General features: G+C 39.5%; 1 protein-coding gene and 1 long non-coding RNA gene across 14 annotated transcripts; both read left to right on the forward strand.

The window, feature by feature from the left end:
• The first annotated feature begins 5,986 nt into the window (after nucleotides 1-5,986).
• On the forward strand, nucleotides 5,987-152,354 carry Tdrd3 (tudor domain containing 3). Of its 13 annotated transcripts, XR_015638040.1 has the most exons (15): nucleotides 5,987-6,192; nucleotides 42,908-42,992; nucleotides 44,534-44,599; nucleotides 64,399-64,559; nucleotides 66,717-66,858; nucleotides 69,359-69,430; nucleotides 71,925-72,074; nucleotides 76,556-76,696; nucleotides 77,148-77,304; nucleotides 78,196-78,321; nucleotides 93,967-94,817; nucleotides 100,760-100,885; nucleotides 111,687-111,773; nucleotides 127,474-127,598; nucleotides 133,006-133,252. XR_015638040.1 is itself a non-coding variant. In XM_087585824.1 (14 exons), the coding sequence occupies exons 1-13, from the start codon at nucleotides 6,152-6,154 to the stop codon at nucleotides 127,588-127,590; spliced, it is 2,235 nt and encodes a 744-aa protein (XP_087441950.1). In that variant the 5' UTR covers nucleotides 5,987-6,151; the 3' UTR covers nucleotides 127,591-127,598; nucleotides 151,115-152,354.
• Nucleotides 152,355-204,911: 52,557 nt separating this feature from the next.
• LOC134482000 (uncharacterized) lies at nucleotides 204,912-216,449 on the forward strand. The gene is made up of 2 exons (XR_015638372.1): nucleotides 204,912-204,985; nucleotides 212,814-216,449. It is a non-coding gene; the product is annotated as an uncharacterized LOC134482000 (long non-coding RNA).
• Nucleotides 216,450-288,358: the final 71,909 nt, after the last annotated feature.

Below are 288,358 nucleotides of genomic sequence, written 5' to 3' on the forward strand. Positions count from 1 at the left end.
TTTGCTAATTTGGATATTCTCTCTCTGCCTTTTTACTTAATTCAGACAAAAGTTAGTTAATCTTATTGAGTTTCTCAAAGAGTAAATTATTTGTTTCATTAATTCCTTTGGTTGTTTTTGCTTGTTTCTATTTTAATGATTTCAGCCCTGAGTTGATTATTTTTACCTTTTACTCCATTTGAGTGTGATTTCTTCTAGTTGTTAGAGAGCTTTCGGGTGTGCTGTGATTAGTATGGGATATCTCCATTTGTAAATGTAGACATTTAGTACTGTTCATTTATATAAGTTGTGTATTCATTTTCATTCAATCCTAGAAAACTCTCCTGTCTTAATTTCCGTCTTGACACCTTTTCCCATTCAGCAGAGAGCTGTCCAGTTTTCAGGAGTTGGTAACTTTCTGATGTTGGGATCCAGCTTTCATCTAGGGTGATCTGATAGGATTCAGGGTATTCTTTCAATTTTCTGGTATTTGTTGAGAATTGATTTGTGTCAGAATGTGTGTTTAAATCTGGAGAAGATTCCCGAATATGTAGCAGAGGATGGCCTTGTTGGGAGGAGAGGCCCTTGGTTCTGTGAAGGCTTGATGCCCCAGTGTAGGGGAATGCCAGGGCAGGGAGACAGGAGGGAGTGGATGGGTGGGTAGGGGAGTATCCTCATAGAAGCAGGGGGAGGGGAGATGGGATAACTTGTTTCCAGAGGGAAACCAGGATGGGGGATAACATTTAAAATGTAAATAAATAAAATATCCAATAAAAAAAGAAAAGGAAATAATTTAGAGAAGGTTCAAAGGTCCATCTGTTTTATAAAGCATTTCTGTTTAGTTTTTGTCTGGTTGACCTACCTGTCTGTTGGCAAGAGTTTAGTTTTTGTTTTTGTTTTTGTTTTTGTTTTTTTTTTTTTTTTCTTTTTTTTTCGGAGCTGGGGACCGAACCCAGGGCCTTGCACTTGCTAGGCAAGCGCTCTACCACTGAGCTAAATCTCCAACCCTTAGTTTTTTTTTATTTATTTAATTTTATTTATATGTGTACACTGTAGCTGTCTTCAGACACACCCCAGAAGAGTGCATGGGGTCCCATTAGAGATGGTTGTGAGCCACCATGCGGTTGCTGGGAATTGAACTCAGTACCTCTGGAAGAGCAGTCACTCCAGCCCAAGAGTTTAGTTTTTAAGTCACCCTTCTTATTGTATAAGTAAGTTGTAGTATTGTTTCTTTTATGAACTTGGATGCTCTTGTGTTTGTTGCATACGTGTTAAGAATTGCAATGTCTTCTTTGTCGATTTGACCTTAGATGAGTATGTAGAGTCCTTCCCCAGCTCTTCTGATTAGCTTTGGTCTGAAGTCTATTTTGTCAGATATTAAGATGGCTACACCAGCTTTCTTCTTAGGTACATTTGCTTAGAATGCCTTGTTTCATATTTTTAAGTTGAAGTGATATCCTTGATGCTAAGGTGTCTTTCTTGGATGCAGTGAAGGGTGAATTTCTTTTTTTTCATATATATTTTGTTAGATTGTGTCTTTTTATTGGGGAACTGAGACCCTGGATATTGAGAGATATCATTGAGCAGTGTTTGATGACTCCTATTATTTTGTAGTTGTATTGGTGGTCGTATTGGTGGTAGTGGCGTGTGTGTGTGTGTGTGTATGTGTGTGTGTGTGTGTGTGTGTGTGTGTGTGTATGTGTGTGTGTGTGTGTGTGTGTTTCCCCTCTTTTGATGTGCTGGCCTGGGATTATTTATTCTTTGTTTGTGTTTTCCTGGGTGTAGTAAACCTCTTTAGGTTGGAGTTTTCCTTCTAGTGCCGTCTATAGGAGTTTTAAACAACTATTGCTTGAATTTGTTTTTTAAATCATGAAATGTCTTATTTTCTCATTCTATGGTAATTGAAAACTTTGCTGGGTATAGTAGTCTAGGCTGGCACCTGTGGTCTCTTAGAGTCTGTAGAACATCTGTCTAAGCTCTTAGGGCCTTTAGAGTCTCCAGTGAGAAGTCAGGTGCTGTTCTAATAGACCTGCCTTTACATGTTACTTTGATCATTGTAACTCTTTCCTTTGCAGTTTTTAAATTTCCTTTTTAATTCCGTGTGTTTGGTGTTTTGGAGTGCCAAGCTGACTTTCTTTTCCAGCCCAGTTTCTTTGGTATTTTCTATGCTTTTTGTACCTTGATTGACATCTTTAGGCTAGGAAAATTTTCTTCTACGATTTTGTTGAAATGTTTTCTGTGCCTTTGATCTGGGGCTTTTCTCCTATTTTTTATCATTCTCATATTTGTTGTTGTCTGGGACATTTTAATGTCCCAGGTTTTTTGGATGTTTTGTGCCTGGAATTTTTTAGATTTAACAAATTCTTGGAGTGAGGGAATCCATAGGGTTGCTGAGCTCAGGTGGAGATATATTGTCTCGGCTATTACTGATTGTGTTTTTATGCAGAAGTCTGTGCTTCTGGGTTTCGGAGGAATGTCCTTTGTGGTCCCAGGGAATGCTGGGGCCAGATCCAACTGTAACCCAAGGCATGTCTGCATTCCAGGCGGATCATAGTTTTTGCTTTCATCCCTGCTCAGCTGTGTTCTTCTGCCCTTTCGGTATGAGAACTTTTTTCTTCACCGAAATGACAATTTTGTTCACTTCTTTTTTGGATATTAATTCATATCTTAAATTCCCAATAGATTCAATTTCTTCTTTTTTTTTAATCAACCAAAATCTTTTTTTCCCATTCTTAGGATTTTTCTTTCAAATTCAGCTCATTGAAGACTTTGTATTTACAGTGAATCAATAATTTATCTAATTCAAGATAAAATTCATCTAGTCGGCTGTTATCATTTTCCACGCTATTAATTATCTTTAAAGAATAATATTTCGATGAAAAATTTTTGGTGTTGTTAGTATAATTCATTATGGCTTTTTAAAATTTGGAAATATCTAAAATCTTGGGGAATGTTAAAGAAAAACAAGCACCATGACCCTTGGATGGATTCATTTTTAGTATCTTGCTCTATTTTCTCCTCTATCACATGCATACACATATGTATACTTTAATATATATTGTAGGTTAAATAAGTTATAGTTCAATTCTTCATAAATAAATACACTGGCATAGGATTTGCAAGATTCCATTATAATATCGAATGATAACTCCATTAACACACTGTAATTGGGTATTCAATATCTGGTCTATTTTCAAATTTCTGTAGTTGCTATAAAGTTTTATAAAATTTCTGTAGATTTAGAGATTTTGTTATATCTCTTGAGCCCGTCTGTGTGTGTGTGTGTGTGTGTGTGTGTGTGTGTGTGTGTGTGTGTGTGTGTGACTCTGGGTCTGAGTATGTAACTCTGGCTGGCCTGAAAATATCTATGTACACCAGGCTGGCCTGGAACATCAGAGGTTCTCTTGCCTCTGCCTCGCAAGTGCTGGGATTAAAGGTGTTTGTCACCATGTCCAGCATCTCTTGCATATTTTTAACCTAGAAGAATGCTCTCTTTTGTCATTACCTTATTTTTAACAACCCAGGTCCTATTTTTGTGCAGCATAACATGTTCTTCACTTCTAAGTCGTCCATTATTTTCTAAGAGTATCTTAATGTGAGCTTCAATCTTGACTCTGATTTCAGCTGTTCTTGAGGGTTCTGCAAGTGTCCTGTGCATTGCAGGTTCTTGGGCTCCAACCCTGGTCTCTACCTACCAAATCCAATTGACCTGCACATTCTCCAAGGCTGTAGCATCCTAAAGTGTCCCCAGACATTATTAAATGTGCCCAGGGACTGCTGACCCAGCATCTGAAAGAGAATCATTACCTAGAAGCTTGATTAAGTTAAGGTTAAAAGAACCCTGGCAAGTGTATTTCCTAAGAGAGGTTAATGTCTAGTGGAAGGGAGCACACATCATTTGAAGCCTCTGATTCCACCACTTGTTTAGGGCACTCATTCCTTGATGTAAGGCACATTCCCCCCTTTTCTGTACCCTATCATTTTATACGCTGTAATGTGAGGACTTTGCATCCCTATGGACTTTTATCCAGTTTATCTAAAAATTTCAATGTGCCATTAATGTCATTATTTTAGTTTTTGATGCTTTTATTGTAACAAATTTCTCCAGTAGGAATCATGCTCTTGAAGTGGATTTAGTATTTTGTGCATTGTTTAACATAAGTACCTGCAATGGTAAATTCTTACTGTATTACACTCAATGTGAGAACCAGTATAAAGGCTTATTTATTCAGTGATGCTGGTTATTGGGACATAATAATTTTCACTTAACAACTACACGAATAAAAAGATATGTTTGGTAAGATGTATTTAATAACAAAAGTGGCAATTGAGTTATCCATTAGATTTTTTCTGTCTGTCCTCAGTTCACCTGGTACATATAAACACACCACTCATGAATGATTTAAAACATCTTTTACTACTGTAAATACCAGGAAAGAAAATGTATTACTGATTCTGAACATAGCGTACATACTAAAATCTACCTAGAAACAAATTTGTGTTCGGAAACACACATCACAGCTTATTCTCCAAAGGCACACTGACTTTAGAATTGTGACCAGCTAAAGTGAGAAAATGGGGATTTCAGCTAACTTCAGGATACTTAACACCCTTCTTTCTCTAACAAGTTGCTTCTAAGTCTCAGGAGCAACTGCCAGTTTTGCAGTCTCTCCCAAGTCTGGCTCTGTGATGGTGACAGTAAAGGTGAAGTAGCAACCGCGACGGGTTGCAGACAGAATCTGAGTTTTTTTGTTTTTTTTTTTTTTTTTTTTTTTTTTTATTAACTTGAGTATTTCTTATATACATTTCAAGTGTTATTCCCTTTCCCGGTTTCCGGGCAAACATCCCCCTCCCCCCTCCCCTTCCTTATGGGTGTTCCCCTCCCAACCCTCCCCCCATTGCCGCCCTCCCCCCATAGTCTAGTTCACTGGGGGTTCAGTCTTAGCAGGACCCAGGGCTTCCCCTTGCACTGGTGCTCTTACTAGGATATTCATTGCTACCTATGGGGTCAGAGTCCAGGGTCAGTCCATATATAGTCTTTAGGTAGTGGCTTAGTCCCTGGAAGCTCTGGTTGCTTGACATTGTTGTACTTTTGGGGTCTCGAGCCCCTTCAAGCTCTTCCAGTTCTTTCTCTGAGAATCTGAGTTCTTAAATAGCCCTTAACTCCGCAAAATCACCGGGATGCCACCTCTCCTACTCTGCCATGGTTCTGGAGAAGGACCAGATCTCATAGCAAACTTTTTAAGAGCACCCACACATCCGCGCCCCATCCGGACTCCTTTTCTCTGATTGGCCTGTGTGACTCCCGATTGTCCAATCACGTTTGGAGCGTTTCGGCGCAGCTCGGTGGCGTAGTCGCGCATGCTCAGTCGGGGACACGCCGTGCACCCCGGTTCTCCCGCGTGCGGCAAAGGGCACGGTGTAGGGCGGTGCTAACCCGGCTAGGTGCTGGTGCCAAGGTCGCGGCGCCGCGCTGGGACAGGGCGACGCCCAGCAGGAGGGTGACAAGAAAAAGCAGTTGTCACCTCCACCAAGTTCAACGCTAACTCCCCTAAGTACAGGATTAGGGTGCCTAGCTCACCCATCTGTCGGCTGGGACTCAGAGGGGGCTCGAGTTGCAGTCTTTTGAGTCTCAGCCGACCACTAGGCCGGGTGAATGGAGCCGGCCCTGACCAGAACAATCAGCTCTGGTGCAGAATGGGCTGGGCTACACCGCCCTAAACGTGGCCGTGGTAGCATCATCCCCGATGCGCCGCCCGGGCCGCGGGGTCCGTGTCCCGCCCCGTGAGACGGCCCTGGAAAGCGCGGCTCCCGTGTGTGCAACTTAGAAAGTGACCGAGCTGCAGGGCAGGAGAGGTGCCAGCCTAGTGCGGTCCCCGCTGCGCCGCGTCCGATCCCCCGGCCCAGACCGCGTTTGGCGGCTCGCCGCTCCTAGCCCTGGCCGGCCCCTGCGGCCGCTCGCAAAACGCGGCGAGCGGAACCCGCACGCGGAAGCGCCCGTCGCACTGAGCATGCCCAGTGGCACAGTCGAACAGAGGAGTTTTTTTTCTTTTTCTTTTCTTTCTTCTTTTTTCTCTCTTTCTTCTTTTTCTTTTTTCTGGGTCTCCAGCAGGAGGCCTGTCCCCCACCCTCAGTTCAGACCCCCGCCGTCCCCGAGCCTGAGCAGCTAACCATGGCCGAGGTGTCCGGCGCCGCGTTGTCCCAGGCGGGTTGGTAAGTGCCGCGTCGCGCCGGCCGCCCGGCCGCGGGCTCTGGTCGGGCCCCAGGGAAGGTCGGGAGAGGGGCGCCGGGGATGCGGCGGGGAAGGCGGACACAGCCACCCGCCCCCGTCCTCTTGGGGGCCCTCGGGGCCGGCTCCGCCCCCGGCGCCACGCGGAGCTCGGCGAGTGTCCCCGCTCCCCTAGGGGCGGCGGCCTGCGACCCGGAGCGGAGCGACCGCCCGCGGGGAGAGAGCGAGGCCTCCGGGCCGGGGAGCGGGCGGTGGCCAGGCCCGAGCTGCGCCGCTAGGGAGGACCCGCGGAGCCGAGCACGACGCGCAGCCGCCCCTGGCGGGTGTCGCTGCGGCGGACGCGGGAGGCGGCGGCCTGTGGGAAGTTGGCGGGAGCACGGAGCCCAGCCCCGCGAGGCGGCCGGAGCCGGCCGGCTGCCCTGGTTTCAAACTACCGCGCCGACAGGAGCGCCGCTGCCCTTGCTGCACGCTCAACTTGCGAAGCAGAGAATGACCACCCCGTTACTCGTGCCGGGATTGCCCCGTGGAACTTTTCTTGAAAGGATGGCGTTGGTCTGATTTTTTAAAAAAGACTTTTTCAGCCGTGACTTTTCGGGATCTGATATTACAGATTATTACAAATTATTCGAAATTAAGCAGTTTCTGGAAGTTCAGCAATTCCAGTTGTAAACATCCAGTTTAATCCAGCGTCGCTTTTCCCAGCCTGGCATAGGTACCTTCTGGACTGATGGTTAGGGATGAGGGTGAAACACAGATTATTTTCCCCAGATTTCTGAAGCTACACTTTAGTGAGAAGGGCGAAGCATCAAGAAAACTATTGCAGTGTTAGCAAACCGTCAAGACAGAGCGTACTTTATGACTGAAGGAGAGAAGTGGGTTCTGACAGATGGTGAAGAAAGGCTTTGTAGATGTCTAGAGTTAGGAAAGTGCTTATTGTTTGGGAGAAAGGACGCTGGGTCCCAATGGTTCCTGGAAGTAGGAAGGTGTTTGAGGATTAAAACCAAGGAGGGTTAAAGGATTGGAATTTGACTTTGATCATAAAGTTTTGATGAATAGGGCAGGGTCATCACAACCCTGCCAGTGAAGGTTTTGCTAAGTGACTTGAGAGGCCTTTTTTCCCCCTACTTTACTCACAGGTGTGAAGTTGAAGGCAAAGAATTGTTAATTAACTTTCTCCCCTGACATGACTAGAAAGTGGTTGAAATAAATGTTGATGTAATGAGACTGGTCCAGTCCAGTGTGTTTACTATTTATTTAATAGATAAATACAGACCTCTTCCTCCTCCCATTACTGGTACAGTAGTTAAAAATTTCACTTTATTCAGTTTTACTTCTATACTGGAATGCCTCCTTCCATTTTCTTGATTTTTTTTTTTTTTTTTTTTTTACAAAGTTGTCCACAATAATCTTAAGTCTGTCTTCATTTCAGTTTATGTAGCCCAGGCTGGCCTCCAACTCCTGATGGAATTGCTGGTTTGCATCACATCAGACCTGGCATCTATTTGAGTTCTTCATTGAGTCTTACTCTTAGAAACTAGTGATACCCCTTTACTTACAAATAGGGTCTTTGGAATAAATTCTGAAACAGGGCTATATCCTCTAGGTAGGTTTGTTACTTTATTGGGATCCAAGATTCTAAATTTGTTTTCTTTGGACTCTTAAAGCTCCTCTTAAAGCAGAGAACTGTGTATTATTTTTCTGTGGGATCTTTGATACCTAGAAATATACTGCATAGTAAGTTGAAAGAGTTGACCTTGAAGTAGCCCGGTCAGTCACAGATGCCCACTTAGAATGCTTTCCTCCTTTCTTAGAGCTGCAAGTCTCCAGTGGTTACATTTAATCCTTTGCCACTTTGTATTGCAAGTTAGATTTACACATTTCCCTTCTACCAATCTGCTCTACATCAGAAGAGCCCAGATAAAGGCTAGGATCACTGAGGCTGGTAGGAGTTTTCTAGAATCCTGACCCATGTTGACCAGTCAAAGTTTGTGCCAAGGAAGGAAGGCCTGGACTCTCCTCAGTGATGTGGCTTGTACTGGGCCTTTAATTAGAGACTTAAGCATGCTCTCATTAGAATTTCAAAGGTCTAAAGGGATAAGAGTGCTGTGAAGAGAAGTTTAGAGAACAGCTTTGAACAACTCAGTTCTGACATCCAGATTTCCCCTCTGGGGTTGTTGTTGACTCTAAACAAAATAATTTGGGACTCAATGGTACTAAAGTAGTTGTAGGTAAACTGAAATGCTAAAACAGCTACACAGTTACTAATCTGTTTATTCACTGTATGTGAAGTAGGGAGATAATAGTGAATGGCTTATGTTGATAATTAGATGCAGAAGACCAATTTATTGAAATCTATTGGGTTGTTTATGAATATTTTAACTCTCAGATGTTCAGTAATATTCCAGCCAAATTCAGGGCTTTACAATATAAATTAAGCAGTATTATACTCCCAACAGCCCCACACCCCCGGCCTGTAGCACAGAGGATTAGATTTTATGGACGTCACTTTCAAATGTAGGGATTTTTTGCAGTAAATTGGTTTAAATATCTAAAATGGTACCTTGGTCTTTCGTAATGTCTACTTCTATGCATAAAATAACTTCATAGAAGGGATTTGGCTTTATATTTGTGTAGGGAACAGTATTAATCATGTCGTGTGTCTTGTTTTTCCTCAGTCATCTATAGAGAGAATTGTTGGTTTCTACTTACTGTACACATTCACATTATGTTTCTGAATCTTTTATTTTTTAAAACATTTTGCATGTGATGTGAATGAGCCAGGCATGTGTATATACGTCTGTGCATATGAGTGCACATTCAGAAGCCAGAAGAGGATGCTGGGAGTCCTCCATCATTCTCTCCTGATTACACTGAGATAGAGTTTCTCACAGAATATGGAGCTTGTTCCTTGGTTTTGGATTGACTGTTACCTAGCAAGCTCCTGTGGTCATCACGTCTCACTGGGGCTTGCTTTACAGGTTCCTGTGTCACACCAAGTCTCTTATCTGAGCCATTTTCCCCTCCCTCCCTTCCTCCCTGCCCAGTCTCTCTTTCTTCCTTCTCTTTTTCCTCCTTTTAAATGTGTTAGGGAGAATGTAATCATTGAATTTATGTTTGTGAGACCATGTTGTCTATAGAATTAATGTTGTGTAGTTTAACCAAATTGCAAGAGTAATAGTTTGCTCAATTTCTAAGTTGTAGAACCAAGAGTATGCTCAAATATTCAGAGAAAAATCCAGTACTTGTAGTGCATTGTGATTACTTCTCATTTAAATGGTTGATTAAAAATAATACATTGCTCTGTGCTTGTAATCCTAGCCTGGGCTTTATACTGAGGCTGTCAGAAAACCCATCAACAAAGACAGGATTAAATCCTATATTTAAAAGTGGAATTGTTTGTTTTTTTTTTTGTTTGGGACAGAAGTTTAGTGTGTGGGGTTATGTCACAGTGAAAGAACTCATCACTTTAATTGGATCATCTAGACCTATGTTTTGAAGTCTTAAGTTCTGAAAACAAAACAAAACACTATATTGTGTGTTTTGTTTTCTTAAGCAGTTTAGGGTTGAAGATGTATAAAGTAGTTAATGTGTGTTTTAGGCGGGGGCATGGTGACTCACAGCTGTAGACCCTGGATGAAGCTAGAGGATTGCTGTAAATTCCAGGCCACTCTGGGCTGTAGAGAGACACCTTGTCTGAAACAAAAACTAAAGAAAACAAAATTTTATTTTAAAGTATGTTTTTGAAACACAGAACACTGATGGTTTAATCACAGAACACTCCAGGTATCTGACTCTTTTTTTTTTTTTTTTTTTTTAAAATAGAATGGAGGAGATAGAGTCTGATGTTAAAGATCCCCTTCCCGCCCTTCCTTTGGGCCATCTCACTTTGGCTCCTGGGACCACACTACCATCTTCTGGCCCATGTACATTTGTTACTCTTCTACAATTAAGAAAGTGCAGTCAGCTCCAGTGCTGGAGAGCCACCATTGGCTAAATAGTGCAATGGAAATAGTGTCCTGTAGAGTACAGAGGGAGTCACTCTTCTGCACATCTAGCCCTAAGGAAAAGAAGTGGAGCAATGTTCAGACTCATCATGGCTGGATTTAAGGTCCTTCTTCTTCCTTTCATATCCCACCAGTAGAAGCTTCTCTGTAGCCTTATTAATAATCACAATAAAGAGTACGATTGTCATTCTTCAGCCCACCCTCTGTGCTTTTCTTGTTTGGTTGGTTTCAGTTTTCTTAGAGGCACTCTCTTCCCCAGGAGACTGCTGGTGAGTGAGCACTCAGTCTTAACTGAAAACCGTGTCTTAGCAGCACTGACAGAACCTTTGGTAGGTAGAAGCGTCAGTGTAACTACTGACAGTAGTGCTAGTAGTTGCATAATATGTTTATGAACAGGATATAGGAATTTTTATTCAGCCTTGTTATTCTGTAGCAACTCTCACACACATGTAAGAACAGTATCGTGCCTTCTCTCCCACATGGTCTCTCACACACATGTAAGCACAGTATTGTGCCTTCTCTCCCACATGGCCTCACTGTATACTCTAAGCTGACCTTCAACTATGACTTTTGCTTCAGCTCTCCTAGTGCTGGCTGGCACTGTAGCCAGTTACAGCTGTGGGCGGCTATATGAAGTCTACTGTAGCTACTTAAGCTACTTATTAACTACATATTATTCATTTATTTCTGAAATTGTGAAATGCATTTTCTTTCCTTTTTCTTTTTTTCTACCCTTCCTCCTATCCACTTTTTCTTTGAGACAGTCTCACTACATAGCTATGGCTGTCCAGGAACTCACTATGCAGAAGGCAGGCTAGACTGGAACTCCCAGAGCTCCACCTGCATAAGCCTCCTGAGTGCTGAGATTAAAGGTATGTTCCACCACACCTGGTTTATGCATTTCATCACCACTTTCATACAGATGTTCTTGTGTACTCTTTTGGGAAGGATCAAAAATCATAGTATCTTTTAGATGCTGAAGAGACACTATAAGAAACCAGTTGTTTTTATTTGGTTTTCAAGGAGGCTTATTGGAAACACCCTTCTTCATTTCCTTCCATTATTTTTAGCCAGGTTCTCACTATGTAACTCTGGCTGCCAGCCTAGAACTTGCTATGTAGATCAGGTTCGCTTTGAACCCACAGACATCTGCCTACCTCTGCCTCCATCTTCCAAGTGCTGGAAGTAAAGGCATGCACCACAATATCCAGCTTGGCAACACCTTCTATATGAAGATATTTCCCCCTCTAGTGCACATTGATAATCTCTCTGTAGTTTATATTATTTGCAAAGTTAAAATGTTGAAAGGAGTATGCCTTTGTTAACATTTGGCCATAGAATATGTTACACATCCCTTGCTGCTTCTCTTGATGGTGTAAACTGGGTATTTTGTCAGACTGTGTGATTTTTTTAAGGTGCTGTTTGCAGTCATTTTTGGTGACTCACCTATAAATCTAGTTTCAGCTGCCTGTAGGCTTGACTGCCTCAAGCATGAAGGAGGTCTATAAAGAAACTTGCTGCCTCAGCAGGTTGAAAATAAATTTCTTCTTTCACACAGCAGCATTTGCTAAATCAACTAAAAACCACATAGTAACAGTTCAAGAATCATAAAAATAGCACATCAGCTTACTTTAGCTTATGTTTTCTCATTCTGACAAAAGGAGAATATTAGCATTTTATTTATATTACACATAAGTTCTGCAGTCGAAACTTCTTAAGGTCTACAATGTATAGGTAAGAGAATATCATTTGTACAATAAGTAGACTATCCTATCAGCAATAGAAAAACGTGAGAAATACTTGTGGAACCATAGTCCAACAAAGAAAAGCAGAAAGGGGAAAAGAAATATGCGATAATCTGACATGTTAAGAAATTGTCAGGTCAAAGATGAAGAGAACAGAGAAGAAAGTCATGATGGTGGAAGGGGAGGACTCAGCCTAATATGTACTGTAACCTCAGTATGTGCACTTGTGTGCCTGTGTGTGTGTGTGAGTTTGTATATGTGTATATGTGTGTGTATGTATATGTGTGTGTGTGAGTTTGTGTATGTGAGTTTGTGTGTGTGCGTGTGTGTGTGTGTGTGTGTGTGTGTGTGTATACCAGCACATTCCTGTGTGTACATAGGGCCTCTTTACATCATTGCAGCTTTGTGGTTTTTAAGGTAGAGACAAATAGATCATCTCAGTGGTATTACATGTATGCTCTCTTTATATTAATAAGTTAATATAAAGAAACATAGCCCCAGCAGTACTGTATGTACTGAAGTACTCTTAGAAAACATTTATGCTTCCTCTGAGCAAGGTACTGTGTTTGTTTTGGAGTGTAGTGGTGTATGACAGGTAGAATTTAAACATGTTCTGCACTGTTGTTTTTCTTGCTGAGTGGTGTTGAAAAACATCTGAAAGCAATTAATCCAGACTTGGGAGCCTGGAGAACTTTCCAGTGTAGTAACATATGTGCCTTGCTTGTTGTACGTCCTGTCTTAACACTGTGTCTGATTTTTGTCTAGGGAAAATCAGGTAGATCCAGCAATTTGTCTGTGTAACAAATAATTATTGAACATGGTGTTGTGGCAGGCACTTATAATCAGTACGTTTAACTTTCATTTTGTAGTTAATAGAAGTTGATGAGTTTTAGTCAGGGGATGGGGGTGAGGTAGAGGTGATGTCACTCTGCACTGCAGTAGTTGGAGCTGAGCAGAAGTAGAAGGTGACAGTTGAGATGGAGATCAATAGGTTGATTTCTGAGATACTTGTGAATGTCTTGTCAAAGCATGAAGAGTTTACAAAAAGGGTATTAGAAGTTTTATGTTATCCCATAACAACTGCTACAAGAGTGACAAAGGGAGTGGTAAGGAATTGATTCTACTTTTCAGGCTTACTCACATTAATCAGTTATAGTTTAGTTTTTATGGAGACTATGAGAAGATTACCATATTTTTCAGATGGTTCGGTCATAAGCCAAAAGAAATATTATTTCTTCAAAAATCTCATCTTAAACATGGCTGCTTTGAATTCTAAACCTTCAATATAAGAACCTTTGGGGACATTTTAGTGTACTGTAATGTCCATATGTAGCTACTGAACACTTCAAATGTGTCTAGTCCAAGGTCAGATATGTTATAACATGTAGTGAGTTTGGAAAATTTAGTGTAAACGTATAAATTTTGCAGTATTTTATTGTTTATATATTAAAATAATATTTTCAATATATTAATATTAAAATTATGAAGTTAGTCTTTCTATTTCTATTCACTGTAAACTGTGACTGCTAGAGGGCTGGAAGGTGGCCCAGTGCTAGGAACACTGCTCTTGCCGAGGACCTGCATTCAGCTCCCCGCACTTATGGCAAGCGTGTGGCTGCACCTTGTTGTCCAGCTCCAGAGGCTGCAGGGAGTCTGGGGCACCTGCCCTCAGGGACATATACCCACACACAGACACAGATGCACACATCTTTAAAATATTTTATCTCTGTTGGACTCTGGCTCTGAGAACCAGTCTCTGAGAAGCTATGTTCAAATACTGAAAAATTTCAGCATTTTTAGAGGAGATCCTTTAAGCACTGAGAGGTAGGGAAAAATGCTTTAGAGTGTATTATAAAGCCATTCATTCTTCTAACAGAAAATGGACATTTCTTTTAAGAGTTCTCAGAGCATGTGATTTGGCCAGTATTTTATTGACTTATTAACAATAGAGATAGAGCAGTTTGAGTCATAAATAATCTAAAGGTTCTTTAAAAATGTGCCCATACCCCACATGATCTAGATCTAAAGTTCAAGTAAAAAAGTTCAAGTGTAGACGTTCAGAAGACTCTGCCATGAAGACTCAGGTGAAGGCATTTGCAGCCAAGCCAAGACTTGAGTTTAATCCCTGGAACTCCCATGTTGGAAGGAAAGCCAACTCCTGAAAATTGTTCTTTGATCTTCAAAAGTGCCCTCTGGCCTATGTGTCCTACTGTGGGCTGAGGAGCTATGGGACCAGAGGAGCTGCCCCAGAGTGAGAGTGGGGTCAAGGCATGCACAAGCCCCAAAAATCTCATCCTGAGATTGGCAGGAGTTCGTTTGCTTGCCTCCTGTCCTGGGTTCCCCCAACCCCAGGAGTTCATGTAGCCTGGTAGCCAGGTTAAATTTCCCCTCCCCTTATCAGGCCATGTGTGGCAACACCTGGAATTCCTCCTTATAAGTGATGTACACTTATACCAAAAGGCTCTATTGCCCCAACAGTTTAACATTCCCCTCCATTAAATGACCCTTCTCACTGAGGCTGTCTCCCGAGACACTGTTCCAGACCAATCCTGACTTGTACCCGCTCTCAGGATCTGCTGATCTACTTCTATAAGTAAGTGGAATAAAAATAAAAAGTGTTACTAAATTCTTGGGACTGACTTTGCAGAGCTTGGACATTAATTAAGGCGAATTTTGTAAAATACCTAACATGAAACATTAAATATTAAATATTGGTGGAAAAATTTTCTAAGTAGAGTCATACTTGATGGCTTATGATTTTATAAACTTCTGAAAGGAAAGGATTAAGCGTAGGTTGCTCTTTTGTTAACTTTCAATCATGAGCCATGGAAAACACTGTTTATTGGTTTCTGGTTAGGACAGGAAGCATGTGCAGATGACTTGTCTGTCTCCACTTAGTTCCCAAGACTCCTAATAGAGCACAGGCAACTGCCTCTGGTGATAGCCTTCCTGATGGAAGTCTTGAGGTGGTGTAGGATATTAAGTGGCAATAGCAATAGAGCAAGGGTATGTCCCTTTCTTAGAAAGCAGCTGTAATCTTGGAGGTTTCTGATCTAGTGCCTTCCACAGATCTTTTTGTAAACACCATGTGCCCACCCTCTAATACTTCAGAGCGGAGATTAAGCTCCACCATGAGTTTTGAAGAGGAAAAGCATATGCTAAGCTTAGCCAATGAGATTTTGGCTGGATTGTGTCCATTTGACTTTTTCCTGTGTTTGACTTGGCGTGGGAGGGAAGGGTCAGTGCCCAGGATGTCTGAATCATCCTGTCGTTGAGAGACGGGGATACACCTTTTCTCTCGGTTTGGTTGCTGTTGGCAGTTTTCTACTGACTTTATCTGGTTGCTTGTCTTGTTTTGTTATTAAACCATTTTTATCCTTGTTTATTTAATCAGTTGCACTTCATCAGAAGTCTTTATTGTTTCTTTGATAATTAAAAGTTGATTCACTTTGAAGGTTTTCAAATGCAAATGTTAAACACATTATGGTTATGTGGATACAGTACAACTTTTGTAGTTGTTTTTCTTTTCATGTCTACTACATATTTGTTGGTGCAAAATAGCCACCTTAAGTAGTATTTGACTTTGTGGGTTTTTGTTATTGTTTGTTTATTTTTCAAGATAGAGTTTTTCTGTATAGTTCTGGTTGTCCTGGAGCTCCCTCTGTAGGCCAGGCTGGCTTCTAACACAGAGATTCAGCCTGCCTCTGCCTTCTTTTTTTTTTTTTTTCCTCCATTTACATTTCAATTGTTATTCCCTTTCCTGGTTCCAGGCCAACATCCTCCAACCTCTCCCCCTCCCCTTCTATAAGGGTATTCCCTTCCCCATCCTCCCCCCATTACCCCTCCCTGAAACAATCAAGTTCACTTGGCAGGACCAAGGGCTTCCCCTTCCACTGGTGCTCTTACTAGGATATTCATTGCTACCTATGCAGTTGGAGCCCAGGGTCAGTCCATGTATAGTCTTGGGGTAGTGACTTAGTCCCTGGAAGCTCTGGTTGCTTGGCATTGTTGTTCATATGGGGTCTCAAGCCCCTTCAAACTCTTCCAGTTCTTTCTCTGAATCCTTCAACGGGGGTCCTGTTCTCAGTTCAGTGGTTTGCTGCTGGCATTCGCCTCTGTATTTGCTGTATTCTGGCTGTGTCTCTCAGGAGAGATCTACATCCGGTTCCTGTCAGCCTGCACTTCTTTCCTTCATCCATCTTATCTAGTTTGGTGGCTGTATATGTGTGGGCCACATGTGGCGCAGGCTCTGAATGGGTGTTCCTTCTGCCTCTGTTCTAAACTTTGCCTCCCTATTCCCTCCCAAGGGTATTCTTGTTCCCTTTTTAAAGGAGTGAAGCATTCGCAGTTTGGTCATCCTTCTTGAGTTTCATGTGTTCTGTGCATCTAGGGTAATTCGAGCATTTGGGCTAATATCCACTTACCAATGAGTACATAACATGTGTGTCTGACTGTTGGGATTAAGGGTGTGGGCCACCACTGCCTGGCTTATATTTGAATATGCTGATGAACACCTCATCTGTTTTCTGCTGCCCCAATTACCAGTATTGTACTCACTAAATTTTCTAGCAGTTGTGAAGATTTTGCAGAGATGGAATAAAGAAAAGACATCTGTCTTTATATGACTATATGTGTCCTCTTAAGGAATTGAGAGTTTAAGGTGGGATTTATTTGCAGTAATGGAAGAGTTCAGTGTTAGAATATGTGTTAACAAGTATGGGATAATGAGATATACTTAATATATAAATGATCATGACACAATTCAATCTGTATACTGAAGTCTGGCTCTCTTAAAAGCACAACAGAACTTTGCGTTTTGTTTATCCATAAATGAATAAATTTAGCCTTACATGAATATGCAGAATGGACTGAGGCATCCACTACTAAATGGCCTACTTTAGTTAGTTGGGGTTAGGCTTTGGGCGCAGCAGAGTTCTCATAGTAAAGACGTCTAAGTTCCAGCCATTTCCCTCTGTCTTAAAACAGCCCAGTGTTCTGGGTCAGTTCTGCTTTGTGTTTTGGTCACCTTGCTGGTTGCACATGTGAGCCACACAGTAGTGTGTGGTATCACTTGGCACCTGTCGGTATGATGGACTCCAAGCACCTGCTCAGTTGTCTTCTGTAGTTTAACAGGTGTCCCTTGGTGAATCTTTGGCATATTAGAGTCAAGGAAGACCATTCCAGAATATTGTAACTGCTTGCATGGGCAAACCCAAGCAGCTGTCGTATCTCAGTTTCAAAGAGAAGTGTTGTCAGGAAAGGGAAGGACAGTGGAAAGAAAACCACAGAGCCTGTTCTTTGATGATGAGATGACATTCGTCACATCCTTTGTTTCTAAGAATTTTAATCTCATGTCCTCCTGAAAGACATTTTGAGAACCGTGGCCCAACTCAGTGATTCTTAAGTTATCTGTCAACTAACGTATTTCCAGTGTGTCAGATTAGTGACTTGCAAATTGTACAGTCGTGAGGTAGTGTTAGTTTATTCCACAATTCTGTGCTCACCACGGTTTCTCTCCCTGTTCCATCACCCAGCAGCGAGAGAGTTTGTAGGTTGGCATTGATTTGATCTGTGGCTCCTACATGAAACAGTTCTATCTGGAAACAGAAATTTTGAAATAGTGATACTTGGAATTATGTTAAATTTGGGTAAATTGGTAGGAATAGGCAAAGCTCTACTTTTGGGGGGCCTTTTACACTTTTTGATTTAATTTGACATTTATAAAAATTAAAGTGATAACTCATGCTTATAAATATCTCTTCAACTTACAAATCCTTCCTATTTTATATCACATTTCTCAGTAATAAACTTGCTTATAAATGGGGAATTATAAATATTAGTGATGGTGTATGGATGTAGTCTCAGTACTTGGGTGGCTAGTCCTACATAAGACCATTTCAAAACTGACAATGAGTTAAATAGGTATATGGATATTATATATTGTACATATATTTTATATCACACCTATGTCATATATAAATATTGCAAGCCTCATTGTAGGTAGATACATCACATCGTAGGTTTCTGAGGCCTCTTTAGTATTTCAGGACTTTTCTCACTTTTAGCTATGAATTAGTAGTAGGCCACATTTGGTATTATGAAGCTTAGCTGCCGTTATATTGGGTACATTTTACCTTTTGAATTAGTCCTGCTTCATATTTTCATGAAAAGTAAGTTCGAACTGGGTTGTTGGTAGTCTTTAAAATGCTTACCTTATTACAATAGTTTTTTTGTATAAATTGAATTGTTAATGGTTATTGGTAATGTTTTAAGCAAAAATATAAAGAAAATACATATAGGTACAGGTTTCTATGTATCTAAGATATAATGTTTTCTTATATTTTTCTTTTTTTGAAAATAGATTTTCTCACATAATATATCCTGATTTTGGTTTCTTTTCTCTCTATTCCACCCTGCTGATCCCTACCTCTCCTCTCATCCAGACCTACTCCCTTTCTTTCTCTTATTAGAAATGAACAGGTTTCTAAGAGATAGTAATAAAATATAACAAAACAATATATAATAAGATAAAATAAAAGCCATCTCATTGAAATTGGATAGGACAAACCAAGAGAAGGCACAAGAGTCAGAAACCCATTTATTCTAACACTCATAAATCCCCTAAAACTCTAAACTGGAAGCTATAATATGTACACAGAGGACCTGGTGCAGACCTGTGCAGGCCCGGTGCATGCTTCACTCTGAATTCATATCTTGTTTATGCTAATCTAGATGGTCTTGTTTTCTTGGTGTCCTCTAACCTATCTAGCTCCTAAATTCTTTCCTCCTCCTCTTCCACTGAGCTGTGATTTAATGGAGATATCCCAATTGGGGCTGAGAGTTAAATAGTGTCTCATTCTCTGTGGAAAGTCTGTCTGTGGTATTAGTTTCTCTATCTGCTATAAGAGGAAGCTTCTCTGATGATGGCTGAACAAGGGCCATCTTATCTATATGAGTTTGGCAGAATATTAGGAGTCATTTTATCATGACATTTTTTTAGGAGCAGAATTGTCTGACTTTTACCCAAGGTCCCTGGGCTGTGTATCTTGTCTCAGGTTCTTGGTCTCCCAGGCATTGCTGGGTATGGGTTCCAGCTCATGGAATGGGTCTTCGGTCGAATCAGACATGAGTTGGTCACTCCCATAAACCTGTACCACCATTGCCCTAGCATATCTCGCAGGCAGGACACCATTGTAGATAAAGGGTTTGTGGCTCACTTGTTGACATTTCTCTTTTGGAATTGTGAGGAATACATCCTGAAGATTACCTTTCTGTAAGACATACTTTCAGAGTTCAAGGTAGGCTAGTGCTTGGCAGAATATTTTTGTTATATTTACCTTGCTTGTTGCTATGATAGTCTGCCTTGTATTCTCTCTATAGACACTTCCTTACTCTTCTCTCAACAATATATCATCATCATCATCATCATCATCATCATCATCATCATCATCATCATCATCATTCCTGAATTCCCATTAAGATTTAGTGTGGCTTCGTTTTAAGTTAGCAACCCACTGTAGGACTTCATTGAGACTTAGCAGTAGATATCTTAAAGTGTAAAGAATTTAAACAAAGTGAGGGGGTGGAGATGGCCCAGTAAGTGAAGTGGCTGGAATTCAGATTCCTAGCACCCATGTAAAAGGCCATCTGTATGCATAGGTACATAGGTACCCTCACAGCTGAGCCATCTCTCCAACCCAGTCAAACATCTTCCCAAAAGGCAAAGTCACACTTAGAGAAAAAATACTTAATAAAAATTACTAAAGCATGTTTTAATTATAACTTCATTCACATTCAGATTAATAAATTACTGTGAATAAATGTTTATATAGAATTTGTTAGTTATAATAGTATACAACAAAAGTAGATTATCATGAGAGATTGTTGAGAAAAAGAAAATAGTAACAAAAATATCACTGTTTAGTGTTATATTCAATTAGATTTCATATTCAATTAGATTTCATCTAACCTTTTTCTTTTTCATTAGTTCTTTGAGGATTTTGTACAATGCATTTGGATCACATTCACTTTTCTCCTGACTCCTACATCCATCCCCCTTTCCTACCCACCCAACTTTATACTGTTTATTTTTATTTTTAATTACTATTTATTATTATTATATATTTTTAAACCCATAAAGTACAGTTTATGCTGGCCATATACTTTTGGATGTGTGGCCTTCACTGGAGAGAAGTCTACCTTAAAACTGACTCTCTTTTTCCTAACTACAATCACCCACCAATAGCTCCTTGGCTAAGGGTGGAACTTACTGCCCACTTCTGTCTCCATGCTAGAATTTTGTCTTTTCTTACTCTGTACAGGGCTTGTGCATACCGAAGTTCTCTGAATTCCTATGTGCTGCCTTTCTATATCGAGGCAACATTGTTTCCTTGTAGTTGTCTACCTCCTATGGCTTTTACAGTCTTTCTGCCCTCTTTGCCATCATTCTCCCAGGACTTGGAGTAGGGCTTCTGATAGAGATGTTCTGTTTAAGGCTCAACTGTCTCTGTAGTCTCTTGCTCTCTGCACCTTGATTGCTGTGGGTCTCTGTGCTAACTGCAGTCTGCTGTACTACAGTCTTCTCAGATGGGGGTTGAGAAGTTCATTAATCTATGTGCACGATGATAAGTCATCAAGAGTTGGTTTAGTTCTATGTCCCTTTATCAGAGTAATACTCCTGGGTTCTCCCTAGAGCCTCTTCCTGTCTAGCCACAGGTTCTTGGCCCTGATAATAATGCCAGGTATGGGTTTCAACTTTTGGATTGGGTCTTAGACCCAGCAGAAAGTGTTTGGTTGCTACTATAACATTTGTGCTACTAGTGTGTCAGTGAGCATGTTTTTTTAGGCACTTCATTGTTGTAGCTGTCATGGTTCACAGTTGGGCAAGATTGCTAATTCCTTCTTCTCTGGTAATACATGCATGATGCTTTCCAGCATTATGAAAGACACCCTTGAGGGATGAAGCTTCTAGGTCAGTACTGGTTTGATTTCGACATGTTCTGTGACTCAAATACCTTCAATAATAGGGTCTTACTGTCAAGTTCTAGAGGGTAACCAATAGTACTGGAAATAGCCTCTAATGTTTGGGGGTTGTGGGAGTTGATTTGTCAGCAAATCTGAAGAAAGTAACCCATTCCTGATGCTGAGCTTTTAATCTGTTATCCTATGGTATTCCATAGGGTCACTGTTGCCTTGCTATAGGATAACTTCATTTAAACTCTTTATGTATGTATATATTTTATGAAAGTCATACAGTTTATGATTTTTTTCAAAATGTCTTTAGTGTTATCCCTCTGTATAATGACTCATGTACCCTGCCCTACTGTTCTCTTCCCATTGAATCTTCCCTGTACCACTTTAACCCTCTGTACTACTACACTTTGTCTCTCCACTCTTGACATCTATGTGTGCTGGCTGCAAGGCCCCAGGTATCAAGAAGAACCGGAATCTTATGAGTCCGAAAGGGAAGGAGACGGGCTGAGAGGAGAGTTCTGTCCCTGGCATGCAGTCTTGGGACTTGGGCAAGCAGAGTGGAAGTGGGAGAGGGCAGATGCAAGTAGCTTCCCTGGGTCTGCACCGTGTGTGTCGGCCGTGGGGTCCCTGGTGGCAAGCAGGTCCATCTACTTTTTAAGCTGTGTAGTTTGTGCTTAAGAGTATGGGCTCTGAAACACAATTCTCCTAAACTGAGGTCAATGCTGGTTCAACTTTATTTTGGGCATTTTTTTTTAGTACCCACTTTTCTCTGTTTGCTGATGCATATAATGGCATGAATGGCTGTAGGCCTCATGGGGTGTAATTAGGAAGATTAGAAGTTAATCCAGATCTTACTTAGAACAAATGCTTGGCATTTGATGAGCACATGATAGATGCTTTCTTATCAAGCTTGTCCCCAGTTAAATAACTCGATGACTTGCACCACAAACAAGATGCATAGATCAGCCTTTTTTTTTTTTTTAAAAGTTGATATTCTTTATTTTATAGTATTTTTTTCTTTTGAGAGGACTATTTTAGGGATTTCTAATTTTCTAGCGTCCAGTAATGTTTGGTAATCTCTCAAACATGAAATGGCCCAGGAAGATGGAATATTGATATTTTATTTTATTTGCATATTACAAATAGAAGTTTGCTATGGATTTGTGAGTATCCAGTCCCTTACTGTGACTAGTAAATCTCAGAAAGTGAAGGAAGGTGATTTCATATTCTCATTGAAATGTTGTTGCTTTAGTATTTTGATTTTATTTTTGTAAACTTGGGTTTCTCCTGAGTAATGGGATTCTGCCCTTAAAATGAAATGTGCGGAACCAATTATGTAATGTGAAAATTTATGGAACAGTGCTAATTTTTTTTTAAAAGAAAACTGTTTGAATGAGAAAGACTATCTTTACAGGGAAAGATTATGTAATTATACCTGACATATGGAATTAGAAAGCATGGCTGAAGACTCAGAGCTGGCTTGCTGCCTATTTTTGTCAATAAAGCTTTATTTAGACACATCCATAAGAATTAATGTACCCATGGTTCGTGTCTCATTTTATGCTACAGAGGAAGAGTTAAGTATTCATAACAGAAATAAGATGGCTTATAAAGTCTACAGTTTGTACTTTGTAGCCCTTACAGTAAAGTTTGCTGATGTCTGCTCTGAGTAATTTGTAAGTAATTAGTGACATAGATGTATTACTCTGTTGTGAGAAAAAAAAACAAAAACAAAAAAAGCCAACAGAATAGGTAGTGTATGCTACTTATTCCAGAATTTGTCAAACAGTATAGCAAAACCATCACAACCGTTGATCTTCCCCTTACACAGTGACTGGTGAGATGAGGGGTGAGGACAAATTAGTCAGCCCCAAGTATTTGATTGGAAAATGCAAGGACTTGCAATTGGCCTTTGTCAGATGCAGATTTGTAAGTGGCATTTGAAATGGTCTACTGATTTCAGTAGAGCTTTTCCATTATACCCTGAGGTGGATACAAATCTTGCATTGCCTTTACTCTAGATTTCTATCACAGGGACAACTTCCACATGCTTTAGAATGTCTAAAACAGAAGGGATTTTGTTTTGCTGAAATGCAAGCTTATTTTTAAAGAGAAAATTTTTAAATTAAATTTGTTTTTTGACAATTTTATACATGTGTATAATGCATTCTGATTATTCTTTCCCCACATCTCCTTCCACATACTTCTTCTCGTGCACCCTGTCCTGTGCATTCCTTTTTGAGATTAATGACTTTTGGGTGGTTTGTGTTCCATTTAGTTTAACAAGGGCCATCTATGTGACTTTTGAATTAGAACTTTTTAATACAGAAAAGCGTATGTGTCTGAGCTTGGAAAAAAAAATTAAAACATACCAGTCCTCACCAGGCACAATAGCCCATGCCATTAATAATGGCACTCCGGATGTGGAGACAGAGGTAGGCTGGTCATTGTCAGTTCCAGACCGGCTTGCTCTACATAGCAAGTTCCAGATCAGCCAGGAAGAAACAAAACAAAATTAGAAAACACCAAAGAGAACTCCCAGTCATTAATCCTGAATAAAATGTAGGTGTTTTGCTTTTAAACAGTGAAACATATTTTGGTAATCCATCATATTTAAGTTTACCTTACTTGAGATCATCAGAATGCTTATTCGAAATTGAGCCCAAGGAAAATTAATGTTTTGATTGACAAAGGTTGATGATGTTTTGTAATAGGGTTTAAGGACAAGCTTGTCATATCCTTGACTTTTTGAAGATATGACTCTCAAACTTCCAGGATCACTAGTTTTACCTTGTAGAGATCTAGTCACTGGGATTCATTACACAATTTGAATTTTTAATATCATTCTGATATAGAAATTATGCTACTGCTTCTTAAATGTTTACAGTAAAGGCAATTTATGTATTGAGACTGAAATGAACAGAGTGATTTAAAAGCAAACGTACTCTCTTAAATGGAATCAATAGCAGACAGGTACTATTACTGGGAAAGCCAGGTCCTGAGTGTACTAACTTAAGCACTTGTGGGCGGTTTGAATAGCTCCCATAGGCTCATATACCTGAATGCTTGCTTATTAGAGAGTGATCCTACTTTACAGGTATTAGGAGGTGTGGCCTTGTTGGAGGAAGTGTGTCATTGTGGGTGGGCTTTGGGGTTTCAAATACCCAAGCCAGGCCCAGTGTTTCACTCTGCCCACTGCCTTTCACTTTGGATGTAGAACTCTAATCTACACACTAGCACCATGTCTGCCTGAATGCCACCATGCTTCAAACAGAATGACAATAGACTAAACTTCTGAACTGTAAGCAAGCCCAATTAAATACTTTCCTTTATAAGAGTTGCTAGGGTCATGATGTCATTTCCTAGCAGGAGACCATTGACTAAGACAGAGGTTGGTACCAGGAGTAGGGTATTGTGACCTGTCTGACCATGCTTCCTGTTGGTGGGATGTGTGCACTTTGGGACTGACTTTGGATTAGGGAAACAGAGAAATGCTTTAAGTGGGCTTTCATGGGCCATACTAGCAGGAGCAGAGAAGTCATTGGTGCTAAGAGGAATGTGTATCATGATGGCCTAGCTTAAGATGTTTCAGAGGAGAAGAATTCTGTTTATAGCCTAGAGACTGTTCTTGTGATGTTTGGCAAATAAAAAGACTACCTGAGGCTAACTTGAAGACTGTTGGTTTAATGGTGTTAGCAGAGAAGATTTCAAATAGCCTAGTAGTGACTGTGTCAACTGGTTATTGGTAACAAGTCTTATGTAGATCTTTAAATGAGAAGTTGCAAGTGGAGCAAGTAAAAATACAAAATGTAGTTTGAGAAGAAAAGGGGCACCAGGAAGTGTAGTGCCGCTAAGTCCCATGTTCATGGAGACAAGCAGACTAAAGAAAATCCTGATACTAACCCCAGGGCAAGACCCCATGCAGCAAAGCTTCCAATTTGTGGAAAGGAATTAAAGAAAACTTAGGACCACCTGTGGCCCTAAGCACTGGGAGGCTGTTCTGGGCCAGCCTGTTCTACAAAGCATGTTCCAGGACACCAAACTTAGGCAGTGAAGGAAACTGAAAAGAAAGCTGGTAGAAATGTCTTTGAACAAGGCCATGCTCCATCCCCAGCACAGCTTAGCCACATGGTTCTTGTCCTTGAGTCAAGGGTCTAGGCTATTAGACACGAACTCTGCAATCCCTCTGTGATTAAGGAAAGCCACTAAGGCCACACATGGGTTGGGGGTGTCCCTGCACAGAGGCCCAGAGAGGTTTTTAAGTAAAACCTGGATTGTCTTGGAGTCCTGAAGATATCAGAGCCCTGGGAAACCTGCTGAGGAAAGCTGCTAACAGGAAGTTGGAGGCTTAGGGTTTTCTAAACTTATTTTATTTTGGGTTCTAGAATACTTCAACCTCTCTTTTAGCCCACCAACCAGAGGTAGGAGGAAAAGAAGGTTTATAGAAAAAGGGGGTTGTGAACCTGTTTTGAAGTAATTCTTTGGGGTGATTTTATGATCGTTGTCAAGACACCAGAAGGCCAGTCCAATAACACACACCAAGCATGATTCAGCAGCAGCTACTCCATCCAGCAGAAATCACAAAGTTCAGCCAAACCAGCATGAGTCAGTGGACACGACAAGAATCAACCAAAATACTATGGGAAGTTCTTTGGGCCATTTCTCTACATGAAGTGAAGACCAGTGAGGCATTGCAAAGCGTAGCAGTGCAAGAGTGTCCTTTCACTGTCTGTCAGATTCTGCTTATATTTTTTCCAAACATCATACACCCTCTCAAGCATCTGCTCTGGCAAAATATCACATGCCTTCTCACTTCAGCAAAACATCCTCTTACAAGACAACTTGCCCAAAAGCATCATGTGATACAACTGAGTTTCTAAAGAAACCAGAAATTTCTACCTCAGAGTAGAAGCAGCCCATGAGAAAGAAGTGTGTTGTTGCAGGAGTAGGAGATCTGAAGAGCCTTTTGATGACACCAGACATGGAGATACAGTTTGGAGTTTGCTAGTTTTGGGTCTTGTATTGGTTTACTATTTCCTCACTTTGCACCCTTTCCTCCCTTTTGGAATGGTAATATGTATCCTCTGCCAGTGTATGTTGGAAGGATGTCCTCTGCTTTATTTTGATTTTTACAGGGGTTAGAGTTAAGAGAGTGCCTTGAGTCTTAGAAGAGACTTTGAATTTTGAACTTTTAAACAGTGTTGAGACTGTGAAAGACTATGGGGACCTTTTGAAGTTGGACTGATACATTTCTGCATTATGATATGACTACAGGTCTTTGGGGGGCAGGGAGTAAAATCTGGTTTGATTAATGGACCCCATAGGCTCATATATAAATGCTTCTTCATTATGGAGTGGTGCTACTTGGTAGGAATTGGGAGGTGTGGCCTTGTCGGAGGAAGTGTGTCAGGGTGGGCTTTGGGGTTTCAAATATACAAGACAGACCCAGTATCTACTATGCCTGCTGCCTTCCAATCTGGATGTAGAACTCTCAGCTACTTTTCAAGTACCATGTCTGCCTCCATGACTCCATGATGACAGTGGACTAAAGCTCTGAGTGAAACCTCTAAATGCTTTCTTTCTTTACAAGAGTTGCTGTGCTTATAGTGTCTCTTAACAGCAAGAGAACATTGACTTAAGACAGATCAACGCAAATATGAGAGATTTGTAGGATAGTTCTGTAAAAATTATAATTAACTTTATGTATAAAATTGTGAAATATCATAAAAATATAAGATGGTTTTCTTTTCTCAAATGGCCAGACTTTGAATGAATACTTTATGGATTTAGTGGCAAGCCCTCTGGTTTAGTGGTCCTCTGAAAGTGTTAAATAATTCCCATAAGAAGGTCAGATTAGTTGTTCTTACAAATGTCACTTTGGCTTTTACTTCAGAGTTTGTTAAGAGATACATTGTCAATTAAGGATACTTTAAATAAGACCTTTTTATTTTTGAGATAAATTTAATGAGGTTTTCTTAAGGGAATTCTGTGAGAATTTCCATGTTCTTGACTCTGGTAAACCCTATTAAAACATAAAATTAATGGACAACACCTATTCTTTTGGTAGTAGTGCCAGAAGACAGTGCTTCATGTCTTTGGCTTAACAACTAAGTTTATTGGATGCCTCAAAAATGGCCCATTAAGATTTAGTGTGGCCTCATTTTAAGTTAGTAAGAAGCAACCCACTCTAGGACTTCATTGAGACTCAGAAATAGATATCTTAAAAAGTGTAAAGATTTTTAAAAAAATGAGGGGGTGGTAAGTGAAGTGGCTGGAATTCAGATTCCTAGCACCCATGTAAAAGGCCATATGTGTGCACAGGTACCCTCACAGCTGAGCCATCTCTCCAGCCCAGTCAAACATCTTCCCAAAAGGCAAAGCCACACTTAGGAAAAAATAATTAATAAAAATAACTAAAGCATGTTTTAATTACAGCTTTATTTACATACTACTTCAGAAATATCACCTATGTCAGAGCACAACTAGCAATGATACTATTAAAATCAGAGGCATGTGCTGTGATTTTTCTTTTTTTGTAGTCTGAGTTTTCTCTTTCTTAGTTCTAATATATAAAGAATCTTTCAAAATGAAGGGACAGATGAACAAAAACTTGAACAAAGAATCAGGAAAATGTGTGAGGACAGTTCACACCCAAATAAAAATGATTCTAAACAATAAAATGAGAAGTAGGAAATTGAGGAGTAATGGGATGTATGTCCTCAGAAATCAGAAAAGGCATTAGTCACCTGGGAGTGGGGTGGGGAGGGAGAACAATGCACACTAATGTGTCAGCATGCTGCTGTGACACCAGCTACCTGGAATTCTGGCCTAAAGGTTTTTATGTGACAAATTTTCTTTCCCACAAATGTGGCAAAGTATTCTGATTAAACACACATACATGTTGTTGCAGAGTTTATTACAGAAAATTCCTTAGAATAGATAGCTTAAGTAGTAGAAATCTATTTCTCAAATTTCTAGAGGATGGGGCATACAAGAGCCATGTGGTAGAGTTAGTGCCCAGTGAGGAGCCTCTTCCTGGGTTGCAAGTGGACTCCTTAATGTACCCTTACTTATCAAAGGACCGAGAACACATTCAGTGCTTCTAATGGCACCAATCCCATCAGGAGGGCTCCACGCCATGAGCTAAGTACCTTGCGAAGCCCTGTTTACTAACCTAGCACAGCAGAACTAGAGTGTCCACACAGGCATTGGAGGCAGACACATTGTGGAGGAAGACAGGAGCCTGCTACTTTCTTTGCCCAGCTGGCTTCAGAAACTGGACTCTCCTAACGCTTTTCTTTCACTTTGGCCTTGGTAGGTGAATAACTTGAGTATCAGGAACTTTGCTCCATTCTTTTGCCCTATGTCTTGTGTTTAGTAGCTGAAAACCTAGAATGTTAAGTCACTATTTAGAAAAATTATCTGGGCTTGATTTTCATCTCACTAAAGGTAATTGCTAATTTGGTTGGCCTAATCTCTACCATTTTGTTTATTCAGCTCCTTTGTTGTATTTGTGGTGAAGTGTATTCTCTTTATCATCTCATGCTTTCTACCTTGCTTTTACTTGTCTTTTCTGGTCTCTCTTTTTAAGTGGTTGCTCCTTTAGCCTGTATGTCATGTTTTTAAGTTGTCAAGGTCTGTTTGAAGTAATGATACTTGATGAACATTGTAGGGTCTTTTCAGTATAATGTTTTGTTTTTATTTCTGTCCATTGTCCTATTGTTTAACAATATTTCTCATATCTAGTAGATATATAAGTCCTTTATAATGTTTTTATTTTGCCTGAAATATTCTAAAGTATTAAATAAATTTGTGCGTAATGTATGATGTAATGGTAGTTAAAAAATTCTCCCCATATATATTTCTAAGTGAAAAGTTTTCTATCTCCTTTCCTTTCTCAAATGCTTTTAATTCTTCCCTTCATGTCTCTCCTCATCATGTAATTTGCTGAGCTGAATAATTTCTTTTATTATATGTACTGAGTCTGCTAGTAGTAAATGCTCATAGCTTTTACCTAGGAATCTCTCATTGACTTTATTTTCACACCAAAAGATTGTTTGGTTCTTGATTGTAGGTTCTCTACAGATTGTATGTTGACTCTTCGAAGTATTTTATTGATGTGATTTTACTTTCTTCTGGGATGAATTCTTTCTAAGGGGAAGTTTACGAGATGCGTATTTCTTCATCCTTTGTAATGCTCATTTGTGCTGTCAGCACAGTTAGCTTTGTTCCTTTTTGTTTTCTGCAGAGGTATGACAGTGATGTGTTTTGCTCTAGGTTTTTGTTTTATTTGCTGTTGTCTATTCAGCTCCTTTGGTGTTAGCTAGAGTCAAATCACTACTGCTTTCAGATGCTTTCAGTTTGGAGCCTTAACTTTTCCCTCCAGCAGACCTGGGCTAAGCATGGGACATCACAGAGAGAGTGGCTTTTTCTTGAGAGCTCAGCTGCCAACTTTGAAAATGTGGGTGATACACTGACCTCTGAGCTTTCCTCCCTTGCTTGAGAATTCTGCTTTTTGTGCTTGGGCATCTCTTTCAACCCTGTCATGTGTTTCTTAGGTAAAGCTTGGAGTATCTAGGTGTGGAATTTTTGTGTGTGTGTTAGGTCATACATATTTCCTCGTAGTCTTAGCTCTATGGTGTGTTCAAAATTCCATGATTTTTGCCCCATTTGTCGCTTGTTTCATAGAGAAAGAAGACCTCTAGCTTCCTTGTAGACATCCTTATTTTTCCTCCTATTATTGCAGATTTTTACAAAGAGCTTTCTTACAGTGGCAAAACATCATCTTTGAAAATTAGTAACTGGTAAGTCATCTGTGTTCTTGAAATTTACTTACATTCTACGTTTTTTACATTTATGGTAGAATCTTGATGTGGCAGCTCTTACTTGAATAGTAAACCTAGCGTATTGCCCCAGAGCAAAAGTTTTTTTGAATGTCCTTCTTGTTCGTTGTGTCACAGAGCTGTTGAGAAGGGATCCATGTGGTCTTGCAGCCAGTCCTCTTTGGAAAGTTACTGTGCTCTAGCTAGCAAGCCATTTAGAAATTAGTATGCTTCTTAGTTATCTGCAGTTAACTTTTATTAACGTTTTTATTTGTCATTTTGCATAGTATTTTTATATTTTAGGTTTTTTCTTCATAATTTTTAGTCTATGGTGGTTACCTTATTGTTCAGACTTTGAACTTTAAAAATACCTAGAAAAGACAAATTCTTTTTCTGGGTGTTAGTTTTTTTGTTTTTTCCAGAGACATAATACAATGTAGGTATAAAGAATTTAATGTTTTATATTGGCATTAAATCAAAGTGTTCTAAATGTGAATATAGTAATTTATACAAAGTACAAATTAGTACTTATAAATAATGTTTCTATTTAAATTTTTTAAGTGGCAGAATATAGTATTTCATAAACTTTGTGCCTTGATCATAAAAATAAGAAGTTAAGCTCTCATTTGGGCTTTGCAGCAAGTAATTAGAGATTACTAGCCATCCATCCATTTGGGAGAACATAAGAATATTAGGTGTAGTTTCCCAGGGACAGGTGCTAGCATGTGTGTGTTTTAATATTTTTTAAATGATTAAAAAGACAAAGAGTATAGAGATGCTTTATGTAAACTTTCTACCTGGTAAAGTGCTAAATTCTGTTACTAAATATTTTCAGTTGATAGTTAAATTTATTAAGTAAAATATAGAAAAATACTTGTTTATTTAAAAAAAAATAAAAACCAAGTAAGTGTTTTTTCTGTCTTTTCTAAGAAGTGATCCAGCTAAAATGACCTTAGGTAACTCTGGTTCCTTGTGTTTTATTATGAGGAATTTTGCACTACTGTATGATTTGTTTGATTGCTTTTGTATGTGTCATGAATGTATTATAGTTGTAGGATTTAACATTTCCTTGCAGTTTCCTCCTGCCTCCTGCCGTATTTCCTTCTGACCCCTTCTTTATGAGATGGCAAGAGGGGTGTGATGCTGAGTCTGGGCCAGAAGCTGTCGTGTACCCAAGGCACCGTAACATCATGTGATTCCCAACCTCTTTCCTACTTAGTAGTCTTTGCTGGTTGTAGATTTTGTTGTGTGTGCTGAAAATCCAGATAGGAGCCCACATATCCCACCTCTCGTTCCCTTTATTGTACTGAGAACTTGCCTTTCACGGGGTTCTTGAAATACTACTAGTAATTCCTTTACAGGAGGTGCTACTGCTCTCTTGCTTGGCTGATTTCTTCTCTATAACTTATCTCTTCTCTCCAGGGAGTTGTTATGTGAATGTAGAACTCTGGATTATTTAAGTTCTCATGTATACTTTACTTGGTAGAATCATATCTCCTACAGTTTGGTCAATGGCAGACTGTATAATTGTTGGTTTTCTTGTGAAAATCTAATAGAGATGGAAAATTCCTTTTCACTTAGAATAGCAAGGCTATTGTAAAAGTCATAGTGCCTTGTATCACGTGTCTGCTGTCATTAAACCTCCTGTGTTGCTAGATTGCAAGTTTGTGGTCCATATAATTATATATAGTGCTAAATAGTTGGTAGTTGGTAATGATGACTGGTCATGTTAGGGTATTTACTGTTGATTATTGTATGGTATCCTCCTTACTGTCAAACAGTTATTGTGTTGAGAGTCCTCCTCCTCCCATGACTTGTCATTTACAGTATCTTTTCATGGGCCTAATTTAATCTTTTGCTTTGTTCCTAATGCGCCCCAGGACTTTTTAATATAGAGATATGTCACATGGATTGTACTAGAACAGAATTAAACATTTTGAATTCAGCCTCTAGCAATGGGCTTCTCAGTGTCTCCTCCACCTCTGCGCACTCTGCATGCATGGGTGCATGTATGCATGCACACAAACACATGTATGATTTTATACATGCACTAAATATAACTATATACTCTGTAACTTAGTTGTGTAGTCGGGTATAACCCAGGTCTGTACAACTGCATTTTACTATGTTTTTACAGTAACAACAAGTCCTAGTTGTTTGCAGCCCCAGAAACTGTTTATACCTAACCCTGAAGGAGTTAGTTTTTAATTTTGAAGTTATATTAGCTCACTGTTCCCACTTAAAGTGTAATATATTGAGGTAAAATTTACTAACGAAATGAACCTTTCTTAGAATGAAGATTTTAATGGTTCTGTGTTCCCCTTCCCTCCCATCCAGCCTCGTGAAATACATCTTTGCTTTCCACCACCGAACTCCCCTACTTCTAAGAATTTCTAGGGATTCGTTTCCTTTTTTTCTTTTTTTCATTTTAAATTCATTTCATTTATCCATTTAATTTTTTACAGCTATACTTTGGTTTATGCGCCACTGCCATATTCCTTCTCCTCCCCTCTCCTTTAACCTCCTCTTGCACATTTGCCCCCTGTATTATCTGTCTCAGTTAGGGTTTCTATCTCAGTGACAAAAACCATGACTAAAAAGCAACTTGGGGAGAATGGGTCATTTAGCTCCTACTCCACGTTGCTGTTCGTCATTGAAGGGAGTCAGGATAGGAACTCTAGCAGAGCAAGAACCTGGAGGCAGGACCTAAAAGAGTAGCCATGTAGGGGTGCTGCTTATTGACTCGCTTCACCTGGCTTTCTCAGCCTGCTTTCTTATAGAATCCAGGACCACCAGCCCAGGGATGGCATCGTGCAACATAAGCTGGATACTTCACTATTGGTCACTATTTGAGAAAGTGCCCTACAGCTGGATCTCATGGAGGCCTTATGCCAACTGAAGTGCCTTCCTCTCTGATGACTTTAATGTGTGTCAGATTGACACCAGCCAGTACAACGGACCCCTTGTCAACTTGACACATAAGTAAATCACAATTAAGCTGCAACCTTTCCTTTCTTCTTTATCCCCAAGAGCTTACATTAAGAACTTTTTAAAATTCCACAATCTTTACAAATTCAAATACATTAAAGTTTCAGGCCCTTTAAAATAGCTAATTTCTTTTAAAATCCAAAGACTTTTAAACTTTAAAGTCTCTCAATTGTGCACTCCAGTAAAATAAAAATTAAATTATTTATAGACTTACACCTACTAGTCAAGTTTATTGAACACTTGAAGCAATAAGGCATTTTACACTGAATAGAAAATAGCCCTAATAAATCCTAAGGGATGATCTTGATTCTTAAAATTTAATTGAATCTGTACTTTCCCCACAGTTAAATTTATATGAATATATTAAATCCTATAGTCCACTGGTTTGTGATCATCTATTGCAGCAGTAATTTCCTACCAGTTCTGTGGGCCACATGTCTGAAATGAAGGTCTCCAGAGCTGCACTTCAGTCAGAGATGACAAGGGAGGGGTGGGTGGCGTGTCCTCTCAGCTCCTGGCACTTGCTGTGTGTCATGGTGTGTGGTTTGCTCTTTTGTGTCTCTTTCCTGTGTCCGAGGACCCTCTGTATCTCTGCTTTTCCCTTACGTAGAACTAGAGAACCCCTAGACAATCTGGGATGAATGGATGATTTCCTCTCTCCTCCTCCTTGTATCTTTTTGAGACAGGGTTTCATCACATGGTTAGGCTAACCTCCAGTCACAGAGATCCACGGTTCTGTAGTGTGGTTTAAAGATGTTCGTCACCAGGCCCTTCTGTTTTCATGATTCTTGCTACCGTCATTGAAACCTGTTTTCTTTTCAAGTAAATTGTCACATTTTCCAAAGACTAGAACATGGCTGTCTATTTATTTGTAGCATTTTGACTTTAGAAATTTAGTCAACATGAACATTTTATATCTAAGGTACATTTTGAAGAAATTAAATTTGAAAATATTTATGCATGTATTTCACATATTGTAGTATACTTAAGCGAGTTCCCTTTTTGGTTTTAATATTGTGCTTTTTACATAAGTCTTCTATGAGGAATTGCTGTTATTAGATAGATTATATGAATGCCCATAATAATTGGAGAACCTTTCAGTTCTAAAATGTTCAGTGATTAATATGAATCTAAATAAATTGTAAATGTAAACTGCAATGTCTAGTTTTCCTTTACTATAGAATTTTAAACATCATCTATTATCTATATCATGTCATAATTACTGCCATAATGATAGACTGAGCAGAATTGTCATCATGTATTTTATATAAGAAAATTAGGGCAGAAATAGTTTTGAACAGACTAAGTGGTTTTCTTGTTATTAGCTTGAGAGGCTGAAATAGGTTGGTTTTGAGTTTGAAGCCAACCTGGAGTACAGAGTGAGTTGGAAGTCAGATATGGGAGTAAGAAAACCAAAAGTCAACCAAAGAGACACAACCTGCATGCACCCCTCCATTTATAAATAGTTGGAAGAGAGACTTAAGGATGCCTTGGTAAGGAGGACTTGCTGCTCTTCCAGAGAACTGGAATTGGATTTTCAGCACCCACATAGTAGCTCAAAACTGTAATGCCAGTTCTAGGGGATGACACCTTCTGGCATTTCCTGCACACATGTTTTACACGGACATATGTGGAGGCAAAACCACCATACATATAATGTAGGATAATAAAAACATTGAAAGAATTACACAGATACGTAATGATTTCCATCTAGTTGACATTTCTTCAGTTCTCAGTGGACTGCGTGTGAGAAGCATCTAGGCAACACGTTGCTCAGACATGTACAGAGAAATGTGTACACTTTAATTTTTAGTAGTAACCTTTGAAGAAATTCCCTTCACTATTTGGCATATTTTTCCTCATTAGAAATAATCCTTAGATGTCAGATTTTGAAAATATTTTCCAAAGTAAACAGTGGTATTGGACTTGGAAGAGTATAGCCATGCTTTTCTGGTGCTACTTTACTGGGCCTTTATATCCACCACCTTTTCAACCCTTCTTCCCAATCCCTTCTGTCTTAGGTTTGTTTTTGTTTTTATTTTTTTGCTGTGAAGTGAAACCATGACCAAGGTAACTCTTATAAAAGAAAATATTTAATTGGGGCTGATTTACAGTTTCAGAGTCCATTACTATCATGATGGGAAGCACGGCAGTGTGTAGGCTAACATGGCGTTGGAGGAGTGGAGAGTTCTACATCTTGGTCTGAAGGAAGCCAAAAGGAGACTGTTTCCGGAAGACAGCTAAGAGGAGGCTCTCTTCCGCACTGGGCAGATCTTGAGCATTAGGAGACCTCAAAACATGCCTACAGTGACACATTTCCTCCAACAAGACCACACCTCCTAATAGTGCCCTTCCCATGGACCAAGCATATTCACACCACATGTTCCAACCCCCCAACACTAGGTATGAGAGAAAGGAGGTAAGAGGGGAGATGTGGTATATACATCTTTAGATTACTTTCTGCTGATTGGGGTGTCAAGTTCCTTGGGGTAAGTCCAGTCTCTGTTGTCAGGATATCCAGTTTCTTCTTATCTCTTTCCTCATGATCACTTGACAAACCACAATGGAGCAACAGCCTCATCCAAGTGCCCAGGCCCATCTCAGGGCTCTGGCATTTATACCCTTTCAAAAGTTCCCAGAATTCCAAATGTCACACACAGAAACTATCTGCAGCTGGCGAAACCACGCCCCTGCTAGAGCCCGAGGCACATCATAGTCAGCTGCTGTGAAGCAGCCTCATATCCCTCACCTGGGATTAAAACAAACACATACTCACACAACTGGTTTTTTTAAGAAACCACAATTCTCAATACAGAAGAGATTAGTATTTGATTAGCCTCTGTTTTTGTCCAGCTATGTACTGAGTATTTCATGTTTCATTTATATTAGAACAACTTTATGGATCAGTATTTCTAGTATTTCTGCCTGTTGAGGAGAGAAACCGAGGCATGAAAAGATGAGACTGACTAAGATCTGCTTGTTAAGTGTGGAGTGCAGCTAGCTCTGCTTTACTAAAGTGCAGGTAGATGACTTGTTATGCTCCTTACAAAAGCACGAATGGACCTGATGTGTGATCCCCTCTTGCTTAATCCCAGGTGGGCTTGCTCTCCTGAGGCCTGTGGCAGGAAGACAGCAGGCACTTACGGATAGTAAGTGCCAGCTGAGCTTTGGACTTGATGTGTGGTTTTCAAGCCATATCACATTTGTGTCAAGAAAGGAGACAGAAATATCCAACCATTTCTTATATTAAAACATGGCTTATTGAAAATAACTATACTCTGTTTCTAAATTAAAGTATGAAAATCTTGAATTAGGTCATGAAATATAACCTCGATAAAAGAAATAATACCCAGACCTTCATTTTACACTTGGAATTTTATGAAAGTTTACTAAATGAATAACGTTGTTAGGTTACCTTGACTACTGTGGTTTTTGTAATATACCAAATATGAAATTTTATAGAAATTCTTTTCAAATTATTATTTGCTCAGCTGTTCTAATAAACCTTCCAGGGTTAGTGTCCTTATGGGTTGGTTTGGTATGGAAAGTGTTTTAATATTTTAAATAGGGAAACAATTTTATGATCTATTGTTTCCTACCTTTTAAAGTTAGTCTTCAAATATCATATATTTGTTTTGACTTCAGAGAGAAACAGTTATTGAAGCAATATTGAAAGCATCTTTGTAAGCATCTATTACAAATCAAAAAAAGAATTAGGTGCTCACTGTACAAATTGAGCACCAGAGTTAAGCTTCCCCAAACAGACATAAAGGTAGTGCAGCTGTGACTGCCTGTAACCCTAGCATTCAGCAGACAGACAATGCTAGCACATAGCAGCTGACTATAGATAGCTCCATAGCCAAGGAGAAGGTGAGCTCCAGGATCAGTGCAGTGCCCTGGGGACTAAGGTGGTGTTCAAGGAAGGTACCCCATGTTAACCTTGGACACTCACATGCACTTATGCAGCACGCGCACACACACACACACACACACACACACACACACACACACTATCTTTATTCATAAATTTCTGCATTTCCAAAGGGTAAATGTAGAAACAAAGTAGACAAATGTTATCTTTTCATTTTTTTTTGTTTTGTTTTTTTTTTTTTTTTTTTTTTTTTTTTTTTTTTTTTGGCTTTATCAGTTGTAACTTTGAATATCCACTAAAGGAGTTTCTTCTAAATTTGAATGATTTTTATATCAAACCAATTCAGAAATTCTAATAGTCCGTTTTATAATCTCTTTATTTCCAGGCAACAACAACAGCGTCAACAATGAAATGTCCTAGCTTGCTTTAGTACGTTTACTTGAGACCTTGCTTTGCCATAGCAAAGCAGTTATTTTACTTGTGAAACAAGGTTGCCATCTTGTGGTGTTTTCAGGTAGTGCAGCCTTCATAATTAGGCTATGTTAATGTCAGCTCTTCAAAGAAAATCCTTAACAAAAACAACGTTTGGTTTTTAATTTCCAAATTTTAAATGCTTTTAAATGTTAACTTAGATATAGCTTTATAAAAGATTTCCACTGGAACTTTTAAATTGCCTTTCCTCTGGCAAGTACTTAAAGTTGACCAGCAGGTTGTTAATTATTAAGTGTTTATATTGTTTTGCATTTCCTGAAATAGCTTTTTAGGATAAAGTAAGTAAGGTTTTGCATATTTGCCCTTATTTCTGCTACAGATTAATTTTATGAAGTATTTGCCTTTTGTGTACTATGGCTTTTATAATTATTTCTTTGACTTTCTTTTTCTTTAGGTCTCTGTTTTTATAATTAACTAAAAAGTTGATGTAAAAGACATTAATGTTTAATGTACTGTGTATGCAAATGCAAGAAAATTATTATCACAGATTAATATAGCAGCAAAAATACCTTCCATTTGTACATAAATCATAAAAGTAAACACTGAGAAAAACAATTCTTGAGATAGTTGAATGAAATAAATGTTGTATTGGGTGAACTTTACTAAATTAAGACAAACACCAAGGGCTTATACTCAGAGGGACTTTAAAAACACACACACACACACACACACACACACACACACAAAAGTATTTCCAGCTTGATTTCTGTCCTGCAGCCGAAGTGTATTAGGTCTCTAGCAGCATCTCTAACCTAGGTATGATGGGCATCTGAAAGCAACAGCTGAGGCTGAGCCTCCCTTGCTCTGAGACTTTCATTTTATAACCAACGCTTCCTTTGGGAAGAAAAATGCTCATCCACGCAGGGGACCTGTGCTCATCCTTTCGCTGTTGTTAACTTTTCTCATTTCCATTAACATACATTTCATTCATTTACACACACTCATCTCTCCCTCTCCTTCTCTTCAGTCTCTCATCCTGCCTGTCTCTCATCTCCCCACCTACACTTGAACCTTGAACCCACAGAATTCTCATCTGCTTTTGTCGTGTGTTCTACTTTTCTCAGCCATGTTAAGTTCTTGCACCCTTTCTCCTTTCATGGACCTTTCTCCTTTTCTGGTCTCTATGGCTGGGCAGTCTAAATTTAGCACACAGATTGAAAATCTTGAAGATCCATGTATAAGACATTGCAAGTGTTGTTTTGGGTTACCTCACTTAGTATAATAATTCCTGTTGCATCTATTTTCCTTGTCATTTCACTTTCTTTAGAGAGAATGAACTTCCATTTTGTGTAGATACCACAGTTCCATGGTGTCCTCATCAGGTGGTTCTAGTGTGGCTTGTTCTTTCCTGTGTACTTATGGATGGATTTGCAAAAGGATTCCTTCAAGTATATCTTGATCACTGCTATTGCTGTGAAGAGACGCAATGACCATGGCAACTCTCATGAAAGGAAGCATGTAATTGCAGCTTGCTTCAGAGGATTCAGAGGATTCAGAGGTTTAGTCTATTATCATCATGACTGGGAGCCTGACTTTACACAGGCAGACACTGCTGGAGAAGTAGCTGAGAGTTCTACATCCTTATCTGCATTCAGCAGGAAGAGACAGCGATGCTGGGTCTGCCTTGTGCTTCTGAAGCCCCCAGTGACACACTTGCTCCAATAAGGCCACACCTCCTAATCCTTCTCAAGTAGTGCTGCTCCCTGGTGACTATGCATTCAAATATTGAATCTGTGGAGGTCATTCTTAATTCAAATCATCACAAACTCCCTTCTGTAGAGCTTGCTAAGTGATCATAAAAACCCTTTAGTCAATTTTTATCATGGAAAGTATTTTCTCTTCAATTATGTCACAAAATTTTGCTTGACACAGTAGGGAATCCTTCCGTGCCCTCTGGCTTTAAAAGTTTTGTTTCAATAATGTGTTATTTTTATGGGCCTGCCTTTTTATATGTGATTTAAGTGTTTTCTTGCTACTTTCAGTATTTTGTTCTGTTTTTATCTGTATATTGTTTGAATTTTTAATATGATTTAAGCAAGGCACAGTAAACTAGACTGCTCCATGGTAGAAAGAAAGGTTTATTGGAGACCAGATTGCTGAGGCTGTGTTGTCTGCAGTGGAGGGCAGCAGAGCACTGAGTAAAAGGATGGAAAAGCAAACACATTTACGTGACAACAGAGTGTGGTTTTTGATCTACAGAGTGACTGGGAACTAAGCGTCCAAGGTTCCTGGTAACCAGAAGCCTCCTCAGGAGATCTGGTTAGAATGCTGTCCAGTACTGCTATTTTGTGTGTGGGGAATACTGCGGTGGATCTAAGGACAGAGGGGAGGTTCTTCTCCGGTCCTTTGCTGTTTGTTGTTCTAAATGTCTTCTGTAACTGGACTGACATATCTTTTACTAATACTGGGGAGTTTCTTAAGATTCTTTTGAACGTTTTCTATGGCATTAGAATTCCCTCCTTTGATGCTCACTTAGCCATGGACTGTTGTCCACAGTGTCATGGATGTCGTGGAGGTTTCACGGTGCGTTCTCACGATTGACCAAGCTCACCTGGTCTGTTCTCCCCTTCACCCACAGAGCGTCCCATTGACTCTGTGCTTCCACCTCAAGCATCCACACTGGGTTTCCTTAGTACGTCTTTCTCGTTCTTGGATCTTTCATATTCTGTGTCACCTTCCTCAGTGATTTGTTTTTGTTTCTAACCGGGAACTTGTTTTTGGTTTCTTTGGACATATTTATGATCACTTGTGAGTTCTCTGGGACTGTCTAACTCAACTCTCACTGGGTGCCATTGTTGGTTGTATGATTGATGGATTTCGAAGTTGTGTTGTTTTGGTTTTCTTGTGTTCCTGTGTTGAGAAAACATGACTGATTGGGATGAATTTTTTTTAATTATTTGTTTTTTCAATTTCAGTACTTGGGGTGTTCAGGTGGGACTTAGGTGTCTTTGGGGTGTATAGTTCAGACAACAGTTCAGGAACTCGGAATATCTGGTGTGAACTCTGCATTAATCCAAGAGTAGAATGTTAACTGTGAGAACCATTGTTGCTGGATATTACCACTGTTAATGTTAACCTAGCCAATTAACAACAGCAGTCCCCTTGACTTTAATAACTATTGAATGTATAACTGTTTAATAAGAGTTATAGTATGGAATATACTGAGGTTTTACTTAGTAAGATTAGGATTGGCACAAAGATGAGGTTGGGATAAATGTTAGTTTTACTTTAGAAAGGAAAAAAATAACTGAGGACGGCAAAGTATTCAGGAGGGGAAGGCTGAGGGACTGTTAGCCCCACCAACGCTAGAGGTTCTTCCAGCCTGGGAAGCTTAGAGCTAGCAATTAAAATGTAGGAGGGAAGAAAGAGAGAAGGAGATCTTAGGAATAAGAGAGGAAGTGCAAGTGATGTGCTTGAGAGATACAATAAAAAATGCCTTTTAGTAGAGTCCATGGAGGAACATACACAGAATCATAAAACCTAACAGCAATATGCAGACAAAAACATAACTATCATGAGGCATATATGCACGAATGGGATCAAATGATAGAAAATTAGAAATAAAAGGAATACTATAGAGGAAACAGCTGGTTCTGTGTGAGTTGAAAGGCTGTGTTCTCAAATTCCCTTGCCTCCAGCAGGCTCCTTTCGGTAGTGTGGAATGGTAAGTGGAAGCCCTTCTCTCTGCAGTCTCAATGTATTAAGTGCTTCTAGTGGGATTATCAGTGAGTTTTACATTTCGTATCTCTGCTGTGCCCACAGTAGCTTGGATATTGGATTTTAGTTATCTTCATGTTCCAGCAGGAGTTTACATATTAAATTTCCAATTTGATATCTACATATCATATAGGAGCTAGTGACTCAATGTGGCAGCAAATAATCAATATAGTCAAAGACATGTCCCTGCCAACCCCCCCCCCCCAAAAAAAACCCCAAAAAAACCACAGACCCACAAAATAGCAGTAAGAATCCCAGGAAGACCATTAATTCAGAGACAAGGCTATTGCTTCATTGTCACATGGCTCCTGTGTCTTGGTTTACAGAGCCCCTGTTAATTCAGAGAATGGTTTCACTCTTTTTTCTCATTGACATTTTAAAGCCTACTTGCTGTAAGTATGTACTGATAGATTCTGTTCTGTTGTTTTAGAAGTTCAAGGTTCAGTACACAATTAAGTGGGCATTGATTATCTCAATGAGTGGAGATATACATGTATATATACATATACACACACATATATATCTATTCAATATTAGGTATATATGTGTATATATCTGTTGAATATATATATAATATATATATATCTATATAATATTGAATTTGTGAACTCTTGACAAAACAAGCATAAATGCTTGACACCTTCAGCCTGACAGCCGCTCGTAACGACATTATTTGCAGGTGTGACTGTGATACCTTCCACTTTTACCTGAAAAGGTTAGCTGTGACTGTTAACTATTAGTGAAATAGCCACAGTGTCACGTGACACTCAGGAGTGAGCAGGAGCAGCTCTCTGGATAACCTAAATAAGCTCTTCTACATAGCTCACAGTGGATGTGCCTGTGTGAGCTGAACCTATTTTGTTTGGCTTAACAAAAACATGAAGGCTGAAAATGAGATCAGACAGTACCTGCCTCTCCTGTCCTCATGCACACAGCGGAAGTGTGCTCGTTTAGGCTGGCCAGTGGATCTATGGATTGTACCAGCTTCAGAGAGTAGATCAGGGCAAGCTGGCTTTGTTTTGATGATCCTGGTTATAATGGATGTTCCTGAGACCTACGATCAGGATGTAGCAAGTGAGGTTGAAACACTAGCCTGTCTTTTATCCTGGTGTTCTGTGGGTTCAGATGATTGCAGGGTTTGGGCACGTCTGTTTCTAGTGACCCTTAGGTTCTGCCACTCTGTAATTCTCCATCTAATTGCCAGTTTACTGCTAATTTTAAATGCTCATTTTTGAAGTTAAATAAAATGTGTGGGATTGGCAATTAAGTGACACTAATAATTTTATTATTTTTTGTGTGGGCACTCTTGTACCATGGTACAAGCATGGTGGTCAGAGGACAACTTGTGGGAGTTGACTCTCTTCTTATACCACATGGGTGACAGGGATCAAACTAGAGTTATCAGGACTACTGTAAGTGCATTGTCCAACAGCCTTCTTGCTAACTCAGGAGTCATTTGAAAACAATGCATTCTGTTTTTTTTCTTTTCGAGATTAAAGTATAATGACATAGTTTTCCCTTCTCTCCTTTCTCTAAACCTTCCCATACACCTCTCCTTGCTCTTTTGCAAATAAATGGTCTCTATTTTTATTAATTATGTTGCATACATATGTGTTTGTGCATATATATTCTTAAATACATAAATACAAACTGCTCAGTCTGTATAATGTTACTTGAACTTGATTATTTTAACTGACTAGTTGGTATTGGATGACCAATCACTGTGCTCTTCCCTGGGGAAACAATTCTAAGGAAACTTTTGTTCATTTTTTTAAACCATTTTGAAAATTTTGTAAGCTGATTAAACTTATATAATGTGGCATTTCTACTGAAATTAAGACAGAACATCACAGACAGACTTGGAATTCAGTGGCTTTTCTCACAAATCATATAAATAGTTTTATTTTGATATAATATCCCAATAAGGGTATAGAGAATATGTATGTATATATACTATTCTTATTAGAATAGTATACAGACTAGGATGTTCCACTCTTAATATTTAATAGAAAATAAAACTGGATATTATAAAATTTTGCTTAATATTAAGTTTAGATAATATTAAGCTGTTTATTTTATTTTAACAGGTATCTTTCAGATGAAGGCATTGAAGCTTGTACAAGCTCTCCTGGGAAAGTCAATATAAATGACATCATCCTGATTGCTCTCAATGTAGGTTAAGTTTATTGACTTTAATTAGACTTTTTAAATTTAAAGCTATAGCAATGAAAAATACATCATAAACTATGTTTTATGATAAGTAAACAAGAGGAAATCTTTAATTTTTGTCCCTTTTAAGTTATAGAGATGTTTGTTGAATTTAGTGACCTAATATTAACTAGTTGTAAATATCATATACAATGTATTGAGAAGGAAAAAGTTCACTATAAAATCCATATTTTTAGTAGTTTCATAATAGTAAGAACTGACAGTTCTTTAAAACAGTTTTCCATTTGACTTGCATTAAATTAGCTATAGCCTTAATTTATCTTAAAACATTTATTTTATCTTATGTGTATGAGTGATTTGCTTGCCTGTATAAAGTGTACCTGGTGTTCTGGGAAGTCGGATGAGGTTGTTGCCCTCACGTGCTTGTGAGCCACCGCTCTCCCTCTGTAACTCCTGTCTAGATGTTTTCTTTTCTTTTTCTTTTTTTTGGAAGCTGGGGACCGAACCCAGGGCCTTGCGCTTGCTAGGCAAGCGTTCTACCACTGAGCTAAATCCCCAACCCCTTAGATGTTTTCTTTATGCTGAGATTTTTGTGTTGAAAAGGACAAGTCTTATTTTTTTCATTTGTAAAGTAGGAAAATAAAAATCTTAAGAAATAGCATTAAAATCTTAATGTGGTCTAGGTTCAAATATTTGAGTTATTCAGAAAAAATTAAGTGCAGTCTTAATTTGTTGAGCACTATTAGTGTTTTGTAAGTATAAAACACAGTCTGTTATGTCTCTTGAGATCCATATTCCATAGAATGACCTTCCACGTGATCATAGGTTTTCCTCTTGAAGACAGTCCCTCCCATAGTTCTGAAAAGCCCACTTTGTGTGTGGACTGTGTAGACTTCTCACAGTCAGGATGCTACTGTAACCCTTGTAAGCTGTCTCTATGCTTTACCTTTTGTGTGTGATGGTTTGCTGAATTACACATATTTCTGTGTTTTTTTGTAGCGGTTTCTTGACCGTTTTCTCTTGCTGTGCTTCCATAAACAGGGACATGTCCGTGCTCTACAGGTGCTGCTGCTGTGCTAGCGCGGCCGCTCCAGAGCCGTCCCTGTCGTTCCCTTGCTTTGCTATGCTAGCAGTGTCAGAGCTGTGGAGTGATCGATTTTCATGGCTCTGGATGCTAAGATTATATGGGATTTAGTTATTAAAACATGTACTGGTTTCTGTAGTCCAAAGCTATCACTTGATATTTGGATTATGGCATTAGTTTTCAGTAAGACCATAATGATGTAATTTGTTGGGGATTTTAATGGAAAAGAGTGACTGTGGTAGAAGAGTAACAATGATATATGATGCTTCCGTTTGTTTACTGGAACAATGTACAGATGTCACCAAATGATTTGAAAATAGTGACTATGTATTTTATAACTAGTTCACGATGTTTGCTTAGGTTTTGTTCCACAAACATAACGTAATCTCTTTTGATCATAAGCCTGAATTTAGGTTTACCTTTCTATAATTCTATTTTAATAATAAAATATTTATTTTAGACAGATTTGAGAACAATTGGCAAGAAGTTCCTCCCCAGTGACATCAGCGGTGGAAAGGTAGAAAAGGTAAAGAGGAGGCCGACTCTCGCTCTGGTGGCAGCCATTACAAGTTGGAATGTGCACTAAGTTACCTGACAGACAGGCTGGACGGTCTCAGACTTAGGATGCTGTTTCGCTTCACATGTTGAATGTTATTAAAAGTAAAATTCTGGTGAATTTTAAATGTTAAAAACTTCATTCAGAAATTATGGATATGGTGTATTAGTTTGGCATGTAACTCTTGTCACATTATTGAAGTGGCCAGCAAGTCCTCCCTTCTGTTTGTGTTGTTGTTTCCTTTGTAAACTTACGTGTACTCAGTACATGGACATGGAAGCATGTGGTTGTGACGGCACTGGTTTGGCAAAGGTCCATGTTTGGGTCTGCCGTCATGGTGTGCTTCGCACAGGTGTTCCTGTGGCGTTTCTCCAAATGCAGGAATACCCTTTAAAAATAACCAGTTAGGGATGGAATTTCCTGTATATTTCTGTTTAGTTATTTTTTAATTTGAAAAGAAATATAATATTTTAGTAAAGAATTTAAACTGTGCTTTTGGTCTTGTATTGAACTGTTAGTCTTGTTTCTTGGCTGTGTTATAGTCTAGCGTCTTCTTTACATTCCCTAGGGGAATAGGGAGCAGGTGGTTACTTTCCTCTCAATAATTCTTTGTACTTCTGTCACTGCCCCAATTTTTTTCCCATTTATCTTGGATCTTTTACTTATTGTTAATTTCAAGTATTGATTTCTGAGTTTTAGTGTGTTTTTACAAAGTCCTTCAATTTGTTCCTAATTTTTACTTTTTGTTACAGAAGTAGTTGTTCTCAGGTGTAGTTTTACCCCTGCTGAGTTTCCAGTCCCTAGCATTCCCTAGAAGGAACCTGATAATGTGCATGTTGGTCCTCTTTAGGTGATGTTGGCTGTGGGTGGGGACATCCTCAGGAAAGATCCCACATTATAACTGCAGATTGGTGGCAGTCGTGCATAGCTCTGGTGGACAGTAACCACATGAGAGTTCATGCACATCTCTGTACTATTGGGTTAAGACAATGAGCGCTTTCTGTGTAGTGTTTTACTGTTCGTTCACCTATTGTCTCTGTGTCCTTAAGACTCAGAGCTCACCTTGCTGCTGCCTTGAGCTCACCAGCAGATGGAGACTTTCGTTGTCTTGGTCACTTTCTGAGCACAGTTTTGCTTTGAAAGTTGTGGGCAGTATTTTTTAAAGGTTTCCTTTGTAGGCAGTTCATAACAATAAACAAAACTTTGTAATGTGGAATCTTCTGTGATAAATATTATCACTTAAAACATACTTAAATGTGATGCTAATTTATACATAGAATGAATAGATTAAAGACTCCCTTTTTGTATGAAATAGGAATTTCTAGGTGTTTCTTTTTCTGTTCTTTCTCATTGATTATATTTTCCCTTTTACTAACAGCTGCTGAGACAAGATACAATTCCTTTCACAGCAGGAATGAAAAGGTTTTGAAAACAAGTTTAATAGAAAATTTAAAAGCTGATACATAGATTATACTCATTTTGTTCACCATTGGTTAGAACTAACTCTACACACTGTATTTAATACAGCTGTATTTAGGCTAAAACATTTAAGAGATATACTTTTAGTATGAGTTGAAGATTAATGCCACTCACTATATTTTATTTGTGCCTTTATTACAAAGATTTACTGCCTAGCATTTCATCATGTTAATAGTACCTGATATAATCTACCACTAAATTACCTATGTGACACATGTTCTAGTTTAAAATAAGCTTTATCTTAATCTGTAAATAAGCTATAGGGCTATATTAGTTAAGTGTGGTATTTTTTTTTTTTTTTTTTGGTTCTTTTTTTCGGAGCTGGGGACCGAACCCAGGGCCTTGCGCTTCCTAGGCAAGCGCTCTACCACTGACCTAAATCCCCAGCCCCGTAAGTGTGGTATTTTAATTACAAATCTGCCATTTACTTTGCTGTGTAAATTATTATGTAAATTATACCTAAATATGATGTTAATTTATATATAGAATGAATAGAAATTGTCAGAGCATTCTTTTTATGTTGTTAGTGATTATATTTTTCTTTCACTAGCAGCTTCTGACATGAAGTGTAGTTGCAGGATTTTAGTAAGAATTAATATTCTCTAGTTCCCCTTTTATATTAGGAAAGGAAGAAAGGTTGGTAAAGGAGGTGAGAAGCCAAAGGAGAGTGAGAGGGAAACACAGCAAGCTAGAGTGCATGGCCAGCTCTCAAACACAGAAAATGTGGAAAGCAACTTTCCAATATTTCAAACATAATTAAAAAGACAGTTTACAGTATATGGCTTAAGAGGCAGGGAAGCCATGAGGCAGATTAGGTGTGAGGGTATGATGGGACCAGTAACAGACCAGGAAACCATGAGGACAGCCATTGGCCTTATCCAAACCCCATTTCTCTAATTATTAAGTTTAGTGATTCTTCTTAAGTTACTTAATCTTTCTAGAGGTTAATATTTATATTATGAAAGCACTATTCCTTTATGCCATTGAAATATTAAATGATATTGAACTTAAAATGTTCAATGTAGTGTACTGCACATGGTGACTTTGTCATGTCATGAGCCATTCAGGATTGTATGTTTTTCTCTGAAATCGCTGAGGTTGTGGTTAAAAAAAAAAAATAAATTCAGCAGAACCGGTTCCGTACTCTGTGCTTCTCTCCCTGGCTCTTTGACCCAGGTAGTGCTCGCTCACTTGTTCCGGCTCCGTTGGGCCATAGGAAGTAGTGTTAATTTATCCCAGCGGCTCCACGCTGCCCCAAATACTCTCTGACCTGGGCAATCCGAGCCATTCCAGCGCGGCACCTTGCCATGCTGGTCTCTAGACTTAGTTTGGCACCCATGGGGCCAAATGGAACTAACCGTAATTTAGCTTTCTGGTTAGTATCTCTCCTGGTGGCTCTCTGCTAGTGGAGAACTCTACCGTACCAGCTACCTGGTAAAAATTAGGGCTCTAGATGTCCAGCATGGGCTGGCCTATTGCAGCTCCCTGTCATGGACTCACACTCCTAACAGCTCAGTAAAATCAAGACTTAACAAACTGCAAACCAACAATCAGATTTATTTGTTAAATTTTCAAACATGATAAACTCACAATCAGTTGATAAGGATATAAACCGCCCTCCTAGATAAGATAAATTTGCCTACAGAAATCCATCCCAACTTCCTTGGCAATTCAAGACCACCCAGATCTGGATCATCCCTCCCTGTCTCCATCTTGATTCTCCTAGTTCCCTCTCTCTTGCTTCTCCCTCTCCTTCTAAAACCTCTGTTCCCTCCTCCCTTCCTTTTCATCCAATGACAGACCTCATTTGATCTTATCTGCCTTCACCTGCATGATGACATCAACCTACCCCTCTGCTTGGTTGCTTGTTACTAAGCTCTCCAAAAGAATTCAGTGAAAGAAGCAAGCAAGTGGACTCATCTTTATTGCTTAGGATTTAGTCCTGAGTGTCTTTGAGCCAGACTGATCTTTGTGATAGGATCAAAGATGGCCTGAAGCCCTGTTCTGAACGATTCTACTGAATTCCCAGTTTGTCTATGATGCTTCCATTTCAGAGAGAGGCAGACATTTGAGGATTGGGGGAATTTCCCACGTAGTTAGAAGCCAGGAGGAGAGGTAGCCATCACCCTTGTAGGAACTTCCTTCATTTGTTAGTTATATGTGACTTAGTTTGAAAAAAGCCTCCCCTAAGTGTATCCCCTAGCTCCTTCAGAGGCTAAGTCACTAAGCGTGAGGCTCTTCACAGTGCTCTGGAGCCTTTCTAGACAGATCAGTAATTATCTGCGGAGGAAGGTGGGAGGAGGCTACATTTCATTTCCTGAAAGGCTGGTGTCTGTGTTGTTCCTGTTAGGATTAGTGAGACTAAGATAACACCATTTTCACGATTTGGTAATTCAGATAGAAAGAGAATTGGAGAGCTAGTAGATTTGTGGTCAGGGAAGAAAGATGGTAGGTTTGTAGTCTACTATGAATTTAATCTCATTTCAAGACGTCTTTCTTGGCCTTCAGAAAGATACTGCCATTTGGATTTTGCAGCTGAAGTCTTAGTCATTGCTAATATTACTGATTATTTTGGGAGAATATAGAATTGCAAAAAGTGAAATTACTTTTTTAGTAATTAGTATGTTATTTTTCCCTGAGGGCCTTTCCCCTCTCATTCTATCTGTGGCATTATTTTGAAATATTTATGTACTCTGGATAGTGTCTGACCATGATTTTGTATATTTCAAGCAGAGACTTGAAAAGTGGTGAGAAGGTAGACAGGTTTTTCTCCAGTTTTCCAGTCCAGGCCGCATGGTTCTTAGAGTTTCCCCACTCAAGCCCTGAATGTTGGAGACTGTGTGTGTGTGTGTGTGTGTGTGTGTGTGTGTGTGTGTGTGTGTGTTGTGTGTGTTGTGTTGTGTTGTGTTGTGTTTGGTATGTTGTGTATGTGAGAGAGACCCAGAGAGGAAGGTAGGCAGGCAGGCAGGCAGGAACGCAGAATATGTTATATCTCACACAACCTCTTTTCTGGTTTTTTTTAAGGGCAGAGTTTCTGTTTCTTAGCTATTCTGAAGTGTTGGGACAGCTAGCTGGTAGTGTAGAAGCTGGAGGGAGGCCATGGGAAATAGTCATAATGTAAATGCAGTATGGATATTTAATGTTTTTCTGTTTAATTTTAAATTTTTGTTATTTTCATAGATGTCTAAAACAAAGTAGGCTTGGTAATTGTAAGATAGCTTAGTTGAAAGTTTTGTGTTCAGTCCATTTACATGAGGACTTTTGCACTGTTGTGGAAGAAGCCTGACAGGAAATGTGTCAGATTGTTTAGTGACAGTATCCTGGAGAGAGGGGTACAAATGTCTCTTCATTACAAATAGGGAACCAACAACCAACTAAGTAAAATGTCCAGTTAGATGAACCAAGAAGTTTATTGTGGTTCCTTACAGAAGTAGCTGAGAGGGTTGTCTACAGGAGCAGGTGTTGGCTCAAAGGCAGTGGCGTCATGGAAATGTCCACCCTATGGCTGGCTCAGCAGGTTGGAGAATCTTCTCCACGCACTTGGACTCATCATTCAGAGAAGTGAGGACTCAGAGCAGCCATCTCCCCTTCCCGTCCAAGGGAGGGCCTCATTAATCTTAGTGTCAGCTCTGCAAGGCTTGATGGAGACCTGGAGTCTCTTGAGCTACCCTGCAGGATGCACGGTTTCAACCCGAAATAAACTGATGCACAGCAGTCATGCTCCAGAGTTATGTCTTTAACTTGTCGTCCTCGCTCGCACTGACTTACATATGACTTCTTCAAATGTGAAGCTGATTTAATGCTTCAGTTTTGGAAGCTGAAGTCACTGTCTCAGAGCTTCAGCAATACCAGCGTGAGCCACAAGATGTCTGTCTTGGCTTAAAATTCAGAAGGAACCAACCTAGTTCTGAAGTTTAGAGGGTGAATATTTTTAAGGAAAAAAAAAAAAGCAGGTAAAACGTTCAGGTTTAGTCGAAAGCTGTTTTCTTTCTACTTTGTTAATGTAGTCTGGTAAATAATAGCTTATTAGTGTTCCATTTAGTAAGTGATTAAAATTAGGCATGTTCTTGTATTTTTTTAGAAAAATGAATAAAATTAGGAATTTGTGTTTTATTTACTAGGGTTTAGTAATGCAATTTCCTATTATTTTGGTCTGAATCTTTTTAAGTGTAGACAGATAAATTCTGAAAACTAAAATAACAATAACAACAACGAAACTTTAAAAAGTAAGTTCTGCAGCTGGAGTGGGGTTTGTCCCCAAAGCTGCTGTCTGTTCAGGAGACATGCTCTTCTGCTACCTGGGCTGCCTTGTCTGGCCTCAGTGGGAGAGGAGCTGCCTCACAAAGACTTGAAGTGCTAGGGTTGGGGGGAAACCCAGGGCCTCACCTGCTCAATGAAGAGAGGAGGCATGGGGGAAGGATGTGGGAGGGGTTGACTGGGCAGGGAGCAGTGAGCAGGGTGTAAGACTTAATAAGTTAAAAAAAATTAAAATAAAAGTAAGTTCTGTCAGAAGCAGTAAAAGTCAAGAGTGGGAATTGCGGCCTCTGAGTGGGGCCTCCACATGCTCCTATCCTGGGTCAATTGCTGTAACTACTCAACATAATGGAAGGCCATTTGTTTATAACTGTTGCTTTTGTTCAGGAATTCCAAGTTTGGGAAATTATTCAAGATGTTTTTTATTTGTTTTATATTTTTTGAGACAGGGTTTCTCTGTGTACCCTTGACTGTCTTTGAACTCACCCTATACATCAGATTGGCCTAGAACTCACAGAAATCCACCTGCCTTTACCTCCCCAATACTGGGATTAAAGGTATGCACCATCATGCCTAGCTTCAAGGTAGTATTTTGAAGGGTTTTACCATTTCTAAAGGATAAACATTTTAGCCATATTGTAAATATACTACTACATTATAATCTATACACTTTCTTTGTATTATTACATTAACATCATTGTTATCTTCACTTCAATGGTCTTTCTGTATGTTTGTATATTCTGTATGGTCACTTTATGTTTGGTCTCTCTGTCTATCACTTGAAAATTATAGACAGTTTTGGTCTCTTCCCCTCTCCATCTTTGGAATGTCAAGTCTTAACTTGTTTAGAGCTTCTTTTCTGCACAATCTCTGTTTGTTGTCTTTTTGAGGCTTTGTTCAAGGATCTCCTGGTCTTTATTATTGGTATAGTCTGGAAACCCATTAAAGCAGAAACTACCACTGTGAATTCAGAGCTGTCGCTGCAGTGCCCAGATGTCTTCAGCTGTAGGCAAACTGCCACTTCGTCTGTAGTTTCCAACTCGAGTGCAGCGTCTCTTCTACTCTTCTGACCTCTTGACTCCAGCTAGACTTTAAAAAATGATATTCTTATTGCTCTGTATGCCATGTTCTGCTTTTAGTGTTAGCTGTAGAAGGTGCAGTAGAAAACCAATGTGCTTTGGGGAGACTGCTCCATGTTTGCATTCTGTTTCTGTGCTACAGTCGCTGATGACCTCTGGCAAAGTATTTCTTTCCCTGGGCTGTCAGGTCTCTTTACATGGAGATAGAGAACAATCCTAATGGACTGTGTACTTCCACAGGTGAATTCAGTAGTGTCTGTAAAGCACCTGCCTGGGCTCTTGGTATATTTTTGAATGTTAATTAAATTATAGTATAGCATTGGAAAATAATTTTTGTTTATTTTATTCTTCCTGTTGTTTGAGAGAGGTTTGCCACACATCCCAGAACAGCTTGAAACTTGCTGTTCAGCAGAGGGTGTCCTCATCTTTGTGATTCTCTGGGCCTTAGCCTCCCAGGTGCTAGTGTTCCCAGTGTGCTCTCTGCTCAGGAGTATTTATCTTATTATTAGTTTCATATGTGTGGGTGCTTTGCCTGCATGTATGTCTGTGCACCCCATGTGTACCTGGTGCCTGTAGAGGGCAGAAGAAAGTAGTAGAGCATCTGGAATGGAGGTTTCAGACAGATGGCTGTTAGCCACTAAACTCCCCGGAAAGAGCAGTCAGTGCTCTTAACTACTGAGGCATTTCTCTTAGCCTGTAGAAGTATTTTTATTCAAGCAGGTAAAAAATGATTCCATTTATTCATTTATGTACTTAATAGAGGTGTGTGTGTGTGTGTCTGTGTGTCTGTGTAATCTGTGTATTTGTGTGTGTGTTGGTCAGAAGACAGCTTTTAGGAGTTGGTTCTCCCCTTTTACCACGAGGGCCTTAGGACTTGAACTCAGATCTTCATGCTTCCTGGCATGTGCCTTTCTTGCCTAGCCACCTCATTGGCCCTCTAGCAGTGAAAGAGATGAAGAGCTCCATAACAGGAGGGCTATCTGAGCTCAGTTACAGATGCAGCCTTCCTCTCTAGCCTGCTGGCTATGGAGTAATGGGTAGCTCTCCATAGTGGAGGCATATTTAACATCTTAGAGTACATTGTATGTGGGCTGGAACGATGGCTCAACATTTAATGCTTCTTGCTGCTTTCGCACAGGACTTGAGTATGGTTCCCAGCACCCATGTTGACAACCACCAGTAACTCCAGCTTCCTGATCTGATACCCTCTTTTGGCCTCTATGAGCACCTGTATATGTGTGCAGATGCATGTAGACAAATACATGTACACGTAAAAATAAATCCTTGGGGGGAGGGAGAGCTAAACCTTCAGAGAGGCAGACAAGCCTGGGAAACCAGAAGAGACTGCTCCCTGCACACACATCTCGGACGCCAGAGGAAAAAGCCAAAGACCATCTGGAACCCTGGTGCACTGAAGCTCCCGGAAGGGGCTGCACAGGTCTTCCTGGCTGCTGCCGCTGCAGAGAGCCCCTGGGCAGCACCCCACGAGCGAACCTGAGCCTCGGGACCACAGGTAAGACCAAATTTTCTGCTGCAAGAAAGCTGCCTGGTGAGCTTGGGACACACGGAAGCAGAATTTCTCTAGGACCGGGCACGTTCTGTGTTTACCGGAAGTCCCACACCCGCGGATCCTGGCCCGCAGCAGCTCTCTGCTCCCAGACCCGGTGAGAGAGAGACCCAACCGCCTGATCAGGTGGGCACTCCTGAGGCTGCAGAGCGGAAGAGACCACCAACACTGCTCACCCCTGCCCACATCCCTGGCCCAAGAGGAAACTGTATAAGGCCTCTGGGCTCCCGTGGGGGAGGGCCCAGGAGCGGCAGGACTTCTGCGCCTGAGACACCGCCGGAACCTGAAAGAAACAGACCAGATAAACAGTTCTCTACACCCAAAACCCGTGGGAGGGAGAGCTAAACCTTCAGAGAGGCAGACAAGCCTGGGAAACCAGAAGAGACTGCTCCCTGCACACACATCTCGGACGCCAGAGGAAAAAGCCAAAGACCATCTGGAACCCTGGTGCACTGAAGCTCCCGGAAGGGGCTGCACAGGTCTTCCTGGTTGCTGCCACTGCAGAGAACCCCTGGGCAGCACCCCACGAGCGAACCTGAGCCTGGGGACCACAGGTAAGACCAAATTTTCTGCTGCAAGAAAGCTGCCTGGTGAACTCAAGACACAGGCCCACAGGAACAGCTGAAGACCTGTAGAGAGGAAAAACTACACGCCCGAAAGCAGAACACACTGTCCCCATAACTGACTGAAAGAGAGGAAAACAGGTCTACAGCACTCCTGACACACAGGCTTATAGGTCAGTCTAGCCACTGTCAGAAATAGCAGAACAAAGTAACACTAGAGATAATCTGATGGCGAGAGGCAAGCGCAGGAACCCAAGCAACAGAAACCAAGACTGCATGCCATCATCGGAGCCCAATTCTCCCACCAAAACAAACATGGAATATCCAAACACACCAGAAAAGCAAGATCTAGTTTCAAAATCATATTTGATCATGATGCTGGAGGACTTCAAGAAAGACATGAACACACTTAGGGAAACACAGGAAATCATTAATAAACAAGTAGAAGCCTACAGAGAGGAATGGCAAAAATCCCTGAAAGAATTCCAGGAAAACACAATCAAACAGATGAAGGAATTAAAAATGGAAATAGAAGCAATCAAGAAAGAACACATGGAAACAACCCTGGATATAGAAAACCAAAAGAAGAGACAAGGAGCTGTAGATACAAGCTTCACCAACAGAATACAAGAGATGGAAGAGAGAATCTCAGGAGCAGAAGATTCCATAGAAATCATTGACTCAACTGTCAAAGATAATGTAAAGCGGAAAAAGCTACTGGTCCAAAACATACAGGAAATCCAGGACTCAATGAGAAGATCAAACCTAAGGATAATAGGTATAGAAGAGAGTGAAGACTCCCAGCTCAAAGGACCAGTAAATATCTTCAACAAAATCATAGAAGAAAACTTCCCTAACCTAAAAAAAGAGATACCCATAGGCATACAAGAAGCCTACAGAACTCCAAATAGATTGGACCAGAAAAGAAACACCTCCCGTCACATAATTGTCAAAACACCAAACGCACAAAATAAAGAAAGAATATTAAAAGCAGTAAGGGAAAAAGGTCAAGTAACATATAAAGGGAGACCTATCAGAATCACACCAGACTTCTCGCCAGAAACTATGAAGGCCAGAAGATCCTGGACTGATGTCATACAGACCCTAAGAGAACACAAATGCCAGCCCAGGTTACTGTATCCAGCAAAACTCTCAATTAACATTGATGGAGAAACCAAGATATTCCATGACAAAACCAAATTTACACAATATCTTTCTACAAATCCAGCACTACAAAGGATAATAAATGGTAAAGCCCAACATAAGGAGGCAAGCTATACCCTAGAAGAAGCAAGAAACTAATCGTCTTGGCAACAAAACAAAGAGAATGAAAGCACACAAACATAACCTCACATCCAAATATGAATATAACGGGAAGCAATATCACTATTCCTTAATATCTCTCAATATCAATGGCCTCAACTCCCCAATAAAAAGACATAGATTAACAAACTGGATACGCAACGAGGACCCTGCATTCTGCTGCCTACAGGAAACACACCTCAGAGACAAAGACAGACACTACCTCAGAGTGAAAGGCTGGAAAACAACTTTCCAAGCAAATGGTCAGAAGAAGCAAGCTGGAGTAGCCATTCTAATATCAAATAAAATCAATTTCCAACTAAAAGTCATCAAAAAAGATAAGGAAGGACACTTCATATTCATCAAAGGAAAAATCCACCAAGATGAACTCTCAATCCTAAATATCTATGCCCCAAATACAAGGGCACCTACATACGTAAAAGAAACCTTACTAAAGCTCAAAACACACATTGCACCTCACACAATAATAGTGGGAGATTTCAACACCCCACTCTCATCAATGGACAGATCATGGAAACAGAAATTAAACAGTGATGTCGACAGACTAAGAGAAGTCATGAGCCAAATGGACTTAACGGATATTTATAGAACATTCTATCCTAAAGCAAAAGGATATACCTTCTTCTCAGCTCCTCATGGTACTTTCTCCAAAATTGACCATATAATTGGTCAGAAAACGGGCCTCAACAGGTACAGAAAGATAGAAATAATCCCATGCGTGCTATCGGACCACCACGGCCTAAAACTGGTCTTCAATAACAATAAGGGAAGAATGCCCACATATACGTGGAAATTGAACAATGCTCTACTCAATGATAACCTGGTCAAGGAAGAAATAAAGAAAGAAATTAAAAACTTTTTAGAATTTAATGAAAATGAAGATACAACATACCCAAACTTATGGGACACAATGAAAGCTGTGCTAAGAGGAAAACTCATAGCGCTGAGTGCCTGCAGAAAGAAACAGGAAAGAGCATATGTCAGCAGCTTGACAGCACACCTAAAAGCTCTAGAACAAAAAGAAGCAAATACACCCAGGAGGAGTAGAAGGCAGGAAATAATCAAACTCAGAGCTGAAATCAACCAAGTAGAAACAAAAAGGACCATAGAAAGAATCAACAGAACCAAAAGTTGGTTCTTTGAGAAAATCAACAAGATAGATAAACCCTTAGCCAGACTAACGAGAGGACACAGAGAGTGCGTCCAAATTAACAAAATCAGAAATGAAAAGGGAGACATAACTACAAATTCAGAGGAAATTCAAAAAAATCATCAGATCTTACTATAAAAACCTATATTCAACAAAATTTGAAAATCTTCAGGAAATGGACAATTTCCTAGACAGATACCAGGTATGGAAGTTAAGTCAGGAACAGATAAACCAGTTAAACAACCCCATAACTCCTAAGGAAATAGAAGCAGTCATTAAAGGTCTCCCAACCAAAAAGAGCCCAGGTCCAGACGGGTTTAGTGCAGAATTCTATCAAACCTTCATAGAAGACCTCATACCAATATTATCCAAACTATTCCACAAAATTGAAACAGATGGAGCCCTACCGAATTCCTTCTACGAAGCCACAATCACTCTTATACCTAAACCACACAAAGACACAACAAAGAAAGAGAACTTCATACCAATTTCCCTATGAATATCGACGCAAAAATACTCAATAAAATTCTGGCAAACCGAATTCAAGAGCACATCAAAACAATCATCCACCATGATCAAGTAGGCTTCATCCCAGGCATGCAGGGATGGTTTAATATACGGAAAACCATCAACGTGATCCATTATATAAACAAACTGAAAGAACAGAACCACATGATCATTTCATTAGATGCTGAGAAAGCATTTGACAAAATTCAACACCCCTTCATGATAAAAGTCCTGGAAAGAATAGGAATTCAAGGCCCATACCTAAACATAGTAAAAGCCATATACAGCAAACCAGTTGCTAACATTAAACTAAATGGAGAGAAACTTGAAGCAATCCCACTAAAATCAGGGACTAGACAAGGCTGCCCACTCTGTCCCTACTTATTCAATATAGTTCTTGAAGTTCTAGCCAGAGCAATCAGACAACAAAAGGAGATCAAAGGGATACAGATCGGAAAAGAAGAGGTCAAAATATCACTATTTGCAGATGATATGATAGTATATTTAAGTGATCCCAAAAGTTCCACCAGAGAACTACTAAAGCTGATAAACAACTTCAGCAAAGTGGCTGGGTATAAAATTAACTCAAATAAATCAGTTGCCTTCCTCTATACAAAAGAGAAACAAGCCGAGAAAGAAATTAGGGAAACGACACCCTTCATAATAGACCCAAATAATATAAAGTACCTCGGTGTGACTTTAACCAAGCAAGTAAAAGATCTGTACAATAAGAACTTCAAGACACTGAAGAAAGAAATTGAAGAAGACCTCAGAAGATGGAAAGATCTCCCATGCTCATGGATTGGCAGGATTAATATAGTAAAAATGGCCCTTTTACCAAAAGCAATCTACAGATTCAATGCAATCCCCATCAAAATACCAATCCAATTCTTCAAAGAGTTAGACAGAACAATTTGCAAATTCATCTGGAATAACAAAAAACCCAGGATAGCTAAAGCTATCCTCAACAATAAAAGGACTTCAGGGGGAATCACTATCCCTGAACTCAAGCAGTATTACAGAGCAATAGTGATAAAAACTGCATGGTATTGGTACAGAGACAGACAGATAGACCAATGGAATAGGATTGAAGACCCAGAAATGAACCCACACACCTATGGTCACTTGATTTTTGACAAAGGAGCCAAAACCATCCAATGGAAAAAAGATAGCATTTTCAGCAAATGGTGCTGGGTCAACTGGAGGGCAACATGTAGAAGAATGCAGATCGATCCATGCTTATCACCCTGTACAAAGCTTAAGTCGAAGTGGATCAAGGACCTCCACATCAAACCAGACACACTCAAACTAATAGAAGAAAAACTAGGGAAGCATCTGGAACACATGGGCACTGGAAAAAATTTCCTGAACAAAACACCAATGGCTTATGCTCTAAGATCAAGAATTGACAAATGGGATCTCATAAAACTGCAAAGCTTCTGTAAGGCAAAGGACACTGTGGTTAGGACAAAACGGCAACCAACAGACTGGGAAAAGATCTTTACCAACCCTACAACAGATAGAGGCCTTATATCCAAAATATACAAAGAACTCAAGAAGTTAGACCGCAGGGAAACAAATAACCCTATTAAAAAATGGGGTTCAGAGCTAAACAAAGAATTCACAGCTGAGGAATGCCGAATGGCTGAGAAACACCTAAAGAAATGTTCAACATCTTTAGTCATAAGGGAAATGCAAATCAAAACAACCCTGAGATTTCACCTCACACCAGTGCGATTGGCTAAGATCAAAAACTCAGGTGACAGCAGATGCTGGCGAGGTTGTGGAGAAAGAGGAACACTCCTCCATTGTTGGTGGGATTGCAGACTGGTAAAACCATTCTGGAAATCAGTCTGGAGGTTCCTCAGAAAATTGGACATTGAACTGCCTGAGGATCCAGCTATACCTCTCTTGGGCATATACCCAAAAGATGCCTCAACATATAAAAGAAACACGTGCTCCACTATGTTCATCGCAGCCTTATTTATAATAGCCAGAAAATGGAAAGAACCCAGATGCCCTTCAACAGAGGAATGGATACAGAAAATGTGGTACATCTACACAATGGAATACTACTCAGCTATCAAAAACAACGAGTTTATGAAATTCGTAGGCAAATGGTTGGAACTGGAAAATATCATCCTGAGTGAACTAACCCAATCACAGAAAGACATACATGGTATGCACTCATTGATAAGTGGCTATTAGCCCAAATGCTTGAATTACCCTAGATCCCTAGAACAAACGAAACTCAAGACGGATGATCAAAATGTGAATGCTTCACTCCTTCTTTAAATGAGGAAAAAGAATACCCTTGGCAGGGAAGGGAGAGGCAAAGATTAAAACAGAAACTGAAGGAACACCCATTCAGAGCCTGCCCCACATTTGGCCCATACATATACAGCCACCCAATTGGACTAGATGGATGAAGCAAAGAAGTGCAGACCGACAGGAGCCGGATGTAGATCGCTCCTGAGAGACACAGCCAGAATACAGCAAATACAGAGGCGAATGCCAGCAGCAAACCACTGAACTGAGAATAGGTCCCCTATTGAAGGAATCAGAGAAAGAACTGGAAGAGCTTGAAGGGGCTCGAGACCCCAAAAGTACAACAATGCCAAGCAACCAGAGCTTCCAGGGACTAAGCCACTACCTAAAGACTATACATGGACTGACCCTGGACTCTGACCCCATAGGTAGCAATGAATATCCTAGTAAGAGCACCAGTGGAAGGGGAAGCCCTGGGTCCTGCTAAGACTGAACCCCCAGTGAACTAGTCTATGGGGGGAGGGCGGCAATGGGGGGAGGGTTGGGAGGGGAACACCCATAAGGAAGGGGAGGGGGGAGGGGGATGTTTGCCCGGATACCGGGAAAGGGAATAACACTCGAAATGTATATAAGAAATACTCAAGTTAATAAAAAAAAAAAAATGTCATATAAAAAAAAAAATAAATCCTTGGGAAAAAACCCTTACAATACACATACTCTATATGCGCATCTTCCTGCAGTACGGTTTTAAAATATATATGTAAAAATAGTATATGTATTTAGTAGATACATGTAAAACAATATACATATCATTTAATATTTTTATTTTAAGATAGACCATGTTGTTTTTACAATTACAGGAAATGGGGCCTAATCAAACTTTTTGACTGATAATTATGCATGGAAGAGACATGTGGTTGATGTTTGTAATCACTAGAACTAAAGATACGTAGGGGAGGAAGCAGACAGATGTCCTAGCTTTTCCTGGTGTAGAGCTGCAGCACGCCATTGTCTCAGCTTTGCTTAGTGCAGAAGAATCATGTAGTGGCAGGCGGAGAGCATCAGATTGCGTCTCTGCTGTAGCAGTTGCTGCGGAAGTAGGCTGTGTCCAGAGCCGGGAGGCAGTGAGCACAAAGCCCAGAACACGCTGCCGTGAGCAGACCAGTGTGCCCTGATGCTCATGGCGCTGGCTGCTGTACGGCTCCTCTTGGTGTCGGCCGTAGCTGTATCTAGATGGTTATATTGGCAAGGGAAATTGCCAAACAGTTTTAAGGGTGACTTTTCCATTATTGTCCCTCTTAGAAGTGATTTTATTAACACTTATGGCAACAAACTTGCTCTGTGGTATGGCTTTGAGTGTATTTGTTGTGTGTAGGTTGTAGATTTAGCTTTTCAATTATGAAATTTCACTGACCAGAATATTAATTTTAAAACATAAATTATTTAAAATATTGATATATGTACATTTAGGGATCAATGAGATTTAATATTAAAGTCGGTTCCCTGAAGCATCTTCTGAGATAAACACTGGAATATCTGAATGGTTCTACTCAGGTGTTCTGTCCCCACCCCTTTCTACACTAAGAAACAATTGCATTGTTCATTGATTTTAAGTACATTTTGGTTGCATAAGCAGTTACAGTAAATGTGTATCAATTCCTTTGGCTATTTTTATTATTTTTTTGATTTTGAAAATAGGCACTACTTCTAAGAAGCAACATATAATGAGACGAATTCAGGGACTGAATCAGTGCAGGATAGAGTTAAGTCAGTGTCCTTTTTATAAGATGATGCCAAATAACTTTACAAAGAGTTGCATCATTTATATTGCTTTCAGTAGAGTATGTAGGATCTATTTGAAAGGTACCTTTATGACACTTGAAATTACCAATTTTTTTCTGAACTTGTGGTTGTAAAATACAATATCATTCCTTAGGTTATTATTTTTTCTCCCAATAAATTTTAGAATCAAATTATTAAATCTCTTAAAGTGTGCTAGAATTTTTACTGAAGCTGCAGATCAGCTCAAAGACAATTGACATCTTTATAGGATATGATGTGATGCTACCAATCAAATGCTGGTAAACTGCCCATCTGAAGAGAGAAAAGAGCCTCAGTGTGGAGCGTTTACCTCTCTGTGGTTTAATGAGTGTGTTAAACTGCAGCATGAAACCACTGAACCTGGAATTTTGAAGAAACACACAGAATGACTTCCTGTGGATTAGCCCAAGATAGCTAGTTTCATGACCTCCAGCCACACGTGTAAATATATACATTCATACACACGGGTGTAATTTTAAATTTAGGTTCTGTATTTCAGAGAAAATGTTGTATTTTCCTGAGTCTGGCTTGCTTTGTTTAATATAATGATTTTCAGTTGCATTAGTTTTTCTGTGAACACTGTGATTGCACTTCCTTTACAGCTGCATAGAATTCCGCTGTGATGTGTACTGCATTTTCTTTATCTGTTTGTTTGTTGATGGATAAGTAGGCTGGTTGCATTTTCTATCTGTTGTAAATACTGCAGTTATGCATATGCTTACACAAGCATCCTTGTTGTCTTAGTTCAGGTTTTACTGCTGTGAACAGATACCATGGCAATGTAAGTGTTATAAAGGACAACATTAAATTGGGGCTGGCTTACAGGTTCAGAGGTTCAGTCCAGTATCATCAAGGTGGGAGCATGGCAGCATCTAGGCAGGCATGGTGCAGGAGGAGCTGAGTTCTACATCTTCACCTGAAGGAAGCCAGGAACAGACTGAGCATCCTCAGGCAGCTAGGAGGAGGGTCTCCAAGCCCACCCCCCCACAGTGACACACTTCCTCCAACAAGGCCACACCTTCTAATCGTGCCACTCCCTGGCGCAAGCATATGCAAACCGTCACACTTGTGCTGTGCTAACCTAGGACATACATCCTAGTGGAGTGGTGGTGTCCTGTGGTTGCTGGTTCTGTTTTCAGGTTTTTGAGGAACATCCCATACTGATTTCCACAGGTTGCACATGTTACATTCCCACCAGCACCGAGTAAGGGTGTTCCTTTCCCCTCTGTCCTCACCAGCATTTGTTGTATTTGATTTCTTGATAATAATTAAAAGAATTTAAGATTCTTGACATGAACCTCAAAATAGTTATAATTTGCTTTTCCCTAATGACTAAATCCATCAGAATATTTAAAAAATAGTTAATGAATACTTTAAAAAATATTTATTGGCCATTTTCTGGATGACTAATGATGTTAAACATTTTTTTTCAGGTATTGATTGGCTAATCAATTTATTTTTCAAGAGAAAAATAAAATGTCTATTTAGTTCATTTATTTATGATGATGTTTTTGCTGTTTAATTTTTGCGGTTATATACATGTGTACATATGTATGTAATTACATGTCTAATGCTCAGGTGACAATCTTGTTTCCCTTTGTGGTTATCTCTTCACTCTGGGGATTATGGCTTTTGTTCTGCAAAACCTAGAGGTCCCGCAGTTCACTTGTCAGCTCTTGGCATTATTTTCTGTGCTATTGGAGTCTCTTCAGAAAATCCTGTCTAGTCCTGCACTTCGAGTTGCATCAGCTATGTTTTTTTAGTGGTTTCCAAGTTTATGTTTTATGTTAAAGTCTATGGTATATTTTCATTGATTTTTTTTTATCAGAGAGATGGATTTAGTTTTATTCTTTTACATGTGGAAAACAAGTTTTCCAATCAACTTTTGGTTTAGAGATTGTCATTTCTCCAGTATATGTTTTAACATTTGTAAAATTAAAAATAAGTAGGTGTCTGAATCTGTAGCTGTGGCTTATTTCTGAGTCCTCTGTTTGCGTCCATAGGTGTGCATGTCTGTGTCTGTGCCACTTCGTTGTTCTTACTGCTATTTTTGTTTTTACTGTGGCTATGCTATATAATTGGGAATTAAACATTGGACTATCTCTAGTATGTTGTAGAATTCCTTATCAGTCTCTGCAAATCTTGAATTCTATATGTCTCTTGTATTTGTCTCTTGTATTTGTCATTTTGGAGATCTATCTTTCATAATTTCAAAGATAGAGTCTTTATGCCTTTAGTGTTTATCTTAGCTCTATCTATGGATTCTTTCTTAATCATATAGAGTAATTGCCCTTTATAATAGTCTCTAATACCTCCAGTGAGAAGCAAACCTTTATATTTTTATTATATATATAAAATTTAAATTTTTTATTAAAACATTAAAAATAGTGTGTGTATTGTGTATGTGTGTTTACACCATGGCATATATGTGGAAGTCAGAACACAACTTTTGGGAGATCTCTCTTTGTATCATGTGGGGTCCCAGGATTGAACTCAGGTCTTTAGGCTTGACAGCAAGCACCTTTACCCACTGAGCCATTTCCCTGACTGGAAGCTGCCTTTGTATGTGGCTTCTGTTGGCTTCTGCAGCAAGGACGTGCACTGCTGCTGCTCTGCCTGTATTCACTGAGTGACCGTCCTTACTCCTGCTCTTCTCAGTATCTTGCCACTGCCTTTGTGGATTTCTGAGGCATTTCTTCCCTTGTGTAATAACTCCCATCCATTTTCCTCTATTACAACTCTTTTTTCTTTTACTGGCTCTCTCAGAAGCCACCTCTAGTCTACCATCCTTCTGAGAACAGTATTCTTCTTTCATAGCTAAAGCTTAGATTAGATAAAGGTTAGACCAGATAAAACTGAATGTGTGACATTGTTGTTCCTGGTTAGTGCCGGCTAGTAGATTTTCAGTTTAGAGACTTGCTTGCTTGGGAAATAATGTGTAACTGTTTGTCAACTGTTATTTCTTTTCTGAAAATATGTATTATTTTTTTTACATACAGAAATATTTACTTGAAAAACTTTAATTTTAAAATAGCCCTTCTCCCTAAACTGTGATGCTAACTTAAAGATCTATTTTGCTATGTGGAAATTTTCATTTCTGTTGAATTTATTTTTTCTACATGTAAGCGAATTCAACTGTCTTTCCCCAGTTTCTTTATCAGCATATTATTATAGAAAACTTTTAGCTTTATAGCTAATTACTCCATTGATTTATTTTGTATTTTGATTGAAAGTTGGCAAGAGAGAACATTTATTCTCTCCTTGTCATATAGCTTATAATATTATTTTCAAAGAAAAGTGTAGAAATATGTGAAACACTTATTTGAACTTGGTGTGTCTTGCACTGTGGAGCACTGTAAAGCTGGTGTTTGAATAGGAAGCATCCCTTTGAACTACTGCCTTAAGTTGATGGCTCTTAAAATCCTGTCGGGTTGTGTTGTCTCCTGAATGCCTGTTCCTGTGAAAGGGGAGCAGCGGGATTCATGGGAACTATTTCCAACACATAGGACTCAAAGTTCAAAACTAGAACTGCTTTCTTAGTGCTTTCGTGCCTTGAAATTATCTGAAAGAGGATTTGAAAAGTTGTCCTTCTGCAGGTCTCTTGAAATTTTACCTCTGTGAATTAACAAAGGATTGCAGTTTGACTTCAATTCAAGCTATCTCTATAAATCATAATAAATAACCATTAAAGATAGGAGAACTGTGTAATTGAAAGTAGAGCAGTGATGTACAAATGACTTCTGTTCTGTTTGTGACAGCTCGAAGGTCCATGTGTTTTACAAATTCAGAAGGTCCGCAATGTGGCTGCGCCGAGGGATAATGAGGAGTCCCAAGCTGTGCCAAGGATGCTGCGTGTGCAGATGACGGACGGGCACACGAGTTGTACTGCAGTAGAATTCAGTTACATTTCAAAGATAAGGTGACTCATGTAACTTGTTAAGAGGATCTGAGGGTGCTTTTCAAACCTGAATTCATCGTCAGAACTTGAAAAAGCAGGAAAGGAGTCTTAAGTGAATGCTGTAATTTTCCATAAGAAATTTTTGGGATTTTTATGTCTGTTTTGTCTAAAAGACAACTAGGGATGAAATTAGTTATTCTTTATTCTGTGGTAACTATAAAACAAATTTAAGATACATATGCATGTTTTTTTCCCAGAAAATCTTTGGTTATTCACTGTTTAGAACACATTAGAATATCTTTAATATTTTTTTCCCTAACAGGTTAGCAGCCGACTGTACACAGTGATGTGTTATTACACTATCTAAGATTCTAGCCAAGGGAAGCTAATATACTTTCTGAGGAGATAATTAAAGTTAAAGAGTCTTATGGCTTCCTACTTTGTAAGAAAGAATTCTTTAAGGAACAATCTTCCACATTCTTATTTAATTTAAAATATGTTTTTATTAAATCTTTGAGCATTTAATATAATGTATTTTGATAATTTTGTCCCCTCCTGGAATTCCTCCTAAATCCACTACCACTCCTTAGCCATGCTGATTTCCTGGTATTGGCAAAACCTTGTTAGTATAATTGTGCTGCTGCTGATTACTGCTGAACTTGGAGATGGGACATTGCTCTCAGTGACTGCCCTTCTGACCACAGAGCTCTGTAAGGGAAGGGAAAACCCTCTGTAAGGGTTGTTCGTGACTATTCATCTGTCAATTTTGAGTTATGACTAGGAATGTTAAGCTTATGAAGCTCAGAACAATTGTAATGGCTTTCTTGAGGTAGGGTTGATAATATGCAATGATATACAGAACAATATCTAATCTCTTCCTCTGTATGGGTTCTTTGAAGTTTGAGAACTAGGCATATTCTTACTTCTTTTCACTAATGATTTTTATTAGCCATCTTTTAAAAGGATGTGGTATTAATACTCACTGACTTGATGTTGCATGTATTAGCATGTGATGAATTTCATGAGCCTTAAAAATGTGAATAATGAAGCCATTGCAGAATAATTTCTAATTCATCCCAAGTGTTTCATGCAGACTATTTTAGGAGTCCTATTTGGAGAGCTTCCCCCTTGCTGTATGTGGGAAGAGATGGAGTAGGGTTTATATCTATGCTTTTACTTCAGAACAAACCTACATGATGAAGTGAACTTCATCCTGAGTTTCCTTTAGCAGAGTTGGTGGGAAGATAAGCATCTTGTATCTGGTTTTTGTGCAAGGATTTGTGATGCAAGGTTTACCAAGCATCTGATTAACATTGACCTTCCGTAGAACAGTCTCGCTATGGTCAATGCTCATGTACTTTCAAGTCAGTGCGTAAGAGTCTTTTTAAAGTTATTGAATAACTAATTCTCATGTTCATATGGTTAACACGACTAGATGACTAACAAAAGGATTTTTATAGATTACTATAGCTCATATAGGTGTTAACTTTCTGTGTTTATTACTAGACAAATATTTTTCTATATTAAAATTTAGTTTAATAATGATATATTTTTGGGGTTGGGGATTTAGCTCAGTGGTAGTGCGCTTGCCTAGGAAGCGCAAGGCCCTGGGTTCGGTCCCCAGCTCCGAAAAGAAAAAAAAAAAATAATGATATATTTTTGTCCTGTATAGCAAAACCTTATAAAAAGGAAAGGGGGGGAGGTATTGTATTCATGAGTTGAAAGTACTTTCCTGGCTGGAGAGATGAATCAGTAGTTAAAAGCACTAAATGCTCTTCCATTTCAACTCCAGCTCAATTCCCAGCACCCTCATGGCAGCTCACAATCATCTGTAACTCCAGATCCACAGGATCTGATTCCATACATGCAGACAAAACACCCAGAAACATAAAATAGAATTTTAAAAGAGAAGGAGAAAATTCTTCTCTGTCTTTTCCTTTTTCTTTACCACAGCTTTGTGAGGTGTGATTTGTTAACTTGTGGAAACTGAGGCTCATTTTATCTATTCATTTATCGCTTGGTCTTCATTTATGATGATCTATTTTTACTTTATAGCTAGTTCTCTTGAAATCTAGTTTGGATGTTAGCGTATTGTGATTAAGTAAGACTCCTTTTCAGTTTGTGGACGAGTGTCATTGCAGCTTTAACTGCTGACTCCTTTTGTTTCTCCTGTGTCAGCCTGAACACACCACCTGGCACAAAAGTGAAGCTCTCCGGCACTGTGGACATAAAGAACGGATTCCTGCTGTTAAGTGACTCTAATACCACAGTTCTTGGTGGTGAAGTGGAACACCTAATTGACAAGTGGGCGTTACAGAGAGTAAGTGTGCAATACAACTAGCTCAGACTATTAGAACATCAGCGTTTCTGACTGCATTCTCTTGAGCTCTTCCCACAGTGAGCAGTAGCATTAGTCTTTTGTGTCAGGATTATTAAACTAGCACATGCTCAGTAGAAAAACTATCTGCTGTACTCTAACAACATTCTTCCTCAAAAGGAAGTGACAATTTTCAGTACTTGGTCCATTTTACTCATGTTTTAAATATTAATATTATAATATCTTGACAGGTTTGAAATTTGTCAGTTAAGAAAAAGATATATTAAAGTCAGATCAATGCTTATATAATTTTCCAACATCTCAGCAAGAATCATTCCACTTAGAACTATGAAGTCAGGTAGGAACTTACTCACTTCCAGTAAAGACACACAGACAAGCATGCATGCACTCTTGCCTCTGTCCACCAGTCTACTTTCTGTCTCTGTGGGCTTGACTATTTGAATATCTCTTAGACATGTTATATACTAGTATTTGTTCCTTTGTGTCCAGCTTATTCTGTATAAGGTAATATCTATAATGTAGGATGTCAGAGTTACTCTTTTATAGGCTCAATAGTACTCCACTGGCTATGAATACTATATTTTGTTTTTCCTCTGTCAGTGGGCATTAGTGTTGTACTTGTCTTTTGCTCACTATAATAAAGCTGCTGTGAACATGGGTGCGCAAATAATAGCCCCTTTCAGGTCGTTTGCATGTTTATTTGTAGAATTGCTGGGTTATAATATAATTTTGTTTTTATTCTTTTAATATGGTTCTGACTTCTACACTGGTTATTTTCTCATAGTACCTATTCTGTGTGTGTGTGTGTGTGTGTGTGTGTGTGTGTGTGTGTGTGTGTGTGTGTGTGTGTGATAGTACCACTTTAGTTTCTGTGTATATTTATCAAGGCATAATGCTGCTGAATGTCTCGTCGCTTGGTTGTTGTTCTTACTGAACCCTCTGTGCTCTGCTTTCTGCATTGTACTCTGAAGCTGGATTTACTTCTTCCCTTAGGAATGGCGTTCCTATGCTACATAGGACTGGGTTTCTGACCAGGCCACACTCATTGTGTGGAAAGGGAACTTAGGCCTGGCTTTTGTACCTTCATTAGTGCAAGAAATAGAAGTCTTCTAAGTTGTTTTTAATTTTTCATGTTAACAAGAAATGTTAATTCATGTCTTAATGTAAATTGAATTGGTTTATAGCTGTTTACGTAATCCTTTCCTTGTAAGGGAATGAAACTGAGCTAAGGGCCATGCTGTTCTTCTTGAGTGAGAGAGATTGTTAACATATGGAGATCATGCAGAGATGCGCTCCTGTACTGTGTTGACGGTCCTTTGCTCACTAAGCTGATGCTGTGTTCTCTTAGGTTTATTATTCAATCTGTGGTTTACATGACACATATGAGTGTTTATAGAATCCAGGGACTCTGGAATATGTTAAACAATACAGTACACAGTGAAGTTTTAAAAGTACTTTGTGACTCTTTTACACTGTATTTCCATCATAACATGTGTAATATTAATTAGCACAAGTTTAAAGTTTAGAAGGTAACTTTATAATTAACAGATGCATGTTAATACCGTCAATGGAAGGATACAGAACGGGGTGCTGCTGAGTTTCCTTTGGTCCTAGGAAGGACTTCAGAATGTGAGAAAGTGCTTTGTTGTTCTTCTAATTCTGATTAGGCAAGCTTAAAAAAAAATACCTGAAACTCATAAGAGTTTGGAAGCTTGCGTATATTAAATACCAATCAGAGGCTCAGCAGGTAAAGATGTTTGCTGTCAAACTTCATGGCTGGAGTTTACCTCAGACCTTGAGTTTGATTCCTGGAATCCACATGGGGGACGGGGAGAACTGACTCATGAAAGTTGTCTTCTACCCTTACATACTTACGCTTGTGTGTTAGTGCGTTTGTGTACATACTCACATGCATACAAAGTACGACAGAACTTTTAAAAAATTCAGTTGGTTGAATATTTCTTCAAAGTATGAATTAATATAAGATAATTTGAAAAATGTTATTGTGTGACTTTATATTTTATCAACTATAGGATTCTAGTATTTAAAGAACTAGAAATCACCCTTATCAGTAATGACTTTTTTCTAGTATTATCTCTAAAAATGTTATTTTTGTAGAAAACTTTCAGGCATTATTCTTCTATTGGTTATGTGCTTCAGAGTAAAATTGTTCTTGCCAGAGCATATTTTCTGTGAATTGACTATAGTTTAAGGAGGTCTGTTTTCTCCAAAGGATACCAGCTTGAAAAGTATTTCTAAAAATTAAACTTGATCGTATTTTGGTCAGAGTGATGACGAAAGAACTTTTCCAGCTTATAGAAATAAAGATCACAGTATTTTTTCTGTCTTGTAATTTGAAATGCTTTAAAGAAGTCTATTGTGTCTCTTAATATTCTACTCTAAGCTATGTGTTTCTGGTATGTGCGGCTAGTGTGTTTAAATGTGTGTTTGATGCTTTATGACCGATTCTGTTTTTAAATAGAGCTTACTAAAACACAACAGAAGCAATATTGGAGCTGAAGGTGGCCCGCCTCCTTTTTTACCTTTCGGACAGGTAAGCAATTTCCTCTGGCGGGTGGATTCAGTCAGGAAAACATTCTTTATTGTACTTAAGTTGTATATGGTTTTGTGCCATACTGTTTACTCAGACATCATAGAATTATATCAAAACATGAAGGCCAAGAAATTTAATAATACTGCTCTTATTCCAAAGATTGAAGCCATTAAGAGTTATGTATGTAGAGCAAATTACAGCTAGATAGGTTAATAGAAAATAGTATTTAAATGAGAAATTTAAAAGTAAGGGGATTAAAATATATATGGCAAAAATTTCCCCCAAATTCTGTTTTCAGCTTAGCCTCCATTCACTTATTCTTATTAGTCAGACACCTAATTTTGTTGTATGCTGATGTTTTCAACTACAGCAGCCTGGATTATTCTTCTATAGGAAATAAATAAGTCAATGTGTAGTCTTTAATTTTTAACCTCTTGTCTTAGTTAAGTATTACTGTAACAAAAGACTGTGACCAAGGTAACTTTTAAAAGGAATTATTTAATTGGGGCTTAAGGTTTCAGAGGTAAAGACTATCCTGGCAGGAAACAGAGGCAGGCAGACAAGCATGGTGCTGGGCCTGTAGCTGAGAGGTTACATTTTGATCCAGTAGCATGAGAGAGAGAGAGAGAAAGCCAACTGGGAATGGCCTGGGTTTTAGAAACTTCAAAACTCGAGGTCAGTGACACAAGTCTTCCACCAAGCCCACACCTCCTAATCTTTCCCAGTTTTACCAACCAGGGTCTGGGCATTCAGACATGTGAGCCATGGGAGCCATTCTCATTCAGACCACCACATCTTTCCTACTGTGAAGGAGATTTGTGGACGGTTTGAGCTGGCCCTGTGTCTTGTCTTCCTTTCTGTACTCAGCCTGGACCTGTGTTCTCCAAGATCTCTTCTGTCTTCTCTTGCTTCTCCCTAGATGAGCCGGAGAGCACTCCCTGTGGTCGTTGGCTTTGCCTTGCTTGCGGCCAGCACAGTTTTGTTTTTTTTTTTTTTTTGGAGCTGAGGACTGAACCCAGGGCCTTGTGCTTGCTAGGCAAGCGCTCAACCCCTAGCACAGTTTTAAACTTTTTATTCTGTGCTTTTCTTACAGAATACTGGCTAAACCGAAGGTGAATTGGGACATAAAAATATGAAATTGAAACCAACATTTTATTTTGTATGTTACTTGAATTTTGTTTGAAACTTTGGTACTAAAAATATACCTAGTTGATAAAAAGATATGGGATAGGATCAATTGGTTGGTATCTTTAAAACAATTTTTATGAGCTATACTTAGATTTAAATTAGAGCCATTCCTGTATTATAGGTGTGCCCCCTCCCCCCTTTTAAAGATAAAGGTAGATTAAAAAGTCCAGTGTTGTGGTCCATGTTAGTAACATTCTGCTTGTAATAAAAGAACCCAGAATGAAATATTATAGTAATGTATGCTTGAAAATAATAATTGACACTTGTACAATTTTATTTTTTCCTGAGCCATTTGTAAAATTTTTCTTAAATTGCTTAAGATATAAAAATGACTTTTTTCTAGAGAGAATTAATGATTTAGTTACTTGTCATTACTGTCCAGAATTGAAATGCATATTGTTATAAATGTAGGACTAGGAAGTATAGCAGAAGGTTTAGTTTCCGTGATGTTTTTTTTCTTCATTGTGAAGAGTTTGTGCAGCAGAGTACAGCAGGTAGGTAGCTAAAATTATAGTGCTAGCTCTCTCCGTGTTGCTATAAATGGCATGTTTATCTTGGAGGAAAAATACTATATTTGTGTAACACGTTTGAGTATTTCCCCTTCTCTCTTTCATATAGTTAATGAGCTGAGGAAAAAAAACCCTGTTACTTTAGAAGGCTTATACTAGTGTGGAGTTGAGAATTCAGAGACTGTTTTCAGATAGAGACACCTGTTTTAAATTATGATATTAAAAGTTTAAACCTTAACAACAAATAAAACTTTGCATCTTAATTGGGCATGGTTTTAGCCTTTGACTTACAAGTTCCAACACATTTGTTACATGTTAATAAGTGTACTGCCTGACTCATGGATATTGTGGTGTGATGTGAAAATTGAAATCTAATTACAAATCAAATTTACCTGATCTTAATTATTGTAGACAACTTGAAATCTACAATAGCTTTTAAGTTATTGTCCTAGAATTAAACTTGGGTCTTGCAGTCCAGTATGTTTTGTAAATGTGTGGCCTTATTTAGGTGATATATGTGTGTATGTATGTATGTATTATGTATGTATATACACAGATATAATCTTTAATTTATATCTATTTAAAAGTTACATTGTAATCAGCTTCCTAGTTTTTGTGTGTATGTGGTTTTTGTTTTTTGTTTTTTTTTTTTAAGTCTATTGGATAGAGTGGTTGTTTTGCCTTTACCCAATGATAAGAAATATAAACATTTTGTTTGAGGAAATAGTTCTTATGAAGAACTGTATTTCTTGGAATTTCTCTTGGAATTACTGAGTGATATGAATGTATTTTCTCAGAAATGTGCATCTACTGTCCAAGTGGATAGCAGAGAACTTGATCGAAGAAAGACATTACAAGTTTCATTGCCTGCCAAACCTACAAATGATAATGATGAGTTTGAAAAGCAAAGGACTGCTGCCATTGCAGAGGTCGCAAAGAGCAAAGAGGTAAGAAGTGGGTGTTTGCAAACTTCTCCCCTGGCGTTCTCTAGAGTTGCCTGTGGTCATTATTGCTTTTCACAATACACATCCCCAGAGTCCTCATGCTCCTCTCTTTACAGACTGTCCAAGCAGAGGGAGGCTATGCTCCTCTGCGTTAGGCCTGCCTGCTGTATTCCAAGTCACCTTGGCAAATCCTGAAAATATTTCTGTTAACATGTCATCCACCCAATGTCCTTCCTTTTTTTTCTCAGCAAAATAACTAAACGCATCTTTCTTTTGCGTGACAGCAGAGGGCGTCCTGTTATTAGCTGGACTAGTTACTACTTTCCCAAGATACTGTTCCTCAGTAGTGCTCCCTCTGAAAAGGGAGATTTGTGAGGGATGACTTACGAGCGGGGTCAATTAGTACATCAGAATTATGTCTTGCTAGCTTATTTTATGTTGACTAGAGTAGAGCAAACATGTTAATCTTAGGATTTTATGTGGCTGTATAGTGACACGGGACAGACACATGGACATGCACACACACACGCTCTCCATCATAGGCCAAATTGGTTTTAATTTCTTGCTTACTTGGACTAGGTTTTTTCTCTGTTGATTGATTTTTATTTTCAGTTTAATATGAATTTTTGTTTGTGAGTTTCTTGGTTAGAATTCTTACTTTTTAAGATTGAAATAGTTTGCCGTGTTCAGAATACAATGAATGTTTGTGAGCAATCACTTTTCTACATAACTTCAAAGTTTCACCAGAAAACATGACATTTGCTTGTCCTCCTTCTTGTCTTTCTTGCTCCTGTTTAGGGTAGGGCTGAAAGCAAACCCTCTGGAACCAGACAGCCCAGAGCATGTCATGCTGACAATGCTAAACTGATGAGCTTTGGTGCTCCATTTGCTACAACTGTCAAATAGGAGCAGCAGTGAACTGTCCTGACTGCTGTGGGTGTTGTAATTGGCCATCCTCCCTACACCCTGCACAGATTGTGACATCCTTTTGTGACAGTTACCACAAATGTTGGTGTTCTGCAGGATGCTCTTCTTTCTAAGGCACTTAAGACCATTAAATTAAGTGTATTTTTATGTAGTTTATCTGAATATATTCATTTCCCCCCAAATATTATCTGATTCTAAAGTGTAGATTTATATTTTAGATTGTAAACTGTAGAAGAGGATATTTGATATAGCCTGTTCCATGGGTTGATGTGAATCTCAAGCTTTCTTCCTAAGGTTTTATTTGCTATAGTTACAAATGTCTATATATTAGAGTATATGGTTTACATTATAATGTACTTCAGTGTTATAATTGATCATGCTTCCTTCACAAGTATAAAGAATCATACGTTTTAGGACAGAAACAGATTTCAGGATTCTTTAATTTCTGAATGAGAGTGTTGAAGTTCGAAGTTAATGAACTCAGGACTTATCCAGTGTTACCCAGTAGCCATCTTTAGGAGTAAATTGACATGTTTGAATGATCTGCATTGTAAATAACAAAAGATACAGTTGAAATTCACATGACAATTTTATATGCATAGACCTTATACCTCAGGATAATGAAATTTGATGGGTGATTTCAAGGAGGTGAGAAATTAACTGTGTTATAGCTAAGGAAGAATAATTTATGGAAAAAGAAAGCTGCAGAAAAAGCTGTTTACAGAAATGTGCTCTGCAAGAGGCAGGAACAGAGTAATGGGGGGTCTACTGCGGCATTCACAAACTGTTGAAAAGACTGACTTACTACTTAGACATTTCCAGCTTTTGAGTCTTTTGCTCACAGCAGTAACATCAGCTAATCTGTATCTAAAAGGGCTACTTCTGACTGCTTCATTGAGATGGGTTATAACAAAGGAAGATTGGAATTGTAGACAAACTGATTCTGGAAAAGAAGTGATGATATCTTTCTTCATTCTCTATAGGCTGAGAAAAATTGTCGGTTTCAGAAATTTTGAAATTAGGAAGGCTTCTGAGAGATACAGGGAATTATAGCAGTGGAGAAGTAAAGAATGACTAAAGATTTTTATGCTGGGATATTGTCTGGATACCTTGAAATCCAGAAGATTAGAGTGGGGAATATGTAAGTTGAGGTACTCTGGTACTCCATTTGGAACATATGAATATTGAGATGCATACTAGAGATGTTGTAATGTTTAATAAGCAGTGAGCCAAAAGAGTGAAAAGAGCTTTGGTATAGATAGCCTACAGTTGAGGGTTCTATGTAGTCGGATGGTTTGATGTGTGGCCTTGTGGGAGTAGGTGTGTCACTGAGGATGTGGGCTTTAAGACCCTTGTCCTAGCTGTCTGGAAGCCAGTCTTCCCAGTGGCCTTCACAACAGGATGTAGAACCCTCAGTTCCTTCCACTCCATGGCTGCCTGGACACTGCCATACGCCCACCATGATGATAGTGGACTAAATCTCTGAACCTGTAAGCCAGCCCCAATTAGATATTGTTCTTTATAAGAGTTGCCTTGGTCATGGTGTCTGTTCACAGCAGTAAAACCCTAAGACAGATGGTATTAGGCTAAGTCAGATCACCAAAGGAATGAGTGTTTATAGAAAAGACAAAAGGTAACACACTGGATAAGATTTTAGCTCTGGAGGATAGATGAATAGAAGTCAGTTCCTCCAGACTGATCATTAGTATAAGAGAAATAAGACAATTTGGGGTAAGTGTCATGGGTAAGGGAGTAAGGAGTGCTTACCAAGGCTAGATGAAAAGTGTTGTAGGCTATTGACTGATGCTGGAGTATTGAAGTTATTGACTTCCTCGATGCTCATCCTGGCGTGGTGAACACTTGAACTTTTTAAAAGTAAAAGAGCAAGCAGGCTCAACAGGGACAATGGCAAAGCAGTGATTGGAGGACTGGATCATGAGGTGTAAAAATGTGTGGACTGTGAAGTGCAGTAAGATTGACAGGCAGCTGTGATGGTCTTAGGGATGCCTCATCCACCCACCATGATGTCATTGCACTGCTCTGCATTATTTATGGCTTGGGAGTCGGCAGCTGTTTAAATCCTTACAACTGAAAATGCTGTTCTCCCATTTGTAACCCACAAAATGCAAAGAAAATATTAAGGAAATAAATATAGATGATGGGCATATTTTATTGTCACCAAAAGCAAAAGCACTTTGGAGTTGTGGAATATAAATCTTAATTCAAACAAGTCAGACTCCAGACTTTTTAGGTAACTGTGTTCTACCAAAATAGTAATTGCCATCTGCATTAGACCATTTGCCCTGTGCGTTACTGAGGTAATACTGTTGATGATGGCCTCACAGGATTGATTTTCTCATTCCTTTTGTAGGGATAAAAACCTTGAGAAGCAGTGAAAGGTGAAAGTTAAGTGGTTTGCCTGAGGGAAGAAGCAGAGATCCCATAAACTAGCTTGTCTAGACAGTTGAAAGCTGAGCGTGTGCTGCAGTGCCCACCTAGTTGAACAGTTGAACATGGAATGACAATGAAGACTTCTTAATTTTATCAAACTTAAATAACATGATATTCAAGTACTGAAAATGTTGTGTACTAATGTATGTCTAGTATAAATTTCTCATTTTTTACATTCTACTTTACATTTTTATGTAGTTCTCAATGTTGAATAAATTAAGATGCTTTGTTATTATAATATTTAATAATACATAGTATATATAAAATCATTTAAAATGTGCTTTTTTATTTAAAATATATTTTCAACAATTATCACTAATAAAAAAATCAACTTTTAACTTGCTTTTAATTTTACCAAAGGTATCAGACAGAAAAAAAAACTATATAAGATTTCTCTTTTGATGTATCAGCTGTGGAATGCTTTTCAGCCATGATCTTGTATCTTTCCAAGCCAATGATCTTCATGTTCTATTTTTTTCATAATTATTTTGAAAAGAGATGATTAATGAAATTAAATCACATTTCAAATTTATTCAAGTACATCAACAAAATAATATATAGACTCAGCCTTCTACATATTGTTGGTAAGGAATGACATATATGATGAATGTAGATAATGAATTAATAATCAAATTTACTCTTTGTTCATGCTATATTTAATTCTAAGATTATATAATGATCCATATCAGGCGTGACACGCTGTCATTGACTCTTGGCTCAGCTTAGTACTTTGTTTAGACTAACCTTGAGCTGTAGATGGTTCTAGGGCTGGAATCCAAGATGTATTCAAATATTTTACTGGAGTAATTGAGACAACTAATCTTTATGACGTTTATATCATCTCATTTTAGTCTGTATTGATGCACACATAGATTTGTTTTGGTGACTTAATTAAAATCTAGTAATTTTTTTTGTAGAAAGAAAATGCTTTGGCTTGCAGATGTTTGTGCTCTATGCTATTCATAAGTGTCAGTTATTTTAATTTTACTTATAAAAAGTAATTAAGCTTTAAGTGATTACTTTTTCCAGTTTTTTAAGTAATAATCTGTGTATGATATTTAAAATACTATTTACTTACATCTTCTTTGTTTTTCTCTTATCTGAAGACCAAGACATTTGGAGGAGGTGGAGGTGGAGTCAGAAGTCATCTCAGTATTGGTGCTGGCGGGCACCGAAATCGGGAGGTTTCACAGAAGGAAAAGGCTTCCAAGTCAGAGAGCAAAAATGAAGGTGTCTATAGAGAACTGGTAAGTGTAACGCAATGGACCAGCCACAGAAGAGCTAGACTATGCTTTGGACATCTTCCTCCTCCTCCCCCTCCTTCGTCTTTTTAGTAATTCTTCTTTGTAATTTTGTTGAGGTGCTGTATAAAATACGTGTTTTGGAGTGAATAGGGAAGTATACTTATTTATTTTGCTTGTTTGTTTTTACTATAAAAATTTATGAGTCCATGTTTTCTTTGCCATATTATTTTTCTAAGAGTTTATTCTAATATAGCATAAGTTTTTCTTGTTTTGGATTTTCAATGAAAGTTGCTGTAACTTAGGTTCCTCCTTGACCATCAGTGTGGTGAAACAGTAAGTCACAATGCTGTGCTAGTGCGACAGTTTTGCTATAGCTAGGAATGAAAATCTGAGTAAAGGACAGTTGAAATGGGTATTTGTACGTCATTAGCACAGCTGTCTCTGTTCCCTTCAGGTTGATGAGAAAGCGCTGAAGCACATAACGGAAATGGGCTTCAGTAAGGAGGCGTCGAGGCAAGCACTGATGGATAATGCCAACAACCTAGAGGCAGCCTTGAACGTACTTCTGAACAGCAGTAAACAGAAGCCTGTCGTGGGTCCTCCTCCCAGAGGTATAGCTCATGTGCAGCGAATACGTGAAGGACCAAGGCCGAGTGTTATACTTGGAGAGCTATAGCGTTAGGTAACACTGGTTCTTAGAAGCGTGAGGCTTGGAACCATGCAGGTCATGCAGGCTGCTTCCTGTGAGTGTTTATATAGACTGTGTCTAAGAGGGACTTGCTTAGCAGGGTTGTTAGAGGTAAGAGAGAGACCATGATGCACACTGGCTTGTTCTGTTACTTATGTCTAGATAGATCTGTGCCATTTGTATTAAAGACTTACCACCTAAAATAAACCAAACAGTATCTTTTACTTGGATAAAGTAGTACTGTTGGAGAATCAGATTGAGAATCCCTGTACATGACATAAATAACCATGCATATGCATTGTAGTATGTAGAATAATATTCTAAATTTTATGTGAACATGTTAGATGCCTTTATGGTACAGCAATGCTTACAGAGTTTTACTAAACAGAGATATAATTATGCTAAGTCAACTTTATTTTTTTGTAGAAAGAAAATATATTTTAAGGTAAAATATTTTTAAATTTAAAAACAGTAATTTGTGTTTATTTTAAATCTAAGTCCTGTATTCATTTGACAAATCTTTGATAGATCATATAGAGTAGTAAAAGTACCTCTTTCTTATTGGATATTTTATTTGTTTACATTTCAAATGTTATTCCCTTTCCTGGTTTCCCCTGCAGAAACCCCCATACTCTCTCCCCTCCCCCTCTTAATAGCTGTATTTAAAGCTATTTTATTGTTAAAGAAATTCACTCAAGCCAGTGAGAGGAAATGCATGTACAGTCCTGTTTACAAGATTGCTGACTGTGTCTTAGTGGTGTCTTCCGTTGCTTTTCACACACCATGTATGTATGTATGTGCTTTTCAACCTAAGGTAGAGGGAAAGGCAGGGGGCGAGTACGATCAGAAGATGAAGAAGACCTAGGAAACGCAAGACCGTCAGCACCAAGCACATTATTTGATTTCTTGGAGTCTAAAATGGGAACTCTGAATATGGAAGGTAAGATAACTTGAAAATAGTATTAAAAATATATCAATTTCTTTTTAAAAGACCAACCTCATTTACAGTTGTACAAATGATTTCTATTCTGGATGGTTGCTTAGAATTTTTATAGTGAATTTCATTTGGCCAAAACACAGGAGAAAGTTTTAATATTTACATTCTGAAACAAAATCAGCTTACGATGCTTCTAATGGTGTGTTGAGTGATATCACCACAGTACTGCACCCACAGCTCCTAGTACATTGGGAAGCTAGATGTACAGATAGTTGTGATGGACAATTTACTGTAGCATAACTTGTGGTGTTTACATCATTTCTGAAATCGGTTTGTTTGTCGTTCTTCACATGTTCCTAAGTGGCTGAAAGTGTTGCTGGGAGAATATACTTTCCCCACTGTTTCCTATGATGTACAGTAATGAAAAACATAAATAGTGGGAGGGAAAGAAGTCTGTTCAATATGTATCTTTCTACAAATAGAATATGAGAAGTGTTTTCAAATATTATAATTAAAATATTAAAGATTGAAATCATATTATCTTTTAGATTTACTTTTTAATTCAGCCAAGTAAAGTTAGAAGCAAAATACTTTTAATACAAAATCTAAGTGTCTATATTTCATGAAAACCGGGGTTTATCATTGGATTTTACATTATATATATAATTTACGCAAATTATATGTAAATATGTTCTTATATACTCACATACTTAAATGTATGTAAGTATAACGTATACTTAAATATACTTATTTACATATATAGTTTATATACATATATAGATTATATATTATAATATATAAATTATAGAAAGACATTTTGAAGATGTTTGAATGAAGTCAGTGTTTGATGAGGACAGTTTGTAGAGGATAACATAGAAGAGCAGCGTTTGCTGACATGAGACTGGCACCTCAGTTTCTATTACTGTGTAACAAAATGACCACAGTTTCCAACTAAGGTTTGGTTGAGTTTGTGAGCTAAGCTGGTATCCATGTTCCTCTCGCGGGCTCATGTGCCGTAAGCTATGAAATCGGTTCCTCGTGTGTGTGGACTGATTCTTTTGTTGTAGTTGTTTTATTTTGCCTCTCGCGGCTGAGGCTGCTATCTGCTCTTTCGAAGAGCCTTTGTGTTGCCACATGGACAATGTACAGAGGTTTTGCTCTACAAAGTCAGCAGGGGAGTCTGCTGCATCTTCATTCACATCGCACTTCTTCCTGACTGACTTCTCAGCGTGCTAAGCCTCGCATCCTCTGAGGGCCCCGTTCAAACCTCTGTTATCATTTCATCTCTTGATTCCTGTACTCGCATCTTCAGTGTCTCCTAAATCCTGACTTTGATTTCATATTTCTTTTTAGTGGGATTGAGTATGTAATTCATCTGTGATCTGGCATATGGAAATGAAATACTATCGTAGTTTATAACTCTGCCAGATCATATCTGATTATCATATTATGATATTTTCTGTTAAGCCCCCTTATTTTGTGCGAAGTTTATATTAAGTAAATTATAACATTCACTAAGTAAATAATTAAATCCTCTTTAATAATCATTTCTAAGCTCCTTAGTTGAATTTTTGTTTTGTTCATAAGTGGCGGTACATTTTCAGACATTTTTGTAATCTGTAATGTGATTAGACCTTTATTGAAAACTTTGTCAGAATAAGGCCAGCTGTTCGTTTCGGGTGGGTTAGGCAGTGCTTTAATCAGGGTGACATGGGACGGCTGCTGACTTACTGCACCATTGTTAATACTGTCTGAGCAGTCATTGATTCCATCAACTGCAGCTTTCTGTCCAGGCTCTAATGATATGGACACATACAGAAAAGATGCATGTTTCCACACATAAGTATAAAAGCTCTACAATAAATGAATAGGTTTACAGACAGAAGTCATTGTGCTTACAGATTTTCTCTGTTCTCCTGGCCATGAATTCATGGATACATCGAAGTCTGTAGGATTGACGAGAGAGCTTGATTTGTGGTTGTTCACAAGCTTATTTTTTTTAAAACATGTTTTGTTATTCTCTTACGTTACTATACCTCACTAGGTGACAGCATTCTTAACTGACCTGGAGTTTATAGAAAAGAGCCGTTGAGACCAGTGTCTGAACTGGTACTTAGGTAATTTTACAATTCCATCCTTTCCTTTTAATTGGAGTGAAAGCCTGGAATATATTACTTGGATTATATTCTAATATTATATCTTCACTGATGCTAGGAGATGGTGAACATTTTTCTAAGGAACGTCTAGAAAGCTTTTCAGGGTATTCTTCACAACATACAAATGGATAGGTGAGCTTCTGAACATTGCTCTGATCTCATGATTTGGTTTAGGTTTGTATCAGTATAGCTATTTGGGTTTTTATAGAGAGAGGCGTATGGATTTAGAGTTTCAAGAAATGCTTGTGACTTGGTGGACTGCAGTTGCTCAGTATGCCCGAGGCTCTGACTTCAGTTTTCAGTAAAACACAAACTTGCACATATATCACACACGTACACATGCACACACATACATGCTCACAGAAATATACACAAACATACATGCATGTGCATATATATGTACATATAACACACCTTACATCCATGTAGACATGCACTACTTATATGCACATGCATGCACACACTCACATGAACAATTCTAATGCTATCATTGAGTAACAGAGTTTTCCTTATCATCTGTGTTTTGATTCTGTTTACTTCAAGCTGTCTCAGGATTTTGTTTAGTTTTAGGATTCCCAAAAGTCTATGGTTGGCTTAGCAAGTGTCTTCGTTTAGTTTCTAGAGCTGGATAAACACCATGGCCACAAGCACCTTGGGAAGAAAGAGTCTGTTTTGTCTTAGAGTTTACAGTCTACAGTGAAGGGAAATCACAGCAGGAACTCAACATAGGAACCTATAGACAGGAAATGAAGTAGAACCATAGAGGAGTGCTGTTTCCTGACTTGCTCCCCATGGTATGCTCAGACGATTTTCTCACATAGGATCACCTACACAGGGCTGGCCCCTCTCTCAGTAAGTGGGCCTTCCCATAGCGATCACTAATTAAGAAATGCCTCACAGATGTTCCTGCAGGCCAATTCGGTTCCCTGGAAGAAGCTGACAACACCCAGTGTGCACAGCAAGCTGGTTATGGATGGACTTCTTGTGTCCTTTTGATTATGCACTTCTAAACTAAAATTATAAAACCCAACATGCTATAAAATATGAATCTTTTTGGGTTATGATGTCATGCTGGAAAGTGGGAGATTTCATATCTGAACTTATATGGCAGTCAAAATGTAGGCATGCTAAAAGCACTGGGATATTTATTTGTACTTCCAGCCCATCCCTAAATCATGTCAATGTGCTAAAATATAGAATACAAATATTTTCAAGTGTTTTGTTTGAGGAATGTTGAATATGTGTCACATTCTGTAGTGTTTTAAATTTATTTAGGAAACATATTCTCAAGAATATTCTAAGGATAGGCTTTTTCTGTTAAATTTAGTACGAGTTAGTACGAACCTTTGCTTTCATATCATACGTAATTCTTCTGGAAGACCCAGCCGTGCTGCCACTTCTTTCTTCACTTTTATTTTTTAAATATTTCATCAGAAGGCACTGCTCGCTTCTTAGAAAGTTTCTTCTAGCGTAGCTTTAAAGACCTTTCTCTCTCAGTGCAGGCTGAGGAACCCAGTGCTTCGTGCATACTAGCCAAGTATTCGACAACGGAGCTGCATGTCTAGTCTGTGAGGGACTGTGACCTGGACGTGTCAGGCAGTTAGATGCTTTGCTTCGCATGTCATTTCTCAGGGTGTTTTTTTTTTTTAAAGATTTATTTATTTTATGTATGTGAGTACACTGTCGCCTTCTTCAGACACACCAGATGAGGTCATCGGATATCATTGCAGATGGTTGTGAGCCACCATGTGGTTGCTGGGATTTGAACTCAGGACCTAGGGAAGAGCAGTCAGTGCTCCTAACCACTGAGCCATCTCTCCAGCCCTCTCAGGGGGTTTAATCACAGCAATAGAACATCTAATTTCTTGTGATTTCCAGCCTGCATATTGTAGAAATCTTAATTATTTTATATGCATTACTATATAGATAGTTCCTTAAACTAGTAATTTAGTTAGCAGTAAGCTATACACATCTCTAGAATTTACTAGCAGCTAAACCACCAAAGGACTTAGATGTTAAGAGAGTCTGTAAACTACCCTGAAAAGAGACTGTGTGCGTCTGTGATTTACTTGCAGACTACAGCTTCATTACAATACCATTAACTGTGCTTTTAGTTCAAGGTGATCTAAATGTACATTCCTCTGGAGTTTTGAAGTTTTCTGTATGGATATTACATATCAAATAATTGAATATTAGTTACTTGTGTAAGGTTACCCCTGTTGAAGAGACTGCATACTAAATTTTTATCATTTTATTTTGAGGTGTAATATATAACTAATTTTCTTGGATATTTTGTTTTATTAAATGCAAACTTACTAAAACACGAGCTTTTCTTTCACTTTCCCTGTTCTAAGATTTTCTTCAGGGAATAGGGAGGCAAAGTTTAGAACAGAGGCAGAAGGAACACCCATTCAGAGCCTGCCCCACATGTGGCCCATACATATACAGCCACCCAATTAGACAAGATGGATGAAGCAAAGAAGTGCAGACCGACAGGAGCCGGATGTAGATCGCTCCTGAGAGACACAGCCAGAATACAGCAAATACATAGGCGAATGCCAGCAGCAAACCACTGAACTGAGAACAGGACCCCCGTTGAAGGAATCAGAAAAAGGACTGGAAGAACTTGAAGGGGCTTGAGACCCCATATGAACAACAATGCCAAGCAACCAGAGCTTCCAGGGACTAAGCCACTACCTAAAGACTATACATGGACTGACCCTGGACTCTGACCTCATAGGTAGCAATGAATATCCTAGTAAGAGCACCAGTGGAAGGGGAAGCCCTGGGTCCTGCTAAGACTGAACCCCCAGTGAATGTGATTGTTGGAGGGAGGGTGGTAATGAGGGGAGGATAGGGAGGGGAACACCTAGAGAAGGGGAAGGGGAATGTTGGCCTGGAAACCGGGAAGGGGAATAATAATCAAAATGTAAATAAGAAATACTCAAGTTAATAAAGATGAAAAAAAATAAGAAAAAAATAAATAAAGTGATGGATGCTGTGTACGGAGAACTGCTGCATTCTAGGGACTGTGCTAACTAACGGCTTGCCAGCAGTAAATGATGTTGTGATTTCCATGTGCTTGAAAAGAGAACTAAAGCACTCCGAAGAACTAAGGAACTAGGGTTTGGGATTTTATTTCCAATTCATAATGTTCTTTGACTTGGCATTGCTGAGCCGGTATTCATGTTGGGAAAGAGCAGTCAGGAGCTCAGCTTTAAGACATATTAAGTCTGGAAAATCAAAGAGTGAGATCAATAAGCAGTCAAATTTAGAGATCAAGCCCAGGTGCAGGAGCCAGCAAAGGCACTTGAGCAGCTGCTGTGAGAGGGAGCAATGTGAAGAGGATGCTGAGAGAAAGGGTAGGTAGTGTGCTGTTAGACGAGGACCAGAGCAGGCAGGGAGACCTGGCCTTTTCATTTTGCTCATACTAGTTACTCCACCATGTTTGATTTCACACTATTGGCAATTTAAAAACTAACTCATACATTTTCATGAAAATTTAAAAATCAGCTTTTGTAAGATGTTCAAGCTGAGTTCAGTCCACCCCTGATTACAGACTCTCACAAAGGCTGTGAAGTGGCCGATTTAGAACTCAGGCTAGGGAATACAGAGGCTGTGTGGACATTGAGATGGATGTTTTAGAGAGTCAGCCAGGGTACTATACTCAGTCCAGTATGGAAGCTTAGTAGGACTGAATCCCAGACAAGAAGAAGCTGAGGGGAGGAGGTATTTCATCTCATGATCTGCCGGTGACAGTGAAGGCCTTGCTGCCAGCGCAGGCCTGGTGGGCAGTTCACTTATATCTGTGCTGCCCAGAAAGGGGTGAGCCTGGGGAGAGCTGGTGCCCAGCTGACACTCTGTTTTACCATCGAGCTCTCCATATGAGCGGTGGATCTGTACTCCTCGGCTACCCTCTATGCCCTCACAGGATCCATCTAAAGGCGTGCCTCAAAGTACCGCATACTTTCTTAGTTCAACTATACGACAACCAGAATTAACCAGCACAAATGGGTTTAGGTCAGTGGATTATTTCTTCTGGTAGACTCTGCAATTTTTTATGATTTATTTTGTCATTTCTATTTTATGTGTATGTATTTGTGTCTGCATAAATGCTTTGTGTGTGTGTGCTGCAAAGACCAGAGGAGGGCATGTGATCCTGTAGCACTCTAGTTACAGGTAGCTGTGGGCTGAGTCCTAACTGCTGAACCTTCTCTCAGTCTGCCTATTACTGTATTTTTTTAAAAGATTTTATTTTGTTTGTAAACTTTGTATAAACACAAGATGATTTCATGACTCTTTGTTTGTATACTTGATAGGAATGATAGTTTCTGACCTTAGGCTCTGCAGTTTAAGTCAGAATCATAGAAAAATACAATTTTAGAAGAGATTTTTTTCCACATATTTTTATTAGTAATTTTATTTATTTACATTTCAAATGTTATCTCCCCTCCCGATTTCCCCTCCACAAGCCCCTTATCCCATCCCCCCTCTCCCCTGCCTCTATGAGGGTGCTCCCCAACCCACCCACCCACTGCCTTACTGCTCTAGCATTGCCCTACACTGGGGCATCGAGTTTCCACAGGACCAAGGACTTTTCTCTCCCAATAACACTATCCTTTACTACATAAGCAGCTGGAGCCATGGGTGCTTCCGTGTGTACTCTTTGGTTGGTGGTTACGTCTCTGGGAGCTCTGGGGGTGTCTGGTTGGTTGATATGGTTCTTTCTATGGGGTTGCAAAACTCCTTCAAGCTCCTTCAGTCTTTTCCCTAACTACTTCATTGGGGTCCCCATGCCCAGTCCAGTGGTTGGCTGTGAGCATTGCATCTGTTTATTGAAATAGTGTCTGGGTTTGGTGTCTGCATATGGGATGGATCCCCAAGTGGGGCAGTCTCTGGATGTCTTTTCCTTCAGTCTCTGCTCCACTCTTTGTCCCTGCATTTCCTTTAGACAGGAGCAATTCTGGGTTAATATTGTTGAGATGGGTGAGTGGCCCCATCCCTCAACCAGGGGCCTTGCCTTACTTCCGTCTATGGTCTCTACAGGTTCTCCCTCCCCTTTTTTGGGCATTTCAGCTAATCTAATCCCCATTGGGTCCTGGGAGCCTCTTGCTTTTCTGGCATCTGGGGCTTTCTTGTGGCTACTTTCAGTTCCCCATCCCCTACTACACACCTCCTTTCAATTTCCTGACCCTCTGTTTCCCAGCCCCTGGCTCTGCCAACATCTGATCCTGCCCCCCTCCTTTCCCTCCCCTTCCTCTTTCCCTGCCTCCCTCTACCTCCTGTGATTATTTTGTTCCTCCTTCTAAGTGGGACTGAAGCATCAACTTAGGTCTTCCTTCTTCTTGAGCTTCATATGGTCTGTGGATTGTATCTTGGGTGTTCCAAGCTTTTTGCCTAATATCCACTTATCAGTGAGAACATGCTATGTGTGTTTTTTCGTGATTGGGTTACCTCACTCAGAATGACATTTTCTAGTTCCATCCATTTGGCTGTGAATTTTGTGAGTTCATTGTTTTTAATAGCTGAGTAGTACTCCATTGTGTAGATGTACCACATGTTCTGTATCCATTCCTCTGTTGAAGGTCATCTGGGTTCTTTCCAGCTTCTGGCTATTATAAATAAGGCTTCTATGAACATAGTGGAACATGTGTCCTTGTTGTATGTTGGGGCATCTTTTGGGTATATGCCCAAGAGAGGTATATTGTATTATGTCCAATTTTCTGAGGAACCTCCAGACTGATTTCCAGAGTGGTTAAACCAGCTTGCACTCCCATCAGCAATGGAGGAGTGTTCCTTTTGGAAATAAAGTTATAAAGTTTAAATGGGTTAATTTTTAGAGTAGGATCTAGTATGAAATGTCCTCACTACTTTAAAGATTTATACAAAATATCCTGGTTTGTACAACTGACAAACTAGTTGAAATTTTCGAGGTGTAAAAGATATATAATCTCTCTCCATATGTATATGTTTGCATGTGTTGTGTATAATGTGTAGACGCCTGTCATAGAGTGTTGTGCCTATGCTGGGGTATACACTTCCATACTTCTCCATTAATCCATCCTATATAGTAAGTGTCTTCAGTGGCTCACAGTTGCCTTGCAGAACTGTTGAAGGTTCAGCTGTGTCCCTTGGTTCAGCCACACACTAGTGACCTGCTGAGCAGGTACTGTGCTGTAAAGGACAATGTTATCAGAACATGTGACGTTCGTTTTGAATTTCATCTTCTCAATCTACTTTGATGTTTTTTTCCCTAAGACAGCTTTGTATTTTATCAGCATGTTTTGGCTTTAAATTGCAAGAATTTGGTTTTTATCTTGCTGTAATCTAGTTTGGAGTTTTCAAGAATATGTATTTTAGGGAGAATATTAAACCTAAAATTTATTGTGGTCTTGGTCCTGGAAAACATACTCAGTTCAGAAGAAAAGTTTCTGTAATTTGTTTTAGAAAGTACTGGAGAGAAGTTTGATTCATTCAGTGCGCATATGAATTGGGGCTTACTATGTACTAGATACTGTTGGAGGAGAAGGGTAGCAAACCAAAGAAAAGCGTGAGCTCTTACAGTCTGTGAGGGCAGCGAGTGAGCAAAGCCGTTCTGCTCAGTCGCTGCTGCTGTGTACACGTGAAGGAATCTGACTTAATCCCAGGGTTGCTGAGATGGTACTTTCAAAATGGATTCTGAGTGGAGACCTGAAGAGATGCGAGAGGAGCGGCCTGGAGCGTGTGCACACTGTGCAGGCATGTGGGTGTGGGTGAAGATGCAGAATGGAAAGTGCTGGGAACACGGCCCTCATTTCCCCCAGAGTACATGCAAAGTACTGTGTTAGAGTGGCAGCTGGTAACTAATGCAGAGACAGCAGAGACTGCCAGAGACAGCAGTTACATTCTCCTCATTTCAGTATTTTCTGTGGAATTGTGACATATCCGTATTCCTGTGATGTTTGGAGAGAAGGGAGAAGAGTCAACCAAGGTTGCCCCAAAGATGTGTTCTTATTTCATACAGATTTGTTCACACAGTGCCTTTTTAAAAAGTGTCTCTTGCAAAAACTCTTTCATGATAATTCAGAGTTTTACAAGAAAATTGTAAAGGTAACTCAAATTGATGAGTGATCTAGAGCTAATAGCTTGACTGTGTGCGTAGGAGCCTGACGGACTGGTCACATCCAGCTGTACACGGATACGTGACCCCTGTTAGCCTCTTCAGCTTCCTAATGTACAACATGGACTGTTACCATAACTGGAGCCTACAGCACATTTATCTGTTCTTTACATATAGAGGGACATCCTCTAGATTGAACTACTTATTCATTACGTCTGCAACCAGCACCTCACGGTGTGCGGTTTAAGCCTGGCCCTGGCTGGATAGGAACCCGACTGTGGATAGGATGCTGTCTATTATGTTGTTTCTCAGAGTTTCCATGATTTATTACTTAATAGTAACAATGATATGCTTTGTAACTTTCTAATATGGAGTTTTACTTAAGGAAGTTTTGGACATTAAAATTTTAATAAATATTTTCATCTTAAGCTTGGTATTTAGTTTAATATGTATCATACCTTTGATAGAATTTAATGAGCCTAGGAAAGCAATGTATATTTTTAAATAGTGAATGAAAGCCTTATCAGATTAAAAGAAATGCTAATTTATGTGTAATCAGTTCTGGATTTGGTGTCTTTATTTAACACAAATGAGTATCAGTTTGGACATTTTGGAGCACACAGTACTTTCCCTTTGACAGCAGTAAAGGTGATGTTTTTAGTTAGACCTGAGGTGGCTGTGTGTTTCCTCTCCTTGGAGCACTCTCCCCAGCTTCTTCTACATTTCTCGTTCTTTAGGGCTCAACTAAACTACAAAGCAGAAGTTCTACTAGTCTCACCATAGTCATCTATTTCCTTTGAGACAGGTTAATTTGGGTTCTGTTAGTTTGTACATGAGTGTGTGGTTGTTCACCTTCCCCACTATAAATGGCCGCCAGAGGATAGAGGGTTGTGGTTCTGTCCTGTGCCCATGTATAGTGACGAGGACAGTCCTGACACCATCTGCTTCAGTGTTCACTAACCACCATGAGAAAGAGGTGAAGAACTAGCATCACTGTGCTAGTTTTCACATCAGAGCTCTGTTCAAGGATAGGACTGGGATCATTCCCAATGATACTTATAATTCTAGATGCCCTTAGGCATTTCAAGTTAAGTTTTCCTGATTCTGTGATAAGAGTTACTTCTTAGATAAAGAAACTGAGGTGCTTGTGAGTTTGTCAGAGACAAGCCTAGGAAGCAGGAGAAGCTCCTTGTTTGGTTTGCAGTTCAGCTCTTTCGTGCACAGGAGAGAACAGCTTTAGATGCTTACTTTGTATGTGTGCTATACTCTTCTTTCCTGTGATCATTTGTGCGCACTTGGAATGTGCTCCCGTGTGCTTTACTGTACTCCTCACCTTCAGATGACAGAGAACGCAAGGTGGCACGCTCTCTTATGCTTCAGCTGTGTTGCAGTTCTCAGGGCCTAGGGCTTTGCTGGCCTCCAGTTGGGACATACTAGCCTGTCCTTCATTAATTATGTTTTTATGCCAGTCTAGGCATCTGGGTGTGGGAAGGTTGTAATTCTAGGTGCTGACATCTAGTCTTGTCTCTTGGTGGGTGTTTTGTTCCTTGGCTTCTGTTGCGCTCTCTGATTCTTAGTGTGATGGCTGTGTGTTGCCTGGTAGGAGTTTGTTCTGGGATCCTGATGGGTGTGGCCCTGTGGGGGTAAAATTGTTCCTGGTTGGTGAGAGCTGATGCTCAAGAATGTGGAAGGGACTGAGGGAGGAAGAAAGCAAGGATTCTTGTAGGATATACTTATTGCCCTGGGAATGGAGTCAGAGTGCAGAGGCCATAACAGGCAGTTCCCTACAGAGGTGGTGCTGAGTCTGAAGGATTGGATGTAGAGAAGAGAGAGTAATCATGGTCTTCAGTGATGCCTCCTGCTTCTGTGGCCTGAGTGGCACGTGAGTTCCCAGGCAGTGCCTTCTAGAGTTGTGGGCTGGGATAATGAATAGGCTGAGTTGGGAGGAAGGTTACAGCAGATCTGCTAGATGCACTGGAGAGGGAGGCAGACAGTAGGGGAGGCTACAGTAGTCTCGTCTCCTACAGACCTGGGGATAAGACTGTAATATTGATTTAGAGGAATGGTGGGAGGGGTGAAATTGCCTCCACCCTTCCTGTGTGGCCTGTAAGGTCTCTGGGAATGAGGGGGTGGGGTGGGGTGGGGACTGCAACACTACATAGCTGGGGATTAGATGGGGAGGTGAAGAGCTACAGTTACCCAGTCTGCTTAGATGGCTGTAGATCACATTCAAGCATTACCTTAACGGGAAGGTGGAGCTGCCCTCGTAGAGTGAATATTTTGCGAAGAATTATTCATACTGTAAGATGCCTGTTTAACTCAGCATTCTTAATACTGGTAGAAGTAGTTGATTTTTGACGATGGTTTCTTTCTGGATGATTCTTGAATCTAATATAGTGCTGTAACCATTTTAGTTGTTATAAACACACATTTTGAAATCCATGATCTGGCATAACCATATTCAGTTCATTCATGCTAACTCACAGCAATACTCCTTGATATTTTTTTCTTTTTGAGCTGTTATTGTGTTCATGGTTTGTCTATTGTATAATACTGTTCATTGTATTCTGCTAATCTTTCCTGTATTCTGCTATGCAGTCTTCAATGTTCCATGTATTTCCAGGAAGATCCCATTTTGAATCAGAAGCATTAAGATTAAAAAAAAAAATTCTGAACTGTTTCTGCTTCTTTTTGGTATTATTTTCTTTAGGCTAAGGTTTAAAAGCTTATGAATTTCTTTCTTATACATTTGTATTATTGGAGTGGTTATAGATTTAGCATCAGGTGGTGTTTGGAGTGCTACAATGTGGATTCCTGATTCTCTGAAAGAGTGGCAGAAAGTTCCTGGATTCTGACTGATACTGAAGCCATGTTAGGGACTGAATGGCATGGTACTTCCCCTGGAACAGAGCAAGCAGGGTGTGGGCCTCTATGATTGTTGATGGTTGCCTTAGGTGTAAGGGTTGTTCATATAATTAAGTATTCTCCAGGAATGTCCTCTCTGCCAAGGTTAATGCTCCATGATAATCAGACACAGCGTGAGTCTGTGGTTAATGTCTCAGCAAAATGGTAGAGTGTTGTGATCTTCAGGACAACCCTTAAGGCTGTGGGAACCCTGAAAATATATATAAGGAGGCAATATGAATTGTGTAAGGAGCTTCACAAATCTAAAGGAACAGAGGCAGCTGCATTAAGAGCCAGCTTGTGAGAAAGATAGTAAGGAAGGACGTAAAGAGATTTAGGGTGTGTTGGTCCAAAGGCAAGAACCCCACTCTGCTGAGTTGTTTTGTTTATGCTTACAAAGGCAGGCGGTTCCCCAAGTTCAAGATCAGCCTAAGACAGAATACATTTCCAGTGGAATGGGAATTTCAGGAGAGGATCCAACCCAGCCAAGTTTACAAGGGCAGGCAGATCTCTGAATTCTTTTGTGTTGTTAAATGAAAATGTACTTTCCACTCTTTTCCTAAGAGTCAATCGACTATGGTAATGAAATGCTGGTTCATGGGTTGATCAAGAAGTAAACTGAATATAAGAAATACTCAAGTTAATAAAAAAAAAAAAAAAAAAAAAAAAAAGAGGTAACTGACCCTGGACTCTGACCTCATAGGTAGCAATGAATATCCTAGTAAGAGCACCAGTGGAAGGGGATGCCCTGGGTCCTGCTAAGACTGAACCCCCAGTGAACTAGACTATGGGGGGAGGGCGGCAATGGGGGGAGGGTTGGGAGGGGAACACCCATAAGGAAGGGGAGGGGGGAGGGGGATGTTTGCCCGGAAACCGGGAAAGGGAATAACACTTGAAATGTATATAAGAAATAAGTTAATAAAAAAAAAAGAAAGAAATATAAAGAAAAAAAAAGAGGTAAACTGAAATAAAGGACTGAATTGATATGAAAATTAAAGCTGGACTTTTGGTCTGCCTGAGATGAGCTAGCTGACAGTCATAGCAATTTTTTTTTTTTTTTTTTTTTTTAAGAACTTTTCCTAACAAGAGCTGAGCTGTCTAGAGGTCTCTGGAGAGCAAACACAGCTCTTCAGGAATTTTTTTCTAAAATGATTTCTGATTTTGGCCAGAAAATCCATGAAAAGCAAATATAGTTTTTTTTTTCTTTTTTTTTTTTTTTTAAAGAATTTTTCATGGCTCTTTTAGAATTTTTTTTAGTAGGATTTCTGCTTTATACCAGAAATTTCTGACTCTGGTCAGAAAACCCATGAACTATTCATGGGTTTTAGAGCTCTCAGAGTTTTTCCTAGCATCAGAGCTTTTTGGAGCAAAAAGCTGTCTCAAGCAGATTATGGGCAAAGAACTATCTACAGAGAGAGAGCTGGCTAAGGAGCCACCCTGAGCAGAACACAGGCCTCAGCTTGGACCCACGATTTGACTTTGAGTCATTTGATTTGAAGTTTCCAGATACCCCTTCTCTCAGGAATCCCTCTCCAAGTGGAGGCTGGACCTTGGCGTATCTCAGCATAGTAATGAAAATGAAGTATATGTTCTTTATTGTTAAAATTACTTGCTTTATGTTATCATGTATAGCCAATACTTAGAAATGATATTTTAATAGTTAAAAGGAATGACATTTCCTCTTTACGCTTGTACAGTTTTCTATGCTTGGTTATTTGTTTTTTTTTTTAAAAAAGATAAGCTACCTCAGAATTTCTTGTGGATATTTGTTCTGGAGTAAACAAGTTAAATTGTTACATAAGAGGCATCTAAACCCAATTATAGACTATAAAATTTTGCTTTTCTTTTCTATCGACACTGAGATCAATCATAGCTAGCTATCAAGTCCAGTTGAACCTTCCTTCTGTGCATTTTTTATCAGCTACTCTCACAGTAACCTGCTTCTTTTCTAATATCCTTTGACTATCATCAGTGACCCCGACTAAAATAGTTAAGGGAAAAACAGATCCTAAACATAACAACCCCAAAAGCTTATTCCCCAGATATATTAACATATCTAGCTGGTGGCAAGTCAAACATCTTTATATTTGATTTATTTTGGCGTCAAAATTTTCCTGAGTACAGTTTATAAGGAACCTTATCCTGTTTTGTTAGTTAAGCATCCATGTTTCTGTATTAGAACACTGTGTGAAGGGTGCATGAGTAGCTCTCAGAGAGCACTGCTGCTTTGGTCTTTGACATGCCTTTCTGTTGAGCATTCACATTGTGTGTGTCACCAGTCTTCTCTCTTCATTAAGTCTTTATTCCTAGACAATTCCTAATGTTGGCAAAGTCTAAAACAGCCTAAGGGCTAGAGAGATGACTCAGCAGTTGAGTGCTTGCTGGTTTTCCAAAGGACCTGAGTTCAGTTCCCAGCACTCATCAGGTGGATTACATCCACTTCTAATTCCAGCTCTAGGATCTCTGGCCAGTGTACAACCCATGTCGTACACAATATACGTGTGTGTGTGTGTGTGTGTGTGCGTGCGTGTATACATATATATTCCCCACCCCCCCATAAACACAGATTAAAAAAATAAGATGGATTTCTATATTGAGTATAATTATTAAAAATAAGACATTTGAGTATGTTTATAAAATAGATATTCTTAGGGAAAGTTTCTCATAAATCTAATTGGCAGGCAGTTGAAGCCTTGGGTATTTTTTTTTTTTGTCATAATTAATAGCTGGTTAGCCTGCATGTAGAAACTTAGCTAGAAAATGATCCATTTTCCTTTAAATGTCAAGCACGGTAAGTACATCTGCTAAGATGAGTTTTCTTTTATTTGCTTGTTTATCTTCCCATTTTGAATCTCAATTTATAATCTGGACTTAGGTTTCTAAACATCTTTTTTAATCTTGTGCACCTAATAGTTTATGTGACAATTCTTTTGCTTCTAGTAAGCATTGGAAACATATAGCTACACAATAAGTTGGCATTTACTATCTGGAGAACAATGAGGGTAGTTTTCTTGCAATGCAGGAAATAGGTCAACCATATTTAGGTTGTTAGTGCCAGCTTGTGAAATCTGGTGATCCCAGGCAATGAACAAGGACCTGTATCTTGACACTTATTTATGTCAAAATAAACAGTCGAAGAATCCCAAACATGTTTATCAAATATAAATCATATATTTGGTAATACTGTAGGCATTTTTTTGTGAAACGGTAGAAGAAAGTATACACACACACACAAGTGTATACTTGATATAGGACAAATTTGTAGCTGATAAACTACTTTTATCATCATTCATATCATTGCTTAACTTTCTTATGTGCTAACCAGGAAGATTTCATGATAGATAGCTAGAACTCAGAAGTTGCTGAGATGTAAGGTAACAAGGTATTAGCTTAGTAATCTTCTACTAGTGTAAGTTTAGGCATTTAAAAATTAAGAAACTCTCAGTGCTGTCTTAATTCTAATGTGCATGCTGTACTTCTGCCTTTTAGAACCTAGGTCACAGCCACAGCACCTTTATCAAGGACAGCACAGAGTATCGAATACTGAGCAAAATGGGATAAAGGATGGCAATCAATCAAGACATCTTCCTCGGAACGACCCCAGGCAGCCGAGAAATGAGAAACCTCCTCGCTTTCAAAGAGACACCCCCAATTTGAAGTCAGCCTTAGAAAACAGCGTATTATCTAGAAATAGAGGCTCCGAAAGACCAAGCAGTTCTTCAGGTTCTGATGTGTGGGCAGAAGAGAGGATCAAGTGTGATAGGCCGTATTCTAGATATGACAGAACTAAAGACGCTTCGTATCCTTTAGGTTTTCAGCACAATGATGGTGCTTTTAAAAGGAGAGATAACTCTATGCAAAACAGATCAGGAAGAGGCCCGTTGTATGCAGAGGCAAAAGAAAACCCACATCCTTCAGAATTTGTAGATTATAATAATCAAAAACGTGGGAAAAGAGAAAACCAAACCAGTAATCCTGATCATTTTTATGACAGGAAATCACGAACAATGAATAGTGAAGCGTTTAGTGGTCTAAAAATTGAAAAACATTTTAGTGCAAATACTGATTATCAGAATCCTGTCCAAAGTAATAGTTTTGTTGGTGTTCCAAATGGAGAAACAGATATGCCTATGAAAGGAAGACGAGTAGGACCAATTAAGCCAGCAGGACCTGTCACAGCTGTGTCCTACGATGATAAAATATTTTATAATAGTGGGCCCAAAAGAAGATCTGGGCCAATTAAGCCTGAAAAGGTGATAGAATCATCTATTCCTGTGGAGTATGCAAAAATGTGGAAACCTGGAGATGAATGTTTTGCACTTTATTGGGAAGACAACAAGGTATGAATGTTGTAAACATGCTGCTACGTGTTATGTGATATTCTTGCAGGACTCTAGACAGGATCTGTATGTTTTATTCTGTAAACATACCTGTTTTGAGCACCTAATGGGATTTATAGGTATGTAATTCATAAAAACAATTTAACATTTTTTGTGAATGCATAGGCAGAATTTGTTTTAGCTTCCGTGTGAGAACCATCTGAAAAGCGATTACACTTAGTTCAGTCATAGTTCACATACGTTTGGTGAATTAGAGGTGCTGACTTTCTTGCAAATTTTCCTCAGTTTCAACGGTGAAACTCATTTTGGTGGTACAAAATTATGTGAGTTTTCATTTAAAGAGAATATATATATATATATATATGTATATATATGTATATATATATATAGCCTATAAAGATACATATAAGCTAGCTTTCACCTTGTAATAAATTAATACTTATTTGTTGGCTAAAAGGGACTGAAAGAAACCATGGTGGGAAAGGAGAAGATGGGGAAAAGGAAAAGAATAGAATGAGAAGAATCTTATGAGAGCTTGGAGACTGGGTTGGCACAGAAAGGGAAGAGAACCTAGAATGTTGTTAATTTTATGAGTTCAATGAAGATTTTGTATAGTGTGTTTTAATTACATTTGCCACCTTTCCTAAGTCTACTCAGATCCACTTCTTGCTCCCTACCCACCCAAATTTGTGTCCTCTTTTTAAGTTTTTAATTTAGAAATTTATTATACACAGGGGCTGGAGAGACTGGCTGCTCTTCCAGAGGACTAGGGTTCAATTCCCAGTACTCACATGTCACCAGCAGAGTCTGTAACTCCAGTCCCAGGGTATATATCTCATACCCTCATCCAGATATATACACAGGCAAGACACATAAAAAATAAATCTTTAAAAAATTATTACACCAAGTCCAATTTGTGCTGCCCTCAATAGTGTTAGATGTGGAGTCTTTGACTGTAGCATAGTCAACTTACCAGGGAATATACTCTTAAAGAAAACTGACCCTCCCTCCCTCCCTCTTGCAGCAACTGTCAGCGGCCAGTAGGTCCTCATCTAGAGGCAGGGCCTTGTATAGTCCTCTCCTCTCCACTCTGTGATTTAGTCTGACTTCGGCCTGTTACAGGTCTTAGGCATGCTCTCACGACCACTGTGAGTTCATATGTGCAACTTCCTGCTATGTCCAGACAGCGTTTTCTCTTTAGTCATCCACTACCTCTGCCTCTTTTTTGTTCCCTCCCCTTCCATGGTCCTGGGATCATAGGGGTAGGGGTATGACTTATATGCTGCACTTAGGGCTGAACATTACACAGTCTTTTGTTCTCTGCACCTTGACTAGTTGTGGATCTCTCTGTTAATCGCCATCTTTTGTAAATAGAAGCTTTTCAGATGTGAGTTGATAGGTGCGTTAATCTCTGGGTATAACAGTCTAATACTGTGTCTCTTTAGCTGAATAGTAGTAGTAGGTTCTACCATAGGGACTAGGACCTCTCCAGCCATAGATCCTCAGCCCCAACAATGGTGCCAAGTATGGCTTTCAGTTTGTGAAGTGGACCTTAGATCCAATTAAACAGTGCTTGGCTATACTCATTCTATTCATGCCTCTGTTGTACTATTGGGCATGTCTTGCTGGGGCAGTCATTATTATTGTCTGCAGCGTTTATAGCTGGATAAGATTGATGCTTACTTTTCTTATATAGTAGTGTGCATAGCACCTCTCGGAACTATCAGTGCTAGCCAGTAGAAATGGAGCTCCCGGTTAGTGACAGCTTGGTATCCCCACGTCCTATGACTTAAGTATGTACTCTCTTCAGCAGCTGGGTCTTACCATCAAGTTCTGGAGGGTAGCCAGTGCCATTGGCACTAACTTGTAATGTTTGGAGTCTGTCAGAACGTACTGGCCAACAATTCGAAAAGCAGTAATCCATTCTTGGCATAGAGCTTTTGTTTGTTAGCTTGTGAATGGCAAAGAAAGGTATTGTCATCTTATAGGGTAAGTCTATTCCCTCCCTCCCTCCCTCCCTCTCTCCCTCCCTCCCTCTTTGTGTGTGTGTGTGTGTGTGTGTGTGTGTGTAAGTGTGTAAGATGAGGCTTCTGAAGTATAGTAGCAGGTTTCTATAAGGTTTTTTCTAAAGGTCTGTATTGTCATTTATCCGTGTTCCTTCCTTGACCCTGCCCCCTGGTCTCCCATTTCCACCCCAATTTAACTCTTCCTGTTATTTCATTCTTATCTTCCTTCCACTTTCCTCCCTTTCCACCTGTTGGTTCTTACTAATTTCCATACCTTTTTGGCTATTCCAAATGAAGCATGCAGACCTGATGATTGAAGCTAATATTCACAAATGAGAGAGAACGTGACGTTTGTCTTTATTAGTCTTGTTTACCTCCATTTACCTGTGAATTAAATATTGTGTTTTCCTTAACAGCTGAACAATATTGCATTGTGTGAATATAACAGGTTCCCATTATCCATTCATAAGTTGACAGACATCTAGCTGTTTCCTCCTTAGCTGTTGCGGTGAGTTGAGCATTGGTGAACATGGATGGGCAGGTATCTCTGGCAGGGTCTAGAGTCCTTTTGTTGTTCTGTCAGTCTGAAGTGACGTGGCTGCGTCTTGTGGGAGATCTGCTTTACTGAGGTTCACAGTGGGTGCACCAGTTCCTCCTCTCACCGCAATGAGTGACTGTGGCTTTCCCTCATTCATCCTGGTGCTTACTGTCATTTGTCTTTCTGACTGGGATAAAATGAAAGTCGTTTTAGTTTTAATTTTCATATCCCTGGCGGTTAAGGATATTGAACATTTTAAAAATTGTTTCTTGGCCATTCGTTTTTCATCTTTTGAGAACTCTGTTTAGTTTCATGCTCCGTTTTAAAATATAATTTCAAACTTTAAAAGGCTGTACCCTTAGCTTCAAGGCTTGGAGCGGGAATAGAACTGTGTGTCCAACTTATGTTTCCTTGCTGGGATTTGGTGTAGCCTCGGCTTATACAGATTTTGTACATGCTGTCACAACTGCTGTGAGTTTATACACTGCCCTGCTGTGTCCAGAAGACAATGTTTTCCTGCAGTCATCCACAACCTTGGGCTTCTTCACTTCCCCGTGGCTTGGGAGGTCAATTGAAGTATTTGTGTTATGCTAGGGATTAGCATTCTATGTCTCTTATTCTCTGAAGATGAACTAGTTGTGGATAACTGTACTAATTACCATCTACTAAAATGGCTTCTCAGATCGATCTATGAGTTTAACAAGTTCGAAGTTGGTTTAATATTGTGTTTATTTAGCAGCGTAGTATTACTTTTGGCAGAATAGTCATTTTCACAGTATTAATCTTTCAACGAGCATGGGATGTTCTTTCCATTTTCTGGTTTGTTTGTTGTTTCCTTTTTTCTTTCGTATCAGAGCTTTCACTATGTAAGTCTTTTATTTTATTGGTAGATTTATGCAAGATACTTTACTTGAAAAAAATTTAGTCATTTTATTTTATGTGTATGAATGTTTTGCCTGCATGTATGTATGTGTACCAGTGTATGATTGGTGCCCACAGAGGTCAGGCGAGGGGGTTAGAGTCTCTGGGAACTGAAGTTACAGATGGTTTTGAACATGTTCATGTCTGTTGCCCCTGGAGGTCAAGAGAAAATGCTTGATTTGAATATTAAAAATTTCTTTGTATTTAGCTACTTCATCACCATTCAGAGGCAAGGAAAAGGTAGTAAATGAATAGAAAGCTTACATTGTAGACCTTAGAAACATGATTCTTGGTCACACTTGTGTGTGAGAGGTTAGGTATTGTTTTCTATATTGGGTGATCAGTGCTGTGATGAGCTGATCTGTACTAGAGCCAGAGAAAGAAGAGATTAGGTTTGAAGTTTAACCATGTTGGAAAGATGTGGCAAATGAGGCAGTATTTCACTGACATTCTATTAGAATTATACCTCTGTTAGTGATAGCAGCCCTCCATTAGCCAAGCTGGCAAGCCTAAAACCGTCTTCTTTGAAAAGGGGTATCTCCTTGGTATCCTTGTCCACTGCCAAAAGACAGAAAAGGTTTAGATGTACATGATCAGCCAGAGGTAAATGGAGCAACAGAGGAGAATAGATCTCTCTGTTTTCCAAGCGAAATTGGCAGACAAGTTCCTTCTGCAAAAATTGAGTGTTAAACAAATCATAACCCAGTAGTTTCTAAGCACTAGGTTGGGGATATATAGGTTGGTTAGTTCTGACTGTGTATACCCAAATGCCTCCCAGAACTTGGCACACTTTTTAATAAAACTTTAATCTTAATTATAAGTGTCTAAAAAAAAAATCAGTGTTCATGTAGGATGAAAGACAACATTCTTTTCAATGAAACAGTCTAATTTATTATTATGGTAACCTATACTTAATAGGTACTTTATCAAAATAAAGACTGCCTAAAAATTTAGGAAAGAAAAACAATATGCTAAATTCATTTGTTGCTTGTGTTGAATAGATTTATAACGATAGTTCAGACTATCTTGATATTTTGAGCTATTATAGTGTTCTTAGAACAACTGAAGGATCTTTTAAGGTGATCACTTTCATTTACATGGGCATATATACTTTCAGTGAGATGGGTGTTTTAGAATTCTAGCTTATACTCAAGTTTTAGAAATTGGCACTATTCACGGTTACCCCCAAAGCTACCCTGCTTAAGAGGCAAATTTAAATGTTTTGTCAAGAAGAGACAACATTCACATTTTTTTCCCATAAAAGCAAAGATAGAAATGTAAGAAAAGAAATGGGTATAACTTCCATTAAGAAGCCATATCTGAATTTTTACAATAATTACGTTCTGGAGGTGTCCAACAGGTATATTCTCATGTTTACATAATTCTTCACAATACTTGTTTTATTTCCACAGAAGAACTGAAAATTTGAGTTAGTTTTCCATTTCTCATTACACTATAAAATTAACTCAATTAATTTTTTCCTTTGAACTTGATTATAATAATAATAGCCTCCAAATTGTTGTTTTGGCCCGCAATCAGATCTTCCATGTTTTTCATTGATACTGCATTATTATGATCCATTCCACTTAAAATCTAACCTGTGTATGAAGTACAAACTGTTAGTCATAATGATATGATAGTTATTACTTACTAGTCCCAATTTTTTATTTGTTGGGCAGTCATGTCATATCATAATTACTTTAAAACCTCTATTAGTTCCCTGTGTGCATGCTTATGGCCCTGTAACTTGCCCTGGAAATACTTGAGTTGGCTGAATATTCTTTGTCTTTAAATGTGTTCCATCCACAGGAAGCTCTTCCTGAGGTCTCACCATTTTTAAATGCTGACCATATAAACTGTATACACTAATTTCCACATCATAGAGAAGTTTTGTTGCTGTTATAACCTTATAAAACTATAGGTACTTTTTAAAAAAAAAGAAATTAAATATATGGCTTTATTTGTGGCTAGTTTCTCATAAGGCTTTTAAAAACTCACCTTGGTGTCAGGGTTGTATTTTAGAGAGTTGAAGATAAAATCCAGACAAATTGCATCCTGCACCCTCAATTACTCTATGGGCTTACAGGAGCTAACGATTAAACTGTTAAGTTGCAAAGCAGGTATTTGTTTTCCTGTGGTACAGGGTAACTATTGAACTTATGTGAACTAAGGCAGTTTGAGAAGTTAAAGATTGAAATATATAATCTTAGTGAGTCTGAAACAATACAGGAAGGGAGGAAGGAATGGATAATGTTGCTCTAAAGTTATTAGCACCCAGACATGAGAAGGAAACATCAGGGACTAACTACTACTAGTTGGTACTAGTTACTACTATAATACCAAAGAACCACTCTTTCCTGGTACATACTTAGATAACCCAGCTTTTAGAAGGATGTGGAGAGCATGAACTTGTTACCTAGACACTGGCTGTGTAGGCAGCACTGATGTCCTGTTTCAAACTTCTTTTGCCCCTTCAGTTTTACCGAGCAGAAGTTGAAGCCCTGCATTCTTCGGGCATGACAGCGGTTGTGAAGTTCACGGACTACGGAAACTACGAAGAGGTGCTTCTAAGCAACATCAAGCCTGTTCAGACAGAGGCATGGGTACGTGATCCACATTCTGTACAAAGGCTACTTTGAAGAAAATAAATAGCTCTAAAGGATTAGACATAGTCATACAAAATTTGCAAGTGAAAAGTATTGATTTTGTTTGAGAGTGGCTACTCCAGCTAAAGAGTGCAGCTTTATTGGAACTTAAAACAAATGCATTGCAGTTACTTCCGTGTATAATGTGTTGTTATATCATGCTTTGGAAATAGATACCCTTGCTTACATGTTTGACAAATATTTGTATGTATAAAATTGGGTTTTATGCATCTTTTTCAAATTGTTACTTTAAATGTGGCTAAATTATGCCAAAAGTTGTCAAATTTCAATCTCTAAAGGATACATGTTTTGTTTATTATTTTAGGTACCTATACAATTGAGAAAAGCACTTTAAATTATATATGGCTTTGCACAGTGTTTACCACATGAACATCTTTACACATATATGTCTATGTTTGGAGTAACTATTTCAATAGAAATAGCTTGTCTGAGCTGTGTCATATGTTGATCATATTACGTTAGGATTTCCCTGGCCTCATAGAGCGTGTGTTATTTAGGACTCCCTGACTTTATGCAGGGATTACCATCCATTGGCCAAGTGCTGCCCTACACTTTTTATTTTCATTGATTTCTCACAGTTTCCCTAAAGGGTCAAATAAACAGAAAATGATATCCCTCTGCCAGGAGCCCTCACCCCATCTTTGGAACCTTGCATTGTCCTTTCATGAGCTGCTTTAGATTTGATGTTTTAAGGTTTTTCTGAAATGTCTTCATTGGTGTCTTCATCCTCCAGTATAAATAAAGCAAGAACACAAAACTCAATTGCAGCACTCAAATTCAGAGCCAAGGATGTTTGTTGCTCTTTTATTCAAGAAGAGCTGTCATTTCGTAAGGTAATTTATCATTTTACCTTACAGTGTGATGTCACTGTTGGTTCCTTAGTGTAATTAAGAGGACACCTCCATCAGCTTCAGAGTTTTTCTCTAAAAGACCAAAATACCATCATTATGTAAATTATATTTTTTCTCTCTTGGGAAAGCATGGTTTCACCTAGCTTTACACTTCTTGGTCTCAGGTGATGGCTATTTTCATTCTCCCCATTTTCTGCTAATATTTTCTAACCTGATTTTAATGGTAAAGTTTATTATTTGCTCTGTATTTCTAGAAGTTGAATTAAGACTGGCTATTTTTACATGCTCCCAGTTGTTTTTAGTCATAGCATTCAGTGTTAAAGTGGAAGTCATATTTTTAATATGTAAATTATACTTACTTTATCTAGAGGCTTACATGATAAAAGGTGGTATCATATAGCTCAGGCTGTACTTATCGTGTAGCCAAGGATGACCTTAAACCAACCCTTCTGCCTCTACCTGGCATTACAGGTGTGCATTCTTATGCCGGCTTCAAAGTAAAGTTTTTATGTAATTTAGTTTTTATGGTTTCAGAAGTCTTAGTGAGGGATTGGTTTTACTCTGTTCTCCTAAAGGAAATGTTCGGTTTTCTTCCTGTCTTTTTGTTCTTCTAGGGCAGTCAGACCCGATGACGGTTTTTGTTCCACACTGATCCTCTCCTTCAGAGGTGTGTGGCCCTGAAGTGCTACAGTCAGCACTGTCACTTTTCTGCCCTAACAGTCTTCATGGCCCTTACCTTGATTTTTATTTGTGTAAACATAGCTCATGATGGCTTTATCAGACGTCATAACTAGTTTGCTGATTGTATTTGAAGCCACAATATACTCTGTTAAATACTCATTTATGATTTACTTTCATGTATTTTTAATCTGGAATGCGACACCTAAACTGTTTTCAGAAGCAGGAGAAGATCACTGCATCTTCTGAAGGTTTTGCCATTCTTTTCCTCCTGTGTGCAGAGTTTGCATAAATTAGTGTATACTGGTTTATATGCACAGTTTGGACTGGGGGCCTCATTGTTGAGGAAAGGTCAGCCATTCTTCTATCTCTGCAAGAGTAGTTACTTGAGAGAAACATTTCCTTGAAATATGGATGCCACCAGCTTAACATTTCTCTTCTCTATCCATTTAAGCAATATCTATGTGTGCATAGATACATACATAAGAATCCACACAGTAATACAATCTATGCAGATGTCAGTACATGTGATCTAGAGTCAAGGTAGAATTCTCTTAGCTCTGAGAGTATTTGTGTTGCAGTCTGTGAGCACATTTCTTTCTGTACCTTGGGACTGTCTCAAGGTTAAGTTAATCAAAGCTCTACAAAATTATAAGGAAAGCATCCACTGTATCAATAGGAAGGCAGTCCTAGTTGACCGACTCACTGTATAGATTTAAAGGGCTGCAGAGAACTGCTAATAGGCCTTGGCATAGTTGTTCATTTAATTGTGGATTATTGGACTTTCAGCTCTGACCTTCTTACACTACATATGTGTGCATTTTTATGAAATACTATGTTTATTTGATTAATATTCATGTTTGTTACTGGTGCAAGATGTTGGAAAATTGCCTCTTAAGTTTTCTAAAAATACCAGTGATCATTTAGCAAAGGTGTGCTTTTCCAGTACAGAACAATCAAAAATAGCTTGAATATAAACCAAAAAAGCGTTTATAAAAACCAGTTGCTTGTACTGCTTCTCAGCGATTTAAGGATAAATTGGCAAGTAAAAAGCATGAAATATTAAGAGATATAAAGACTGAGTTAATAGCTGGTTGTATGGAAAATTAAAATAAAAATTAATGCTTTAAATCTAAGTGTTAATGTTTTTCTCATGAGGTTTAGGGGTTATTTATCTTGCCTATGTTGGTGGCCAAATATTTATTTCCCTTTTCAATCTGGATGTGCCCACCTTTTTATTTCCAGAACTTATCAGGGATGATATTTTAGACACTCAAAATATATGTTCTGATTTTGAATGAATACTTTATTTCTTTGAAAATGGTTTATTAAACATCTTGTGTTAACCTTGAACGATTGTTGTTATTACAACTAGATTTTATTTGGATCTTTTCACTACTGTAGGAAGGTATTTTTTTTCTTTTTTTTTTTTTTTATTGGAAAGCTTTTTTCCATGCAGTATATTCTGATTGCAGTTTCCCCTCCCCCAACTCCCTTCAGATCCTCACCACTTCCCTTCCCACACAAGTCCATTCCCTCCCTCCCTCCCTCCCTCCCTCCCTCCCTCCCTCCCTCCCTTCCTTCCATTAGAAAAACAGGCATCTAAGAGTAATAAGATAAAATAAGTTTTATTTTAATATCTGTCTTGTAATGAACGTTCTATTTCTCTCTCGTAAAGTGCTATTTCCAGTTCACTTTTAACTCTATAAATGCTCCAGTTGTCCCTATTCTTCTTCCTTTGGGACCCTGTAGTGTCCCCAGACAAAACAGAAAACATTTTAAAATAAAATAAATAGAAAATAAGTTTCTTTTTATTTTGTGTTCGTATATTGTATGCTGATATTCACATGTGTGTCTTATTGAAACATTATAGAGCTATAGATGGTTGATGCATTATGGAAATATACATACATGGAAAAACCCATTATGTTTATTAATCCTCTCTATTGTATGGGAAAACATTAGCAAGCAAGAAAATCTGCTAATGGTGCTCCCTGCAGGCTTCTTCCAAATTGGCTCCTTTGAACTTCAAAACTAGTAAGAGGAAACCAGTTCAAAGTTGCTACAGGCAGTTTGGAAAAACCTTTGGAGTAGTTGGCTGTGTTGCACAAATTCATCCTTCGTTTTCCTGGAGTTGTTTCTGAAGACTCCTTTACACTTGGGGCACCGCTGTCTCCTGAGTTTTCAAGTGCCTTCAAGACTTAGACCCTGTAGGATGGTTATGTTCTAAGAAGTGTTTTGGAGCATGCTGGTATCCAAGGCTTCCCTTAAAAGTGTTGTCATCATGTACTTTTTCTGTCAGGAAATAACTGCTGTTATTCCAAGCAGACAGTAAACATTGTGTAATGTTAATTCTTCGACCTTACCATGCACATAGTCTTGGGTAGTAATTCTGGAAGTGGCAGATGGGTTGTAGGGAATCGTCCTGTCCTGTGTTTTTCTCTGGGATCATTAGATTACAGGGCAAATACTCCTTACTTACCTCCAGGTGAAAGGCATTATTCCTGTAATGAGTGTATATAATAAGCCCATTAAAGTCTCCATTCCGTACACAAAAGTAAGAAGCATATTTTCGTTACATGAAGTTATCTTCATTGTGTTTTCTTACCTCTTGAACTCTTAAAGCAAGATACCAGTAGATGATTCTTTATTCCACTTTAGTTTAAAGATAAAATTGTTGTTGAAGGAAATACATTAAGGAACTTATGTATTGCAACCCTTTCTTTTCCCGCAGCTGACGGGATGACTCAGTGGATAAAATGCCTGCTGTACAAGCAAGAGGGCCTGAAGTTTGTTCCCTAGCACCCATGTAAAAATCAGGCATAGAGTTTTACATCTTTCATCCCAGGGCTAGGAATTGAAGACAGGAGAATCCTGGGCTCACTGGACGGCCAGTGAGGTTCAGCGAGAGACCCTTCCCCAAAACAAAGTGTAAAGTGTAAAAGGCTGTGGCATCTAGCTTCAGGCTCCCTGTATACATGCATACACATGTGCATACATACATGTGCATACATACATGTGCAGATATGCAAGGCGTACGCACCCCACCCCACCCCACCCAACACACACACACACACGCAGGCATACACAATACTACTAATGGACAAGAAAAACATATTTTTCCATTTATTTCATTATTACATCTCTGTCTTGATTTTGGATTTTTAATCAAATTATTATGCTGTCCAGGCCTGCCTTGAACTCTCCTGGGCTTAGACAATCTTGAGTATGGAGAAGTATAGGTGTATTATACTATTACTGTCTCTGCTTCCTATTTACACAATAAAATTTAGCCTGGCTAGCTGTCATGTGCTAGAAATGACAGCATTCAGAAGGCTGAGACAGGACGTCCACCCTTTCAAGATCATGCTGGACTGCGTGCGGACTCTGTGCTTCTACCTGCAGTTAGATACTTAGACTCTATCTGAGGTTTTAGTTTTGAAATAACTTTGGGCAAGTTTTTTTTTCCTGTCCAATTATAGCATCCTGGAAAACACACTTAAAAATTACTCTTTCAAATTCAAATAACATTATAAAAAGTCATAAATTATTCCACTAAAAATACTTTTCTAAAAAGCATACAGTACCTACCAACATAGGTACTTCCTTGGAAGATAGGGTTAGGACAGATGGGACAATGAGTTATGTTTATAAATTAGTTAGGCTATGTGCAACTTGTACAGGATATCAAAGTCATAGGATGTATTAAAATGAAGACAATTTTTATACAAATTATCAACTTCAAAAGGGGGTTGAATTATGTAGCAGTGAGGCTTTGACAATTCATATTTAGTCCAAATGCCTGTTTGATCATAAACTTGCCATTCTTGCTGATAAATGTTCTGATAGATTAGTGCCCCTGTTAGTGCTAAGGCCAGATTGGCTTTGGCCTCTGAAGACACTAAAAGCATGTTTTGTTTGTTTTCACCATCTTTTGGGAAACGTGTGGACAGTGTTCATTTTCTTTTGTGGTATAAAGTCAGAAGCAAACTGTATATCTAGTTTAAATCTAAAACATCCTTTTAAATTATAGATCCAGAACCTCATCAATGTATTTTCTTTTTAGTGTCTTTAATTAATTTTAATTATGCTGGCGATTGAACCCTTACCCATGCATGCTGTAAGCACGTCATTCCTCAGATGAACTACAAATGGTGTTTAAGCTTCCTTTAATACATTTCTTACCTTTGATGTGATTTCTTTATTTCTTCTTTATCTATTGCTCAGCATCCTACGGTTCTTACCATACACTGTGGGCTGTACTTGAGCCCTTGACTGGAGATACAAAAGCTGCTAACATGGGGGAGGGACCTCGTTCACTCATAAGTGCACTCCATATTTACAAATGCACAGTCCGCGTAACCCTTGAAACTCAGAATCAGTGGTAGCAGATAAAGTAAATAGAAGATGATGAAAACCTTGAGATTTAGCTTTGATGCACTTAGAGTGTATTACAGAAATATTTTATGCCTTCATTGAAAATATATAATTTTCAGGATCGATGAAAATGTATGTCAAAATTTTGATAAAAAATGTTGTGATCTCTTTACTCCATATTTAAAGACCTTTTCAAACAGTTTTAGTCTAATTTGAGATACCTTTTATTGATTAGTAAAAGTATAGATTGTATTATTGTATTCTTTTTTCTGAAGGTGAGTAACATGGCAGGTACTAGCAATCCCTTGATGCCTTAATTTAAAGTTGTTTTAATGATTTTCCTCAGATTTGTTCCTAACTTAATTAGAGTTTATAAAGTAATTTATGCCTGAAATTAAATATTAATATCACATATCAAGTTAGCATAAAATTGCCCTTTTGCATATTTGAATAATTCTAGGAGACATTACATTAATCTGTTATCTCTTAAGTCTCTCCTTTACTGATGCCAACCTAAAGTATGGACTTATGAATATATTATGTTGGTTAATTAAGGAATTAATTTATGACTATCATTTACTGAATATGATTTTAACATTTTCCTTCAAAGCAGTTTTATGGGTCTAGTGGGTGAGGGCCACAGCTGACAGGCTTGGAGTTGTCACCTGCACTTTCTTTCCCTCTGTCACCTGAGTCAACAGGTGAAGAGTTCTATGTGTAAATAGTGCCTTCCTGTTTGCCTTGAAGCCGTGATTTCACTGTTGTGAGTCCTACCATTTTTTTTTCAAAACTATGCAGAGTATATTTGCTAATCTGCTTATTGTCTGGGAAAGCAAGTAGCAAAATTAATAAATATAGATGATATTTTTTGTTATGTTTGTTTCTGTGTTCCTGAATTTCAGCCTTATGTTGGGGATGTATCCTAACAATATTAAATGATAGTTCTTTTTAAAGATTCTGTTAGATTAGATTGTCTGATTCTTCTTGAGTTAAGTTTTGGATGATTTCACCTGCATCTGTAATGGGAGACAGTGTTGTTCCTCATTATGTACCGTAGCTCAGTTTCTTTTCAGTTGGAATTCTATCAGTGCAGCTTTCTGCCTATCCTTAGTCAGTGACACTGATGAACCCTGACAGTATTGAGCAGTGAACATATGGTACATATTTGATTTTATAGTAGAGTTAGTTATGGATAATCCACATCTTTTAAATTCTTGTGTTGTCAGTGTTTCCTTTCTTAATGTTATTTATATTATCAGCACCATTGTTTTCATTTTTCTTTCTAAAGATCTTGTCTTTATCTTAATTTTTCAAATCATCTGATAGGCTGATTCCTTGTGATTTAATTTTCCATACTTTACTGGACCAATGCTACTTTTTATAGAATCATATACAGCAGGTTTTAGCATCATATCTCTAGTGAAGAAGCAGACTTGTCCCATTTTCTTGTGAGAAACACTTTGGTGTTGCAGTTTCTCCCTCTGTTAAACTTGGTAACTACTGGCAAGTGTTTCCTTATCCTCTGGCTTGGCGTGACGTGACTCCCTGTCATCGGTTTAGAGTGCCACTTGGAAGGGAAGGAGCTGCTGGAGCAGTGAGTGAATGGTTCAGTTGCCTTCGCAATGGAGGCAGAGGTTCTAGTCCCGCAGCTTAGAGCAGCAGCCTAAGGCAGCAAGTCATTGTGCGTGGGCTCCCTCATGCCTGAATGATCTGCTTTTCTCAACTATGCTCTGGGAACATGTCAGCATGGAAACAGATTTGGAAAATGTCAGCTAACATAATTAAGTCTAATTTTTCATTACAGAGCTTCTTTGATTTGATGTCAAATTAATAAGAACTGTAGGTGGACCAAGAAAAAGAGTTAATATACAGAGCTTCACAGACTTACTTGCTCACGGAATCTTTAGTTCCCTTTCTTGAGCCTGTACAGTATAAGTGTTTCCCTCCCTTACTTTAATATTTCCATCTATAAGATGGCACCTAAATATATAAAACCAGTTTTCTCCAACATCCCAAGATTTCTACTTTCTGTAAACAGCAAAATATGTTTTCTAAAACTATGACATTTTCTGTCCTTATGTTTTTAGTAATTGGATTTTATTGCATAAAGAGAATGATTTTTTATCTAATTTTGCAAGTTTTTATATATTAATTTTAAAAAATTGCTCCTTGGGATTTCTATTGTAACATTTCTAATAAGTCCTTTTCTGACGACTCGACCTAATAGTTCATAATATTTCTCTATTCCTACAATGAGGTATTTTCATATTTATTTTTCTCCAACAATCTAGCTCCTATTTTTTCGTTAAGCTGCCAGTGGTTACTGAATAAAAAAGTATCTAAATCAGTTAATTCAGCTGGGCATTTCTAAGTGGAGGGGTGGATGACAGGATGACAGCGCCTCTGCTCTCGGCACTACATGGTTCCCTTACTAGTAGCTTAATACAGTCTCCCAGTCTTCACATACTGTAATGTTGACTCATTAGAAGCCGATACTGTAAGCCTCTGAGGAAAGAGACTCTTGTCTTCTTCTCAGGATTTCTTCTCCTTGTATCCCTAGCACCATTCCTTAAATCAGATGAATGCATGATCCAGAGTCTAATTTCAGAGCTTATTTCTAAGATCTGTTGGAGTTGGAAGAGTATTCTTACTTTAAAAAATACCCTCTTTCCAGGTACTTAAAAAGGGAGTCAGAATTGACTGTTGGTAGAGCTGGTAGAAATAATAGGAATCATTATAATAATCATATTATATTACATATAATAAAATAATATAATAATCATATCATAATAATCAGTGGTCCTGTCCTGCAAGTGCTATCTCTCCTGAGGTTGACAGCATCAGACTTTTAAATTCATATAGATTTCACTGAGTTGAGCTCAACAGTGAAAGTCAGTAAGTATTGAGTAATTATTATAGCTGCAGTATCAAAAACTCCTTTCTAGACACCAACATCACAGCTCCATATGAGAGTTTTTCCCAAGGACTGTGTTATTTTCTTGTAATCTTTTTGGAAAATAGGCTGCTTGCTTATGTGACGTGAGTTCTGTCTTCTCTCTGGTAGTTATGTGGTAAATACTGGTAAGACAACCATCAGACTGAAATGGCACGGTCCGGGAACATGGCTGGTGTGGCTCTGGGTCACAGCTGTTGAAGCACATGCCATGGGAAGGGACAGTGTGAAGAAAGTAACCTTGGAAGCCCAGCATTGATTTTCTGAGACTGACTTTTTTTTTTTTTAGATAATAATTTCCTGGTAATTTAAAAATTATGAATAAATATACTTTATTTTCTTAGATGGTAAAATTAGGATATTAGGGTCACTCCTTTGAGTCATGATTTACAACGAGCTTACTATGCAAAGCATGACATTAGACATTAGCTTAATTTATCTCTGTATGGTTCAAACTCTATAAAAATTGTGATCATATAATCTTTTAAGTGTTGATAATTATTTTTAGTATCACTTAATGAATGACTTAGGACTACATAATAAGCACTTACCTTACAAGACTTAGGTTAAAAAATTTGCAATGATATGTAAATAAAGCACAGAAACATACTTTTTCTGATAAGATGGCGTAAAGATTTCAGTATTTTAAAGTATGAAACAAATCTTTAACAGGGTACTGTAAACTTTTTATATCTTTTAGGTAATTCCCCCTCATTTTTGTCCTCCTTCTCTGCCTCTCTTGTTCCTATCCAAGTCTTTCCCCTGTTGTTTTGTCCCCTTTGTTAGCCTGCTCATTTGGAAGATGTCAAGTGATTGACTATTAGGGTGGATGCTTTCTAGCTCAGACAGTACTGTGGTTCAACTACTTTCTGATTAAAGTAGCGTTGGAGGCTTAGAAAACAGCGATGGGAGCGAAGACTTCCCATCTTTCCTGCTGGATCCATATTAAACACATACTTTGCACATGACCCTACCTGTTCTCACAAAGATGCTCAGGGTCTGAAATGTGTGAAGACTTAACTGCAGAAGGTCCAGAAATGATGAAAAGGTGGCCCCAGGCACAGGCAATTTGAATTGTATCCTTATATTCTTAGGATATTAGAAAAGGAAATAAAATTTCTCACTGAATTTGTTTATATTTTGTTAGAAATGTAAATAAAAAATTAAGATGTATTTCCTTCGGAGAAGTTATATTCTCCAAGCTAGATGTTAGAAGGTCTAAATTTTGTTATAGAAATGTAATTCTAAAACACAGCACTAAAAGTATTTGACATAATATAGCAAAGAATATAGGTTATATCTAAATAATAATATATACATACATGCTTCTGTTGAAAATGTGAACTATGAAAAAACAATACATGAACTTTCATTCTAATGATTATAATTTTTAAATATGGCATTAACCACTGAGTTAAGATGACTATGTGGGTGAAAAGTGGTTTCTCACCGTGGGACACTGCTGGTAGGTTGGTGTCTTGGCTCATCATCGGTTTTCAGAATCATTCTTACAGTGTAATTTCAAAGGTGTAACTGAAGCTGTTCTACAAACTGAGCAAACCGCTTTTAAAAAACTTAATTGTAAAAACTAAAGTTTTATTTTCTGAAGTGAGAAATTACGATGCTTTGAGATTTCAATGAATTTTACCTAAATGGTAAAGTGGAGCAAGATATAACTTTGGACATTAACATTTATTGCCATTCTTGAGTCCAAGGTTGGCAAACACTGAGAGTCTCTGTGCTCTGTCCTGAAAGGATTTTGTGTAAAGGCTCCCAGAAAGAGAGTAAATGTCTGCTCTGCTCAGCCTCTGAAAGAAGGGCCAGGGCAGGGCTGGTTGTGGGCAAATTACTTCCACCTCCCTTTTTGCCCCTGCTTCAGCTCCAGGGGAGCTGTGAGTGCACAGGAGGAATCAGAAGACCTGGGTTCCAGTCCCGGTTCTGCCACTTACTGCCTATGTGACCTTGGGTAAGTTATCTGACATCTCAATTTCGCTACAGGATGTTGTGAGGATTAAATAATATGGTCTACACAAATGTGATTTGTAGCCTCCCAACATCTGTAGAGACAATTTTTATCACCATGGGCTTGGCCTCCTCCCTGTTCCTCTCAAGTGTTCTGACGTGTGCCTTCTTGAAGCAGTCCAGATGACTGCACTCCTTTTGCTTCTCCCTTGCCCTCTCTGCATAGGGACCATTGGCCCTGCCCTCTGCATGCTTCTCACAGTGGAAAACTACATGGACTAATCCTCACGCTGGACTGCGGGATATTCCTATCCCTTCTCACCCTCCTGTCACCTCTCTTTAATCTCAGAATTGCATGTTCATGAGCATCCAAGAGTAAGTCTGATGCATGAAGAATCAGGAAGTGTTGAAGAGAAGGACTTAGGTAGAAGGAAGGCCTTTTAGTCTTGTTCCCACCTCCTTTGTTAAGCAGGTTTGACTGGGAAAACAGTGTCAATGTTCTTCACTGTCACTTTCTATGTGTAAATCAGTTCCTCAGAAGTCTCACTGAAAACCTAGATCCTTGACCTGAGGAGAATCATAGAGAAGAGAGAAATTTGATAGCTCTTTCTTTTGGTCAGCTCTTTTAGGAGTACATGGTATAGCTTCTTCTGTTAGGAAATTGCTGGCCCACCTTAGTTCATAATGCTTGCCTTTCTGAGTGTCTAGTCCTGAAGGATGCATGGAACTGAGGACTATGATATGCTTTCTGGATCACATTTCAGACCAAATGATGCTTATAGGGCTTAAAGAAGAAAGTGTGGTGTAACTTCTCCCACAGTCCAAGAGTGCTTGGTCTGGCACTGGAAATAACAGTAGCCATTTACTGAGGATTGCTTGCCATTAATGCCTGGTTGCCATGCAGCGTAGTAACACTCATACCATTACTAGATTTTTTTTTTAAGTATTTTGCTTTTTTTTTTTTTTTTGGCCTTGAACCATTGACTTACACTTCATATGGTTTCTTGCTGAAGTAGCAGTGCCATCTTTTATAATTAAACCATGGTGACAAATGCAGGTTGACACAATACACAGTACAGTGTAGACTTATCAGTCAGTGGAAAAGTTTAATGATACGTTCATGCTGTCAAGGACGTAGGGAAATCTGGACCCTAGTACAGTGCTGAAGGCAGGGAAAATTGACAAGACCTTTTTGACACTCCAGCCCTACCTCCAAGATTTCAGAGTACTCAAATTTACAGCCAGTCATTCAATAGTCTCCAAGGAATCAATAATGGATTACAATACCATCCTTAAAGCCATATAAGTGTCTGACAACAAAAATGTTGAAATATTACCTGACAGAAATATGACAAATATATGTGTTAGTGAATAAAAAGAATTTCTAGACCTGAATGAAAATATATCAACATAGTTGTTTTAAAGTAATAAATAAAGTTAGACATAATTGTGGGGTGCACACACACACACACACACACACACACACACACACACACACACACTCTGTCTTATAAATTTCCTATAACTTTCCATTATGTCTTCAATTAGAAAAGTCAAAAGCAAGTAAACTGATCGAGATTCGTTCTGTGATAGTTCATTCTCTGTTTCTAGTTTTTTCATACCTGCATGAAAAACACGTGATGTACAAAGGAGACAGCCTTTCTGTGTTTATTAAGCACAAGCTAACAGTATGCCTTGCATCTAGTTTCAAGTTGAGGTTCTTATTGTGAACTCCTTTCAAAGTGTCTAGAGTAATTACCACATGCTGCCCAAAGACATCAATAAAATTCAGTTTTTAGAAAATGCCTCTAGAAATGGTTTTTCAGAATTTGCTATTAATATTTATATGATCATGAGAATATTAACCCCTTCCAGCCTCCTGTCTGAGATTTTATTTTGGGTCCTTTGCCTCCATGTATCTTTGTCCATCATAAGTGTGATGTGCCCGAGAGGCAGAAGAGGGCATCACGTCCCCTGGAACTGGAATTAAGGGACGGCTTTGAGCTGCCGTGTGGGTGCTGGGAGCTCTGGAAGAGCAGCTGGTACTCTAACTCCATACAGTATGGCTTTTAGCTTGATGCCAGATACCCAGACATTCAGTATCACATGTTAGATTCCCATGTGTTTGGTAGGGAAGGTGATTTAAATTCTGATGTTTGCTGTATTTATTGTTTCTTTGGTTGTGGTGGTGGTCGTGGTGGGGTTATCTCAGTTAAAAAAAAAGCAAGAAAGTTTGGTGGGAAATTACTTTTAAAAACTACTGTGTTGTTGGCTGTGTTGATATATGCCAAATCCCTTCACTAAGAAAGCTGAGGCAAGCAGATGACCTGAGCTGAAGACTTTGAAATCAAGCTAGGTGACAGGAAACCAGACCTAAAACTAGCAACAGTAAATGATTAAGAAAAGCAAAACAGAAAATCTGTAATCTCATCAAGTTTAACTTAACCCATTGATTTATCTGTTTATTATTGACTCTTTCATTAAGAGAAATTTTCTGAACATGGAACAGTTTAAAGTGAAGGAAAACTCATACGTGTTCATCATAATTTTTGTATTGTAATAATATATTACCCATCTACAGCTATAGAATTTAAAAGTAGAATGCAAATAGGAAACTAGGAAATCCTATTTAGAACAGATTGTTGTTTTAATGATCAGAGAATTAAAGTTAATTTGTAGATTACCTTATAGTTCTGTGTGTCACAGGAGAGTAGATCCTGTCATGGACAATTGATCTCTAATTGCTACCATGCCAAAATATTGGCATAACTTCTAAGGACAACCTAGAATAGAATAACATTGGTTTTCAGCCTTCCTTATGTTGTGACCCTTTAATACAGTACCTTATGTTGTGGTGATCCCCACCTAAAAATTATTTCATTGTTATTTCATACCTGTATGAATGCTACTGTTATGAATTGAAATGTGATATCTGATATGCAGGACATCTGATATGCGACCCCTGTGCAAGGGTCTTTCAATCTCCAAAGGGGTTGTGACCCACACGCGAGAACCACTGGCTTATAATCTTCCACTAAGACCACAGAACTTAGCAAAAGAGCTTGCTTCAGAGACCTTGCTGTTTACTCATTAAAATAAATACTAAAGATGTTTTTTTTTTTAAATCATAAGAGGGATAAGCCTCCCTTACTTAAAATGTGCCATGGTGGCCCATTCTTGGGTAAATTTAGGAACTAGCAAATTAAATATATTGTAGGGAGATATTTATGTTCATCGAAACTTCTGGAGGTAAATATATTAGAATCTAGAACTGTAAATATAAAGAATGTGTTGTGAAAATAATTGCCTTCAGGAACTTGACTACTTCATTTTTTTTTCTAGTAATCATGTCCTTGAAGGAGTTAGGCTCCATTTCAGCAGATACCAAGGAAGAGAAAACCTTTATATTTTGAAAAACTTAGTAATAAAATTAATGTATTTGATATGCTGGTGTGACTTGTCTCTGTGAAGACTGCCTTGAGGTTTCTTTTTGATTGGAAGCAAAATGAACAAACATGGTACTAACTTACTCTGTTAGTAAGTCTTAACAGTTCTTACTCTGTTTTCAGTATTATGTTGGTTATTAATGTGAACAACTGGTAAAAATAATTTTGTTAGTTAAAAGGCAAAGTAAAAGCTAGTTTGACATCAAGTGTTAGGTCCATCCCCTCTGTAAGTCACTAGTGATAAAAGAGGAGACTAGTTTGGTTCAAACCGATAAAAAAGTGAGCTAGGCTGAGGTGGTGCACACCTTTGATCCCAACACTTGGAGACAGAGGCACGTGATTGTCCATGATCCACATGAGGCCAGTCTGGTCGACAGAGCAAGTTCCAGGACAGTCAGGACTAGATGGACAAACCCTGTCTTGTAGAGAGAGGGGGCCAGGGAGGGAGACTGTGCTGTATCTAATATTGTAAAGAATTAGAATTTCACATTTAGGAACTAATATCTCACTTGAAGGGATTGGGTCTTTACGTAATGTTAATGCATTAGGTACCACAGCTGCTGTGGGCGAGGTGGTACTTTAGGGTACCTTAGAGTGAAGTAGACTGTGCTCACTCTAGAGAACCTTGTGGTTGATTTGTGTTCTACATTAGCATACAGATACTGTTGTCTTATTAAATGTGAGGTCTGTAACTGTATAAACCGCATTAGGATTTACCATGATGGATGTAAGCTCATCCAGCCTGTTCATCACTGCCACCAATGAGCAGAGAGAGCATGAAGTCCAGGCCAGCACGGCCTGGGTAAGGCATGTACTTTACAGTCTCAGCCGTGCGCTCTTCTCCGAAAACTCCAACCAAAAGACAAACTCATAGTTATGGTGAGCAACAGAACATCTGTTCATATCAAAGTGCCTGCTTCTGTGGCTTGGGAAGGAAGAACCACGCTATTGTTCAGTTCCTAAGCGAGATGGAGTTTTCCGAACTGCAGAAACAGCTTGGACCAGAGCTAGGAGCTGCACACCTGTCCCACATTACTTCTCTTGGAAGGAAACCAAACACTTTTTCACACCGTTTTTTCCTTGCTATTAAACGTTTCCATTTTAATGTTACTAATAAAATGGAGGTCTTCATGGACTCTTGAAATGTGGGTCTAATATAAATTTCACAAATCTTTTTAAGTAAATTAGTTTTCCTTGTAGCACACAGTTCTTTGTAGGACTTGTTCTACAGTTCTAAAGTTTTTTTACCTCTACACCTCTGAAACCCTGTGGCGTGTCATAGCGTTCATAAGTGGATGGCTTCTGCTTGGGCGCAGACACGGTGCTTTCAGCCAGTCACACAGTACATGGACCTGCTTTTTGACATTGGCTGGATTGTTGTCCATACCTTAGTATTGAACCCTGTGCTGAGTGTGATATCTGAATCATGGATTTTACACTAGGGAAGTGGTTTGTATAGGAAATCTCTGATTTGTTGTTGAGTCTCACTGTTATCATTTGTAAATTGCCTTGTGATTTAAACACTATTACCAATAGCTGGCCATTCCCTCGAATCCTATTAGACCTACTTACTATGTTTTTAATAGTTTTTATTTATTTATTTATTTACTTACTTATTTTGAGATAGAGTCTCACAGAGCCCACAGTGGTCTCAAACTTGCTTTGTACCTGTGGATGACCTTGAATTTTTGATCCTCCTGACTATTTAATGATAGGATTACAAACATGTATTACTTCTTCTGCCTTTTTACTACTTATTTACTTTTTAATACACCCAACTTATGTTCATGTGAAGGATTTCATATTATACAGAGGAAAAAGACTTTCGTTTGTAGAGAAAGTGAAAACCAAAAATGTTGGTTGTGGTCTGCTAGTAATGGTGATTAATACTAACAGTTCTTCCAGAGGACCCACGTTCAATTCCAAGGACTCTTACATGGCTCACAACCATCTGTAGCTTTGGTTCCAGGGGATCCCATGCTGCCTGTCCTCCATGGACACTGCACATGTATGTTGTACATATATACAGACAGACAAAACACCCACACTGGGATCCCTATGAAGTAAATATCAGTATCTCCACTTCACACAAGAAAAATCACAAAGTCTGAGCCATTAACTTACCTACCTAAAATCTTTGCACTGTTAAGATGAAGGACTGATTTAGATTTGACAGTTTCTGAAACAAGAGTACAATCCTCTCCGGATGGGAGTAAAGGTTACTCACTCTCCAGGTGTATGCCAGGTTAACTAATGTACATCATTGTGGTAAGCTTATATTTTCATACGTTTGTCTGACAAAATGTCTTTCAACCAGTGTTAGTTATGACAGAGTCAGTCACCTGAGTTCCCTTATTTCTCCAAACACACGAGTAACTCTCTATGTTATTTAAGTCTAGAAGTATCAGCTCATGTTACTCAAGGGTGGGCAGGAGTTAGAAAGTCAGCCAACTTCTTCCTTTCTCATACAGCCCACTGCCGGAAGACTTTAATCTTGTGCTGTGTTGTATTTTCAATTTCTGAATGTACTATGAGTTAGTCCAGCTACATCAAGGTTCAGTTGTACTGTAACTGCCTGCCTAGACGTTTCCCTTTTGGATAGTAATGCTCTACCTTCTACCCATTCTGCAAAAATGAAGGCTGACAAATCACTCAAAAGCTGTATGGTCTGTTGTGCACAGTTATTCACAATATACTAGTAAGAATATTGGGTCTAGATCAGGTTACGCCCACTGCATAAACTTCAGCTATATTAGTGTAGAGCTCTGTGCTTAGGTTTGGAAAAGAATCTCCCCATGAAGATGTAATGAATTATGAACTAGCCTTGGGAGTCTGTTGTAAGGATTTCACTCAGTGTCAAGCACAATATGAATAAACTAGTTGAGCAACTGATAAAAGCTTTAAAGAAACTGCTTCGTATATTTGTCAAGGAGAGGAGAGTACTTTCTTCATGAGAGATATTTAATAGTATACTCTAGACAAGTCATATTTGAAATGATAGCCCAAGTAGCAGGTTATGTAGAATCGGTACTAAAAATATTCACAGTGATGGAGATTCTGGAAATAATGACATTTGACAAGTGACTCTTACTGAAAGAACGAGGAAAGGTAAAATCATTCATCTTACCATGGTATTGCCTGATACATGGAGGAGGAAGCAGTCCGGCTGGAAAACCCAGTCAGCGTTTGTAAAAGTGCTGCCTATGTAGGAAAGGCAGAATCTCCAGTGCCTAGGCCCTGATCTCAAGGAAGCCCCACCTCCGTTCCTGTGCTTGGGAAAAGCTGTGCCTCTAACCACCCCACACTCCTTGGACTGCAGCCTTAGCCGCTGAGCTAGCCCGCAGGAGTGGTTTAAATGTGTTTTTCTTCACTCAGGAGAAATGGCCATGGTTTGTCATGCACATGTTTTGTTGCATATGTTTGATTATAAATTTGGCAGGATACTTGAGGTTGTACATGCTTTAAGATTAATTTTTATTTTACTAAGTTCCTTAGTTCTTAGTAAAGAGAAAACAGCAGGACATTATCTCAGTATCAATTATTATGATATTGATAATTTTATGAGACATTTCCCATCAACTATCCCTTTCTTCCCTCAGTCTACAGGACACTTTAAAATGCAGAGATGTCTTTAATTTATCAGCTGTACATAAAATGTTGTTCTTGTTGTTTCTCTAATTCAGTTTTTGAAATCTGTATTCAGGTCCCTGTAGCATACCATATATATCTGTTTCAGTTGGTCCCTTAAAGGAATTTTTACAATAAAAACCAGTTTGGTGTTAAAGCAGTGAAAGCAGCAGGTCGAGCAGTTACTGCTTCCACAGAGTTAGTTTTATTATCTTAAATTCTATTATATTAGCCTATTCTTGTAAATTGTAAAAAATATAGATTATGAGAGTGCAGTAGGAGTTTATTATTGTAATTAGTGCTCACTATACAGTATATAACTTACGTGTTTACTGTGCTGTAGAGCGAGTGTAATGCACATTCTAGTTCCTTCTCAGCAGAGTATCTCAATCTACGTAGTTCAGTTGAAGGAAGCGTGTATTTTATTAACAGTTACGCAGTTTGGATTAATGTCGAATGCATTGCCTACTTGTTGGCATCTTTATTTTCTCATCTAATTCTCATATACTCACATCATTACAATTTCCTACCTGAAAACGCGATGGGAATATTGAAGTAGTGTGTCTTGGACATGATTGACTCTATGCCAAGTTTTAGACCTGGTTAAAGATAGTGTTCTTGAGACTCCTGAATCTCTCAGAAGGCGTTCAGCACACTGATGTCTTTAGAGTAGATACACACTTCCTGTTTGGACTCCTGGCAAGTCTGTAACCTATTAAGACTGTTGGTTTCAAGAGAGATGGGTTTTCTTTTTCTAAGGGATAATCCTTTGGATTTAACTGTAGCATTTCATCAAAGATAGTGGCCATTGGTTAAATGATGATTGTGCTAAGGCTGTGCATATAACCACACAACACGGGACTCACGATATTATGCTCAGAACTAGGGAAATGTTTGGACAGTAAGAGCTCCTACTGCTCTTGCTCTTCCAACAACATGATGATAGTTGATTACAGTCTCAGTAGTTAAGATCCGTCACCCACATGGTAGCTCCAGGGGACCAGTGCCTGTCTCTGGACTCTGGAGGTCTGCATTCACATGTTCACAATCCACACACAGGCACTCATGATTTTAAAATCTTCTAAAAGCATGCTATGTAAAATGGGAGTGTATGATTTCATCCATACAGAGGATTAATACAGTCAAATTTAATTAAAAGAACCCGTGAGTAGGACAGTGATTCCAGGATTAAGGCTCAGTTAAATGAGATGTTCTACAGAACAAAGGGTCATTGTGCAGAAGGGCAGGGCCCTGTGGCTGTGTGGCTTGGTGGTGGTGGTTAGCGTGCATGTGATGTGCACTTGCGCAGTGCTCGGTGAATAGCTCCTCACTGTTTCACAGGAAACACAAGGACAGAAGGAACCATCAGGGCATGGTAACTATGAGGTGATGGGTGATGATTGGCTTGTAATCATTTCATGGTATACACATACATATTTTATTTCCATGTATATTTTCGAAATGTATAACTCCTTTTTCAAATATTCCTTAGGAAAGCTGGAAAATGTCGATGTCTAAAGAGTGAGCCTAGAAAATGTAAACTACTAGCAAACTAAAGGAAAGCTATTCAAATCGAGAAATACTAATAAAGTGCCGTGCTGTTCAAAATGAAGGCTTTTACATTGTATAGTTTAACAGTCTTGCTGAAAGGTGTCCACTAAATACTGTGGAACAAATTATTCTGAGCATTACTTTCTTCTAGAAAGTGGTGAGATGAAGTAATTCAAATAATTAGTGTAAATACTAAATAACATTAAAAATGCCAGACTACTGGGCTGGAGAGATGGCTTGGCGGTTAAGTGCACTGGCTGCTTTTCCATGGGTCCTGAGTTCAGTTCCCAGCAACCACATGGTGGCTCACAACCCTCTGTAATGGGCATGTTTTGGTGTGTCTGAAGACAGCGACAGTGTACTCATCATATACATGAAATAAATAAATGAATCTTTTTTAAAAGTGTCAGACTACAGTAAGATAAACATCTAACCCCCTTTTCTATTTCTTGAATTTTAGAGCCTTTATTATAAAAACCTTACAAATACATGTCACATACCAAAGTTAACACGCCCCAAACCTATTGCAAATTGTAGATATGTATTAGAGGTAGCGTTGTATTGAAGAGGGCCCATGACTTTTACTATGTAAGTTTACTACTCTTTCTTTTAAAAAGCTCCTTTTCCCAACTTAAGACACAGTGCAGCCTTTTGATAGTTAATTGAATTTTCCTGGATGCCTACACTGATCAAGGCAGTTTACTTTGCATTAATGGGGAGAACACTTACTGGTGTTAGTCAGGACAGAATAATGATACTGCTGTGTTTGCTTCAGCTGTCACTGGAAATCCACGTTACAATGTTGTTGTCTTTACATTTTGCTTTATTTAGCAGAGTGAGGAGCGGAAACCTTTAGCTATGCATGCATTCAGATCACTTTGTGTTGCCCTGTAGAATCAATTTCAGTGTAATCTCAGCACATTTAAATTTGCTTGGCACTTGTTCTTCATATCTGCCATGTGCTTATTTGCTTTGGTTAATTGGGAAGTGCTTCTGTGGTTCAGGCTGGCCTCTTCCTTGCCCTCTAGTTGAGACTGGCCTACAGGCCCTGCCTCTGTCTTCCATTGCCAGGACGGCAGGTATTCTCAGCCATTCCTTCCATGGGAAATAAAGTCTTTACAAAGCAAAGGTCAGAAGCCATTTAGTCAGTAACATGGTCCACAGAACTTCTGAAATTCTGTATTTTATCAGAATGAGAACAGTATTGTTATGTATAGTGTTGTAGATTTAGAAACAGTTGTTTGGTAATTAGATTTTTTTTTTTTTTTTGGTTCTTTTTTTCGGAGCTGGGGACCGAACCCAGGGCCTTGCGCTTCCTAGGTAAGCGCTCTACCACTGAGCTAAATCCCCAGCCCCTGGTAATTAGATTTTGAATCTGATTTTTTCTTTCTTCAATTAATGTTCCTGCCCTCTCTTTTGCCATAAATGTTTTATTTTAAATAAAACATTACCAGATATGGTACATAAAAATGGAAGGTGAATTTCCTCCCTCGTTTTATTTTTAAATGGTATTTATTTTCTAAAATTTCTTAAGCCTAAACTAAATCATTCTTATTCTAACATTTACTGTATTTGGTTTTGTATTGCAACAGCTATCTCATATATTGTTGAGTCTAAGTTTTTTTCTACTTAGCTACACTCGGTGAGTTCTTTGTAACCAGTGAGCCGATTGATAGGCCATGGGTTTTCTTCCTGTGAGCAGCTGGAGACCGTGCTGCAGTTCCTCTCCTTCCAGCCACACGCTCCACCTTGTAGTTGTAGCATACGGCAAAGGGAAGCTGGCTTGAGTTTGCACTGTTTGTGCTTCACAGGTTCCAAAGTGTGGTAGCACTGAGGAAGAGAACGCCGGGACACTGTTGACCGGTGTGTGCACAGCTAGTTTTCTCAACCTCAGCCCATCTGTCTCACACTGGTATTAACAAGATTCCATTTGGGAAAAAAAAGGAGCACCGCTTTTATCCTCTGAATTAATGACAATATAGAAATGAGAAAATCTTCCCATATCTTCTCCAGTGCCCTTTAGAGTACTGAAGTGTGTGATGTCTGTGTCACCGTTTGGAAGCATAGCAGAGGGGAAACCAGGAGTGTGAAAGGGGCCTGGGCCTTAGTTCAAGTTGTGGAATTAATTACTTAAGAAAATAATAATGCCTTAGTTTGTTATTTTTTTTACAACTTTGCCCAATAGTTTGTGGTTCTGGGATATCATGGGCCTTGCTGTTTTGTGTTAGAACTAAAAATGCTAACATAGAACATGTCCCAAAGAAGGCAAATGGTAAAGTTTAGTGTTGATAACATGTAACTGTTCAGAGCATAGAGCTGGCTATGCACAAACCTCCAGGAAATAAAGGCCGAGTCATCCTTAATTTCAGTTTTCACCTGTTCTAGTACAATAAAATATTAATGTGACTTAACTTATGAACAGATCACTTACAGAATTTCTAGTTGTAACTTTGAGTCTATGCACAATGGTTTGTGAAGGGACGTTTGTGTGTATAGTGATTGTTTGCTTAGCTTTCATACCAAGTTTGCTTGTATTCCTCTAAATATAACCTGACCACACAAGGTATAGCCTAGTGATGTATAAAGTAAACTTTTTGTTTATGAATCACTGCAAGATATGTAATTCATTAGCATTATGTAAAATAGCCTAAGTTTCAAAGATCTTTAAGTATATCGAACTTCATATGTATTTTATAAAATCCATGGCAAATCTTCCAGTCATTACTAGCTTGGTTTCTCCATGTTGTGTGATTCAAGTATGTTGTGAATTCAGCAATCCAGTCTTACTGTCAAGCTCTGGGTTGTAACCAAGAGCACTTGCAGCAGCCTATAGTGTTTGGTGGCCTTTGGGACCTCCCTGGCCAAGGACTCCTGAGAAGTAACTTGTTCTTGCCGTTGAGTATTTCGTTTGCTAACTGGTATCTTTTGGGGCCACTATTCCCCTATTACAGGACAATTTCATTTCAATTTTTAAAAAATGTTTGTAGATAGATACTTTCTAGGAGCTTCTATAGTATTAGGTTTCCATATTATGGCTTCTTAAAAAGTCATTGTTTTCTTTATCCCTCCCAGTTTCCCTCTTCTAATCCTCCTCCACCATGATTTGCCCTTTCTGTTCCACAATGTCCTTTTAGTCCTTTACTACTATTTTTTTCTGCCCTGCCCATGGACCCTTATTTCTTTCTTTGACCTCTGTGGGGTTCCTAATGAAATGCGTATGTAAACATCCAAAGCCAGCATCTGTAAGTGGAGAAAACATGAAATGTTTGTCTTTCTGGGTCTGAATTATCTCCCAGAGGTGGTTGTTTTAAGTTCTATCCATTTACTTTTGGATTTCATAATTTCATTTTTCTTACTAGCTGGGTACTATTCTACTCTGGATATGTGATATTTTCATTATCCATCCCCCAGTTGGTGGACATTAGATTGTGTCCTAGCTGTTGTGAATAGAGCAGCAATGACCATGGCTGAGCAGGTACCTCTAGAGTAAGGGATAGTCTCATCTTTTTGCCAAGGCAGTGCATCTGGGTTGTGAATGAGTCTCCAGCTCTTGTTGGAGATGGTCTGCGCTGATTTCGCTGGGGGCTGCCCCAGGTTGTGAGTGCACTTCCACCAGCAGTGCGCGAGTGTGCGCCCCTATGTCCAGGTCCATGCCAGCATTTGTCATTGTTTGTTTCTTTGGGTCTTAGTCATTCTGACTGGGATAAAAGTAATTTTAATATGTAAGGCCCTGATGGTTGAGGATGTTGGTCATTTTAAAGATGTTTCTCAGCTGTTTGTGTTTTATCTCTTGAGAACTCTCTTTAGGTCCATGCATGCCTCATTTTAAAATTGTTTTGTCCTGAGAGTTAATTTTGAAAACCTATTCTCATTCTCCGGACTGTCTGTTCACTCAAATGCTGATGTCCTTTGCTGTACAAAAAGACCAAGCAGCTCCTAGTAAGCCTCCGCATCCGTCAGCTCCTCGAGTACAGAGACCATGTGATGTAAGCATGTTTAAAAGCTCTACTTGGGGTTGGGGATTTAGCTCAGCGGTAGAGCGCTTGCCTAGCGAGCGCAAGGCCCTGGGTTCGGTCCCCAGCTCCGAAAAAAAAAAAAGAAAAAAAAAGAGAGTAAAAGCTCTACTTGTAGGTTTCAGTGACCAGGTGATGATGAAGCTTCATAGAACAGTTCACTGTCAGGTGGAACATGCGTAGTTGGATGTGTGCTCTTTAAACACAGAGGTCAAAGGCAATATGCAGAAGACAAGTACTTGTAAATTTTCAATTTTTTATTGTTGAAATTATTAATATCATCTCTGTTGGTTATTTTGCTTTGCTTTGAAATACGTTTGAAATGTGCTTGCCAGACTGGTTCTTGCAGGAGTGTGTGTGTGTGTGTGTGTGTGTGTTCGCGCGCACGTGTGTGCATGTGTCTGTGTGTCTGTGTATGTCTGTGTGCCTGTGTGTTTGTGTGTGTGTCTGCTCATGAAAGGTTTCAGTGGGCTAGTGAATATAAGCTCATTTTGAATTTTTGTTCTTTGAAACCTGGCTTTATTTGATAAAATGGGTGAAGTGAGCAAAAGTTGGAGTCCTAATAACTAATATGAAGTCTGAAAAGAGATGACTTGGATGTTTTATCACATGAAGTTATTCCACGGCACAAAAAGAATCTCGTTGAGAGTCAGAAACAAAATAATTCCCACCAGGACTTCTTATATTGAGCTCTGTGCCTTGGGAGAGATACTTTATCTCTTTCGGTTGACAGATATGTCCATCTAAAGGGATGGACTAGATGGCCTTCTGGGATGGTACTGACTCTAATTCAGTGGCAGGTTTTGTCGTTTTTAAAATGCTCATGAAATATGAAATAATTTTTGGAATTTTCAATCTCTAGTAGAGTTTTGAAGCTTAAAGGAAGAAATAGGCCAAGACAATGGACAGATTTCATTAGACACAGGTCAGATGTCTCATCCGTAAATAGAACTATGCAGTCTGAGGTGAGACTGGGATGTGCTCAACACTCAAGCGTTCCTCCTGCTGACTGTAGTGGGTATTGCATGTAAACAATGCTTGCCCTCAGCTGCATTGCAGGAGAAATTTAAAATTAATGAAAGCAAAGACTGCCTTTGACAGTAATTGAATAGTAAGCTTTGGGAATCTCAGTTTTTGACTGCTATTTTGTATAAAAAGCTTGTGAAGACATCAAATTATGTGAAAGAAATTTCATGGTTGGTCATCTCTATAACACTAATTGGCTCTAGTGAGTACAGTCTGAATCTTTTAAGGCCAGAAGAGACAGCTTTTCAATAGCAATATCATTTTTATTAGGCACTTGATCAGCACATGCAGTGTCTTAACTTCTAACAATGTGGTTCATTGTAAAGCAAGGACTTTCAGATGTTCTCAGCCAGCTCTGCAGTGTAGAGAAAATTAACATTCTATTCTGATTCCTGCAATAATTACTTCCTCTCCTAAAGTACCAGATATATCTTCATCCTTTTCACTTAATATGCAAAGCTTTAAGTGTTGTCATTTGTCATAAAATTAAGTATATCTCCTTTTCAAATTTGCAGTAATATTTGATAATCATCATTCAGAATAGTGACCGGAATAATAAAGCGATAGCTCTCTCCTTTCCCAAGAACCTTTTAACTTTTCTTCCTGCACTTTAATTGCTGTGCTGAGTTCCAGATCCAAACTGTTTGAGCTTGACCTTTGAAAGGGGTTTGGGGAAAGGAGAACGTATCTGACACTTTTCTCTAAAAAGTGGCTGCTGAATTAATATCAGATGAATTGTTAGATTTCACTATTCTTTGTGGCATGACAGGTCCTTGAAAATGATCATTAATTCTTTTGGCTACAGCTCATTTCTTCTACATACAGATGGAGACACATTTAAAGAGCAAAGTTTGAATTCAAACTAAATCTGTTTTAGTTGTCTTATACAGCTCTTGGACTTCAGTGTCCTTCCTAAGAGTAATGAAATATGGTGCTTTCTTTTGAATACCATGGAGGATGCTTAACAATGAGGCGAGTGTTCGTGCATTTTCCTATCACTAACTCACTCTTCCGTGACAGGACTTCTTCAGGCAGGATGTCTTATCATCTCCCTGTTTCTGGCAGGTTCCAGGGCAGTGGTAGGATACATGAAACTTGAAATGTCACTCAGACTTTCTGATAATTTCCTACGTTATTATTAGAGTCAAAGGAAAGCTGTGAGATAAAAAGATTTCCATAACATGAGGAGGAGGGAGAAAGAATAAATTTCCAAATCATGCAAATTATTGTACTCTGATAATTTAGTTGGAATTTAAATTCTAAAAAGTAAAAATAGATGCATAAATAAAATTGAGAGCCAGTTTCTTCCCCATTTCTGATAGGGTACCTAATTCATAGCCAAATTATGTTTTAGAAAGCACACACACAGAGGAACAAAAACCAGGGCAGCAGTACTCAGTAAGAAACCAGTGTGCTTTTTGACGATATTTTGTTGCCTTTAAGTCCTTTTCCACTGTTATAATGAACTGTACTTTCTCTGCTCGCTCTTTAATCAGAGTCTCCTAATTTCCCTGTGTTCTCCCTTAAGCTAGTGGATCCACCCTCTCACAGTAAGGACGGGAGTGAATAAATGCTTTACTCTGCTTTCTCTTGCATGAAGCTTTTTGTATATTTAAATTGCATAACCCCACCTCCATTCCAATTTATTATTTTCTCTATCTGTAGATGTAAGATTCTTAATGTGGAAGATTTCATCAAATGAGGATAGATAGTTGGTGAATGGCCTCTGGCTCTTCAACAACCCTTTTTGGTATCTTATCAAGACTCCTTTCTGTAATAAACACCTGAAATATATTCAGAAGAAATAATCAAGAAAATTATATTTGACTTTCTCTGTGCTCCTTACGTTTCATCACTTGATGTGATAGTCGTACTGTTATTTGGAAATCGTTTCCTTTAAGATCTCTGTCTTTACTCCTTACCCCTGCCTCTCTCTGTTGACAGCTTCAGAAGGTATATTAACATGAAGACTATAAACCCTGTTTAACTTAGGAAAGTGGGAGCTACTTTGAAGATACTAAATCATTATTCTTGCAAATAGGAAGAAGAGGGTACCTATGATCACACCATTGAGTTCCGGAGAGGGGGTGACGGACAGCCTCGAAGGTCCACTCGGCCAACACAGCAGTTTTACCAGCCTCCTCGAGCTCGGAACTAATGTGAAAGGTAAGGCGACATTGCCAGATAGTTTTCATATAAAAAAGATGTACTTTGTGTTCAATACAAGTTCAGCTACTGATGTTTCATAATAATGCACATAGAAAAAGCCGATTTTGTGATTCAGCTTTCAAGTGACAGTGTGATTTGCCACTTTTCCACTAGCCTTTCCCCACAAATCCTTCTAGAAATCTATTGCTCCACTTCTGCTATGTTAGTTACTGCTCTGTTGTAAAGAAACACCATGACCAAGGCATTGCATAAATGAAACATTTAAGTGGGACCTTGCTTCAGAGGCTTTTAGTCTGTGACCATTGTGGCAGGGAGTATGACAGCCTGCAGTCATGGGGATGGAGCAGTAGCTGACAATTCACACCTGCTCCATAAGATACAGTCAGAGATGGAAAATGGACCTCAAAGTCCACCCATATGACTCACCTTCCTCAACAAACCTGTACTCATTCCAACAAGGCCACGCCTCTTAATCCTTTCCAAACAGTTCCTACTAACTGTGGACCAAGCAAACATGAGCAAACATTCTGGTCCAAACCACTGTACGTATTTTGTGTTCGTTCTCTCTCTCTCTCTCTCTCTCTCTCTTTCTCTCTCTCTCTCTCATAGTTTTATTATATTTTTTTGAGAATTTCATAAATGAATGCAGTATCTACCCCTGACTCCAGCTCCCCCTGTGTACTCCCTCCCTCTCTCTGAATCTCTCTCTCTCTCTCTCTCTCTCTCTCTCTCTCTCTCTCTCTCTCTAATGCTCTTCCCATCCCTTCTCTCTTTTCTGGGTTTTGCAGTTAATCTAATTGAATACTCACATCTGAAGATCGAGAACTAGAACCCACAGATATGTGAGAGCATGCCTCGTTTCTGAGTGCTCTTGTATGGTTTCATCTAGTTGAGCTTATTTAAGGAAGAGGTCAGAAAGACAACATGCCTCTTACTCAGTTGGAGGCTGTTTGCTTATCTAGAAGCATTCATACCTCTTTCAGAAAGAACAGCTGTCTAAAAATTATCTTTACTAGGGAGAAGGAGCAGGAAGGAGATTTAGGAAACTGTCTCAGACATCACATGCTTGACAAAGACCTTATTTTCTAATATGTTTCTAGAAGAAAATACTTTCACATTTGGCAAACAGCTTGTCTTCTTACTGTTTTCAGTCCATTCTGCTACTTTTGGAGAATTGAAAATGAATTTTCTATCAGGTATTTATTGTCCTATAGACTATTCTGGACTTAACTATATTTTTCTGTCTTCAGTAGCAAGAATGAGAAATTTCTAGGAACTCCTCAGTTCCTCATTTTACACTTAGTTCTGCCAAGGTTTTTAATCAGGTTCTCTTTTCTCCTGACCAGTAGCCAGCAGTGGCTATGGAATCCTTGAAGTCAGAGTGTTAATTGAGGTGTGATATGGGTGGAAGGAAAAAAAAATCAAAGAGGGGGGAAAAGGAAATTATCTCAATAATTTAATGTTGATCTAAGTTAAATAATGTTTTAAACATATTGAACTGTGACCAACATTTAAACTATTCACATTTCCCGAACTTCAGATGAATGCAGTGTTCCTGAGCCATGTGTCCTTCGGCTCCCAAAACTTACTTATGTCTGAAACTATTTACAGTATTCTAATAGAAACGCAGAACTTTCCTGACATTTAACTTCATATCTCAGTCAGCCTTAAGCAAAAGCCTAATGCTAATTGACTTCTGACCCTCAGAGCCAGCCAGTGTAGCTCTTTCCCTTTTATCACCACCTCCTCTTTGCGCTCAGAACAAGGCTATCAAGCAAACAGTTCTGACCCAGACGCAGATCAAAGAGGAGCTGCTGCATAACTCTGGGCATTTTTCTGTAGCATACAGGAACCAGTTCTCATGGTCTTTTTTAAAAAGCAGAATCAAAGTATATACAAGGATTTAAGGAGCTTATACACTGCAGAAGATTGAGTGTATACTCTTAAAATAAGTTCCTTGTGCTTACAATTAAATGACACTTTAAAGTAAATGAAAATAGAGATCTTTTTCCTACTTTCTGGGGATTTTTACATCACTTAAAACAGTTTTTAATGAAACTAAAGGTTCTGAGCGGGATGTGAGCTCTCTGGCGCTGCTGTTTGGGTTGATGGAGAGGGTTGGATGGCTGGAAGCAGTGGAAAGCTAGCACGCACCCAGTGGGGAGGGCTAAGTCCTCCCAGCCTCCCAGGAGTGTCTTTCATGTATTTTGTATGTTTAGGTTCCATGGAAATTTTTCTTTGAAAAAGTACACTGCTTAAAAATACATTATACACCATAGCCCTGAGGGTAATTTTGGCCTAACCATATCAAATCATACAATGCAAACATTTCCTAATCAACTTAAGTGTCATAGTCTTACTTTTCATGCCCCCTAAGTTAAAGCTTTCATCTTGGATGCTGGGGTACAGCTCTGGTAGAGCTTGCATACTTAGCATGTGGCAGGCCCTGAGTTCTGTGTTCTGCCATGAAGTAATATTAATAAGTCAGTCTTCCTCATGGTCCAGATGCTTGCTTGGCTTGGACTGTTTTCAGGGAAGAAAGGTGACACTGAAAATTTAGATTGTTGGTAATCGTATTCTGTATCATTGTAAAAACAACTTTGCTGTAAAGTTTACATAAAAGTAAAGTGAGCAAGACATGCAATGTTGGCTAGGAAGACTTGGCATTGTAACTCAGAAATACATCATCAAAGCCCATGTAATGTAATGAAATACTCCTGCCAAACGGTCTTAATGGGATGTTCAGAAGTGAGGTGCAGAAACTTCTGTTCTTGTCACAAAATTGAAAACTTTCCTTTTCACTTCCCTTATGTTTCTATTAATTTAAATATCCAATAAGAAGAGCATATTTGGTAGTCAGCTCTATGACTTTCCATAAATATAAATATAAAGTTATGTATGGTCAAGTACTATTTTTTTCTCAAAAATTATATAGGATGGTGAGAAATACTCTAGGCATTTCTGCTATCACTTCCAAAAATATAATTTTAAAATCCGTTCATTTATATTTGGATTGTGTTCCTGAAGTGTAAATTACATGGAATTTGAGTTAGGCATCTGCATGTTAGTTCCCAGGAACATTTCCTTGAACTCTCTATACAACCCTATTTCCTTCTTCTCCAGGATGGAGACACATTGGAGTCACCTGGGTCTTACCCTAAGGCCAGCACCAGAGACTCATGAAACACAGAGCTCAGAGGCAGGGCCCAGTGAGAGAAGGGAATCAGTGGAGTGAAAAGACAGCTCCAGGTGTGAGGAAAAGTGCTGATAAATCAGGCCTGAGATTGGAGGGGAGCTGTTAGCCTAGGTTCCCCAAATTCTAGTACCTGGACACTGCCTGGAATTGTTCTGTGCAGTTTAGAAACGGGAGTGGATATCGAAGTGAGTCTATACAAAGCTTTTAGACAGCAAATCGGGCTGATCCTTGGACAATAAGAGGAGTTCATAATATGACTTGAGTCTTAGGAGCTATCTAAATCCACAGGACCAGTCACTGAACTCATTGTATGATGGCGTCTGAGAGTCCTGAGAAGGAGGATAGGTGGAAAGGAGCACACAGCTGTCCCTAGCAAGTGGCTCCAGTAAGCCGTGAACCCAAAGCCTGTTAGGGATACTTACTGATGCTTGAGTTTTAATGTGATGTGCTTGGCATGGTCGTGAACTTTGGAGTAACGGTAAGATCACTACTGAATTTAAGAATTATTGCTGTTGGGTGTCAGTAGGACTAGAGAACTGGTGCATCTACTGCTTAAGTAGTTCAAGTTGCATGTTTGCCTATGAAGAGAGAAATTGTAAGGCAGGTTAGCTAGAATTCCTTAGTGTTATGAAGACTAGCAATATGTACTGTGAACGCATCCTGAACTTTGGTCCTAGTTTCTTATTTAATGGAAGAATAATATTCAGAGTTAATTAACCCAAAACCTTGAAACGAATAGTTATCTGTAGATACTGTATGTTTCTTCTTGAAGACAACATATTTAGCTAGTAGAAGGTATGTTTTAACATGTAGATTATTTTTGGATGCATTTGTGCAGCATTCTTTGTAGACACATGATTCTTTTTTATATCAGTAATTAGGAAAACAATCTTTATGAACAGAGCTATTAGCCTGTGATGCCAGTAGGACTGGCATTATGTAAGAATGTCGTATCCAGAGTTCCAGTTGGCAGAATGGTCCAGTGGGTACAGTACTTTTCACACAAGCCTGACCACCTGAGTCTGTTTATGGAGCCTGCATAAAGAAAGAAAAGAACATACTTCACAAAATTGCCTCCTGACATCCACATGTACACCATGGTACATATGCTGCCCCTCCATCATGCACGTATATACTTATGTAATTAAAGAAAAGCAGGATCTAGGGGACCTATGTATTGGTCAGGAAGTCTACTCACTTTGAAAGACTTAGGAGCTAATGTTTCCAGTGGTAGATTACCTCTTCCTTCCCACAAACTGTTTTGCTCATGATGCTAACTCAAGCTCTCGTTATGTATCTCAGCTCTTACGTTATCACCACTGATAATGGTTGTGGTTTCAAATAGTATAATACCTGGAGCTGGAGGGATGGCTCAGCAGTTAGGAGCGCTTGCTGCTTGCTCTCACAGGGAATTGATTTCAGCTCCCATCATCAATACGGGGAGGTCCCCAGCACCTGTAACTCTAGCCTTAGAGGCCTAACATCCTATTGTATTCTCTGAGAACACCTGCACGTGAGAACACACACACTCATTCAAAGAAATTAAAATGAATTTTTAAAAATACAGATATCTGACAAGGCAGAAAACAATGACAGAACAAAGTAAGTGATAAATGACCTAGGTGAACTAACTCAGGCCAGAGGTCTCCTAAGAAAATGTTGAAGTAGGTAGCATAGGGTGGAGAGCCCGACTGGCTGACTGCCTCTCATTTAAGTCTTCCTTGTGAAGAAGGTATTCACTTAATCCAGGTTCCTGCAGTCAGTACCTAAAACGGAAGGATCTAGCAGCACCAGAGAGATAATACTTTCAAAAGAAAAATAACTTCATATGTTTTTAGAGATGGGGTTTTTGTTTTGTTTTGGTTTTTCAAAACATACTTTCTCTGAGTAGTCATGGCTATCCTGGAACTCACTCTGTAGACCAGGCTGGCTTTGAATTCAAAGATCTGCCCTTCCAGTATTATAACTAAAGGCCTGGGCCACCACAGCCTGGCCTAAATTTTGGTGTTTCAGTGTTGTTTTTTAATAGAGATGTAAGTTTATGAGTGAGATTGTTTTTCTAATTCATTCTGGTTACTGATTACTGAGATTACTGATATGTATATGAACATTTGACATTTTTTAAAAAAGGTTTCAGCCAAGTTCTGCCTTGATAAAGTATAGAAGAGGTATCTTAGGTTCAATTTTACTTTCTTCTTTTTGAAACAGGGTTTTTGTGAAGGAAGAACCACTGACTGAAAGATCCTGGCAGCCCATTCATAGATTTCCACTTCTTCAGACTGTGACTCAACGTGCTGGATATGATTTTTAGAGAAAGAAAAAAAAAATAAGGAAATTTTAGGGGAAAGATTCAACCTACACAAAGCAAGGGGGGAAATACTGAGTCTGATAGAGCAAATATCTTTACAATGGAAAACTTTTCTTCTGCCATCAATAAAACCAGTGTGTTATTATATATGCTGTGCTGTTTGACTTGCCTCTTGTTTCCTTGTTGATCTGGCATTAGCCCCACACTAATTGCCATCTACCAAACATCCTGTGGAAGCCTTTCCCTATAATTACATACTATACTGACTGCATAGCTTACAGTATTTTCTGTTAATACAACCTGAAGCCAAATAGCAGTTATTAGTATGGTAACAGCTATCAAATATGGCAGAAGAATGAAAAGCTAGGCTTGTAGTTTCTAGTACCCTCACAGTTTTTACAGATGTAATGGAATAGCAGGCATACCCTTTCATTTACATTTCAGTTGTGTTCTTAGGATGTATTTGGTTGCAAGTCACAAAGAAGCCATCTCACAGCCCTGGATCACAGATGGGTATTGACTGACCCACCACATGACTATGTCTTCCGTGTTTCAGGATTGACTTAATTTAGTGATGCATATCCCAGAAATGCTATGAAAGATTGATTTTTGTATCTCTCATTTCTGATTTCCCTGCGATCGGCTTCTGTCTAGAACAGACTTGCCACATTTGACCCCAGATGGTACCTGGGAATTCCCACTGTGTAGGTGAGGGCTACCCAGTGAAGTGTGTTTAGAAGACGAAGCTGAGGCCACATGTATTGCATTGGACAGTTTGTCTTCTTGTAACTAGAAACTCTACCAGTGTGTTAGGCTTGAGTCTCACAGCTTTAGAAGGAGGAGTCAGTGGGTGGATTGGAGGCAGAGCTTATGCACCTGATCGACAGCCTCCTGAGAGGAGAGGACGGTGTTCTGGAGAAGCTAATGACAGTTACCTTAGCTACAAATTCTTCATTCAGTGGACAGCTTGCTTGCTTGCTTTATTTTTCTTTTATTGGATATTTTATTTACATTTCAAATGTTATCCCCTTTCCTGGTTTCCCCTCCAGAGACCTTGTATCCTGTCCCCCTCCCCCTGCTTCAATGAGGGTGCTCCCCCCACCCCACCACTTCCTCCCTCCTCCTAACCCTGGCATTCCCCTACACTGGGACATCAAGTCTTCAGAGGACCAAGGGCCTCTCCTGTTGATGCCAGACAATGCCATCCTCTGCTACATATGCTGCAGGAGCCATGGGTCCCTTCAGGTGTACTCTTTTATTGGTGGTTTAGTCCCTGGGAGTTCTGAGGTATCTGGTTGGTTGATATTGTTGTTCTTCCTATGGGATTGCAAACCCCTTCAGCTCCTCCAATCCTTTCTCTTAACTCCTCCATTGGGGACCCTATTCTCAGACCAGTGGTTGTCTGTGAGCATCTGCCTCTGTATTTGTGAGACAGCTATATCAGGCTCCTGGCAGCATGTACTTTTTGGCATCAGCAAGTGTCTGGGTTTGGTGACTCTATATGGGATGGATTCCCCAGGTGGGACAGTCTCTGGATGGCCTTTCCTTCAGTCTCTGCTCTATACTTTGTCTCTGTATTTCGTCCTATATTTTGTTCCCCCTTCTAAAAAGGACTGAAGCATCTGCATTTTGGTCATCCTTCTTGAGCTTTCTGTACCTGTAAATTGTACCTTGGGTATTGTGGTTGTGGGTCTCAGTGAGTGCATACCATCTGTGTTTTTGGTGATTGGGTTACCTCACTCAGGAAGGCATTGTTTTCGATAGCTGAGTAGTACTCCCATCGTGTAGATGTACCACAGTTTCTGTGGTACTCGGCATACCTGGCAGCATCTCCTGCAGTGGGCGTTTTTCTTATCATACCAGCTGGAAGCCAGAGTGATCAATTAAATGGAGGATTGAGGAGGGAGGATTGAGGAGAGAGGAAGAGAAGAAAGGAGGGAAATGAAAGTGGAGAACTTAGATTCTCTCATGACCTACACACTCTTTGTTTTTAACCCACCCTTGCTTGTGGATGTGACTGGCAATACCTTTTGGCTTTTATTCCTGGATATCACAGTGGGGTAGGTCTGAATTCTGATTGTCATATTAAAGATTTCCAAATGACTTTGATGTGTGTCTACAGGCTGCCCACAGTAGTTTTGAAGTTTGAAAACTTAATAAGGTTAGAGGCAGAAGAACTTAGGAAACTGAGAGCATTTAGAGTAGGGTTCTTGGACTTACTCTGTTTTGACCCCTTTCTTCCTGAATATTTGAATACAGGTATATAAGTCAAACATTCACTGACAAATATTTTATAATAATTCTTTGGGATACATATTCATTTTACCATTAAATATATAGGTGAATTTATATACTACTGTGATGAGTCAATATTTAAAGATGTAATCTTAACTGGATATGTGATTTTTCGTAGGATATAGAGCATCTTTGGTATTTTTCCAGCTTGGTTAATATATTAATTTATAACTGTCAATGCTAAGACTACCACTTTGCATAAATACATATTACAGAATGGCAGTCTTTTTAGGGCCATTTCATAAAGCAGTGGAAATATTGCTATGATCCCAAACCAAAGTTGATTTAATGATTTTAAAAATAATAAGTGTAAAATTTAAAGTATTATATATGTAATATATTATACACTGTGTCAATACACATGGATAAGTGCTGTCTGGCCCGCCTCAGAGTCACTGAGCGTATTTTGATTTTGTACTAATATTAGGCCAATGAGCATTCAGAAACCTACTGTTCCTAGAGGTTTATAACCCTCTCATTCACTGTCACAACACTGTATAGGGTTGTAAACCACAGTTGTAGTATATCCAAAAGATACACTATTTCCATAATTAGACTATTACCTTTCAACAGAAAACTTTGTGTGTTTGCGTGTGTATTAAATACACTACAATTCCTTAACATGTTATGCTAGAAATCTCTGCCAAGGTATTTCAGGCACAGACACCACAGAGTATGCATGAAAGGTGTGTGTTTCAAAAGAAGGCTTCATTGCAGTTACACAGTACATGGGTAAGTGCTTCCAGGCATGCCTTAAATTCCTATTTGGCCACTGAGTATTCAGAACCCTACTGTTTCCGGATTGATTACAACCCTCTCATTCCTTGCTGCAATCTTGTATGGGGTTGTGAAGCCCGGTTGGAGAACCTGTGGTTTAGAAAACTGCATCTTTGTCCTTAGCTGGGGATGACAGTACTAATACAGAGCTCATCTGTCATAGATACTCCATAGAAGGCAATCATGTTAACTGGTAATTACCATTCCTTATTAGTTCATAAGAATATTATTGACATTTAACATTTGAGTTGACCCAAAGACACGAAGAAAAGTTCAAATTGTCATAAGAAATCAGCCTAACTTACTGACTGCTGGAGGACACTTGTAGGCACTAAAGAATGGGTGTCTATTTCTGACATAACAAAACGTATTTGGATGAATATATCTACTTTATTTCCGATGTGACTTTTTGCTATTTAGGGCAGCTGTAGGCTTAGATGTGTAATTGATGTGTGTATTAATAATCACTGGTATTGCCAAGGCTTTTCTGTGTCCAGACCAATGCAACAGATTGTTGATTTAAAAGTTCTAATTTTTACCACAGCTCTGGGAAGCATGGATTACTGTTTGTATTCCACAGTATAGTAGGAGATGGCCTCTGGAAAGTTAAGTCAACTTACCAAGGCCACAGAGTAGAAGTGTTGGATAGAGCGAAGTTCCAAAACAGATAAGTCACAGGAAACCACCTCCACTGTCAGGGTGCCAAGATGATTTTACATGCCCCCCTTTCCCCAGGTTTAGTTTGGCATGGTTATAGACTCTTCTGCCATGTTGATAGCTGTGATGGCTACCAACTTGACTACATCTGAAATTGACTAAAATTTAAAAATGGAGGGCACACCAGTGAGGGATATTTTGCTTAATTTAAAGTAGGAAGGTCCAGATCTTGTGCTGGGAAGATCTTGTGCTACTTCTTTGGGATTCCAGCACATACTGAAGACCAGCAAGGACATTCAGTCTTGTGCACTGAACAACTTCTATATTCTTGGACTTTCCATTCATAACCAGCCATTGTTTGCATTAGTTGGGCCACAGCCTATTAAGTCATTATAAATTCTCTAAGTCTGTGAGCTCTGCTTCTCTAGAGAACCCTGACTAACACAGTAGCACCGTAGATTCATTTTAAGTTTGTCTTGCATACTGAGCGATGCTTTTCACTGTTTTCCTTCTGACTCCCAAGCAGATCGGCTTTTCTCCTACGGCTCTTTCTCCTCACCTGCATTGCGTCTCCTCTCCTCTCTTCAGTTTTCCTTGTTTCAAACCTCTGCTTTCCCTTCGACTTTTCACATTTGTATTCTTAGCTCAGGTTGTTCTTTCCCTACCAATGCAGAGTATCTGTAGTTTAAACACCTTTCGTATGAATTTACTCAGTAAACATTTATTAAGTGCTGTGTTCTGGACATTGTGCTGCAGTCAACCTTATCGCAGGCTTCAGAGAGTTCATGGTCAAGTTCCCTTCGTTACTCTGTTTTATACAATATCTGTGTGCTATACTTTTCATGTTCCATTTATTTATCAGAACTTCATTTCTTTAATGTAATTTTTATTAACCTCCATTTTTTAAACTCTTAAAACTACAATATTACTTTATTATTTTATGTTTACTACTTTTTAAAAAATATTCCTTTCAATTTTAGGATGTTTTCACCTACAGGTAGGAGTGTTATTTTTCTAAAGAAAGTTATGGTCAAGGCATGAGGAAACAGGTTGAATCTCTAAAATTTTGCCATTTTCCCAACTAGAACCTAGCCTAAGGCGTGGTTAGGATTGTGGAGAAACAACATTGAGCTAATAAGGAAAACTAAGCGGTAAGAGGTGCCAAGAGATGGCTTAATATGTTCTCTTTCTAAGCCATTTACTAAGTGTGGTTTGTGGTTTTGACCATAGGACTTGACTTCCACTTCCTTCCTCCCTGTTTAAACTTTCACTTCTGTTTACAGGAGACTGAGACTGTGGGCAGGCTGCCCTTGTCCTGGATAGGAGAAGTTTGTAGTGTACTTCATCTTCCAGCCTTAGGTCACAGTGAAAACACCCCAAAGCTCACTGTATCTATGTTTCCTATAGAGTTTCTTACTTCTCTTAGGAGCCTGAGTTTGTGACTTTACCAACACGCCCTAACTAATCCCATACCATTTCCCCGGGGCACAGAGGAAGGAAATAAAAACTTGGCACATGTAGCCAAGGAGCCAGACGCTTGCCAGCATTAGCCTTCGGCACACACTGGACCACGAGACCATATCCTATGTAAGCAAGGTAAGGGTTTGGTGGGTAGGAGGTTTTATAATACTGTTACCCTCTAGCAGTCTTGATCAGGTTCATTTTTTTCTGCCAGTTTCAGAATTAAAAGAAGGAAAATACAGTAGACAGGAACAGAGAGAATCAGGTAGTAGTTGAAGAAAGACTTTTATTGGGGTGAGAAATACATACATATAGCAAACACACAAAGAAAAAGATCCCCTTGACCCCCCACTCCCAAAAAAAAAAATAATAATAATAACTGCTGCTGCTGCTGCGCTGCTGAGAAACTGAAAAATCCAGTCTCCTCTTGAGGGCTGGAGTTTCTCAAGTCCCCAAAGATTTTTCCTCCCAAATTTTAGGGTTGATCAGAAAGACAGAATGGCCTACAACTGTTGTATAAGATGTCCTTGAACTTACTAAGCTAGACCTTCAACAGGAACCCAACTGGCAGGAGAAAAAGACTACAAGGCCTTTGTTTTAAGCTGTGAGATTTTTGTAAGTCAGAAGGGTGAGGAGGAAGCCAGCCATCTTGGAATTTCACCACCTTTTGTTAACCTAGCCATGGCCTCCCCTTCCCTATCAGTCTGCCTACCAGAAAAATCTAACTCCTAGTTGCTCAACTCTAAATATATCTTCAGTTTCTTTACTCTTTTTGAAAGTAAAAACTGTCTGAGATACTATTCTTTAATCTACCATTCCAGGAATATCTTGAATTAAAATACTGAAGACCAAAGTGTTCATTAGCATGTTTGTAGAAAGAAAAAGGCAAGGTCACAGGTGCTAAATATAGCTTTGTATATGCAGGAAAAACACAGGGCTATCTCAGTTATTATGACTACCGAAGTTAAACATTGGGTTTTGTGTCATAGTTCACACAATTTGAAAGTGAAAAAAATCAGTTAATGGAAGTGGTAACTCAGAGAGAGTTCTGTTCTACATACCCCAGTGGAAACTTTTGGGGCTCAGCGCCACTGAATATTCGACAGATGGTGAGGGACGCAGGGTTAATAGAGATGCATCTGGCCCAGTGTCTGCACTTAAGGGGTCGCTCACTCCCCACAGCGGACAGTCTGTACAGCATGGCCTTTTCTGACATCCCATGAAGGGGTTTTCTTGCTATATTTTTCATCTGTCCTCTTTTCAAACAACAGCTCATTTTATTAATTACAAGGTATATTAGTTATCTAATGGAACAGAAGAGCTAGAATGAATATATATTAAATATATTAAAATAGTACATGTATCCAAAGGGGATTTATTAGACTCTCTTAGAGGATATGATCCAGGTCGTCCGAAAGTGGCGTCTCACACTGGAGAGGCAGAGAGTCGAGGACTTGGTCTGTCTACAGGGCTGGACATCTCACCAGTCCCAGTGTGGCTCTGGTGATGTGGGGAATTCTTGGAGAGCTGTTTGTCATTAATCTATTTTGGATTCCCAAAGAAATTGGTTATAATCTCAGAGGAGAGATGCTATAGCAACAGGATAGATGGACTTAGGCAAGAGGCAAAGGTTCTTTTTACCATGCCCCATTGTAGGCTTGCATTTTTGTCAACCATAATTTTAAGATGGGTTCTTTAGAAATTGTTCTTTGGAGCGAATCCCATCTGCATTGTCAGAAATTCATCACAGGAGTCAGCAGCGGCAGCTCGAGCCGCTCACACACACTTCCTGAATATACCAGCAGTTCAGTTCAGTACTGTTGGGTAACAGACATGAGTCAGCGGAGGTGGCACGACAATGCAGAAACAACCAGCGTCTGTTAAATCAGTGTGAGGCAGTGGGGTAACCAGGACCTATAGGGCTGCCAGGAGAAGTTCTCTGCCTGTGCCTTAATGAAGTGAAGGTCACCCGAGACACAGGATGGACTGCAGCGCTAGCTGTGCAAGCCTCCCATCACTGGTCCCTCCAAACAACATGTCCTCCCTGTGTATTGCCTCACCACATGAATTTCTTAGCAAAACTCCACGTGAGCCCATACCAGATGACATCACTCTCCAATCAGCTGAGCAGACGCAGCAAAAAAGCCACCAGAACACCACCAGAAATTTTTGGTGCATTTCTCTCTCTGCGATATAAGGTGAACCAATACATGCATGTTGTTAGTGAGGAATCCTTCACCATGCATCCTTTAGCAACACATCCTCTCACCTTTGTCTCCTTCATGTGTTTGCCCCAGCAAAACATCATCCAGCACAACTGATTTTCCAAAGAAACCTTGAATTTCCACTTCCCCGTATTATCTGGACAACCACCAGAAGATGGAACCCAGATTTAGGGTGAGTCTTCTTATTCACATGCCTGGTTAGAAGAATGCCCCACAGCTTGGGTTTTATTTGATCTCATCAAGTTGGCAACCACCATTAGCCACTGCTCTGTGTCTCTTGTCAAGAGTGCTGAACCCTAATGTCCGAAAGTTTCCATTGACACCATTCTTAGTTCGTACTTGAAGGGACTGAAGTGAAGGAATACAGAGATTTGTCTCAGGCCACTGGGGCCAACCTTTATAAAAGTGTGTGAGAGGCTAGCTGCCCGGCTTTGGGAAATTATATTTTTTTAAATAATTTTTCTTAATTAATTACCTTAGTTATTCTGCCCTAAGCAAAAGTACCCTCGAGGGGCTGGAGGGATTGCTCCTGTTGCCCTCCCCGTGTGTAACTCCAGCTTCAGGAGACCTGTTGCTCTCTCTTAGTGTCTGCAGACACCCATACATGTGGCATACACCATATAACACACACACACACACACACACACACACACACACACACACACACACACACACACGCCCCAAACCTTTAAAAAATGTATCTTTGTGAAAGAGTAGGAATAATACCCCTTTTTACATATTTTGCATTCTTTGGGAATTTCATACATGTATATGATGTATTTTCATCATAACTGCTTCCTTTTCCCCCTAACTCCTGCCAGCCATACTCCCGTGATCCCTCCCGCCAATTTCATGGCCATTTTTTTTTTTTAATTTATTAAATCCAGCTAGTGCTGCCAGTATCAGTATCTGTAGGGCTATCTATTGGAGCATAGACTGCCTGTCTTGTGTAGAATTGTTTTTAAATAGCTATTTTATGTCAGGTAGCTTGAAAGGAAACATCCATCATTAGCAAGGTTTTTAAATGCCTTGGGTTTGTAAGCAAAGAACACAATTTAAAGGATTAGAATGTATTCTAACTTCAGATGGCTCATTGACCACAAAAGATTCAGTTTGTACAAGTCTAAGTGTTTGCAGGATTCCTGCGTATGCTTAGAAGAGAACCACAGGGCATGGGCTCATCTCTTCATCTGAAATAGTTAAAACATAGGAAATGTTGCACTCAAGTTACTAGGTACCAGGCAAGGACACAGGGGTCTTAGAAAACAGAGACCAGATGGGTCCCAAATGGTCCAGATGGCTGCTTGGAGAGAAGTCCAGGACAGTGGAGTACTGCGGGGGGACCCAGGAAATACTACTATCTCAGAGATGGGAATGGTGGTGGGTGTTAGGAAGAACTGTATGACAAATAGCATAAAAGGCTCTCCACCCTAAAGGTAACACTGGGAACTGTACTGTCAGGAGCTGCGTCCATAGAGTCTCACCAACATGACTGCCTGAATGTGAGCTGAGCAAGGTCAGTATGCTTTACATTCCCATTAAGTTCAAGGCCGAAAGTCATCATCCCTTGTGAGGACAGATGTTTCCCACACGTCATGTTAGCAGGTGTGGTAGTAGTCACCTTATGGTGTCAGTTTGCATTTCCTTAATGGCTAATGATAATTGTAGTCATTGCTTAGTTGTTATTTCTAGTGACTTTTGGACATTTTCAGTATGTTGAGAATTCTCTACATATTCTCTTTTATCAGATATGTAAATATTTTTAATTCTTATCCATATGAAGATTTTAGGTCTCAAAACTGATCACAAGGCTGTTAATATTTCTTTTACGTTAAGAGTTGCATAACTTACATTACATTTATTATCTTCTCACTTCCTTAATAGTATTTCCTAAGACAGATTCTTAATTCAGGATATGTACAATTTAACTGTTTGTTCTTTTGTGGATTGTTCATTGGTGTTACATCTGAGAACTCTGTGGAGACCAGCATCACAGAAACACACACACACACACACACACACACACACAGCTGGAACTCTGAGTTTGAGGACAGTAAGTTCTGTCACTAAATATGTGTGTGTGTGTGTGTGTGTGTGTGTGTGTGTGTATGTATACACAATATTTACATTATATATAATGTTCTAGGCCAGCCGGCACCTAGGTCTATATAGTGAGACCCTAAGAGGATAAAAAGTTAAACCTTTGCCGTTGCTCATTCTACCCATACTTCTTTACCCATGACAGTGAAAACATGTTCATATTTGTGTTTGCATATGAGTCACTCATATTTTAATCTGTGATAGTTCCCAAATGAAAACAACACAGTGTTCATTAACATGCAGAATGTATAAACAAATTGAGGCTATCTATAAATGAAATGTAAAATAAAAGGAATTTTAAAAAGCAATAAAGAGGAATGAACCACTGAGGACCACACCACCTTGGATGAATCTCAAAATAACTATGCTAAGTAAAGGAGGTCAGAACTCGGAGGTGTCAGGAGACATGCTATATGACTACATTCACAGAAAACTTTATAACTCATGGTGACAAGTGACACACCAGGAAATGGCTGCCAGAGGGAAGAATAAAATAACCAAAGCACATGAAGAAACTTTTTGAACTGTGGGCATGTCAGCTATCTTGTTTTCCTCTGTGTGTATACATATTCATGTACAGATCATCAAATAGTTCTTTCTATGTATTTCCAATGTGTGCTTTTTAAAAATATGTTAGTTAAACCTTTATAAAACTGCTTTAAAAAAGCAGTTGTGATTCTAATGTGGGTTGTTTTCATACCCTTTATATAACTTATTAAGATAATATCAAACTCTACTCATTTGAAAAATTAAGTTATAATGATTCTATCTTCAGTGGACTGTGGAAAAAAAAACCAATGACAACAATAACCCTCCTTGGTAGGACAGTTAAACAATTAAAAGTAAATTGTTACTTTCATATTTAATCCTTGATTTAGGGAGAATATATAAACTGCTATAATTATTGTCATTTTCATCCAGTTACTTTAGATTTTTACAATATTTTTTCTATTCTCTCTCTCTGTCTCTATCTCCATGTGTGTGTATGCACATGTGTGTGTACGTGTGTGTGTGTGTACGTGTGTGTGTGTGTGTGTGTGTGTGTGTGTGTGTGTGTGTGTATACATCTAGATTTTTCTATGGTTAATCTTAAGTTCACCAGTAGATCTAGGCACTTTTCTTTTTAAACAATCCCTCCTTTCTTTCTTAAATAGAAAGTCATCATCTATTTGAGGCCTTCCTAGTTGTTTCTCAGTGTTTGTTTTTAGATTCAAATGTTAACAGACATAGTTCAGGTATCTATTTTTTCCCTAATAGGCTAAGTGTTTTGAATCTCATGGAACTTTTTAAATTCTTGGGAAAATACAGTTCATGTGCCAATAGCCATAATATTTTTACCATATTCTAAAATTTTCAAAATTTCACATGGTATGGCTTTAAATATGATGTAATTTCTTCCTATTTTCATATTACATATACACTACAGAAAAATACCACACTGAACATTCATATAGAAACACTGACATTCCATCCAAAATCTTCTGAAACTATTCTTCAAGATTTATTCGTACACAGAATAAATGCCCACTTGGTCTTAACATGTTGCACCAGCTTCTAAAATAATAAAACTTATGGACTCAAAAGACAAGTGTGATAAACACAGGTTGAAATTTCTATAGCCATTTTGTATAAAGCACTCAATTTTCACATGAGCCTCATTGGCTCTTCCTGAAATCAGTGTATCATAAGAAATAAGAAATAGCTGTTGTGTACAGTAGTCCCTATTGACCTTCTTTGTATCCCCTTAAAACTTTGAGAAAGTCATTTCTTTATCTTCCTGGTAATAAGCTGAAGTGATCTGAGGACACATGGTTAGAAATAGATCTTGGGCTGGCTGGGTTAACGATTTAGTCATCTCCTAAAGTGACTTCTTCCATGAATTAATTTAATTAATGCAGCAAATACAGACAAAAATTGTGCCATATGTTACAAATAAGCTGTTTGTATGAAACCAAATATATTTAGCAGAAATTGCTCCATTTTAGTACAATTTATACCACTTCCTGGGACTTAATCGTTGGAATCCTCATGGGCACAGTTCATAGGGTATCAGAGTCACCGTCTCTTTCTTGGTTGGGATTTTTGTTATTTTTGTTGATATTTTCACTTTTGAATTAGAGCCTGTGCCACACTCTGGACACAGATAAAAGAAAATGATATTGTCAGAATAACAGTCCGGTGTTGCAGTGGGAATGCTTGTGGATCCTCTTAGATGTCCTTGTACAATTGGGATGCCTTTTGACTGTGTATGTATGTATATATATATATATATATATATATATATATATATATATATATATATATATATGCTTTTAGTCTGGAACAGCGCCCATCAATCTTATGTTAAGTGCTTGAGTCACAAACCTTGGCTGTTGAGAGGCTGTAGGAGTGTGAGGAGCTGGAGTCTAGCTGGAGGAGGTGGGCCATTAGAGGCATGCATGGGCAGAACGTTGGACCGTTCATCCCTGCCTCTTCTTTCATTTCCTATCCTCATTCTTCATGGCCCAGCCGTGGTGTTCTGCCTTGCCACAGACCCATAGCAGTAGAGTCAAACAGCACGCAGACTGAAACCTTGAGCCCAAATAACCCTTCTATCTTTTTAATTTCATTTATTTCAGTTCTTCATACAGAGGTGGGAAGCTGAATTACACACATTGCCCATGTCTGCTTTCTCAGCACCGTTTTTCACTCTTTCTAACCATGCCAACCAAACAACCAACCAACCAACCAACCAACAAAAACCCAACAATAACAACAGCAACAGCAGCAACAACAATAACACCACCACCACCAAGGAAATCCAGATATTTTTATTTCTTTCAGAGAGACATGAAAACAGTAACTCCTCTTAGCCTCTCTCCTGCAGTCTGAGTACTGGCTGTCTGTAGGCAGTTGATATGGAGGGAGATAAAGGCCTACTCTCTAGAGTTCCTCTGGCTAGCTTGTCTGGCAGCATTAGAAGGGCCTAGGGAAATGTCCTGAGGTATCTATGTATATTCTTTCTTTGGGACAGTTTGTCCTGAGGTTTCCTGTTGCTGTGATAAAATATACAGCCAAGTTAAGGAGGGAAGGGTTTGTTTCGGCTTGGAGTTTCAGGAATCTGGGCATGTGCTGCAGTGTTGTCTCCTAATCATGCAGTTTAAAGAGGAAGACAGCATTCACAGCAGTAATGAGGAGTGAGGGCTTTGTCACTTCTTGGCTTTGTGAATTTAATCCAATAGCCTCATCTTTCAAACTTTATTCCCTTGGTATCCAAAGCTGCCTGATTCTGGTTTTTACTGCTGACAAATAACTTCACAGAGGCCATCATCTGTATGACTATTGATACCAAAACCAAACAAACTAACTGATAGTCATATCTATACACCATTAAGTGGTCAAGCAAGCCCAAATTCACAGAATATCGTTTAAACCACACCAGTGACCAAGTATGTTCCTTTTCTAACTAATAAGGCCATTGGCTCTTAATGCTCTCTCTTCATTTCTAGATTATCATCGAGGTACCCTGTCTGGCCTTTTCACATCCATTTAAGACATTCTCCTTCTTCACAACCTCCCTTGCTGGGCAAAGCCCACTTTTCTTAAGCCATTGACATTTTACACCACGTAGTCAGATTGTATTCTGTTCACTGTGCTTCTAGTTTCTGTATGTGATATTTGGACATCTGAGGATTTACTGACAGGGAAAATTGCTGGATTAATAACTGCTGTTAATAAATGCTGTCCATTGCTGGGTTAATAACAGACCATATTGAGTTTGTCTTTTATTTTTGAATTGGCCCGGCTAAAGCCCACTTAACCTTTCAGAAACGCTAACCCTCTATCCTAAATGCTCCAAAGCACTCATTTTCTCGGCAAGGACTGTGCTCGTAGTTTGACCTGCTCTGCTCTTCTCCTCTCGGTGCTGCTGTTGTGCCCCCTTCAGTCGCTTCTTCGGTGAGTTGGCCCCTTAGTGTTTCATGTTGTGAGTCCTGCGAAGGTGAATGCGTGGACCTCATTTCTGTCTTCTTTGTTATTTCTGTCTGTCCACCCTGGTAATCTTGCTTTTGGTCTTGGTTCAGTTCGAGCATGAGGTAAGCATGCATCTAGCATGAGGCAAGTGTGCAGTGAGCGTGCGATGAGCATGCAGTGGCCATTTTTGTTCTTCCTTGTCTTTGTCCATTTTTCACTTTTGGTCTGGATTCATCCTGGGTACCTGACATAGGGACTGGTTTCCAAGGTTGTAGTACCAGGGATTGGCTCCGAAATTCCTTTTCCTTCCTGGGTACACACACCATCCAGCATAAGGCCTTGAACTCCACCTGAGGGAGTCCCCTGCTTAGAACACTGACTTTCGTTGTCTCTTTTGTCATATTGTCACATCAGTTCGTTTGTTTCCTCTGTGCTTGCTGTCATCATGGATTCTCTCCCCTCTACCATCAAGGAAGCCTAGATTAGGGCTCTGAAAACCCTTCTGGTTACTTGTGGTCTCAAGGTTAAGACTCATGATCTGGGCCAATTTTGGGAGGAGGCTGCTATATTGGCCCCTGTATATCCCCAGAGAACATGTAGGAACCTGACCTCTAGATGCATGTTCTCTTCCTTGCCGGAAAATATGAGGTACAGTCTGGTATTATCCCTCCCTTGTTCTTTGTCTCCATCCTCCTTGCAGTCATTGCCAGTCTTAAGAATTCTTCTCCAGAGGAAGTGTTGGCTGCCCATAACAAACACTGCCAGGATCAGGCTAAAACTCACCTTTCCTTTACTGACTCCATCTTGCTTTCTCCAGGAAAACAGGTTGACTTTAGCCATGAGGATGAGGATGTCTCTGCTCCAGCCCTCCAGCAGTCAGGCTCCAAGCTGGCCTCTAGTGTCACTGTCCAAAGGCCCTCACTAGCCCTTCTGCTCTGGCTCCATTGGATGTACCTGGTGTGATCTAGGGGGACTTTGTCTTCTAGCAGTCTTCCAGTAGTCATTGCTACAATGCCTGTCAGTCATGCTGGACTGCCTCTTCCCCAGGGGCCTCATTCTCCTCAGGTATATCAAGAGGCCTTCCCTGTCAATCTTGGCTCTGATGTGGCAGCTAGTCCCTGGATTCCAACTCCTCTGGCAGATTTGGCACTAATCATAAAAGCTGCCAGTGATTCTGTCCCAGATTCCCCTTAATTTGAACAGGCATCGAAGCAATGAGCCATGCATCTCCAGACCTATTGCGATTGGTATAATCTCCTTAAGGCGGTGCTCAACCCTACTGTTTTCCTTAATTGGAGGGCTGCATATCATGAGTTGGTTGAGAAACAGGCTAGGACTAACCTGGAATATAATCTTAATGTTCCTTTTGACATGCTTACTGCCCATGGACAGGAGGCAGTGAAAGAACCAAAAGAGGACCAGGATATGGAGACATAATTACATACTGTGTCTATTAATTTTTCTTCAGCCTGGGAGGGCTGATGAACTCTGGGCTTTAGTACCCCTGCCCCCACTCCCATTCTCTTACCTGTGGCAGTTAACTCCCCATCCTTCCCTGCTCTTTTCCAATGTGAGTTTGGGTTTGCCCTTCATGGACTTCACATCCACTCCTGCTTCGCTTTCCAAGGGTCCCTCAAATGCCCACTTTCACTGGACTACCTATCCCTCAGGTGCACTGCCAGCCTGCACTAGTAATTCCAACATGAGTTTGACATTGGCCAAATTAAGGTCTGACCAGTTCCTAGCAAATCTGGAAAAATCTGCCATCTATGCCCATTGGTGCTACTCACTGAAATGATCCGATTTGAACCTCTTTCCCTCAAATCTTTGCTTCTGTTTGAGAATGAGCTCATTCACCAGGAAATTAGAGATGGTCAGTATTGTCCACAACATAATATTACTGTCCTTCAGACTCTGGTGGATACACTGTAGCCAAAGCTGTGGCCACATTTTGTCATGTGTGCCTCTACAGTCATATCAAAGTAGACATGGCCGTGTGATGGAGAGGTGTAAAATTTGCTGGGGACCACCCGATCATATGATACTTCCAATATCACTCCCTATGTTAATAAGGATCCCATTAAATTCTGATATGACCCCATCATGAACAATTGTTTTCACATGGATTCACATGGTTTTTCTAATTGTCTTGATTTATGCCCCCTTACTCGTCTAAAGGGTGGTTATCTCTTTAATGGAACAATATTAAGAGGCTGTTTGACCCTGCATGGATAGCCACTTATACTATGATGGGAGGAATGGTCATACTAATAATTATTCTGTTTAAGTGTCTCATACAGCATATCTCCAGGCAGCTTTCCATAAATAAGGCAACCCTCCTCCAGGTGCTGATGGCTCTCGAAAATCCCAATTGGAACCCCCTAAGGAAGTGATCAAAGCATGGATGGTAGAGATCTGTGAGACCACCATGTAGGCTGTTCCTTGTCTCCCCCTTGTGTGACTTGCCTCCAGAGTGATATCTCTTTGAGGGCTGGTAGTCAATGACAGGAAAGATTCTGGAAGACAGGACAAGTGAAGACAGGCACAGTACAGTCTACCAGAATCGTCCGAGGTTGGGTCAACAATGTCAATGCAATGGCACCCCAACTCTCGCTAGGCTGTCAAAATTTAAAAAGAACAATGTAGATATGTAGCAGGAACGCAGGACTGCCTCTATGTAAACTCTGGGGCCATTCAGCTGCAGAAGCATCTCCTGCAGGAGGACCTATTTGAGGACTGCCTGAGAGAGCAAGGATTGCTGGTGCAAATAATGCCAGACAATCAGGAACTGCTGTTCAGAATAGAACCAATGAGGGTGTGGGTCTCCATTAAAGGAGCTTGCAGCAGTTCTCAGAGGAGCTCCTGGAGTCATTGACTCTGCACCAACCTGCTCCCAACCACCAAGAGCAGGTAGGGTCAGGCAGAGAGCTGTCCAGGGCATAGGCAACACTTATGCTGGAGGCTAATCATGTTTTTATTACCTCAACTCTGTGCAGCCTGGCATATTCCTTCCTCTTGAAAACTGAGGAATAAGTCATATTCTTAATAGTTATCATCTCCTGATTCTTGTGCTCACTAAACCTGAAGAAACCAGATCTCTTTCACTACCCGTGTTAAGTCTTTTCCCAGCCTCCTGTCAATAAGACATCCCATGCTTTCCTTGGCATGTGATCTCATTCAGTGAATTGAGGCTGCCAACTTAAGTTGACTCATGGACTGTGGATTTATGTTGGTCTTCGGTTGGTGATGACATGAGAGAAGAGGGCAGTGAATGTGAAGTCCGGTGACTAGAAACATTGAAATCCTCAAGTACGTTGTATGAAATACGATCTAATTCATTTATCCACAGTTCACTGGCTCAGGAAATGGCCTGGTGGATTAACCTAGGTTTCTCTTCAAATAAGTAGAAATATAATAAGGGAGATTGAGAAGTTATGGAAGTATTTTGGCACATGACTTAGGGAACAGGAAGTCCATCTATGGTGAGAGAGAAGAAAGAACCTAATGCTCACACAGGACAGGAAAGACAGAATTCCCTGGTTCCTCAACTATTGCTTGGTCTCAACTGACAAAACAAGCAACCTTTAAAAGATCTGACAATGAACAAATGTATTAATTTCTCTTCTTGTTGCTATAAAAAATAACTAGAGAAAAGCTACTTCTGGGTAGAAGGATTTACTCTGGTTCAGGTTGTAGGGTATAGTCTATCATATAGAGTCAGAAAGCAATGAGAGCTGAGTGCTGCTACTAAGAGAGCTTTCTCCTTCTTATTCAGTAAAGGACTCCAGCCATGGAATGGTTCTACCCACATTCAAGTGGGTCTTCCCCCTCCATTACATTAAATCTTTCTGTAAATACTCCAGAGATATTTCCATGGTGATTCTAAGTCCAGTCAAGTCAGAAATAGTGATTAATAATTACATCAATTACACTTGAAGTTTATAAGTTGTAAAGAAAATCATTTCTGCCACATTAGAAATGTGCATATTATGAGAAGAAATACATGTTAGAAACATGTATTTATATATTTTATTCAAAGTCTGGGAGCTGTGGGTTTAACCCATTCAATCGTGTACAATTCACAATTTTCCAAAGATTGGTTAAAAAAAGATCTTTTTTGTCACAACAATCAACCAAAAAAAGAGCCAAAAAAAGGAGAATGTTATTAGATTCAAGAAGCATCTAACTTTATTTTTTCCCTAAATGAAGTCAACACAGTAAACCTCCCTGCCAGACAGTCATTTCACTCCCAAACTCTGAGGTAGACAGTCCATGTGGTTAATGTCAAGGTGAAAGAGGTGTCATCTGGACTCCTTCTTTGAACTCCATTGTTACAGAACTGTCCCTCAGCAATTATTTCTTCTAGGATTTTCTGGACTGTACACACCCAGGGAAGAAAACATCATCTTTAAGACAGAGTAATGAAGAACTACATTCTTCTATTTGGAAATGTATAGAGTTTTAGTAAAAGCTTGCAGATCAGGTCAGAGTATTGACCACTTGAAAACACACACCTCCTTTTTGTGTCTTCCCATTCATACAGAAGGAGAGAGATGACCAGAAGCACTCGGAAGGAAAAGAAGTGGGGAGAAGACCATAGCAATATTCTAATGGGATATCCGTTTTTGAAGAATGAGAAAAGAGATTTGAGGATCTAGAAAATAATTCCTTCAGACTCTTCATATCTGTGTGCCTTGTACAGGACTATTCTGTCTCAACTGGGGAGACTTCTATCTGTTGGTGGAGTTGGATGTTGTCATTTAGACTGAGAGACCTTTCCCTGAAGTAGCATCGGCAGCCACCCATGGACTTCTGTAAATGCACCTGCCACTTCTTTCCACGGATTCTGATTCTGAGGACATCTTTTAATTAATCTCCAGGAGAGGCCACAAAGCTCACAGTTGGTTTCCGTGTTCAAAATCACTGTTTTGAATAGCCTGTTAGAATCTACCAGAGAATTAAACACACACACACACACACACACACACACACACACACACACACACACACACACACACACACACTCACACACCCAAAAACATCTACAAACAACAACAATAAAACCAAAAATACAGACCAGGGGTCTAAGTACCTAGCAGTGAGATGTGGGAAGACAATTGAAAAAAAAAAAAAGCATAAACTCTCCCTGTTAAAAATAAACTATAGGGATTTAGCTCAGTGGAAGAGTTCTTGCCTAGTAAGCACAAGGCCCTGGGTTCGGTCCCCAGCTCCGAAAAAAAGAAAAGAAAAGAAAAAAACTATGATTCCCTCCCCTCCTCTTTATCCTAGACCATTTATGTTAGAAACCTATAATTATAAATACTCTCTTTTCTATCTGAAATGTTTGAGCATCTTTTGAAACTAATTGGGTCTTTTGTGAGTCTGTGAGTCTGATGACTGGGGAACGTCTTTCTCAAGAACCTGGCCTCCATCTCTCTGAAACTTAGACATCAAGGGAGATGGCACCCAATCTCACCCTTGCTGTCTCTATGAGGCGGTAGGAGCTTCACTTCTGTAGCACCTTGCTCCAAACTACAGAACTGTCTCCTACCAGAAAAAGGTCATTTTCCTTCTGGTTGATCCAAATAAAGCAACAGTTACCAGATGCCATCCAGACTGTCTAGTCCTCTGACTTGTGGGCAGGTGGTTAATTTTGAGACCTGTGTAATTAATAGGCAGCATGTGATTGGCTTACTACTTCTTAGTGAACTGCCTACCATGTGTGTGCCACTTCCCGACTTCATGTTTATTCTCTAATTAAACTGATTTGTTTCTGTCTCTGCTATCTTTGTGGAGAGGTTTTCTGGGTCGAGGGAAGATTTTATTGTATGCCATTGCCCTAGCAACAGGCAATATTTTTTTTATCACAGGTTCCCCAGGAGAAACAGGGAGTTTTGTATAGAAACTGTAGCTTACTCCATGGCCACTGGGGCCAGAAGCCAGCCCCCAAGGATTGCCATAGAACTATAAGGTTAGGTCCCTTGACGAGTACCTGGTGACGGTGCTGGCCAGTTGTGTGTGTGTGTGTGGAGGTGGAAATGAGTGGCCAGTCCTGGGCATACACAGATTGCTCTTACCTGCTTCTTCTGGGTCAGCTCTGGTGATCCCTTTTACTCAGCCTCTCAGTTCAGTAGTCTCAGGAGGAACTGCTCTCGCTCACTGAGTACCTGCCCTGCATGGGCTGTGGGAATGCAAAAGCTGGCCTTCCGAATGCTGTGGAAGCTATCCCCCACAAGATGAATCACTCTTTCCTCTGTGATATTTCTGTCCTCTCTTTGGACCTAGCTTGCTATCAACTGACATGATTTATCATCCTACCCCATAGGCAGTGAGGAGATTGCTCACGCTTTAAACTCTTTCCAGGCTTGCCCAGGACCCTGCCTCCCTTCTTACATCACCCTGGGCCTTGGGCTCAGAGTCTCCCTGTTAAGCAGCATGGTGTATGGCAATCATCGAGTGGGAAAATCAATGTGATCTGAGAGAGGGCAAGCCCATCCTCACAGTTTGACACACTGAGTCTTTTAGTTCGGTGATGAGTGGGAATTAGAAACTGTAAAAGAAAGCGACAAAAACAGCCCACCAACCTTATTTGAGCTGCATTTGTCGACTGCAGCAAGAGCTCATGTACACCAGGCTGGCTTCGACTACCAATCCCCCTGCCAGTCTCTGCCCTGCAAGTGCTGTCCCGTGGCACTATCTTCATTTTACCACTTGTCCCCCTGCTTCTACCGCCCCATTCCTTTTTTTAAACCACAGAAAAGCTACTCGTCTGCCTCGTTGAAGGCCCCTCATAAGGCTTTTAGAGTAAGTAGAATTCAGATCAGACCATGTGAAATTGCTTCACCAGAAACGGGGCCCTGTGAGAGCAAATGCACTGCTTGCTATGGTATCGTCAAGAAGAGACCTGCCTCAAGGAGGAAAGGTGGGCAGGGCTTTTACAATCAGATTTTCCCCAGGTTCAGTTTCATCAGCCCCATATCACAAATGCACCATCAAGTCTAAGTGGCTTATTTTCCATAGGTTGTCACACTCGTTGAATTAAGAGCAAGCAAATGGATGGATGAATTATTTACTAGGTCCTCTATGTGGTTTGATATGTGTCCATTTTCCTGCAGTTTCCCAGCTTTAATGATGCATGCAAAAAAAAAAAAATAACCAAGAAAACAACTTCCCCACCTTCCTCTGCAATTCTGAGGACGAGGGGTTTGGATAGTCACTTGCTGATAAGGTTTTGACAAAGCCATTTGCAGCCAAATCGCACCTGAAATGATGCCAAACTTTATATGGAACTTAGATACCTCATTTAGTGCAACAGTTCTCCTGTTTTCACGAGTGGAACATTGATGTTAAAGATGAGTGCTGTTCCACATGCTACACATAGCATGTATTGCCAACGCTCTGATATTTCTGAATTTAAAGCACATGAAGTCCATGATGTTTCCGATATGGAATTGTGGACTTATATTATGGCTTCTGTGGAGGAATGTCTTGTAATTTGTGAGACAAATTACGTTTGTGCATACGCCCACTTACAAATTAATGTAAATGTTTCTCCTACCGTTTCACAGAACGTCAGGGACAATGTCTTTTGCACATTCTCCTATCGTGAGATTACAGATAGTTTCTCCAACCAGTGCTTCAGGCTCATTGTTCCTACTCCATAATTGGTGCACTCAAGTATCACAGGAGGGACGCAAAGGCAGAACAACACGCAGAGCTCATTACAGGATATTGTGATGTATCTTCAATTCTCTTTCAATAAATCCTTTGGACTGCATGAACATTTTGGTTTTTATTATTAAATCCAATTGTTTCATTTTAAGTGGCTAAATATGCAATTTAAATATCTTTAAAACTATTTAATTACAAATCAAGGCAGACAGAAATGAAAATAAATTTTACTTCTATGCTTACTGTAAAACCAATTAAATTTGAAACTGTTGTGCTTCTACTTGAGCAAATAGAGCGGATAACGTCCTTGCTGTACAAGTAAACATTTAATCTCTGGTTTTTCCATTATCTTTGCTTTAATAACAAGATAAGCAAGGCATTAACAAGCCCACCTAACCATCGATTTCGCCATCCAACTACCACCATTGTGGGCATCAGTCAGCCATTAATTTATATTTTCACCACTGTGCTAGCTAACTGTCCGTGGCTATCAGAAAAAGCTGAAATAACCAATTTGACAGGAAAACGAGTTTACTTGGACTCACGATTCCAGGGGCATCATTACACTTGGAGTTGTCTTTGTTGCCTTGGGGTCTGTGGGGAGATGTAGCAGTCAGGGCTCACCTCCTGGAAGCTGGAATGAACCCAGAATAGAGGAAGAAACTGCAGTCCCCAATTTCCCCACCAGAGGATGCTGGCAGTGACCACATTTTCTCTCACAGGTTTCTACCTGTTCAAGGTCTCACCATCTCCTAGTTATGCCAAAGATTGGCAGCAAAGCCATTGAGGGACGCTCAGGGGCAAGCCAGAGCAACCACACACTTCAGAGACTCTGCTAGATTCTAATAGGATTAGCATTTTGAGCTTGTCTTTATGGGACTTTAGAGTGAAGGTATGCTATGAGTCAGGAGGACTTGCTTTGAGCTCACAGGAAGCATTTAACAAGACACATGCTCTTTAAAAGCCTCAGAAAGACAGATAATAAAAAAACCCTGGGCTTCGGAGCCAGAGCACCTAGTTTCCGATTCCGTGCTATGCTTTATTCTCTGTGGGATCCAGGCAATCTGTTTAACCCATCCCATCTTAATCCCCTTGTCTATAAACGAGAGGAAAATATTCCGGCATTACTTTACAAGTTTGCTCTCAGGGTAAGTACCTCGTTCTAAATAATTTTTGAAATAAATAAATCGTGATACTTTGCACATGGTAAGTACTCAATAAATGCAGTCTTACTTCTTGCGTTTGATTCCCTTTGGTTCTTTGTTTTTCCTGTTTTATACCCAATCCTCTGGTTCATTTATTTTTTTTCCAATGACTTAGACATTCACTGAATACATATAGCATACAGGATACCTCGATCCGTGGTAGGGATGCAAAGACTCAAAGTCCCTGAAGAGTCTAACCACTTAACAGAGGAGAGAGAGCAGTAAGAGAAATCAGTAAGGGAATCAAGGGGGAGAAAAGAGCACACTGCCTTTGCCCTGGAAGACGGAGCTGAGAATACAGAGTTCTGGTTGCCTTGGCAACTGATAATCCATAAACATGTCCTATGGAGAGGTTTTCAACAAATAGCTAAGAAACTCTTTTAAAAAATCTACTCATTAAACTGCAGCGAGAAGAGGCGAGGAAGTGCACAATGCTGCCTGCAGGGGGCGACAAAACTGCAACATCCAAGTCTCACAGCCCAAACATCCTCTGCTGTGTGCCCTTGAGCAGGTCATCCAACTCCTCTGTGCATGGTTTCTGCACTTGAAGATAACTGCCGTTATTTCATAAAGGAAAAAGAGCACGTAAGCAACTTACTGTGACGGTTACTAGTATTCCTCTCAGAATTCTTGCAAACTGTGTTTCCTTTCAAAGTCTCACCATGAGCACTCTGACACAGTGACCAGTTAATTCTTCAGGATTCTTTACAAGAAAAGCACTTTAAATACAAACTAATGTTCTGGTGTACTAGTTAAACCTTAGTCCCAAATTCCTCTTTTAAAGTTTTATTTATTATGTGGTTATTTATGATATATGTAAAATCTCTCACCACTTGTCACAAAGCATGTACCCAGCTGATGACTGACTATGTGAAGAACTCAACAGGCACAGTGAATAACTGGATAACTAGCTTATTTTCAAAGAACGAAAATGGGTTTTGAGTTGTATCAAAGAGAGAGCATCTCAGGTTCTGGTGGCTGGGCTGGGGCGGAGCTGCCTTCATTCCCAGTAACCTAGGCAGGAATCCAGGCACCCATCCAGTTATTCTCCGTTACTGGAACAGCCTAGGGACTCAGGCATGAGATTTGCGTTTGGTTTCTGGTGTTACATGGCTGTCTTCACGGGGCAGTCAGCGTGACTTTGAGCTCTAAGGCAGCAGGGATCCATGCCAGAACCCAGGAAACTTTAATGATCTGCTTCCTCCTCTCACTACCAGAAGTAATTCTCGGATTTACAGGGCTCTGGCACACCTTTGGGCCGTGTATTTAGGCTCTATTTCATCTCTAGAGCCAAGGGATTTCCATCCCGAAGGTCAAAGCAGTCGGAAGCTGCCTTGTCACTGACAGGATGAATCTTTCCCGGGGCGACTTCCAAGCGCTGCAGGTGGCTGAGCAGCAGAGATCACTCTGCATCCCAGAGTGAATGCCTTGGCTTTCAGATTCTCATAGAGCATCAAAGGCTGATGGGGTTTGCCCCATTTCGGAGGCGAGGAGGTATTGGAGGCAGCTTTAATTGTTGGATCTTGATAACCTCCCCACCCACCTTGTGACGCCCTCTGGGCTCAGAAGCCCATAACCCCTGACTGCACAGGCTTTTCTTGGCAGAGACCACAGCGCTTCGGGAACTTTCCATTTTTCACACGCCAAGTCTATGCCGCCAGTGTGCTGTCAATGTGCTGGGCTTGAAAGCGTTCCTGGGTGGTGTGCTGGGGGCTAGGGTTTGTTCCCACTTGCTCTCGCCGTGTGTGGGAAGCTCCCCCGGGAAGAGGTTGTGGCTGGGCACGCCCAGCTTATCACGGATCTTCTCCTCCCAGGGTTGGAAGCTCTCAAGCGGTGGAAGGCTGCCAGGTGCTTGCAGGACGCTCACAATCCTCCAATTATTGTCAATGTGCGGTGCTACTTCCCTCCAGTCATGGAGTCAGAACGCCATAAACTGTTTTTCCATTTGCTCGGTGGATTTCGGGCCACAACATTTTAAGCCCCAATATCGCATCTTTTGATAATATTCCCTTTGTAAATTTTGTAACATAACCTTTGAGGGCTAGCAGTATAACCTGTTAGAAATCTCGCCAGAAAACATTTGTTAGTTGACTCTAGTCACCACTCCCCTCCCCTTTCAGGGTTTCATTTCTACTTAGCATGTAGCCTGCAATGTCTTTTTATTAAGATCAGAAATTTAATTATGTACATATTTGAAACCTGAACCCATTAAGTCTACAGATCCCCCGAAAATGCCATTTGCCAGGTGTGCAATCACAGTCAATGTGCAAAAATGTCGCACAACAATTAGGTTTTAAAGCTTAACTTAACAACGGTCTGAGAGACTACCTCTTTAGATGGAGAGAAATTGCTCTGGAGACGGTAGAGCAAATCAGGAAAGTGGCTGAAATAGTGAGAAATGAAATGAAGTGGATTATGTCTCCACAAAAGACATTGGCAAGGAGGGAGAGACTGAAGCAAAGAGGAAATGCAGACTGAAAGAGAAGAGGGAGTCCTCTAATTCGGTGGCTTGCAACTGTGTGTCAGAACCCCTTGGGTGTAGAAAGACCTTGCATAGGGGTTGCCTAATATCATCCCGGAACACAGATATTTCCGTTATGATTCATAACTGTAGCAAAATTACAGTTATGGAGTAGCACGAAATAATCTTGTGGTTGGGAGTCACCACAGCAGGAGGAACTGCGTTAAAGGGTAGCAGCGTTAGAATGGGTGAGAACCTCTGGTCTATCAGGAGGCTCTGCAGCCACTCTCCAGTCTACCGAGACTTCCCTCAGCCAAGAGTCAGGTATTCTCAGTGTTCCCCGGTCACCACACCCCCTCCTGTACGGCTGTCTGTTTTTGTTTTGTTTTGTTTTGTTTTGAATGTATTGTTTTGCCCTTCACATCACCATCATGATTTATGAGCTGTCTTTCCTACTAGACTTTCAACTCCCCCAGGTCAGGGATTGGGAGAAACGTCTAAAACAGTATTTGTCTAAAATGTATCTGTGACTCAGCTGTCTGAAAGGTGATGTCTGTGAGAGGCTTCAGATAGGTGCACCTTCCACGTAATCTCTTTCACGTACGGACTTGGTATCTGGGGGGCTGTCAGCACACAGCTTTAGCGTCCAACCAATCCCTAGGAATGACCCAACCTACCCAGGGCTGCCTCACCTCAAAAGGAACAGTTTTGGAAGATGGCCACATCTAGTGCCTGGAATAGTCATCTGTACCTAGCGGGTGCAACTCTGAGGGGGGTGTTCTAGACCCATAGAGATGGTGGGCTTGTCTAATGCTATTGGTGGCTTTTGCAAGCTGACTGTTCTCTTTGACCACTTCTGGTTATATGTTTCTCTCTCTCTCTCTCTCTCTCTCTCTCTCTCTCTCTCTCTCTCTCTGTCTGTCTCTCATCTATCTATGTGTATATCTGGTAGTGTATGTTTGAAAGCCAAAGTTCAATCTCCAGTGTTGTTTTTGGGATCCACCCACCTTGTTTTTTGAGATAGGGTTTCTCATTAGAACCTGGGACTAAAAGAGTGGACTGGGCTGGCTAGCCAGTGTCTCTGGGGTATCCATCTGTCTCTGCCTGCCCAGGATTATAAGCTAGTACCACCATACCTGGTTTTCTTGTATGGGGGTAGGGCTTGATCTCAGGTCTTCATGACAACGGGCACTTTATCTACTGGCTATCTCCCCAGCCTTCATTCCTGTTTTTGAATCCTTGCTTCTTTGACTGTTTGCCCAAGGTAATTCCTAATGGTATTTGGTGCATCAAAATCCCAGCTCAGAATCTGTTAGCAAGAAAACTATTTATACCATCTTCCAGTTGAAGTTAAAGAATAATTAAAGGTAATGGGTACTGAATTTAAGCAGGCATATTTCATATTCTCAATTGTATGGAATTCTAGAGGAAAATGAGCAAAGAGTAATGAGCAGAAAGCAGTCTTATGGGATGAATAACAGAGGGACTAGTAGGAAGTGTGTCCACATTGGCTTCTTAGCCCCTGACCTGGCTGTCTTGTTCTGTCCCACAAGAGGAAGAAGTTGGATCCAAATATCTTCCCAGTTTTTCGTTGTTTTTTTTTTTTTCTATTCCAAACTTCTCTCTGGCTGAAGTAGGAGCTCTAGGAGCATTGATTGAGAACTCAGCTATAAACCGAAAGGTCCAACAGATGACCTCCAAACTGTAAATCCAGGGGACAAACCTGAAGAAGAAGAAAATGTGCCATTCAGAGTTGCAGTCAGTGATATAGCAGCCCTGAGAGACTGTCATCCTGACAACCCGGGAGGATGCGTGTGAAAAGGATTCCTCTGATAGCTGCCTGCTAGAGATGACTGCAGCTGTTCAAGGTACGTAGGAAAAAGGACAAGGAGGGCACCGGCTCAGCTGAGAGCAGAAATCAGAGTGGGAACAGCACGAGCAGCTAAATCAGACCTGAAAGCATAATCGCTGACATTTAAGATGAAGAGATTGGCAAAGAGGATCATTTTGCTGCCTCTGAAAGTAAAATAACGGAGGGAATTCAAGGAAGCTGGCCACAAACCAGAGTCGAATTCTTACTTTAGTTTGGTTTTTAGGCCCCTCTGCTTTATATTGTATCATTCGTCGAAGCATCACTCATTCAACGAATAATCCTTAAACATCTGCTCTCAATACTCACGCTTCCTTGTTGAATTTGAGAAGGAAAAATATAAACAAAAGAATTTATAACGAGAGTATGAGTAAGAGCTTGGGAAAGTGTCCCAAGAAGGCTCCCAGAAGAGCATCTACAGAAACCCCAAGGATTTGGGGACAGGAAAAATAATCTCTCCTGACATCTAACCCACTTATCCCTTCACCTGGCATTTAAAATTTTTACCTCCCAGGAAACAAGGTAACAGATTAACTTGAACTGCTTCCTGGGCCAGCTTGAAAGGATAGGGACCTGGTAAGGCCTCATACACACCCCAAGGGAGAGACAAGGTCTGTTATCAACAGAAGGCAAAGGATGGGTACTGGGCTATCAAAATTTTCAGGTGTCTCTCCTGCATATTTTGTGTCAGGGAGATATGGTATACATTGGTAAATGTAGGTACAATGATGATAGCTATGTTTGCAAAAAGGAAAAAACATATAATGGTGGTATTCCATGTACCATATAATACAGAACAGAGAGAATCACCACAGAGCAATACAATTTTGTGGATCTCTGGTCCAACGAGAAGGTACAACAGGTATAGTTAGACAGGTTAGAAGCTGGGAGGAAGGAGATGTGACTGCTTACAGCTATGAGGTATTTTCTGGAGGTATGGAATCCTTGTCAAATTAGATGGGAAGTAATTTAGTGAATATATTAAAAATTAGTAACTTGTACATTTTGAATGAGGATAATGGGCCATGGATTATAAATTTTTTATATAAGACAAAACCAAAACCAAAAAACCAAAAATGAAGCAACAACAAAAGGCCATGATATGGAGGATAGTGTTAGTTGTCTACTAACACTCATTTTCAGGCTGCGTTTTCTTTGCCTGTGTTAGTTCAAGCAATGATACACTGGTACAGTCTTGCCTGTAACTAGCAATGGCCAACTGACATAGATTTGGCCAGTATGTATGGATTGATTAATTTTCTTGACATTGTGACCACATACCTAATAAGACGTTACTTACGGGAGAACAACTTCTTTTTGTCTCACAGTTTGAGGGTACGGTCTGTCCTGGTGAAAAGGCAGGGTGGCAGCGGGAACATGTGGCAGCTGGTCTTCATGTGCTCATAGACTGGCCACAGAGAGCAGAAAGGGAGTGGAACTGGACTCTCAAAGGTCAACAGTCACTTTCACTCATTTTCTCTAGCAAGTTCTCACCCTCTCAAGAGTTGACAATCTTCTAATCCACCTGGGGGCCAACTGTTTAGCCACTTGGCCTTCTGGGGAACATTTCACATTCAAACCCCAGCAATTTGCAAACCGAATTCTGCTAAATCTGTCATCCTAAACCCTTCTGATACCGTGACCCTTTAGCACAGTTCCTCATACTGTGGTGAGTCCCAACCATAAAATTATTTCATTGCTTCTCCACAACTGTTATGAATCACAATGTTAACATCTGATATTTAGGATGCAACGTCCACAGGTTGAGAACTGCATGCCAGAAGGTTTGCAGTTGGAAGAGTCTTTAGCTTCTCTGATACACCTGGTGCTATATTTTTCCTGTTCTTCGGGTTTAGAATGGGCTATCTGGTGGTACAGCAGCCATATTGAATGAGTATTGGATAATGAGTAAATGCAGTAATCAAGGAATGAGTAGGATTAGGATCTTCAAATCAACATCAACAGCATTCTTGCTATTTGTAAGTTGCTGTCAGTGAGGTTTAAAGATTCTGACAATTAAAACAAATTCTAATTAATACACAGAGAGCTATTTTACACTAAAATGAATATGGGATAGACTTTAAGGAAGTAAATGAAGTAGAAATATGCACGACCTAAGCCTCTGGTGGATATTGTGTTATAGGGAAAAACACTCACTTCAGGTCACCTAGGAGTCAGAGCAACTGCACCTGTGTCTTACTGGATGCAACCTGACCAGCCTACAATCTACTTTCACTCCCTTCCTTCAGAGCAGTGGTTCTCAACTTGTGGGTTGTTACCCCTTTGAATGTTGAATGACCCTTTCACAGTGGTCACCTAAGACCATAGGACAACACAGATGATTACATTAAAATTCATAACATAAGCAAATTACAATTATGAAGTAGCAACAAAAATACTTTTATGGTTTGGGGGGACACCTCAACATGAACTGTATTAAAGAATCACGGCACTTGGAAGGTTCAGAACCACTGCTTTAGACAAAGGAAAATTTTCATTATTGTTTCCACAGTGATTATAGCCTGATTTAATTCGACTCCTTTCCAGCTATCTCAGAAATGTACTGGTTATCTGGTTATACAATTGTTTTATATCAACTGCCTCTATCACCTAACCTGTGTGTACTCTCAATTCAGTTATTGTATATGCAAAAGCACTGTAGATGCTGGATTTGTTTTCCCTGCATGTTTTAGTCTGCCTTTTAATACTCCCCTCATAGCCCATTAAGTCCACCACTATACAAGTATATATGTGTGTGTATACATATGTATGTATGTGTATATACACATGCACATATGATAGTATGCCAAGTATACAGGTATACTGTTGTCCTCAGACTCACCAGATAAAGGTTCTTGTGTCACTAGAAGGTAGCCTCTATAAGGCCAGGCATCTTATCTCTTCTAGACACCATTATGAGCCCAGTGCTCACAGTGTGACAGCACATAGTTCTTGCTAAAGAACTGTGCCTTCACCATCAAAGGACTCTGGATTCTTATTTTAGTTTTTACCATTCTTCACAACTTACTTCTGAAGTCACTTTTGGTCTTTATAACATCTATTTTCTTCTCTTTTTAACTTCTTATTATGGAGAATTATAAACACATGCAAAAATAAGAAAAGAATAATAATGAAAATCAGGCATATTTCAACCTCCAATCTCGTTCCATGGAGACTTTTCACTCATTCCCTGCTCCTATGAATTAGAGGAAACCCCAGGCATCTTGTTATTTTACCCATCAGCATTTCAGTTTGTGCTCCTACAAGAAAATAAATGTATATTTAAAATGTATAACTGGGATGTTCCCATAATACATAATGAATAACAATTCCTTAATCTTGTCAGTGGTATCCTGAGTTGATTTAATTTCTGATTCCGTTGGATGACTGGATGAGTGACTAACTGGACGAGGAAGCTAATTCAGGATGAACTCTTTGGGAGCTTCTTACAGGGTCCAGTGATCCAGTCAATGCTTTGTTCTTTAGCCATCTAAAGAACATGTGCTGGCCCCAATCAATTCTGAACCTGAAAGAAAGAAAATTGCCTCGATCCTTTTGCAGAGTATGAGCCTTCTTTAGACATAAACAGGAAAATGCCTGCTGAAAGAGATGAAGGATTGGGATGATTGTTCTGGGGAGTAGAAGGTCTATAGAGAGTGGATGGGAGGAGCAATTATTGTCTCTGTGATTTAAGCCTGACTCTTTAAGATGTATGTGATCCTTTGTTCCTGAATACCTTCATCTTGTCTCACCTGAACTATTGCAGAGGACACTACCTAACCTATCCGTGATGAGCTGAGTCGTGACCCCAAACTTATGTGCAGGTCCTATGCTCTTGTAAGTCCAAATGTGACAATATACGGAGATAAAGTGTTAAAGAGGCAGTCATGTAAAATGAGGTCATGTGGGTGGTGTCCACCACTGATGGATGTCCTTCAACAAAGAGCATGTGAGGAGACAGCAGTGTATGTGGAGGGAAGATGACGAGAAGGAGGGAGAAAAGCCATAGGAGAAGCACCCTGTTCACTCCTTGCTACATAGTGCTGTCCTGCAAGAATAATAACCACTATTACCACAGCTGTGTGAACATTCGTTAGAGACCCTCAAGATCTGGCCTCTTGACATTCTTTCATAATAGGAGAGTTGTGAGGGGTTGTAGGAGCTCAACCTGAAACATTAATCACTCTTTCCTGTCTTCCCTGATAGCTGTATGGAATTCTGCTCTAAAGGCATGTGGCCTTGGGAAGTCCTAGAGCAAATGGGGTGTAGAAAGTTGTAAGAAAGGGGGAATTCATTAGCACAGCAGTGGGAGAGTCATTATGCTTGCACTATGACTTCCAGTGGTGCTGCTGCTTTGCAGACACCCTTGCTACTGTAATTAACCTCTTGCCCATGCTCTGTCAGTGAGTTCAGTACACTCATTGGTTCTTCACGTTGGATTTTGGTGAAATCATGCTTTGGTTAGTCACTGTATATTGTACATTGCCTTTTGCTTACAGCTACCCAGGGGAAAGAATTTCTAAAAATGCTCTTTGACCTTAGACTTCTAGCCTAAAAATCTGTAAACAAATGAATTGTAGGAAACTCTAGGAAAGTTGCCATCTTTCGTGCTTTATTGTTTTAAGAGGTTTATCTTCCTTGTCCAGATTACCATATATCCAGTCTATTATCCCATCCATCTGTAAAACAACTTCCTTTTTGAGTCTGGGGAAAGCCAATCATCTTGTATTTTATTACAGCAGCTGTACTCAAACTCACGATATTTCTGCCTTTGGTGTCATCGGACTCACCTTTTAAGATGGCATTAGAAGAAACTTTCAAGAAATAGGCATCCATCAAATTACGTATCTGCCAAAAATTCCCAAGTGGAGTTACAGGTTGCTGGATAAAACCTACTTCCTTGGCACAGGAGCTGAGGTTCCCAACTATCTTCTTTCACCTCCCTTTCCCTACTGATGTGCCAAGGCCATTCTGTTACTTCATCCCCCAGCGTGCCATCTTTCCTGATTTATTGTTTTTAGAGGTTTGTCTTCTTTATCCAGTCTATGATCCCACCCACATGTGTGTTAGCAACTTCCCTTTTAACTCTGGGGAGAGCTTCATTTCAACTGGGAAACCTTTCCTTAGCCCATTCCTTCAGGTATGTTGACTTCTTTTCCTTTACATCCACATTGTCTCCTGCACAGGGTTCTACTCTAGATTTGAAGCAACTTTGTTATCATTATTCTGTTGGTTATTAATTGAATGCCTAAAGGTAGATAGTACAGATAACTTTGTATTGGAATCTAATACAACACATTGTATGTAATAGTGCTGAAAAATAAGATGAGAATTGACTATCATATGAATAAATCTTTAAAATTGGATTAATAATGCATGCATATCATACTTCAAAATTTATTGTCAGGTAATATTTGTGGAAATCTTAAATTTACATGAGTAATTGTTTTTTGAGCTTTCAAAGGTGAACTGAAGTTTCAGTGTATTACTTGATCTTGAGTTTGAATCCACTAAGAATGACTCATTTTCAACCCTTAAAATTTTATGGTTTCATATTAAAACAAAATATAAAGACCTATGCCTGGGAAGGTATTATAGGTGATCTGACCAAACTACTCTTTTTGTTTTGTTTTACAACTCCATATATATATTTTTACCTTTTTAAATTGATACAATCATTGTACATAGCTATAAGGTACAGCATGCTATTTCATCAAATGCATACGGTGTGTTATGATCAGACCCAGGTAATTGGCCTATCCATCAAACAGTTAACATTTCCTTGCCAACCACTTTCTTTTATTGACAAGGAAATTGAAAAGAAGCAATGGTGCTCTCCATTGCACAGCCCACTGTTACCAGAACCACTTCGATGCACTTATATTGCCTCTTCTGAGAGAAGAAATACTGCAGTTAGAGTAACTGAGAGAACAGACTTTAGATGTAATTGAACAAAGACAAAAGTCACCAAATGTACATTTCCCAAAATATTACAGTCTGGCTTTAAAATTCTTTTTTCTAATAAAAGATTGTGAATGAATTTCATTCAATATTGATATATCCTTTAGCATAGCAGCATTTTGGAGTATTTATTTGTTATTGTGAAACTGCATTTCAATAATTTATAAGGGTATGTATATTCAAATTGCCTTTGAATAATATATAGTGGGGATGGTTTCCTTCTTCAGTCAGTGGTTTTCTTTCTAAGAACTACAAATATTTGTGCTGTAGATGTAGTTTTTGGCCTACATGCTTTTTCATTTAACTTTAGCATTTGGGGTTCTATATTCCTGATGTGAGCTTATAAAACAACATTAATACCAGAGATACAGCATAACAAATCATCAAGTTACATTGTCTGACCATTGCTCAACACAATTTGGAAGAATCAGCTTATGAAGAATTAGAAATTTGTCGGGGGAAGGAGAGAGATTCTTGTCTGACCCTAAGTCACATCCACCCAAGGGACTCAGACTTTTTCTGGGTTTTTTTTTTTGAGGAGTGGGAAAGACAGTGGTCCAAAGACTTCTACCTGTATTTCTGCTATAACGTTCTTAGGACAAGTGTGTTCACAGATTCGGAAGTGAACTCTCTGCCCTGCTTCCAGAACACAATGTTCCAGTTCAGTGAGGGGCTCAGGGAATGTAGCCGAGCATTTCTGCTTTAGAGCTTTGTGCTTCGTCCTTGGTAAAGGCCAGAGTGGGAGAGCGGCCACTGGTTTAGAAGTAGAGATGAATTGGAAGTTGTCTTGGGAAGCATTGGGCATAGTTTCCATACATGCCGATGTATACCTGTGACATCAGAACTTGGGAAACTGGCATGGGACTTGTATCTTGAGTTACAATATGAGACCTTGTCTGGGGGAAAAAGCATCATGGACACCAGGATCACCAAAGACAAAGATCTGAGCAGACTATGAACTAACTCATGGTTGACCCTTTCAGAGACTCCCATATTGGTGATAAGACTTTGAAGGATAAACAAGGCCCAATGGGATAGAACTTATTTAGTACTTAAAAAAATCTCTACCAGATACTTCTCTTAGAACTCTAGATAGAGTACTAAATAGAGAAGATCCTATCCTACACCATGGAACACACATAACATATACACTTGACAGTGCTAAAAAATACACAAGCTACGTAATGTATAAAGTGGTATAAACTGTAAAATAAAGTAGAACAGAATAAATGAGTTAGGAACGGAAAGGGGTAAGGTAAGAAGCTGGTCTGACTTATTAAGAAGATGACATCTCAGTAAAGAATTGAAGGAGACAATTTCAAAAGAATTGAAAGACATTAGAAAAGTACCCAAGAGAACTATGTTTAAGTCAGAAGATTGCTTAGACAATGATTCTAAGGTAAGAAAACAGTTGGCACCTTCTACTAATCCTAAGGAAGCCATCATGATTAAAAGGGAATAAACGAATTCATAAAAAAATCATAAAAAAATTCACTGGGGCCAAATCACAAAGGTCTTACAGACTTTTGTAAGAAACATACATATCCCTTATGAAATGAACAGATATGTGAAGTTTTAAGTTGACAATTATATAATTATATCTAAGGATCTATAGATCTCTTGGACTTCCGTGTTGAGGATGATCTAGAATCTAGGAGATGAGGTAAAAGAATAAAACAAGGGATCTGGAATCTGAAGTGGTTAGACTGGAGATATATTTTGTACACAAAACAAGGAGAATTTGTTGGGTTGAAGAGAAAAGGGTGTCAAGGATGGAAGACCAGAGCAGAGGGCAGGAGAGCCTTGTCAAGGTAGGCAAGTGAGATGCTCAGGGGTTTCTTCTGGAATATTTACTTTGGGATGGCCACTGGTAGACTTGAAGTATTTCAATTAGCCCAACATTAGGATTGGTACAGGTGAGGGATTCCTGAGAAATATGGATTACATCATGGTTTGTTCCTGATGTGAGCCTATAAAACAGGGTAGACATGTGTTTGAATGTTTGGCCCATAGGTGTTGGAAATAGGTAAAGGAACTTAAGCAGTGCCATTTTGACTTCAGATTCCATTTACTAAGCTGATCAACTCCCTCTCTAAGCAACAGTAGTTCTCCAAAACACACTGCCTGTTGCTAACAACAGAAAGAACAAATGAATTGATTGGGCAAAAATACTTACAATTCAGTGTCAGTTGACAGTGATGGGACATTTGGAAAGGTCCCTAATCCCCAAAGTTCTGATTGGTAAAATATTACAATTGTAACTGGACTCAGATGCTTGTGATTTTTATGCCTATAAATCCTGCTTTAGCCCCTACTTTGGACTCTCAAAAGAAATAAGACTCCCAAGTCCTTGTCTGGTGGCCGTGTTTGATCAGCACCTCTGCTATGTAGTATGAATAATAAAAGATTTTACTTTTCATGAGCCCACAGGTACAGTCTCTCCCATTCCTCATAGTACACAATGGACATGGTGTAACAAAAAGAGTGGCACTATTAGGAGGTGTGGCCTTGTTGGAGGAGGTCTCATATGCTCAAGCTAGGCTAGTGTGACAGTCTCCTTCTGATGTCTTCAGATCAAGATGTAGAACTCTCAGCTTCTTCTCCAGCACTGTGTCTGCCTGCATACCACCATACTTTATGCCATGATGATAATTGATTCAATATTCTGAAACTGTAAGCCTGTCCCAGTTGAATGGGTTTCCGTTATAAGAGTTGCTGTGGTCACGGTGTCTCTTCACAGCAATAGAAACCCTAATTAAGACACACCACAATGTGTAGCACATTTTAAATAGATTTTTGTGTAGTCATCTTGACCTAGTAGAAGTTAGATGAGTCCATCACACAGTATCACAAACAGTTGTGTTTTCAGTGAAAAGATATGAATGATCCAGGAAAACCAAATTTGTGATTCATAGATTTCTTTTTTTTTTAAATTTTTTTATTATTATTATTTTTTATTAACTTGAGTATTTCTTATATACATTTCGAGTGTTATTCCCTTTCCCAGTTTCCGGGCAAACATCCCCTTCCCCCCTCCCCTTCCTTATGGGTGTCCCCCTCCCAACCCTCCCCCCATTGCCGCCCTCCCCCCATAGTCTAGTTCACTGGGGGTTCAGTCTTAGCAGGACCCAGGGCTTCCCCTTCCACTGGTGCTCTTACTAGGATATTCATTGCTATCTATGAGGTCAGAGTCCACAGTCAGTCCATGTATAGTCTTTAGGTAGTGGCTTAGTCCCTGGAAGCTCTGGTTGCTTGGCATTGTTGTACTTTTGGGGTCTCGAGCCCCTTCAAGCTCTTCCAGTTCTTTCTCTGATTCCTTCAACGGGGGACCTATTCTCAGTTCAGTGGTTTGCTGCTGGCATTCGCCTCTGTATTTGCTGTATTCTGGCTGTGTCTCTCAGGAGCGATCTACATCCGGCTCCTGTCGGTCTGCACTTCTTTGCTTCATCCATCTTGTCCAATTGGGTGGCTGTATATGTATGGGCCACCTGTGGGGCAGGCTCTGAATGGGTGTTCCTTCAGTCTCTGTTTTAATCTTTGCCTCTCCCTTCCCAGCCAAGGGTATTCTTTTTCCTCATTTAAAGAAGGAATGAAGCATTCACATTTTGATCATCCGTCTTGAGTTTCCTTTGTTCTAGGGATCTAGGGTAATTCAAGCATTTGGGCTAATAGCCACTTATCAATGAGTGCATACCATGTATGTCTTTCTGTGATTGGGTTAGCTCACTCAGGATGATATTTTCCAGTTCCAACCATTTGCCTACGAATTTCATAAACTCGTTGTTTTTGATAGCTGAGTAATATTCCATTGTGTAGATGTACCACATTTTCTGTATCCATTCCTCTGTTGAAGGGCATCTGGGTTCTTTCCAGTTTCTGGCTATTATAAATAAGGCTGCGATGAACATAGTGGAGCACGTGTCTCTTTTATATGTTGGGGCATCTTTTGGGTATATGCCCAAGAGAGGTATAGCTGGATCCTCAGGCAGTTCAATGTCCAATTTTCTGAGGAACCTCCAGACTGATTTCCAGAATGGTTTTACCAGTCTGCAATCCCACCAACAATGGAGGAGTGTTCCTCTTTCTCCACATCCTCGCCAGCATCTGCTGTCACCTGAGTTTTTGATCTTAGCCATTCTCACTGGTGTGAGGTGAAATCTCAGGGTTGTTTTGATTTGCATTTCCCTTATGACTAAAGATGTTGAACATTTCTTTAGGTGTTTCTCAGCCATTCGGCATTCCTCAGCTGTGAATTCTTTGTTTAGCTCTGAGCCCCATTTTTTAATAGGGTTATTTGTTTCCCTGCTGTCTAACTTCTTGAGTTCTTTGTATATTTTGGATATAAGGCCTCTATCTGTTGTAGGATTGGTAAAGATCTTTTCCCAATCTGTTGGTTGCCGTTTTGTCCTAACCACAGTGTCCTTTGCCTTACAGAAGCTTTGCAGTTTTATGAGATCCCATTTGTCGATTCTTGATCTTAGAGCATAAGCCATTGGTGTTTTGTTCAGGAAATTTTTTCCAGTGCCCATGTGTTCCAGATGCTTCCCTAGTTTTTCTTCTATTAGTTTGAGTGTGTCTGGTTTGATGTGGAGGTCCTTGATCCACTTGGACTTAAGCTTTGTACAGGGTGATAAGCATGGATCGATCTGCATTCTTCTACATGTTGACCTCCAGTTGAACCAGCACCATTTGCTGAAAATGCTATCTTTTTTCCATTGGATGGTTTTGGCTCCTTTGTCAAAAATCAAGTGACCATAGGTGTGTGGGTTCATTTCTGGGTATTCAGTTCTATTCCACTGGTCTATCTGTCTGTCTCTGTACCAATACCATGCAGTTTTTATCACTATTGCTCTGTAATACTGCTTGAGTTCAGGGATAGTGATTCCCCCTGAAGTCCTTTTATTGTTGAGGATAGCTTTAGCTATCCTGGGTTTTTTTGTTATTCCAGATGAATTTGCAAATTGTTCTGTCTAACTCTTTGAAGAATTGGATTGGTATTTTGATGGGGATTGCATTGAATCTGTAGATTGCTTTTGGTAAAATGGCCATTTTTACTATATTAATCCTGCCAATCCATGAGCATGGGAGATCTTTCCATCTTCTGAGGTCTTCTTCAATTTCTTTCCTCAGTGTCTTGAAGTTCTTATTGTACAGATCTTTTACTTGCTTGGTTAAAGTCACACCGAGGTACTTTATATTATTTGGGTCTATTATGAAGGGTGTCGTTTCTCTAATTTCTTTCTCGGCTTGTTTCTCTTTTGTATAGAGGAAGGCAACTGATTTATTTGAGTTAATTTTATACCCAGCCACTTTGCTGAAGTTGTTTATCAGCTTTAGTAGTTCTCTGGTGGAACTTTTGGGATCACTTAAATATACTATCATGTCATCTGCAAATAGTGATATTTTGACCTCTTCTTTTCCGATCTGTATCCCCTTGATCTCCTTTTGTTGTCGGATTGCTCTGGCTAGAACTTCAAGAACTATATTGAATAAGTAGGGAGAGAGTGGGCAGCCTTGTCTAGTCCCTGATTTTAGTGGGATTGCTTCAAGTTTCTCTCCATTTAGTTTAATGTTAGCAACTGGTTTGCTGTATATGGCTTTTACTATGTTTAGGTATGGGCCTTGAATTCCTATTCTTTCCAGGACTTTTATCATGAAGGGGTGTTGAATCTTGTCCAATGCTTTCTCAGCATCTAATGAAATGATCATGTGGTTCTGTTCTTTCAGTTTGTTTATATAATGGATCACGTTGATGGTTTTCCGTATATTAAACCATCCCTGCATGCCTGGGATGAAGCCTACTTGATCATGGTGGATGATTGTTTTGATGTGCTCTTGAATTCGGTTTGCCAGAATTTTATTGAGTATTTTTGCATCGATATTCATAAGGGAAATTGGTCTGAAGTTCTCTTTCTTTGTTGTGTTTTTGTGTGGTTTAGGTATAAGAGTAATTGTGGCTTCGTAGAAGGAATTCGGTAGTGCTCCATCTGTTTCAATTTTGTGGAATAGTTTGGATAATATTGGTATGAGGTCTTCTATGAAGGTTTGATAGAATTCTGCACTAAACCCGTCTGGACCTGGGCTCTTTTTGGTTGGGAGACCTTTAATGACTGCTTCTATTTCCTTAGGAGTTATGGGGTTGTTTAACTGGTTTATCTGTTCCTGATTTACCTTCGATACCTGGTATCTGTCTAGGAAATTGTCCATTTCCTGAAGATTTTCAAGTTTTGTTGAATATAGGTTTTTATAGTAAGATCTGATGATTTTTTGAATTTCCTCTGAATCTGTAGTTATGTCTCCCTTTTCATTTCTGATTTTGTTAATTTGGATGCACTCTCTGTGTCCTCTCGTTAGTCTGGCTAAGGGTTTATCTTGTTGATTTTCTCAAAGAACCAACTTTTGGTTCTGTTGATTCTTTCTATGGTCCTTTTTGTTTCTACTTGGTTGATTTCAGCTCTGAGTTTGATTATTTCCTGCCTTCTACTCCTCCTGGGTGTATTTGCTTCTTTTTGTTCTAGAGCTTTTAGGTGTGCTGTCAAGCTGCTGACATATGCTCTTTCCTGTTTCTTTCTGCAGGCACTCAGCGCTATGACTTTTCCTCTTAGCACAGCTTTCATTGTGTCCCATAAGTTTGGGTATGTTGTATCTTCATTTTCATTAAATTCTAAAAAGTTTTTAATTTCTTTCTTTATTTCTTCCTTGACCAGGTTATCATTGAGTAGAGCGTTGTTCAATTTCCACGTATATGTGGGCATTCTTCCCTTATTTTTATTGAAGACCAGTTTTAGGCCGTGGTGGTCCGATAGCACGCATGGGATTATTTCTATCTTTCTGTACATGTTGAGGCCCGTTTTTTGACCAATTATATGGTCAATTTTGGAGAAAGTACCATGAGGAGCTGAGAAGAAGGTATATCCTTTTGCTTTAGGATAGAATGTTCTATAAATATCCGTTAAGTCCATTTGGCTCATGACTTCTCTTAGTCTGTCTACATCTCTGTTTAATTTCTGTTTCCATGATCTGTCCATTGATGAGAGTGGTGTGTTGAAATCTCCCACTATTATTGTGTGAGGTGCAATGTGTGCTTTGAGCTTTAGTAAGGTTTCTTTTACGTATGTAGGTGCCCTTGTATTTGGGGCATAGATATTTAGGATTGAGAGTTCATCTTGGTGGATTTTTCCTTTGATGAATATGAAGTGTCCTTCCTTATCTTTTTTGATGACTTTTAGTTGGAAATTGATTTTATTTGATATTAGAATGGCTACTCCAGCTTGCTTCTTCTGACCATTTGCTTGGAAAGTTGTTTTCCAACCTTTCACTCTGAGGTAGTGTCTGTCTTTGTCTCTGAGGTGTGTTTCCTGTAGGCAGCAGAATGCAGGGTCCTCGTTGTGTATCCAGTTTGTTAATCTATGTCTTTTTATTGGGGAGTTGAGGCCATTGATATTGAGAGATATTAAGGAATAGTGATTATTGCTTCCCGTTATATTCATATTTGGATGTGAGGTTATGTTTGTGTGCTTTCATTCTCTTTGTTTTGTTGCCAAGACGATTAGTTTCTTGCTTCTTCTAGGGTATAGCTTGCCTCCTTATGTTGGGCTTTACCATTTATTATCCTTTGTAGTGCTGGATTTGTGGAAAGATATTGTGTAAATTTGGTTTTGTCATGGAATATCTTGGTTTCTCCATCAATGTTAATTGAGAGTTTTGCTGGATACAGTAACCTGGGCTGGCATTTGTGTTCTCTTAGGGTCTGTATGACATCAGTCCAGGATCTTCTGGCCTTCATAGTTTCTGGCGAGAAGTCTGGTGTGATTCTGATAGGTCTCCCTTTATATGTTACTTGACCTTTTTCCCTTACTGCTTTTAATATTCTTTCTTTATTTTGTGCGTTTGGTGTTTTGACAATTATGTGACGGGAGGTGTTTCTTTTCTGGTCCAATCTATTTGGAGTTCTGTAGGCTTCTTGTATGCCTATGGGTATCTCTTTTTTTAGGTTAGGGAAGTTTTCTTCTATGATTTTGTTGAAGGTATTTACTGGTCCTTTGAGCTGGGAGTCTTCACTCTCTTCTATACCTATTATCATTAGGTTTGATCTTCTCATTGAGTCCTGGATTTCCTGTATGTTTTGGACCAGTAGCTTTTTCTGCTTTACATTATCTTTGACAGTTGAGTCAATGATTTCTATGGAATCTTCTGCTCCTGAGATTCTCTCTTCCATCTCTTGTATTCTGTTGGTGAAGCTTGTATCTACAGCTCCTTGTCTCTTCTTTTGGTTTTCTATATCCAGGGTTGTTTCCATGTGTTCTTTCTTGATTGCTTCTATTTCCATTTTTAATTCCTTCAACTGTTTGATTGTGTTTTCCTGGAATTCTTTCAGGGATTTTTGTGTCTCCTCTCTATGGGCTTCTACTTGTTTATTTATGTTTTCCTGGAATTCTTTCAGGGATTTTTGCGATTCTTTCAGGCATTTTTGCGATTCCTCTCTGTAGGCTTCTACTTGTTCTCTAAGGGAGTTCTTCACGTCTTTCTTGAAGTCCTCCAGCATCATGATCAAAAATGATTTTGGAACTAGATCTTGCTTTTCTGGTGTGTTTGGATATCCATGTTTGTTTTGATGGGAGAATTGGGCTCCGATGGTGCCATGTAGTCTTGGTTTCTGTTGCTTGGATTCCTGCACTTGCCTCTCGCCATCAGATTATCTCTAGTGTTACTTTGTTCTGCTATTTCTGACAGTGGCTAGACTGTCCTATAAGCCTGTGTGTCAGGAGTGCTGTAGACCTGTTTTCCTCTCTTTCAGTCAGTTATGGGGACAGAGTGTTCTGCTTTCCGGCGTGTGGTTTTTCCTCTCTACAGGTCTTCAGCTGTTCCTGTGGGCCTGTGTCTTGAGTTCACTAGGCAGCTTTCTTGCAGCAGAAAAGTTGGTCTTACCTGTGGTCCCAAGGCTCAAGTTCGCTCGTGGGGTGCTACCCACGGGCTCTCTGCAGCGGCAGCAACCAGGAAGACCTGTGCCACCGTTTCCGGGAGCTTCAGTGCACCAGGGTTCCAGATGGTCTTTGGCTTTTTCCTCTGGCGTCCGAGATGTGTGTGCAGAGAGCAGTCTCTTCTGGTTTCCCAGGCTTGTCTGCCTCTCATAGATTTCTTTTAATCAAAGTAATTGTGTGTGTGCTTACATGAGTTGCTTAAGATCTTCTTGAAGTCAGATACTATCTTCTCTTTATGCCTGTATTGCAAGCAGTTGTTAATTTTATGTCTTAAAAATATCCAATAAATGCTTTTAAATTAATAAGTAAATGACTTGATTCACATGAAAGCCAGCTAATTATTTTTCTCAAGCAAAGTATTTTTATAGAGTTTGCTTACCATATAGAATGACTTCTTTAATTATGACAAACATTATTATAAAATAAAATATTTTTTAATATTTAAAGCTATTTGTCTTCCACTTAATGTCTTTAATTCATTTCAATAAAACAGCATATAGTAAAAAGCTATTAAGTAAAAAGAGCATTATCAGAATGAAGTGTGTGGGTAAATGATCTGTTATGTTTCTTGGTGAAGCCTGTGTAAGAGTTTTTCATTTATTGTGTTTGTGTGAATATGTGGCAGTCCATACGTGTGTGTGTGTATGTGTGTGTGTGTGTGTGTGTGTGTGTGTGTGTGTGTAGTCTGTAGACTGAATGACTTTCTCGGTCACTTTCCACTTCATTTTTTTGAAATAGGTTCAGTCAATGAGTCTGGAATTCATCAATTTAGCAAATTTCAGGGATCTGCCTGTCTCTCTATCCCAAACCCAACCCTTATATTTCAGACAAGGGCTTCCCAGCTTGGCTTTTATGTGATTCCTGGGGATCTAAACTCAAGTTCTCATCCATATCAGCTGGGCCATCTCTTTTGCTAAGACCTATTAGTATCTTGCAACTGATGAAATCTATGCTGCACTTAGCCCTCAAAGTATTGTGCTCAGAGAAGGAGAGGTGGTGTCCTCGAGAGGCTGTTAGAAATGCAGACCCCCAGATAGCACTGCACTGTGATCCACTGAGCAGAGTCAGCTTTTAGCAACCTCCAGGTGATCCGTAAGTGCATTAAAGTTTGAAACATATTCTTCTGAAGCGGGGGTCAGACAGCCATGGCCTGTGTTCTACAAATAAACCTTACTGCCATGCAACTTATGCTTTGTTTGCATGGCCCATGGCTCTAAGGTGCTATAATTGCAGTGCTGAAGTAGTTGCAATGGAGTCTGTACCGTTCCAAGTCTAAAAGTTTACTATTTGGCCCTTTAAGAAACAAAAGAAGAAATGGGCTGTTGATACCTAACAAAATTCTGTTTCAGAACAATAACAAAGCAAATATAATTTTTACATATGTGCTAATTATTGGAACTTTGATAAACAAAGAAAAATAAATGAGTAAATAAAATTCCAACCAAGATAACAATATATACGTTCATGTTTACTAGAATGTATTAACGTATTATGCAATTATGGTAATTCTCTATTCCAAATCTGAAAAAAAAGTGCTTTTCCATCATCATATTTGTATACCTCTCTCGTTGTCCGTTATATGGCAAACTCTTTCCCTAATGATTTTCCCATGGGTGCCATGTAGATAAACAACTATGTACGGCGAAATGAATGCCTGTACTTGGAGTTGGACTGCACTACTTAAAAGGGCAGAGAAGAAACACAGGATGGAAGTCCAAATTCATTAGTCTTTTAATATCAATGCGCCTCGGTATATCTAGAAGTACAAAATGGTTAAGAGAATTTTAAATGATTTAAGACAATGAAAATAAAAACACACACTGTAATTTCATAATGAAAAAGCCTGTGATCTGTGAGAAAAAAAATAAGGAAAACTTGCCAACTGGGAAGTGAAGGACCAGTTTTCACGTGCTTGAAAAGGCAGGAGGCCTTGAACTGTGGAATGAAAAGCAAGGCTGTGCTTCCAAAGGCAATTAGAAGCTCATCTTCCCAATCAACGCTGCCTTTACAGGCAAATAGGCTATTTCTTCTCGTTGACAATTCAGCAGCCCCACAGTTCAGGTACTTGACACACATCTGCTTTCTCTCCTTGGTGGAAACTTTCCCTTGGGTAGCTTTCAGATCCCAAGGGAAGATGGAATTGCTTCAGGACTCCCTCTGGCGGTAGAGCCTGGAGTTCTCTGTATGGTTTTTGTTGTTTGTTTTGCATCAGAGGCCATAATCCCAACACTGCTTTCTGGACTATTCTTGTTCTTGCCTGTACGTTTGGGTTTTAACCCCAACAGGATCACCTGGACCTCCTTTCCTTCTCACTGCTCAGAGCTCTAATTACCTATGATTGCTGCTGCTTGGGACTCATGATGATTACTGGTGCTCTTGGTATGTGGGAGGACCCTGCTTCCTAATGGCATTATGGGTGCTATAGAATTTGACTCTCTAGAAAGTGTGCAGTCCTGTGCCCACCTAACCTAGCTGATACTAAATTGTGTATGGCTTGCTGACTGATGTTGTTAGGGACAGAATGAATTCTTTGGGAAGCGATGTCATCCTGAAACACTTAACGAGATAAATCTTCACGAATGAGCTCAAGAAAAGAGCCTGTGCTGTCCTCCTCTGGCTTTTTCAGTTGAGAAACACTCCATCATGGGGCCAAAACACTCTATTTGGGTTCGAGAGCTAGCTCCCAGAGTGTCACGATCAACTGTCTTCAAACAGAACAAATTTATTCCCTCACAGGTCTGGAAGTGAGAAGCCTGAAATCTAGGTGCTGATGAAGGACATACTTTTTCTGCACCCTCTGGGGAAGTTGGCCGGGCTTTTTATAGTCCTAGGCAGTGGATGGCTGCTGGTGGTAGAAATTTACTCTTTTCATTGCAGAGTGTCTCCCATGTTTAATTTTTAGTTTCTGTGTGTCCAGGTGTGTGTGTGTGTGTGTGTGTGTGTGTGTGTGTGTGTGTGTGTGTTTGTGTATTCCTGTTGGTGCAGGTACAGGGGAACAGCCTCAAGTACCATCCTTCTCTATGTCATCCACTGACTTTGAGAAAGGTTCTTCCATTGACCTGGAGGTCACAATTGAGGCTACATTGGCTTGACCATAACAGGTGTTCCTCTTTCTACCTCTCGTCCCCTGGGATTATAAACAAATGCTATCACACCTAGTTTCTTTTATTCATATTTTCATTTATTCATTAATTTATCTATTCACTCTACATCCTTATTATAGCCGTCTTTCTTACTCTCCTCCCAGTTCCACCCTTAGAAATACCTCCCCTCACGCTCCTCCTCCAAGACAGGGAAGTCGCCGTTGGGTACTGCCCCATCCTTAGACATCCAATCCTAACAGACTAATAGCATCTTCTCCCATTGAGGCCAAAGCAGACAGTCCAGTGAGGGGAGGGGCATCCAAAGGCTGGCAACACAGTCAAAGATAGCCCCCACTCTAATTGTTAGGGGACCCACATGAAGACCAAGCTGGACATGTGCTACAAATGTGTAGGGGGCCTAGGTCCCATCTGCATGGTCTTTGGTTGGTGGTTCAGTCTCTATGAGCCCCCATGGGCTTAGTTGACTCTGTAGGTCTTCTTGTGGCATCCTTGACCCTCCTTCTCATTCAATCTTATCCTGTAATCTTCCAGAAGCTTCCCAAGCTCTGACTAATATTTGGCTGTGGGTCCCTAATTCTGTTTCTATCCACTGATTGATGAAGCCTCTCAGAAGACAGTTATGCTATTCTGTCTGCAACCATAACAAAGTATCATTAATAGTATCAGGGGTTGGCTGTCTCCTATAGCATACATCTCAAGTTGGACTAGTCATTGGTTGGCCATTCCCTCAAACTCTGCTCCATTTTAATGTCTGCCTATCCTGTAAGCAGGAAAAAGATTGAAGGTTTTGTGTATGGTTTGATGTTCCTCTCCCTCCACTTCAAGTGCACCTGGCTACAGGAGATGGCCATTTTACTCTCCATATCCTCCTCTGGTAGGAGTCTCAGCTAGGGTTACCCCCATAGACTCCCCAGAACCTTTCCTATCTCAGGTCTCTGGATAGTCCCAGAGATGCCCTACATTGATTTCTGCTCTCTCTTCCAGCCCTCTCCACCCTACCTATTCCACACTTGATCCACACCCCCATTTCCTTCTTCCCACTATCTCACACCAAGTTCCCTCCAATGTCTGTTTTATTTCCCCCTCTGAGCGAGAGTCATGCTTCCTTTCTTGGGTCTTTCTATTAATAGTTTCTTTGGGTCTGTGTATTGTAGCATAGTTACCAGTACTTTATGGCTAAGGTTCTTATACGTGAGTACCTCACTCAGGATGATATTTTCTAGTTCCATCTATTTGCCTGCAAATTTCATGATGCCTTTGTTTTTAATAGCTCAGTAGCATTTTATTGTGTGAATGAACCACATCTTCTTTAGCCCTTCTTCAGGTGGAGGATATCTAGGTTGTTTCCAGTTTTCTGACTCTTATGAATAAAGTTGCTATGAAAATAGTTGGGCAAGTGTCTTTGTGGTATAATGGAACAATTTTGGGATATATGCCCAGGGGTGCCATAACTGAGTCTTGAGGTAGACATACTCCTAATTTTCTGAAAAATGGCCAGATTGATTTCCAGAGTGGTTGTACAAGTTTGTAATCTTTGCCAGCATATATATATGTGTGTGTGTGTGTGTGTGTGTGTGTGTGTGTGTGTGTGATTTCATTTTTATTTTATTTTTTACACTCCAGATTTTATTCCCCTCCTAGACCACCCTCCAACTGTTCCATATCCCATACCTCCTCCCTGCCCCCCTGTCTCCATGAGGATGTCCCCATCCCACCTCCTCCTCCACCTCACCAGACCTAAACTCCCTGATGCCTCCAGTCTCTTGAGGGTCAGTTACATCTTCCCTGGCTGAACCCAGACCTCTGCTCTATAGGAGTTGGGGGCCTCATATCAGCTGATATATTCTTCTTGGTTGGTGACTCAGGGTCTGAGAGATCTCAGGGGTCCAGATTAAATTGAGACTGCTGGTCTCAGAAATTTCACAGAGAAGAAAAAGGAAAGAAAGAAAGAGAGGTGCATGTGTGCATGCATGCTTGTGTGTGTATGCGTGTGCCACACACACTGGCTGGACCTAATCACCTGTTTCATCAGTGCACATGCATACTGATATACATACATACATACATACATACATACATACATACATACATACACACGTACACAATATAGACAGAAAGACATGCATTTGGTAGATGGAGCAGAACACCAACAGTTATACTTTATTTCTTTTTTTTTTTTTTTTTCAGAGCTGAGGACCGAACCCAGGGCTGTGCGCTTGCTAGGCAAGTGCTCTACCACTGAGCTAAATCCCCAACCCCTATACTTTATTTCTTTTCTCTGACAACTTATACCTTCTTAGATAAAACTCTTTCATAAAATTACCTCATAGATAAAATATTACACAAAAGCAAAGAAGATATTGGTTGTAATTTCAAAGTAGTGTTTCTTTCTATAAGTTAATTACAAGTTCAGAGCAACAGTTTTGCATGGTCTTGCTTTATCATAGTGCACATCTGAGGCCTTATCCTTGAATCTGACCTTGAATGAATGTTTTTTCCTTGATCAAAAAATACAGATGACGATGGTTGCAGCTAACCATTGGACTGAACAAGGGGACTCCATTGGAGGAGTTAGATAAAAGACTGAAGGAGCTGAAGGGGTTTTCAACGCCATAGGAAAAACAACAATATCAAGTAACCAGAACCCACCAGAACTCTCAGGGACTAAACCACCAACCAATGAGTACATATGGAGGGACCCATGACTCTCTACATATGTAGCAGAGGATGGCATTGTCCAACATCAATAGAAGAAAAGCCCTTGGTCCTGTGAAGGCTTGTTTTCCCAATATAGGATAATGCCGGGGCATTGAGATTGGAGTGGGTGGATAGGAGTGGGAGCATCCTCATAGAAGCAGAGGGAGGGGAAAGGGAGTATGGAAGGGAAGGGAAATGGGATAGCATTTGACATGTAAATATATAAAATATTTAAGAAAAATTTAAAAAATTCTGTCCCAAACCCGTTTCCTTTCTTAGTGCAATTTATGAATAACCATTGTGTTCCTTAGTATGCATTCTTTACTTACTCTTCTTCGAGAAGGGAGCACATTCTATTCTTGGTTCTAATTACATCTTTCTGGCAAAACAACTAAAACCATCTCCTTAAACTTTCTTCCTAAAAACATTTAAATCAAATCAGGAATTCTATAAAGTCATTAATTCATGAAATTCATCTTCATGATGATTTGCAGGAAATTTTCCCAATAGGGTGGGATGATGCCCAGGAATCATTAGGTCATATAATAAGAGCATGAATGGGATATCAGTAGTGAGAAGCAATTCTGGGATGAAGTCTCTAGGACTGTGTCTTTCCAGAGTGCACCCATCAGTGCTGTGCAAACTAGTGGACCATCTCTAGGAAACTCACTTGCTTGCCTTGCTATAGCCTTTCCTAGATGGCTTCTATCAAGTTTCCATGAATTTGTAGGCTTCCTGTTGTGTCTAAAGACTAGTGTAATCCATGGTGGTCTGATAAAATAAATGAAATTATTTCAATATACTTGTATCTGCTGAGACTTGCTCTGTGAGCAATTATATAGCTATTTTGGGAGAAGGTTCTATGAGGTTCTGAGAAGAAAGTATATTCCTTTGTGTTTGAGTGAAATGTTCTGTAGATATCTATTAGGTCCATTTGACTCATAATATTTTTTTAGTTTCATTATTTCTCAGTTTAGTTTCTTTCTCCATCCATTGGTGAGAGTGGAGTTGTGGTGGTTTGAATATGCTTGGCCTGGGGAGTGGCATTATTTGGAGGTGTCCCCTAACTAGAATAGATTGGCCTTATTGGAAGAAGTATATCACTGGGGGCATGGACTTTAAGACCCTCCTAACCACCTGGAGTCTTCAGATGAAGATGTAGAACTCTCAGCTCCTCCTGCTTGGACATTGCCATGCTTCTGCCTTAATAATAATGGGCTGAACCTCTGAACCTGTAAACCTTCCCCAATTAAATGTTGTCCATGTAGGAGTTGCTTTGGTCATGGTGTCTGTTCACAGCAGCAAACCCTAACTAAGACAGGAGCATTTGAAGTCTCCCATTATTAATGTTTGGGATTTGATGTGTAATTTAAGCTTTCATAATCTTTTTTTAATTGGCTATTTTATTTATTTACATTTCAAATGTTATTCCCCTTCTAGATTTCCCCTCCACAAATCCCCTATCCCCTCTCTCTCTTCCCTGCTTCTGTGGGGGAGTCCCCCCCGCATCCACTCCTTCCTCACCACCCTAGCATTCCCCTATATTGGGATATCAAACCTCCACAGGACCAAGGGCCACCCCTTCCATTGATACCAGACAAGGTAATCCTCTGCTACATCTGTAGCTGGAGCCATGGGTCGCTCCATGTGTACTCTTTGGTTGGTAGCTTAATCCCTGGGAGCTTTGGGGGTCTGGTTGGCTGATTATGGTATTCTTCTTATGGGGTTACAAACTCCTTCAGCTCCTTCATTCCTTCCCCTAACTCCTCCACTGGGGTCCCTGTGCTTAGTATGATGGTTGGCTGTGAGCATCTTCATTTGTATTGATCAGACTCTGACAGAGCCTCTCATGGGACAGCTATATCAGATTCTGTCAGCAAGAGCTTCTAGGTATTAGCAATAGTGTCTGAGTTTGGTGTCTGCAGATGGGATAGATCCCTAAGTGGGGCAGTTTCTGGATGTCCTTTCCTTCAGTCTCTGCTCCACTCTTTGTCCCTGTATTTTCTTTGGACAGGAGCAATTCTGGGTTAATATTTTTGAGATAGGTAGGTGGCCCCATCCTTCAATGGGGGGCCATGCCTAACCACTGGATATGGTCTCTACAGGTTCCCTCTCCCCTTTGTTGGATAGGTCTCTTTGTATTTGGGGCATAGATATTCAGAACTGAAACGCCATCTTGGTTGATTTTTCCTTTGATGAGTATGAAGTGACATTTTGCATCTCTTTTGATTAATTTTCATTGAAAGTCTATTTTATTAGATAATTGAATGGCTGCTCTAGCTTTCTTATTGCTATTTTATTTATTTACATTTCAAATATTATTCCCTTTGCTTGGAAATCTTTTTTCCATCCTTTTATTATCTTTGTTGCTGAGGTGGATATCTTACATGTGGCAGAATGATGGATCCTTTTTTCACACTTACTCTGTTAGGCTTTGCTTTTTATGGGGAATTGAGTCCATTGATGTTGAGAGATAGTAATGAACAATGATTGTTAATTCCTGTTATTTTGATGTTGGTGGTGTTAGTATGTGCTTTCCTTCTTTTGTTTTTTGCTGGGGTGGAATTATTTATTTCTTGTATTTTCTGTAGGGCTGGATTGTGTGTAAATGTTTAAACTTGGTTTTCTTAGAATATTTTGTTTTCTCTATCTATGTTGATTGGGTTTCCCTTGGTATAGTAGTCTAGGTTATCATCTGTGGTTTCTTAGAGGTTAAAAGACATCTGTCCAGTCCCTTCTGTCTTTTAGAGTCTCTCTTGATAAGCCTGGTATAAGTCTGATAGTTCTGCCTTTGTATGTTACTTGGCTATTTTCCCTTGCAGCTTTTAATAGTCTTTCTTTGTTCTGTAGATTTAGTAATTTGACTATTATGTGGCAGGAGGATTTTCTTTTCTGATTCAATCTGATTCAATGGGTTCTGTTCTGTAAGCTTCTTGTATGTTTATAGACACTTCTTTTTTTAGGTTGGGGAAATTTTCTTCTATACTTTCGTTGAGAGTATTTTCTGGTCCTTAGAGCTGGGACTCTTCACCTTCTTCTATTCCTATTATTCTTAGATCTGGTGTTTTTTTAATAACCAGATTTTCTGGATGTTTTGTCTCAGAAATTTTTTAGATTTAACACTTTCTTTGACTGATGTATCTAGTTCTTCTATCATATCTTCTATGTCTGAGATTCTTTTTTCCACCCCTTGTATTCTGTTGGTGATGCTTGCATCTGCTGTTCCTGTTCTCTTCCCTAGGTTTTCCATCTCCAGAATTCCTTAAGTTTCTGTTTTTCTTGTGGCTTCTATTTGCATTTTATGTTGTTGGACAGTTTTATTAATTTTCTTCACATGCTTAATTATATTTTCCTATATTTCTCTAAAGGATTTACTTGTTTCCTCTTTCAAGACTTCCATCATTATTATAAGATTGGCTTTAATATCATTTTCTTGTGCTCCTGTTGTATTAGGATGTCCAGGGCTTGCCATACCAGGGTAGCTGTGTTCTGGAGGTGCCATATTGCCCTGGCTTTTCTTGATTGTGCTTGAATGTTGGCTTTTAAGCATCTGGTTGTCCCTCGATATTCCTGGTATAGCAAGTATTATGAAGGTGGGCCTACTGGGAAGGATGTTCCCAGGCCTCAGGTAGCAGCCTTGGGCTTGGCAATGGAACTCAGGGGGCAGTGCATAAACTCAAAGATGTTGAGTTTGCCTCAGAGAACATAGCAAACAGGAGATAGGGAGGAAGTGGGAGGTTCTAACCTGGAAGTTCCTGGTGTTGCAGGTGAAGGTGCATACCCAGTTACTTATAGATGGCTTCTGAGGACCCGAAGCTGGTCATCTGTGTGTGGTAAGTAAGCATATAACCTCCTAGGTCATCTCTCTAGTCCTATTTCCTGTCTTTTTTCTTATAGAGGATTGAGAACTTGTTCCATCCTGTTGTGATCTCATCTTAACATGACATCTACAAAGATGCTAAGGTCATAGTCTTTCGTAGACTGAGAATTAGACCCTACTCCTATTCTACTCCAGAATAACCTGTCCACGTGTATTATAACAGGCCCTGAGGTAATCTGAGATCAATCAAGCAGATAGAGAAGCACACAAGATTGCATTGAATACAAATTATTAGTGGCCTAGTGACAGAGAATGTCTTGGATGGCATAAGATCCAGCAGATTATTTAAAATTAGGTTTAGACAAAACAGGCTTATTAAAGGATCAGGACCAAAATGACTTTCGTCAGGAAACATAAGAGTGTACATGAAGGTGGACTTTTTGATGCAATCACTTCTTCTCCTTTTCTTTGTGTTCCACAGATACAGAAAGATAATTTGATTTTTATTGCTAGCATAAAGCAGTATACTATGAAAATTATAAATATAACAGTGCATGGTATCAGGGAGGTGGAGGAGTGTAGTGAACTTAGCAAGTTGAGACATGCATATGTATTTAAAGGAATAATTGCTACCCAGTTTCCTGCAGAATTCTGCTAAAAATAGATGGGCCCTATAGCTGTTTCCTCCTGTGGGTGGATTGCACAACCATGGCGATGCTTTGAGAAATACTGCATAGTTCTCCGTGTTCTTCTGCCTTTCTTTTGGTTCATGAAAATAGGTTTTAGGTTAGATCTTCTGATAATTCTCTTAGAATCTCTCAGGTTGATGTCCATAGTTTTACTTCATGTTCTGCCATTGTCTTATATTTCTTTTATATATTTAAGACAAATTTCAAATCACAGATTTAAAAATCTCTGACCTCTTATTTCAGCTTTACTATTTCAGTTTTCTTGGCTAGTTTGAGGTGTTCCATTGAGGCCACCGATTTTGCTCTTAAAAGTTCTTTTTTTTTTTCTAGTACAGTTTGGGAATTTCTTACTTGAAAATCTGTACCCTGGAATGCTTCAAAATCTCCAATTTTTATATGTCCATATGACACCACAAGTGGAAAATTCCACATTTGATCTCATGTGATAAACTTTTTACCTCATATTGCTCTATTGGGCAGTTTTGGTTGTATTGATCTTTTGCTTGCATATTACAAGGGTTTCCATGTTTAGTTTTATGCATTTCTTTTCCTTCCTTTCTCTCTCTCTCTCTCTCTCTCTCTCTCTCTCTCTCTCTCTCTCTCTCTCCTTCTTTGTTTGCTTGAGAGAGCCAGAGAGTCTGAAAGAGAGAAACAGAGAGGGGCAGAGACAAAAGACAGAGAAACAGAGACAAAGTGAGTGGCGCAGTTGGTCCGAAGGATCTGGGAGAAGTTGGGGGAGGAGAAAGCATGATCAGATAATTGTTTTTCAATGAAATATTTTGTCAATAAAACATTTTTCAACCAAAAAAGAAAAAAAGGATGCACATCGAAAACATTTAAACATTGCCTTTAATATTTTATATTGAGACTCCAAAGCCTGAAACACTTTTGATCTGAAGCATTTCTGATAAAAATCAAGCTGTCAAGCTGCGTGTATAATTTTTCCGTTTTGCCTCTTGAATGTTGGAGGATTTCTCAAATGGCCAGTGTTCCCCGTCTCTTTATCGAAACACAGGGAGATGTCCAAAGCTTCTGGAAGGTTCTGTTTGCAAAATTAGATAACTGACTTGTGGCTTTACCTAGGAGTTACTATGAGGAAATGTGTTCTTTGCAGCTATCAACTATCAGTATCATTGGTATTTGCTGAAGAGTCATTTAGGGTTTTTGAAAAACCATAGCTCTGAGAGAGCTGCCAGTTTACTGGGACTGCAGTACAGTCTAAGTACAAGAAGTTTTTTTTTTTTTTTTTTTTTTTAAAGAATTGTCAGGGGACCTGTAAGTAGACTTTCAGGTAATTGCTATTTTTCTTTCTTTTCTTTTTCATTATTTATTTATTTATTTATTTATTTATTTATTTATTTACTTACTTACTTACTGTATCACTTTTGATTCTTCAAGGGAGTAAGATCTGATCTTATTGGGATGCTCACACACAAGGAGAATTGCCTAACCAGTTGACCAAAGAAAACTTGGTGTTGAGTGGCTCCCTAAAGAGGATTCAGCCAGCTTCTGAGCTGTAACACTTTAGCTCTAAAGGATGGATCACAGTTTCTAGTTACTGTTCCCTGAGAAGTCAGGTTTTGCTACCTTTTCTTTGCTTCCTTGGTGACTACTGATTCACCCACTTTATATCCTCCAGTAGTTTGTTTACAACTCTAATACTTTACCATGTTCCTTCCTGTCCTCATCATTAAAAGTGCACTCAATGGTCTGTTTTGTCTAAGGAGATTGCCTAACACTCCTACTAGATGCCTGAAATCTTACCTAGAAATCCATCTGTACAGTGATGTTTCTTACTTAGCCTGAAGTGACTATGTCTCCACATAGTACCTGATTTAATCTGTCTGCCTTTGTCCTATATCCTAATACCTCCTTTTCATCACACTTTTGAGCAACAAGAGCATGATTAGCTAAGGCAAGAGTTACTTGCAAACAGATATTCTAGTAGTGGGGACAGTCAACTTGAAAACTGAGGTAGTCCTAAGTGATTGTGTGTAACAGTGTGCTCTGAGACTAAAACAACTGAAACTTTCCACCCAGCAGCGGAAGCTCCTTAAGGAAAACTAACTCAATACAGCTCCAGGAAATCTCTAGAATTAACTAGATTACTAGGACCCTGCCTCTCAGAGTAAGCAATAACTGACATGAAGGTTCTCAGATAAGCCAAGATGCAGAGAGATTCTGAAACCCAGACCAGCAGCTTGGAAGAAGCAGAGCTCTGGAGGGCTGCTTGGAAGAGGTTCAGACCAAAGAATCACTTGGAAATGACTCCTCGACCTGTTGAGCTACCTGCAGGCTTTGCAGAGCAGTAGAGCATTAGTGGAGTTCCCAGCTTTATGAGCTGTCACCTGTATTGAAGTGGGCTTTGGTGGTGCAGCTGCCTTTGAGTCATTTCTGTTACTGTAAGTAGCCCCTCACCCATATTTCTGTATGTAACCCCAATAAAACTCATTGATTCACCAAACTGGTGACAGACAATGGTCTGTCATGGGTTCCCTATCTGGGGTGAGTAGATCTGTGTGTTCTGTCTCCCCAGGAAACTTTTTTTTGTCACACAATGGTGACTTATTAGAGAGTAGAGTATTCATTGTATATTAGATATGGTATTTGTATTTGTATGGACTGGAACAGACCCATGCATGAGATTCCATCATGTTGCCCAGAATTGTGTGCATTTGAAATTCCGTGGGGTTTGTCATAATTGTTTGTTTTCTGAAAATTTCCATTTACTATTTTTGAACTAAAGACTTGAGTATACTCAAGTCTTCAGAAATATAGAATCATACACAATGGAGATTATAATTAATTTATTAGACCTACATGAGGGAGTTGGCTAAAACATGCTTACTATGGTTAAATCTAGTTGTAATATAACAAGCAGTCAAGGGAAAGGTAAACCAGGCTAGGTGGCACTCATACTTCTTACTTTAGTACTGGGGAGGGAGGCTAAGGCAGAATGATGGTGGATTGAAGCTAGTTTGGGCTACACAGGGAACCTCTCTTTCAAACTACCCGTACAGAGCAACTATGACAGCAACCACAGCAGCAGCAGCAGCAGCAGCAACAACAACAACAACAGAAAAACAAAACCCAAACAAAATAACAAAACAACTATAGGAAATCTGCTCCTTTCTATCTTATGGACTCAGTTTTATCAGATCTAAATTAAGCTTCAGTTGTGAGCAAATTTTACGGGATAAACATCGTCCTAGGCAAGTAGCACAAATTGGAGTAGGAAAGCATTCAAATTCTTGAAGTATTTATTCGTGCATTTGAATTGCTTGCCTTTTCTCTCTACTAATTTTATTTTTAATGTCTTACATAAATATGCCCATCAGTTAAGGAGTCTCCAGTCATGACATCAATGTTTTGGCACTTAGGAACAAATCAATATCGCACCAGAATCACTTCCCTGGCTGGTGTAATTGGGACCAATAGATCTCATAGCAATGGATGTTTTCATGTTAAAAATCTCCATTTACCCAGATGATCAAAAGGACTTAGCTAATGCCCACCTTGTTTCTGTGCTGGTGGAAGATCACGGTAATGGAATCTGACTGACTTAATGTTAATGAATTCTTCACTGTGTCTAGGTGACTGTCTTTCATTTTCATCTGTTAAGTCAGCCTTGTAGCTATGTTTACTGCTAAGCAGGTGCTTTGCCTCACCACTTGTCTTTCAGCTGCTAGAGACAGCTTTTCATTGCGAAGGTAGGTTGGTTTGGAGGTCTAATTAGCTGTGAGTATGGAGACGAATTCTTTCCCCATCTTCTTTTATTCCATAATCCTATTTAAAAGCGGATCCCAGAAGGAGACACAGCATGTCCTCACGAGCTTAGCAAAACTTTTATGAGGAAAGACTTCTCCTGTTTGAGGCTTTGCTGCATCAATTAAAGACCAAGTGTGAATGGTAACTTTCCATTGACCAAAGGAGTCCAATCAGCTCTCTGTGTCTTGATTGGTGGGGACCCAGGCATACTGTTCATGAGGGTTTTAAGGAAAGGTCCTTGAACAGACTCTGTGGTGTAGTATCAACATGTATCCTACTTTGCCTGGGATGGTGCTAAAACCTAAAAAATTCCATGGAAAAGGGAACATTTGTTAGTTTGGCAGTTATTAGGCAGATAGTCAGATGAAATCTCTTATGATTAAGACTCATCTCAGATTTCTCCAAATGAGACAATTTCTGATCATACCTGCAGAGAGACTAGCATAAGAAATAGATGAAGCTGGCCCACTCTTCATTGATACAGGTATCTGGTCAACCGAGGATTATTGACTAACTAACCCTTCCACATGCTGAGAGAGCTCTGCAGCCCAATAACTCTTGCTCATTTTGTTCTCTCATAATTAGCTCCCTACTTTCTTGCAGGCTCTGTGTTAGATGGCCTCAGTTATCTTTCACAGAAAAAGCCACAGCAGCACCAAGAGCAGCATTGCAGCAAAGATCATACAACCTATTAAGAATAAGAATTCTTACCAAAATAATTTGAGTAGATTTGAGCATACTGAGAAAATGGACTGAGAAAGAAAGAAAGAAAGAGAGAAAGAGAGAAAGAAAGGAAGAAAGACACATGAAGATCACCTCCCTTAGCCTTTTCTTCACAAATTCCACTTTTTCCTATAATCCCCAGGCAGGAGATTCTGTCCATTTGTATCTTTCCCAGCAGGAGTGCCTTCTAATGCTATCCACCTGAACACCAAACTCTCTATCATTTATTCTTATTAGCTTATTCAGGCTCAGGGGACTTTATGCTCACAAGTTCAGGCCTCAAGTACACTTAGCACCCTTTCCTATCTGTGCTTTGGTCTTTCAGTGCAGGTTTGTCTCCTGAAATGCTCGGGAGTTTCTCAATAAATTATTTCTCCCAAGCCCACTCAGAGACGGGGGGCCAATTATTATCCTTCAAACTATATTCCTTAGAGGAGAAACATGGGACTAAAAAACCTTTAGAGTAGTCCAGTTTAACTAGCCTGAGATGCCCTACTGCTTACTATAACAGCCCCAAATCACTACAACAATAATGTAATGAGCAACGGTCTCATTTTTTATTCCAATGTATGATAATCATGAATGCATTTTAAATACATCATTAAATCAACTCTGGACTCTTCCCGTAGTATTGTAATTTGTCTTGTTGTATTTGGTCTGTTTTATAGATTAGGAGGTGAAAGCAAACACCTATTATATAACAAGTACTATATTAAATAATTCATATAGAATAAATAACAACTACCCAGTGATGTTAGAATTATTATCTCCATCTTATTCGAACAGTTAAGGTACTTGAGTTCCCATACATAGTAACAGAGAAGCTGTTTCCCATGGGCTTGTTCTCTGAGATACAACATGTTTGGTGGTGCTGGCTCTGCTCAGTCTTGACCTTTTGTGTGACTCCAACATATGGTATGTGAGGAGGCAGCGTTCTTTCTGAAATAGGAGCAAAAGGGGAGGAGGAGTTGGAAACATCACTGCTCATTTTGCTTTTCCCATCTCAAATGAGCCCATATCTATCTGAGCGTCTGAGTCTTTTTCCACATAGCACTAAGTCTGTTTTTTGTTTTTGTCTTTCTAATTGATGTAGATCTTGGGTAAACCATAAAGTTCATGTCTTTCAATTTTTCAATTTTTCATGCTTTCTTGTCCCTTCTCTTGTTTCCCTGACTTTTGTGGGATTTCCCACTTTTCTCTTTGCTCAACTCCCAGCTACTATAGTAAGACTGGATTTCCCTTTCATCCCTGGGAGGACCAAAGTTTACTTACCAGTTTATTTCTCTTACTTTCATAGAAATATTTTAGCATTTTAATTTTTAGGTCACTTAATTGTAAACTATATAGAGACTTAGAGATGGGGAACCAATTATTATTATTCAAACTATATTCCTTAGAGGAGAAACATGGGGCTAAAAAAAATCTTTAGAGTAGTCCAGTTCTCCTGAGCATCTTCGTTTGGCCTGGGGCACCATCATTGGGTCTTACTTGAGTCTTTGGTGACACTTTCAACACATGTCACTCAGGTTGTTGGGATTTAAATGGAGCCTGATAGTTTCTGTGATATTTAGTTTGTTTGGATGCTTGTGTTTGCCACTTACAACTTCTGTACTTCTGAGCTCTTTACGTATGATCTTACTTCACTGTCTTCTAAAACCTTCATAGAATATTGTAAACTCCCCTTTCTATCATTAGTGTTTTGTGATTACAGATCTGTGAGGCACACAAAGCCAGGAAATTCCAGGGAGAAATACAGTGATGTATTCAGTAAGATTGTTGAAAGCAATTCTAGATTAGTCTGTGGTGCCAGGTTCTGCCTCTACTCTCGAGGTGTCTGGACACCTCAGATACATCATACACTGGCTGGGAGAAGACAAGGTGACATTCAGATTGTGTTGGCATTGCTAGTACTCCGGTCAGGCAAGGACAGGGCAAAGAATGGGTGGGATCTGCAGTCTCTCTTTTTGGGCTGTCAGATGCTGTTGCCTGCCAGGCTCGAAGAGGGAACAGGAGTCTACGATGAGCAGGATCTCAGTATGGTTGGGAGCAAATGTGGGGTGGGGGAGGACAATTCTTTTAGACAAAGTCCTTCCCCAATGATCTTCGATGAAGCAGTTCTATGAGATGATCCTCGCTTGCTCGAACTTTTTTTTATTGGGGGTAGGTTTGAATGCATACATTTTATTCAGGGTGAATTAAGGGTTATATCCTTTTGAGGAAGGGCATGAGAATATCCAGGGAGGGAAAGGCCAGTGGCTGAAGGTAAAGGCTTCTGAGAAGCCTCATTTCCATGGAGAGGTGTTCCATGTGCTGGGGACAGGACTGACTGCCTGCGACAAAATTTTGAAATATGTATTTTAAGTTTAAATTCAATTTCATGATATATGAGCTCATAAAAATTTACATAATAGTACATTTACTGTATTAGTTAATTTTCTCATTGCTATGACCAAATACTGGGCAAGAAGCAACTAGAGGAGGAAGAATTAATTTGTGTTTATGATTTAAGAATACAGTCTATTGTGGCTGGGAAGGCATGATGGTGAGAGTGGCCCTCAGCTCTGGTGACAGGAATGTGAGGATGCTTGCTGGCATCAGAACAGACCAGGATACAGAGAAAAGGGTAGTGGTCGTACTAGGAGAGTTTTCTCCTTGTTCTCTTTTTATTTAGACTGGGAACATTGTCTATAGCATGATGGCATTCACATTCAGGTTTAGCCTCTTTACTGTTTTAAAATACCCTCACAGACACACAGGTGCCCTAGATGTTTCTTAATTTGACCACGTTAATAAGATTAGTCACCGTAAGTCACTCCTTATCACGTGTCAGATATATTGCTCTATTGAAGAATAGTCCCCCAACCCTGTCTCCTAAAAGGCACATAATAAAAAAAAAGTGCATTTAATTTGTCTCTAAGAGTCCTCAACTTTTTAAGAGTTTTAATATGCAAAATACAAACTCCAAAGTCCTTTCTTAGACTTAAGGGACTCTTGGAAACAACAAACCAAATTATGTGCTTCCAATAACCAATGACACAGAGTGAACATTCCTTTCCAGAGGGGAAGAGTTGTTGCAAAGCAGGGAATCATCATAACAAAGCAAAATGGAAACTAAGCAAGGCAAACACCGAACTGCAGCTCCATGTCTGCATCGATGGGCTCATGTTAGCATCTAACAGGATGCAACCCATTTCGGCAATCCTTTCCTTTTGTGGCTGCTGCCTTTGACAACTATGACCTCTCTCTTAAGCTGGCTCCACTTGTGCCTGCTACTTTCCTTAGCTGATGTCTCCCATTTCTGACATCTCAAATATCTCATAGTCTCTACTGTAGTTTAGGACTTAACCCTCACACATTTATGTACAGCCTACTTGGGAACTGCACACAGTTAATGTAACCTTATTACATATTGCATGGCTTTAGCATCTTACTGAAACTGCTGTGCAAGCATCTGCAATTCTCTTAATTGTATGTAGTACGCTTAAAAAAAATCAACACCACATGGATGATATTGAAATTTATTATTATCCCCTAATAAGGCCTGGCCCCTTTGGGTCACAGATGTGGTGGGTTCTGGGTGCCTTTGAGGTTAAACCTATGGAAACACTTCTCCAGATGTATCTATTAGAATGGTTTGTCCTAGAAGCTCTTTATTTGAATACTTTCTTTTCAAAAGCAAGTTTTTCTAATGAGTCTACATTTTATAAATTAGAACCTTTGATGGGTCGTTTTGACATTAAACGTTCCTATTGTCCCAGTGAAAAGTTCCTGGTTTCTCTTTAGCAATGGAGTCTCTTTAATGCTTGCTGGGTTTGGTGTGAGAGTCGAGACAACTCACTTCAGATATGAAAGTTTAAAAATGAAAACTTTTGAGTGCTCAGGGAGGTGGCCAGTTTGGGATCTAAACCAAAGGGAGAATGTACAAGATTTTTAAAGAATGGGAACACAAAGAGAGGGGTGAGCTGTGGGGAGCTGAAGTACTATCCAATTGTATTTTGACATCATGGGTTAAGCAAGGGAGTATCCATTGGAGAGTAGACAGTATCCTGGGCACTTGACTTCAAAGTCCTTAATTCATTCTCCTAGATGTTAGCTTCAGAGGGAAGAATGCTCAGACGACAAAGGCGAAGGGCAGCTGAATGTAAGAGCTCAGCAGTTTTAGTCATCAGGGAAATGCAAAACAAAATGACCCTGAGATTCCATACTGCACCAATCAGAATGGCTAAGATCAAAAACCCAGGTGACAGCACATGTTGGTGAGGATGTAGAGGAAGAGGAACACTCCTCCATTGCTTGTGAGATTGCAAATTGGGAAATCAATCTGGCGGCTTCTCAGAAAATTGGAAGTAGGTCTACCATTTCTGGGCATATACAAAAAAGATGCTCCATCATCCCACAAGGACACGTGCTCCACTATGTTCACAGTAGCTTTATTCATAATAGCCAGAAACTGGAAGCAACCCAGATGTCCCTCAACTGAAAAGTGGATACAGAAAATGTGATTCATTTACACAATGGAATACTATACAGCTATTAAAAACAAGGACATCATGAATATTTCAGGCAAAAGGATGGAACTAGAAAATATTATCCTGAGTTAGGTAACTCAGACCCCGAAGGGCATGCATGGAATACACTGGCTGATAAGTGGGTATTAGCCATAAATTACAGAATACCCATGATAAACCCCACAGACCCAAAGAAGTTCAACAAGAAGGAAGGCCCAAGTGAGGATGCTTTCTCACACTTAGAAAGGGAAACAAAATAGTCACAGGAAGCAGAGGGAGGGAGGCAACTGGCTGGGAGAGGGGAGTGAGAGGGGATGGGGGCAAGATCAGGTATGGGGAAAGACAGGAGAGAGGCCCGGAGGGCCAGGAGAATGAGTGGAAATTTGAAGCTATGGAGGTTTGGAGGAAGAGGGTGGGGAGAATCTCTAGGAAGTCCTAGAGATCTGGGATAGGGGAGGTTCCTAGGAGTCAATATGGGTGATCTTAACTCAGATGGTGGGGACATGAAACCTGAAAAGGTTACCTCCTACAACCAGGCAGAATCCCTCTATCTGAGGGATAAAGACACCAACCCCACCAACAAAATTTTTGATCCAAAATTTGTCCCATCTAAAGGAAGTGCAGGGACAAGGATGGAGCAGAGACTGAAGGAGTGGTCACCCAGTGACCAACCCAACTTGAAATAATCCCACAGGCAAGCACCAATCCCTAGCATCATTAGTGGTACTCTGTTATGCTTGCAGACAGGAGCTTAGCATAACAGAGGATTTCAAGAACCTCTGAAAGGCTCTACCCAACAGCTGCCTGAAACACAGGCAGATACCCACACTGGAACATTGGACAAAGACCAGGGATTCACTGGGTGAAGGATTGAAGGCCCTGAAGGGGATAGGAACTCCACAGGAAAACCAAAAGAGTCAACTAACCTTGACCCCTGGGAGCCCCTCAGAGACTGAGCCACCAACCGAGGAACATACAGAGGTTGGAACAAAGCTCATGCTCTCCACCCCTGGGCACATATGTAGTAGACATGCAGCTTAGTCTCTGTGGCTCCCTTGTCTGGCCTTAGTAGGAGGGGATGCACCTAATCTGGCAAAGACTTGATACAACTGGGTTGGGGGACACTTGGGATACCATCCTATCTGGCACTTTGCTAAGTCTATCCGTCAGAAAAGAATTTTTTAGGTGGTTAACTTACTTGTTGCTTTTCAAGAACAATGATACTGAGCTGTGAGTGTATATCATGTCACTGTTGTTTATAGGTAAACCCTCAAAATGTTGATCTGATTGAAGAAGGTAGTAGAATAGTGATAAATAGACAATAGAAGAGGCAGCAGGTAGTATGGAGGGAAATTGCATAATAAATACCATGTAATCCCCGGAAGAGAATTTAAACAGCTCAAAGCCTAGTAGCATATACAATGAGATTAGCACAGTTGTTCATGTCTGTCCCTTGTAATAATAGCTACTGTCTATAGTGGCATAGGAGCCACCATAGGCAATCTCTTTCAGGTGCATTGACAGGAGCATGACAGTGATCTTGAATAGAACATAGATTTACAAAGCTTCCAGCAAATAACCCCAGTGCTGAAAATAACTCTAGTCCTGGAGGACAAAGGCATATAAAATTGGCAGCGGTGTGTGATGCTTGTAGAAGAAAACGGGAATCATTCAAAACTGTCCACGGAGAGGGAGGCCCACAGCCACTGTCAGGATGACAAAGAGGATGGTTTCATTGGTCAGTGATACATCTTAAGAGGCAGAGGCTAAATCCGCTCTGTGCATTTAGCCAGACATAGTGATCCAATAAACTGACTCTTGTATAAACTCTTGTATAAAATACAAAAAGCAGAAGTGTGGCTAACTCCATTTTAGACCAGCCTAAATCTTGGGACGGAGAAAATAAATAAAGTGATAGATGTTATTAGAAGGAACAGACATGTGCAAGTTATCTTAATCTCTCTGATAGTACTTTCCCAGGCTTTGAGCAATTTAAAGTCTTTTCTAAACCACAAATTAACTTTAACATTTCTAAGGGACACGGATGTGTCTTAAATTGATAACCAGAGTGTCAAGCATCACTTCCAGCGACAGAAAAAGAACCCACAGTCTTTAATTTTTATGTCTAATTGACTTCGGTTGAGGTGTAGTCAAATGTATATTATTTCTTAATTTGACACCTTCCAGTTAAGAGGTCTTATTTTATATGTGTCAGAGATGCAGGTGTGAAAATTAGCCACCAGGAAGGCTAACTGCTCCAGATTCTTTTGACCTTATGGCTGGAAGGGATTTAATTGTAACCTCATAAAGAGAAAGGAATTCTGGCCACTAGGGAAGATGATTACATGGTCATTGACAATGTGAACTTGAACAGCTACATTAGCTCTTTAATTATAATGAATCCAGAAGAAATGTTCAAGGTTGGAAAGAAGGCACTGGGTAGGGGATAATGACAGGTACTTATGCAAATGGCTTCAACACTAGAAGAACGAAGAGGTTGGACCTGCTTTAAAGAGTCTCTTTCATTGAAGACGTCAGCTAGGAGTGAGAAGTACAAATCTTGAAAATGTTCAGCGTTTGTCATTAAAACTACCCTGTAGCGTGACACATTTCTAGTCACTAAATCTCAAACGAAGACTTTTCTTGGTCTGGAAGACGTTTGTTTTTGTTTCCTCCTCTTTCAGTTTTCCATGCTTTTTAATGCTTTCTAAATAGGAAAATAAAATAACCAAGATATATATAGCAAATCCCCCTGCAAACAAAGTTTTTCTTGTATAAAAAAGTTTATTTCTGATTTCTAGCTCTGGCTTCAACTTCTATCAATTCCAAGTACCCAAGGCTGTTCTTAACAGACAGAACATGTGCTTTAAACCTACATGAATAAATTAATGATAGAAAGACTGGATGATTATGGAGACATGAATGTTGCAATGGAGAAATAAAAGCAACTAAAACTGGATTAAGTGAAACTGCTTCAACATTAAATCTCAATTTACATACCTTTTACGACACTGAAAATCAATGTATTTCTTGGAATTCTGTAGGGGCAATCTGTTGGGAACACTTGTGAGAGACTCATTTTTAGTCAGAGATTACTTAATTAAGGTAAGGACATAGAAACAGCTTTTTGTACCATAGGCAAAGTACTATCATTTGTCAGAGTAATGAAACGGGGTTTTGTATATAGGAAACCAAGCTTTGCCCCCTTGAAATAGTGAAAGAAAAGAATAGGACTGAAAAGCAGGAGTCCTTAGCATTCATTCTTCACCTCATAATGTAAGGAAATGAGAGATTTTTCTTCCATGTATGTAAAACTTGTTACAATAATTTCCTTTCCCCTCTTTTTTTGCTTCTATTGGGGGGGGGTTAATTTACTTGTTACCATGACAGAATACCTGACAAAAAAAAAGCAGCCTAAGGGAGGAAGAGTTTATATTGGCTCACATTCTGTGAGGATACAGTCTAAGGTGATAGGGAACAGATGGCGGCAGAAACAAGAGGAAGCTGGTCACCTTGCATCCATAGGAAGCAGACAGTTGAATAGTCAGGGTCAGGTTACTTTTTCCTCTTCTTATTCAGACTGAGACCTTAGCCCATGTCGTGGGATCACCTATATTCAGGGCGGGTCTTCCTTCATCAGTAAAAACTCTCTGCAAACACCTTTCATTATCACCAAAAGATGTGTTTCCATGCCAAGTCTAAATCCAGTCAATTTGACAATGAATATTATGGTTCACACTTTTGCATTTTTGTTTGATTTTCCGGTCTTGATTGAGATGTTACTCTTTTTGTGTTTCTATGTCTTGTAATGCTTGGTGCTCAAACCCATACATTGCACGTGGTATGTAAGCACTCTGCCACTGAGCCTCGTGGTCCATGAATTACCTTTCTGGATGTTACCTTTTGGTGCTCCCTAGCTTGCAGCAGAAGTTAATCTAATCACATTATCTAATCACGATGTTATTGACATTGAATGACAATTTCCTCAAGTCTTTCTTTCACCAAGTTGTACATGCATGAGTCTTATTGTTTATACTAAGTCACTTGCATATATATGCATATTTATGTATATAAATTTGGACACAATTGGTTTAGTGAATTAGTGGGTTTGTGTTTACTTAATATGTCTTTTGTTTGTTTTCAGTAGAGGGATATCATCCTTGATTGATGTTGAAGAGGCTCTGGGCGACCTAAGCATGGCAAACATGTCTCTCTCAGGTTTTCCTCCTCTCCCCCATTCCCTCTGCCTTGCTAAAAACCATTAGATCACATGCCTAAATCTAGTCCCAGGGACCATTCCCTTATTTGGCCTTTTGCTCCTCCTGAGGCTGACTACCACGGACTAGCTATCAAAGAACTGAAGTCCAACACCCTACCCCCTTTGGCCACCTTAATTAACAAGCCCAATCAAACTCAACCATCTCATCCTAACACGTGGATGCCCCCTTTGCCTTTATAAATTGTCATTTGCCTATGGGCCATGCCTGTCTTCTCTCTATCTAGAAATAGTTCCTTGTCCTCCAGGGACAAATATCTCTTCCCCTTCTCTGCCTTGTTCCCTTCCCCATTTCTCCATTCTCTATCTCCTGTGTTTGTCTCTTTCTTATTTTCTGCCTTTTGTTTCTCTGGAGCAAATAAGTCTTCTTTGTGCTGAGAACTTGGTCTTGGGGTATCTTGTGCCAAATCTTGGTACCTTTGATGTCTAATTATTTGGTTTTGTAACACCCCTCCTTTCCCTCTCCTGTGTCCTTTATCCTATTCTTCATTCCTCATGTTTTCTCTTCACCCTTTCACAAATACTGGCAGGCTTCTGCATACCAACAATTGCTTTCTATTTCTTATATACTTGGTTTTCTCTACCTGATTTTGTTTCATATCCCCCTCCCCTGAGGAATGTGGATAATTTTAAAGATCCTTCCAAATCATGTTTATCTTCATAGTGAATGTGGAGGACAAATATTTTGTATGGAATAAGAAATATGGATACTTGACCCATAGCAATGACCATGTCTTGCTTTATTTTTCTTCCTTCAATATATAATAATAGCAGAGTAAACATATCTAGTGGGTTCCTCATCTATGTTTGTGTTGATGAAGGAAAGAATACCGAGGTTATCTGCAGTGCTTCCCGGTGTGTTGGTAGATGTTGTTTGTTTCAGTACAAATCATGAAGACTTATGTGACAGCGGTGGGCTGGTGTATTGGATATCTGAGAAGAAAAGAAGCTTTGATATATAGCATTTGCCACTTTGATGTTACAAATACTTCTACCACATGGTTTCTTTTTCTTTTTTCTTTTTTTTCCGGGTGTACTGGCTGGTTTTCTGTGTCAACTTGACACAAGCTGAAATTATCAGAGAGAAAGGAGCCTTCCTTGAGGAAATGCCTCCATGAGATCGAGCTATAAGGCATTTTCTCAATTAGTGATCATAGGTAGGAATGTCCATTGTGGATGGTGCCATCTCTGGGTTTGTGGTCTTAGGTTTTATAAAAAAGCAAGCTGAGCAAGCCAAGGGAAGCAAGACAGTAAGTGACATCCCTCCATGGCCTTTGTATCAGCTCCTGCTTCCTGACCTTCTTAAGTTCCAGTCCTGACTTCCTTTGGTGATGAATAGCAATGTGGAAGTGTAAACTGAATAAACCATTTCCTCCCCAACTTGCTTCTTGGTCATGATATTTTGTGCAGGAATAGAAACCCTGACTAAGACATGGTCAGGATAAATTACTGAATACAGGGGTAGATAGAATTTGTACCTGTGAATTGGTCCAGCATATCCCTGTTATATGAGAGATCACAGGCTTTGAGAAATGGGTACTGGACAACTGATCTTAGCTTGTCCAGCATCATGATTTCCTTTTTTGGGGGGGTATGGGGTCTGCCCTCCCTATGACGTACTTGTCAAATGTTTATTATGGTGGGGTGGACCAAGGAATGAATTTCTTATAAAAGTTGGGTTTTGATCCATTTGAATGGTTTCATGATCAGAGGAAGTATAAACCAGGAGTAGATATATGACAGGAAAGATTACATCCTTCCTCTCAGCTTGGAAGAAACCCTGTTACAGCAAAAAGGGAACAGAAATTGAATATACAGATGAGGAAATCTCAGGTCTCTAGGCTGCCAAGCAGTCTTGGATCAGCGAGACTCCTTAACTCCCTTGGCTTAAGTAAGGTCCATGGTGTTTGAAATTCATGATCTTAATGTCATAAAGGATTTGTCTGAAAGCCCACAATCTACTCTGCCCTTCTCTAGTATGTGTGTACTGCTATCATTTACCCGGAAATTAACCTCTGGAACATTTATTGCAGAGAATCATTCGTCTACAGAAGATCTCTGTCACAGCAACATTCTCCATTAGGTAAATTGTTTTCCAAGCATCTTTCCTAGAGTTTCAGCTTTTCTCTGAGTCATTCCTGGGAGTGGAAGGACAATCACAGTCAGAAAGGCTTAGACTCCATTTATAGCACCAGTATAGCAGCTCTGGACTAACCTACTGAAAACATTTTAATTTCCTTTATTATTTCATTTGCACAAACTTTGCCCTGCTGAAGCTTTAGGTCGAATTCTGAAGAGGTCATCTTGACTCCAGGGTCCATTATAACACCTTTTTAGCTTCTGCTTTCTTCCCAGACATAGGTCTTTGTGATCTTCTCCAGTGTTCCTACAACTAATGCCTACAGAGGTGGCTCTTTGGGGAAGGATGGATTATCTAGAACATATAAATATGCAACTAGCTCATAAGGCAAATTCTGTCAGTGTCTTAATAGAGTGCAACTTAAAGCCAAGGGAAGGAGCCCTAGGAGTCGAATTTCATCCATGGGCAGAGAAGTTAGTATATGGGCCATGCTATGGTTGGGGTGGGGTACTTTTTTTTCTTTGAGCCTTTGAAATTTATCACATAGGTGACTAACAGAGGTAACAAACTTAGAATTGTCTGGAGTCAACACCTTTTCTTTAATCAGGGACTCATCTTGAAATAGACTGAATCTATGGTCAATACATGGAAAGTTGCTTGTGTCACCATCAGTAATATTTGCTTTTTACTAGAAAATATAAATGAGGGAAATAAATTATGATATAACTGAACTTTTGATGCAGTAAACCAAACCAAACCAACCAACCAACCAACCAACCAACCAACCAGCCAGCCAGCCTGCCAGCCAGCTAACCAACCAACCAACTAACCAACCAACCAACCAATCAACCAACCAACCAAACAAACAAATAAACAAACAAAAACAGCTCTTAACACTGTTCACTAATATTTTCCTCATTCGGTATTGAGTATGCTTACTAATAGGCCTTGCAGATATATAGAGGGAGATCACACACCAAAGTCACAGCTATGTGTGATAAATAGCAGAAGGACAAACATGTGACTTTGGAAAAACAAAACCACCAAATGCACAGTAAAACCAGAGGACACCCCAGAGTATGGTCATTTATAGAAACTGTTGAGCACCAGACTTCAGCGCAGAGAGCAAGCAAAGCTATGCAGAGAACATTGGCTGAGTTCTAACATGCCCTAGGCTGCAAATGGAAGTGTGAGTGTGTAAAATGTGGAAATTACCTTGAATCTCAGGGGGTTTCCTGTGGGCTGTCACAATGTAATTGCACAAAATAGGATTATGTAGCAAGCATTCATTTACAGAATGTGTTCACTGTAACACTGAGAGTTTATTGAGTGTAACCCACTTAACAGGATACCAGACATATTTAGTTCTTTAAAGGCAATTATGGGTAGGATATGCAATACCTTTGAAGTACAGTGTGTGCTTTTTCTTGTTCTGTCCCATCTTTTCTTCTTAGTTTGTCACTAGACTCATTTAGCGAGACTATTGGACTTTGATGTTAACTACTCTCACCCTTTCTACGTGAACTTTACTTTAATAAAAACACTTATTAAATGTCTTTGCCTATCTTAATTTTATAGGTTGTATAGCTAATAACATTAGCTGTTAACTTGACACACCAGGGAAGAAGGCGTTTTCTCAATTGCTGAATGACAATGGAGGATCCAGTCCACTGGGGCAGCACTGTCCCTGCAGTGGTATCCCTGATGGGTGGTCTTAGGCAGTGTAAGGAAGGTAGTGAAACAGGTCAGTAAAAGGAAGCCAGGGCAGGCCAAAGGAGGGAGCCTGGAGGCAGTGTCCTCTGTGGTCTCAGCCTCAGTTCCTGCTCCAGATTCATGTTTGATTTTCTGCCCTGACCTCTCACAAGGATGGTCGATAATGTAGAAAGTGTCAGTCAAACAAAGCCTTTCCTCCCCCACTTTAGTCATTGTTCTATCACAGCTGCAGAAAGCAAACCGGGACATGGTAAGTATTTCCTCAGTTAGACTTTCTTTTTTTTTTCTTTCTTTTCTTTTTTTTTTACAAAGTCAAATAGAATGACAACTAGTGGCTGGCCATTGTACTTGCTCCTGCCTCTGAAGTGGAAACAGACAAGTGGATGAACTGAATGGGGCAGTAAAACCAGAGAACACCCCAGAGTATGATCATTTATAGAAACTGTTGAGCGCCAGACTTCAACGCAGAGAGCAAGCAAAGCTATGCAGAGAACATTGGCTGAGTTCTAACATGCCCTAGGCTGTCTACTAAGTCTAACTTACTACTACTACTACTACTACTACTACTACTACTACTACTATCTACTAAGTACTATCTACTAAGTCTACTAACTACTATCTACTAAGTGTAACTTAGTCTTCGATCTTCATAACACATTCTTATTTGAAGCAATAGAATCCATCCATTCATCCATCCCTTAAAGGATGTTGTAAGCTAATCACTTAAACGTCAAGGGACACGGCATGTTCTTGTGTGATTTTCCAGAAATTGGCACACGTATCACTGTCATGGAGACTCAGGAGTGATAGTTTGTTGGTATGCTTACTGCACCCTTTCGTAAAGCACATCTAAGTATTAACAGCCCCTTTGGTTTTCCTCTTTCTCTCTGTGAAGACAGGCTGGAAAATCTACTTAGGAGGCTTTGAGAACCTGTCCCACCTAGCTTTGCCTAGTCTAGAGAACTAAGTATCAGATCTTCTGATCTTGACTGGCTTACAGACCAATAGTTTCTTTATGTAACAAATATTTACAAAAAGAATGTGCAAACTAATTGTTACTTCTAACTCTGCTGTCATTGAAAGAGTGGATCTTGATTGGAAAAACAAAGAAAAGCCAATTTCTCTAGAAAGGAAAGAGACACTGAAGGATGAGTGTGTGTGCCAGACTTTACAACATCTTGGAGTGTTTACTGAGCTTCTTCATGTTTATTACAATATACATTGATTTCACCATGAAATTAAGGGCATGTTATTTCTTTGTGGCGAAGAAAGCTATTCTGTGACCTGTGTGACTTCATTTCTTGTTAATGAGTTGGCGTTTGGATTGTTTGTAGATTGTCTCAGGTCTCTTAGTTTGTTTAAAGATGATTATTGAAAAGAGATGAACTTTTGAAAGTAATATGTCAGCATTGTCTTGAACTCATGGTAGTTATCTTTGAGGGCAGTAGTTTTTAATTGACTTCTCTGAATAAATTGGAGAGGTTATCCAAGGTGTCTCATCAGAAGCATCCCAGACTTGGTAGTTCTAAAGGCACCATCGCCACACATGATGGGGTCTAATGCTAACAGGAACAACAGTGTGTTTGTGGAGGTGGGATGCTATTCTAAGTTAAAATAATCACTGGGGCTGGGGAGATAGCTCTGTGAATAAATTGCTTATAGAGCAAGCATGAGGACCTGAGTTTAATTCTCAGAACCTATGTAAAACATTTAGGCATGGTGGTTGACACAATTTCAGTGTTTGGGAGACAGAGGCAGGTAGAGTCCTAGGGCTATCCAGCCAGCCAGTATAGCCTAATATAAAAACTCCTGGCCAATAAGAGCAATGACAGAAACCTTTAAAAATAAAAGGTTTTAAAAAGAAAAGGGAGCTAGCCCTTGAGGAGCAAAACAATTGTGGCCTTCACATGTACGTACATACACACATATATGTCAAAGATTAATAGTCAGTTAATATTTATATTATTCATAAGAACTTCTGAGTGCTTCATTTTCAGTTGTAGATTGTCATTTATCAAGTAATCAAACTATAAAGACTCACTGAATGAACACTGAATGACTACACAGTCTTATTAATTTGGTCAATTAGAAATAAAGCATATGGCAAATGTAACTTATTAGCCACAGGCATAACTGGTAATCCATCAGGTAGTGCTTAAGAAAGCATTTATTGAGAATAGTTAGCTCTTTGCTACTCTTTTTGTGACCCTCTCTCTAGCAGTCTTAGCATCTCCCCTGCTTGTTGGAAAGTACAGAAGAGTCTCAGATGCTGCCTGGAGTTTCTGAATTAAGATCTGCACTTTCACAGGGGCCCCAGGAGATTCACACATACAGTTTGAGAAGTATTACTCCAAGGCAACTTACAGCTGAGGTAGATTAAAAAATGTCCGGGAATGCCTCTGCCTTGCCTGAGCTTGCTTGTAATGACAATTAGCTGAAAACACATGAATTAGCAATTAACAAAAGACAGAAAGAGTTCTGTGCCAAGCTGGTGGTATCCACAAAAAGGAGTACAGAGAGAAAAGCACAATCATAGCTAATTAGATTTACTGGTATTTCAATTTTTTACTTCTAGTACCTGCCATAAACTCCTGCAGCCCTAGGGGGCAATGTAGTCTAGTAAAAGCAGGTTGTACCATGTCTCCAGTGCTCTTTGTGGTCCTTCGACCTTGACAAATCATTTACAATCCCCCTGAGCCTCAGAAATTTTAGGAAAAGGAAAGTAGTGTTGTTGCAAGCAAAATATATTTCATGCCCAGCTCGGATCAGGGACTCTGTTTCTCCCTCGTTGACTTCCCATGTTTAATTTATAGAATGAAGACCACTTCCTGCTCTTCAAAGGCGGCTCCTTTGGAAGAATGCTGTCATCTATGGCTACGTTGATAGGGTAAGTAAGGAAGGAAGCTTGTAAGCAGCTTCTCTGCACTCCTGAAGGGGAGGGAGACTTGTAATCACTGCTGTTACAGTGGTCTCCAGAAAACCAGACAGTAGCTTTAGCCTCTGGATTTTCTTCCTTCCTTTCTTTCTTTTTTTAATCTTTATTAACTTGAGTATTTCTTATTTACATTTCGATTATTATTCCCCTTCCTGGTTTCCGGGCCAACATCTCCCTTGCCCCTAACCCTCCCCTTCTATATGGGCTCCCCCTCCCCACCTTCCCCCCATTACCGCCCTCCCTACAACAATCACGTACACTGGACGTTCAGTCTTGACAGGACCAAGGGCTTCCCCTTCTACTGGTGCTCTTATTAGGCTATTCATTGCTACCTATGAGGTTGGGGCCCAGGGTCAGTCCATGGGTAGGGGCTTAGTCCCTGGAAGCTCTGGTTGGTTGGCATTGTTGTTCATATGAGGTCTTGAGCCCCTTCAAGCTCTTTCAGTCCTTTCTAAGATTCCTTCGAGAGTCCCGTTCTCAGTTCAGTGGTTTAATGATGGCACTCGCCTACGTATTTGCTGTATTCTGGGTGTGTCTCTCAGGAGAGATCTACATCCGCTTTCTGTCAGCCTGCACTTCTTTGCTTCATCCATTTTATCTAGTTTGGTGGCTGTATATGTATGGGCCACATGTGGGGCAGGCTCTGAATGGGTGTTCCTTCTGCCTCTGTTCTAAACTTTGCCTCTCTATTCCCTGCCAAGGGTATTCTTGTTCCCCTTTTAAAGAAGGAGTGAAGCATTCACATTTTGGTCATCCCTCTTGAGTTTCATGTGTTTTGTGCATCTAGGGTAATTCAAGCATTTGGGCTAATAGCCACTTATCAATGAGTGCATATCATGTGTGTTTTTCTGTGATTGGGTTGTCTCACTCAGGATGATATTTTCCAGTTTCATCCATTTGCCTATGAATTTCATAAAGTCATTGTTTTTGATAGCTGAGTAATATTCCCTGTAGATGTACCACATTTTCTGTATCCATTCCTCTGTTGAAGGGCATCTGGGTTCTTTCCAGCTTCTGGCTATTATAAATAAGGCTGCTATGAACATAGTGGAGCACGTGCCTTTTGTATATGTTGGGGCATCTTTTGGGTATATGCCCAAGAGAGGTATAGCTGGATCCTCAGGCAGTTCAATGTCCAATTTTCTGAGGAACCTCCAGACTGATTTCCAGAATGGTTTTACCAGTCTGCAATCCCACCAACAATGGAGGAGTGTTCCTCTTTCTCCACATCCTCGCCAGCATTTGCTGTCACCTGAGTTTTTGATCTTAGCCATTCTCACTGGTGTGAGGTGAAATCTCAGGGTTGTTTTGATTTGCATTTCCCTAATGACTAAAGATGTTGAACATTTCTTTAGGTGTTTCTCAGCCATTCGGCATTCCTCAGCTGTGTATTCTTTGTTTAGCTCTGAACCCCATTTTTAAATAGGGGTATTTGTCTCCCTGCGGTCTAACTTCTTGAGTTCTTTGTATATTTTGGATATAAGCCCTCTATCTGTTGTAGGGTTGGTAAAGATCTTTTCCCAATCTGTTGGTTGTCATTTTGTCCTAACAACAGTGTCCTTTGCCTTACAGAAGCTTTGCAGTTTTATGAGATCCCATTTGTCGATTCTTGATCTTAGAGCATAAGCCATTGGTGTTTTGTTCAGGAAATTTTCTCCAGTGCCCATGTGTTCGAGACTCTTCCCCACTTTTTCTTCTATTAGTTTGAGTGTATCTGGTTTGAAGTGGAGGTCCTTGATCTACTTGGACAGGGTGATAAGCATGGATCAATCTGCATTCTTCTACATGCTGACCTCCAGTTGAACCAGCACCATTTGCTGAAAATGCTATCTTTTTTCCATTGGATGGTTTTGGCTCCTTTGTCAAAAATCAAGTGACCATACGTGTGTAGGTTCATTTCTGGGTCTTCAAGTCTATCCCACTGATATATCTGCCTGTCTATCTGTACCAATACCATACAGTTTTTATCACTCTTGCTGTGTAATACTGCTTGAGTTCAGGGATGGTGATTCCCCTTGAAGTCCTTTTATTGTTGAGGATAGTTTTAGCTATCCTTTTTATTCCAGATGAATTTGCAAATTGTTTTGTCTAACGCTATGAAGAATTAGATTGGAGTTTTGATGAGGATTGCATTAAATCTGTAGATCGCTTTTGTTAAAACGTAGGCTGATTATTATTGATACATTAGTTTGAACTCTTTTCTTTCTGATTTGATTATAAATGATCTTTCTTGGTTTTAATTTTTATTTGCATGGGATACCTTTATCTGTCCCTTAATTTTCAGTTTATATGTGTCGTAAGAGTTAGAATCAAGTCTATATAGGCAGCATATGATTGACTCTGTCTCTAATCCTTTCACCTACTCCTTTTTTTATTATAAAGTTTAATTTTTTTCCATCTGAAGTTATTCTTTACATATAATTACTTACCCCACCATTGTGTTGTTTTATAGATATATTATTATCCTATGACCCCCCATATTTGTCTTATTAACAAATTAGTTTTACATTGAGAATATACCTTGAATTTGTTTTCATTATTTCTGTTAAAACTTTGACAACCCTTGTTTTACTCTAAACATTACTTCCAACCTTAAATTAGAACTAACTGTATCCACGTTTGTCATGTGCGTTAGTCATCATTACTTCAGAATGCTAACTGCCTGCTACCTGCTATGTGGCACATAACTGCTGTGAGAGAAATCTGTTTCCCTTCTATTATTCCACAAGCAAATGGTACTCAATGTAAGATGTCTGATAATGTACTAAAATGATCATAATTATCTGATGATTCAGTTGAGTGTCTTACAGAGAGTCTAAAGTTATTATCATGTCAATAATTCCCTTAGGTCAAGCCACTGAGGAATTACGATTTTACTTTCTTTTTAACCATCATTTACCCAATGTGGATAATTTTTTAATCTGAGACATTCTGGGAATTTTCTTTCCTAGTGGTTGTCCCTTTTTCAGAAATTTCTTCATGGTTTCTCTTGGCAGCACACACTCTCAATTTTATTGAAATTCTTTTCTCATTTTTCCAAACATTTTATTTGTTTTTTTTATCATTTAAGTAATATGATTTGATTTTCCTCCAGATTCCATTATTACTTTGAAATTGTCTTTGATTCTTTTTGTAATTTCTTCTTAGGTAATTTGTCTTCTCTCCTACAGAGTTGGTTAGTTCCCATCCCTCCGGATGTCTGAAGTTGCTGTACTGTGTTTTTCTCCCACTTGTTTCTGGTTAATATATGTTATCTCTGAATCAGCTTCTTAAATTAGTCTTAGCAATTTGAGAAACTATCAGTCATTTTCTCTTTTAATATGGCTTCTATTTTCTTGATCTTATCTTTCAAATGTGAAAATCTGAACTTTTCTACCTCAGGTTTGTGTTAAATTATAAGTATCTTCTTTAAATGATTCTATTAGCTCATCAAATTATATATACATATATATATCATCTGCTCTTTAATCTGCACTTTAATTTTCCATTTTATTAGCATGTTTTTCTCTAGAAGAAAAGGTTTGTGTTATATTAGGAGTTTGGACATTTCTGTGATAACTCATCCTGCTGGCAAACTTTAAGCCCATCTTTTATGATTTCGAAGCATACTTAATTTTAATGAGCTTACTGCTCTGTGAGTTTGTTTTTGTTAGTTTGTCCATCTTGATTTCTGCTCATGTCTCCGTGGACCTCATATGGTTAATATTGACAGTGAATTCTATTCTCTTTAAATCTTTGTCTAGAAACTCTTTGAGGCGTGTGAAGTGCCTTTCTTCAAGTAAGGAGGAACGTGTTTTCTTTGGACATGCATTAGAAGGTACTCCTAACTAAAGTTCAGTTTCTATTCAATTTCTGCTTGGGGTTTCTATACCTGGTGTGAAATCTGGTTGTAAATACCTGTGAATATGAACTCCCTGAGATAAGACTGTTTCCGTCTCACTTTGTCTAGCAGCCTTTTCTTCTAGATCTCTTATCCATGAAGGCCCAAACTTACTGTTTGTGATCTAAATTTTGCTGTTGTTTCTGTTTGTTTTATTCCTGTAGCACTAGTGATTAAACCTGAGCAAACTAGGCAACCATCCTACCTGTGCACTAGATCTCTCCTGCAGAATCCCATACTCTGCAAACCCCAGGCTTCATCTCCTATTTCTTGCAATGCTGGCACCCATTCCAACTCATGTTCAGAACTCAAGTCCTGTGGCATTCCTTTGCTTTTACAATTTGACTCCTTTTTGGAACACATGCGTTTCGATTTTCTTTCAGGCCCGTGTAAATTCCTTAGCAAGCCAGTCAGTTCAGCCATGAATAAAATAAAAGAAAAAAAATATTATTTGTACACAGTTTATTTTAAAAGATCTCTCTAGAGATCTAATTTGACATTTATGGGCATGGCCTATTTACAAAAATTATTTCATTTTTCTTAAACATTCTTTCACATAAAATAAGAGTATCTAACACCTTTAAAATTGTTTTACATCTTTATTTATCTGGACCCTGGCACAGGGTTTATATGGCTACCTAGTTAAATGCCCACAGGTTTTCCTCAGGTAGCATTGCCCCAATCACCAAAACCTAATGTTTCAGTTATCTGTGGGCTGGATGCTAGGCCATGCTACCTTTCTCCAAGCCTTCATCCCACCTCTCAAGTCTTGTGCCATCCAAAGAACCCCCTCTCTTTGTGTTTTACAGTAAGAACCTGCTAACCTTAAGGAGGCTTTGTTCCCATGATCTGAAGCTGTATGTTGCAGTTAGGACCAGCTCTGATGTCCCAGTTGCATATCAACATCCAGTGACCCCCAAATCTGAAAACATCACATCCTACTCAGCTGATCCCAAGCAGCCAAGTATGGGTAACAACATCATCAAAATGATCATTCAACAAAGCTGGGACAGATATCCAGACCAAAAGACCCAACTCACCACCGGACTGCAGGTGTTGAGATCCCATTGTAAAAACACAAGTAACTCATGCCCGCGGGCATGCCGGCAGGCACGCACACGCGACACTATATCTCCTTCAAAAATAAGTACCCCAATCACCACCCCTTGTTCATTTCTCCTTGGGGTAGCCAGGCCCAAGAGCATCTGATTGGACTCGAAGAAGGGAAGTTTAGCAGACGGGAGAGTGCAGCACAGGATCTTAGTTGGTGATGAGAGCACCAGTAGTGAAAACACCCAGGAACAGCTTCAGACAACTGGTTTGGTTTAATGGGGGTGTGGGGAGATTTATGCTCCTGGGTAGGTTGCCAGGGTCTCTGGAGCAAGGTTTGTGTGGCTGTGTACCGTTGGTCAGGGCAGGGGTGTTGGAAGATGCTTCATCTACCTACTCAGGCCTTCGGGGCTAGAGGGGTGGTTAATAAGGCTAAACAAAGAAAGAAGCCTGATAACTGCCAGGGTAATCAATTCTTACTAAAGTCGATGTTGGGAGAGCTGGCTTTATGACACCAGGATGGGAGGGGGTAGGTAGCCAACTCTTGCTGTCCTCATGTTTGAAGTATCTGGGGTTGAAGTTCTCTCAACCCTTCCTCCATAACCCTGGGCCATTACGGTCCCATACCCCGTATGTTCACTGAGGAAAATGTTTTATTAAGGTTACTATTACTGTGATGGAACACCACCACCAAAACCAACTTGGGGAGAGAAGGGTCTATTTGGCTCATAATTCGATACTGTATTTCATCATCTAACTTAAGCAGGAACCCAACGGGGCTGTAACCCGGAGACAGGAGCTAATGCTGGGGCTATACGGTGGTATTTACTGGCTTGGTCATCATGTTTTGCTCAGCCTGCTTTCTAACGGAATCCAGGAAAATGTCCTATGTAGCCTGAACTTTTGGAGGCATTTTTTCAATAGGGGTTCTCTCTTCTCAAATAACTGTAGCGTGGGCTGAGTTGGCATAAAACTAGGCCGTGCAGTAAAGTTGTGAGAAACCAACACATAAGACAATGATCTGAAAATAACCTTTATTAACTTCAAGGAGCTCCAAAAGGACATGGATAAACGCAAATAGAAGTCTAAGAAAACACAAAAGGTTGAAGAAAATAAGGAAAACAATTCAGGGTATGAATGTAGAATTCAATAATGAGTTAGAAAATCTGAAGAGAACTTGTGTTTCAGTTTGTACTGAAATAAAACTTGAAATAAGAAAAATTAGTAAGCCGAACTAATAAGCATAGCAACCCAGTTTGCTTTGTAAAACATTTTTTTTTTTTAATTTCAGCAAGGAGAAACCTGAGATTTAAAATACTCCATAACTTAACCAGTCTCTGCAGCTGGACCATTTGTAGCCAGAGTGAACTAACTCCATTGAAGGTTTTGTTTGGCATTTTTCCCCCTTCACTTTTTATCTACTCCAGAGATAAAGTAAAGCTAAAATGTTAATACAATTAATATCCACAGAGAGCATTCGGCTGTCATAAGCGTTTTGTCTTATGTGTTTGTTCTCTTGATGTTTTTGGAGATACACAAGGAAAAGTTTTAGATATGAGAACTTACATCTCAAACTGAGACTTTAGTCACAAAGTAGGCTTACAGCTGTCTTCAAAGTGGTCCCTTTGGAGATTTTAAAAAATTATTTTCCTGGAAAAAGGGGGAAATTCTTTGAGAGGAGGGACTCTTTTATCTTGAAAATCCAAGGATTCATGTAGTGCTTGGTGTATAGCTGGTGAATCAATGAATTCTTTGTTGACTTAGAAGAGCCTAAGTTAACGAGAAAGGAAGTAAAAGTTATCCAGGATAAGAAATGTGTGTGATGGAGATGGCAGGAGAAAGGGGCATGCAGAAGGACAGATAATTATCCTTCTTTGAGAATCATGGTAGAGCATTTCAATCTGACACGAAATGGAAACCATGATGTAAGTCTAAATGCATAAACATTTATTCTATTGATTGATTTCCCATTTGCTGCTACGCCATTTGGTGTTTGGACTCTGTCTTCTTTCTGTGTGTTTAGCCAATTATATAGCTCCTAGGAAAATCGAATGGGTTGATGAATTCATTCTGCTGTACTATCTGTAATCAGTGTCATTTTCACGTGTTATTGTCACCATTCCTGATGCCAATTTTAATGATAATGTTACTCCTACTGAAACAGTTACTATTACTGTCAGGAGGGCCTGTAAGAGAAGAACAGAGCCAAGCAGGGAATATTATCCCAATTTTTTGGAAAAGAAGATTTGAAATGATTCCAAACTTGAGTTCGGGTGTTCTGTCCGAAAATTCAGTGCTTCTTCTGAATTGTGTTTTTGCTCTTAGTATCTATAGATACTTGCTTTGGGCCGGCACTGTTGTGAACACCAGAGTAGCTAAGAAACCAGACAGCAGAATCCTCATGTTACTACAAGAATATGATTACTGTTAGCTGCTTTTTAAAGCTTTCTATTATAATCATGTACATCTTTTGGGTAGAACTTATCCCTAAATATTTATAGATATTGCCAATGAAATGTAAGTAATCATTAAGCATGTTTACTATGTGTCAGTCTGATCATCTCTGCACACACTGCTGTGAGGAGTTAAGCCTAAGTCCATGCCCACTTATTCCTATGTGTAAGTCTTGCCCACAGGCAGGAAAGCAAACAGTAAGAAAGGGAACAGGGAAAGCCTCAGGTTAGGGACTGCAGTGGAGAGATGATGACTAGGGAACAGCTATGAGATGGCTTTAAAAACAAGCTGAGGTCAGATTCTAAGTCTTGGGGCCACTTGGGGCCTACTGTATAATTTGATTATTTTCCTAACCAGACCTTTATGTGACTTGCATCTTTTTTCTCATCACACCAGCTACCAGAACATTCTCATGTGGAGCATGTGGAGTATTTGCTGGCAGAGGAAGCAGAGAGCATATGATTGATGAGCTTCAAAAGATCACTTTTGTTCTTTCTGAGTCTACTCCTGTTTGCATTTTTGCTTCTGTCTAGGAACTTGCAGGTCCATTAAAGGCTACAAGATCACGCTACTCTGTTCATTGAAGTGACTTCCAAGTTTCAAAAGAAAATCAAACATTAATTTTCAAATGAGATACTGGTCATATAATCTTGTAATGACCTTGTACCTTGGCCCAACACACTTTTGAAGACAGACAGTTTCATTTTGATATTCTCTAAGAATGAGAGGTATTGCTTTTTCTTTCTGCTACTCAGTACGGCTCATCTGATGTTTAACCCCCTTATCATCACCCCATCCACTCGTCTCATTCACAGTACAGAGGAATATATTTTATGTTCAGTCATCAAATGGAGAAACATGGAAAACTACTGGAAATCAACTGCAAATTGATATTTTCACTTTATGCAGTGTTCAACCCTTTGGTAATAACCACCTCTATGTAATCTCTGGACTCTGTGAGGGAAAGTACTTTACTGGTAAAAGACATTGTGAATAACGGAAATGTAATCTTCAAAGGGATTTGATAATGTCTATAATCCTCTGTATTATAGGCCTTGCACTTGTTAGATGAATATCAAATATGATTGTAGCAAGAAATGCATTGTTAATAGCATCTGAAGTTCAACTCAGACCTTAGGTATATTACAACAATGACACAGACCACAAGGTACTGAGCAAACATGCCAGGCAGTAAAATGGTGTCCTAAAAAAAGGAAGGGACAAGAAGAATTGAACACTTTTTATTTTGGTTTTATTCATGGAGAGACCTTTAGAACTTGTGGAGAGGAAGAATAATTCCATCATCCTTTGGGGATGTACTGAATGGTTTTGGGCCCCAGGTTACCACTTAACAGAGCCAGACCAGAGATGCCCACAGTTCTGCTAGGTTTTTTTTCTTTCTGTGAATGGTGTTTGAGATGGGAGATAAGTAATATCATGCCTTTGACTCTTACTGAATATGGACAGAGGAGGAGACTAGGGGCGTGTGCAAGAGAACATGTTAGAAAGTCATTTTATTCAGTGATAGGAATCATATAGTTGTTTTAAAGATTTGCATACACTCAGGAATTTTGCTGCAGTGTGATATAGGCCACATACGTAGTATCATGCTAAATTGGAATCCTTTTGTATTCTGTCTCACATGCATATACCTGTACATGTGTGTACCTGCTGGGTACACATCAGGCAGCATAGGAGGTATCTTACGGAAGGTCCTGCTGGTTCCCAGGCAGGGACCCTGAGCACATTTGCAGGATGAGTCCCAGGGTACTTCTGTAGGTGCTCCCAGCATGGCCTCTCCTAACATTCATTGCATCTCAGCCATTTGTTCTCCATGAAAGACTCCTTTCCCCAATCTAAGTTCCCCTGTAACATGGCTTCCCAATAGTGCCACTCAGGATTCAAATCTTGTCCTTGAAGGTCTTGGGGTATCATACTGAGTATCTGGACTCTAATAGCAAAGAGACAGCTTCTCTTCTCTTATGCACTTACTTTCTCCCAAGGTATCCAGGAGAACTTTATCCTTCAGGATCCCGAAGGAACCAGGCCATGAGATAAGGGACTCTTCACCTCCTGCCTACAGACTATTAGAAATTCAGGGTGAAACAACTTAGAAGGAAACATATAACGGCATCTTGCTGAAAATAACAAAGGCTTCATTCTCAATGATAGCATCTTGTATTTTCTTGGTTGCTTTCTCTGATTCAGAAGGAAATAGACTGCAAATGTGTTTCTTCTGTATACTTCAACCTTTTAGACTGTAAACTTCCAGGGGCCAAAACCAAGATTTTAAATCCCCTCATAATTATATTTATATGTTATAATATTTATAGTATCCAATTATATTAAACCAAAGATAATCATGGACAGATAGAAATGGACTGAGTAAAGGAGCAAGTGTGGTTATCCTTGTCTTATTTGAGGAATTTCTTCAATATTGTAACTTGGATTTCCAACCCAAAGGGTCTGTGCTTCTTGGGAGAGCTATAGCCTAATCATATAGACATGCTTAAGATGTATGGATCCCTCTTCCTTCAGGTCCCACTTAACCTGTAGTGGCCTGGATGTCTCAGATACTCTGAAACACAGGTGGCAGGCATGGAGGTTGTGCTGGTCTAAGGAGGACAGCACTACAGTGACTTTTGGCATGTCCTGAGAGCTCCTTTTCTTCTCCCTGTACAGAGAAATGCCAGTAATGATTCAGTGGCGTCTCTCATTTGACAAAGCAATAGAATCAGCTCTTCCTTAGGTCAATTCGAGCTCCACTCTCCATGTTTGCATTAAAAGGTTAATTGCTTTCCACCTACAAGTCCCCAGGTTGGCTTCCCTGAGAAAGAAAAGCCGTTTCAACCAGTGCTGATTTGTACTGCAGTATCATCGGCTGCATCAGGTACACAGAATCTCTTTATTTGCGGCCAAGTGCACATTCCCATTTGAGAGACGGTTGCTGTTGGCAGCCAGCAGTGGCTGGCTGGATAACTGCTTGGTTCTAAAACCCTTGAAGACTTTACTCGGTCTTTTTATTTACAGAGGACTGGTGGAGAGCGGTACCTTATTTTCAAGGGCAGCCTTTAATGAGCACCCAGTGGCTTTTTGATGTTTTCCCTACCACAGACTGTGGGTAAAGGCAGTGCTAGGCATCAGACGTTTTCATCTGTGGAAGTATTTTGTATTGAACCCTGTCAAAAATAACACTGCCTTTGGGATACAGAAAATCCAATTTGATAAGAATGTTCCTCCTTTTTTTTCTTCCTCCTGGACGAATTCTATCAGTGAGGGTGTAGTCTTTGGACTTCAGACATTTTGCACGTGGATAGTAATTTTGGTTGTGGCTTTTTGTAGTTTAGTGATGACTTGAATACCTATGGTCCTGGTCTAAAATGACCTAAATTAGAAACTATAAAGGTGAGAGAGGAAAGAGGAGAGCAGTCAGTCATCTGCTTTCCTTGGTGACATCCCATAGACATAATTAACTCAGGAATGGGAGTTTCATGAGCATTCAGTATCCCCAACTGCTTCTCTCCCAAAGCTTCCTGGGAGGAAGAGGAGGGATTTGGGGCTGGTGGTAAGAATGTGTGTTTCCAGGCCTTGCAATTCTGACTCTGAACAGGCAGTAAGTGTTCAACAGGAACTGTTGGTCCAAACAGAACTCACATCGTGGGTTTGCAAATCACTATTCCTGTGACTTGTTCACTAACAACATGTATTTAAGCATCTATTGTGTTGCAGGGCTACCTACGGATAAAGTTTTGATTTGATCTTTAAGGCCTATGGTTTAGTAGAAGGAAAGAGACAAGAGAGTAAACAAATATAAGATACAATTAGAACTAAAACTTACGTACAGATACAATATTAGCACAGGGCACTGTTCCTTACCTATTTTCTCTATGACCACCCCTTAAAGGAGATTAGTCCTCTTTTATATAATTAAATGCTTTATTTGAAATTTAACCATTATACATATTATATATGGGGTTATGTATTATATATCAATTTATATATGATGCCAATAAATTCTTTGCATTTTGCTTATTGGTTAAGTTTGCTCTTTGACATTTTTATGCATGTCTCTAGTGTGTTTTGTTTGCTATCATTCCTTAATCCTCTCCTATCTCCTTTTCAACACTGTCACCCCTCCTCTTTCCTGCAAGTCTCTTTCATATATTCATGTCTTTCTGGAATATTCTCTCTCTCTCTCTCTCTCTCTCTCTCTCTCTCTCTTTCTCTCTCTCTCTCTTCCTGTGACCCACTGTTTTTAACCAGGTTTGTCTTTGTCACCATACATTTAGAAATATCCACTGGAACCTGGTAAACCCCCTCTTTACTTCTCTTAGCTTCTGTTAGTAAGAAGCAGTTCAGCATTAAGAAGTAATGCTCTACAATTGACTCTGTTTTATTGGATATTTTATTTATTTACATTTCAAATGTTATTCTTTTCCCAGTTTCCCCTCTGTAACTCCCATATCCTATCCTCCCTCCACCTGCTTTAATGAGGGTGCTCCCCTACCCACCTATTCACTCTCACCTCCCCACCCTGGCCTTTCCCTACACTGGGGCATCGAGCCTTCCCAGGACCAAGGGCCTTGCCTCCCATTGATGTCCACAATTGACTCTTAACAGGCCCAATTTTGTTCAGGGCTCGTCCACAAAAGTTTAGCTGCTGTGAGTTCATGATTGTGAAGCTATGTCAAGGCCAGAAGAAGATAGCATTCTGCAGCCATTCTCTCTAACTTTGAGTTCTTAAATTCTTTCAATTCATTCTTCTATGATTTTCCCCAAGCCTTAGAGGTGGTGGTGTACACGACTGAATTCGCGATGAGAAAAGAGCTGCAGACCAGAAAGAGGATCAGGGTTGGGCTGGTTCTGCAGCCTCCTCAGTTTTCAACTCTCCAATTTCCAGACTCTGGGAAAAAAAGGAAACCCCATTGTTTATAAGTACCTAATTTCTAGTATTCTGGTATAGCACTGCAAGTACCTGATTTCCGAATGACATCACTTCAATGGAAAATGTAGGTTCTAAAGGAGGTGGCAGTAGTTTTTCCACTGAAAATCCCCCAGTAAGACATAATAGAAGTGACATGTGCTACTTAAGGCACTAAAGATTGCATAGGTATCCTCACAGCTAGGAAGAGAGAGAGCTATGTATGACTACAGAATTATAAGTGGGAAAGTGGCAAGCTATAAAAGGGAGCTTATCTTGTGACATGCAGAAATAAAGCTTTCAGATCGAGGCCTCTGTGGGCTAAAGCACACATTGCTAAACCTCATGACCTGAATTTGTCTCTGGAACTCACGAGGTAGAAGAGGAGTACATATTCCTACAAGTTATCCTCTGACTCCCGTGTTTGTGCAGAGGTATGAACACACACACACACACACACACACACACACACACACACACACACACACACAGAGTAAATAATATATGTAAAAATTACTCTAGACTAGGTAGTTTTCCTTTTACATTAGCCAGAATTGACTAAGACAACAGGGCATTGAGAATATGTGGTTAGTGGTGAGAACTTAATAACTCTCCTAAGTAGAAATAAATCCTCTGAATTCAGGGGGGGGGAAGTAACAGGAATTCAGGGGCCCTGGTCAGAACTCAATGTGGATAATGGGAATTTAATGAGGATAATAGGCAGAGTCAGTGGTCAAGTGGGCAGATAGACAGAGTGGTCATGGTGAGCATTATAAAGTGTACTGATAAAGTAGTCATCTGAATAGTTTGATATACTGATATTTTTGATGTTGGCTGACTGGTCATGGTGTCTTTTGAATTGAAATAAATGGGCAGTGTGTGATAATGAATGAAGCAAGCCCTCTTTGGGCTTTTAGCAGTTGTCTTACTGTGGTTACCACAAAGCTGAGTTATAGTCTGGAACAGTTAGGATAGGGTTTGAGTTCATCCTCCAAGAGTTTGTGTTGGAAATCTGGTCAGTTCCCAAGAGGTGGTGGCAACTTCAACAGGAGGAACCTAGTTGGGAGTTGAAAGATCATTTCTCTTCATCCTGTTTGGGCTCCTGTCTAAAGCTGAAATGATGTCCCAGATTGAGCCAATTCACAGAAATAGAGACTCTAAAATAGAAGGGAGCCTGGAAACCTGGGAGGAAGAGTTCTGCTTCCCAGCCACAAAGGATACTATGAGCCTTTCTTTCCTTAAAGAAACATTCAGTTACTCATCTGGATGACTCCAATGGGAAAGGAAGGAGTTCAAACTAGCTAACTTTTTGGCTCTGAATAGAGACTAATTATTTGTGACTTAAACTACCTCAGGATCAAAGAGATGAGTAATGGAATTTTGTCTTTAGTCTGTCCCAGAGTGGCTCAAGCCTGCCTAATGCCTATTTTCCTGATCTGGAATTTATAGTTGCTGGAGTCATATTTAGGCAATAGAAAATTCCTGATGTTTCCCAGGCCCATCAAGAGCATTGTTAGAGCAGGAAAGGCTGCCTAGAATCAAGTCCAATGGCTACATCTCTAAAAATCATGGTCTGAAAGCCACCGTGGTCTCCTGGAGAGGTTGTAGGGAGCTGTGATTCCTGTCACATCCTGATTTAACTCAGCTGTGTGGCACTTGCAGGCAAGTGATAGATTTCCACGTAATTAAGTGATGAGTTCAATCGAAACTTCCAGGTGCTGTTTCTTTACCAGGGAAAGTTAATAACTCCTGACAACCACTCTGCAGTTTGAATAGGCTGTAGTATCTTGTTATTTACCAAAATATCAATCTATGTTTTTTTTTCTGTGAAGACATTTTTGAACAGTGTGTTAAAATCTATAGCCAGACACAGGAAATGTGATATACATCTGTCATTTCAGGAACTTAGGGGCCGAGGCAGGGGGAACATGAATTCAAGAATGTGTTAGGCAATATGGAAAAAAAAGCCAAACCAAACCAATCCCCTCTTCACTAACACCACCAACAAAACCAACCAAACAAAAAGTACCAAAGCAAAGGTGATTATTTTAAATAATGTGTATATATACAAATCAGCAACTGAGATATGTAAAGAGCAGAAATGAAGTTTTTTTCCCCTGTAAAATCAGCATGAAGCTATGCATGACCATGTAAGCTGCTCCTTCCCTACAGTCTGCCCCATAAACTTCCCACTTACTTACCCAGCCCTACAATCCTATGAGCTAATTCCTTACTTTGTCTCTCCCACCGGCTCTCTTTCCCTAGTTAAATCTCAAAGGACACAATGATTGATGTGAAGAGTGTTCTTCTATTGATGTTGATAAACATCATCAGAGGAAGTCTGCTTTCAAAGAAAAAAACCCAGCATATCTCTTAAGTGTTTTTCTCAGAGTTAAAATTTCTCTCCAATTCTGTTATAATCCTGTCCATGGGGGTCTTGATTACCTCTAGATTCCATGCTGCTCCACTAATTGATGATATTATACTAATGTGACTAGTGTAGCAACTTGGTAAAACATGCTCAAGACAGACGATAGGAAACAACATTGCTCTGAATGTAGAAATCTTCTACTGTGTAATAATTATGAACCTCCTAGTGTTATACTGTATTCCTTCCAAACAAAAGACAAATTGCAAACCACCTACAACAATAATGGTGATATTGGACTTGAGAAGTAAGTTATTCATTTTGACACGGTACTCAGACTTATTGGTCAAATCATTTAAAAAGCTATTATGTTTGGAGCGTCTCAGAACAAAAGACATTTAATAGATAGAGTTGCTTGCTATGACAATGGATTCACTACTAAACTGTTTAACTTAACAAATCCATCTGTTGGTGGCTGACGGTACAATGATCTCTATGGGGCTGCTATGGGTGAATAGTGTCACTGCTGTTTAGAATTTTGATGTAAGTGGTGCTACTTTCTGAAGATAACTAATAATCTACTCAGAAACAACTTCTGGCTATTATCGAATGCTATATTAGATTATGGACCTTTTAGATAACCATCATTATATCTTTGTTCTCTGGCTTAGTGAAACTACTGGGTGTATTTAGCAGTATCCTCGTATCAAGTGTAGGTGATATATCTGAGATGAGGCTTGAGAAGACCTTGAAGTCTCAAATAAGTTATTGGAGAAGGGAAGAAGCTACAACCATAGCACCATCTGGGTGGCAAAGATGTGGGGCTGGAACAGTTTCTTCCCGGATGGGATTAAGTTGGCTTTGAAGATGTATATATAATACTGTTTCTCTCATTGCACTCAGAATTTATTTAGTGCCAGTCACCTGGCAACTTCGTCTTCCTCATGCCAGTGACACTGCATATAAAAAGTTTTGGTTACTTCTCTGAAGCGACTAATCCTATGAAGAGAATAAAAGTTATGCAACTGAGCCAGAGAAGTCTTGAGATCCCCTCTGGGGCTTACTACTTACATGTTCTGTGACAAAAGTAACAGAAAGTATTCTCAACCGCCATGACTGCCAGGAAGTTAGACTTACATCTTTTTTTTTAGATTTTTTTATTATATATTTCTTTACTTACATTTCAAAGGTTATTCCCCTTCCCATTTTCTGTCCATAGCCCCAATCCCTCCCCCTCCCCCTGTACTGCCCTCTTATTGCCCTCCCCCATGTAACTTGCATCTTTTCTTACGCAAATAACAATGATTGACTGGAGTGTTGTTGTATATATGTAAAATAGGAAGCAGAAGAATGTTTTAAATAACTGATTATGGGGTAATTTGTAGAGAATTAGTAGTGATGATTGTCTTATGTCAATATATTTGTGTATGCAGCAGCTAATTTTTAAATTTCCTGTTCCTTCTTCCATTCTGTTTCTTATATAGTACAAACGATGGTTAATTTCCCGTGTCATTGTCATTTGTCATAAGATAGCAAAGACAGAGTGACTGAGTACAAAGAAATGAGCATCGCCAAAGATGGGTTAAGTGTTTCTGTGGGTTTTGGGAGAGAGTGATCAGTTTGTGTTTGTGTGAGTGTTTCATCATATTAATTAGAAGCATCATTTTACAAATATCTTTATTTGAAACCTGAGGCTGATTAAAAGATGGCTGTGGGTGGTAAATGGAAAGGGAAGGGAGTACAGAATTGTGCCACTGACAGGAACTATATTTTTCTGTAACCTCTTGTATGGTTAAATGATAAACAACAGAATATAGCGCTTGCATAAAGTTTAAGTGGTAGAGTGACTTGGAGGCCAACTTACTTTTGGAAGTTTGTAATGTTCAGTGTGTCTGGCAGGTTCCACTCTGAATCTAACTTGCTTTCCAAACTGCTGGCCAGGCTTACCAATGGTTACTCCAGGTCTACCGACAGATGTTTGACTGTAAGCTTATACAATAGAAACAGCACCATTTCAATCTTGCGGTGACTTCCCTATGTGGTCCACATATGACCCTATTATGACTGATTAGAAATTCTTGGCTTCCTGAATTTCTCTGCAAATTGAAAATTATCCAACTAGGCAGGATGATGGCAAGTCTCACTCTCATTGTGGCCCTGTAAAATTGTCTTCAGACCTTCACTTCTGCAGCATCTCCCATATAATATTTGCAATAAATTCTCTCTTTCCGTCATATGCAGTCATCATGCCTCTGCTTTACTATCTAAATCTCAAACCATGGTTTCGTTTAGAGGCATTGTTATTACAATTATTTCTTCTCTATTTCACAACAGAATTTGTCTTCAGATCATTCTGATGCCAGCTAGGGGGTACAAGAATGGGTTCATTTTCTTTGTAGATTAAAATAAGTAAAAAGAAGAAAAACTGTGTAATCAGACAACTTGGAGCATTCCAGTGGAGACACTACGTGCTACTGGAGAAAAGAAGGTCTCATTTTGGAATTCTTAGTCTCACCAATAAAACAATTTAAGAACAGACTCAAATGGAGTCTCAAGGATAATTTATTAGAGAAAGAAAACCTTTTGGCAGGTAAGTTGTAAATCTCACAGCTATACAGAGGAGGAGAAAGGAGAAGAGGTAGGAAGGTAGGAAGGAAGGAAGGAAGGAAGGAAAGAAGGAAGGACAACCCACAACAAAAAATTAAAAAAAATAAACAAACAAAACACCTAACCCATGCTTTTGAGAAAAGCCCTCAAATGTTAGCTACGTTGTGGTAGGCAGCCATGTGGAGAGAAGGGAAACTTCAGAGAAGGAAGGTGGAAGCCCAAAGTCCAGGGAATTTAAAAGCATCCTATTTCTCTGACGAGCATCTAAAACCAAAAAAAGCCAAAAGGGAAGAAAAAAAAGGAATACTACAGAATCGTTGAGGAATCAAAAAGGATAGATGACACAGTTCAACCTCATGGTGACTTGTAAGGACTGAGCTGGGTTGGGGGTGGGAATTCTGGGGAGGAAAAGGGCCTTTATAGGGGTGGTCCCTTCTCCCTGAGAGATAGTTCATTAGCCTCAATTCTGGGGATGAGACATGACACGGTGATAGATTCTATTTTTTATTATATCAATCCAAATATGCAAAAATTATAATTTTCCTAAATTTAAACATACTCTTTTAGCACTATATCATATTTCAGCTACAATTACGCATCTGTGTTTCCAGCAGCCACTGAACTACTTAAGGCTTTTCATTTTCCTCCTTTTTTTTCTGTTATCTATTTTGGTCTGGTTTCTTCCTGTTACCATTCATAACAATGGCTCTTCCCATACTCCTTAATGTTTTGTTATTAATTGGGACAAGAAATTCTAGTTCTTTATTTTTAAATTTTTTTTTGAGACAGAGTCTTGTTAGCAGCAAAAGTTGACCTTAAATCATTACTTTTCTTTTCAGCGCCTCCTGTGCTACAGTTACAGGGACACACCACTACACCTAGAGAGGTCTAAAAATTATTCAATTTCCACTTTGTTCATTAGTTGATCATTTCTCCTTGCAACCCTTTCTTTAGTTATTCAAAGCCTCTCTCTCCCTGTCTCTGTCTGCCTCTAACTTGTTCTTCTCTGTCTTTCCAATCCGCCATTGCTCAGGCTGAGTATCAATTTTCTCATATATATGTTCACCTCTACTCCTTAGATATGCTCATCTAGTTACAGCCTCATTTATTTTTGTGTTGCAGATGATTCCTAAATTTGGGACATCAATCATAACCTCCAGAATTCTTTCTCAAAAGTCCCCTTGACATCTTTATCTGGATATCAGGCAAAAACATAAATATGTCCAAAACCAAAAATGTAATCTTACTCCCACTCTCCAACCTCTTTCTTCTAAATTCAACCCCTGGTCAGTGAATGCTTACTCAAGACTTCTACATGCTGGAACCAAGAATTTGGAATTGACTTTGATGTATCTCTTTAACATCTCATCATCAAGGCAACAGAACATTCTGTATATGGATGTGAAACTGGATTTCTTCTCAACATTCTTACTATATTACTTCAATTACTGTCATATTTTGCCTGGATAATTGTCTATTATATGGCATTGTTTCTGGGGGCAGGTATGAATATATGTCTATTCATCCAACATATAGAACCAAAGTTAAGAAAGAGTTCACCAAAGGTCAATCTATTGAACAACTGAATTTATTGGAAGTTTTAAAAATTTTTCTTATAGAAGTACGGGTATGGGTCTTATTTGTAGTTAGATTCTTCACCAGAGCCCACCTCAGTATGGAATTTTACAAATAAAGCTGGAGTTCTCATGCTCTCTCTATGACTTGCAGGCAATTTGACATATCAGAGTCTCTTCTACTCAACAGGAGATTGTAACATTGTAGAGGAATGGGTCTTGGACATCTGGTAAATTTCAGGGACTTCCGGAGACTTATGAGTTGTTTACTTATATGAACTTCACATTAGAAGTTCATGAGTCTTAATGAGTTTCTTCCCTGGAAGGAATGTTCCAGTTTGTAGGAATTTGCTATACAACTTTGCTATCAAGTTTGAATCATTCTTCCTGGTTCAGATCTGGTTTTATACCTTCTCATTTCCTGGTGCCTTTTTTTCTAGATAACAACTATCTTGGTTAGAGTGTCTGTTGGGAGAAGACACCATGGCCACAATACCTCTTATAAAGGAAAGCATTTAATTGGAGCTGGCTTATAGTTTAGAGGTTTAGTCCTTGTCATCATGGACAGAAGCGTGACTCAGGCAGAAATGGTGCTGGAGAGGTAGCTGGAAGTTCTACATGTGGATCTGCAGATAGCAGGAAGAGAGCACCACACTTGGCCTTCTTGAGCACCTGAAAACTCAAAGCCATTTATCAGTGTGACACACTTCCTCCAACATTGCCACACCTACTCCAACAAGGACACAGCTCCTAGTAATGATGCCTTTGGTGCCGTTTTCTTTTAAACTACCACAACAGCAGAAGGGAAAAATCTATTAAAACTGAAATTTGATCATGCCAATTGACTGTTCTATCACAAGAGTGGTCTACCTGTGTGACCAGAATGTTCTGGTCCTGCATATTAGCAGTATTAGTTTTTATTCCATTTCTTGAGTACATCAAGCACTTTTCTCCAGAGGTCTAACATCTGTTTTTCCTCAACAAAATTGAACAAAAAGTATAGGGATTTTTGCATATTCTCCACCACTTTTGCGGAATACATTTTTTTCTAGATTTTTCTAGATTCTCCCAACCCCTTTCCGGTCTTTGCTTAACTATAGTGAGACTTCCTATGATCATATTATCCAAACAGTAATTCTTCCTCACCATGTTCTTTCCTAACTCCTTTTTTACTTTTCTTTCACAGAATATGTATAACAGACACACACACACACACTCACAAACACACACACATACACAAACAGACACACAAGACTTATTATATGTATTATACCTATTTATTACTATTATTGTTGTTATTTTATTACCACTACTATTTGTCATAGACGATAACAAATCCCACAAAGGGTTGATCTTGACCACAAGTAAACAAGAATTTTTAGCACACACTTATTCTTTTCACTTCTGTAATAGTTACTTTATTGATAGACAATGCCACCCACTTGTATATAGTAGTAACAGCTTCTTTAATCTCCTAATAGTACATTGGCAATCAGGTGCTTTGCTTTTGTGTACAGTTGTCTTTCTCTTCTAAATCACGAGCCTATCCTCCTTGAATATATGAATATTTGTCACTCTTCTCCCCTGGAAAAAATTGTTAGGGAACTTTTAGGTCTTTACACAGCACAGAGTTCTGCTGCAGATACTGTTTTCTGCTTACTTTGTCTCCCTAACTATCAGTTCCTGGCATGAGAATGATAAGTTAGTTACAAAAGATGAGCTAACACATCATAATCACCCAAAGTCCAGAGTCTGAAGCATCCTGGGAGAATCTTTGTGAATCTTGTAGGTCTTGGGAACTTCCTGTGTCCTGTAAGTTTTGTCTAATGAGTCTCATAAGGTTCCCTTTTCTCTCCATGGAGAATGTCTCAATTTATAGACCATAGCTGTACAATTGTAGTTTTTTTCTTACACGTATAAGCATTTCAAGTTTCTCTGTATCTTTTAATGGCTTAAGAGCTCATATATTCCTCTTTTTCAGGTGAATAAAATTTTACTGTATGGATGTACCACAGTTTGTTTATTCACCCTTTTAAAGTAGAGTTCTCTTCAGTGTTGTATTAGCTTCTGAAACACTGCTTGACACATAGTAGATATGCCTCTTATCATACAATTTTTCTCAGTAGCATTTCTCTGTGCTAAGTGATTCAGTGTGATAAGCAAAAATCAATTTCCAAGTGGTTGGAGATTTCCCATTTGTGTTATCGCTTTCAGCCTCTCAAAAGTGGCTCCTGACTGCTGGATGCATCCATCTTTTTATTTTTAAACTTATTTTTATTTTTCTTATTTTTTATTGTCATCAGTCTATCATAGTTTCATTAACTTCTCTCAGATTAAATACTAGCATTTTGATTCCTATTTCTGACTGTAAGGCATAATATCTTCTAAAGCACATACTATTATGCTGGACCTTGGCTTGAAATATTCAGTAGATTAAAGTTGAAACTCATTTGCATGTGTTTACATTTTTAAAGACTTAACTCTTATGAGGTGTACAACTTTCTGTTCAGCTTCTCTTTGCACAAACACCTTCCTCCTACTCTGCTCTAATAGCTTTGAATTATTTGGTAAAAACCAATCTAAGGTGTGGGTGCTTGCCAAAGTCAAGCATATTTATGTGGATCTCAAATTGTTCTTTGCTTTTCCCCTACTTTATTTTGGTATGTTGAAATGATGAATTAATTTCATTATCAGTTCTATATTTAGGAGATTAATTTGGCGTGAATTACAGAGAAAAAATACAGAACTGACAGCTGGCGCTGATGGTTTTGCCTTCTTTAGTTTTCCATCTAGTAGTTGGGTGCTGTTTCATTGGCTCACAGACTAGACAATAAAATTCCTATAAACTAGTAGAAACAGTGTGGTTCTTACACACAAATGCACAGTGTAAGGTCTCTAGATTCTGCTGTGGAATAGCAATAAACAACCCAAATTGGCTTGATCGTCACTTCAAATGAAAGTCTACTGTGTAATGCAATATTTTTCACTGCCCCGTATAATACCAATATCCTGGCTTCAGACTTTTATTTTTGTTTAAATAAAACAGACGTGGTTTAAAAATGTCAGAAAAAGAATCAGTAGAATAAAATTCCACTGCCATAAAGAGAATAAATAGCTTTTCACATTCTGTGAACTTCCACCTCACTTTGAACATTGACTATACACACACGTGTGTGTGCACGTGAGAACACACACACACACACACATACACACACACACACACACACACACACACAAAATTTAACCTTAGAAGGGTTGGAATGATGTTATGATGTTAGGAACATGCATGTGACATAATTCAGGACAAGGGAAAGTCAGCATACTTTTAAACAGATAGTGTAATCTTTTCTCACAATGACTGCATACCTTAGTAACTAAAGGATTTGGTGTAATGAGATGCAGCTGGGCTTGGGAAATTTCATCAACTGTTTGATTGCAAGTGATTTTATTCTTTCCTTAGCTCACAGCAACACTGGACTTTGATATTAAAATATGAATAAAATACTGTGTTATGTTTTATGCTTTTAAAAAAATTATTCTGGTTCTTACCATTCCACAGAACTTCATGATAATTTCTGAATCCTCGAGAAGCAGGTAGGATTGATGTCTTTACAAATTGCTTTGGATTGTCTGTTGTTAGGGTATCAGAAATCCCAAAATGATAAGTGAAGGTTAACATAATGCAAATCAGAGCTAAACTCATGCCTAAGATTCTGATTTATGAATTTCCAGGTTTATAGTCATTCATCAAGTCTATTTTCTCCTTCAGTTTTTCAGTGTATTACATTTTGTAATAATCATATTCATACAAAGTTCAGATGGGTGGTTTACATCTATTGATTGATTGATGTTTTTTTCATTTTCACATGTGTTTGTTCTTGTATTCATACTTGATTCACGAGGATGTGCATGCCTGTACATGCATGTGCACATGCAGGACAGAGGCTGATGTGGAAAGTTATCCTCTATTGCTGTTTTGGTCTTGCTCACTGAAGCAGTGTCTCAGAATCTCAGGCAAACTTAGAGCTGGCCTAAGTTAGGGCTAGTTGCTCTAGGCAACAAATTGCTCTGGGGATTCTGTGTCTATATTCTGAGGCAGTGATTACAGGTAGGATGCCACACCCACCTAGGATTTCATGGGTTCTGAGCTGCATTTCTCATGTTTGTGCACTCAGAGCTCTGTATTCAGCATAATTAGTTGGCTAGCTGAGTTCCAGGGAGCCTCTTGTCTCCAACCACCCACTGGTGGGATTACAATGGGAGCCACTATGCTGGTGATCTGAACTCAGTTGTTCTGAGTGCCTTAGTGCTTCTGTAGCAAGCAGAGAGGATTGTAGAGAGATTGAGCCATCTCTCTAGCCCTGTCATTATTTCTTTTAAAGGTGGTTTACTGTTAATATTTCTGGAATTCAGTTTATTCACTTCTAAAAATCAAGCTATTAAAATTAATTAAACAAGTTAAAGTTAGTAGAAAACTCCACTTGACATACTGATCATGGGTTTTACACTCATTTTTCCCCTATAAGATAAAAAGAATGTTATCCACAAAAGGTTCATGTGCTGGCTAGTTTTATGTCAACTTGACACAAGCTAAAGTCATCTGAGGAAGTCTCAATCAAGGAAATGCCCCCATAAGATCAGGCTACAAGCAATCCTGTAGGGCATTTTCATAATTAGTGATTGATGACAGAGAGTGGAGCCCGTTTTGGGTGGAGCCATCCCTGAGCTGGTGGTCCTGAATTCTATAAGTAAGCAGCCTGAGCAAGCCTGAGAAGGAAGCCAGTAGGCAGCACCATTCCATAGCCTATGCATTAGCTCCGGACTCCAGGATCCTGCTCTGTTTTAGTTACTGTCCTTACTTCCTTCAGTGATAAAGTGTTGTGAAACTATAAGCTAATTAAACTGTCTTTTCCTCAAGGTGCTTTGTTCATGGTGTTTTTCATGGCAATAGAAACCTTAACTAAGAGTACATCTTAGAGACACAGATTAGATAGGCTATTGATGTGCCAGCCTTGTATATACTTATAGGCACTCATCATAGATTTTTATTTAAATCAAAGAGGCACAGGGACAGTGAATGGATTGACATTGATGGTACTATAGCTGCTCAACTCTGTTCTTAGCTCTCTTCGTCAAGGAAATACCAGGGAATGACTACTTCTTAGTTTATTAATATCACTATGTAATGATTGTGTTTAAAATCTTACAATTTCCATAAAGTTACCTAGTTCTTCAACAAGAAACTACCATTCCAGACAGGTTACACACTTGGGTCAGCTCATCGTATTCTCAAAGCAGTTTGGAAGGGAGGTTTTGCTGAGTTAGCTCCCCTTTGTGTTGCTCAGGGAACAGAAGCACAGTAAGTTTAGTAACCTGTCCAGTTTCCCCACTAGTATGTCAGAGCTGAGAAAATCTGGCTTCAAGACCAGGATATGAAACTGTTGGGCCACACATCTTGAATGTTACTAATATTGAAATGCCCTGTAAATTCCTTTCATATTTGTACATATTTTTCATGTAAGTTCAAAAGTCATTTAAAGTCAGTTATCCAGCCTTGTATTCCTTCTTTCCTCTGCGCTCGGTTCCCCAAGCTCATTTAATCCATCTAGTTTCCCCTTTATCTCTCTCTAACGCTGTTCTCTAGTTCCTTTTCCTTAGAAGATCCCCTACACTACTCCCTTACTAGCACCTAAGCTTTATGCTTATTCATATTGAAGTACACATATCTAAAGTTTTAATATATGCAAAAACATACAAAATTTGTTTTCTAGGGTATGGATTACCTCATTCAGGCTGACTGTTCTTAGCGTCATCTATTTACCTGTTAATTTCATAATTCAGTTTTTCCTTTTTCATTGGATATTTTATTTATTTACATTTCAAATGTTATGCCCTTTCTGGGTTTCCCTTCTATAAACCCCCTATCCTATTTCCCCTCCTCCTACTTCTATCAGGGTGCTCTCCCACCCACCCACCCACTCTCACCTCACCACCCTGACATCCCCCCCTCCCCTATACTGGGGCATCAAGCCTTCCCAGCACTAAGGTCCTTTCCTCCCATTGATGTCTAACAAGGCCATTCTTTGCTACATATGTGGCTGGAGTCATTGGTTACTCCATGTGTACTCTTTGGTTGTTGGTTTAGTCCCTGGGAACTCTGGTGGGGTCTGGTTGATTGATATGATTTTTCTTCCTATGGGGTTGCAAACCCCTTTAGTGCCTTCAGTCCTTTCTCTAACTCCTCCATTGTAGACCCTGTGCTCAATCCAATGGTTGACTTCGAGCATCTGCCTCTATAATTCCATTTTTTTCTAGCAGCTGAATAATATTGCATTGTATGACTGTATCACATTTTTATTATGCATTCATCAGTTGATGGAGATCTAGTCTGTTTCTGACTAGCAATGAACATGGATGAACAAGTATTGCTTTAGTAAGATGTCGAGGGCTTTTGATATATGCCTAAAAGTGGTATAGCGGGATCTTTTCACAGATTGATTTTTCAACTTTTTGATGAACCCACATACTCATTTTCATAAAAAATATGTCTTTCAGACATAACAAGACTGAAACACGTATATGAACTCACAAAGACTTTGACAGCACACAGACGACATTCACAGGTCAAATCAGACAAAATCCCAGGAGTGAGAAGGAACTAGAGTTCCACCCTTAACAGGAAGCTATTTACAAGTGGTACCTCCTGGGAAAGGATACAGTTTCCTCCAATGGAGTGTCATTGGGAATATCAACCACGTTCCCGTGTAAGCCGCATGCCTAGGAGTAGTTGCCCAATACAAAGAAGACTTTTTTTTTTTTTTTGGTGAGTATGTTATTAGATCTGATACTTTTTATCTTGCTGGTTTTTGTTCATTTGTTTTGTTTTTGAGACAGGGAGGGAAAGAGAGAGGGAGAGGGAATGGGAGAGGGAATAGGAAAAGAAATGGGGAGGGAGAGGGAGAGGGAATGGGAGAGGGAGGGAGGGAGAGAGAGAGAGGGAGAGAGAGAGAGAGAGAGAGAGAGAGAGAGAGAGAGAGAGAGTCCTAAAATTGGGTAGGAAGTGATATCGGAAAGATCTGAGAAAATTTCAGGGAGAGAAAAGTATATAATATATTTTCATATAATATATTCAAGTATATTGCATGAAAAATTTAAAAATAAATTAAAAAATGCTACTGCCATTCTAGGAAATGTTGCACAACATACATAAATGAATAGAAATCCAGGATATGGGGTAAAAGTTGACAATATTTCTTTTTAATCTATCCTTTCTCACCTAGAACAAATTGAAATTCTGAGACTGACAAAGCCTATGTCTTGTGCCTATTTTTGTCTAGAATGACCTCCTTGACACACATTCAATTCCAGCTGAGTAAAGGAGCAAAATGTGTATTTGAAAACCATCTCTTTATAAAATAAAGAGCCAGTTTTCCTCTTGTTCTGTAGGTGTCACATTCCTGAGGTGCTTCCCATGATCCTCCTCACCTGAATGAGCTCCATCCATCTTCCCACAGCAACTCATTCATACTTCTGTCTAACCATCCACACGGTATTTAATTGCCTATAGACAAGCCTGTCTTCACTGTCCAGATAGACATTCAATGGCCTGAACTTTTACTTACTGATTTTTAACTTCTTATCTAGCAGATGCTTTGTACTTAATAGGTATCTGACAGGTGCTTATCAGAGTAGAATGAAGGCACTAGGCATAGAAGTGCAGGACTTTAATCCGGCTAGCTACCTGAGAGGCAGAGACAGGGAGGTTCAGGAGTTCAAGTCCTGCTTGGAAGTTAGTGAAACTGTTTCACAAGGTAAAAAGAGGGCTATGGATGCAATACAGTGAATGAGAACTAGCATGGACAACATCCTATTTAGGAAGATAATGCTTGATTTCCTTACTCCACCTATGTCTGACTTGAATACTTCTATTTACATATCTTTTGCATATAATTGTAGTGAGAATTTTGATTTCATAAAACACACACACACACACACACACACACACACAGAGAGAGAGAGAGAGAGAGAGAGAGAGAGAGAGAGAGAGAGATTATAGAAATATGTTTTTGTTTTAATGCTAGGTGTGGAATATGTAGATTGTCCACAGCAGCTAACTACAATTTGCCTTGTGCTCTAGCAGGGTTGTGAATTTGTGAGCTGTAGATAGTTTCTGCAAGCATATGATGTTTGGAATGCTGGGAACTCTCTAAAGTGTATATAAATGCTAGGGCCCTGAGAGAGGTTCCTCCTCCTGCTGCTCTTCCTCCTGCTCCTCCTCCTGTTTCTGCTGCTGCTGCTTGTGGTGGCTGCTGGTTACTTACTGTTGCTGAGGTTGTTCAAGTAGTTGTATGCAAAGAGATGAGAAGAAATTGGACACCCTGATGGAGAACATCAAATTTGCGCCAAGAAAGTCAACACCCCTAATCAGTAGGAAGTAGTGTAATGATATTATCTCTCCTTTCTACTCTAATATTCTTACTCTTATACCTAGTGTTGGAGGGATTCTAGGGTGAAATATGGGTAGAGAAAGGTGATAAAGAACGAACCCATAAAGCAGCCATAAGTACTAACTAGTCACATCTAGTACTTACTGTTTTTCTCTCTACATATACGATAATATAGAACAGATATTAACACAAGCAGATAGGTGGATTACATGAAAACTGACTTTTTAGATTTATTCTGAAGCTGGGAACAGTTTTGTCAGTGGAGAAAAGTCTGCTAAGATAGCAAATAGATGTTCAGTGACAGTAACACATAGCATGACTTCTCATTTATGCAAATGTAGTTAGTGTACTGTGTTGTGTACATCTGGTCAACCTCCACAACTGCTTTCTTGCAAATATAGATTTAGCGTCTCCAGCTTGCAGAACTTTGTATCTCTGCTATGTCAAACTGTGGGCTTCCCAGTTACCATTGCAGGAACTGAATGCTGCATTTTGTCTTTTAATTGCTTTGGTCTCAACATGATACACTTCTGCTCACAGCCCTTTGGCAAAGACAGCCCTGCCAAGTGCCAGGGAAGCATGGAAGACAAGAGCAAATGCTCTGCCACGTAGGCAGAGCAAGCTGAATAGGATCCAACAGCTAATATTTGTGTTTAGTTTCGATCTGGTATGTCTATTTTTTAAAAATAGAAGTAACCTGCTTTTAATTAATTTGCTAATTTTTTAAAAGTAATATTTAACTAAGGCTTCATGTAAACAGGTAAGTATTCTAGCACTGACATGTATCCTTAGCCCCTTAATAATAGGGGGGGGAGACAATAAATTATTCTAAAAATTTTTGCCTAAGGATCGGAAAATGTTTCTTATCTCCCAGTGACAGAGCCCAAATTAATAAATGGATAACAACAATTAAAACTGAAAGCACACAAAATCCCTTGTGACAGAGCATAGAGACCACAGAAATAAGTTCTTACCCTTTAGTTATTGTTTGTTGCATCACGTATGATGCTCCTGGAATGGTGTAATCCTTGGCTTATCAGGCTTCTCAATAGCCAGATTTCTCCTCTGAGCCTTTGTTGACAATGGAAACAAGGTTCCTTGTTAGAACCTAAGCTGGAACTCTCAGCTTGCTCAAGACTGTCTTGGGAAAGCAGTGGCACTCAGTCTTCCAGTCACACAATCTCCTAAGGGACTGTAAACAGGGCTGAAATTCATTATAAAGGTCTCAGCATCTCAGGGCACTCATATCACTGAAGTGGCCAGTGGTGGCTGGTAAGAGAGAGGATACACTTTTGCTACCTATGGTAATGTAGTGAATGAAGTCCTTTCCATGACTTTTGGGTACTATGGAGGAGCTACTGGCTCATGGTAGACACTTACGTCAATGAGAAACTGCTGCTGTGTTAAGGCATTGCTACTGCCAGGTTTATTGACCACAACATAGTACCTCCTAATTTGCCTTGTAAAGTCATGGGTCTCTAAGGCCTTTTGCTTGGGGCCACTTCCATGCAGATCTATTGTCCTTACTGATGCTATGTTTCCAGGGAAAGGGGCTGGAGCAGAAACTCCAGTTTAGATTCTTACTTCTACTATTGTATTAAGCAATTAATTGCTTGATTTGCAGATTAATTTTTGATTGTTTTAATTTTTTTCCGCCACATGGCAACTCAGTTAACAATGTTACATTTCTACATAGATGAAATCACATAAATTCCATTTTGATATTTTTAATATTTAATGTATTTGTTGACTAATTGTTTTAAAACTAGTAGATATCTCTTGATGATTTAGGAAAGATCTTTATATATTAGTAAATATCACTATACTACTTATAATCTATGCTGTATCCTTAGCTAATTTATTATTTGTCTTCTGATTTAAATTATGCCAAATTTTCTATGTATTAAATTTAAAACATTATCACTCAATCTACCTTCTTTCTGCCTGTCATTGGTTTTATTTTCTTGCTTGAGTCAAATTTGGAAGAATTTATTTTTCCACTGTAGGATTATGAAGTAATTGCCCCTTTGTTTCCTTCTGATTTGTCTTTTACAGCTAAATCTGTGTTATTTTGCATTTGCTCTGTTATAAGGGGTAAGATAATTCAATTTCAGTTTTCCTTACCGGTACATAAATTCCCAGATAATATGTGAATAACTTATTTTTTGTCAGATAAATGCCATCTTTCTTACATACTATGTTCTATGCACACTTTCTTCCTGAATTCATGAATCTGTTTACATTGTGCTGTTGTACATTTTTGTTTGTTACCGTTTAAGTGTTTCAGTAACTCATTATACACTCCACTTACATATCATGTCCTTCTGTCCTAAGTTTTTTCTCTTTTCATGTCTTCTTTAAGAATTGAAAAATGAACAGTGAGACTTGATTTCCTTTTACCGCAAATATATAACATCTTTTTATTTATTATGTTTTCCTGTTAATTTGTTAGTTGCATTAGAGATAGTTTCTTTTTATGATTGTGAGACCCTTTATCTCTTTGTTTTCTGTCTTAGTCTCTTTATAGTCTCCCATTACTACAAAATGATTATTTAGAAGAGTCTGTAAGTCTATTAATAAGACTCAATAATCAATTGAGATCTGACAAACAAGTGCCCCAGACAAGGTAGCTTGGAGTCTCAGGCCTGCTGCATAAATGACTACTAGTGTAAGGATTAAAGATAACTCATAAGGGATTCTAGATTGTGTCTATATATGTGTCTCTCTCTCTCTATATATATATATATATACATACATATATATATATATTTGAATAAAGAAAGATAGGGTCTTCTTTTTATTAATGTAAAGATAAATATAACTGGCATAAATCTAGTATATATTACAAGATCTCACTCAGATGTAGAGTATGAAAGTTCATTTCAGAATTGTGGTATAGAATTGTCACTGTAAGAGACAGGGTGGGACTTGGGGATGATGGTCAGAGACTGGCCAGCTGGTCCAAAGTTAGAACTAGAATTTAGGGATAGATTGTGGTATTTTGAAGCACAGGAAGATGACTAAAGTTAATAATACAGGTGTATTATATGTTTCAACACAAGTAGAAGAAATACTTCTGAAGGTCTACACCACAAAGAAATGACAAATGCACAGAAGATGGGCATACTAAATACTGTGCTTTGATCAAGGAGCTGTGTATACATGGATCTACATATCACATGGCACGGCATACATATGGGCAATTAAGTGCTAATTAAATACAAGATGAAAATAGATGAGCAGAAGACATTTTTTTCCATAAAGGGAGACTGTTTTCTCATCTGATTCTCCAAGTTACTTTTGATAGAATAATTTTACGATTTCACAGATTAAAATCTATTACTCATAGACATTTAAAAGGTTTTTTAAATTAACCTTTAAACCAAGGCTCCCTTACTCTACAATCCAGCAGCAAGAGATAAACATGTATATATGGAAAAGCTTTGGGGACTCATTTGAAAAATATATACTCTTTTAACTTCAATTTATTTTTTAGTCTTCTACATTAAGCCATAAACCAAAAGTTTACGTGCATCATATTTTCATGTGAGATATGTTATTTACTTTTAGATTACAAGACCATCTTAAGGAAAGAGACACACGAAGGAAAAAGTCAGCATGTTTCTGTTTGCTTTCTTTTTCCTTTGGGTTCTCTTGTACATCTGTCACATCTGTGTTACTGCTTTTGTCTCTCTACCTGTAGAGCTTATGGCAGCCTGGAAAATGGTCTTGGGAATCTAGCCTTGCTCTGTTTTTCTTTTCTTCCTTCCTTTTCACTCCCATCCTCCCCTTCTTCCCTCCCTACTTCCCTTTCTCCCTCCCTCCTCCCCTCTCTTCTCTTCCTTCTTTCCTTTTCTTTCTCCCCTTCCTTCCTTTCTTTCTTTCTTTCTTTCTTTCTTTCTTTCTTTCTTTCTTTCTTTGTTTCTTTCTTTCAATAGTGTGTCTTTGTGCAGCCCTGGCTAGCCTTGCTTTTCTCAAGAATTCTTTATGTAATCACCAGAACAATACACTATAAATTTATAATGACCACCTCTTACTCTCTGAGGAGTAAGCACTTGCTGGAGCTTCTCAAGCCTCTTCCTTGGTGAAACCTCTGTTTTCCAGCCTCAAATATTGTAGAATACTCTACAAGTGCCAATGCTCAAAGCTTTTCTAAGCATACAAAATATCCTTTAGTTATTCTGAATTCTGCCTTTTACTACCAATACTCCTGTTTTTACCTGACTCACAATTCTTTTCCTTCAACAAGCTATCTGTCTTTCTCTCAGATCCTAATGCTTGCCTTCTTTTTTCTGATATTCCTGGTATAGCCTGTCTAACAGAAGTCTTGTCCTGGGACTGTGGATGTGAAGACTGTATCCATGTCTCACTTATATCCCCATGCAATCCCCATCTCAACACAGCTGAGAAGAAAGAACTCACAGAAAGACTGACTGTGAGTATGTCTACTGTATCTATCGGGACACTTTCTTGATCTTTAACTGCTATAGTAAGGACCAGTCCATATTGGGCAGTGATATTACTAGGCAGATGGATCTAAACTCTATAAGTAAAGTAACTGAATGTGAGCCTGGGAAAGGTCAGTGAACAGTATTTCTTCTTGTTGGTTTTTGCCTGAAGGTCCTGTCTTGAGTTCTTGCCTTACTATCCTTTCATGATGGACTGTAATATGTAACACGAAATAATTATTTTTTAACCCATTCTGTTTTTGATTATGATATCTATTACTTCAAGGGTAAAGCAAACTTGAAAACTCTAGTACCCATATCAGTTTGTCTCTTAGAAATTTGGTACTCCAAAGACACCAGATCTGTGAAAAGATAAAGAAATCCTCCCCCTTCTTTTAACAAAGTTTTAGGAAAATATTTTTTCTTAACTTGGGAATAATCTTAAGAGGATTAAATTAAGCTTCAGAAAGCCTGGGTCTAATTCTGGTTGTATTTTCATTCTCTCTGGATTGCTAAGACAGTCTCTGCAGGTGTGTGTGGGCACATGATTCTCGATGGAGAGCTGGAGTCTACATCAGCCTAGAATTGGGTAAAGTTCAGCTTTAAACATCAACCTTAGTATAGAGTCCCTCCATTCTGGACTGTGTAGTTCCCTTTTTAATGCTGTTTTTCTTGTGGACTTCTTTAAAACACACATGCTCCAGCATATATTATATGCACAAGGTGCCTTAGGCATTAGATTTGTTTATACTCTACCCTTCTTCCCAGCTCTCAAGTAACTAACTTCTGATGTTGTAATGTAACTCAAAGATGAAAGACCTGTAACAAATAATAATGAGAGGGTGTCAGCATGAGGGTTGTCTTTCTCATCACAAGTCTATTTGGTTGGGCTTTACACATTTCCTATGAAGTCTGGGTCACCAGGAAAAATGTAAAGTGCATTTTGTTTATTACTCAAAGGACCAGGGAAAACCTGTGCAGGCCAGTTAGATGGGAGAGCAAGCCACAGTGAATGGTGTGAAGGAAGGGGATGCAGGGAGCAGGGAAAGGAGATAGAAGCCTCTCAAGGAAAGTCTCTCTCACAGGGGAGAGGTATTGAACTCTGTCCTCTATGAGCAAGAACAGAGATCTTGTAACCTAAGTAGAAGGGGAACTTCTTTATGGAAAGGCTCTTAGATTTCTCCTCTCTTCACCTCCTTGCACTTCTGACCAAAGTGACTCCCTGAACTCCTAAAAGTTTGCATATCTTCTGTCTGACTGACAGAGGTAGGTGATATGATGCCCTTCCTTCCTCTTCTCCATCTAGGTTTCTTTAGAGTTAGAAAGGCAGGAGATGAAAAGTCCTCCATGGGATGCCATGGGGCCATAGAAGACACACTGTCTTGATTGTTGAAGACACAACAGCTTCCTTTCATAGTAGGAGACTTAGTATTCAGGGAAGAGAGTGGGAACCAGCAGAAGGGAAATAGTCAGAGCATGAGTTTTTATTTTTAGCTCAACTCAAGTAATTCACTCTCCTCCTCCTTCACCCTCTGCTGTCTTGTGTTAAGCATTTGCATTTATATTTGCTCCAGGCTTTCATTTCATCAAACCATATTTTCATCTATTGTTACAGAATACATAACCACATGTTATCATACAAATTATTTTGTTGTTGTACAAGTTAAGGATACATAAAGAAAAGAGCCCAATAGATTAAAGTGCCTTGAAACACTTCGCTTTCAGCTTCTTGTTTTTCACAGGACATGATGGAACCTTGAGGTTAATGTTTCTCTTCATGTCGACTTAAAGTATAATTTCCCAAATATAATTTCCCTAGGACAAATTTTCCTTTCCATGATCCTGGCATCAAAAGTAACCCAATCCTTCAAAATATGCTGTGACAAACATTGAAACAGAGATAGGGCAGAGAGGGTACCTTCTGCTAACTGCCCACTGCTGGGCTTCACCTCAGCATTACTTAGGCCTTCTCCAGAGGTGGAGGGCAAGCTTTGACTCTCAGTTCCATTCTGTTAGGTGTTAGAATCTAAGTACTGCTCTCACTGTCTGTTTTGGGTTTACTGCTACTTTTATATACTTCCATTTTCATTCTTTTGGTAGCTGATCAATTAAAAAAACCCTACTTTTTTTTTTTATTAACTTGAGTATTTCTTATATACATTTCGAGTGTTATTCCCTTTCCCGGTTTCCGGGCAAACATCCCCCTCCCCCCTCCCCTTCCTTATGGGTGTTCCCCTCCCAACCCTCCCCCCATTGCCGCCCTCCCCCCATAGTCTAGTTCACTGGGGGTTCAGTCTTAGCAGGACCCAGGGCTTCCCCTTCCACTGGTGCTCTTACTAGGATATTCATTGCTACCTATGAGGTCAGAGTCCAGGGTCAGTCCATGTATAGTCTTTAGGTAGTGGCTTAGTCCCTGGAAGCTCTGGTTGCTTGGCATTGTTGTACTTTTGGGGTCTCGAGCCCCTTCAAGCTCTTCCAGTTCTTTCTCTGATTCCTTCAACAGGGGACCTATTCTCAGTTCAGTGGTTTGCTGCTGGCATTCGCCTCTGTATTTGCTGTATTCTGGCTGTGTCTCTCAGGAGCGATCTACATCCGGCTCCTGTCGGTCTGCACTTCTTTGCTTCATCCATCTTGTCTAATTGGGTGGCTGTATATGTATGGGCCACATGTGGGGCAGGCTCTGAATGGGTGTTCCTTCAGTCTCTGTTTTAATCTTTGCCTCTCCCTTCCCTGCCAAGGGTATTCTTTTTCCTCATTTAAAGAAGGAGTGAAGCATTCACATTTTGATCATCCGTCTTGAGTTTCGTTTGTTCTAGGGATCTAGGGTAATTCAAGCATTTGGGCTAATAGCCACTTATCAATGAGTGCATACCATGTATGTCTTTCTGTGATTGGGTTAGCTCACTCAGGATGATATTTTCCAGTTCCAACCATTTGCCTACGAATTTCATAAACTCGTTGTTTTTGATAGCTGAGTAATATTCCATTGTGTAGATGTACCACATTTTCTGTATCCATTCCTCTGTTGAAGGGCATCTGGGTTCTTTCCAGTTTCTGGCTATTATAAATAAGGCTGCGATGAACATAGTGGAGCACGTGTCTCTTTTATATGTTGAGGCATCTTTTGGGTATATGCCCAAGAGAGGTATAGCTGGATCCTCAGGCAGTTCAATGTCCAATTTTCTGAGGAACCTCCAGACTGATTTCCAGAATGGTTTTACCAGTCTGCAATCCCACCAACAATGGAGGAGTGTTCCTCTTTCTCCACATCCTCGCCAGCATCTGCTGTCACCTGAGTTTTTGATCTTAGCCATTCTCACTGGTGTGAGGTGAAATCTCAGGGTTGTTTTGATTTGCATTTCCCTTATGACTAAAGATGTTGAACATTTCTTTAGGTGTTTCTCAGCCATTCGGCATTCCTCAGCTGTGAATTCTTTGTTTAGCTCTGAACCCCATTTTTTAATAGGGTTATTTGTTTCCCTGCGGTCTAACTTCTTGAGTTCTTTGTATATTTTGGATATAAGGCCTCTATCTGTTGTAGGATTGGTAAAGATCTTTTCCCAATCTGTTGGTTGCCGTTTTGTCCTAACCACAGTGTCCTTTGCCTTACAGAAGCTTTGCAGTTTTATGAGATCCCATTTGTCGATTCTTGATCTTAGAGCATAAGCCATTGGTGTTTTGTTCAGGAAATTTTTTCCAGTGCCCATGTGTTCCAGATGCTTCCCTAGTTTTTCTTCTATTAGTTTGAGTGTGTCTGGTTTGATGTGGAGGTCCTTGATCCACTTGGACTTAAGCTTTGTACAGGGTGATAAGCATGGATCGATCTGCATTCTTCTACATGTTGCCCTCCAGTTGAACCAGCACCATTTGCTGAAAATGCTATCTTTTTTCCATTGGGTGGTTTTGGCTCCTTTGTCAAAAATCAAGTGACCATAGGTGTGTGGGTTCATTTCTGGGTCTTCAATTCTATTCCATTGGTCTATATGTCTGTCTCTGTACCAATACCATGCAGTTTTTATCACTATTGCTCTGTAATACTGCTTGAGTTCAGGGATAGTGATTCCCCCTGAAGTCCTTTTATTGTTGAGGATAGCTTTAGCTATCCTGGGTTTTTTGTTATTCCAGATGAATTTGCAAATTGTTCTGTCTAACTCTTTGAAGAATTGGATTGGTATTTTGATGGGGATTGCATTGAATCTGTAGATTGCTTTTGGTAAAATGGCCATTTTTACTATATTAATCCTGCCAATCCATGAGCATGGGAGATCTTTCCATCTTCTGAGGTCTTCTTCAATTTCTTTCCTCAGTGTCTTGAAGTTCTTATTGTACAGATCTTTTACTTGCTTGGTTAAAGTCACACCGAGATACTTTATATTATTTGGGTCTATTATGAAGGGTGTCGTTTCCCTAATTTCTTTCTCGGCTTGTTTCTCTTTTGTGTAGAGGAAGGCAACTGATTTATTTGAGTTAATTTTATACCCAGCCACTTTGCTGAAGTTGTTTATCAGCTTTAGTAGTTCTCTGGTGGAACTTTTGGGATCACTTAAATATACTATCATGTCATCTGCAAATAGTGATATTTTGACCTCTTCTTTTCCGATCTGTATCCCCTTGATCTCCTTTTGTTGTCTGATTGCTCTGGCTAGAACTTCAAGAACTATATTGAATAAGTAGGGAGAGAGTGGGCAGCCTTGTCTAGTCCCTGATTTTAGTGGGATTGCTTCAAGTTTCTCTCCATTTAGTTTAATGTTAGCAACTGGTTTGCTGTATATGGCTTTTACTATGTTTAGGTATGGGCCTTGAATACCTATTCTTTCCAGGACTTTTATCATGAAGGGGTGTTGAATTTTGTCAAATGCTTTCTCAGCATCTAATGAAATGATCATGTGGTTCTGTTCTTTCAGTTTGTTTATATAATGGATCACGTTGATGGTTTTCCGTATATTAAACCATCCCTGCATGCCTGGGATGAAGCCTACTTGATCATGGTGGATGATTGTTTTGATGTGCTCTTGAATTCGGTTTGCCAGAATTTTATTGAGTATTTTTGCATCGATATTCATAAGGGAAATTGGTCTGAAGTTCTCTTTCTTTGTCGTGTCTTTGTGTGGTTTAGGTATAAGAGTAATTGTGGCTTCGTAGAAGGAATTCGGTAGGGCTCCATCTGTTTCAATTTTGTGGAATAGTTTGGATAATATTGGTATGAGGTCTTCTATGAAGGTTTGATAGAATTCTGCACTAAACCCGTCTGGACCTGGACTCTTTTTGGTTGGGAGACCTTTAATGACTGCTTCTATTTCCTTAGGAGTTATGGGGTTGTTTAACTGGTTTATCTGTTCCTGATTTAACTTCGATACCTGGTATCTGTCTAGGAAATTGTCCATTTCCTGAAGATTTTCAAATTTTGTTGAATATAGGTTTTTATAGTAAGATCTGATGATTTTTTGAATTTCCTCTGAATCTGTAGTTATGTCTCCCTTTTCATTTCTGATTTTGTTAATTTGGACGCACTCTCTGTGTCCTCTCGTTAGTCTGGCTAAGGGTTTATCTATCTTGTTGATTTTCTCAAAGAACCAACTTTTGGTTCTGTTGATTCTTTCTATGGTCCTTTTTGTTTCTACTTGGTTGATTTCAGCTCTGAGTTTGAATATTTCCTGCCTTCTGCTCCTCCTGGGTGTATTTGCTTCTTTTTGTTCTAGAGCTTTTAGGTGTGCTGTCAAGCTGCTGACATATGCTCTTTCCTGTTTCTTTCTGCAGGCACTCAGCGCTATGAGTTTTCCTCTTAGCACAGCTTTCATTGTGTCCCATAAGTTTGAGTATGTTGTATCTTCATTTTCATTAAATTCTAAAAAGTTTTTAATTTCTTTCTTTATTTCTTCCTTGACCAGGTTATCATTGAGTAGAGCATTGTTCAATTTCCACGTATATGTGGGCATTCTTCCCTTATTGTTATTGAAGACCAGTTTTAGGCCGTGGTGGTCCGATAGCACGCATGGGATTATTTCTATCTTTCTGTACCTGTTGAGGCCCGTTTTTTGACCAATTATATGGTCAATTTTGGAGAAAGTACCATGAGGAGCTGAGAAGAAGGTATATCCTTTTGCTTTAGGATAGAATGTTCTATAAATATCCGTTAAGTCCATTTGGCTCATGACTTCTCTTAGTCTGTCGACATCACTGTTTAATTTCTGTTTCCATGATCTGTCCATTGATGAGAGTGGGGGTATTGAAATCTCCCACTATTATTGTGTGAGGTGTAATGTGTGTTTTGAGCTTTAGTAAGGTTTCTTTTACATATGTAGGTGCCCTTGTATTTGGGGCATAGATATTTAGGATTGAGAGTTCATCTTGGTGGATTTTTCCTTTGATGAATATGAAGTGTCCTTCCTTATCTTTTTTGATGACTTTTAGTTGGAAATTGATTTTATTTGATATTAGAATGGCTACTCCAGCTTGCTTCTTCTGACCATTTGCTTGGAAAGTTGTTTTCCAGCCTTTCACTCTGAGGTAGTGTCTGTCTTTGTCTCTGAGGTGTGTTTCCTGTAGGCAGCAGAATGCAGGGTCCTCGTTGCGTATCCAGTTTGTTAATCTATGTCTTTTTATTGGGGAGTTGAGGCCATTGATATTGAGAGATATTAAGGAATAGTGATATTGCTTCCCGTTATATTCATATTTGGATGTGAGGTTATGTTTGTGTGCTTTCATTCTCTTTGTTTTGTTGCCAAGACGATTAGTTTCTTGCTTCTTCTAGGGTATAGCTTTCCTCCTTATGTTGGGCTTTACCCTTTATTATCCTTTGTAGTGCTGGATTTGTAGAAAGATATTGTGTAAATTTGCTTTTGTCATGGAATATCTTGGTTTCTCCATCAATGTTAATTGAGAGTTTTGCTGGATACAGTAACCTGGGCTGGCATTTGTGTTCTCTTAGGGTCTGTATGACATCAGTCCAGGATCTTCTGGCCTTCATAGTTTCTGGCGAGAAGTCTGGTGTGATTCTGATAGGTCTCCCTTTATATGTTACTTGACCTTTTTCCCTTACTGCTTTTAATATTCTTTCTTTATTTTGTGCGTTTGGTGTTTTGACAATTATGTGACGGGAGGTGTTTCTTTTCTGGTCCAATCTATTTGGAGTTCTGTAGGCTTCTTGTATGTCTATGGGTATCTCTTTTTTTAGGTTAGGGAAGTTTTCTTCTATGATTTTGTTGGAGATATTTACTGGTCCTTTGAGCTGGGAGTCTTCACTCTCTTCTATACCTATTATCCTTAGGTTTGATCTTCTCATTGAGTCCTGGATTTCCTGTATGTTTTGGACCAGTAGCTTTTTCCACTTTACATTATCTTTGACAGTTGAGTCAATGATTTCTATGGAATCTTCTGCTCCTGAGATTCTCTCTTCCATCTCTTGTATTCTGTTGGTGAAGCTTATATCTACAGCTCCTTGTCTCTTCTTTTGGTTTTCTATATCCAGGGTTGTTTCCATGTGTTCTTTCTTGATTGCTTCTATTTCCATTTTTAATTCCTTCAACTGTTTGATTGTGTTTTCCTGGAATTCTTTCAGGGATTTTTGCGATTCCTCTCTATGGGCTTCTACTTGTTTATTAATGTTTTCCTGTGTTTCCGTAAGTGTGTTCATGTCTTTCTTGAAGTCTTCCAGCATCATGATCAAATATGATTTTGAAACTAGATCTTGCTTTTCTGGTGTGTTTGGATATTCCATGTTTGTTTTGGTGGGGGAATTGGGCTCCGATGATGGCATGTAGTCTTGGTTTCTGTTGCTTGGGTTCCTGTGCTTGCCTCTTGCCATCAGATTATCTCTAGTGTTACTTTGTTCTGCTATTTCTGACAGTGGCTAGGCTGTCCTATAAGCCTGTGTGTCAGGAGTGCTGTAGACCTGTTTTCCTCTCTTTCAGTCAGTTATGGGGACAGAGTGTTCTGCTTTCGGGCGTGTAGTTTTTCCTCTCTACAGGTCTTCAGCTGTTCCTGTGGGCCTGTGTCTTGAGTTCACCAGGCAGCTTTCTTGCAGCAGAAAATTTGGTCTTACCTGTGGTCCTGAGGCTCAAGTTCGCTCGTGGGGTGCTGCCCAGGGGCTCTCTGCAGCAGCAGCAACCAGGAAGACCTGTGCCGCCCCTTCCGGGAGCTTCAGTGCACCAGGGTTCCAGATGGTCTTTGGCTTTTTCCTCTGGCGTCCGAGATGTGTGTGCAGGGTGCAGTCTCTTCTGGTTTCCCAGGCTTGTCTGCCTCTCTGAAATTTTAGCTCTCCCTCTCACAGGATTTGGGTGCAGAGAACTGTTTATCCGGTCTGTTTCTTTCAGGTTCCTGCAGTGTCTCAGGCAGGTGTCCTGCCGCTCCTGGGCCCTCCCCCACGGGAGCCCAGAGGCCTTATACAGTTTCCTCTTGGGCCAGGGATGTGGGCAGGGGTGAGCAGTGTTGGTGGTCTCTTCTGCTCTGCAGCCTCAGGAGTGCCCACCTGACCAGGCGGTTGGGTCTCTCTCTCACCGGGTCTGGGAGCAGAGAGCTGCTGCGTGCCGGGATCCGCGGGTGTGGGACTTCCAGTAAACACAGAACGTGCCCGGTCCTAGAGAAATTCTGCTTCTGTGTGTCCCAAGCTCACCAGGCAGCTTTCTTGCAGCAGAAAATTTGGTCTTACCTGTGGTCCCGAGGCTCAGGTTCGCTCGTGGGGTGCTGCCCAGGGGCTCTCTGCAGCGGCAGCAACCAGGAAGACCTGTGCCTCCCCTTCCGGGAGCTTCAGTGCACCAGGGTTCCAGATGGTCTTTGGCTTTTTCCTCTGACGTCCGAGATGTGTGTGCAGGGAGCAGTCACTTCTGGTTTCCCAGGCTTGTCTGCCTCTCTGAAGGTTTAGCTCTCCCTCCCACGGGATTTGGGTGCAGAGAACTGTTTATCTGGTCTGTTTCTTTCAGGTTCCGGCGGTGTCCAAAACCCTACTTTTATAATTTTCACCCAGGACAAGAGATGTTGATTTGCCAGACACCTCTGTAATGCTTCAAGGTTGTAAACATGCTTGTCAAGGTATCTACTATTCTGTACTTTATAGAAATCATGTCCTTGCATTTTACTTTACAAATTTGCTTCCTGATATAATGTCCTTGTGAATCATGCCTTAGCCTTTTTCTATAAGAAACTGATGCATTTAGATTCCCAGACACATACAACATTCCATCCTTTTTTTTCTCCTTACAATTGTCTTGATCATGAGCTCAGACAATCTAAGCTATTTCCTATTGTCTAGATTTTGTTTACTTTTCATGTTTTTTTTTTAACTTTCTAATTCCTGAAAAACAACAGAGGAATTTAGAGGACTGATGTTTTGACAAGATTATAGGAAGCACAGAATGTCTGATTGCTTCTGCTTTTGTTAGCAGATATTAGCTCTCAAACTTTGGTCTGCTAGTTTGTTGGAGGGGAAACAGCATCAATTAGCAAGTATAAGAATCTGTGATTATTTTTAATATAGCATTTATTTGTTATTGAGAATTACATACAATTTGATTACATTCACTTCTTACTTGCCTTAACATGTCCTACATCCTCCAGCTCACCACCCCCCTCAATTTCATATAGTCTTAAAAAAACGAAAATAATCCTTCAGGTCCAATATGTGCTGCCCATATGTTCATGAGTGTGAGGCCACCCATTGGTGTGTAGTCAGTACAGTAAGAGCTACACCCTTAAGGAAAACTGACTCCTCCTCAAGAAGCCATCCACTGTCAAGAGGGCCTCAGTTAGTAGAGTAGGGTTGTGAGTTGCTACCCACCCCATGATGGAATTAGCTTGACATCGTGCAGGTGACCACAACCACTATGAGTTCATGTGTGCAGTGATTCTGCCATGTTCATAAGTCAAGGTCTTATTCTGGTCCTCCACAACCTATGGCTCTTACAAATCTTTCTATCCCATCTTCTGTGATGGTACACGGTAATGGAACCTGCAGGTGATGAGAGAAGACGTCTCATTTCTGCCAAGATAGCCTAGTGATACTTAACTTCTTTTGGTTATGGGGAATCTTCCTGCAGGTAAGTAAGGTTAGTTGTGAGTTTCTATGATTAAGCCAACCACTACAAAAAGAAATGTCTCTGATGAGGTTTGATAACTGCACTAATCCATAGCTATTGAGGTCTGTATTTAGAGAACATCTTGCTGCTATGCCCATTTAGCAGAATAATAAATGGTATTTGGATTCATTCGTGGGGCCCATGAGCCTTTTAGCCAGGAGCTGTTTGTGAGATTTACAGTATAAAGCATGTATTCCCACTTGTGAAGTAGGGCTTGAAGTCTGAGAAAGAAGTTGGTAATTCTGATAATATTTATGCCACTATCACACCCATGGGCAACCTTAGCCCATGTATTATTTACTTATCCAGGGTCATCTTTACAGAGAAAAGGTAGATTATGAACTTGATTTATTGTTAATTGATAGTTTTATAAAAGGGATTAATTTTAACAAATTAAATACCACAAATTAGTATATCTGGAAATCTTGGCTAACTTTTTTATACATGAGCAATTATTGTCCTTGCTGATGCCATATTTTCCCATCTTTCATCAGTAGAAATCTCATAGGGTTGACTCGTTGTACTAATACATTTCTTGTAGTCTTAGAATATTTCTTGACAAACTGTTAAAACTGTCTTCTTTACCTTCTTCTCAAGATGGGTCAGCGAATCCACCAATTGGTCACATTTCTATTAATAGGAAAAGGCAAATAAACATCTTAGTCTCAATCCTTTTTTAAAAAAAGTTCCTCCTTTTCTTTATTCATGTATTTATTTATTATTTTTATAGATTTTTCCCATATAAAATATTTTGATAATATTTTTCCATCCCCAATGCCTCCAAGTTTCTCTTTTTCTATTCACCCAACTGCATGACTTCATAGTCTTTCTCTCTCTCTCTCAAAATAAAACCCACCATAACAAAAGAAAAAAAGGAAAACAAAATCACCAAATCAAAACAGACCCACACAGAAACATGTAGTCAGTCCATTTTGTGTTGCCCAACTACTCCTGGGTATGTGGTTAGACTTAAGAGTGTGACTCATATACACAGAGATACTCCATTGGAGAAAAGTGATTTTTTATTTCCTAGTAGGTACCAATGGCAAATAGCATCTTGATTAGGGGTGGAACATTGTGTCCAGTTGTCCGTCTTGTTGCTGTGATTTTTTCTGGCTTAAACATGTGTATATCTGGTTCATGGTGCTGCAGTCTCTGTGAGTTCATATGTGGATTAGTCCTGTTATGTCTGGAAGATGCTTTTTCCTTAGAGTTATCTACTACATTTGGCTCTTATACTCCTTCCAACTCTTCTCCATAGATTGCTGAATCTTGAGAGGATAGATTGAATGAAGGCATTCCACTTAGGAATGAGTTCTCCAAAGTTACTCATTCTCTGAGATTGTTTGTGGGTCTCCATGTTAATTAACATTTACTGCAGGAGGAGAATTCTCCGAGGAGAGGAAAGCAAGGCATTGATCTGTAAGAATAGAAATATGTCATTAGGGGGGTATTTTATTGCTATATTCTTTTAGGTGAATAAAAAGTGGATTTCCCTCTAGGTTCATGATTTCAGTTTTGTGGCCACGTTAGCAGGGTCCATTTCATGGAGTGAACCCAAAATCTAATAAAAAATGGGGTTCAGAACTAAACAAAGAATTCACAGCTGAGGAATGCCGAATGGCTGAGAAACACCTAAAGAAATGTTCAACATCTTTAGTCATAAGGGAAATGCAAATCAAAACAACCCTGAGATTTCACCTCACACCAGTGAGAATGGCTAAGATCAAAAACTCAGGTGACAGCAGATGCTGGCGAGGATGTGGAGAAAGAGGAACACTCCTCCATTGTTGGTGGGATTGCAGACTGGTAAAACCATTCTGGAAATCAGTCTGGAGGTTTCTCAGAAAATTGGACATTGAACTACCTGAGGACCCAGCTATACCTCTCTTGGGCATATACCCACAAGATGCCCCAACATATAAAAAAGACACATGCTCCACTATGTTCAAAGCAGCCTTATTTATAATAACCAGAAGCTGGAAAGAACCCAGATGCCCTTCAACAGAGGAATGGATACAGAAAATGTGGTACATCTACACAATGGAATATTACTCAGCTATCAAAAACAATGACTTTATGAAATTCATAGACAAATGGTTGGAACTGGAAAATATCATCCTGAGTGAGGTAACCCAGTCACAGAAAAACACACCTGGTATGCATTCATTGATAAGTGGCTATTAGCCCAAATGCTTGAATTACCCTAGATGCCTAGAACAAATGAAACTCAAGATGGATGATCAAAATGTGAATGCTTCACTCCTTCTTTAAAAGGGGGAACAAGAATACCCTTGGCAGGGAAGAGAGAGGCAAAGATTAAAACAGACACAGAAGGAACACCCATTCAGAGCCTGCCCCACATGTGGCCCATACATATACAGCCACCCAATTAGACAAGATGGATGAAGCAAAGAAGTGCAGGCTGACAGGAGCCGGATGTAGATCTCTCCTGAGAGACACAGCTAGAATACAGCAAATACAGAGGCGAATGCCAGCAGCAAACCACTGAACTGAGAATAGGACCCCCGTTGAAGGAATCAGAGAAAGAACTGGAAGAGCTTGAAGGGGCTCGAGACCCCATATGTACAACAATGCCAAGCAACCAGAGCTTCCAGGGACTAAGCCACTACCTAAAGACTATACATGGACTGACCCTGGACTCTGACCTCATAGGTAGCAATGAATATCCTAGTAAGAGCACCAGTGGAAGGGGAAGCCCTGCGTCCTGCTAAGACTGAACCCCCAGTGAACTAGATTGTTGGGGGGAGGGCAGCAATGGGGGGAGGGTGGGAAGGGGAACACCCATAAAGAAGGGGAGAGGGAGGGATTAGGGGGATGCTTGCCCGGAAACTGGGAAAGGGAATAACATTCGAAATGTAAATAAGAAATACTCAAGTTAATTAAAAAAAAAAGTGGTTGGTTATTCCCTTAACATTGGGCCATGGTTGAATCAGTGTATCTTGCAGTTGTGTTACCATATAGGTCATAGGTTTGTAGCTGACTGATATTGACAGTAGCAGGCGAGGAACTTTCAAACACCATCAGTGCTTGTCAATAGGGGCCACGTTTCTAGCTGAGTACCAGTTTAATTTCTCAGTGTTCATGGAAGTAAGAAGTGCCTTTCTTTAGCACTAGGTTCTTTTTTTTTTTTTAATTTCACAAATATCTTTTATTGTAATGATAGTATATTTTAATATTTTAATGTAACACATTCCATCATAATTCTGTATTAAATTGAATCAACATTGTATTCAATCCTCACAGAAAGTTACTTATTTTCTGTATTTTATTTTCATAATCAAAACTTCAAAATATTATTTTATAAATGTCTCTGTTCAATTGTGTGATTATATTCTTTTTTTTCTTTAATAGTTTTATTATTTTATTACTTTTTTTAATTAACTTGAGTATTTCTTATATACATTTCGAGTGTTATTCCCTTTCCCGGTTTCCGGGCAAACATCCCCCTCCCCCTCCCCTTCCTTATGGGTGTTCCCCTCCCAACCCTCCCCCAATTGCCGCCCTCCCCCCATAGACTAGTTCACTGGGGGTTCAGTCTTAGCAGGACCCAGGGAGCACTAGGTTCTTATCATCACGGTGTGAAGAATAACCAATAGCTTTGGAAATAGCCTGTGATATATTGGGGAGTATATAAGATCTTTTTGGTCAATGACTGAACAAGATGTATCTCATTCTTGGAATTGAGGGTTTTGCTTTGTAGCATATGATGTCTGTGATGGATTGTCTCCTCATGATATGGTAACTAAACTTAAATTTGTTTTATACATGAATATATTTTAGAAAGTTTCTATAAAAGTATATTTCCTTGAGTTAATTTTGTATCCAATCACTTTGATGAAGGTGTTTATCAGCTGTAGGAGTTCCCTGGTAGAAGTTTTGCGGTCGCTTATGCATACTATCATATCAATCTGCAAGTAGGGATACTTTGACTTCTTCCTTTCCAATTTGTATTCCATTGATCTCCTTTAGTTACCTTGCTTCTCTGACTAGAACTTCAAGTACTATATTGAATAGATAGGGAGAGAGTGGGCAGCCTTGCCTTGTCCCTGATTTTAGTGAAATTGCTTTAAGTTTCGCTCCATTTAGTTTGATGTTGGCTATTGGCTTGCTGTATATTGCTTTGATTATGTTAAGGTATGTGCCTTGTATCCCTGATTTCTTTAATAACTTTAACATGAAGGAGTTATATCTCAGAGAAGAGAAAGTGGGAAATACCCTTAAATGCATTGGTAGAGGAGACAATTTTCTGAACAGAATAGCTCAGGCTCTGAGATCAACAATTGATAATTGGGACTTCATGAAACTTCCAAGCTTCTGCAAGGCAAAGGACACTGCCAATAGCACGAATCAGCAGCCTACAGAATGGGAGAGGATCTTCATCATCCCTACATCTGACAGTGGGCTAATATCTAAAATTTGCATAGAACTCAAGAAATTACACACCAACAACCCAAATAACTCAATTAAAACCTGGGGTACAGAACTAAACAGAAAATTCTCAACTGTGTTTTTTGAATGGCCGAGAAGCACTGAAAGAAATGTTCAAAGTCCTAAGTGATCAGGGAAATGCAAATCAAAACAACTATGAGGTTCAATGTTACATCCATCAGAATGGGTAAGATCAAAATTTCAAGAGATATCACATGCAGGAAAAGATGTGGAGCAAGGGGAACACTTGTTCATTGCTGGTAAAAGTGCAACCATGTTTAATAACTTTAGAATGCTATTTGGTGTCTTCTCAGAAAACTGGGAATAGATCTGTCTCAAGACTCAGCTGTACTACTCCTAGTCATATACCAAAAAGATGCTCCAACATCCCACAAAGACAATTGCTCAACTATGTTCATAATCACTTTATTTGTAATAGCCAGAAACCAGAAACAACCCAGATGTCCCTCAACCGAAAAATGGATAAAGAAAATGTGATACATAATGGAATACTTACTATTCAGTTATTAAAAACTAAAACATCATAAATTTTGCAGTCAAATGGATAGAACTTGAAAATTGCATCCTGAGTGAGGTAAGTCAGTACCCAAAAGATGTGCATGGTATGTAATCATTTATAAATGGATATTAGCCATAAAATACAGGCACCATGCTTTATTCCCCCAGATACAAAGAGTTAAACTAGAAGGAAGATCCAGGTAAAGAAGCTTGAATCTTACTAAGGAGGGGGAATAAAATAGTAATAAGAGGCAGATGGAGGGAGGGGACTGGGAATGAGGAGGAATGAGGACAGAAATGAGGGGGATTCAGGATCAGGTGTGGGAAAGGACAGGAGGGATGGCTAGCTGGCTATAAAAATGAATGGAAATCTGCACCTGACTGGCATGAAGAGGTGGGTTCCATCTCCAGGAAGAGACAAAGATCTGAGATAAGGGAGGCTCCCAAGAATCAGGTGTCCTTAACTGTGACTCACAGTATTGGGAATATGGAACCTGAAGAGGTCACCTCCTCTAGTCAGACAGGAAGGAACCAAGTGGAGTGATAGAGACACCAACCCACCCACAAAACTTTCACCCCCAAATTTATCCTGTGTAAGAGTAAATATTAAAAAATGAATCTACCATTCCATGCTACAATTCTGTCTACAAGAAATGCAGGCAGTGGGGGATGGAACAGAGACTGAGGGGAAGGGTTAACTAATAACAGGGCCAACTTGAGACCCATCCCATGGGCAAGCATCAACCCCTAACACTACTAAGAATACTCTTATGCTTGCAGACAGGAACATGTCCTCTGAGAGAGTCTATCCGGTAGCTGACTCAGGCAAATACGGATACCCACAGTCCAATAGCGAATGGAGCTTGGGCACTCTTATGGGAAAATAGAAACTCCACAGGAAGACCAGCAGAGTCAACTAACCTGGGACCCTTGGGGCTTTCAGAGAATATACAGAGGCTGGACTTAGATCCCCAGCCCACCCCTGCACATATGTAACAGATATGCAGCATGGTCTTCGTGTGGGTCCCACACAACTGGAACCATGGCTATTCCAAAAGCTGTTGCCTGTAGCTGGGATATGTTCTTCTGGCTGGGCGGCCTCGTCTGGCCTCAGTGGGAAAGGAAGTGTCTATCCTCACAGAGTCTTGAAGTATCAGGTTGGGGAGATACCCAGAGTTTTACACTAGTTCACAGGGAAAAAGGAGGGGGAATGGGAGAATTGTGGGAGGGGGTGACAGGGAGGGGGCAATGAGTGGGTTGTAAAGTGAATAAGTAAAAAATTAAATTAAAATGTCCTTAATGATAGTTGTTCCTCCCCATATTATTACCTTTTTTTTTTTTAAATTAACTTGAGTATTCCTTATTTACATTTCGAGTGTTATTCCCTTTCCCGGTTTCCGGGCAAACATCCCCCTAATCCCTCACCCTCCCCTTCTTTATGGGTGTTCCCTTCCCCATCCTCCCCCCATTGCCGCCCTCCCCAACAATAAGGTTCACTGGGGGTTCAGTCTTAGCAGGACCAAGGGCTTCCCCTTCCACTGGAGATCTTACTAGAATATTCATAGCTACCTAAGAGGTCAGAGTCCAGGGTCAGTCCATGTATAGTCGTTAGGTAGTGGCTTAGTCCCTGGAAGCTCTGGTTCCTTGGCATTGTTGTTCATAAGGGGTCTCGAGCTCCTTCAAGCTCTTCCAGTTCTTTCTCTGATTCCTTCAACCGGGGTCCTATTCTCAGTTCAGTGGTTTGCTGCTGGCATTCGCCTCTGTATTTGTGTATTCTGGCTGTGTCTCTCAGGAGAGATCTACATCCGGCTCCTGTCAGCCTGCACTTCTTTGCTTCATCCATCTTGTCTAATTGGGTGGCTGTATATGTATGGGCCACATGTGGGGCAGGCTCTGATGGGTGTTCCTTCTGTGTCTGTTTTAATCTTTGCCGCTCTATTCCCTGCCAAGGGTATTCTTGTTCCCCTTTTAAAGAAGGAGTGAAGCATTCACTTTTTTTTTTATTAACTTGAGTATATCTTATATACATTTCGAGTGTTATTCCCTTTCCCGGTTTCCGGGCAAACATCCCCCTCCCCACTCCACTTCCTTATGGGTGTTCCCCTCCCCATCCTCCCCCCATTGCCGCCCTCCCCGCCAAAATCTAGTTCATTGGGGTTCAGTCTTAGCAGGACCCAGGGATTCCCCTTCCACTGGTGATCTTACTAGGATATTCATTGCTACCTATGAGGTCAAGGTCCAGGGTCAGTCCATGTATAGCCTTTAGGTAGTGGCTTAGTCCCTGGAAGCTCTGGTTGCTTGGCATTGTTGTACATATGGGGTCTCGAGCCCCTTCAAGCTCTTCCAGTTCTTTCTCTGATTCCTTCAACGGGGGTCCTATTCTCAGTTCAGTGGTTTGCTGCTGGCATTCGCCTCTGTATTTGCTGTATTCTGGCTGTGTCTTTCAGGAGAGATCTACATCCGGCTCCTGTCAGTCTGCACTTCTTTGCTTCATCCATCTTGTCTAATTGGATGGCTGTATATGTATGGGCCACATGTGGGGCAGGCTCTGAATGGGTGTTCCTTCTGTGTCTGTTTTAATCTTTGCCTCTCTATTCCCTGCCAAGGGTATTCTTGTTCCCGTTTTAAAGAAGGAGTGAAGTATTCACATTTTGATCATCTGTCTTGAGTTTCATGTGTTCTGTGCATCTAGGGTAATTCAAGCATTTGGTCTAATAGCCACTTATCAATGAGTGCATACCATGTGTGTTTTTCTGTGATTGGGTTACCTCACTCAGGATGATATTTTCCAGTTCCAACCATTTGTCTATGAATTTCATAAAGTCATTGTTTTTGATAGCTGAGTAATATTCCATTGTGTAGATGTACCACATTTTCTGTATCCATTCCTGTGTTAAAGGGCACCTGGGTTCTTTCCAGCTTCTGGCTATTATAAATAAGGCTGTGATGAACATAGTGGAGCCCGTGTCTTTTTTATATGTTGGGGCATCTTTTGGGTATATGCTCAAGAGAGGTATAGCTGGATCCTCAGGTAGTTCAATGTCCAATTTTCTGAGGAACCTCCAGACTGATTTCCAGAATGGTTGCACCAGTCTGCAATCCCACCAACAATGGAGGAGTGTTCCTCTTTCTCCCCATCCTCGCCAGCATTTGCTGTCACCTGAGTTTTTGATCTTATCCATTCTGACTGGTGTGAGGTGAAATCTCAGGGTTGTTTTGATTTGCATTTCCCTTATGACTAAAGATGTTGAACATTTCTTTAGGTGTTTCTCAGCCATTCGGCATTCCTCAGCTGTGAATTCTTTGTTTAGCTCTGAACCCCATTTTTTAATAGGGTTATTTGTCTCCCTGTGGTCTAACTTCATTAGTTCTTTGTATATTTTGGATATAAGGCCTCTATCTGTTGTAGGATTGGTAAAGATCTTTTTCCAATCTGTTGGTTGCCGTTTTGTCCACACCACAGTGTCCTTTGCCTTACAGAAGCTTTGCAGTTTTATGAGATCCCATTTGTCGATTCTTGATCTTAGAGCATAAGCCATTGGTGTTTTGTTCAGGAAATTTTTTCCAGTGCCCATGTGTTCCATATGCTTCCCTAGTTTCTCTTCTATTAGTTTGAGTGTATCTGGTTTGATGTGGAGGTCCTTTATCCACTTGGACTTAAGCTTTGTACAGGGTGATAAGCATGGATCGATATGCATTCTTCTACATGTTGACCTCCAGTTGAACCAGCACCATTTGCTGAAAATGCTATCTTTTTTCCATTGGATGGTTTTGGCTCCTTTGTCAAAAATCAAGTGCCCATAGGTGTATGGGTTCATTTCTGAGTCTTCAATTCTGTTCCATTGGTCTATCTGTCTGTCTCTGTACCAATACGATGCAGTTTTTATCACTATTGCTCTGTAATACTGCTTGAGTTCAGGGATAGTGATTCCCCCTGAAGTCCTTTTATTGTTGAGGATAGCTTTAGCTATCCTGGGTTTTTTGTTATTCCAGATGAATTTGCAAATTGTTCTGTCTAACTCTTTGAAGAATTGGATTGGTATTTTGTAGGGGATTGCATTGAATCTGTAGATCGCTTTTGGTAGAATGGCCATTTTTACTATATTAATCCTGCCAATCCATGAGCATGGGAGATCTTTCCATCTTCTGAGGTCTTCTTCAGTTTCTTTCTTCAGAGTCTTGACGTTCTTATTGTACAGATCTTTTACTTGCTTGGTTAAAGTCACACCGAGGTACTTTATATTGTTTGTATCTATTATGAAGGGTGTCGTTTCCCTAATTTCTTTCTCGGCTTGTTTCTCTTTTGTGTAGAGGAAGGCTACTGATTTATTTGGGTTAATTTTATACCCAGCCACTTTGCTGAAGTTGTTTATCAGCTTTCGTAGTTCTCTGGTGGAACTTTTGGGATCACTTAAATATACTATCATATCATCTGCAAATAGTGATATTTTGACTTCTTCTTTTCTGATCTGTATCCCCTTGATCTCCTTTTGTTGTCTGATTGCTCTGGCTAGAACTTCAAGAACTATATTGAATAAATAGGGAGAGAGTGATCAGCCTTGTCTAGTCCGTGATTTTAGTGGGATTGCTTCAAGTTTCTCTCCATTTAGTTTAATGTTAGCAACTGGTTTGCTGTATATGGCTTTTACTATGTTTAGGTATGGGCCTTGAATTCCTGTTCTTTCCAGGACTTTTTTTTTTTTTGCTGTTTTAAATACTTTATTCTTTCATGTGCAGAGCATGTTATGTGGACTAATACCATTCGCTTCCCACTCTGTTCACATCTTTGTGGAGATCTTCCTCTGCTGTGTATTCCAAGATTGTATTACTTATTTTCTATCAGATTGCTCAGTCTGAGAAGCTGTTGATTGTATATCATTTCTGATGAGAAATCTAAGAATATGCCCTTGAAAGTACATTTACTTTCTTTTTTTTATTTATTTATTTTTATTTTATTTTATTTTCTTTTTTTTTTCTTTTCTTTTTTTTCTTTTTTTTTTTTTTTATTAACTTGAGTATTTCTTATATACATTTCGAGTGTTATTCCCTTTCCCGGTTTCCGGGCAAACATCCCCCTCCCCCCTCCCCTTCCTTATGGGTGTTCCCCTCCCAACCCTCCCCCCATTGCCGCCCTCCCCCCATAGACTAGTTCACTGTGGGTTCAGTCTTAGCAGGACCCAGGGCTTCCCCTTCCACTGGTGCTCTTACTAGGATATTCATTGCTACCTATGGGGTCAGAGTCCAGGGTCAGTCCATGTATAGTCTTTAGGTAGTGGCTTAGTCCCTGGAAGCTCTGGTTGCTTGGCATTGTTGTACTTTTGGGGTCTCGAGCCCCTTCAAGCTCTTCCAGTTCTTTCTCTGATTCCTTCAATAGGGGACCTATTCTCAGTTCAGTGGTTTGCTGCTGGCATTCGCCTCTATATTTGCTGTATTTTGGCTGTGTCTCTCAGGAGCGATCTACATCCGGCTCCTGTCGGTCTGCACTTCTTTGCTTCATCCATCTTGTCTAATTGGGTGGCTGTATATGTATGGGCCACATGTGGGGCAGGCTCTGAATGGGTGTTCCTTCAGTCTCTGTTTTAATCTTTGCCTCTCCCTTCCCTGCCAAGGGTATTCTTTTTCCTCATTTAAAGAAGGAGTGAAGCATTCACATTTTGATCATCCGTCTGGAGTTTCGTTTGTTCTAGGGATCTAGGGTAATTCAAGCATTTGGGCTAATAGCCACTTATCAATGAGTGCATACCATGTATGTCTTTCTGTGATTGGGTTAGCTCACTCAGGATGATATTTTCCAGTTCCAACCATTTGCCTACGAATTTCATAAACTCGTTGTTTTTGATAGCTGAGTAATATTCCATTGTGTAGATGTACCACATTTTCTGTATCCATTCCTCTGTTGAAGGGCATCTGGGTTCTTTCCAGCTTCTGGCTATTATAAATAAGGCTGCGATGAACATAGTGGAGCACGTGTCTCTTTTATATGTTGAGGCATCTTTTGGGTATATGCCCAAGAGAGGTATAGCTGGATCCTCAGGCAGTTCAATGTCCAATTTTCTGAGGAACCTCCAGACTGATTTCCAGAATGGTTTTACCAGTCTGCAATCCCACCAACAATGGAGGAGTGTTCCTCTTTCTCCACATCCTCGCCAGCATCTGCTGTCACCTGAGTTTTTGATCTTAGCCAATCGCACTGGTGTGAGGTGAAATCTCAGGGTTGTTTTGATTTGCATTTCCCTTATGACTAAAGATGTTGAACATTTCTTTAGGTGTTTCTCAGCCATTCGGCATTCCTCAGCTGTGAATTCTTTGTTTAGCTCTGAACCCCATTTTTTAATAGGGTTATTTGTTTCCCTGCGGTCTAACTTCTTGATTTCTTTGTATATTTTGGAAATAAGGCCTCTATCTGTTGTAGGATTGGTAAAGATCTTTTCCCAATCTGTTGGTTGCCGTTTTGTCCTAACCACAGTGTCCTTTGCCTTACAGAAGCTTTGCAGTTTTATGAGATCCCATTTGTCGATTCTTGATCTTAGAGCATAAGCCATTGGTGTTTTGTTCAGGAAATTTTTTCCAGTCCCCATGTGTTCCAGATGCTTCCCTAGTTTTTCTTCTATTAGTTTGAGTGTGTCTGGTTTGATGTGGAGGTCCTTGATCCACTTGGACTTAAGCTTTGTACAGGGTGATAAGGATGGATCGATCTGCATTCTTCTACATGTTGCCCTCCAGTTGAACCAGCACCATTTGCTGAAAATGCTATCTTTTTTCCATTGGATGGTTTTGGCTCCTTTGTCAAAAATCAAGTGACCATAGGTGTGTGGGTTCATTTCTGGGTCTTCAATTCTATTCCATTGGTCTATCTGTCTGTCTCTGTACCAATACCATGCAGTTTTTATCACTATTGCTCTGTAATACTGCTTGAGTTCAGGGATAGTGATTCCCCCTGAAGTCCTTTTATTGTTGAGGATAGCTTTAGCTATCCTGGGTTTTTTGTTATTCCAGATGAATTTGCAAATTGTTCTGTCTAACTCTTTGAAGAATTGGATTGGTATTTTGATGGGGATTGCATTGAATCTGTAGATTGCTTTTGGTAAAATGGCCATTTTTACCATATTAATCCTGCCAATCCATGAGCATGGGAGATCTTTCCATCTTCTGAGGTCTTCTTCAATTTCTTTCCTCAGTGTCTTGAAGTTCTTATTGTACAGATCTTTTACTTGCTTGGTTAAAGTCACACCGAGGTACTTTATATTATTTGGGTCTATTATGAAGGGTGTCGTTTCCCTAATTTCTTTCTCGGCTTGTTTCTCTTTTGTATAGAGGAAGGCAACTGATTTATTTGAGTTAATTTTATACCCAGCCACTTTGCTGAAGTTGTTTATCAGCTTTAGTAGTTCTCTGGTGGAACTTTTGGGATCACTTAAATATACTATCATGTCATCTGCAAATAGTGATATTTTGACCTCTTCTTTTACGATCTGTATCCCTTTGATCTCCTTTTGTTGTCTGATTGCTCTGGCTAGAACTTCAAGAACTATATTGAATAAGTAGGGAGAGAGTGGGCAGCCTTGTCTAGTCCCTGATTTTAGTGGGATTGCTTCAAGTTTCTCTCCATTTAGTTTAATGTTAGCAACTGGTTTGCTGTATATGGCTTTTACTATGTTTAGGTATGGGCCTTGAATTCCTATTCTTTCCAGGACTTTTATCATGAAGGGGTGTTGAATTTTGTCAAATGCTTTCTCAGCATCTAATGAAATGATCATGTGGTTCTGTTCTTTCCGTTTGTTTATATAATGGATCACGTTGATGGTTTTCCGTATATTAAACCATCCCTGCATGCCTGGGATGAAGCCTACTTGATCATGGTGGATGATTGTTTTGATGTGCTCTTGAATTCGGTTTGCCAGAATTTTATTGAGTATTTTTGCGTCGATATTCATAAGGGAAATTGGTCTGAAGTTCTCTTTCTTTGTTGTGTCTTTGTGTGGTTTAGGTATAAGAGTAATTGTGGCTTCGTAGAAGGAATTCGGTAGGGCTCCATCTGTTTCAATTTTGTGGAATAGTTTGGATAATATTGGTATGAGGTCTTCTATGAAGGTTTGATAGAATTCTGCACTAAACCCATCTGGACCTGGGCTCTTTTTGGTTGGGAGACCTTTAATGACTGCTTCTATTTCCTTAGGAGTTATGGGGTTGTTTAACTGGTTTATCTGTTCCTGATTTAACTTCGATACCTGGTATCTGTCTAGGAAATTGTCCATTTCCTGAAGATTTTCAAATTTTGTTGAATATAGGTTTTTATAGTAAGATCTGATGATTTTTTGAATTTCCTCCGAATCTGTAGTTATGTCTCCCTTTTCATTTCTGATTTTGTTAATTTGGACACACTCTCTGTGTCCTCTCGTTAGTCTGGCTAAGGGTTTATCTATCTTGTTGATTTTCTCAAAGAACCAACTTTTGGTTCTGTTGATTCTTTCTATGGTCCTTTTTGTTTCTACTTGGTTGATTTCAGCTCTGAGTTTGATTATTTCCTGCCTTCTACTCCTCCTGGGTGTATTTGCTTCTTTTTGTTCTAGAGCTTTTAGGTGTGCTGTCAAGCTGCTGACATATGCTCTTTCCTGTTTCTTTCTGCAGGCACTCAGCGCTATGAGTTTTCCTCTTAGCACAGCTTTCATTGTGTCCCATAAGTTTGAGTATGTTGTATCTTCATTTTCATTAAATTCTAAAAAGTTTTTAATTTCTTTCTTTATTTCTTCCTTGACCAGGTTATCATTGAGTAGAGCATTGTTCAATTTCCACGTATATGTGGGCATTCTTCCCTTATTGTTATTGAAGACCAGTTTTAGGCCGTGGTGGTCCGATAGCACGCATGGGATTATTTCTATCTTTCTGTACCTGTTGAGGCCCGTTTTTTGACCAATTATATGGTCAATTTTGGAGAAAGTACCATGAGGAGCTGAGAAGAAGGTATATCCTTTTGCTTTAGGATAGAATGTTCTATAAATATCCGTTAAGTCCATTTGGCTCATGACTTCTCTTAGTCTGTCTACATCACTGTTTAATTTCTATTTCCATGATCTGTCCATTGATGAGAGTGGGGTGTTGAAATCTCCCACTATTATTGTGTGAGGTGCAATGTGTGTTTTGAGCTTTAGTAAGGTTTCTTTTACATAAGTAGGTGCCCTTGTATTTGGGGCATAGATATTTAGGATTGAGAGTTCATCTTGGTTGATTTTTCCTTTGATGAATATGAAGTGTCCTTCCTTATCTTTTTTGATGACTTTTAGTTGGAAATTGATTTTATTTGATATTAGAATGGCTACTCCAGCTTGCTTCTTCTGACCATTTGCTTGGAAAGTTGTTTTCCAGCCTTTCACTCTGAGGTAGTGTCTGTCTTTGTCTCTGAGGTGTGTTTCCTGTAGGCAGCAGAATGCAGGGTCCTCGTTGCGTATCCAGTTTGTTAATCTATGTCTTTTTATTGGGGAGTTGAGGCCATTGATATTGAGAGATATTAAGGAATAGTGATTATTGCTTCCCGTTATATTCATATTTGATGTGAGGTTATGTTTGTGTGCTTTCATTCTCTTTGTTTTGTTGCCAAGACGATTAGTTTCTTGCTTCTTCTAGGGTATAGCTTGCCTCCTTATGTTGGGCTTTACCATTTATTATCCTTTGTAGTGCTGGATTTGTAGAAAGATATTGTGTAAATTTGGTTTTGTCATGGAATATCTTGGTTTCTCCATCAATGTTAATTGAGAGTTTTGCTGGATACAGTAATCTGGGCTGGCATTTGTGTTCTCTTAGGGTCTGTATAACATCAGTCCAGGATCTTCTGGCCTTCATACTTTCTGGCGAGAAGTCTGGTGTGATTCTGATAGGGCTCCCTTTATATGTTACTTGACCTTTTTCCCTTACTGCTTTTAATATTCTTTCTTTATTTTGTGCGTTTGGTGTTTTGACAATTATGTGACGGGAGGTGTTTCTTTTCTGGTCCAATCTATTTGGAGTTCTGTAGGCTTCCTGTATGTCTATGGGTATCTCTTTTTTTAGGTTAGGGAAGTTTTCTTCTATGATTTTGTTGAAGATATTTACTGGTCCTTTGAGCTGGGAGTCTTCACTCTCTTCTATACCTATTATCCTTAGGTTTGATCTTCTCATTGAGTCCTGGATTTCCTGTATGTTTTGGACCAGTAGCTTTTTCCGCTTTACATTATCTTTGACAGTTGAGTCAATGATTTCTATGGAATCTTCTGCTCCTGAGATTCTCTCTTCCATCTCTTGTATTCTGTTGGTGAAGCTTGTATCTACAGCTCCTTGTCTCTTCTTTTGGTTTTCTATATCCAGGGTTGTTTCCATGTGTTCTTTCTTGATTGCTTCTATTTCCATTTTTAATTCCTTCAACTGTTTGATTGTGTTTTCCTGGAATTCTTTCAGGGATTTTTGCGATTCCTCTCTGTAGGCTTTTACTTGTTTATTAATGTTTTCCTGTGCTTCCCTAAGTGTGTTCAGGTCTTTCCTGAAGTCCTCCAGCATCATGATCAAATATGATTTTGAAACTAGATCTTGCTTTTCTGGTGTGTTTGGATATTCCATGTTTGTTTTGGTGGGAGAATTGGGCTCCGATGATGGCATGTAGTCTTGGTTTCTGTTGCTTGGGTTCCTGCGCTTGCCTCTCGCCATCAGATTATCTCTAGTGTTACTTTGTTCTGCTATTTCTGACAGTGGCTAGACTGTCCTATAAGCCTGTGTGTCAGGAGTGCTGTAGACCTGTTTTCCTCTCTTTCAGTCAGTTATGGGGACAGAGTGTTCTGCTTTCGGGCGTGTAGTTTTTCCTCTCTACAGGTCTTCAGCTGTTCCTGTGGGCCTGTGTCTTGAGTTCACCAGGCAGCTTTCTTGCAGCAGAAAATTTGGTCTTACCTGTGGTCCCGAGGCTCAGGTTTGCTCGTGGGGTGCTGTCCAGGGGCTCTCTGCAGCGGCAGCAACCAGGAAGACCTGTGCCGCCCCTTCCGGGAGCTTCAGTGCACCAGGGTTCCAGATGGTCTTTGGCTTTTTCCTCTGGCGTCCGAGATGTGTGTGCAGGGAGCAGTCTCTTCTGGTTTCCCAGGCCTGTCTGCCTCTCTGAAGGTTTAGCTCTCTCTCCCACGGGATTTGGGTGCAGAGAACTGTTTATCCGGTCTGTTTCCTTCAGGGTCCGGCGGTGTCTGTGGCAGGGGTCCTGCCGCTCCTGGGCCCTCCCCCACGGGAGCCCAGAGGCCTTATACAGTTTCCTCTTGGGCCAGGGATGTGGGCAGGGGTGAGCAGTGTTGGTGGTCTCTTCCGCTCTGCAGCCTCAGGAGTGCCCACCTGACCAGGCGGTTGGGTCTCTCTCTCACCGGGTCTGGGAGCAGAGAGCTGCTGCGGGCCGGGATCCGCGGGTGTGGGACTTCCGGTAAACACAGAACGTGCCCGGTTCTAGAGAAATTCTGCTTCCGTGTGTCCCAAGCTCACCAGGCAGCTTTCTTGCAGCAGAAAATTTGGTCTTACCTGTGGTCCCGAGGCTCAAGTTCGCTCGTGGGGTGCTGCCCAGGGGCTCTCTGCAGCGGCAGCAACCAGGAAGCTTATTTTTTTAATTTAGAGAATACTTTATTAGTTTTTGTAATCAAACCCACGTAGATAAGACCTTACATATTTAATACAGTGTGTTACCCCTGTACAAATGGAAAAAACTTAAGTTCAACATTTCTAGACCAATATGGCTGTTAATTTCTGTACAGTGCCAACTCAACACAGTAAACGGGGATACTTTTTTCCAAAGTTGACAGCACAGCTAAAGTTTCAAAAAATTCAAATTACATAACTGTATATATATATATTTATATTTATATAAAAAGACCAATAATAGCAGTGTGTTATGCATCAACAGCAGCAACAGCTTTTCCAGGTTCTGCAGTCATCTGAACAAAACTGTAGAGACATCCAGCACACTCCATTAAAAAAAAAAAAGTAAAAAAACAAAACCCGAGAAGACAGCACAGTTCTGTTATTCTTGTGGTACCTAGCCCCATTTTTTTTTAAATTAGCTTCTCAATCATCATCTGGAAAGAAAACATTCTGAGCAACATCATTAAAAACAGCTCTGATAAAGCACGGTCACTACTACGTATCATAAAGCAGGTACAAGCTATTTTACATCCACAGAGGTATGATACAGTACTGTCCTACATCTATAATACTAGAGGATACAATTTAAAAGGCATTATTTGAGACTTGATTCTACTTTTCCAGCTGAGGGCCCAAAGGATGGTGTGACACAGCTTTGTAAAGAAACATACTCTAGACAGGATTTCCTTTCACTAGTGGCACAGTTCTAAGGATTCATTCTCTCCATGAATGTCAGCTAAAACCGTTATTAAAAAAATGAAATATCCCTAGAACAAAACCGTATAACCACCGGATTCACATGAAGATGACCTAGTGGAGACAAGCTGGACCTCACCTTACCAACAAGCTATCAAATCTGTTATGTTTAAACAGTGAGACCTCCAAGGAAGGAGATGCCAAGTAGTGCTTCAAAGCTTCGGACTACAATCAAACACAGCATCCTTTTCAACAGAAGCAGAAGCTCATCTGAATATGCTCAAGGATGCTGACATCAACATTTAATCATCTCCTCACTCATCCAGGAAGAAGGGGAGATCAGTTACTACTGTACTTTATTGTGTTCAACCAAATCACCATGTTACAAAAATAGCAAGCTGCCATAATAAAAAATAAGGCTCCTCTATCCAGCACCAGATAGCATCATTTTACTTTCAAGCCTAGAAATTGCACACTTGTATATAAACCAACCGAAGATGAGGATTGAGAGTTCATCTTGGTGGATTTTTCCTTCGATGAATATGAAGTGTCCTTCCTTATCTTTTTTGATGACTTTTAATTGAAAATTGATTTTATTTGATATTAGAATGGCTACTCCAGCTTGCTTCTTCTGACCATTTGCTTGGAAAGTTGTTTTCCAGCCTTTTACTCTGAGTAGTGTCTGTCTTTGTCTCTGAGGTGTGTTTCCTGTAGGCAGCAGAATGCAGGGTCCTCGTTGCATATCCAGTTTGTTAATCTATTTCTTTTTATTGGGGAGTTGAGGCCATTGATGTTGAGAGATATTAAGGAATAGTGATTATTGCTTCCTGTTATATTCATATTTGGATGTGAGGTTATGTTTGTGTGCTTTTCTTCTCTTTGTTTTGTTGCCAAGACGATTAGTTTCTTGCTTCTTCTAGGGTATAGCTTGCCTCCTTATGTTGGGCTTTACCCTTTATTATCCTTTGTAGTGCTGGATTTGTAGAAAGATATTGTGTACATTTGGTTTTGTCATGGAATATCTTGGTTTCTCCATCTATGTTAATTGAGAGTTTTGCAGGATACAGTAACCTGGGCTGGCATTTTTGTTCTCTTATGGTCTGTATGACATCTGTCCAGGATCTTCTGGGCTTCATAGTTTCTGGCGAAAAGTCTGGTGTGATTCAGATAGGTCTGCCTTTATATGTTACTTGACCTTTTTCCCTTACTGCTTTTAATATTCTTTCTTTATTTTGTGCATTTGGTGTTTTGACTATTATGTGACAGGAGGAGTTTCTTTTTTGTCCAATCTATTTGGAGTTCTGTAGGCTTCTTGTATGCTTATGGGCATCTCTTCCTTTAGGTTAGGGAAGTTTTCTTCTATGATTTTGTTGAAGATATTTACTGGTCCTTGGAGCTGGGAGTCTTTACTCTCTTCTATACCTATTATCCTTATGTTTGATCTTCTCATTGAGTCCTGAATTTCCTGTATGTTTTGGACCAGTAGCTTTTTCTGCTTTACATTATCTTTGACAGTTGAGTCGATGATTTCTATGGAATCTTCTGCTCCTGAGATTCTCTCTTCCATCTCTTGTATTCTGTTGGTGAAGCTCTTATCTACAGCTCCTTGTCTCTTCTTTTGGTTTTCTATATCCAGGGTTGTTTCCATGTGTTCTTTCTTGATTGCTTCTATTTTCATTTTTAATTCCTTCAACTGTTTGATTGTGTTTTCCTGGAATTCTTTCAGGGATTTTTGTGACTCCTCTCTATGGGCTTCTACTTGTTTATTTATGTTTTCCTGGAATTCTTTTAGGGATTTTTGCGATTCCTCTCGTAGGCTTCTACTTGTTCTCCAAGGGAGTTCTTCACGTTTTTCTTGAAGTCCTCCAGCATCATGATCAAATATGATTTTGAAACTAGATCTTGCTTTTCTGGTGTGTTTGGATATTCCGTGTTTGCTTTGGTGGGAGAATTGGGCTCTGATGATGCCATGTAGTCTTGGTTTCTGTTGCTTGGGTTCCTGTGCTTGCCTCTCGCCATCAGATTATCTCTAGTGTTACTTTGTTCTGCTATTTCTGACAGTGCTAGACTGTCCTAGAAGCCTGTGTTTCAGGAATGCTGTAGACCTGTTTTCCTGTTTCCTTTCAGCCAGTTATGGGGACAGAGTGTTCTGCTTTCGGGTGTGTAGTTTTTCCTATCTACAAGTCTTCAGCTGTTCCTGTGGGCCTATGTCTTGAGTTCACCAGGCAGATCACTTGCAGCAGAAAAGTTGTTCTTACCTGTGTTCCCGAGGCTCAAGTTTGCTCTGTGGTGCTGCTTATGAGCTCTCTGAGGCCGTAGCAACCAGGAAGATCTGTGCCGCCCTTTCTGGGATCTTCAGTGCACCAGGGTTCCAGATGGCATTTGGTGTTTTCCTCTGGCGTCAGAGATGTGTGCAGTGTGCAGTCTCTTCTGGTTTCCCAGGTGTGTCTAGGTTTAGCTCTCCCTCCCACGGGATTTGGGTGCAGAGAACTGTTTATCAGGTCGGTCCCTTCAGGTTCTGGCAGTGTCTCAGATGCAGCAGACCTGTTATTACCTTTACCTTACCCTTTCATATCATAACAAATTTAATCCTCATATTTTAATTTTCCCACTACTTATTTATAACACTCTATTTTATCTCCCATTTCTTGGGATATTTATAATTCAAGTTGAAGCTAACTTGGAAACCTCCTTCCTGTGGTCTAGCTTTCATGGTACCAGAAAATACTTTGCAAGCATTCAAAAGAAGAAAGCAATCAATAGCTCTAAAACAGTGAAATCTATGAACCACAGCAGTGACCAGCATGGCAAGACATCCCTAAAGGTATAATCAGTAACACTCACATATGGGTGCTAACCAGCAACTATCTAGTTGGATTTAAGATCTACTTCTGGCCTCTCTTAGAAACCACTGAAAACTCAATGAGAAGGACGATCAAAGTGTGGATGCTTCAGTCCTTTTTAGAAGGGGGAACAAAAATATTCATAGGAGGAAATATTGAGACAAAGTTTGGAGCAGAGACTGAAAGAAAGGCTATTCAGAGACTGCCCCATCTGGGGATCCAGCTCATATATATACAGCCACCAAACCCAGCCACTTTTGATACCAAGAAGTTCATGCTGACAGGTGCCTGATATAACTGTCTCCTGAGAGGCTCTGCCAGAGCATGACAAACACAGAAGTGGACATTTGCAGTCAACCATTGAACTGAGATCAGGGTCTCCATTGGAGGAGTTAGAGAAAGGATTAAAGGAGCAAGAGGGGCTTGCAACCCTATAAGAACAACAATACCAACCAACCAGAGCTCCCAGGGACTAAACCACCATCCAAAGAGTACACATGGATACCCCCATGTCTCCAGTTGCATATGTAGCAGAGGATGGCCTTGTTGGGCACCAATGGGAAGAGAAGCTCTTGGTTGTGTCAAGGCTGGATCGACCAGTGTAGGGGAATGTCAGGGTGGGCGGTGAGGCATGAATGGGTGGGAGGATGTGTGGGGGAACACCCTTATAGAAGAAGGGTGAGGGGGGATGGGTAAAAATTATTATATTGGACACACACACACACACACACACACACACAAAACAAACAAAACAAAGCAAAACAAAACAAAAAATGGGTCTTAGAAGAGAATCTACTGCCACCATTTTGCTAGGTTAGAATAATTTTCATCTGCATTCTAAATCTTATACTTTTACCCACAGATAAATCTAGCTACCACCCCTCATCAAAAATGGTTCACGCTAAAGCATATGGAGACCATCACCGAAAATCACAACTAGACACTATTTAGAGATCAATGAATAATGAGGAATCCAGCCACAATCCATATATTTATATTATTGCTCCATCCTGTATGACTCAGAGACCATCTTAGCAATGGGAGATAGAAATATTATGAGATACAGAATACCAGGATGTTTGTTGTGAAACAGTATTTCACAGAAACGGCTGCATACACAAGACGTAAATAATAACAATATTAGCAGATTCATTGATAAGGGAACAGATCTTACAAAGATCCCACTTCTGCATAAAGAACTAACTACAGGCAAGTAATGATGAGAGAGAGAGAGAGAGAGAGAGAGAGAGAGAGAGAGAGAGAGAGAGAGAGAGAGAATTAGCTTCCCATGGATGAATCAACTGATAATAATACAAAATAGTTGGCCCTGAAACCATATACGCATACATAAGAAGTAGAATTTTTAGGTTATGTACACACACACACACACACACACACACACACAGACAGAGAGAGAGACAGAGAGAGACAAAGAGAGATACAGAGAGACAGACAGAGACAGAAAGAGACACACACACATACACAGAGAGAGAGAGACAGAGAGACAGAGAGAGAAAGAGACAGAGAGAGACAGAGAAACAAAGAGAGAGAGACAGAGAGAGACAAAGAGAGATACAGACAGAGACAGACAGAGACAGAAAGAGACACACACACATACACACACACACACACACACACACAGAGAGAGAGAGAGAGAGAGAGAGAGAGAGAGAGAGAGAGAGAGAGAGAGAGATATTATGGAGCAATGATAACCAAGAAAATGATGCCATCCATAAGAGGAGAGGTGAGTGTAACTAGGGGATTTGATTTGGGAAGGTTCAAAGGGAGAAAAGGTAAAGAGAGAGTGATGTAATTGTATTTTAAATATTGTACACATATGAACCTATGTAGTTACCATCTTCCCAGAATTCTCTCCATCCCACATTAAGTAAGAAGGTGAATCACTCCATTGAATTTGTTTCTTCATGTCTGACAGTTTAGCACCCCCCCTTTTTTGTGAGCTCAGTTATCTTATGACCAGTAAGTATAATTGAAGTATAGTTTGAGGCAGGATAGGAAGGCAGCAAATTAAAAGGCCATAGGAAGGTAAGAGTCCTTCACTCCAAAGTCTGACTGACTTCTGTAAGCTTCTAGAATTTAAGCACAATTAGTATGAACAGTGAAGGTTGTCACATAGAGAGATTTATTTTAAATAGAGATATTTCTTATGAGAATGTTAAAATAACAATGGGTCCTTCTTGAGACACAAGTGATATGGCCTTTCTTCTTTCTCATCTTTAAACCTGGTAGAAATCTCACAAGAAACTCATTTATGGTAAAGGACATGTCTTTTTAAAAAATTGGTCGTTTAAAAAATTGCGAATGCCAGCAGCAAACCACTGAACTGAGAACGGGACTCCCGTTGAAGGAATCAGAGAAAGGACTGGAGGAGCTTGAAGGGGCTCGAGACCCCATATGAACAACAATGCCAACCAACCAGAGCTTTCAGGGACTAAGCTACTACCCAAAGACTATACATGGACTGACCCTGGGCTCCAACCTCATAGGTAGCAATGAACAGCCTAGTAAGAGCACCAGTGGAAGGGGAAGCCCTTGGTCCTGCTAAGACTGAACCCCCAGTGAACCCGATTGTTGGGGGGAGGGCGGTAATGGGGGAAGGATGGGGAGGGGAAGCCCATATAGAATGGGGGGAGGGGTAGGGGTTAGGGGGATGTTGGCCCGGAAACCCGGGAAAGGGAATAACAATCGAAATGTAAATAAGAAATACTCAAGTTAATAAAGAAATAAAAAAAAGATAAAAAATTGGTCGTTTTATTCGTTTTTTTTTTTTTTTGGTTCTTTTTTTTTGGAGCTGGGGAACGCGTTTTATTCGTTTACATTCCAACAAATGTTTCTTCTCTTCAAATCCCCCCTCTTCTATCCCCTCTCTCCCTGCCTCTAGAAGCTTGCTTCCCTACCTACCCACCCATTCCCACCTCACTGCCCTAGCATCCCCCAATGCCGAGGCATCAAGCCTCCTCAGGATCACGGGTCTTCCCTCCCATTGACGCCATATGCTTTATGCAGGATCACTCTAAAATCCTCTTCTGTTACAAGGTCAAGAATCCCAGCTTCATCTGAGAGGTGATCTCTGTGAAAGAGTCTTCCAGCTGCTGCCAATAGCATTCTGGAACTGTCTCTGAGCCCTGTCCCATTACCACTGATATCATTGACGTGTAATCGTAGCACCAGCGATATACTGTCATTCAAACAGAAGAGTTTTTGTTTTAAATCACAGAACCATCATCAGTCATATTATTATCATTTGCTATCCTTTATTTTCTTGCATTTTACTTTTTCATAGTCTCTCCTCTCTAGATAGCACCCTACTTTTTCAAGGTGTTAGACATAATTTCCAATGCTTCCTGGCATCCTTGAGGTGAGCTTATAAACAACGTCCACTCTATTTCTCTTTTTCCCTCACTTTGCCCAAGCCTGTTTTTATACAGATGAGCAAGATGTCTCATGACATAAAACTGACTTTATTTGATGAGCCTTGTCAGAGATAATAAAACAAAATTAGTTTAGGTCTATAAACACAGGCATCAATTTACTCCATTTTGCCCCGCCCCCCTGTTTAAAATGTAAGTTTAGCTTTAAATGTTTGCAGGTAGGATCATTAAGGTAGGATTATTAAGGCCAAAGGATATATGGGAGGAACGTTGCTTCTCCTGGTGTCTGCAAAAAGCCTGACAAAGAGACTTGTTGCTTACCCAGGGCCCAGTGTGTTCATTTGGAATGCTTTGATGTTCACTTTTATTAGGCATTTATAAAAACAAAGCTTGTTTTCACCCAGGATTGTAATTACTGTAATTAGAGTTTATGTTTATGTGTGAAGTATCACATATCTATTGTGCACAAGCTTTTCAAAGTAACTGGTGTACTGAATTACCTAACTGATTTTGTTGATTCCAATAATTAGTTTATATAGGATATTTAACCATGTCTCGCACTACAAAATTAAAGCCCCTCTAATCAAAACTAACACCGAGCTGCAGAGCAAGAATGTTTTCTTGCTGCTATTCTCCATGCGTCTCAGGGTTCACTGGGCATGCCGCTTGGATAGGAAATGAAAACCTGAGCAGGGCAGGGTTATGGGATGATGCTGTCCCCGAGAGGCTAACAAGAATGAATGTCATGCCTTGCCTTCCCACGGAACAAAACTGTAAATATGGAGAGGAGAAACAGCTCTCCCACTTTACAGTGCTGCTATCTTATGGGGATTAGCTTTTCTTGTCACCATAATGTGTTATGTTGAAAGGGGCAGGCAGCATTATTGAGAGGCTGGTGCAGAGTCCCAAGAGTGTACACAGGAAAGCTAGTGGCAATGAATTCTGACTCACAAGTGAGAATAAATCCATAGCATGTAGTTGTCTGTCTGTAACACTTGCCATTCAATACATAGTTCATTTGAATGGTGACATGTCAAGTATTTCTTTAAAATTACAAAATACCAGAGGCAGTGCAGGTCAGCCCACAGACTATAATTTTCTCTCACACAAGAGTAGGGCTACCTATGGTGTGCAGGAGCAACTGAGTTTGTAGGGGGTCACATTTTTCAATGGAGTTAAGACTTATCTAAAGTAGACATTGTTATTTTAGGCTGACTTTTAGTTAATAACCTCAGCTTATTTTTAATCCACTTCCAAACTTTACTATTAATCACTAGTTAAGTGGACCATGCTACTGTGGACAAGATCTTGTCATCTCTGTGTGCATGTTCTTCTCCCATCTCGCGAATCTTTTTTTGCCCTTAATTGTACTTAAGTCAGTGTTGACTTAGGTTAACATGATGTTTGAATTCATGTGTAGATTTCTTGCTCTTGTGCATTTTAGAAGAAAAGTACTTTGGGAGAACATGCATGTAATTTAAGTGAGAGAATAGGGGATGTATTGGGGGTGGTGAGTGATGTACATTGTACAAAGAGGTGAGAGTGTTCCTCCAGTTTGTCAAAAACGGGAGAGACTCTAGTGCTATTCAATGCTTGAAGTTTCTTAGTATGTGTACCCCCTCAATGGCTGACCATTCAGAAGGAGTTCCCTTACATGCATTCAATCCCATTGCATACATTTATGTCACCTTTGAACAGTGAAAAGAGAAAGCCCAGAGCCAGAGACTCATGCCATGAACACTAAAACATTATTTTTGTGAAAAATCATTGAATTTTGTTATTATAATTAGGTTTCTGCTGTGATCACAATTATGATTTTGGTAGGGTGAAAGAGAATCTGATTTAGGTCATATCTAGGGTATATAAAATTTTAGACTTATTACTGTGCTAACGATTGTTCTGGATTCTTCATTAATGCAAGGTAGCTGTGATGTAAAAACCATGCATTCCACTCCAGAAGAACAGCAATTTAATCTTACTAGGTTCTTAGGTATCAATAAGAAATTTGTGTTCTCAACTGGATTGTAACACTTGAATGGCTCCTAGATGATGTCTTAACATTTATTTTCAAGGAATCAGAGAAAGAACTGGAAGAGCTTGAAGGGGCTCGAGACCCCAAAAGTACAACATTGTCAAGCAACCAGAGCTTCCAGGGACTAAGCCACTACCTAAATAATATACATGGACTGACCCTGGACTCTGACCCCATAGGTAGCAATGAATATCCTAGTAAGAGCACCAGTGGAAGGGGAAGCCCTGGGTCCTGCTAAGACTGAACCCCCAGTGAACTAGACTATGGGGGGAGGGAGGCAATGGGGGGAGGGTTGGGAGGGGAACACCCATAAGGAAAGGGAGGGGGAGGGGGATGTTTGCCCGGATACCGGGAAAGGGAATAACACTCGAAATGTATATAAGAAATACTCAAGTTAATAAAAAAAAAAAAAAAGAAAAGCCATCACAAAAAAAAAAAAACCAAAAAAAAAAAAACAAAATTACTTATCAAATACATAAAAGGTACTAATCTTTAGTTATCCCAAATCTCTGTTTCCTGGTCTGCATATAGGTTATGTAACCTGAGCTTGACACTATGATGTTTAGCCTACCCATATTTCCATGGTTTCTTGGCTCTCATGTCTCTGCTGTTTCTCATGTCTCTGCATGTGGCCATCTCTGCCAACCTCTGTGTTCATCTTTCTAAGTGTTATAGACCATGTTGAGAGAACTGTTGGTTCATTTCTGGGCTTACTTTTCAAGGTGCTCCTTGTAGTTTCAAGGTGCAGCCATAGGTTGTATTTTTAGCAAAGGGAATATGTTTAGAATTGGTGCACCCACTCTTAGTCATAGCTGACAAAAGCTTTCTATCTCTAAAATGGTTCTTTTTAATTATCAACCCAACACAGTTTAGAATTTTTGGGAAAAGAGTCTCAATGAGAGACTGTTTAGATCAAGTTGTCATGTAGATATGCTTGTGAGGGATTGTCTTAATTACATGAATTGAGGTGGGACAATCTGCCCATTGTGGGCAGTATCATTTCCTGGGTTTAGGTCCTGGCTTATATATAGAGATGCTGTTGCACACTGTTAAGCATTCATGGAATTTTCTCTCTGCTCTTGACTGGGGATTGTAATGTAGTTAGCTAGTTCACGTTCCCACCTTGACTTATCTGCAGTGATGTACTGTGACAAAGTTGTCACATGAATAAACTCCTTTAAAGTTGCTTTTGTCAGGATATATTATCACAGCAATGGAACAGTTTTCTAAGCCTTGAGGATATCCCAGTAAGAAAGAAAGAACAAAGACTTCATGTGAATGAAGAGAGAATGCAGAAGGATCTCTTAGCAACCCAGGACTCTGCTGGCTTGAACTGTCAGTTCACTCCTCTACAAAGCAGTCAGGTCAGCCTGACATAGAACTCCCTAGCAACCCTTAGTAATTCCCCTTTTGTGGAAAGACAGGTCCAGAAATATATCCTGATCTTAGGGGCAGTGAAATGACTCAGTCTGGACTAGTTTTAGGTACATATGCAGTAAGGCAAACTATGTCTGCTGAAGCGATGTTTAGGGGAAATTCCCTTTTTTACTATTAACTCATCCTCCTCTCGGACTCATTACAGGAAGTCCCAAACAATAACATAAGCTTCTTAATCAATGTACTTGCTCTGAATAGGCTGCTGTTTTGCCACACACCTGACCAGAACTTTCTTTCTGTTTAGAAATAAAATCCCTGGCTACTTTGCTACTCATATGTGCTTGTTCTTGACTTGGAACAAGACCCCAAGCACTGGAACCACCCAGTTCCAAGAGAGTACCGGTTATTACGCTATCCCTATCCCTCTCCCTTATTATTCCAGCTCAGTAATTTTTTGTTAATGAGAGAAGTCATGATCATGATTTGGTTTCTATATTCAGATGAGTCATTAAAATCCCATTATACTTTGCTCTTCTAATTTTAAGTCTCTGTGAACACTAAGTGGTTTTAGCTATGGTGCATTCAGACTGCTAGGATTTCTTTGGCCCTTTATTCTTACCTCGAGCTTGCTTCTGACAACAGAATAAATGAAAATATGTATGAGCCTGTGAAATAACTTCTGTTAAAAATGTTCAGGATTCAACATTTAAAAGGAATTCCATTTCAATACATGATAAAATTTCCAGATTATCTTGAGAATTGGGGCAGTTACTGTCGGTTATATTGAAAGAATTCCAACGTAGTAAATTACCTGACAAGTTGGTGTATTTTATATGCTGTGTTGAAATAGGAGTATTTGTTTTGCTTCAGTGGGTACTTAATTATTTGTTTCTTCTTGACAGTGTGCTAGAATTAATTCATAGTATTATGAAGCTGCTTTAAACATCCTCGGGAGAGCATGGACTGGCTTCTGTGGGCTGATACGTTGTCTGAATCCGTTGCCCTCACTTTAAATATATTAAATCTGGGTCATGAATTACTTCTACAAAGAGAGAAGTTAGAGCTTTTCTGTCCTAAAGGAGGTTTCAGGGGTACAAAACACAATTGTGTCAAGTGGAGTTGCTGTCTGAATCCCGTCTGTGCTATAGTCATGGAGAAGTGGCTTCAGAAGAGCACACCACACAGGTCCAGGCACATTCTTGCTCACCAGCAATTAAATGTGCTTTCTACACAAGCTAGGTTCTGGCCAAAGTCCCTGCTACAGCATAACTATGATTTTTTTCTATCTAAACTTCATGTTGGAATTTAGTCCTCATTACAAATGATTAAGAAGGAAGGAATGTTGGCTAACGGCACCGTATCTATCTAATTTCTTTGGAATGAGTCCAGCTTTGTTAATGAGGTTAGACAATATAGCATGACCTTTTTCCTTTGTTTCTTTTGTTTTTGTTTGTTTGTTTTTGGAAGAAACAGAAAACAGATGTGGTGCCAACAGAGACATAATATTTATGCCTTTGTTTCATGAGTGGATTAATCTGCATTCAAGTGACTAATCTTCCATGTGATTAAAGGATTAATAGTAAATGGTTATTTTGAGACTACGTCTGCTGCAAATACTAGTTTTACTGAGTCTTTCTAGTGGTTTGCCTTGTGCTACCTGATACCCTGTTCCACTTTGGGATTTGGCCACCAAGAAAGTCACTGACAGGTGCACCTAGTTTCTTGACCAGGACTGTGGGGCAGAATAAGTCTTTTTCTAACTCATGAAGACTGAAGCACTGTGTTATCAATAGTAGATGGATAAAGATCATTCTTCATGGAAAAATGAATGGCATAGAGTGAATCAATCTGAAGGTTTTATAAATTGGTGAGATCCCTTAAGATTATACTTATGTATTATATTCATTCAACACTTGCAAACTCTTTAGTAATTACAAGAGCCCAGAATGTTAAATGGTAATGTTCAATATTTAATTTTGGAATTTATTTTTAACATGGGAGGAAATTGAGTATAATAGAATGGTAAACTGACAAACTTCAGGGATTGAAGAGAGTATATTTTCCATGAGTAAAGAAAATTCTAGGGATAGTGAAAATATGCTTCTACTAGAAATTGAAGGGTTTATTCCACAAACAATATTTTCCAATCAAAGTAAAACTGATGTTCCAGATTTTGTGGTCAGGAATTAAAATGGACTAAGCAAGGTCTTGCTCTTTTATAAAATTGTGTTAGCCATTTTGAAAGGTAATTATGCCCTTGATAATTTATTTTTCATGAATCTTTACGGGAATGTCAATGTAATAAAATAATGTTGCCCTTACTACAAGTTTCTGTCGAGGCACATTTTGTAAGAGAACATCTGTATGAACAAGCCATTCTCTGATCTTTCTAAAGTGGGCATTCAGGGAGCAAAAGAAAGGATACTATTGTATTCATCTAGGCTGGGAGTGACTTTTCCTGTTGGAATCTCAGAAGAAACAGCCAAGTGATGGGTCAAGAATAATAGGAAAATGTTACAAACTAAACCTAAATAAGGCTTTCTCTTTGTGTGCCTTAGAGTCACTAGCATTCTACACAGGTTAGGGTGGCTACAGTAGTCATACCAACAATTTTCAAGGAGCCAAACCAATGATTGTCCATTTATGCTTCATTTTTTTATTGTGTTCATTTTTCAGAGTGGTGTTTGGAGGAAATACTGACAATATCAAAAACCCAGCCCCTTCTGTAGTTGGAGAAAGTGAGTTGACATTTGTTCTAGGGTTTTATTTGAGGTTGAAGATGTCTGTCTTATTTTTTGAGATAGAATTTCTCACTGGTTAGGCTAGGCTGTTAGTTCCAGGGATTCCCCTGTCTCTGCTTCTTTAGTTCTTGGATTACAAGTGCACACTACTATTGACCTGACTGGTTTTTGTGGGTGCTGGTCATGAAATCCATACCATATGGTAATAGCAGGTAATATTTTGTAATCCTTACTGTAATCCTTTCTAAGTCCTTACTGTAGGGAAATCACAAAACAAAAACATTGCTGAACAATGTAGTATTAAATACTTGAAAATAGTTGTAGGAATCTTTTTCTGTGAAGAGTCATGTTGAAAATTTGAAGGGTATTCCATTGAGTAAGTAGATTAGTTTAGTAGGATGGCCAGTTTTCAACAATATTTATTTTTCTGACCCTGAATATTGGAGATTTTTTAATTTTCTAGTGTCTTCCTTGAATTTTTTCCTTCCAGGGTCTTAAAGTCTTTATTTAGAAGTCTTTATTTTCCTTTCTTAGATTTATTCAAGAATTTGGAAGTAAAAATACTTGCCTTTTTATTACTTGTATATATTTGATTGTCAACATAGATCCTAATATAAGAGTGTACAGAGATACATGTGTCATTCTTGAGGAATGTGAATGAGATAAAGCGATCTATTGATGTATCCACTCCTCGCCACATTTTGTAAACCAATCAATTCCTTTGCCTTGATATATTATTTATAGAGGTCTGTACAGAAAACTTGTACAATCTTACCTACAAAATATCAAAAGATTGCTTATTATAAATGATTCATTAGTAACTGTGGGGAAACCCTGCTCATTAAGGTAGAAGCTACCATTGTAGAGATAACCTCCTGAGCTTGGTGCAATATGGAGGATTCCTTTCCTCAGCAGGGTTTCCCTTTCTCTGACTTTGTCTGGGGAGTTCAAAAACCCCCACATGCCCCTTTCTGAAGAATGTCATGTAGCCTTGGTTAAGCTACAGATTCAACTCCTTTCTCCGGGTATGAACCCGTCCAGCTGGCACCTGAGATTCTTGAATGCTTCTCGATGCTAATGAGGTATTTTGGTACCCTAAACTTTCAGCCAATAATCTTTGCCCACCCTGGATATTCTGACCCACATCCCCAAAATTACATAAGGCTTGAATCACTCCACGGAAAGTTGATCTGCCTCCCCGCAGCTGCTCCCTGTGCCGTCATTTACTGCACATACGCATGGGGCTTCCGAGCCACTCCCCTCAGTCGTCTCTGCTCCCTTTGCCCTTGTGGATAGATATAGGCCAATGATCCCTGGGGGCCAGGGACGGCCACAAGTAACACATACCATTACATTGTGCAACTTATATTGTCGTTCGTTACCAATTCAATATGTTGACAAGATAGTAAAGATGATTGCTATTAAGCAAGCCAGTTTATTAGGAGAGCAATTCTTTGGTAAAAGAAAGTGAAAATCAGTTGTAGGCATACTATAATAGACTCTTAAATTTCCAAAGCATCTTAATATTTAGCAATGAAATTTTTTCTGTGTTATAATGTGTTAGATAATTAATTAATGTATATTTCTGTGTGTCATTTTTTCCCTTTGCTTTCTATCTTGCTAGTGAGTATCAATATAGTGGCAGGAAACATGGAAAAGGATAATCATTTTTTGTCTGGGTAATCTTTCCAAATGGCAATCAGATTCTGTCACACTAGTTTATAGTCACCTGGGGGTTTTCTTGTCTTAAAGTTTAACACCCACAGCTCGGCACCATATGCTTGCAGTCCTCAGTGGGGCTGCATTCCAGTGTGTGGCCCGGTGAAAGGGTATAAAAGATTTTAGTTCATTTCATGTGTTTCCATGGTAGTTCCAGAAGAGAAAATTATTTTCCCTCAAATTTCATATATTTTCTGCTTTTTGTAATTTTGTCTCTGGTAGTTTGTCTCTGTGGATCACTTGAATGAAACCAACCTGTGCATATTCAAATCTTTTAGTTTGGTCTGTTGCTTGTGGAGTGATTGTATCAGTTTCACTTCTAGTAATAGAATGAGTTTCTGTTACTTTGTTTTCTTCTTAACATTTGATAATACCAGATGGGTGCAAATTGCTAACTGATTTTACTTAAAAGCAAATTTCTCGGATCAGGGGAGATGAACACTAATTGTTCTTCCAGAGGAGGTTATAGGTAGTGGCCTTCAACTCCAGTTTCAGGGACTCCAAAACCCTCTTCTGGCCTTCGGACGCACCAGGCAGGCACATTCTGCATAGAAATACATTTTGGCAAAACATCCATAGACAATAGAAAACAAATAATTAAAAACCAATGTCTTGCTTTCTGTGTGAGTATGCATTTATTTTGGCCAAGTTTGGTATGGTTTTACTCAACAATAAAGGACTTCTGGGGGAATCACTATCCCTGAACTCAGGCAGTATTACAGAGCAATAGTGATAAAAACTGCATGGTATTGGTACAGAGAAAGACAGATAGACCAGTGGAATAGAATTGAAGACCCAGAAATGAACCCACACACCTATGGGCACTTGATTTTTGACAAAGGAGCCAAAATCATCCAATGGAAAAATGATAGCATTTTCAGCAAATGGTGCTGGTTCAACTGGAGGTCAACATGTAGAAGAATGCAGATCGATCCATGCTTATCACCCTGTACAAAGCTTAGGACCAAGTGGATAAAGGACCTCCACATCAAACCAGATACACTCAAACTAATAGAAGAAAAAGTGGGTAACACATGGGCATTGGAGAAAATTTCCTGAACCAAACACCAATGGCTTATGCTCTAAGATCAAGAATTGACAAATGGGATCTCATAAAACTGCAAAGCTTCTGTAAGGCAAAGGACACTGTGGTTAGGACAAAACGGCAACCAACAGATTGGAAAAAGATCTTTACCAATCCTACAACAGATAGAGGCCTTATATCCAAAATATACAAAGAACTAATGAAGTTAGACCACAGGGAGACAAATAACCCTATTAAAAAATGGGGTTCAAGGGGTTGGGGATTTAGCTCAGTGATAGAGCGCTTGCCTAGCAAGTGCAAGGCCCTGGGTTTGGTCCCCAGCTCCGAAAAAAAGAAAAAAAATGGGGTTCAGAGCTAAACAAAGAATTCACAGCTGAGGAATGCTGAATGGCTGAGAAACACCTAAGGAAATGTTCAACATCTTTAGTCATAAGGAAAATGCAAATCAAAACAACCCTGAGATTTCACCTCACACCAGTCAGAATGGCTAAGATCAAAAACTCAGGTGACAGCAGATGCTGGCGAGGATACGGAGAAAGAGGAACACTCCTCCATTGTTGGAGGGATTGCAGACTGGTAAAACCATTCTGGAAATCAGTCTGGAGGTTCCTCAGAAAATTGGACATTGAACTACCTGAGGACCCAGCTATACCTCTCTTGGGCATATACCCAAAAGATGCCCCAACATATAACAAAGACACATGCTCTACTATGTTCATAGCAGCCTTATTTATAATAGCCAGAAGCTGGAAAGAACCCAGATGCCCTTCAAGAGAGGAATGGATACAGAAAATGTGGTATATCTACACAATGGAATATTACTCAGCTATCAAAAACAATGACTTTATGAAATTCATAGGCAAATGGTTGGAACTGCAAAATTTCATCCTGAGTGAGGTAACCCAATCATAGAAAAACACACATGGTATGCACTCATTGATAATTGGCTATTAGGGGGTTGGGGATTTAGCTCAGTGGTAGAGCGCTTGCCTAGCAAGCGCAAGGCCCTGGGTTCGGTCCCCAGCTCCGAAAAAAAAAAAAAAAAAAGGAAGAAAAAAAAAAAAACTAAAATTGGCTATTAGCCCAAATGCTTGAATTACCCTAGATGCACAGAACACATGAAACTCAAGACTGATGACCAAATGTGAATGCGTCACTCCTTTAAAAGGAGAACAAGAATACCCATGGCAGGGAATAGGGAGGCAGAAGAAACACACAATTCAGAGCCTGCCCCACATGTGGCCCATACATATTCAGCCACCCAATTAGATAAGATGGATGAAGCAAAGAAGTGCTGGCCGACAGGAACCGGATGTAGATCTCTCCTGAGAGACACACCCAGAATACAGCAAATACATAGGCGAATGCCAGCAACAAACCACTGAACTGAGAATAGGACCCCCGTTGAAGGAATCAGAGAAAGGACTGGAAGAGCTTGAAGGGGCTCAAGATCCCATATGAACAACAATGCCAAGCAACCAGAGCTTCCAGGGACTAAGCCACTACCCAAAGACTATACATGGACTGACCCTGGGCTCCAACCTCATAGGTAACAATGAATAGCCTAGTAAGAGCACCAGTGGAAGGGGAAGCCCTTGGTCCTGCCAAGACTGAATACCTAGTGAATGTGATTGATGGGGGAAGGGGGTAAAGCAGGGAGGATGCGGAGGGGAACACCCATATAGAAGGTGGGAGAGGGGGAGCGTTAGGGGGATGTTGGTCGGAAACTGGGAAAGGGAATAAGAATCTAAATGTAAATAAGAAATTCTCAAGTTAATAAAGATAAAAAAAATTCAAATACACTACTATCTGTAGTTTATCTATAGTTAAACATTGACTTCTACATATGTCTGTTAGTTATTTCTTAAATTTTATTATTTTTTTATTTTGTGTGGTCAGTAAAATTTGTCACTTAAAAAAAACAATGTCTTGATTTTTAGGGAGCTTGAATATCTTTATCTATCTATCTATTTATCTACCTAGATAGATATATTTATGGATGACTGAATTCTCTTCTACAAACTACCTTTGTTTTTTTTTTTCTGTTTTTTGTTTTTGTGTTTGTTTTTTGTTCTAGGTTAAGTAGGTTTAGGGTAAATAAGACTTGTTTTATGATTTATTTTTAGTATTGTGTCTTAATATGTAGATTTTCCTCTCAATATGTACACTTTTCTAACTGCATTATTATCCAATTTTATCTTATCTGTTATATTTCACGTTTGGTCTTTTGGGAAACAGCAGGCTATTATTTCTTTCCTCTAACTGTTGTAATACTTTAAAGTCAGATCTTTAAGCCATCTGAAATTCATTCCAGTTCATGAAATGAGACAGAGAATCTGATCTCCCAGCCCTCCTTCCCCCCGGCACATGTCTAACCAATTATTTGAGCCCTATTTGTTGAAATGTTCATTTTTTTTTGGCTGATGCATGCTGATATTTCTCTCATACATTTAGACAACCAATACACATCGGCTGATTTCTTGGTCTCCCCTCTCTGCTACAGCATCTTACTGTCTCCAGTAAAATGGTTGATGATGAAATGGGCTGCTTTGAAGGAATTCCCCCCTTTTGCTCCCTAATAAAAGTTTTGAGGGCAGCTTGTCAAGACTCCAGATAATACAAGCTGATTGAGGTTGTATTCAAATTGCATTGAATTACATTTTTCTCGTTTCAAGTAGAGAAAAAAAAATTAAGCCTGATTGCACTTCATTTCCTATGCACCCTATGAAGAAAAGTTTGCACCTCTTATTCTAAGAGTTATACCTGAGAATCAGCTTTCTGCAACAGAAACAGCAGCCTTTGGAGCATTATGGGGAGCTGCTCTTCTGAGGCCCATGACACATCAACAGCAGAGAAGTGCCTGATCAGACCTCAGTGGGAGAGGAGCCTAATTCTTAGGAGACTCAAGGTCCTAGGGAAGAGAGATGCCTAGTGTGGAGGGGAGCATCTTCTCAGAGGCAAAAGGGAGGAGGAATGGATGAGAAACTGTGGGAAATGCGAGGGGGTAATGGCTGGAATGTAAATAAATAAAATAATTAAAAGAAAGAATAGGGCTGGAGACTGCTCCTTCAGGCACAGGAAGGTGGCTGCTGGCAGCAGTGCCCCCATCCCCGTGCCCCTTGTGACCAATAAGCTAGCATAGGCTGAGGGTTTGAACGATGGGTATGAACACAAGTCAAGGATGGGAAGGTAGGCACACAATTGGTGTTTCACTTTGCATACTCACCTTCTTGAAGGCTACAGCTACCTACATCTGACTAAACATGCCAGCCGGGAAAGGATCACAGACTTGAATGCTTGGATGGAGAGAGGGAAAAGGAATCCTTCGTGTTAAGAAACTTATTCTCCCTCAAAAAAAGTACTGCTAGAGAGAAAGTCTAAATGGGAGGTTCTATCAAATCCCTCCTCTCAGAGCTCAAGGAATAAAGAGGAGGAAGAGAAGGAGGAGGAAGAAGAGGAGGAGGAGGAGGGGGAGGAGGAAGAGAAAGAGGAGAAGGGGGGAGGAGGGGGGAAGATTTTAAAAGGCAGAGGGGGTGAATGAAACAAGGCCCTCTGAATCAGTTAATCAAGATTCATAGTCTTTGAAGCAGCAAGCACAGGGCCTCCCTTGCTCTGCACCAGGTCCTCTGGGTATGTATTGAAGCTATTAGCTGAGTATCTTTATGGGATTCTGACTGTGAAAACAAGTGCATGTTCGACTCTCATCACTGCTTTGTGACTCTTTTCCTCTTGTTCAGTTGCCACATCGAACTTTGATATATAATAATTTTTGCCTCATCTTATATTTTATTTTGTTGTGTTTGGTTGCTGTCTCTTGGAAGCCTGTTCTTTTCTAAGAAAAATTCCTAGTCACTTCTCAATCTCTGTAAGCTCAGTTGCACCTTGCTTCCTTGATTCAGAGGGCCTTGTTTTCTTGGCTCTTAAAATCTTTCCTCCTTCTTTTCTGAGGGATTCCCTGACCTCAAGATGAGAGTCCCAAAAGATGAGAGATGTCACCTCCTAGTACTGGTATCAAATTAGAAATCAGCATTACATTAATCCACTAGGGCAGAGCCCTTAGTGACAAAACTTAGCTATGGAGGCCTGAACCATTAATATCTGCTCCTGATGCAGATACTTCTTATTCAAACTATAACAGCTCATAGGATGTACAAATTGAGATTTGGAAAAAGAAAAAAACACCACTGGCCAGAGTCATTCAGACAGAGATGACACTGAAGTTCTACTTACGTCCTCTCTAAGACTACTACTGCCTGGTGACTCCATAATGACATAACTTGCCTTACACAGGGAGAGGGAGGGAGTTAAATGGCGAATAGCTTTAAGACAGTAAGGAATAGGCGTGCAAACCACACACAGCACGTCGGGTTCAGATATAACTTTTAAAGACTGTTTAGTTCACCCATTTAATGAACAGATAAAATGTTGAGTCAGATAGAGAAGTGTCTCTGAAATAGTTTAATTTGCAATGGAAGAGACAGGATTATCAGGTTATTAGATTCAGTATTCAGTAGTTCACAAATAAAATATTCACAGAACAAAAGATAAGTAATAATTATGTTTTCATTGAAATTTAATGATTCCAAATTTTACTTCTACTCTTTTATTGCTATTTCAAATGTCTTCATGTTTTCAAAACTTTGAACTTGTCATAGCATAAGTCAATGCCACAGTAGTTCTGTTTGTCTGTTATCTATCTATCATCTATATTTATCTATCATTACCTCTCATCTCCATCTATCATCTATTTATTATCTATCTATCTATCTATCTATCTATCTATCTATCTATCTATCTATCATCTATCTATCTATTTATTATCTATCTATCTATATCTGTCTATCATGTCTTTATTATCTTTCAATCTATCTATATCTACCTCTCATCTCTTTATTATATATCAATCAATGTATCTATGATCTATCTATGATTTATCTGTCTATCATTTTCATTTATCTATCATTATTTCTCATATCTATAATCTATCTATCTATCTATCTATCTATCTATCTATCTATCTATCTATCTATATCTGTCTATCATGTCTTAATTATCTATCAAACAACCTATCTATGATCTATCTGTGTGTCTATCTATCATCATCTACTAGACAGCTAATAGACTATACTTTATTCTGGTTTATTTATTTATCACGAATAGTTCAAGAGCAGCCAGCACTTGTGATATAACAACATTGCCTTTTCTAAATTTAAATCTGTTGAAAGATTTTGAAAATATTTATTAAATATAATAATATAATGTTTCACAAAGATCTTTTTTTTTCCTGCAAAGGAAAACATTTAATTGGGGCGATCTTCCCGATTCAGAGGTTTAGTCCATTATTGTCCTGGTGGGAAGTAAGGCAACGTGCAGGTAGGCAGACATGGTGCTGGAGACAGAGCTGAGAGCTCTATGGGAGGTGAAGAAAGAATGAAGAAAGCCAGAGGAGGCCACTGACTTTCTAGGGTCACTAATTCTAAGGTCATTTTCTCCATTTTTTTTTAATTTTTTTCCTTTCTTTCTTTCTTTTTTTTTTTATTAACTTGAGTATTTCTTATATACATTTCAAGTGTTATTCCCTTTCCCGGTTTCCGGGCAAACATCCCCCTCCCCCCTCCCCTTCCTTATGGGTGTTCCCCTCCCAACCCTCCCCCCATTGCCGCCCTCCCCCCATAGTCTAGTTCACTGGGGGTTCAGTCTTAGCAGGACCCAGGGCTTCCCCTTCCACTGGTGCTCTTACTAGGATATTCATTGCTACCTATGGGGTCAAAGTCCAGGGTCAGTCCATGTATAGTCTTTAGGTAGTGGCTTAGTCCCTGGAAGCTCTGGTTGCTTGACATTGTTGTACCTATGGGGTCTCGAGCCCCTTCAAGCTCTTCCAGTTCGTTCTCTGATTCCTTCAACGGGGGTCCTATTCTCAGTTCAGTGGTTTGCTGCTGGCATTCGCCTCTGTATTTGCTGTATTCTGGCTGTGTCTCTCAGGAGAGATCTACATCCGGCTCCTGTCGGTCTGCACTTCTTTGCTTCATCCATCTTGTCTAATTGGGTGGCTGTATATGTATGGGCCACATGTGGGGCAGGCTCTGAATGGGTGTTCTTTCAGTCTCTGTTTTAATCTTTGCCTCTCCCTTCCCTGCCAAGGGTATTCTTTTTCCTCATTTAAAGAAGGAGTGAAGCATTCACATTTTGATCATCCGTCTTGAGTTTCGTTTGTTCTAGGGATCTAGGGTAATTCAAGCATTTGGGCTAATAGCCACCTATCAATGAGTGCATACCATGTATGTCTTTCTGTGATTGGGTTAGCTCACTCAGGATGATATTTTCCAGTTCCAACCATTTGCCTACGAATTTCATAAACTCGTTGTTTTTGATAGCTGAGTAATATTCCATTGTGTAGATGTACCACATTTTCTGTATCCATTCCTCTGTTGAAGGGCATCTGGGTTCTTTCCAGTTTCTGGCTATTATAAATAAGGCTGTGATGAACATAGTGGAGCACGTGTCTCTTTTATATGTTGAGGCATCTTTTGGGTATATGCCCAAGAGAGGTATAGCTGGATCCTCAGGCAGTTCAATGTCCAATTTTCTGAGGGACCTCCAGACTGATTTCCAGAATGGTTGTACCAGTCTGCAATCCCACCAACAATGGAGGAGTGTTCCTCTTTCTCCACATCCTCGCCAGCATCTGCTGTCACCTGAGTTTTTGATCTTAGCCATTCTGACTGGTGTGAGGTGAAATCTCAGGGTTGTTTTGATTTGCATTTCCCTTATGACTAAAGATGTTGAACATTTCTTTAGGTGTTTCTCAGCCATTCGGCATTCCTCAGCTGTGAATTCTTTGTTTAGCTCTGAACCCCATTTTTTAATAGGGTTATTTGTTTCCCTGCTGTCTAACTTCTTGAGTTCTTTGTATATTTTGGATATAAGGCCTCTATCTGTTGTAGGATTGGTAAAGATCTTTTCCCAATCTGTTGGTTGCTGATTTGTCCTAACCACAGTGTCCTTTGCCTTACAGAAGCTTTGCAGTTTTATGAGATCCCATTTGTCGATTCTTGATCTTAGAGCATAAGCCATTGGTGTTTTGTTCAGGAAATTTTTTCCAGTGCCCATGTTTCCAGATGCTTCCCTAGTTTTTCTTCTATTAGGTTGAGTGTGTCTGGTTTGATGTGGAGGTCCTTGATCCACTTGGACTTAAGCTTTGTACAGGGTGATAAGGATGGATCGATCTACATTCTTCTACATGTTGCCCTCCAGTTGAACCAGCACAATTTGTTGAAAATGCTATCTTTTTTCCATTTGATGGTTTTGGCTCCTTTGTCAAAAATCAAGTGACCATAGGTGTGTGGGTTCATTTCTGGGTCTTCAATTCTATTCCATTGGTCTATATGTCTGTCTCTGTACCAATACCATGCAGTTTTTATCACTGTTGCTCTGTAATACTGCTTGAGTTCAGGGATAGTGATTCCCCCTGAAGTCCTTTTATTGTTGAGGATAGCTTTAGCTATCCTGGGTTTTTTGTTATTCCAGATGAATTTGCAAATTGTTCTGTCTAACTCTTTGAAGAATTGGATTGGTATTTTGATGGGGATTGCATTGAATCTGTAGATTGCTTTTGGTAAAATGGCCATTTTTACTGTATTAATCCTGCCAATCCATGAGCATGGGAGATCTTTCCATCTTCTGAGGTCTTCTTCAATTTCTTTCCTCAGTGTCTTGAAGTTCTTATTGTACAGATCTTTTACTTGCTTGGTTAAAGTCACACCGAGGTACTTTATATTGTTTGGGTCTATTATGAAGGGTGTCGTTTCCCTAATTTCTTTCTCGGCTTGTTTCTCTTTTGTATAGAGGAAGGCAACTGATTTATTTGAGTTAATTTTATGCCCAGCCACTTTGCTGAAGGTGTTTATCAGCTTTAGTAGTTCTCCGGTGGAACTTTTGGGATCACTTAAATATACTATCATGTCATCTGCAAATAGTGATATTTTGACCTCTTCTTTTCCGATCTGTATCCCCTTGATCTCCTTTTGTTGTCTGATTGCTCTGGCTAGAACTTCAAGAACTATATTGAATAAGTAGGGAGAGAGTGGGCAGCCTTGTCTAGTCCCTGATTTTAGTGGGATTGCTTCAAGTTTCTCTCCATTTAGTTTAATGTTAGCAACTGGTTTGCTGTATATGGCTTTTACTATGTTTAGGTATGGGCCTTGAATTCCTATTCTTTCCAGGACTTTTATCATGAAGGGGTGTTGAATTTTGTCAAATGGTTTCTCAGCATCTAATGAAATGACATGTGGTTCTGTTCTTTCAGTTTGTTTATATAATGGATCACGTTGATGGTTTTCCGTATATTAAACCATCCCTGCATGCCTGGGATGAAGCCTACTTGATCATGGTGGACTATTGTTTTGATGTGCTCTTGAATTCGGTTTGCCAGAATTTTATTGAGTATTTTTGCGTCGATATTCATAAGGGAAATTGGTCTGAAGTTCTCTTTCTTTGTTGGGTCTTTGTGTGGTTTAGGTATAAGAGTAATTGTGGCTTCGTAGAAGGAATTCGGTAGGGCTCCATCTGTTTCAATTTTGTGGAATAGTTTGGATAATATTGGTATGAGGTCTTCTATGAAGGTTTGATAGAATTCTGCACTAAACCCGTCTGGACCTGGGCTCTTTTTGGTTGGGAGACCGTTAATGACTGCTTCTATTTCCTTAGGAGTTATGGGGTTGTTTAACTGGTTTATCTGTTCCTGATTTAACCTCGATACCTGGTATCTGTCTAGGAAATTGTCCATTTCCTGAAGATTTAGAAGTTTTGTTGAATATAGGTTTTTATAGTAAGATCTGATGATTTTTTGAATTTCCTCTGAATCTGTAGTTATGTCTCCCTTTTCATTTCTGATTTTGTTAATTTGGACGCACTCTCTGTATCCTCTCGTTAGTCTGGCTAAGGGTTTATCTATCTTGTTGATTTTCTCAAAGAACCAACTTTTGTTTCTGTTGATTCTTTCTATGGTCCTTTTTGTTTCTACTTGGTTGATTTCAGCTCTGAGTTTGATTATTTCC

The sequence above is a fragment of the Rattus norvegicus genome, chromosome 15 (assembly GCF_021556685.1).
Source record: "Rattus norvegicus strain SHRSP/BbbUtx chromosome 15, alternate assembly SHRSP_T2T, whole genome shotgun sequence".
NCBI lineage: Eukaryota > Metazoa > Chordata > Mammalia > Rodentia > Muridae > Rattus > Rattus norvegicus.

What these genes read in the sequence shown, in the direction of transcription:
- Tdrd3 (XM_087585824.1), top strand. Translation starts at nt 6,152, where the DNA reads ATGGCCGAGGTGTCCGGCGCCGCGTTGTCCCAGGCGGGTTG. An exon ending in AGTTACATTTCAAAGATAAG is followed by an intron (nt 64,560 to 66,716) that starts GTGACTCATGTA and finishes CTCCTGTGTCAG; the next exon opens with CCTGAACACACCACCTGGCA. An exon ending in ACAAGTGGGCGTTACAGAGA is followed by an intron (nt 66,859 to 69,358) that starts GTAAGTGTGCAA and finishes GTTTTTAAATAG; the next exon opens with AGCTTACTAAAACACAACAG.